Below are 288358 nucleotides of genomic sequence, written 5' to 3' on the forward strand. Positions count from 1 at the left end.
TCTTAGTCTGAAAAAGGTTTTATTTTCCATTTTTTCATTTTCAACACTCACCTATATACTGTGCATAGCTGGAGCCATACAACATTAAACAATAATCGCAGCAATTCCTCTTGTCAACAATACCCCCCAAAATAGAAACCCAATATCCTCTTCCACTCTCCGTACAACCTCTTTTCTTCCACCCCCTCCAACTTTCTATCTTTCCTCCATCCTCCTCCTCTACCCCTACTTCCCCTCCCCCTTACCATCCTCTCTCCCGATCCACTCCTTCCTTCTCACCCTCCCTCCCATCCTCTCTCCCGCCCTCTCTACCCATCTTTCTTCTATCCCACTCCTCCCCTTGGTGTATTTCCACTATATGTCAATGTACTTAACTTATCCTATTTTACAGAGCAATTAAAGAAAAACAGTATACATGTGAAGTCGCATTACATTGAATCTAACATATCGGACTAAACTAGTATATCCTCCCTCCCCCACCCTCCCCCCCAACACCCCACCTCCCTCCCCCCCCGACTTCCCAGAGCCCATACACGGTATAGATTTTTAACAAACACAGTCCTAAAATATTGAGAAAAAGAAATAAAAAAAGGTTAATAACATCTCTACATTGATCTTAGCTTCTTCTTGCTACGCTAACTTTGAACAGTTTAAATCATTCCTGATCTTAAGCATAGGCTATCTGGAATTTCTTAGTCCCATATTGTTTTGTATAATCAATCCATTTTTCCAGTCTCGTTTATATCTCTCATTTGAATGATCTTTAAGATATGCCGATATTTTAGCCATCTCGGCTAAATTTGTAACTTGTAACCCCCCTTTCCAAAATGAGAAGCTGTCTGTAGGTAATTCTATCCTGTTTTTGTGCTATATTCATATTTTCAGTTGCGTGTCTAGGAATTGCCCACATGGGTATCTTGTCATTTAATTTATATTGGTATTTTTTCCAGACCCGCAGTAAAGCATTTCTTAAAATATGACTTTTAAAATTCTTGTCCAATTTTTTGTTGAATAACATGTAAGCATGCCAATCATATACCAGATCGTGTCCCTCAATATTCAATATTCTATCATTAGTTAAATGAGTCCAATCACTAATTACAGATAGTGCCACTGCATCATAATATAGTTTTAGGTTAGATAATTTCAAGCCTCCTCTCTTGCGTACATCTTGCATTATTTTCATCTTTACCCTTGGCTTCTTTCCTGCCCATACAAATTTGTTGATACCCTTCTGCCATTCTAAAAGATTCGCATCTTTTTAAAGTATAGGTAACATTTGGAAGAGAAATAAAAAATTTGGTAAGATGTTCATTTTCACTGCCGCTATCCTACTCAGCAAAGATAAGTGCAATTTCTCCCATTTTTTCATCTCTATCTGTATACTATGCCAAAGTGGTTCATAATTATGCTTATATAGTTTCCCATTTGAAGTTAAAATATTAACTCCAAGGTATTTGACTTTTTTGACTACCTCACATCCTAGCATCTCTCCTAGTTCTTCCTTTTGTTTAGTATTCATATTTATAGCTAATATTTTTGTTTTTCCTAAATTTATTTTAAAACCAGACACTTGACCATATTGATTAATCGTATTCATTAAAACCATACTGGATTCCTGCGGTTGTTCCAATATTATGACCAAATCATCCGCAAAAGCGCGCACTCTGTATTCTTGCTGCCTAATCTTGATCCCTTTTAGACCATCCAAGCCCCATATTTTATTCAACAATACTTCCAAAGTTATAATAAACAATAATGGGGACAAAGGACAGCCCTGTCTTGTACCTTTTCCAATTTGAAAAGAGTCTGTTAAACTTCCGTTGAGTATGATTTGAGCTGTTTGCTGTTGGTATATTGCTTTAATTGACTGTAAAAAATTATCTCCTATCCGCATTTTTTGCAATATCTTCAACAGAAATTGGCCAGTTAACTCGATCAAAGGCCTTCTCAGCATCCAAAATATGAACGCAGCAGGATTTGGTTGTTTCTTTCCCAAATATTCTAATGCATTAATATTATCTAACATTACTTTTCATCTGTCTCCCCTGTATAAACCTGTTTGGTGGTGTGGTATCAATGTTGAATAACCAGCATTAACCTGTTTGCTAGTATTTAGTAAAAAATTTATATCTACTTTAAGTAATGAGATAGGTCTATAATTGTTTTGGTTGGGTAGTATCTTGATCTTCTTTGGGTATAAGATATAAACGCTGTCTTCCAAATGGAGGCACCTTACCTTCCGTTTGCTACTCAATCTTTTCTTGAAAACCTCCAATGATGGGTGCCCACCACTCTGAGAGGCAAGCCAGTTAGTTTTAATTTAGTCTGTTACATTTAACTAGGATTTTAAAAATTACTTCACAACACTTTCCACGTATAACCTCTAAATAGTTTTAAATCGTGTCCCAAATAATAAATTTAAGATAGACTACTCAGATGAAAATAACTCAGAAGATCTGTATATTTCCAGTATCTAAATGAAGAATGCTATATTCATTTCATTTTTCACAAGTAGATATTTCTTGACTAAATAGGCTGTTTTGTACAGAAAGTAGATTGTGCAAAAAGTGAATATTGGACATCTCTAGAAAGATAAAATTTCTTTGTAAAATGCACTGCTTATTATTTGATTCAGTAGTACTGTTGAACATTGTGGACTGACAGAAGAGTGGCATTTGTGGACAAGAGCTGAACTGCTAGTGAGCTGAGCTAAGGCAGATAATCCAGTCTGCATTCCTATTTATTTCTCTCCCATATTGTTAACTTCCACCACAAAGCAAAATCCTACCTCTATGGGACTGAATAACATCCACTAGAGCAGTATTTCTCAATTTAGCAACTTTAAAGTGTATAGTCTTCAAATCCCAGAATTTCCTGCTAGTTTCCCAACAATAAGATGCTTTGCAGTGACTCTGTTAAGGCACATCCAGAAAATTGGTCCATTGTTGTTGCCCTTTCTGCAAGACAGCAGAAAAGTGCCTCAGCATAATTTGCTCTGTCCCCACAGCCAAACATCATTCTGCTTCGCTTACAAGGCTGGTAAGTTATACTAACTTATGAATTTACTTTGGGGCAAGTTAAGGTGTAAATTGATAGATTGTTCCTGCCCAAGTATGTATGAGTGATATGGGGGGAGGGAAATTATCCAATAGTTCCCCCACGGGACTGGTAGAAGAGGCATGTTTTCCATAGATTACTAGAGGATGTAATTAGCATAGCCATCTATCTGAATCCTTGTATCAATACAGAGCCACCTGTCTGACTGACAACTTATGTAGAAAAAAAGCATATCCTTCCTGGAAGTTCACTTGAGAAAGGTTCTACTTTCTTACTTTTTCTAGCAACATGGATACTACTGCTCTTTGGTGTAATGTCAGTCAACAGAACAAACCAAAATGGCCAAGGAGGTCAAATGGCAGACACTTCTGGAGGGCATGTGCACAACAGCTATAACAGCCAATAGGAGATGGGTAGATCTCAGCCCTGCCATTCATTACCATGGTCATTGCCAAATAAAGCCAATCATGCACACAGCAAGATTGTGTCAACAGAAGATGGAAAATGACAGTTCCATATCAGATTGGGGGGGAAAAAAACATTTAATGGTCTTGGGTGTTAGGTAGACTAAGGAAAACTACATATATCTGTATCCATGAAAAATCATTAGCAAGACATCTTCAAGAAAGGTGGGGTGGTAAATGCTTCTATATTAGACATTTCCAAATTTGGCTTGATTCCAGATGACTGCATCATGCAGTTTGGATGTATTATTGAAGTGTTTGCCTTTGCCACCTTCTATAATTTTTTCCTTCCAGCCTCAAATATAACCAAGAAACCTGCAATTCTCTTTAGTGATCTCTATCCTATGTATTTATTTGATCTTGCATTGCTTTCTGAGACCAATTGAGATTGGTCAAGTGTCATCACTGGAATTGTAAGTCCTAAAAGAAAGCAATAAGAAACATCACAGAATCGACTGTATTAAAGACTGATGTGTGCATTAAGTCACCAAGAGTCAAGCTTAACTCAATAAATATTATACTTTTATTTCTTGCAACTTAAAATATTTGCTATTCTCACCACTTCTTACTCTGCTATTTTTCAAATGTTTTTTGCTAAAGTCTCTAAATCTGAAAAACCCTCATTTTTATATTTATGATATAGGGACTTTAATACCATGCTTCCCTGGCAATAAGACCTGGTCTTATTTTCTTTTGGGCCCCACAAATAAGTACTAGGTCTTGTTTTCAGGGGATGTCTTATTTTTCCCCACACAGGCGGCTGCACAGTGTGTCTGGCATGCCAGTGCTGCAACCACGAGCCAAGGCAGCAGGCAGGGTGGGTCAGGGCATGGCTGGCTACCTCCTGTGTAAAAAAGTAAGACAAATCGAAAGGTAAAGTCGGTGAGGTGTGGGAAAAGATCCATTGAGGAAAAAGAAAATGGAAAGGCACAAAGAACCGGGCAAAAAGTCACACCCTACTCCCAATGGTTGTTTCATCCTTCAGGAGAGAAGCAAAGTTTCGATCCCCCTTCTGGAGTGGAGCACAGAGCAGGACACACAGGCAGACTGCCCTGCGGAGCTCCAGCTGGCCTTACCCAGCCTTCCCTGTCAGGAAGGAGACCGCTGCCTCCCAGGGGGGGCGTTCCATCCTTCCTAAAGCCACAGCCCCCCCTCTGGCCCTGCAATGCCGCCCCTCTCCATGTGGGCCCTGTCTGGATGGGTAACAAAAGATACTGTTGGGGTGGCGGGGCCTGCAGAGCCCTGATGCTGACTGGGTGAGGCGACGGCATGAGCCACGCTATGGCAACCAGTGAACTAATTTTAATCCATTTGACTGCATTGGTGGGGCAGTGATTGAAGTTAAGGGAGGGAATGGAAATAGAAGGCCTTCAGGAAGCAAACTCCCCCCCCCCCCCCACACACACAGAAGACACAGAACATGAATTCGTATTAATTCCAAATATGGTGATTTACTTTTGGGGGGGGAAAAAAAATCAGGAAAGTTAACAGTAAGAATGTGAGATTCCCAAAAGCTCTGTAGAGATTCTCAGTTATCCAGAACATGGTTGTCCCAAAGGTGGTTTTTCAGTAGGCAACTGGACTTTCTTGCTTTTTCTTTGAAGACATTTTGCTTCTCATCCAAGAAGCTTCTTCAGCTCTGACAGGATAGTGGGGAATGGAAATCCTGTCAGATCTGAAGAAGCTTCTTGGATGATAAAAAACAAGAAAGTCCAGTTGCCTCCTGAAAAGCACCTTTGGGACAACCATGACCTGGATGACTGAGAATCTCTACAGACTTTTAGCTATACAATTTGGGATTAACACTCTTTGAATGATGTGGGAGTAGGAATGGATTTCCAGAGAACAGAAAAATTGCAGACTACAGGAACCAGAACCACTACTCAGGTGACCCTGAGGACACAGACAGCAGACAAAGACATCAATAGATTATCATGACATCTCCAAATTAAATGTACAAGCAATTAAAAATTGCCAAAAATCTCATAAAATATTAATAACTTACACTTTTAGGCAAAAATGTTAATCTCATGGGATTTCAGTATTCTCACATGACTTTATGTAAGATTTTGATATTTTGATATTCTTAAAATAAGATTGCCTGTTCTCATAAAGTTTTAAATACATATTTATTTTCTTTGGAGTCTGTATAAGAGAATGTGTGATAGCAGCTGAATAGATTGTTAAACTCTACTGTAAGGCTAAATTACTGTCTTTTAACCCATTACTTAACAGCTGCAATACTGAGTCTTCACACTTATATATACACCCCTGGTCCTCCTTGTCCAATTTTCATTTTGAGAAAGCCAGTAAACATCAAGTGGTCCACAGAAATATTTCTGAGACAAAATATGCTATCATGGCTGTGCCTGCTTACAAAATATATATTTTTAATTGTGCTTTGATACCTAAATTTTATGTTATTCAGGATCTTTTCTGTCAAATTATTGTATTTTTAAAAAGCTGACAAAACTACATGAGGTTTTGTAATTCCATTGGTTCCATAATCATATTTTAAATCCCAAGGAATATTCAATAAACAACATTTGTTTAACATCTGCAGGTCTTATAAGTAATTGACTGCAAGAATGGAAACCAGAATAGCATATTCTCCCATTATTCAATCACATTATCTTAATTATTTTTGTTTTTTTCCTTCATTAGTTGACGCAATAATAATACTCCAAATAAAAAAATAGCAAACTATGATTTTTTTCAAAGAAAATCCTCCTGGAGTACTCATTGGAATGATTAGAAGAATCACGCCAATGTGGTGCCTTTCCAACATCTGGAACTACAGTCTTGTTCTAGTCACAACGGCACTAGGTTGGGCCACTTAGTTTATTTGATTGCAGCTTTGGATAAATGTTTCAAGGTATTTTTATCATTGTTATTGGAAACTTGACAAAATCAAATATTATGTTAGTAACATGTTAAGTGAATCTTGCTTCCCCATTGACTTGCTTGTTAGAAAGTCGCAAAAGGTGATCACAACGATCCTGGGACACTGCAAAGGTCATAAATATGAACCAGTTGCCAAGCATCTCAATTTTCAATCAGATTTTTCTTCCACTTGTACTTTCCAGATAATAATTATACTTAAGTTGAAAACAATTCCTTCTGTTTAAGATAGGTTCAATAGGAGGCATCGCATTCCCACCCTCAATATTTTTAAGGAAAGGAAAAAGAGCATTAGGATGCAATAAAGCATGATTACTCCAAAGCTAATACAAAATATTCCTCACATGGATCAGAAGAACCTAGAAATGCTGAATACTAACATGGATGAGTAACATCTAGAATGGCCTAATTTACAAATACTAAATACTATTGAGGCATAGTACTTTATTATTCCTGTTTGCTTCCATTTTCATTAATTGCCCAAATTCCTAATATGGTTTATTCTTGCATGCCTATTTCTAATGTAATTTCTCTGCAATGAAAGAACTGCAAAAGTTCATGACTAATTCTGCATAGATATTCAACAGCTCATACATTGTATTTGAAACATTTTAGTCAATAAACCATAATTAACTGAGTTTGCTCAGTGCATTAAAAAATAAACAATGGCTAAATAATAAACACACCAAGCAAAAACAAAACTTATTATAACATAGAACTCTTCCATACAGCCTCATTAATTTGCATGTCCTCAGTCCATGAATCAGCTCAAATATATGCTAATATAAATTACGTTCCCCTGATGACGGCCAAGTCCTATTGTGCCTCATTTCTTGACTGGTGATTGCTGCTATCCTTGCACTTTTAATTCAGGACAAATTAAAGGAAATGTAGTGATATATATTCCCCAGCTCCATTTCTATCACCACAAGCATCACCTGCTGGCAGGAAAAACAACTACAACAACCAGTAACTGACCTTGTGGCAGGATGGAGTTAAATAAACAGATGCCTGGGACGTTGGATTCATATTGCCAAATGGATAAGTTGTCAAGATGGAGGGGCTTAGTCTATCTAGATCTATCACTTTGAGTATTACTGAATGTAAACTGAGCACTATTCTGAGAAAGCGGTGGAGAAGCTGGGTTGGAGCTCCAGGACTTTTCTGAAACAACACTCCATAACTAAAAGTAACTTTATTATGGGTTGCAGACCCAAACTGAACTGCATAAAAGAAAATACAATATAAAATACAAAATGCAATTTAACATAAAAATGTAAAAATAATTTAAGCAGCAGGGCACAATGACAGAAAGAAAAGTTAGTAGAAGTTGCAACCAACAGACCTCCCACTTTGTCTCGCACCATACCTCTAATCCTGGTCTAAGATGTTTCTGATAAGAATTCAATATATTTGCAGAGATAGGAATGTAAATGTGAAAAACAGTATCTCAATGGCCATTTGCTAAAAGTGGTGGCTGCTGGCCAAGAAATCCAGTTTTAATTTTGTTGCTGATATAATCTCTAGAGTATTTAAAATGGCTTATAGGCAATGTTCCCTCTAATTTTTTTTCAGTGTGCACGGAAAAATATAGTGTTTGAGCGGTATATTTTCATGCCTGAGCACCTGAATTTTTTTCACAGATGTCACCAAGACAACAAGGGCGTCCAAGAGACCCCAATGTGGTGGTGGTGGCCGCTGCTTTGGGAAATGGGGGGAGGCTATGAGTTGTTGGAAAGGGACACCGCAAACCCACGCAACCATGCAACTCTGGAGTCACTTGCCAGCCTGCGATGGAATATAGAGAGGGGGGATTTATATAGGACCAGGCAAATGACAGACTCCATGCTGAATTTTTCCTGGGAAACTCCCCCTCCCACTTAAAAAAACCCTATATATATTAATCTCCCCCTCTCTATTATGGATTTGATGAAGCCGTCCCATGCAGCACTGGCTCAAATACTTCGCGGACCGCGTAGATTTCTCGGAAGTGATTTTGGGTGCGTGAGTAAGGAAGAGCTCTCGATCACCTCACGATCAAACCAGCTTCCTACCCCCACCCCCAAATTCCCTACAACTGCCTCCCCAGATTCCAGCCTCCTCATTCTGCAGAACTCACAGCCCTCCCCTCCCCTGCAAGAAGGAAAGCATTAAAGGCTTAACAACATCCCCCCCATTAATGCATGCCTGGTTATAAATGCAACACTGTAAAATAGGGGTGGATGAAGAAGAGTGGTGAGAAAGAGTTGGTGGCTCTTTGCAAGGCTGAGGAGGAGGAAAGGAAGCGCAGGGCTGCTCAGCTAGAAAGGGGCGAGCCGAGGCGGACTCTTGCTTTCATTGTTTAAGTTTTGCCCCCCTCGGCTTCTCTCTCCAGCCCCTCCAAATCGCGTGGCTCTTTCCCCCTCCTGCAAAAAGCCCAGATCTCGCCGGTCCTCGCTTATTCTTGCAATTCCCTTGTCCTTGTAAAAAATAATGTGTGTGTGATTTAAAAGGTAGGCAGGCAGGCAGGCACGAGCGCGCAAACACACATGCACCCCTTCGTTTCCTTCCCAGTTTCTGAAGCGTAAAGTTCCAAACACGGGAAAGAAAACAAGAGCGAGTGTGACAGAGAGAGAGAGAGAAAGAGAGAGAGAGAGAGAGAGAAGATGGGAGTGCAAAAAGGGAAGAGCACGACCCAGAATATATGACTCAGGACGTCGGTGAGGGCAACTTCCCTCCCCCCCAACCATTCCCAGCAAGCAGGCAGCTAAATAGAACCGCGACTTTCTATCTCTCTTCCCTCTCCGCACCTCCCCTTCCCACATCGCTTATTGGGGATCAGGAGGAAGGAGTCGATACAAAAGCCTGCAGAAAATTAAAAGAAAAAGGGGGCGGCAGGGGGTGGGGGATCTGAGATAGAACGCAGGGAAATTGCCCGTGGTTTTTCTTTTTTTAAAAAAAGGGCAGCCGAAGCGGTAGGTCAGTGAAATAAATTCTACCTCCTCCCGGGTCAGGGCGGAGCTGTGACATTAAAAATAACTGCGCGGCAGTTGGAAACTTCTGTGCGGCATTTTCTTGTCACATGCGCGGCCGCGCAGCTGCGCACCTTAGAGGGAACACTGCTTATAGGTAGTTGTCACTTTTCAAGTGTAATGGAACTTGCCCATTATTTTGTAATGAATGATGGTAATTAATTGAGTCACTCACCTGGCAGGCTCAATTTACAACTTTTTGTGGTAATTGTTAAGCAAACCTATGGTCTGCTATGGGCCGCTCTTGACCCCACAATCTTCCATAGTTTCTACTACTTTACCTTGGTACCAGGGTAAAAAGCCAAGTTTTAATGGTCTTCTGGAAGACTATCAAGGTGGGGGCTGCGGAGTGTCAGGTGGAAGGTGTTCTATAAGGTAGGGGCAGCCATGGAGAAGGCACGCTTACTAGGCCCCACTAGATAGTAATAACATTTCAGGAAGGGACCTTGGGCTTGGCCACCCTATCCAATTTATATGGAAATTACTATGCTACATGGATATTTCTCAGTTAACAAAAATAATTGGGATTTGCATTGGCTTCATTAAACAATGTGATTGTAAGGCATGATATTACATGACTACTACTCTTATCAATGCCAAACCTGGCACTCCCCACTGCCATTGTTAAGCAAGGAATGCAGGTTCTTAAATGAGTCCTGGGCTACTTGCAAGCATTCTGGCAGACAGATAAGGTGTAATATGCAGTGCAAGCATGGCAGGGCCAGAGATAGCTGCTGCTGGGTGGAAGAGGGTGTGAGTTACTTACTGGAGTGTGACCTTCCCTGCTGGTTTTCCCATTTACTTTGTAAATTTACTTTGCAAGGAAGGTTGCAAACAGTGATCACATGACCATGAGGTGGTCATCTGTGCAAGGCAGTTGCCAAAGACCCAGATTGAAAATATATGACTATGGGATGCTGGGATGTCTGGAACCTCTAGGACTGGCTATAAGTACCACTTGTTCAATGCCATCATAACTTCGAATGGTTGCTGAATGAAACAAGGAGTACTGAAATTGAAACAAGTCATTAAACAAGGAGTATTGATATTCAGAAGGAAATGTTTATTTATATAATTGTTCTCACAACTCTGGGTGGCTAATGGAATATTACACATCAATATGGACATCCAAAAAGAACAATTAAAATAATCATAACAAGAACAAAATTGTCAAAACAATACGTAATATACAATACAATGTGTCAAAGTGCAATAAAAACATTTTTTTTTCACTCGACCTACAAAGTAAACTTTGGAGAAATCGTACTCCTACTGATAATGCTTGAAGGTGTCATTTAAAATATAGTAAACATCAACATTCAAGCCAGAACACAAGAACAAGCAGAAATAGAAATTTCAAAATTTTTAATATTATTCAATGTTATGTTTCTGTTATAAAGATTTTAAAATGTGTAGGCTTACTTGGAAAAGGTATGTCCATCTCCTTTAGAGAGAACTATCAATTAATAGCAATTTGCCTTCCAGAACAAGGCTTCTGAAGGGAATCAGTCATCTTGAAAGAATTGTAGTAGAAATCACAGAAGAAAAGCAGAGACTCTTCGGAGTAACCCTTTTTCATATGTGCATGCTTTGTTCTTTGATTACCAGTGGCTTATAGTTTAATATAAACTTATTTCTTATGCTTTTGTTTTGTACAAGATATTTTAGCATAGCCTGATTTATCTTAAATCCTTAATCTCAAAGTTAGCCATCTGGTGAAGGGAGAGGTGTATCTTTATTATCTCTTTATCTGTGAAATGTCCTTGACACAAACTTATGTCTGGGAAAATACATGTCTCTTTCTCTCTCTCCCTCTCTCTCTCTCATTTTCACAACTCAAGAGAAGTGATTAATTAAAAGGTACATGTTCTCTAAATCACACCTAAATCTGAACTTCCATGGGATCCTGGAAAAGTCAGTTTTGGGGTTTATCTCTATAATCTCTGAAAGGGCATAAAGTAGTTAAACTTCATATACTTCCAATATATAATTAATTAGTGTTACCCACTTGAATGTATCCAATCTTCCTACCTGCTGCCTCAAAGCAAAACAGAAGCAATCAGAAAAATGTAATGCATACTAAGTTTTGTAAACCTCCCCCTCATAAAGTGCATTTTTCTCCCATATCACTATTGTGATATGAGAAATAATCTGATATTCAGAAACATGGGACAGTTTTGAGCTAAAGTATTTAAATCCAGGAAGGTATTATTTTCACAGAAAAATAAAAGTCTTAAAAGCATAAAAGGTCACTATGAAATAAATTAACAAATGAATAGAAGATTTGCACAAATTATCATTTTCATGTTGACCTTGCTATACTAAAAATCATGGATTAATTATCCAAAGACCATGGAATGGATATCCTTCCCCAGGGAAACAAGGAATTGCAAAAGGAAAGAAGGAATTGCAGAGAAAGGACAGCATCCTTTGGGTCTGAAAATTTGAAAGCAGAAGATATAGTTAAGGCAGCACCATTATTCAGACAGCAACAGCATCTCACTTAGCATAGAAACAGGATTCTAGAATGCTAATTTGCTTCTCCAGGGGCCAACATTTACCCTTATTGACATGGGGAGCTGAAAATACTAGAAGCTGGTAGAGAAATACATGGGCAGCACAAGTTGCAGAGGTGTGACTGACAAGACATTACATGGATATGTATCATAGATGTTGTGTATTATGCATATAACAGAGAAGAAATACCTTCAATCCCATCATGGGAATATGAAAGGGGGGACTACCCGCCTTCCCATTGTACCACTGACAATCTCTTTGGAGGTTTCCAGGGGAACATTACTGACCAGTGTGCAAAGACAATGCTGGAGTAGATAAGCCTGTGGTCCAAATCAACAAATGTAGCATTCTTACTAGTCTTATCTTGACAGCTGCTTCCTGTTATGGATGAAGTGAAGGCGTGTTCAATTCACGACTGAATCCAAAAAGGAGACTTTGACATTCAGATTCACGTGCATCCTTATTCAAAAATAAATAACACAAATACTTACTGTAAAATATACATGCCGAACATTACAGCCTTCATGAATTTTAAACATTTTTTCTGCAGTTCAATTAAAATATTAGTCAGCCATCCTTGAACCAGCAAAATGTTATACTAACATAACATTTCCTGTCCCTACTGCCTCTCCCTATCCTTCCTTTGTTCTGCTTTGCTGCTGGATTATGTCTTGATTTCAGCTCTGTGGGGCATCGATCAAGCTATCTGGCTTTGTTCTCCTCTACTTTCTAAACTTTATTTGGGAAGACGGCTGTCAGATGGGAAAACCATCTGACAATCACAGCTCTTTCAATCAACTGCCAGGTATGTTGTTTGGATCGGCTGTCAAAAACTCTTGGACAGTCGATTCATAAGGCCTGGTAATCAGGCGAAGCTACAGGTAGACCTTATTTCACAACCACTGTTGGGGCCAGCAACTTGGTCACTAAATAATGTGGTTGCTAAATGGAATATCATGTGACCACAATTGTGCTTATAATTTTATTTTAGCTTCTCTTCCCTCCCCCCCCCCATTGTTACTTCCTGTAATGATAATAATCTGCAATACTTCAAACTCTAGATTGTGTTAGGTTATAAAACTTTTAATTGTAAACACGAATTACTTATTTTCTATAATTTTTCAAAAAAATGACTACTGGTTTCATGGGGATTCTTCTGTCTAAATTATCAGTGCCAGTAGCTGCTTTTTTCACAATTTGCTTTACAAAGTAATTTAATATTATAATCTCTATACAAGTTTGTGGACTTAGTTAAAATACAGAAGTTATTGAACTGTTAATGGGTTTTTTTGCATTAACTCCTAGGCATACATCTAATGCTTTATTTTGCTTGCTATATAAACTGGAATTAGTTGTATTTATACAAGGTGTGATTTACATGCCAAAATGGCTGATTGTGCCAAACCAAACATGAGAATGCACATTACAGTTTACCAAGCTATTAATTAAGCATAAACATTTATATCCTTTAGAAAGTAATTGTGAAGTCAGGCTGATCAGTTATATTAACTGATATGAGGGGCTCCATCAGTAACACTGATATGTGCCGAAATAATTATGTCTTTCTATCATTATCCAAACCTATCTGCCCTCACCAAATATCCATTTCAATAACCATTTTTGATAGATTATACCATGGCAAATTCCATCTGTCTGACCTTGTCTATTTTTCAGAAGTGGAGTCTTCCTGAGTTTCCTACCATAGAGGTCACTTTCAATCAAAAAGCAATGGATGGTGCAACTTGATACTATTATACTTTGATCTTGGAAGTCAGCCAGGATGTGTTCTGAAGTCTTCTTTGGTTCTTTCTCCAGCATTTGAAATACCCTTCTGTTTTAAGTGTTTGTCAAGTTCCCTCTTGTGGCATGGTCAAGGATTGTTGGCTATAATCCCATGGATGTTAAATTTGACATTATTAATCACCATGGTCACAGGAAATAAGACTCATTGGAGATGGTTTTCTAGCCTTTCCTTTTTCTATTGTGTTTTCCCGAAAATACCCAATTTAATGGAGGCAGGCAATTCCGACACACAACAGCACCGGCAGCAGGCAGAGGCATAGGGGGGAGGGCAGGTGATCCTGCTGTGCCACATGGCCTTCTGCTCTATTGTGGCTGCTGGCAAGCTGAGAGATGGTGGGATAGATTGAAACCCAATTTAATGGAGGCAGGAGATTCTGATGCACAGCGTCATCGGCAGCAGGCAAAGGCGCAGGGGGCAGATAGCAGGCTATCTCGGCACGCATCGGAATCACCTGCCTCCCCCACCTCTGCGTGCTGCCGGCGCCATTGCATGTCGGAATCGGCAGCCTCCATTACATTGGGTGTCAATCCGTCTCACTATCTCTTGGCTTGCCCACAACTGCAACACAGGCTGCATGCCACATCGGGATCACCTGCCCTCTCTCCCCGTGCCCGTCTGCTGCTATGTGTTGGAATCACCTGCCTCTATTAAATCAGCTTCTAAAACCGCAAGGCGCATCAGGATTACCTGCCCTCCCCATGCCTCTGCCTGCTGCCGCTGTGCTGCATGTCACAATCACCTGCCTTCCCCCCTCGGTGCCTCTGCTTGGAGAGCTGGGCCAGAGGTAGCAGTGCTGGAGCTCACCTGCGCAGCATGGGATGTGGCAGTTGCTGTACACTGTCTGCCCCAGTGTGCTGGCCGCGTCCTGTGCTGGGCGTGGCCACCAACCCTTATTTCCGTTGATGAAGATCTTCACTGGGGCTTATTTTGGGGGTAGGGCTTATATTAGGAGCACACACAAAAATCAGACAAGGGCTTATTTTTTGGTTGGATCTTATTTTCAGGAAAACACGTTATGCTTGGTTGTTACCATCTTCCTTTCCTTATCAGACAACTCTCTGTTTTTCTTTTTCTTGTCTATAGTCACTGTGCTGCATACAACATAAAGTTCCTGAGTATTTTGCTCCATTCAAATAGGCTGAGCAACTGATTAAAGATTGAAGACACTTATGATACCAATTAAAGGTTCTGTTTAACAGACCACTAACATCCAATGATGTATTTTAACTTCTAATGAGTAGTAATAAGTATCTCTATGCCATTTTATTATAAAAATATGCTAAATCATACATCAAAATCAAAGCATCTGCCCTTGGGACAGTGGACTAAAGAATAGTAGATAACATTTCCTGGTATCAGTTTCAACTTATTTCATGGAAACTAGTGACTCTTAAGAAAAAGCAGAGGATATCAATACTTTTGGTCATATTTGTATATAATGAGATTTTAGTAAATCTCATTATAGAATGGGAAAATAGCAACCCTGGGAACAGCTCCATCTGGAGAAATGGCTGCCTGCATCTGCACGATAAGTTTCTAATTTAGCTTTTGTGAAATGATTTCTGGGTGACTTAACCACATCAACTAATGCGTCATATATAGGATTTTCTAATATCCATTACTTCATCTCCTTGTCTAGCACAATATAAATGCAACATAATGAAAAGTTCATCTGCAGTTTTTCAGCTTATTTGTTAAGTCTTCTTCCAGGATTGTATACAATACATTAAAATCTGAGAATCTTTAAAAAAGATAACACAAAAATATAACAGAACAAGAAATCCTATGCATTTTACTCCAAAATAAAAGCTCTTCCTCACAACCATGTTAATGTGTGTTCTGCTCCACTTTGAGACAGCAGAAAAGTAGGCCAGTATAAATTCAGTTGATTTTACCATGTACTGCCACAAGAACAAGAGTAACTTGTTCAGTTGTTCTGATTTTAATGTAGGGAATTAAAGGAAAGTGATTAGTGGGTTTCTCTGACTTGGTTTTTGCTCATTAAGCATCATCAAGTGGGGAAAAATACTAATTGCTTTCCCTAAATGTGGAGAAAAAGGTTGTGGCGAAACAGGATCTCATTCCATAAATTAGCCACTTTTCAAATTGCCCAAGTCATGGGCCACAAGTGCGAAAATATTTTGCAGCTCATATTAGTGATAACTACTAATTTTGCATCTAACATGATTTCAAGACATTTTTGCAAAAATAATTTATCATTCGATAAATAAGCCACTTTTCAAATTGCCCAAGTCATGGGCCACAAGTGCGAAAATACTTTGCAGCTTATATTAGTGATAATCACTAATTTTGCATCTAACATGATTTCAAGACATTGTTGCAAAAAATAACCTGTTGTGCATTTTATACAGAAACCTCCAAATCCTATAATCTTCTGCCTAAATTCTTGAACTTAATCATTATCATTCACTTTATAAAGCCATTTTCTCAGTTTAAATAAAATCTTACCTAGAAACTTGCATTTTAGTCTTTTTTAGTCTATTTTATTTAAAATTGAAATTTTAACATTTTAGTCCTCCTTTAAAGGTAAAGGATCCCCTCGCACATCTTTGCTAGTCATTCCTGACTCTAGGGGGCGGTGCTTATCTCCATTTCAAAGCCCAAGAGCCAGTGCTGTCCGAAGACGTCTCAGTGGTCATGTGGCCGGCATGACTGAATGCCAAAGATGCACGGAATGCTGTTACCTTCCCACCAAAGCTGGATATTTTCTACTTGCATTTTTACATGGTTTTGAACTGCTAACCTCCTTTAGTGACTGCAATTAGAAAAATTAGGACTGTCAACTTGGTCGCTAAGTAGAAAATTATGTGACTGTGACTGGGCTTATGATTTTGCAGTACTTTCCCTTCAGTTAAGTGAAGTAAAACAGTCATAAGTGAATAATCATATGCCTGCAACTTATTATTTTACTTCGACCTTCCAAACTCAATTTCTTTTATCTTTCAAGAACTGAAGATTTTTAACAAAATGAATACAAAATCAGACTTTACAATTGCAGTCTAGTAAGCATCACTATCAGCCCTTCAAAATTATAGTCTTTTCCCGTGCTTTTGGGGGGAAATGGTTACATTGGGGTAGCTGGCTGATAGTTGAGGATTGTCCCGATCTTCTATTTCTCTGGATGGGGAGGGGGATGAGGAAGGAACTATAGCCATGGAAGAAGTAACTTTCTTAAAGAACCCACTAATTTTGGTTTGCACAAGTTTTTTTCTTTTTTTCTTCATATATTTCATGATAACACTTTAAAATTTCATGCATATCCTGATACACATTTCCAAAACGTTCTACATTTGGATCCATACTTTGTAATTTTGATAAACTTTGGTTAATGCCTGAGAAAACACCAGCCAATGCTTTCACATTGAACTTTTGGGGCTGAATTTCTACATTTTTTCCCTTCTCCTCTTCTGGTTCTTCTTCTGGTTCTTCCTCTTCTTCTGGTTCCTCCTCTTTTGGTTTCTCCCCCAGTGGTTCCTCCTCCTCTTCAGGTTCCTCCTCCGGTTCTTCCTCTGTTTCTTCCTTCTCCTCTTCCTGCTCCTCCTCCTCCTGCTCCTCCTCTTCTTCCTCCTCCTCCTCCTCCTCCTCCTCCTCCTCCTCCTCCTCCTCCTCCTCTTCTTTGACCCTTCGTGCTTCCAATTCTTCTTTCAGTTCGATTAAATCCTCATTTGAAAGTTCTCCTTCACTGTAGGCTATCAAACTTTTCACATCTTCTACACTGACTTCTAAATCTAAGGATTTCATGAGTGTCAAAATTTCCTTATTTATTTCATCCAAATCTTTGCTATGGTCAAATCCTTGAAAATTATTTACCAGAACAGGAAAACATTTTAAACACTTTTTCCAAGCCCCTTGCATGCATTTCATAGTGACATCCTGCCATGCTGCTGCAATATTTTTGATGCAATGGAGGATATTATAGTTTTTCCAAAACTCACGCAATGTCACCCTCTTATCCTCTTCCATTACATTGACGGCTTTGGCAAACATTGCACGTAAATAGTATGCTTTAAATATTGTGATAGCTCCCTGGTCCATAGGCTGTAAGAGAGAGGTGGTGTTTTGGGGTAGATAAACCACTTTTACATCTGGATAGATATTATGAAGATATGGGGGATGTCCAGGTCTGTTGTCAAGGAGCAAGAGAATTTTAAAAGGAATCTTTTTTTGCAAACAATATTCCTTTACTTGAGGTATGAAACAATTCATACACCAATCCTCAAAGAGGACTTGTGTCATCCAAGCCTTCTGGTTGGATCGGTAATAAATGGACAGTGTGCGCTTGCATATGTTTTTGAATGCACGATGGTTCCCCGATTTGTGGACCAGAAATGGCTTCAGCTTGAATCCAGAGACATTTCCACCCAATAGCAAGGTTACTCTCTCCTTAAATGTTTTATAGCCAGGCACTGCTTTGGCCTCTTCGTGGATATAGGTCTGCTCTGGCATTTTTTTCCAGAATAACCAGGTTTCCTCCACATTGAATATCTGTTCAGGCAAATAGCTCTCCTTTACAATAATATCATTTAGTTCATCCAGAAAACCTTTGGCAGCTTCATCAACACTTACACCTTTACGTGACTTGCGTGTGCTGTGGTAATTAAATCTTCGCTGAAACCGCATAAACCAGCCACGGCTGGCAGTGAACACTTCAGTGCACTCCTGACCTGCTCTATCCTTCAGTGTTGTGAAAATGCTGCGCGCCTTTGCTTGAATGAGAGAAAGGCTAATCGGAATCCTCTTTTGGATTTGATCTTCAATCCAAAGTAGTAGTAGTTTTTCTGTTTCATGGATAAGGCCTGTTCGGTGTCTTGTTATAATGGCATCGGCTCCTGATGCTCCTTTAATAGCTTTTTTGATCCTTTCCTTATCCTTCAGAATAGTGGAGATGGTGGAATGGGCCAGCCCTTCTTCTTGTGCTATGAGGTTCACCTTCTTCCCCTCATCATGCGCTTTGATGATCTTCATTTTCAAATCAAGATTGATGGTTTTCCTTTTCTTCTTCCTTCCTTCCTTAATTGAAGTAGAGCTCTTTCTCTTTCCTTTTGAAGACATTGCCAGCCAAACTAAGAGCCAGTTGCAAAGTACTGTAGATAGATAGAGATAGAATGGTTCAGAAGGATTTATCTTCAGTATTAGGATGGGGGGCGGGTGGGGGTGGCAGTACTGTAGTGCAAAAATGGTCACTGCTAGCAGAAATGTATGTTAAATTCATTTATTTACTATTTTATATATTTGTTTGTACACCTGTTTTGTTCTTAATTGAATCTTTACCCAGCTCCACTTGATACATTTTAGTGTATAGTACCTGAAAGATTGATTCTTGATAATTGGCAAGATTGAACTGTGAATGTTGACTAACATAATCCATTTGTGAAAAAAGCCAAAAATTCATAGGAAGTCTTAAAATAGTTTGCAGAGGTCAGGAGTTTAGAGAATAGACAGAATAGACTCCTATAGCAATATTGCTTCACAAGTATTTTATTCTCAGGTTGGTCTCTGTCATCTGCATAATCCAGTCATTTTCTCTCATACACACACAAATCACTGCCACATATGGAGTATGCACTCAGAGTAGTCCTTGTTTAATGACCACAGACAGTAGAGATCAGAGACTTGGTCATTGAGCAAAGTGGTAATTAAGCAACAACCAAATGACTGTTACACTTAACGACTGCAATCCCAGTACTCCCCATTGTGGTCATTTAAATGATCTCATGAATCCTTAAGCGAATAGAGTTTTTCTCTCTGGCCATGGAGAGATTTTTGGGCTCCATGCATGCTTCAATTTCAGCTGCAGATGTTCAAGCAGATATGGAGCTGGATGACTTCTCTCCTCGCCTCTCTGGTGCTCTCCATGAAGGCAGAGAGACAGGGATTTGGGGGCTCCATGCATGCTTGGATTTCAGTTGCCAAGATTCAAGCAGGCATGAAGTGGCAGGGATCTTTTTCATTCAGTCCCCAGAGACAAGAGGAAGTCATCTAGGGAGGTGGCAGCAATCTGCAACCTTTCCTGCCAGCTTCCCCATTGACTTTCTGCAGAGACTGGCAGGGAAGAAGTGACAATCATATGAACACAAGGCACCTGGCAACCAGTCATAAGGAGGAAAAGAACTACCTCTATACAGTCCCCTTCCAGGAGAGTTAGAACAAGGATAGGTACATTGGAAAGGGAAGAAGAAAGAGGGAAGAAAACTAGACAGAGATGAGGCAAGGAGAAGAAAAGGAAAAGAAGGGGGGGAGCCTGCTCAGGTTTATTTTTTCTGAATTCAACTTTGAAGAAAGCAGGATTATTATTATTTTTACTTTACTTTACATAAACATGAAAATGTTTATTACTCTAACATATGTTGCCTTCATAGAGCTAAAAACATTGGATATTTTGCCTGCACTGTATATGTAGAAAACTACCTGAACACATGCAAGCACATAGGCAGCTATCATTGAATACTGAGTAAAAGTAGCCCAAGCTTATCAACTGCCTCACACAGCAACTTTTCAAAGTTATAACGGAGTATCTTTCACATTATGATTATCTATTTAGTTACCATGTTGCTTTAATTAGCAACTGAAGAGAAAATAAGCCTAATCACATGATTGTCCACTTAGTGACTGTTGCTGGTTCCAAGTGTGGTCATTAAGTGAGAATAACAATGTATAAGCACAATCAGCCAAATGCATGGGATTTTTTAAAATAAGCTAGATCAATCTCCAAACAAAGGTTAGAATGTTTTCTCTCTTACCTTTAGAATATTCTGTTTCTATTTAGAAGAACTACAGTACAGATAGTCCTCAACTTACAACAGTTCATTTAGTCATCGTTCAAAATTACAACAGGACTGAACAAAGTGACTTATGACAGTTTTTCACACTTATCACTGTTGCAACATCCCCATTGTTATATGATCGAAATTCAGACACTTAACAACTGACTCAGGGCTTCGGGGGGAGGAGCCTGCCGCCGTCGGGAGCTCAACGAAGCTCCTCTCAGGATTCTGGTCTGTATATCTTATAAGATCTATAGATATCTCCCCTTTCTGGCAGAAAGGGGCAGGGAGAAGGTCAGTCGTTAGGATCTCTTTGTAATTCATAGCTCTTTTTTGCTGTGAATGGAGAAGAGGTTCAACATTAGCTGAGCTTTTACTCCAGCCAGTTTTCCGCAGCTGCCTTTTTTGCAGCCCTAGGCAGATTGCCCCCCCCCCCCCAGGACAAAGCTAAGCTATTTTAAAAATTAATCCGGGCGGGGACCATTCCTGAGGAATTTTTTTTTATTACTATCTAAAATACCAGCTTCAACTTTGCAAAAGGCTCCCTTTTCTAGCTGCGTCACAAGATGGCGATCTTATATTTGTGTTTGATGTGACGTACTTAGTCAGCCCCACTCTTCTGAAGGCTTCTCCGTATTAATTGTTAAAAGATTAACTGAGGGGAGCAGAGACTTTGATTCTTGGCTAGCCTGATTGCTTGTCTTTTATTTTTATTCTGGAATGGCTCCCAAATCTAAGCAGAAGCGCTTCCTTAATAACATATCTCAAAAAACTGCTATGAAGCCGCTACCCTTGCCTCCTACGTCCTCCACTGGAGATTTGTTAACACAAGAATTTCTTCTCAAAACGCTTAATAATTTTAGACAGGAAATTAATCAACTGATATCGGATTTATATGATCAATTTGATGCTAAAATTGCTCAAGCAAAGGAGGATATGATCGGAGTAATGACAGTCATGACAGATTATATTGCTGAAACGGAGGATAAATTGGAACTTTTGGAAGAAACTAACTTTAATCTGACATCCAAAATTCAAACGTTACAACAGGAAATTGAAAATGCTCAAAAACAACTTGTCATGATAAATTATAATAAGACTGCCTTCGCAATAAGAGTTAGAGGACTGCGTGAAAACGAACAGGAGAATTTGAAACAGATCTTCTTTGAGGCTCTTAGCCGCTCGGTGGGAAGTCCGGGACTTAACTTTGATTGGCAGATTCAAAAATTTACCGCCAGAATTCGTGGGTAGCAAAACAGTGACAGCTCCCGAGGGACATAATTATATACTTTACCACAAGGGAATCCAGAAATGTGATAATACAGAGGCTTTACAACAAGAGGTTGAGAATCGATGGACAGGACTTGATTGTTTTTAAAGAGATACCATCTCAAATATTAAGAGCAAGGAGAGATTACATTTTCTTAACTGAAGAACTCAGAAACTCTCAGATTCCATACAAATGGGAAGTCCCAGCTGGCATTACAGTTACATTTGGCAATCAAAAACACCGCATTAATTCTGTCTGTGAAGCCCGAGAATTTTATTACAAGACCCTGAAGGCGGGACTTCCTGATTCATCCGGACCTGGAGAGAGACAAGGAGAAGGAGAAGACAAGCAGCGAGACACGTGGCTACAAGGCGGAGGGTGTTGCTTTCCTCCTCCGGAAGGGCAGAAGAGTAAAGAATAAAGACTTAGCGATGTTCTTAAAATTTTATGATTTCTGCCTGGGATAAAATGGAAAAGTTGTATATCGATGATGAGACATGGAGACTGAAAGAAGCGTTGCTGATTGTGGACACATATTGTATATAAGATTTGTTTGAACTCTAACTCAAAATGTGCATGAATTATTTTCCTAGGCGAGGAGAGCGGAGATCGCAATCTTTTTGAGTTGTGGTCTGGGACGAACGGAGTTGGGAGGCGCGTGGGAGAGGGAAGGGTAGCGAAAGCTTAACTAGACTACTTGGGGCTAGAATGCAAACTGATGTTTGTATCAGTTGCTATTTCAATATAAGGTTAAGAAAGATTAGTCAGAGAGTCTCCAGGAAGGTGGAGTAAATATGTGAGGAGCAATGGACGCGGTAAAATATATATGTGGATATGGATAAAGGCAGGGTGGAAGGTAAAAAAATTTACATGTGGATCTGGGTAAGGATAGAATGGGAGGTGTTGGAAATGAAAAATGAAAGAAGTACTTGAGTTTAATGGTTTTATAGAAAGGTTTGGATATTCGGATAAAAAAGAGATAAATTAAAGGTCTGAATAGATAGATAAAGCAATGAGACTTTTAGTTGGGGAATCCTAATTGATTAACTTACCTGGCTCTAACACAGTTTGAAACCCTGCAAGTAGTAAAATAACCGAAATTTGGAATGAGCTACATTGTTTAAGATTTACAGATGATGGGAAGCTGTGTTAATGTAGTGGGTTTATTGATCTTTCTTGTTTTTCTTTTTTTTTCTGTGTGTGTTTTTTTCTTTTCTATTTTTTACTATTCCCTTTTTTTTTGTTTTTCTTTTATTTTTTTAACTTTAAAGTTAGCTGGTTTTATTATACTCAAGTGCTTGTTAAGGCACTATGCCGGGTATGGGACCTGGGAAGCCGTAAGGGGGTTAGGGAGGGGGGATTATAGGGGGGAGGGTGGAATTACAGTTTCAATTCTTAGAACAATAAGAATTCACTTGTATACTGCGGCTCTTTTTCTTTTTTTTTTCTTTTTCTCTTTTATTTTCTAAAAAAATAAACTGAATAGATTAATTGTAGGGATACACCAAAGTGAGGAGAAGAGGGAAAGAAGAGGGAGAAGTAAAGAGGGAGTGAGAGGGGAATGTAAGGAGGGTGAGATGGAGGGGGGGGAGATGTCTGAGGGGGAAGGGAAGTAGAAGAGGGGAATGCTGGAGGGGAGAAATGAAAGTTGGAGGGGGAGAAGAAAGGGTGTATGGGGGATTGAAGTGTCATGTTGGGTTTTTTTTTTTTTATGGTGAATTTTTTCCTTTTTTTTGTTTTTTGTTACGCACAGTATATAAGTGATTGTATAAAATGAAAATGAAAATGAAATAAATAAAATGTTTAAAAAAAAATAAATAAAAAATGAAAAAAAAGAAACAACTGACTCATATTTATGACGGTTGCATTATCTTGGGGTCACATAACCTTTAATTACTTTCTGACAAGCAAAATCAATGGGGAACTCAGATTCACTTAATAACCATGTCACTAACTTAACAAGTGGTGTTTCACTTAAAAACTGGGGCAAGAAAGGTCTTAAAATGGAACAAAATTCACTTAACTACTGTCTCACTTAGTAACATAAATTTGGGGCTCGACTGTGATCGTAAGTTGAAGATTACCTGTACTTAATAATACAATATTAGCTCTGCCTATCACAAGCTAGTTGTGAAGTTTACAAATAGTTGATCATATGTCTGAAGGAGGCCCCGACCATTGTGCCTTTATCGCAGCTATTTTTTTTAGGAGCATGGTAAAGGGACATTGCACGAAGCAGTTGGTAAGCAAAGCAAGGCCTACCTATGTATTGTCTAGAATGATACATCGGGCCTTAGAGAATTGCTGTAAATAAATAAAAATATTCACGGCTGTAAAAGGTGACCTATTTGTAAAATTTATTTATTCTACTTAACAACAATGTAACAATACTCTGCCGGCGTATTTCTTATGCCCCTATTTGCCAGAATCAAACCAAGAAAGTGTCTGCATCAACTCCTCGGGAGGAAAAAGAAAGACATGTAACAATTATGTAGAAATAAATACTGCAAGCGAATCTTCCTTTCCCAGAAAAATATCTATAGCCCTGCTCCGCTCGCCCACTTGCAAACAAGCCTTTCTTCGACGGAATGCCAGGCATCCCCCACCCCCTTACCTGCTCTTCTCCCTGCCCTTCCTGTCCACTGCACACTCCCCTTTTAAACAAATGCAATCGGAGGTCACGGCGCATTCCACCTTCCCCTTTAACATCCGCTTCTCCCTTTGCCGGAAGGGGTAATGCTTGTCAGTGATACAGGAAGCGGATGAAGCCGGAACGCTCTTCCAGGCGAGGGACCAGCGCGCTGGGGTTGGAGGGGAGGGGTTCAGGAGGGTCTCTTCGCCGGAGGCGGCAGCGGGGCGGGCGCGGGGGAGGCGCGGCGGGGCGCCTTTATGGCTCGGAGCAGAAGGATCCGGGGCTGAACGCCCTGCCCGCCCATGGAACTCGCGCCGGTGGCGGTAGCAGTCATAGCGGCCACTCAAGGGGCGCCGGGAGAAGACAAGGCAACTGTGGAGACGCCGCCGATTATCTACACGATGGAGAACAAGCCCATCGTTACCTGTGAGTGAGCCGACGGCGAGGCGTGCGGCCGGGGGCGAGTCTGCGGCAGGGTCGTTCCGTGCATCATCGCCCGCCCAGGGTCACCGGCGAGGGGTGGGAAGCTTTGGCGTCGGGAAAGTCGGATTTTTATTTTTTTGCGCGGGGGAAGCCGCTCCTATGTCGGATGCGGCTGCCTGGAGGTTTGGCTGCGGGTGCCCTGCGAGTGTCGGGTCAGCCTTGTGCGGTTGACCGGAGAGCCGAAGTTTACTTCAACTTATACCGCCGAGACTCGGTCCAGTGGGGCAACCCTTGCTGAGGCTCTTTCTCTTCGGTGCTTGTTCCAATATTCTGCACGGGAGGCAGTTCTTGGAGAGAGATCTGTTAGCGCTTATTGTACTTGGATGTCAAACGATTCCACACGTGTCTCTTTCATAGAAGGGACAAACCGCTAGAAGGATGGATATGTAATCTGTGGTTCATAAGAATCCCACACCTATAGACGTGCACTGAATATCTCAGTTTCACTTTTCCTCTCAAAACAAACCTAGGAAAAGTGGATTAGATAGAAAGGGAGTTGCTCAAGGAACAGTGGAAATTTGGGTTTGGGAAACTGGGATGGAAAGCAGAGAATTCACTGGCCCCAGATCTCTCCGTTGTATGATGTTTACAACTATGGGAAATATTAAGCCTTTTTCTATATGCTAGCTATTAACACAGTTGTTTATTCACATATGAAAGTAGTAGAGTGAGGTCCTAAGAAATGACTGAGGTTATCCTAATTGGCCTACTGTCATTTGAAGGCTGTGTTATAATTTAAAATGATGGAAATCTTAAGACTCTTTTTTCACTTTTCTGTTTCAAGGTAGAGTGTTTTTATGCCATCTCTTTTGTACTGGTGGCACTTTTAAAGAGAAGAACATAAGCAATGTAGATCTATTTTGAAGCAGGCTAAATAATCCTCAATTTAGAAATAAATATAACATGATGAGAAAGTTTAAGTCAAGATATATATTGTCCCATCATGTATATTTCTTTGAAATGAGCAAAGCAGAAATAATCTGAGCTGTTATAGGAATGGAGTATAAATACATTTCTAGCAGGTTTTCATTCATGCAGTCTTGGAATTTTAGTCCTGATGTTTTATAATGTTAAATTAGTTTGTGATATGTGTGATGAACAATAACAGCTTTCCTAATGCTAATTAGCAAATGGGTGGGGGAAACATGTTTTGATCACTGCACTACTTTACAATATTTTTAAACTTATATTTATTGACTTCTTAGTAACAATCCTACCTGGCAAACACTGATCGCTTGCATTTGATTATGTGCATAAACATGTTTGTTTGTATCAGAGATTAGTCTGCATTTTTTAAATATAATTACAGTTTTAGCTTCATTCTGTTTAATAAAAGAGTACATTTCATATTTCCAATATAAACAGTAAAAGGTAAAAGTGAAATTGAATTTTATTGTTAATTGAATGTTAAGCCTTAAAACTTAGAAAAGACTATGTTTCACAGACATAAGTATGCTGAAGAAAAGTCTTTACATTTTAAAAGTACTTCATACATATTATTTAAGCAATCCTTAACTCTTTAAAGTCTTCAAGGGAGAGACTGTCACTTCAGTATCCCACAACCGAGAAAGATAAAGTGCATGGATTTTCTTTGATTATCTATCTTTGATTACCTATCAGGATTTTGCAGTGCTCTCTTTCCTGGCTTCTTGTTTTTATATTTGGCCTGAACATGCCTTTTATCCCACAAATGCCTGTCAGAGAGTAAGAGAAAGCCTCCCCCTCCCCAAATCCTTAGTCCTATCCACCCACCCAGCTCTGCCTGAGATGCATGCAGGAGGAATTGTTTTCACAGGTAATTACTGCCACAATCTATTTCTTCCCCCTCTCTCAACTGGGCAGATAGGACCGAACCTGAAGAAAGGGTAAATATCTTCTACTTTCTACTAGTGAAAGAAAATACAATATTATTTTAAAGCCATCAACCAAAAGTCAGTTTGAAAAAGCCTAGATCACGGGTATCAAACTTGCAGCGTCACCTTGCCATCATGTGACAGTTTGTGAGGTTTTTCCCCTTTGCGGAGTTGGGTGTGCATGGCCTGCATGTGATGCATGTGGCTCGTGGGCCACCAATTTGACACCTAGACCATCTGAAAGAATTGGACCATCTGAATGTAATCTTCTATTTCTTTGCCTGGATAGACTATAAACCAAAAAGCTCAAGCAAGGTCTTGAGGCTATTTAATCTCAAAGGGGAGAGGAATTGTGGTACCCAGGAATTTAGTTAAATGCTCCTTCTGAGTTTTCTTACTAGCAGTTAAGATAGTTAAATGTCAGGCCTGCCTCCATTCAAAACCTAAGAAAGAAAAGCCCCAACTCCATTGGTTTAGAGAAGTGGTACTTTTACTAAAGCTGAGTTGATAGCAGCGAAAGCAAGGCAAAGTGTGTGAAAGTTGCACATTGATGAAAGTCATCCCAGTCTTTCCCCCCAGGGTCCAGCACTGAGAGTCCAATCAACATCCAGTGTGATGTTATGGAAAAGCTCCTCTGCAGGTATTTCTCACATCTGGAATCTCAGGATGGTTGGCCTTGAAGAAGTATAAACAACTCGGCTCAGCAGCATCACAATTCATGAGTGCAAAACTCCTTTCCAGCTCTCATGGGACTACTTCACATCAGCTCGCTTCCCCAACCCAAATGCCCAGACCCCTCTCCCTATTTCTATGGCAGCCAAGAGCAAGCAAGCTTCAGAAAACCATGCTGGAGATCTGGCTGACATTCAGCCCTTCAGCAATAGAGGCATTAGCCCTATAAAAGAAGAGAAAGCATGGCACAAAACTAAAATGGACAATACAAAATAATTTAAGATAATTAAGAAATATTATTTTGCCACGGTTTATCAGGATATTTCCTAGGAAACACCTGAAGGATCTTGGGAGCCTGAACATTTCGAGCATCTACCCATTCAGACTGTGAAGGAGGGAAATGCTTCCAAGCTACCAAATATTGCTCTTTCCCTTTCCATTTTCCAGAATCAAGGATTTCTTTAACTTGAAAGTGCTGTTCCTCTTCTATAAGGAGGGGTACAAGAGGGGCGAGGCTGGACAGGGTGAAGAGGAGACACTTTCTCAAGCTTGAGCAGGCTAACATTAAACACTGGGTGGATCCGTCTAAGATTTTTTGCCAGGTCCAACTGTACAATAACCAGGTTGATAATTCTTAAAATTGGGAAAGGGCCCCCATAGGTCCCAATTTCTTTTATTTTGGGGTAGTTATAAGTACTTAGTGGACAGATACACTTTATCACCCACTTGGAACTCTTTCTTTTTAGCCCTCTTTTTATCAGCCTGTTTCTTATGAGCTTGGTGTGCCCCACCCAATGCCTTACGTGTGACAGGCCAGGTGTGTTTCGGCTGTTCAATACACTCCACTAAGAAGCAGATCAGAGACTTTTCCTGAAGCAATTATGGTATAGGGATGAAATCCTGATCAGAAGCAACTTTGAACAGGGTGATGCCAGTACTAGTATGTTCTGAGTTATAAGCGACCTCTGCAAAGGGTAGCAGTTTGGCCCAATTGTCCTGCTGGTAATTTACATAGCACCTTAACATATTGTTCCAGAACTGAGTTGGTCCATTCACAAGCTCTGATAGTTTGAGGGTGGTTGGTGGAACTTAGCCCCAGGATGGAGCTTAACATTCTTAGGAACTGCCACCAAAATTGGGAGGTGAATTGTATCCCCCTATCTGGGATAATATGATCAGGAACGTCTTGTAGTCTATACACTTGTTGAATAAACAGTTTAGTGAGTCCTTTAGCTGAAGGTATCTTAATGCATGGGACAAAATGCATTTGCTTGGAAAATAAATCTGTAACTCAAGTAATGATTCCCTTTACTCTCAGGCAATTCAACTATAAAATCCATTGATATTTCCTTCCATGGGGCCTTAGGATTGGCAACACGCTGTAGGAGTCCAGCAGGCTTCCCTGGGGGCCTTTTAGCCACAGCACAGACAAGATAGCTGGCGATTTAAGTTTCAATGTCCTTTTTCAATGAAGGCTACCCAAATTTTGCATGATCAGGTGAAAAATCAGGTGCAAAATGGCTGGCGGTTTTCAAATTATGGGCACGCTGTAGAACAGTCCCCCTCAACCTGGTGGGCACGTATAGTTTGGTGCCAATCCATGTTAGAACATTTTGCATAGTGCATTCTTCATGTGGGATAAAAACCGTTCATCGCTTTTCAGTTCTTTGCACATTTCACTGGAAAGCTCAGTCTCCAATTTTTTTCTGAGCCATGGTAATCACAGGAGCCGCCAGCTGCTTAGAAGGAATGACTGGTCGGATTACTTCAGGCCTAACACTATTGTATTGAGGCAATCTGGACAAAGCATCAGCCATAAAGTTCTTTCCCCCAGAAATGTAGTACATTAAACTTAAACTGGTTAAAGTATTGTGCCCAACAAAGTTGCTTAGGTGACAATTTCCGTGAGGTTTTCAAGGCCTCCAGGTTTTTGTGATCAGCCCACACCTCAAAAGGCTGCTTTGCCCCTTTTAGGAAATGCCTCCAAGTTAATAGTGCCTATTGCACAGCAAAGGCTTCCTTCTCTCAAATTACCCATGTTTTTTCAGTCTCAGTTAATTTTCTGGAGGTGTAAGCACAGAGTTGTAAGACCCCCTTGGCATTTGCTTTCAACAGCATGGCTCCCATAGCCATATCACTAGCATCAGCATAAATCACAAATGGGCATCAGTGTTGAGTTTGATTGCAAAGAGTTGCTTGAGCTTTTCAAAGGCAGCATGGCATTCCAATGTCCACTCAAGGGGTTGGCTGGCCTTAGGTTTGTTTTCTCCTTTAGTTTTCAAGAGGTTGGTGATGGGCAATGCAATCTTAGCAAAAGAAGGGATGAATTGCCTACCAAAAATTTCAAAGCCCAGGAAACTCTGCAATTGCTTTCTAGTGCCCGGGTGGGGGGGATTCCAAAACCATCTGCACCTTTTCAGGGTCCATTTCTATCCCCTCATGTGATATGCAATAGACCAAGTAATCAATCTTGTCCTGATGAAATTCTCACTTGGACAATTTAGCATACAGTTCAGCAGCTCTGAGTTTTTTCAGGACTGCACGCACTAAAAAGCAATTGTGTTTCCTAGGTTTTGCAAATCTTTATAGCACTCTCAGTGCTGGACCCTGAGGGGTGGGATTTGGGGTGACTTTCAATGTGTAACTTTAATGCGCTTTGGTTCAGATATTGGCTAATGTCAGACCTGCCTCCATTCAAAATCTAAGAAAGAAAACCTCCAGCTCCATTGGTTTAGAGAAGAGGTACTTTTACTAAGTTTGAATTGTTAGCAGCAAAAGTAAGGGAAGATCTGAAGCTTGCAAAAGTTACACCCTGAAAATCACCCCCAATCCCCTCCCCAAGGTCCCGCACTGAGAGTCCAAACAACATACAGTATGTTATGGGAAAGCTCCTCTGCAGATATTTATCGCACCCGGAGTCTCAGGACAGTTGGTCTTGAAGAAGTATAAACAATTCTGCTCAGCAGTGCCATAATTCATGAGTGCAAGAGCCCAGGCCAACCCAAATGCCTAGGCCCATTCCCCGTTTCTGGGAGCCAAGAGCAAGCAAACTTCAGAAAACCATGCTGGAAATCGCTGAAGCTTGTCCACACCCATTACACAGTTTATTGAAATTATTGTGCATATTATAAGAGAGTAACTATGTTAGACAACGATGGCAAAAATGTAGGAATGTGATAGCACCTTTTGCAACTAAATTCCGTTTTTACAGTTCTGTTTGTTGTTTGTTTGTTTTTATCCCACTTTTATTATTTGTATAATTATTTTTTATAAATAACAAAGCAGCAAACATATCTAATACTCCTTCCTCCTATTTTCCCCACAACAACCCTCTGAAGGTGGTTAGACTGAGAGATAATGACTGGTCTAAAGTCTTCAAGCTGGCTAAAGCCAAAATAGGTTTTAGTTCGTGTATAAAATATAAATACATTGCAAACACAATAATAATAATAGATATTAATTTTTATCAGTGGTACAAACAAATATTATTGTTACACTAGTTAAAATCAGAAAAGGGGGAAACATTAATTTATGTTATATATTAATCAAATGTAAACAGATTTCTAAATCTACTTTAGCAGAAGGTAATAATTTATAATTTATGCCACAGGACAAATAAGCTTGTCCACACCCATTACACAGTTTATTGAAATTATTGTGCATATTATAAGAGAGTAACTATGTTAGACAACGATGGCAAAAATGTAGGAATGTGATAGCACCTTTTGCAACTAAATTCCGTTTTTACAGTTCTGTTTGTTGTTTGTTTGTTTTTATCCCACTTTTATTATTTGTATAATTATTTTTTATAAATAACAAAGCAGCAAACATATCTAATACTCCTTCCTCCTATTTTCCCCACAACAACCCTCTGAAGGTGGTTAGACTGAGAGATAATGACTGGTCTAAAGTCTTCAAGCTGGCTAAAGCCAAAATAGGTTTTAGTTCGTGTATAAAATATAAATACATTGCAAACACAATAATAATAATAGATATTAATTTTTATCAGTGGTACAAACAAATATTATTGTTACACTAGTTAAAATCAGAAAAGGGGGAAACATTAATTTATGTTATATATTAATCAAATGTAAACAGATTTCTAAATCTACTTTAGCAGAAGGTAATAATTTATAATTTATGCCACAGGACAAATAAGCTTTTTTTTTTTTTTTTTTTTAAAGATTGTCATATTTTCTTGAATTCAGGGTTAAATATCAGGAATATTGCTACTTTTCAAATTTCTGAAAACAATTCTCTAAGTAACAATCATAACTGCTCACAAATAGTGTAATTCCAAACTGTAAATATAGCAATAACATCATTAACACTAAAATACATTCCTATATGTCTTTATTTACTTTAAATAAATTACATTAGATGTTAGTGATCCATAGGACCAAATCATTTGAACCAATCCAAATTTCATATATCTCCAGTAGAGAAAATAATGATGCTCGACCTTTTGAATACATTTTTTGGAGCATCCAGTAAACTCAAACTAAGATATTTTGATGAATCCATTTTAAATTTTAAATTAAATGAAGCAGATTTAACATTTTAAAAACCCGTAAGCATTGATGTTCCATTATTGAGCTTTTCAGTTCTTTAATATGTGAATCATAAATGTCCTTAATGCTGACCTTAAAAATGTTCTTTTGTTTTGGATATGAAAGTTGAATTTCAGAATCAACTCCATCAAATATGTTGACTCCCAGGGTTTCAAAGATTAAAACATATCTGAGTTGATTGGTATTGTTGTAAATCAAGAAAGTAAAAATCTGTTTGAAATTCAGTAAAAATATTGCAAAGTAATTTATTTAAAATATGTATTCCAAATTATACCCACAGCTTACAACAGAAGATTTTGCTCCCTGTTTTAGATGAGTTTTTCCCCCATAAAGTTAAATATTCATGAGTCTCAACATCTCAGTCTATGAGCCCACACTTGTTTGATGGCTTGTAAACCTGGGAATTTATATAGCCATCCATCACACATAACATGTGACTCTGGGTGACATACAACAAACTTCTTATTTGTTAAAACGTTTGGTTGCATATTATTTAAACTACTTTTTAGTATAGTTTTTAATTTAACTAAATTAATTAAGACATATTCACAATTAAAGAAAGATAAATGTAAGTTACTGAAAATGGAGTTCTCAAAGTCATCAAAGAAAATAAAATATAACTGGAAGGAAGCTTTCTCAAGAGGCAGAGAATAGATTGGGGTGGGGCCAGTCAGAGGTGGTATTTACCGGTTCTCTGAACTTCTCAAAATCACTGCTGCCGGTTCTCCAGAACTGGTCAAAACCTGCTGAATACCACCTCTGCATCCAATCCATTCAATTTATTCATTTTCTTTTTTAACTTTGTTAACTATACAGTAATCATTTTCTCCATAGTGAGGGGGAGGAGTATCCAGGATGGGTTGACTTTATCCTCTGGTTGATTGGACTGAGTCATCAGAGCTCTTGGTAGAAGCCCCTGGTCCACCAGGCTCCACCCAGTTTTTAGACTCAGTCCACTCATGGACGGTTGACCATCCTGGAACTCCGACAGGTCGAAGATATTCAAGAAAGGGAAGGAAGGAAAATTCCAGTGTCTCCCTCCTACAGCATCCCAGGCGAGCTGGCAACTCCCTGGACTGTAAGGATCGGCCAAAAGCCCCCCAGGGGGCGGCCCACTGCCCAGGCTTCTGAGTGAGACAGGCAACACTCAGAAAGGAATTTGCTGGGCGGGCAGGAGGCAGAGGCAGAAGCCTCTGGCAGGCAAGCCCTGCTGCAAGGACGCCAGCGGCACCGCAGACTTCCCCAAGAGATAAGGGACATGCAAGGGCGGCGCGGACCCCCCCGCCCCCTGGAAGGGAGCCTTGCAAACGCTGCGGAGTGCCTGCCCCATTGGTACGTGACCCACCTCATTGGAGGGGGCTCACGGGCAGAGCAAGGACTCCAGCGGCATGGGAAGCGAAGAAAACGGCAGCGGAGGCGCGCGGCAGCTCTTCGGAGCACAAGCCACCCAGCCAGAAGATTCAAAAGGGGCACCTTCATCTCCTGGCCACAGGCGCCATCTTGAAGCCAAAAGGGACCACGTGTTCCAAGATGGCGGCGCCCAGAGGCAACAGGAGACTGGCAGGACACAGGTACTGGCAACAACAGCCGGCAGTCCCACCAGGTTAGTGACCACCCCTCAGGTGGCCCAGAGAAGGGGGGGGGAGGAAAGGCAGAGACAAAAAAAAGCACCTCACCCCCAGGGCAGAGCTGGAAGCATGGGGGGGGGGAGTCACAAGCCCCACAAGCCTCCCAAGCCATCTAAATAGGAAAGGAGGAGGCATTAAAGACTGGAACAGATTTGCAAGAGGGCAATTGGCCTCAAATCCATCCCACGGCAGGGAAAGAAAAGAAAGACTCCTGGAGGCCCTACAGCAGGTGGGACTACGGGGGGGACAACCATATTGCAGGGAAGAATCCCCTTTGACACCCCTAGTCTTTGGGGTCTCCCACAGAGGTGGCAATCCCCCTCCCCCATGCTGCCTCCCTGAGATCAGCCTCTCCCCCCCCCCACAGGCAGGCAGGGGCCCTCAGCCAGCAAGCTCCCCAGGGGCCCCCAATTTTCAGACATAATGATGCAGGCCTTCCAGCAATGCCTGACATTGCTGCAGCAGCCACAAATGCTGCCTCAGTGGAGCTGGAAACCCAGGGGGAGGACTGCTTTAGCTCCTCAGCCTTATCACGGGAGGAGAGTGAGCTGGATTGTGAGGAGGGGGAAGTCAGGGAGGATAAACTATCCGATGACATAGGCTTGCCCCCTCCTAAGCTGACCTTCACCGGGTTGTTCCAGCCTTTGTTATATAAATCCCTCCTTTTTAAGGGTTAAGCAGCCGCCAGGCTTGGGAACAGAGCAGCAGAGGCACCACCTCAGCAGCAGGGGTTTTCTGCGGAAACCATATTTGAGGAGCAGGCCATTGAGACCGACACAGTGCCAACTCCCAGGGCCTTTCTTGAATCAGACAAGTGCCAAGGGGCCACCCCCACGCCGGGCCCCACACTCACATCCACAGACAAGGCCTTCTACAATGTGGATCAAGACATGGAGGGGGTGCTATCCCACCCACCAGGGGCGCCCCGGCATTGGCACTGCATACACCCCCGACTTTGCCAGGGGAACCTGAGCAGGCTCTGACGTTGGAAGACAGGAAGGCGGACCTCACCCTCCGAAGAGGGCATCAGGCAGCCGCCTGGGCGGTGAAGGCCGCCACCACCGCCTCATTGTTCAACAGGTCTCTTCTGCTCTGGCTGCAGGAACTGCAACAACGCATCCCCATTACTGAGGTCAGAGCGCACCAGGACATCAATAAGCTGGGGACGGTCATCCAATCTGCGGCGGATGCCTCATTGTCCTCAGCCAGATTTGCCTCCAGGGCAATTGCTCCACCGTTGCATCTTGCAGGCTGCTGTGGCTGAGGCAGTGGCAGGCGGAGGTTCACCACAGGTGGCGCCTGGTATCCACTCCTTTCACAGGAAATGTCCTTTTTGGATCCACTCTGGACCCCTATCTGGTCGAGAATAAGGACTAGAGGAAGGGGCTCCCCACAGCCCCTAAGACGGGACAATTCAGGACGGCGCCTTACTCCAGACGGCCCTGTTCCCGGGGACAAGACTTCGGGTCCTCCTCCTGGGGTCATGATCCCTTCAGTGGTTCAGAGGCGGGGTACTCAGGTGCCAGGCATTACCAGGAAGCTCTTCCGGCAGGCAGAGACGCCAAGATAGGCAGCAGAGGGGCAGGCAGCAGAAGCGGCCCTTCCGAGGGAGCGGAGGATGTGGCGGAGGGTGCCCCTTCCGCAAAAACTAAGGCCAGAACTGAGTCACCCCCCCCCCCGACTGCTGCGACCGTGCCTCATCAGATAAATAGGTTCAGAACACCATGAGGCACAGCCTGGCTCTGGAACTCCTGTCTAAACCCCCGGGGTTTTTCCGGAGCTGCCCGGTTTCAAATAACCCGGCATGGAGATTACTGATGCAGGAGGCTATACAACTCCTGCTGGACATAGAGCCATCCAGCCAGTACCTCTAGACAGCAGGGCCAAGGGCATTACACCATCCCTTTCGCAATCCCTAAGGCATCAGGGGGATGGAGGGCAATTCTGGATCTGAAGCGGCAGGACCACTTCATTCGTTACAGGAGGTTCAAAATGCATTCCCGCCACTCCATCTTGGAGGGAATCAGACAGGGAGACTTCCTCACTTTTATAGACCCCACAAAGGCCTATTTACACATTCCTATCATTAGGGATCACAAGAGGTTTCTCAGGTTCTGCCACCTGGGGCAGCACTTCCAAAACCAGGCCTTGCCCTTCGGCCAGTATTCCTCCCCGCGAGAATTCACCAACGTAATGGCTGCCTTAGCAGCGAGCTGGAGGCAGATTCCAGTTAGGATTCTAGGCTACCTAGATGACCTGCTCATACAGTCATCCTCCTTTGAAGGGGCATTAGGGGATCTAGATATCACCTTGCCAATCCTGAGGGAGCACGGGTCCAGTTAGGATTCTAGGCTACCTAGATGACCTGCTCATACAGTCATCCTCCTTTGAAGGGGCATTAGGGGATCTAGATATCACCTTGCCAATCCTGAGGGAGCACGGGTTCTTGGGGAATCCGGTTAAAAGCCAACTCTACCCTTCCACTAGGCTCATTCACCTAGGGGCTCTGATAGACTCAGCAGCAGGTAAGGTCTTCCTGTCACCCGAAAGACAGTGCTTGTTAAGACGATTAGTCAACCAGGTAATCAAGGGAGACAGGGTGCCTTTAGCCACATGGTCTAAATGGTTAGGCACCATGGTCTCAGCCATTGGCATTATCCCTTGGGCCCATTTCTACATCAGAGACCTACAATGGTTCCCTTGCCGTTCCAGCGAAGGCACAGGAGCTGCTCCCAGGCCAGGGTTCTCCTCCCGGCAGAAGTTCCATGCTCACTGATCGGGTGGATGTCCCCGGCGATAACCAAGGGCGAATTCTTCAGAACGCCAGACCAGGTAACGGTAGCCACGGGTGCCAGCCTGTTCGGGGGGGGGGCTGCCCACCTACAAGACCAGATAGCGCAGGGACAGTGGAACCAAACAGAACTGACTCACAATATCAACTGGTTGGAACGCAGGCCAGTTCGCTTGAGCCTAGAAAAATTTCACCAATCGTCAAGGTCAGACACATTCCAGCCCCCACAGACAATATTGCATCCAGGCCCACTTAAACAGACAGGGGGGGACCAAGTCAAAGGCCCTCATGCGGGAGGCCAAAAGGCTGGGTCAGTGGGCCGAAAGGAATGTTCTCTCCTTAAGGGCGGAACATATAGCGGGGGTGGATAACATCACAGCCAATTGGCTCAGCTGGGCAGAAGTGGACAACTTGGAGTGGAGATTGCACCCAGCGATCTTCAGAGAAGTGATGGACCACTTGGCCACCCAGAAGTCGAGCTATTTGCCGCCCCCCACAACACTCAGCTCCCAAGGTTTACGCCAGGTACCAAAGCCAGGGGTCAGAAGGGCGGATGTCCTCCTAGGCCCTTGGCCACAGGGACTGCTCTACGCTTACCCACCCTTGCCCCTGATTTCCAGGGTCATCCAAAAATTCTTTGGGAGGGGGCGGAGGTGGTACTGATTGCCCCCTATTGGCCCAGGAGGCCATGGTTGGCAGACCTTCAGTCGCTATTGGGGGACAGAGCGCGGAGGATTCCTCAGGATAGGATCTCCCTCAGGCAGGGGTCACTGGAATACCCGGAACCCCAATGGCTCCAATTGACTACTTGGCAGTTGAGTGGAGCATCCTGAAGGAGGAAAGACTTTCCATCAAGGGGATAGAGCCCTTAGTGCTCAAATTTCTTCAGGCAGGCCTGGACAACAACACAGTTAGGAGACAAGTCTCGGCCATTTCCTCGGTGCTTCTATGCGGTAGAGCCCAGGCACTCAGTCAACAACCTTTGGCAATGCAGTTTCTGAAGGGGGCATCCAACCTCACACCACCCACGATACAGAGGTGCCCTTCCTGCGTCTTGCATAAAGTGCTGGACGCATTAAGGGAGCTCCATTTGAACCATTGCAAACAATGTCTCTAAAGTTTTTAACCCTTAAGGTGGTGTTTCTAGTGGCCATCAATCTGCCAGGCGGACATCACAGCTGCAGGCCCTGTCCGTGGAGGGCGACCTCTGCATCTTTCACCAGGACAGAGAGGTGTTGCGGCTGGACTCTTCCTTCATACCTAAGGTGGGTTCATGTTTCCACGAATTACAGGACCTGGGTGTGCCCAATTTCTGTCCAGACCCTGTAGACCCCCTAGAGAGGAAGTGGCACACCCTAGACGTAAGGAGGGCTCTGAGGATTTACCTCAGAAGAACCTGACCAAATAGAAAGTCTGAGGCCCGGTTGGTCTCCTACCAACCGGGGTCTCTGGGTAAAAAGGTGACTTCCACCACAATAGGCAGGTGGTGAGGATCTGCATTGCTACAGCATACCAATCCCAGGTATGCAGGCACCAACCCCATCACAGCACATTCCACACGAAGTGCAGTCACCTCGGCGTCCTGGGCTACACAGGCCTCATTGACGGAGACATGTAGGGCAGCCTCAGGGTCTTCTTCCTCACTCTTCATGAGGAACTACAAGCTGGACACCTTTGCCTCGGTGGAGGCTTCGTTTGAGCGTAGGGTACTACAGGATGTCCACAGGGCAGCTTAGTTTGGCAAGGGGTCTTCAACTTATTACTCACCCTAGGGACGTTTGGCTTTGGTACGTCCCATCCTGGATACTCCTCCCCCTCACTATGGAGAAAGTGTGTTGGTACTTACCTGATACACCTCTTCTCATAGTTGGGGGGGGGAGTATCCAGACCCCCCCTGTCATGATAAGGTAACGTTTACTATGTTGTAGGTTGTAATAACATGATCAAAGTAGGATTCAATAAAAAGTAGAAACAAGGTCTGGAGTGGATGGTTCAACGAGTCGGATAGAGTTCTTCATCTATAAACTGGGTGGAGTCTGGTGGACCAGAGGCTATACCAAGAGCTCTGATGACTCAGTCCAATCAACGAGAGGATAAAGTCAACCCATCCTGGATACTCCCCTCCCCCACTATGAGAAGAGGCATATCAGGTAAGTACCAACGCCCTTTCTAGTCCATTATCTGCTTGCTTCAAGTGTTTGAAATATGTAAGTTTCTGCTGGCTGATCATTGTCTCAAGGAAAGACAATTTCTTATTTCTTTTAGGATTGAATGCTTAGTTTTTCTTTCAGTCCATAGTACTCTTGGTAACCAACTTCAGCTACATAATTTGAAGGCATTTAACTTTTTTTTCTTTCACTCTTTCTCAATGTTTACTGCCATTCATTACCTGGAAAAAAACCCTTTGATTTAACTAGTTTGATCTTAGTCCTAAAATGTATTTATCAGTCAAGATTTTACCAAAAATTGCTATTTCCAGTTTCTTGGGATTAATCTCTTTGTTTGCCAGTACACACTCTCCTTTAGTTACTCTTGAACTAGAAAATAAAATAAACCACACCAAAACTTCTGTTTTCTGCTTCCAACTATAAATTCACTAAGTATGCTGATTGATATTAGTTTTGTTTTGATATTTTACATTACCATAGTTTTCGGAGTATAAGACGCACCAGAGTATAAGATGCACCAAGATTTTGAAGAGGCAAATAAAAAAAAAGTTTTTAGGGGGAAAGGGGAAGAAAGCATTTTTGGACAGCAGCGCTTCAATCCCCTCCCTGAATCCAAAAACGGGGCATGCAGCTGGCACTGCCATCTGAAAATGTTTTCCTCCTCAGTTCCCCTTTGCACATCACAGAGCCGTGCACCCTCCTTCTCTGCAGATTCACCTCTTTCCTCCTGGGCCAGGAACAGAAGCCAACTGCCCTCCACCTGGGTCATCTGGAGAAGGGGCAGGCAGAGCTGCTAGCTGCCTTGCCTTACTGCGCAGCACCCACTTTACCACTGTCCCGACTTCCACACTTCCCAGGCCACTTGCGGCTAGGGGCCAGCAGGTGGGTGGGTCTACCTTTGGAATATAAGATGCACCTAGATTTTCACCCTCTTTTTGGGGGGAAAAGGTGTGTCTTATACTCTGAAAAATACAGTACTTCTTTACAAAATCTCTCCCATATCCATTTTAGATAGCATAAAATGGATATTGAAGAGAGATAAAGAAATGGTTTCATATCTGTCTTTTGTCCTAACTCTTTTCAGCAACATGACTGTCTATTTTTCAGAGTCTGTAACTTTCTTTTTTTCCCATCAAGTTTTTTATTTTATATTATTTATACATATCAATGTGTGAATGGCATGATACCTGGGTATTATACATTTCAATACGATAAACATATTATTACTCATAGTTATTACATTTAATTTTCATTGTTTCTTATTGTTTACGCATACCTTTTTCTACTGCCCTTCAGTTTCTAAACCTCCCACTTGTTCTTTCTAATATTGTGTGTGTGTGTGTGTGTGTGTGTGTGTGTGTAGCTTTTCACGGGTGTAGGTATGCTAGTCTTGTTGTATTTGGGTCTTTTCCCGTGTAAGATTGAGATTGTCTTGGCAATGTTTCAGCGAGGTCTCACTTGTCACCTTCAGGCTGGGTTTTGGGCTTAAAGTGTGATCGGAGCTGCCGTCTTTCTATAAATCCTGGTGGGGGTGTGTGGAGTGCTGGCTTTGTTTCAGTAAGTGGAATGATTGGTTGTGTGGTTGTATCATGATTGGTAGATTGGTGCTGATTGGTGCTGGCTGTGTATCCGTTGTTGTTTTGTGTTGTAATGGCCTGGGTGGTGGGTGGGGCTCGTTTGTTGACTAGGGCTGGTTTCCAGATGTCTGGTAGGTGGAAGGTATCATCAGGTTTATTCATGTTGTGGGGGTGTTTCTCCATTTCGATAGCTTCCATAATTATTCTCTTGTTGAAGTGTTCTGTTTTGGACATTAACTTGGTTCCTTCAAAATTAATTTCATGTCCTGTAGCTTTAAGGTGCTGGAAAAGGGGGGAAGGTTTTCTTTTTTTTCTTACTGCGTTCTTGTGTTCTGCGATGCGTGCATTTATTCTCATGTTCATTTGTCCAAATGTATGTTCCAGGGCAGATTTTGCATGGTATTTCGTAGACTCCTTAGTTTTCTAGCTGGATTTTGTCTTTGGGGTTTCTTAAGATGTTGGCTATTTTTTGGTCAGTGTTGAAGGCTGTGTTGATATTGTGTTTGTGGAGAATTTTGCTGATTTTATCTGTGGTGCCTTTGATGTAAGGGAGGAGGGCGATGGCGTTGTCCTGTTCTGTGTCTTGGTTTTGGGGGGGGAGTGTCCCTTTGGATTAGGTTGGTTATTGTTTTTCTTTGGAATCCATTGGAAATTAATACGTTTGTGAGAGTGTGTAATTCAGCTTTCAGGTGGTCTTTGTCAGCTAGGTGTTTGGTTCTGGAGATGAGGGTCTTGGCTACAGAGTTGATCTGTGCATGGTGGTGATGGGATTGTGCCTTTAAGTAACGGTGTGTGTGTGTTTTCCAGTACATGGTGTGTCCTAGGGAGCCATTGGATTTTTTGTAGATTAGGACGTCCAGAAAGAGAAGTTGGTTGCTTGCTTCTATTTCCATGGTGAATTGTATTTTGGGGCGTAGGCTGTTGAGATGTGTGAGGAACTTGTCCAGTGTTTCTTTCCCATATGGCCAAATCACGAAAGTGTCATCAACATATCTATGCCAGATTTTGGGTTTGTGTTCAGATTTATCTAAGGCGTTAGTTTCAAAATGTTCCATGTATAAGTTTGCGATGACGGATGAGATCCCATGGGTGCTCCTTCTATCTGTTTGTATCTTTGTCCATTATGGATGAAGTATGTGTTGGTTAGGCAGTGGTTGGTCAGGTCCAGGATGTGTTTAGGAGGGTTGTGTTTGTTCTGGATAACTGTCAAGTCTTCTTTTATAGGCACCTGGGTGAAGAGGGATATGATATCGCTGTCAAATTTAAAATCAATGGCTTAAGAGAATTTTATGCAAAGAAAAGATGATAGCAAACAGTATTTTCCATTGTGAATTGATTGTCACTGTCTTTTATAGGTAGAGATTTGCTTACTACTGAATGCTGTATTCCTTCATTTTCCTCATTAAGGTTTCTAAAATATTAGGAACTGCCAAAACTTGGTACTTTAAAGGCATTTTCAATATTTTAGGAGACAAGGCACAGTGGTTAGGGTGCAGTACTGCAGGCCACTTCAGCTGACTGTTATCTGCAGTTCAGCGGTTCTAATCTCACCGGCTCAAGGTTGACTCAGCCTTCCATCCTTCCAAGGTGGGTGAAATGAGGACGCAGACTGTGGGGGCGATATGCTGACTCTGTAAACCACTTGAGAGGGCTGAAAGCGGTATATAAGTCCAACTGCTATTGCTATTGCTATAATTTGTTCCTTTATATCTAGGATATTTAGCTTGCAAACTATATATTGGATGTGGAGTTTAATGGAGGACTTTGAACCAAGATAATCTCCAGTGAATTAACAAACATTCTCAGTTGTCCTATTTTTCTTTGGATTTAATAGATGTCACTGAGGAAGTAGACGTAAACAATAAAGGAATTAAGCAATCATATGACAGTGTTACCTTGTATGATATTTAAATATTTAAGTAAAGGTACTAAACAATTTCAGGCTGATACAGGTTTTTTTTTACAGGAACAGTTATAATTATCTTTTGTAAAATATTTTGTATGCTACTGATCTTAATAATATGCTGCACAGCACAAATAGAGAATATTGTTTGATTTTCTGAGTGTTCTATGGCTGAATTGTAGCCACATTTTGGTTTGCTTATTGTGGCTTATTGCTTGTGTGAGTCCGACCATTGTGGTTTCTAAAATAAATTATTAGGAATTTTAATATAGGATATGACCTGGAGCCTTCATTAGACTGGGAAACAAGTAGTAATTTGATATGTTTAGGATTCTCTTCCTGATATTCTTGCCTTGTGAAAGGCCTGTCTGCTGATTAGTATTGTTTTATAGCGGCAAGTTCATCAGCTTTATTTTTATATTGGCTGCCTCCAGTCTTTATGTTACAGTGCAGGCATCCATTTTGTTCAGAGACATTGACACAAAATAATTATGATCCCACTTGATCACAAAATTTCTATTGCTAAGCAAGACAGTTGTTAAGTTTTGCTCCATTTTACTATCTTTCTTGCCTTAGTTGTTAAGTGAATCACCACAATCGTTAAATTAATTACACAGTTGTTCAATGAATCTGAGTTCCCTATTGACTTTGTTAGTCAGAACGTTGCAAAAGATGATCACAAGACCCTGGAACACTGCAACCATCATAAATACATGCCAGTTTCCAAGTATCTACATTCTGATCACATGACCATGAGAATGCTGCAATGGTCATAAAGTTTGAAAAATGGTCATAAGTCACTTGTTTCATTGCTGTTGTAACTTTGAATGGTCAATAAACAAATGGTTGAAAGTCGAAGACTATCTGTACTTTGCCTTCGATCTTCGGGACAATAGCTTAATTTGTGTAAATAGATTATATTTTTATATTGTGCATTTTTAAGTTCTGTGTTCTAATTTCTGTATTTTTTTAATCATTTTATGTAAGTCGTTTAACATAAAAATCTGTAGACACGAAAAATGGTTTATGTTTTTTTGCAGACAACCATAAACAAATAAATCAATATAGATTAATTGATATAAAAAGATAATCCCTTTAAAATAATTGAGATTTTCTAGAAATAGACATACTGTTAATAATTAAATATTTATAACATAGGATTTATAATCTATACTTGGACCTGGTCTGCGCATGTGCGAGGAATATGGCTGCCGGAGCTTATCGCTCTGGCTTTGCCTAAGGAAAAACAACCTGGAAGAGGTGAAATTGTGCTCAGAAACTGAGCCAAGTGAAGGCTGAGGACGAACAATCTATAAGTACGCCGGTGCCGACAGTGGATTGGAGAGACATCGCTCTCCAGAGCTGCCGGGCACGAAAGATGCCGACGCCGCTTGGAGACGCTGCGGCCCAGTTGTTCGGGAGAACCCCGACCTTACCGGAGCTACTATCTGACTGCTGCGATTACCGAGGCCGCCTGAGAACGCTGCGGCCTGAGAACGCCACGGCTCAGCCGCTTAAGAACGCCGAGGCCGCTTGAGAACGCCGCGGCTTGAGAACGCTGCGGCCCAGCTGTCCTGGAGGTTATTGCAGCCCAGCTGTTCTGGGGGAGCCCTGATTTTGTTGTGGCTGCCTGAGGGAGCCCCAATCCTACTGTGACTGCCGCTCTGACCCAGCTGTTCTGGGGAGCCTTGTTCTGCCCGCCGTTGTCCTGCTGGCTGGTTGCTGGCCCGCTGACCTGCTGAAGCTGCTGGGAGAACGTCGTGGCTGTGAGAACGCTGCGGTCTCAGCAGTTGGAGGTCTGTCTTGGGGGGGGGGCGGCCCTGCTTTCGTTACCTGACTGCTTCAACTGCTGCTGTGCTGTTGCGGGGTTAGGACTAGGGTTAGGGCTAGGGCCAGGGTTAGGGCCAGCTTAGGGTTAGGGTTAGTTTAGGGTTTAGGGTTAGGGTTAGGGTTAGGATTGGATTAGGGTTAGGGTCAGTGCCAGGGTCAGGGTTAGGGCTAGGGTCAGGGTTAGGGTAGGTTAGAGTTAGGGTTGGGGTTGGGGTAGCTAGCCCGATGGTCCACTGGCTTGCTGATGCCGCCTGAGAACGTTGTGGCTCAGCTGTTGAGAGGGGTTCCCCCCTCTCCTCCCCCCTCCCCCCTTCCATCGTGGACGCAGTTCTTTTGGTTTGGACTCTGACTGCCAGGGGGGTTGTGCTCCGACCATTGTAATCCTGGCCGTCTGACGACCATGACCGGCCTTTCGGCTTTCGCTGCTATAACTGTTGCCATCTATGGCTATTTTGCCTCCCGGCCATCCCTGCCCCTGCCTTCGTCCCCCGGACCACCATCGGGGAGTGAGCCGGGACTTTTGAATCTATCTCTGGCATCCCTGAGATCCCCGTTTGTTCTCCTGCTTACTATTCTGTGCTTCTATCCCGGCAGAAAGAGAGGGCAGGGGACAAAGAGGACATGGGCAGGGTGCTTACTTCTTACGTCCCTCCAACTGACATTAACTCTCCAACTGTTCCAGATTTTTGGACCTTGCTCTCCCTGTTGAAGAAGATTGGAACATTAGCCTTTCCTTCCACGTTAGGACGACTTGCACGAACTTAATTTTTGCACTATTGTGCAATTTTTAAATGGTATGGGGAGTGCTTCTGGTATGGATGTGACTGAATGAATGAGCCCACTTTTATTAACCGATTATTGTTGTATTTTGTGTTTTTTTAAACTGTTACGTGGGGACTGCTTGGGTGAATGGATGTGTATGTTTGAGAGGGCTGGGACCACAACCTGGTGCCTCCTGCACTGAGTGCTATTGCAGAAGTGTCAGGGGGCCCAGGCCCAAATCCCAGTCTTAGAATGTTTGAGGTAAACGGCCTGCCGGAGAATGCGGCAGCTATGGGGGGGGAATGGGGACTACGGACACGGGAGTGGGCCGGAACATTACAGTCATGACAGGGAGGGGCAGGTATGGTGGGAACTTCAGGGCTAGCCATTACCAGGGAAGGAGGGTCCGCTACATCGCAGCGATCCCTCCTTCCGGCCCTATTAGTTCCACTCCAAGGCCAGATGGCGAGAGTTGTCAGGGCCCTGGTCTCAGGCTGTTGTTGCTAAATGCCAGGTCTGTGGTTCACAAGGCTCCCCTCGTCCGGGACCTAATATTAGACGAGAGGGCAGACCTGGCATGTATTACTGAAACGTGGCTGGGCCCGGAGGGAGGAGTCCCCCTCACTGAAATGTGCCCAGAGGGTTTTCAGGTGCTTCATCAGCCGCGACCCCAGGAAAGGGGTGGGGGAGTGGCTATCATCATCCAAGGTTCGTTAGTTCCTCGTGGGATCCCTGCTCCGGAGCTTGTTGGGTGTGAGTCCTTGCTGGTGAAGTTGGACCTTGGAGGTCAAGTGGGCTTGTTGTTAATGTACCTTCCTCCCAACAGCGTTGCAACAGCCCTCCCCTCGCTCCTCGAGTCTGAAGCAGAGCTGGCGGTCGAGTTCCCCAGGCTTATGATACTGGGGGATTTCAACCTGCCTTCGCTCGGTGAGCACTCTGATGGGGCGCAGGAGTTCATGGCTTCCATGACAGCCATGGACTTGACCCAAGTAATTCGGGGTCCGACTCACTCAACGGGTCACACACTTGACCTCGTATTCCTCTCGGAGCAGTGGAGTCATGATCTAGATTTGAGGGGTATTGAGATCTTACCCTTGTCATGGTCTGATCACTTCCTACTGAAGCTTGACTTTCGGAAACCAATCCCCCACTGTAGGGAGGAGGAACCGATTAGGTGGTTCCACCCCAGGCGTCTGATGGACCCTATGGGATTTCAGACGGCGCTTGGTGTAATACCTGACGCTCTTGTCCACAGTCTGGTGGAGGCCTTGGTTGCTGCTTGGAATACAACGGCAGCGGGGGCTCTAAACCGGATTACGCCTTTACGGCCTCTCCGAGGTAGCAGATCCAGGAGGGCCCCTTGGTTTACCGAGGAACTCCGGGAGATGAAGCGCCAAAAGAGACGTCTAGAGCGCTGCTGGAGGGCCAGTAACTCTGAGTCAGACCGAGCACTGATGAGAGCCTATGTCAGAACCTATCTTGTGGCAATACGGGCGGCGAAATGTGCGCATTTTGCCGCTCTTATTGCATCCGCTGAATTGCGCCCAGCTGCCTTGTTTAGAATAACCCGCTCCCTCTTGAAAGGGAGGGATGCGGATGACCCTTTACAAGGTAGAGCTGAGGAGTTTGTTCATTTTCTAGTGGATAAAGTCGCTCGGATTCGGACAGACCTGGACTCCAATTGCCCAGAGCCAGCCGAGGTACAGGGGGAAGGTCTTGAGCAGAATTTATGGATGGAGTTTCAACTTGTCACGCCTGAGGAAGTGGACAAGGCCATGGGAGTGGTGAGTGCCTCCACTTGTATACTGGACCCGTGCCCCTCCTGGCTGGTCGCGAACAGCAGGGAGGTGACACGTGGCTGGATCCAGATGATAGTTAACACCTCTCTCCAGGAAGGATCCTTCCCGCCCCTTCTAAAGGCTGCGGTGGTGAGATCCCTCCTGAAGAAGTCATCTTTGAATCCAGCCATCTTGAGTAACTACCGTCCAGTCTCCAACCTCCCCTTTGTAGGGAAGGTTGTTGAGAAAGTGGTGGCCTTTGAACTCCAGCGGTCCTTGGATGAAACCGATTATCTGGATTCCTTTCAGTCTGGATTCAGGCCTGGCTACAGCACAGAAACTGTTTTGGTCGCGCTGATCGATGATCTCTGGCGAGCCAGGGATAGGGGTCACTCCTCTATCCTAGTGCTCCTTGACCTCTCAGTGGCCTTCGATACCATCAGCCATGGTATCCTTCTGTGGCGGTTGCGGGAGGTGGGAGTGGGAGGCACCATTTTTCAGTGGTTCTCTTCCTACCTCTCGGACAGGTCGCAGTTGGTGTTGGTCGGAGGGCAGAGATCGACCCCGAGGCCCCTCAAGTATGGGGTGCCGCAGGGTTTGGTCCTGACCCCCCTCCTATTTAATATCTACATGAATCTGGTGGGTGAGATCATACGTCGGCATGGGATTAAATACCACCAATACGCGGACGATACACAGCTGTATCTATCTGCCCCGTGCCAACTCAGTGAAGCAGTTGAAGTGATGTGTCAGTGCCTGGAGGCTGTCAGGGTCTGGATGGGAATGAACAAGCTTGCACTCAATCCCGACAAGACCGAGTGGCTATTGATGCTCCCTCCCAAAGATTGGCCATTTACTCCATCTCTCAGGCTGGGGGGTGAAATTATATGCCCCTCAGAAAGGGTTCGCAATTTGGGAGTCCTCCTGGATCCACAGCTGACTTTAGAACATCATCTGTTGGCTGTGACCAGGGGGGCATTTGCCCTGGTTCGCCTGGTGCACCAATTGCTACCCTACCTGGATCGGGAGGCCCTTCGAATAGTCACTCACGCCCTTGTGACCTCAAGACTGGACTACTGTAACACGTTCTACATGGGGCTGCCCTTGAAGAGTATTCGGAGACTTCAGCTTGTCCAGAATGCAGCCGCGCGAGCAATTGTGGGTGCACCTCGGTACACCCACGTGACACCTATCCTCTGCGAGCTGCACTGTCTACCCATTGGCTCTGGACACGCTTCAAAGTGCTAGTCATTACTTTTAAAGCCCTTCATGGTATCGGACCTGGGTACTTGAGAGACCGCCTCCTGCCAATTACCTCCCTAAGACCTATCAGATCCCACAGATTAGGCCTCCTCCAAATTCCATCCGCCAGCCAGTGTCGACTGGCAACTCTCCGGGGAAGGGCCTTCTCTGCGGCTGCTCCGGCCCTTTGGAATGATCTCCCCATTGAGATCCGGACCCTCACCACTCTTTCGGGTGTCCGCAAAGCCACTAAGACCTGGTTGTTTCGGCAGGCCTGGGGCTGATGAAATTCCAGCCCCATTTGAAGTTGTGACTGTTATTGTATTGTAATTTTGTTTGTCTTTTATTTTCTTATTTGTATCCCCTTCCCCCCTTTGGTTGTTAGCCGCCCTGAGTCTCTTAGGAATAGGGCGGCATACAAATTGAATAAACTACAACTACAACTACTACTACTACTTGATAAAATAAAGAAGGGATTTAAATGATTTTGCCATTATTGCTTTTATCTTAACAAAAAGAACTTTGTGAGATTTTCATGCTTGGGAAAAATTACTTTCAGTTCAGGAAGTTCTAAAAGTAAAAATAGTCTTATTCTTATTCTTACATTTATTCTTATTATGTTTATTCTTATTCTTATGCTTATTCTTTCAACCCTTTCGCAAGATGTAATTTGGCTTGATTTAAATCACTTTTTTGATTTTAGCAAGTATACATTATAAATCACTTTTGTGATTATAAATTTATAACCTTAAAACCATTTACTTGGCAGGGTCTTTGGAAACTTTCTATCTCTTTATGGGATCCGATTTTTCATACATTCTGGTATCTTGAATGGATTGCTAAAGTGGTGCGGCTATTATATAATCAGTCTTAGCTTTATCTTAGCTTACTTCATAGTTTTATCATCCTAGTGGTAAAGTTCAAGATTGCTCCCCTCCTTTTATAGGGTTTCTGCATAAAATGATTACATGTGTCAAAAAGAAAATCGAAGTATTGTTTAAAAGCAATTGTAGGTTCATTTTAATCTCCAATGGCAGTTACGTAAGTACACTAGCTATTCAGAATTTAGAAGATATTACTGGTTCTTTCCTTGTCGGCCAGATTATGCTTCTTGATTTGTTGTTGTTGTTATACTTCCACTTTTCTTACAGTCAGTCTGGAGGGTGGATTGGAGTGATAGAAAGTTTAATAAATAAGATATTCCTTCCCTTCTCCAAATCCTTATGGCAGATAATATGGTCTTGGATGCGGAAATCATACAAATGGAGTTCAGGAGGAAGATGATGCACTTTTTTTTCCCTGATATCCTCTCCTAGACATCAACCAAAGATCTACTCTTGAATATTAAGAAATCTCTGAAATAACAGAGAAGATGACACAAGGAACTGAAGCAGAGATGGTAAAAATTGAATTCCTTGTATCCTGAAGGAATTTCTGTTGATTTGTAGGTGATTTTAGAGGTTTAAAAATGGGAAGGAGAGCAAAATTTCAAGGAAATTTGATATTTCTATATGCTTTCTTTAAAATAATAGGATAAAATGTGAGAGTTGTTAAATAGAAATGTTAGCATTTCTATCACACCTTTTTCTGAGTTTATAAAGTGGCAAAAATCACCGTAATGTTGTACTGAGAGAAAATGCTATAACATACTTAAAATGCTCAGGAAAATTATTTGTATTGCTATCCAACCTTTACTCTAAAACTATGCGCTAGTTAGAATTTTGTGTGTGGGTATTTTACATAATAATCTTGTTTTCTGTATACAAAGGGAAAGTTGTGCAATTTAGCTGCATATCATCTTGCACATGATGTTGAAATTTTCAGAAAAAAAGAAGAGACCAAAGACCAGATTGAGGACTTGTTTTCTCAGTGACTTTTTATTTATGAGGACTGCTTCTGTCCTCTCTCAACTCAGTGAGGTAGGCAGAACATCAACATTAATAAATTAATGTTGCTGTTCTGCTTACCTCATTGAGTAAGTCCAAATGTATGCCAAGTTACCCATTTTATTTTATTTTTCTGGAAAAAAGAAAAAAACAAATGCAAAATTTCAGGGAATTCTACATTTGCAGGTCTTCCTGTGAAGACTGCTACCCAGTTCAGTATTGTTCTTTTCCTCTTTTTTCTCCTCCTGTATTATGAATTTGCCTTCTGGATCTTTTTACAATTACAATAGCAGAGTTGGAAGGGACCTTGGAGGTCTTTTAGTCCAACTCCCTGCCTAGACAGGAAACCCTACACCACCTCAGACAAATGGCTATTTAACATCTTCTTAAAGACTTCCAGTGTTGGAGCATTCACAACTTCTGGAGGCAAGCTGTTCCACTGATTAATTGTTCTAACTGTCAGGAAATTTCTCCTCAGTTCTAAGTTGCTTCTCTCCTTCATTTGTTTCCACCCATTGTTTCTTGTTCTACCCTCAAGTGCTTTGGACAATAGTTTGACTCCCTCTTCTTTGTGGCAACTCCTGAGATATTGGAACACTGCTATCATGTCTCCCCTAGTCCTTCTTTTCATTAAACTAGGCCCAGTTTCTGCAACCATTCTTCATATGTTTTGGCCTCCAGTCCCTTAATCTTCTTTGTTGCTCTTCTCTGTACTCTGTACTGTTCTTCATATGTTTTGGCCTCCAGTCCCTTAATCATCTTTGTTGCTCTTCTCTGTACTCTTTCTAAAGTCACCATACCTTTTTTACATTGTGGCGACCAAAACTGAATGCAGTTTTCCAAGTGTGGCTTTACCAAGGCATTATAAAGTGGTATTAATACTTCACGTGATCTTGATTCTATCCCTCTGTTTATGCAGCCTAGAACTGTGTTGGCTTTTTTGGCAGCTGCTGCACACTGCTGACTCATATTTAAATGGTTGTCCACTAGGATTCCAAGATCCCTTTCACAGTTACTACCATTGAGCAAGGTACCACATATACTGTACCTGTGCATTTTGTTTTTCTTGCCTAAATGTAGAATCTTCCTCTGGTCCACTAATTTTGTCACTTTGTCAAAGAATGCAATAAGATTAGTCCAGCAAGATCTGTTTTTGACAAATCCATGTTGGCTTTTGCCTACCGTGTTTGCCCGAAAATAAAACATACCCTGCTAATAAGCCCCATTGGGCTTTTCAGAGCATGCGCCATAATGAGCACTCCCCTGAAAATAAGCCCGCCCCCAACTATTTGATTGCATGCGCAACCAGTCCCCGCCATTACCACTGTACCACCTACCGGTACAGCTTGCGGGGCAAAAAGAGGGCCCGCCGCAAAAACAGCGGCAGGCGAAGCAAATTGCTTCCGTCCCACGCCCTTCCCTCCCGCTCAAAAAGCCCACCGCAAAAAGCGGCAAGCAAAGCAATGTGCTTCCACCCCCGTCCTTCCCTCCTGCGCAAAAAGCCCGCCGCAAAAAGAGCGACAGGCCAGCAATGCTATCACCCCCTCCCGCCTTTTCCTTCTCGCTCAAAAAAACACTGCCCACCCCAATGTTAAAGGCAGCCTGCCTGGTTCCCTTCCCTGCTGTCCCTTTAGCAAGGGGTGGCAGGTGGGGGGGAGAATGTGATGGAGCTGGAAAGATAAAAGGCTTCCCCCCCCCACCTGCCACCCTTCGCTAAAGGGACAGCGGGGAAGGGAACCAGGCAGGCTGCTTTTATCTTTGGGGCAAGGTGGGCAGTGTTGGACCATGAAGTGAGCCTCTTACCTTTCCAGGTCCATCGCGGTCCTCGCCATTGTGTCCAGGGAAGCCCCTGGTTAAAAAAAACCCCTTTCTCGCGACTTTAAGAAGTTTGAACTGACGAGAAGGTTTTTTTTAAATCAGTGGCTTTCCTGGACACAATGGCGAGGAACGCGATGGAGCTGGAAAGACAAAAAGGTGCACCTCAGTTCTCGCCTGCCCCAGATAATAATAAACCCTCCCCTATAATAAGCCCAAGGCCATATTTTGTGAGGCAAAAGAAAATAAGACCCCGTCTTATTTTCAGGGAAACGCGTTATTACTTTGTTTACTTCTAGATGCTCACTAATTCGTTGCTTGATTATCTTTTCCAGAATCTTTCCTGGTATTGAGGTCAAGCTGATAGGTCTGTAGTTTCCTGGATCTATTTTTTTCCTTTTTTGAAGATGGGAACCACATCAGCTCTTTTCCAGTCCTCTTGGCAGTTTCCCAGTGCTCCAGGATCTCTGAAAGATATAGTTTAGTGGTTCTGAGATCTTGTCTGCCAGTTCCTTCAGACCCCTGGGGTGTAATCCATCCGGTCCTGGTGATTTGAACTCGTCTAGGGTAGACAGGTGCTCACTTAACATTTTCTTCCTTATTTCAGTTTGTGTTCCTAATCTGATTTTTGTGGTGCTGTTTTTGATAGGCTGGACTTTTTTTCCCCTTTGTGTAAAGACTTTTTTCTTGTTTTTAACATGTTGGAAGAAGCTTTTTTTAATTATTTTTTACTTTTGTGGCAAGCCTTTCTTCATTGTGAGCCAGCTTTCCTCACTTCATCTTTAAAGGCTTGGGCTATTTGCTGATATTCTGCCTTAATTATGTTCCCCTCTTTCCACTTTTTATACTTATCCTTTTTGTCATTCAATTTGTCAGAGAGTTCTTTATGCAGCCATGCTGGTTTCTTTTGGGAGCTGTTATTTTTCTTCTTCATTGGTATTGTGTTAGACTGGGCTTTTGTAATCTCATTTTTCAAAATTTCCCAAGCTTCTTGAGTTGTTTTGCCTTTGAGGATTCTCATCCATGGAATCCTTCCCAAGCTCGCTCTAAGTTTATTGAAATTAGCTCTCTTAATTCCAAGACTCTAGTTTTACTTTGTTCTACTACTTCTGTTTGCATAATGTTGAATTCCAATATTGCATGATCACTTGCCCCCAAGGTTCCTGTAGCTTAAACACCTTCTATCATTTCTTCTCTGATAGTGAGAATTGAGTCCAATATGGCTGATCCCCTTGTTCTCTCTCTACCTTTTTGTCTGCTAGGTTTTTTAGGAACCTGTTGGATCTTCCACTTGGTAATTAAAATCTCCCATTACCATTGTGGTGTGCTTCCTAATGTCAGCATTCCAAATATCATGCAGAATTAAATCAGAGTCAAAGGCAAAACTATGCTTAAAGTTCCAATTTAATAAGGCAGCCATGTTGGCATCGTGCTATGGAATCCCAATTCTGGAAATTACATCAGGATCCCACCCAGTTAAAAGTTCATGATCTTGTCCCCACACCCACAGTCCATCACATGGTCCAATCTTCTTCCACGCTAGCACCTACGCCCAACTGCTTCTGATCAGGTGCAAAGGTTTGGGAGACAAAAGATGACCTTGAGCTTCTAGAAAGGAATTTTTTATTTTGAAAACAACACATTCTACCCCTTGCTAATTCCCCCCCCCCCTAATGAGAGTGTGGCAGGCCAACGATTCTTAAAGGAACCGCTGCAGTCCTGACACCTTAGTTAGCTGACTAGTAAAAAGTTCATCTACTTCCTCTGTTTGGTTGGGTGACCTGTAGTATAGACATATGGCAATGTCACCCCCCCCCCCCTGCTTTCATATTGACCCAAATGCATTCAAGGTAATTTTCATCATTTTTGTGCTCTATTTCTGTAGAGATGTAGTTATTTCTTATATATAGTACAACTCCACCTCCTCTTTTATTTGGTCTATTTCTTTTAAATAATTTAAATCATTCTAGCTGTATGTTCCAATTGTGGGTTTCATCCCACCAAGTTTCTATAAGGGCAACAATATCATATCTGCCGTCATTTACTTGAATTTCTAATTCACCCTGTTTATTCCTCATACTCTGTGCATTGGTGTATAGACATTTCAGTCCAGTTTGATTGACTCTGTTTACTGTCTACATCACCTGTGTTACGCCTGACTGCCCCTATTTTCTTGCCACTTGTATGATTCATGCACATGGTATGGCATTTACTATTACATGCTTGGTTTTGCTTGACAGCAGGAGTGATAATCTTACCTGCAGAAACATCTATGTTACATGAACTGATAACCCTATGAATTTTAGATTGCTGGGGACAGAAATGTTCTCTATCAATTAATTCTCTGTCCCCACTGTTCAGTTTAAATGTTTATTCTGTGAATTTAATGCCAAGTAACTCAGTCCCTTCCTTGGATGGGTGCAAACCATCTTTTTTGTACAGTTTTTCATTGGACCAGCTGCAGACATCATGACTAATAAAACCAAAGCCTTCCCTTTTATACCACTCCTTTAGCCACATATTAAACTCCACTACATGCTGGCCGTTCCCTTTTTGTTCCTTATATACTGGTAAAACCTCTGAAAAGATAAACCTACAACCTATACTACTAAATTCATACCCCAAGCTCTGGAAAACATTCTGCACAGAAAGTACATCTTTTTGGGACACATCATTTGTGCCAAGATGTGTAATAGCATCAACGTCACAGTCCTTACTTGCATTCTTGACTATCTTAAGAATATGCCTCTTGTCTCTGCTGGCAGTAGCACCTGGCTGGCACCTGACCTCTTTCAAAACCTCCATATCCTTTCCTAAATATATATCCCTTACGATTGAATCACCAATCAGAAGGTGACTTCTCTTTTTGGATACCTAGCTCTTCTTGTGCAACATCACCTGTAATACCTGGTCACACTTTCGAAGTAAGTTCTTCATTTTGGTCCATGATCCCCTGCCAGATCCCACAGTTGTCGAAACTTCTCTTCTCCTGCGGGATCTTTGTGGTAGAGAGGGCTGATAGCGTGGCATATCCATAGAGTGGAATGGCCAAATTGGGCACCTAATTTCTGCTTGGAGAGCACAGATGAGAGATTCTAGATAGGTAATCTGTCTATGTAGTCTAGTAATTTGTTTACAAAAGGGACAGTCTCCAAATTTGAAAAGAATACTGCGAAAGACAACTGCAAAACAACTATTACATTTAACTAAGCCAGTCATTTTGAAATCAAATAAAATCACAACTTCAAGCCCACTAACCCAGAATGTATTGTTGCTATTTTTGGTTTATAGTTATATGATTCGCGTACCATTAGGAGGCACTTTTATTCTACCTTAGTCCTCTGTATCTCCCTGACTCCTCCCTTGCAGCCAGCAGCTCCTCCCACCAGCCTCAGGAAAGTTCAAATGAAATGGAGGCAATTTTATTCTACCTTAGTCCTCTGCATCTCTCCGACTCCCCCTGATTCCTACAAAGGGCAACCAAAGTCTCTAGAAGGCTTAGAAGCAAGCCCTTGAAGAAAATAATCTTCTGCAGCAACTTGTATTCCCTGGCAGTGAGTGTTATTGAAACTGGAACCTTCATTTTGTTCAGGTTAAGGTAACTTTCTAATTAAAAGGATGCAATAAATTCTAGAATTTTACAATGCATTACAAAATAAATGTTGCTACAGCTGGTACAAAATATAGCAGTTAAAGTGAATTTTGGAGCAGAATATAAAACTGATCCAAATAATAATTCTGAAAAAAATGTACTGACTGCCAGTATATTCTTACTCAGAATTCTGGCTAATAATTCTGTTTAAAAGTTCAAAGTAGTTTGCTCGTTTTATCTGTTATGATCTGTCATGAGAATTCTATATTCAATAGTGGGAACTACAGGAATTCAGAGATGGGATGAAGAGCCCTGTTAACTGTGGCACCTTGATTAGAAATTTCAACTTCAGAAACTTGGCTGATGTCATCATTATCTTCATTTTTGTGGCAAATTAAAACCTAATTATTCTCCAAGTTGGTGGAGACAGCATGGGTTAAGTTCGTCCAGCATCCAATAGGACTGAGTCTACAAGCTGTGACATCACACCACCTGTTGTAGCTCCTACCAGCTTTTAGACTCAGTCTATTCCTGGATTGGGTGTGCCTTTTGATCTCTCCTCCAACTTTAAATAGATTGAGTATTTTTTCCAAATTTAAACATTAAGATAAGGAATCGCCTCTACTCTACCTCCATTTCACCTGGGAGGCAGAGGAGCTGTTTTGTGGCACTCCATGCCTTGCCTGTGTGTGTCTCATGCCACAAGGCCTCTCAGGCCCCCAACATCGAGGATAGCCTTACAGTGACAAGCCCATGGGTGGCAACCCAGTGGCCTCTGTCACTTCAGCCGATCGGTTCCCCCTCACAACAATCTCCATCTTACCGCCTTAGCCTCAGGCATCTCTGCAGCCACTGCCAGCCTCGCCATTGGTATGGACGCCTCTGCTGCTGCCGCTTCTGCCTCCGCCTGTGTCGAACATCGCTGTCCGCTCCAAAAGGTGAAAACAAGGCTACCGCCACTGCCATAGCCTCCAGCACCATCGTCAAGGCTGCGGTCACCATTGCCCATCTTCGGCTGGCAAAATAGCCCTGCTCAATCCTCAGTCAGGTGTCTATTTTGGGTGGGACCCGTAGTGGCCATTTTAGTACAACTTTGGGTGGGAAAAATGACCAACGACCACCAGGAGCCGTAAATAAGAGGCATGTCTTCTGAGGGATCTGTTGGCTCTCTCAGAGATCCCCTTGATGGGAGAGCCCTGCCCCTGGTTCATTGGGGCTTAAGGCCAAGAAGAGGGTGGGTCCTGATCAGGGAGTCTTGAGTCGGCCTGCTAAGGCTGCCAAGCCTGGTAACCAGTCAGAATGCCATAATCACCAGGCATTGGAAATGGACACTAATAAGGCCGCTAAGCTAGCTCCCAGAAAGGCCAAAGCTAAATCTAAGCACCGTAAAGTAACTTCACACTCCTTTATGGCTCAAAGGGCCCTGGTTGACAGTCCTCCAGCTGAGTTATCTTTCGACACTGAGGGTGAAAATTTTACTCCAGCTTCCCCTTTTTAGCCTAGGATGGGGTGGGTTTCTTGGACATTCCCTTAGCTGAGGACAGGTTTATGGGAGACATGGAGGTTGACTCCCCTATTCCTAGGGGCCTACAATATCAAGGCCATCCAAACACCCCTGATATGGCTGACATCATTGTGGTGGCCATAGAAAGTTGCATTGTAGCTGGCCTCCAGCACTGCGACTCTGCAACTTCCACCCCTCAGAGAGATGTTTCAGGCTCTAAATGTGCCAAGAGGGATAAAGGCCATTCCTTCCAGCTTACTGGGGCTCCATCTGATTCCACCTCTCAAACCTCAGTTTGAGAAACGGAGGAACATGTCCCCAGGGACTCGGACTTCTCTGAGGATGAGGATTTGACCCCTTGTTCCATTCTCTCCTCTTTAAGGCAAAGAAGATCTCAGGTATCCCGGCTTCCAAGCCCATCCAAGCAGCTGACCTGGATAAGTCCGACATCACAAATCTCCTCTTCTCTTGCCCCACGGTAGAAAAAGACATAGTTCCCTCTCCCAAACTTTTCCTGGAGGTTGTCCAGAATCAGTGGGTTTCCCCAGGGGCAGAACCTCTCCCCAATTTCTTGGACAAGCAGTTATATAATGTGGGGCCTGAATTGTCCAAGCTCTTGGAGATCCCCTCTATCGACCTCTCGGTAGTGATCTTTCTTCCCCTAATGCAGCTTCAGCTGCCCCAGAGGACGGTCTCCGGCCGGAAGATAAGAGGTTTGAACAAGCCCTGGTCAAAGGCCATCGGTCCTCGGCCTGGATGGTTTGAGCCTCCACCTCGAGCTCTTTCTTCAGCAGGGCTGCCCTCCTTTGGCTGAGACAATTGCATGATAGAATCCCACCCAGTGACGCCAGGTCCCATGAGGACATCAACAAACTGAAAGCAGCCATTGAATATTCAGCTGTCACGTCCTTGGATGCGGCATGCTTTGCCTCCAAATCCATTGCTTCATTTGTAACAATTAGACACCTCTTGTGGCTCAAGCAATGGCAGATGGATGCAAGGGCAAAATGGAGATTAGCATCTTCTCCATTTTCAGGCAATCACCTCTTTGGGCCACCCCTAGAACCCCTTCTCATTGAGTTAAAGAATGAATGGAAGATCCTTCCATCTAACACTTGAAAATCAGACACTCTTTTTTCTGATGGTCGCCCTTTTGAGGGCCGGGCGGGGGCTTCAACTACCCCACATCCCCAATGTCAGGCCCCTCCAAGACAGAGTTCCTCCTCCCATGGTAGATCGGGCAGGAATACTCAACGCTTCTCCCCTAGGAAGCCCTTCCGGGGGGATTCCAACCATCCCTTTGGGAGGCAGAAGTGATTGTCTGGACTCACTTCCCATTGGGGGTTGCCTTTCGGCCTTCACAGATCGTTGGGACAACATCATCAACAGCTCTTGGGTGAACAATCAGAATGGGGCTGGCTCTAGAGTTCCTCTCCACCCTCCCAAGGTACTTTGTCACATATCCCGTATCAACACAAAAGACTATTGGTCGAGGAGGCTATCCGGCACCTTCTCCAGATTCGAGCTATCCAACTTTTGCCTCTAGACCAGGAGGGACATGGGTTCTATTCTCGTCTCTTTATCGTGCCAAAGTCTTCGGGAGGTTGGAGACTATTCTCGACCTAAAATTTCTCAACTGATTTGTAATCTACTGGAGGTTCAAAATGCACTCCCTGCAGTCCATCTTGGAGGGCATTCGCAAGAACGACCTCCTCTCCTTGGTGGACCTTATGGAGGCATACCTCCACATCCTCATTCTGCCCGACCACAGACAGTTCCTTCGGTTCACCTATGCAGGAAGCCATTTTCAATATCAGGCTCTTCTCTTCAGCCTCTCTTCTGCCCCGAGGGTTTTTACCAAAATATTTGCAGTCATAGTGGCCATCGCCACTCCAAGTCCATCAGGTTTCAATGTTATCTGGATGATATCCTCCTTCAGTCCAGATCCTTGAATCAGGCACACAGGGATCTCCATCACAAGGTCCTCCAAAATCACAGGTTCTCCATCAAACTGCAAAAGAGCCACCTAGAACCCACGACACATCTAATCCCCCTGGGGGCAGATATAGTCACAGTGCAGGGAAGGGTCTTCCTCTCCCAGGAGCGACAAATCACCCTTTGGAAGTTAGCGTCCTCCATCAAAAGACAGCACAAGGTTCCTCTTCTCCACCTTTCCCAAATGCTGGGGAAAATGGTCTCCTCTTTTTCCATAGTTCCTTGGTCCTGTCTCCACAGTCGATGGTTTCAGTGGTTCCTGCTTCCCTATCAGAAGACCAACAGCAGCTGTTTATCTGTCCAGGTATGTCTGACACCAGAGGTAACTCGATCCCTGGAATGGTACTATCCCCGGCTCTGGCTTGGGGAACCCTATTCTTGGAGTCTCATCGCATGACTCTCACAACAGATGCCAGTCTCCTGGGATGGGGCTCCCATCTTCATACTCACCTTGTCTAGGGGCTATAGTCCCAAGCGGACCTAAACCACAGCATAAATTGGATGGAGCTGCAGGCTGTCCACCTTTGCTGCTTCACTTTCAAAACACTGTGACAAATGCACATGTACTGGTCCTCGTGGACAACACCACGACAAAAGCGCAAAGCAATCGGCAGGGAGGGACAAGGTCCAAGTGCCTGATGGAGTTGGCCTACCAATTGGGTCTGTGGGTGGAAACTCACCTTCTGTCCCTCCGTGCAGAACACATTTCAGGGGTGGACAACACACAAGCGGACTGGCTCAGCCGCACTTAGCTCGAATACAGCTAATACAGCAGAATACAGCCTCAATCACTGCATCTCCAGGGAGCTGACCGACAGGTACGGAATTCCAATCCTAGACCTCTTCGCCACGCAGTTCAACAACCAGCTGCTGAGATATTTCATGTGTTACGTGACAACAGGGTCTGAGGGAGTAGACACTCTGCTTTCCCTCCATTCCCGCTGATCCAAAGAGTAATACAAAAAATATTGGCAGAGGAAGCAGAACTGATTCTCATAGCCCTGTATTGGGCCCGCAGGCCCTGGTTTGCAGACTTAGAGAACCTTTCCGGGCCCCACTGTGGCGGTTCCCCCAGAGCAGCTCTCTAGTTCTCCAAGGGTCGATATGCATCCTGGCCTTTCTTGGCTGTGCCTAACTGCCTGGCGATTGAACGGGCGGCCCTGACTGCAGTCAATCTGTCTGATAAGGTCATCCAGACTATTCAGGTGGCCAGGCACTCTTCTACTAACCGGATTTACGATGCCACATGGGCTTGTTTCTCTAATTGGTGTCAGACTAGGGCAGGGGTTGGCAAACTTAAACACACAAAGAGCCATTTGGACCCATTTCTCACAGAAAAGAAAACACCGGGAGCCAAAAAGGTCCTAACCGGAAGGCCCCTGTTCAATTCTGGAGCTGACCGGAAATTCAGTTTCCCCACCATAGAGTCTCCTCCTAGCGCAGCATACTTTTTCCTCTACATATCATAACCGAAAGCCCTATCAATTGTGGAGACAATTGGAAAACCCTCCCCTTGCCATAGAGTCTTCTCCTGGCGCACTGTGCTTCTCTCCCCCCCCCCACCAGAAGCTCCTTTCAAAATTGTGGCGACGACCAGTGACGGAGCCGCAGCAGAGGGAGGAAAGAGCCACATGTGGCTCCAGAGCTGCACTTTGCTGACCCCTGGACTAGGGGCATTGACCCTATACAGGCTTCCATCCCTAAGGTCCTCGAATTTCTGCAGCAGGGTCTTGACAAAGATCTCGCCCCTAACACCTTCCAACAACAGGTGGCAGCCCTTTCATCAGTTCTGGTTCTCCGATCATCCAAATCTCTTTCTCAACACCCATTCAGACGCTGTTTCCTCAAGAGCGCGTCCAATCTCAAACCTCCTATAATACACTGATTTCCATCTTGGGATATTGTTAAGGTGCTGGATTTTCTCATGCAGTATCCCTTTGAACCTTTACGTTCTATCCCCCTTACACAATCTAACATTGAAGGTACTTTTTCTTGTAGCAATCACCTCAGCGAGACAGATCTTGGAGCTGGCAGCCCTGTCCGTCAGGGAGGACTTATGCATATTCCATCCTGACAGGGTCATCCTCCGCCTTGACCCTACATTCGTTCCAAAGATAAATTCAGTCTTTCACAGGACACAGAAACTAGTCCTTCCAAATTTCTGCCCTAATCCATCTCACAGATTGGAACATAAATGGCACTCCCTCGACATTCTCCGAGCCCTCCTAGTATACATCAAGAGGACGGCAGACTTTCGTCGCTTGGAGGCCTTATTTGTCAGGTCCCAACCTGGTAGTAAGAGGGGATCCAAGGCCTCCTCTTCAGACATATGGCAGTGGATCACATCTGCCATCTCTAGAGCTTATGCTGCACAGTCACTGCTTATTCCTCCACAAGTGATGGCGCACTTGACTCGAAGTGTGGCCACATCAACCACCTAGTCTTCCCAGGCCTCAGTGGAGGAAATATGTAGGGCGGCCACGTGGATTACAACATCTTCATTTATCCACCACTATAGACTTGATAAGTACGCGTCAGTAGAAGCTGCATTCGGAAGAAGGATGTTGCAGCAGGTTCTATCCACACATAGAGACTAGGTCCTCACATGAGGCCCACCCGGAGAGACAGGACTGGCTTTGATATGTCCCATGCTTGGATGATGTCTCCACCAACTTGGAGAATGGTTGTTGGTTCTTACCTGATACACCTGTTCTCTGAATGGTGGAGACATCATCCAGCCCCACCCTTTCTGACATGATCGGACCGTAGTCATTAGGTCTACAAGGAGAGATAACAACCTTTTTCTTGAGCTTCAAGGCACAGCAGTCTACAGTCCACCTTCGTCAAAAGCTGAGAGGAGCTACAACAGGAGGTGTGAGATCACAACTTGTAGACTCAGTCCTATTGGATGCTGGACAGAGTTAACCCATTCCTGAATGATGTCTCCACCATTCAGAGAACGGGTGTATCAGGTAAGAACCAACGCCCATTTACTAAATTTAATTTCCTTGTGATATTCACTGTTATGGTGGTGTTAATGTTAAACTCTTCTATGTTTTGATACTATGAGTTGATTTACAGATAATTCTTGATCTACAATCACAATTGATCCTGGGATCTTAGTTGTTGAGTGAAGTGGTTGTTAAATAAGATTCATGATTCAGACAATGACTGTCTTCCCAGCGCTCTCATTTGTGGTAAGTGCTTAAGTGGCACTAAGTGGAATGAGGAGGTGCTTCAACAGGAGGTAGGCCCTGGGAGGCCTGGGCCCCACTGGTGCATGTAAACTCTGGGCTGGGAGGCCTCAACGGGTTCCAGGGGATACCAGTGGGTACGAAGCCATGAATCTTACAGGCCATGGTCTGCTCCTCAGTCAGCTCCAGAGCCCAGCAGCACTCAATTGACCTCTCTATTTTTCTGCAGCTTCTGACAGATGTATCTAGCCAATGCACGGCTTAACTTTCTTACAGAGGCAGCCTCATGCCATTCTTCAAGCAGGTCCTATTCTCACAAGTTTTTGGAAGGCTTCATTTTAAGGAGGGTCTATTTTAAGGAAACTCCATTTTAAGAAAACAGCCAGAGCTAGAGAAAATGAAACAGTGTCATCTGAATAAAGAAATAGAGTAATATCCCTGTTTCCTAGTTTTGGGAGCTAGTGGGCTGTGTTATTCAAATAACAAATCAGGAATTTAGTATAATAATAATAGGTAGAAAAAATTCAGTCTCACCTAGTGCCCTAGGATTTGAGTTATTTGTAAAGTAGCCCTAAAATAGACTTTCAAGGGACAGTTGTCAAGGAATTTGTATGATAACTAATTTCTATATATAGTAGAATTCTTAAGCATTAACTTAAAAATCAAATTAATTGCAAATTTAAAATCTACACAATTTTCATATAAAGCTTGAACCTTAAGTGCTGCAAAATAAAAGTATGGCTTAAAAGACAGTAGCTCACACTAAAGTAAGACTGCTTTGGAGATTAACTTATGGGATAGACTTTTTCAGTGATAGCACCTAGTTCTAATACATTTTTTAAGCTCACATCTTGGTGGATTTTTATTTACTGACCAGAAATAGGATAGCATTGCCAGGAACAGGATGATAATCCAAAATCTGCCACTACTGAATAATATATTTAGAGAGTCCTTTCTCTATTTAGATTTCATATTAAATCTCGTTTAGAAGTGAGTTAGGGAAGCTGTTCTGATGTGCCCTCTGCCTTGATGGCTGTATACTAGCTATACTAGGTATGTGTCCAACTTACTTATTAGTTAGTAAATTGGTTTTTCGTATGCAATATTATGTGTGTACAGTGCAGCATTTTTTGTTTTATTAAAGTTTATTATAAAATACAAATGATAACAAAGATCATAAAGGAACAGGAGAAAGTGGTCCAAGATAAAGAGGAAAGAAAAAACAGTGACTTTCCATTTTTTTTTCAATGCAGTAGAATATATAACACAGTTACAACCTCATGTTTTGCTTAACATATTTAGTAAGTAATAGCTTTTTAGAGTTAATCTAATCATTGAAACCTAAAATCAAAGTTTCATTTTTTTCTGTTTGGAGCATGAAATTCAGAAGCAGTTTCCATCTCTGCCAATTTCATAACTTTTTCCATCCATTCTTCCATTATGGAAATTGACATGTGTTTCAATTTCGATTTTTATGCATATAAGATTCTCATTTATCATATAATAAAGTTATGAATTTGCTATCAATTTCTTTAACCAATATCCTTAAAAGAAAAATTTCTGCTTTCAACTTTGTATGTTGTAAGACTTCGGAATCAAAACAAAAAAAATCTGGCTTCAGTATTTCTTTGCTTTATCCCAGCTTCACCAGTGATGATAGAAAGTACCTTCTTCACAGTTACATTTCCAACAGATATTTGAAACACCTTTATACATCTTTGATGATGTTTTGGGTGTTAGATATTGGATTTACAGAGTAGCATTCTTAATTGTCCTTGTCATACAAATTACATAATATGCAATATGTGTATGTTAGGGGCAGAGTTAGCTTAGCATAGTTAATGACTAAAATGTATTTGAATATTAGTAGCTCGGGTTGGGTAGTTAGTCTGCTGGTTTGAGCTCTGAACTTGGCAATTTGTTTGCAAAGGTTTCGTCACCGTTCAAGGTGACATTGTCAGTGTGCTTTGAATTATACTCGTCTGTCAGAACAGGCCAGTGTTCTGACAGATGAGCACAATTCAAAGCACACTGACGTTGTCTCCTTGAATGGTGACGAAAACTTGGCAAACGTATTGCTAAGCTCTGAGGTCAAACTAACAGCCCATAGATAATGGCACAATGCATAAAGGATTAACATACAAGTTGAGAGTTCTACTTCTGCTACGGTGAATTCTACTGTCATTCGTCCATTCATTTATTTGTATCCCGCCGTTATTATTTTTACAAATAAGCCAAGGAGGCAGACTTATCTAACACTCCTTCCTCCTCCAATTTTTGACTTGAGCTAAGAGAGAATGACTGGCTCAAAGTCACCCAGCCGACTTTCAGGTGAGACTTGTACTCATTGCTGTGGACAGTAAAAAAAGAATGGTCCAGTTGCATTTAGTATTGCTTCTCTTCCAATGGCCTACATATTTTACTATTGGTATTCGAATTGCATGGTACAATATCTGACATATGTTCTTGTGAATGGGACTATTCTGATTTAAATGGCAGAGCCAGCAGGTTTGGACATGTTATGCAGAGTATTATTCAGTAGATGTTATACTTTTAAAATTATGCTGTGAGATTATAACTTCATTTTAAAATACTAAGATTGTGTGTGTACAGGTGAAACTTAAAAAATTAGAATATTGTGCAAAAGTTCATTTTTTTCAGTAATACAACTTAAAAGGTGAAACTAATATATGAGATAGACTCATTACATGTAAAGCAAGATAGTTCAAGCCGTAATTTGTCGTAATTGTAATGATTATGGATTACAGCTCATGAAAACCCTAAATCCACAATCTCAGAAAATTAGAATATTACATGCAATCAATAAAACAAGGATTGTACATAGAACAATATTGGACCTCTGAAAAGTATAAGCATGCATATATACTCAGTATTTGGTTTGGACCCCTTTTGCAGCAATTACTGCCTCAATGTGGCGTGGCATGGAAGCTATCAGTCTGTGGCACTGCTGACGGGTTAAGGAAGACCAGGATGCTTAAATAGCAGCCTTCAGCTCTTCTGCATTGTTCAGTCTCATGTCTCTCATCTTTCTCTTGGCAATGCCCCATAGATTCTCTTTGGGGTTCAGGTCAGGTGAGTTTGCTGGCCAATGAAGCACAGTAATCCCACGGTCTTTGAACCAGGTTTTGATACTTTTGGCAGTGTGGGCAGATGCCAAGTCCTGCTGGAAAATGAAGTCAGCATCCCCATAAAGCTCGTCTGCGGAAGGAAGCATGAAGTGCTCCAAAATCTCCTGGTAGATGGCTGCATTGACCCTGGACTTAATGAAGCACAGTGGACCAACACCAGGAGATGACATGGCTCCCCAAATCAACACAGACTGTGGAAAATTCACACTGGACTTCAAGCATCTTGCAGTGTGAGCCTCTCCATTCTTCCTCCATACTCTGGGTCCTTGGTTTCCAAATGAGATACAAAAGTTGCTCTCATCAGAAAAGAGGACTTTGGACCACTGAGCAACAGACCAGGTCTGTTTTTCTTTAGCCCGGGTAAGATGCTTCTGACGTTTGTTGTTCAGGAGTGGCATGACAAGAGGAATACGACATTTGAAGCCCATGTCCAGGATCCGTCTGTGTGTGGTGGCTCTTGATGCACTGGCTCCAGCCTCAGTCCACTCCTTGTGAAAGTCCCCAATACTTTTGAATGGCCTTTTCCTGACAATCCTCTCCAGGCTGCGGTCATCCCTGCTGCTTGTGCACCTTTTTCTTCCACACTTTTCCCTTCCACATAACTTTCTATTAATGTGCTTTGATACAGCACTTTGGGAACATCAAACTTCTTTTGCAATTACCTTTTGAGGCTTTCCCTCCTTATGGAGGGAATCAATGATGGTTTTCTGCACAACTGTCAGGTCAGCAGTCTTTCCCATGATTGTGATTCCTACTGAACCAGACTGAGAAACTATTTAAATGCTCAGGAATCCTTTGCAGGTGTTATGGCTTAATTAGCTGATTAGAGTGGGACACTTTGAGCCTAGAATATTGCACCTTTTCACAATATTCTAATTTTCTGAGATTGTGGATTTGGGGTTTTCATGAGCAGTAAGTCATAATCATCACAATTATGACAAATCACGGCTTGAACTATCTTGCTTTGCATGTAATAAGTCTATCTCATATATTAATTTCACCTTTTAAGTTGCATTACTGAAATAAATGAACTTTTGCATGATATTCTAATTTTTCGAGTTTCACCTGTATATGTTTATGTAACAAATACAATTTTGCAGGTCAGGTTGCCTGTAATGATGTTTTGGATTTCAATACCTATCTGCCTCAATCAACAGGACAATTGCAGGAAGTTGATCGTCAGAACATCTTAAGGGCATCAAGCAGCTTATAAATGTTGTATTTAAAGCTTTCTCAGTGATTATTAAGGAAAATTTTCTTAAGCTGAAAAGGAAAACACATTTCTACTTTTCTTCTCTGAACAAGTCATCATGGTCATATCTGTCAAGTCTAAGGAGGTTGGCTGATCAGCAAACTTATGTTATGAAGCATGTGAGCCACCCAGGGTTGTTTTAAGATGGGGACCATACAAATCAATCAGTCAATCAAATATGTACATACTTAGATACAGTAAATACATGGGCCAGTTGCATTAATGGAAATAAAAAATACGTCACACGTTGGAGCTTTTCTTTTCGTATTAATTTTTTAAAATCTCAATAAAACAAACCTAGGTGGAGCAAAGGGGCATGGTTTTTTCTGTTACCTCTATGACTAAAATGACATTTGCAAACAATTTCAGAATTATTATCTTCTATCTAAATATTATTTAGTTTTAGCTGGTAAATATTGCTATTTTTAAAAATGATTTGTAACTATAGAAGCTCTTTACTGAGCAGTTTATAAATATTTAAACTAAATAATTCTTTTCAGTAATTATTTTCAGTGGCTTCTTGTAGCTTCAGTAACCCATGACTATATAACTTTTATGCTGATCAATATATTGCAATTAGAATGAATTATGCAACTTAATTTATAGAAAGAGATTTAAATTTACTTTATGCAATTTTTTATGCTAGTTAAACTTAAAAGCTGAAGTTTTTTTCTCTAACAAAAAGATTTGGTTTGTCTGTTTGTCCATCTTTGTTCATGAAAACAGCTTACTGATAGCTAAATCTTTGTCTCCCATATTTTTGGAAGACCAGCATTAATTCACATGGGAAATAGCAATTAACAAGGTCTGTGCTCACATATCAGGTCAGGTCTGATACATATATAATATCTCCATGGTTCCATTCATTTCTCTTTGTGTAATGTTTTCATCTTTTTATCGTCATCTTTTTCTTTTTATCTCTGAAAAGAAGAGAATATTTTGCTTGGTCTTTAATTTTTAGGTTATTTTATCAAAATGTATAGATTTCCATGTATAATTATAAGGATGCCTTTCATTTTCATTAAGGACAGTGTTAGGATTACATTTAAATAATAGCCTAAACAGTAAAATATGTTCCTTGAAAAATCCATGAAGTAACAGGAAATAAAACTAATCTGGATTGCCATCTGAAAAAAAAAACGGAATTCTGTTTTAGGCCTCCAAGACTAGGGAAGCAAGACAGTACCATCTAGGACTTTTGATTTTTTTCTAATAAGAAAATGAGCTTTCAAGGCTGTGATAAGTTACAGAGCAGATATTTGTTCTGGCATAAAGTATATCTCTTTTCAGGCAGTTGGAGAACTGCTAAGTGTATGTTTGCAGTTCCTTGCTCTTGATAAGTGCAAAGCCTCAAATAAATTGAAAGTTTATGCTCTTATCAGAATATTTGAAGAAAATATTGTGTTTATTGCATATGCTTTGTACTTTTTAAGTGTGCTTATATAGTACTGTAATGGGAAATGATAGCTTAAGTGACTTTAAATATAAACAATTCTCATTCACCATCCATTTCTTCAAATCAAAGTTATTAAATATATTTGTTTTGCAATACTTAAAGCTTATTTGGAAATAAAAACTCAATTGGGGAAAAAATCAGAGCACTGGTCCAGAAATTTTTATAATGGGCTAGTAAAATAAATTATATCCAGATTTTTCAATATATCTCAGATCTTTCCTGCAATGAAAAACCTTACATAGTCAAAATATATATCAACCGAGAAAGTTCTGTTTGTTTAGCCAATTGAAAAGAGAATTCTCAGATGATAACCCTGTCATTTAATAAGTCATGATACTGATTAATTCTTTGTTCCCTATAGTGCTGGTCTCTTACTGCTATGACACCCTAGGCTATGGGGTGTGTTGAGATCACTATGTATTTTGGGAGCTACATAGGACACTCATTAAATATCTATTCCTACAGCATTCACCTTTACATTTCCTCACTCAAATCCAATTCTCATTTCCATATAATGAAATGAAAAAAGGCCCCCAATTTTATCAAGGTAAAGGGTCCCCTCGCAGATATGTTCTAGTTATTCCCGACTCTAGGGGGCAGTGCTCATGTCCGTTTCAAAGCCAAAGAGCCAGTGCTGTCCGAAGACATCTCTTTGGTCATGTGGCTGGCATGACTAAATGCTGAAGTCGCAAGGAACGCTGTGCCTCAGTGGTTAAGACACTGAGCTTGTCGATCAGAAAGTGTGGTGGTTCGAATCCCAATTTTATAAACAACCATTAATGATACAAAATTAAATATAATGTTTGGGCACCTTCCAACGGGTTCAGTCTGGCTTTTTTTTTTACTGTAAGTTTTTATCACCCCCCCCCCCCCCCAAAAAAAAATTATTAACCTGTTGGATCTACAATTAGCTAGTGAAAGACAGTTACACAGATATTCTGGTATCATCCTTTAAGAATCCTATTTCTTAGTTTCTATTAGCATATGTTCACATGCTTTTCCAGGGCGCTGCTCAGGAGAGTCCAAGCAAGGGTTAAATACAGCCAAACTGCCCAGAGCTAATTGAAACTTTAAGCCACTCCTCTGGTGCTGATTATCCTCAGATTTTTCAATTCAGCTAGCCCAATAGGACGCGCTTTAAGTTTCTCTGCATTTAGTTTATTTGCTTGGACTCTCTTGAGCATTTACTGTATTTTCAGTTTAAGGGGTGATCAGGCTGAGTGAGTGTAATTAGATTTCTTTAATTCGTTTCTAACTCGCTCTTCGGTTTTCTGGCGTCCTGCTTGACTCCCAGGCGCCGCGGGGAACGCAGGCAGCTGCTGGACCCTCGCTGGGGAGGGGGAAAGCCCCGCAGAGGCTCCTGTGGTTGGCGTCCGTGCCTTTGGTGGCTGGCGTGCAGGTGCGGTGCCTCAGAGCTCCGGATGGTTTGGCGGCAACTTTTAAAGTAATTAGATCTTCCGGTCGCCATTTTGAGAGCTATTTGCAGTTTCGGTTTCTGATTTCAACCTCGTGGCAGCTGCCTGCAGCCTGATTCACAGCAGGTGGCACAAGGAGCCACTCTTTGTCCAGCCTGGCTGGCAATTAGGTGTATCCTTTTCACCTGAGCGGCAAGGATTGGGGCCGCTGGTCACAACCCTCATTCCTGCAGTGCTGGGACTGTTAATGCTCGCACTTTATTCCACCTGCTGGATATTGCTGCTGCGATCCCTTCACGTCTCTTCAGAGCGTCTGTTGGTTTGCAGGGCTTTTGCAAGGTGGTGAGTGGAGGTAGTCCCTGGTTATCTTGGCCCACAGTTACTAATGGCTGAGCAGGCTCCCAAGGATTCCACCCAGGCAGGGGGTTCCTCCAGGGTGTTCTCCAGGCAGACTGGTGTGGCTGCCAGGGAGGCCATCGGAGGCTCCAAACCATACTCCAGGCCAGCCCCTAAGCAGGGATCAGGGCCATACAAGGATGCATTACACCATCAAAAGGCCCTTGGAAAGCAATTCTCCAAGGCCCAGCATCAAACGCAGTCCTCCCAATCGGTGTCTCCTGAGGAGCCCACCATGGAGGTTCCTCCGGCCCAGCCAAGGCCTATTTCAGACAGTGAGGATGAGGACCGGGAATTTCCCCCCCACAGCTTCCATGTCTAGGGCAGTATCTCCAGGGGCCTCAATGGTAGATCAGGCTGATCTTTTCGCTTGCCGTTCGGACATAGAAGAAGGTCCTGCCCCGGCTCCCTTGGCTCCTCAACTTCCTTCTTCATGGCCCAAACCCAGAGCTCAGCCTATGGAGGATCTTGGGCCTGATCTTTCACTGGAAAGGCAGGACTGGGAGTAGGGGATGACATTCTACCTGTTCAGGAGGCTGAATTCTCGGGGGAGGAAGGTGCAGCGGCTCAAAAGCCCTCTTCATCGGGACTATTTAACATTGCAAATTTCAAAATCATTTTGGACAAGGCCAAGCTGGCCACCTGTATGGGGTCCACTCCACCTGTTCAAGCTCCTGCTGAACTGGATGACTTACCTGGGGATTTGTTTGAGGAACCGGTCTTAGTCCAGCTAAGTTCACTCCTCGGGCCCTGGCTTCGAAGGTCACCACCAGCCGTCTCTTATGGCTGAGGCATTGGAACGTGGACATGTGTTCCAAGTGGAAGTTAGTTTCTGCCACCTTCAAAGGGGTCAAGCTCTTTGGGGAGGTGTTGGATCCAGTCCTAGTGGAAAATAAGGAGAAAAAGAAGGTGATGCCGTCGGTTTCTAAGAAATCCGATAAGAAGGGTTTTTACTCCTACAGGAGGCAGTCCTTTCAGAACTCGGAACCTTCTTCCAGTTCTGCTCAGTCGCATCGCCCATTCAACCAGCAGGCGGACAGGTCTCAGTACCGTCAGTACTTTTGGGACAGGGGTCGCCAACCGTATTACTCCAGACCAGTGGTGGGTTTCAAAAATTGTTTGAACCTATTCTGTGGGTGTGGCCTCCTTTGTGGGAGTGGCCTGCTGTCCATGTGACCAGATAGGAGTGGCTTGCTGCCCATGTGACCGGATATGAAGATACCAATGACACTTGTCAGAACCATCTTAAATTACCTCACACACAGCACCGCATGCATAAGAATATGATGTAAACTTGTTTTTTAAAAGGCATCTTTGGTTTGCGTTAAAACAACTTCAACACATGCAATGTTCTGATTGCACCACAAACGCAGTAGTCATTCTTACCTTTCACAGAGGCACTGAGTTTTATAAATATGAGCATGATAGTGTAGAATAATCATATCCAAGGACCAGTGGTAGGTTTCAAATTTTTTTGGAACCTCTTCTGTAGGTGCGGCCTGCTTTCCGGGTCCACCTCTTCTAACTGGTTTGGTAGATTTGACGAACCGGTTCTACCGAATAGGTACAAACTGGTAGGAACCCACCTCTGCTCCAGACGCCCCTTTCGGGGGGGATCTGGTTCCCACCCTTTCAGAAAGTATAAGTGACTGTCGGGAATCAGCTCTCATAGGAGGGCGGCTCCAATTGTTTCAAGCCCAGTGGAAGCAGGTCACATCGGACCAGTGGGTATTACAAACAATCCGACTGGTTCTCACCCTAGAATTCCTCTCTCTTCCTCCCTGTCATTTCATCAGGTGTCCCGTTCCCTCGTGCCCTGTCAAAAAATCCCTCATGAAACAGGAAATAAGACATCTCAGGGAGATCAGGGCCATAGAGCCGGTACCTCCTGGTCAGGAGGGGACAGGGTTCTATTCTATCCTGTTTCTGGTCCCCAAAAACTCCGGAGGGTGGAGGGGGATCCTAGATTTAAAGCAGTTAAATTATCATGTCATCTATCAGAGGTTCAAGATGCAGTCCCTCCAGTCGATCCTGGATTGCATCAGGCCGGGAGACATCTTAACCTCCATAGACCTAAAAGAGGCCTACCTCCATGTACCCATGGAGGTAGCAAAGCTCACCGCAGATACCTGAGGTTCACTTATGCCAGTCAGCACTACCAGTACCGGGCCATGCCGTTCGGCCTGTCATCGGCCCCCAGGACATTCACCAAGGTCCTCGCAGCAGTGGCGGCATTCCTCAGGTCGCGACCAGTAAGGATGCACTGCTATTTAGATGATGTGCTCATCCAGTCATCATCCTCCCAGCAGGCAGTCAAGGACACTCTGCAGGTTCTCCGGAATCACGGGTTTTCCATCAACTTGGAAAAGAGCCATCTTCACCCAATGACCAGGCTTCAGCATCTAGGGGCCATCATCGACATTGTCATCTGCCAGGTCTTCCTGTCACCAGAGAGGGTGCAGAGCCTCTGAGAGATGGCCATGCAGGTACAGCGGTCTCCTCGTGCCAAGATCGTTCTGCTATCGCAGCTCCTGGGCAAGATGATATTGTGCCTATCCATCGTTCCGTGGGCACGTCTTCACTGTCATCCCTTCCTGTGGCTCCTTCTGCCCTATCAAAGGGCCAACAAGAGCAGCTCACCGAGGCTCATTCCAGTCTCCATGAAAGTGCGTCGCTCACTCCGATGGTGGTTGTCTCCTGCCCTGAAGAAGGGATCTCCGTTCAAGAAGCCGACCCAGCTCACCATTATGATAGATGCCAGTCTGTATGTTTGGGGGGCCCACTTCTGCAACCAGATAGCTCAGGGCAGGTGGTCCTCGACCGAGGTATCGCACAGCATCAACTGGTTGGAGCTGAGGGCTGTCCAGTTGGCCCTGCTTCGATTTCAGATGGGTATTCAGGATCATCACGTGCAGGTGCTGATGGACAACGTCGCAACGAAGGCGCACATCAACCGCCAGGGGGGCATGCGGGCCGGGTCCTTGATGTCGGAAGCTGACGACCTAGGTCGGTGGGCGGAGCTTCATCTGCTGTCCATACAGGCGGAGCACACCTCCGGCACGGTGAACACCCAGGCGGACTAGCTAAGCAGGGCGACTGTCGATCACTCAGAGTGGTGCCTGCACCCGCAGCTGTTCCACAGCATAGTTCAGAGGTTCGGTTGCCCTCAGGTGGACCTGTTAGCAACAGCAGCCAACTCTTATCTTCCCAGGTTCTTCACCAGGTTCCACGACCCGAGGGCCGAGGGGGTAAACGCTCTTCACTGCCCTTGGCCGAAGGAACTGCTCTATGTCTTTCCCCCATTGCCTCTTCTTCCCAGAGTCATCAGGAAGATCCTGGCGGAGGCAGCGGAAATCCTTCTGGTAGCCCCCTTTTGGCCCAGGAGGACCTGGTTTTCCAATCTGGTGAGTCTGTCCATCCGAGACCCGTGGCGGATTCCTCCACATGAGATCTCTCTCTGCCAGGGGGCCCTTCTTCATCCAGAGCCCCAGTTGCTACAACTATCCGTTTGGCACTTGAGAGGGATCTCTTAAGCATGGACAACCTTTCCACCAAGGTGATCAGCACCATTCAGGCGTCACGTTGTCCTTCCATGACTCGGATTTAAGATGCCACCTGGAGGGCCTTTGTCTCCTGGTGTTCTTCCAGGGGTGCGTCAGCTGCGTTCAGCTTCGATTCCTGTCATTCTGGAGTTTCTGCAAGACGGCCTTGATAAGGGTTTGGCGCCTAACACTCTTCGTCGTCAGGTGGTCGCGCTCTCCACCATCCTGGCCCCTGAGGGTCACCATTCTCTCAGCCGTCACCCCACCATTCACAGTTTTCTTAGGGGGGCGACTAACCTGAGTCCCCCGATGGTTCACAGATACCCAACTTGGGACCTTAATGTGGTCTTGCAGGCTCTGGTCGAACCGCCGTTCGAGCCCCTCAGTTCGGCCAGCTTGAAACATCTGACCTTTAAGACCGTTTTTCTCATTGCCATCACCTCGGCCAGACGTATCTCTGAGCTGGCTGCCATGTCTGTCTATGAGGATTTGTGCTTGTTTCACCAAGACATGGTGATCCTTTGGCTGGATCCTTCTTTCATGCCTAAGATTAATTCCTGGTTCCACCAGGCCCAGGAAGTCATCTTCCCTGACTTCTGTCCGCATCCAAGGCATCTTCGCGAGGAGTGCTGGCACAAGCTGGATATTCGCAGGACGCTACTCAGATACATCAAGTGTACGGCCAGTTTTCGACGCTCTGAGTCATTGTTTGTATCCTTCCAGCCGTCATCTCAGGGCAAGAAGGTCTCCTCGTCTACGATTGGCGGTTGGCTTAGGGGCTGCATAACTCTCGCCCATGTTCCGCAGTCTTGACCGGTACCCAGTCATATCACAGCGCATTAGAGCAGAAGTGCTGCCACCACCGCAGCCTGGGCAACACGGGCTCCCATTGAGGAGATTTGCAGAGCGGCCACATGGACTTCCTTACCTCCGTTTGTGCGGAATTATAAGTTAGACAAGTTTGCTTCAGCGGAAGAGGCCTTTGGGAGACGTGTTCTGCAGGGTATTCATTCCAGCGGAGAGACCCTGTCTGCTTCTGCTTCCTGCCCTCGTGACATTTAGCTTGGGTATGTTCCTTGCTTGGACTCTCCTGAGCAGCGCCCTGGAAAAGGACCATTGACTTACCTGAAGGGTCATTTTCAGGACGCTGTGAAGGAGAGTCCACCCCACCCTGGGGTCTGGCTCCTCTGTTATTGCATTGGTTTCCTTGGATGTTCCAGTTGGACTTGTTCCGGTTGTGTTTCTTGTTGATCCAATGTTGGACTTCTCAGCGCGCAACAGTTCCACGTCTTCATTGAAAAATCTAAGGATAATCAGCACCAGAGGTGTGGCTTAAAGTTTCAATTCAGCTCTGGGCAGTTTGGCTGTATTTAACCCTTGCTTGGACTCTCCTTCGCAGCACCCTGAAAACGACCCTTCAGGTAAGTCAATGGTCCTTCTATAGCAATTTGTAACAAGTAATTTCTGTATCTTATATCCTTATCTCCACTTTTCAATCATTCTCTGGTGAAATTAATGGAAGATGTTATACTTACAGGTTTCTTCCATTAATTTCACCACAGAATTTTCATTAATTTTCCTTTATTTCACTTATTTTCTTCCTTATTTCTAAGAGTGAATCTTCAAAGGAAATTTTTGACACTACTAAATGATCTCTCCCAAATTTTGAACTTTTCATCCTCTCATAATTTCACCAATTCTCTTAAAATCTTTTTATCATAAACAATCATATTTTAGGTTGATTTCTTTGTAGTCTATATGCATGAATGGGTATGCTGAAGCAAATACCTGAGCTGAATTTAGCTAGTAAGCATTTTAAGTCATTCTTAGGTTTCTAGATGGAACAATTTTTTTCAGACTTTTATCCCACTCATCCCATCTATTAATATCACATGAGCAACACTCCCCCTCTCAATTTCATTCTGATTAATTAATTCTGATTAGTCTATTAATTTAGATATAGATGTATTTCTTTACATGGATAAAATGTACGAGCTATCTGTATGGGGTTTTTTCTGGCATCCTTATAAAAGAATTGTCAGAAATCACATTGAGCTTGCATATAATAAATTATTTCCTGCTCATATTAGAAGTACACTCTCTTCTTTCTTATTTTGTTCTTGGGTATTACCTTCTACCAGCAAAGAGACTATTTCTGACATATCTATATCAGGGGTCCCCAACTCTGGGCTGAAGACCAGTACCTCACTTTGTGCATTTCCCACATACGTGGTGGGCAAATGCACAAAGCTTTATTTGCACACGTGCGGGATTAAGTTGCACACATAAAACCACCACTTCCCTACTGCTATCGCTGCTGCTGGTCCATAGAACCAGAAAGGTTGGGGACTGATGATTATGATTATACATTTATCTGTAAAAGTTTAATATCTTCTTCACTGAGAAATATAAATGCAAAAACAACTAATATTTTATTCAAAACATTGGCCAATTGTTATGCCAGTTCATCAAAATATCTAATACATATAACTTTATTTTAAACAGCTTTATTTGAACAAGAATAATGTTCACATTCTGATATTTTTGTCTCTTAGGTGCTGGTGATCAGAGCCTTTTCAGTTCTCTGTATCCAACACTTTCTCAGCAGCTTCCAAAAGAGCCCATGGAATGGAGACGGTAATACATTTTTTCCTTAATTGTTCATATATTTACCGTATGTACTACCAATGTAGATTAATTTACTATACAAATAAAGTCTATTCAAACATACAATCAAAACATCAAGCAATAATTTTCCTTATGAAATAACAGTTAATGTTCTTTAAATTCTTGACACTAGTTGAGATAAGACCAAAGCTAAGGAGGAATTGACATGGCAATATAACTTACTTATATGCTTCTTTGTTGTGTTTAAAATAGATAAGTAGAACTAAAATGAATTCTAGCTTCAATTCAGTAAATCTTCAGATATTATATCATAAACAAAATAATTAAATGAAAAAGTGTAATTGAAATAAAGCATGGCTATTTCAATGCATGTTTCTATGTTTTGGAAAAACATTTAAGAATAATAAACAACCAGTAGAGCGTTTTCTCTTTCATTACATACTTCTATAAATTTTTAAGTTTTTTATAACATAAAATTATATGAAATTTTGTAAATTTGCATGACACTTCATATAAATTATTAAATCTGCATATCTAAACATTTTCTTCTTACCTTTTCCATAAATATTTATCTGCATGCTGTCTGTCATTCTTTTAGCTTTGTTTAACATACATGTAGGAGATCAGCAGGCTGAGCTGGAGGGCTGGATTAAATGCATTATCAGTTTGAAGTCATTGTGTAGCCATGAGAGTCTACACACCACCACCACCCCTGTGAATTTCATTGACCCTTATTTAGCACCAATTTAGCTTGGACCATTAGTTACTAAGATTCTTGTGATAGGTAACAAGAATAAACTCTTATTGCTTTGAACGAAACTCTTGTTCCTGTTTATTTGGACCTAACAATGCAGTCAACTAATGTAAGTTTTCTAAATATTATCCAGGTCATATGGACGGGCCCCTAAGATGATCCATCTGGAATCTAATTTTGTACAATTTAAAGAAGAGCTACTACCTAAAGAAGGGAACAAAGCTCTTCTGACATTTCCTTTTCTCCATATTTATTGGACAGAATGTTGTGTAAGTAATCTTATGTGTTCAAAACATAAGTCTTACATATTTTGCTGGTTCAAGATATTGTGTATTTGATTTTGTACCTTGCCATATTTACAGCTGTGTGAAAAAGTTCTGCATGCGTTCAGTTTTAAGCTGTATTTACACGTTTAATCAACTTTTCACTCATAGAAACAATGCAAAATTAGTACTTTGAAGTACTAATAGTCGGATTGAGATGCATAATTTTTATAAGTCTTTTTAAAGTTTTAAATGAGTTTATGTGCTAAAACAAACACAACTTGAATTTTTGAGAATGTTAGGATCGAGAGTAGCCAATCAACAGCGAGCTTTGGCTGACCAATCAAAATGCACAGAGGCTAAATCTATGAGCTAATCAATGTTGTCATACTCTCTGACTATAAATAGGCATGAAAAGCATCGAGAAATTTAATTTAGTTCTGGCTGCGGGCAAGGATGAAGGCCTTTGCTTTCACCAGTACTGAACAGTGGCATTGTATCATTGTGCTTCATGAAGAGAGTTACTCCTGTGCAGAAATAGCTAAGAGAGTGAAATACCATCGCACCACAGTAAGCAGAGTAGTTGAAAAATACCAAATAACTGGTTCAGTTGATGACAAGCTCCACTCTGGAAAACCAAGAAAGTGGATAAAATGACAAGATCGGGCTCTGCAACGCATTTCGATGGCTGACAGGAAGCTCACCTCACCTCAGATTACAAGAATTTGGGGTGAAACGTGATGTAAAAGTGTGCAAAGCACAGTGTGTTGCAGACTGCTTGCCAGAGGGCTCAAAGCCTGCAGGGCTCAAAATAAACCTTTGCTCATAGATGGTCACCGCTCTCGTCGACGTGCATGGGCCAAGAAGTATGCTAAGTGGACCAACGAACAGTGGGCCAAGGTCATCTTCAGTGACGAGAACAATTTCAACTTGACTGGGAATCAATGCAATAAGTATGTCAGAAGATTTCCAGCTGAAGAATTTAGCTGTGAGGCATCCATTGCACGTGATGATCTGGGGCTGTATCACTGCTTCTGGTATTGGTTGGATACAAATCGTGCAGGGAATCATGAATTCCAAGCAGTATATTAAAGTCCTGGAAAAGACCATGCTTCCTTCAGCTCAGCAACTTGTAGGGAAGGACTTTTACTTTCAGGATGACACCACTCCTTGTCATTGAGCCAAGTCCGTCCAGCAGTGGATGAAGAAGCATAGTGTTCAACTCCTGGATTCGCCAGCTGAGAGCCTGGATTTGAACCCAATTGAGAACTTGTAGGCCAAGATTGGTTACAAAATAACAAGAAGCATCCGAAGACCAAGCATGAGCTGATTGAATCTATTACTGCAGCCTGGCACCACATTGTCACCAAAGATCACATGCAAAGGCTTATACAGTCTATGCCGAAGCGATGCCGCCTAGTGATAAGCAATAAGGGCTGGCCAATTTCATATTAGTAACCATTTTTAGTTACTTAAACGGTCCTTTTCAGGGCCACAGACAATAAAAATGTTAACAAAACACTAGCATCCGCCTTAGTAATTGCAACATGTATGCCACAGGGTATGCATCAGTTAATCTGTTTTCATAGTCATTGTAAGCATGCATTGTAAGCATGCAAGAAAATTCACAATCCCCATCCAAACAGCACCAAATTGCAAAAAGCTTATGCTTTTCACTTAAAAACCATCAGTATTTATTTAAATATAACAATATTTGCATAGCAGTTAGCATAAAATATCATAAAATCAATGGGCTATCCAAAAAATGTCATAAACCGTAAAGCGTGCAGGACTTTTTCACACATTGTATATTGTAAAATGAAACATTAAATAGAGAGATAATGGAAACATGCAGCTATAAAGAAACACATAGCACAGGTACTCCTCAACTTATGACCACAATTGAGCCCAAAATTCATGTTCCTAAATGAGCTAAAGTTATTGAGTTTTGCTCCATTTTATGACTTTTCTTATCACATTTGTTAAGTGAATCACTGCAGTTATTAAATTAGTAACACCATTGTTAAGTGAATCTGGTTTCCCCATTGACATTGCTTGTCAGAAGGTTGCAAAAAGTGATCACATGCTCCTGGAACACTGCATCTATCATAAATGTGAGTCAAGCATCCAAATGTAAATCACGTGATCATGGGATGCTGCTATGGTTGTTAGTGTGAAAAATGGTCATAAGTCACTTTTTTCAGTACCATTGTAACTTTGAACAGACACTCAGTGAAATGTTGTAATTCGAGGAGTACTCTACACATGTAGGATAGGCAATTAAAAACAAATGGTCCTTATTTTAATATACACTATATTGCCAAAAGTATTTGCTCACCCATCCACATAATCAGAATCAGTTGTGAATGAATAGTTTTGGCAATATAGTGTATTTCTGGTCTGAAAAGATTTTCTTTATTCGACCCCTAGGCCCCTCGAATGTGGTGTGCCACAGGGTTCGGTCTTGTCCCCCCTCCTATTTAACATCTACATGAAGCCGCTGGGTGAGATCATGCGACAGCATGGGGTAAAGTATCATCAGTATGCCGATGATACTCAATTATATCTTTCTTCCCCTTGCCAGCTCAGTGAAGCGGTGGACCTGATGTGCCGATGCCTGGAGGTTGTTAGGATCTGGATGGGGGCGAACAAACTTGTGCTCAATCCCGATAAGACTGAGTGGCTTTGGATGTTGCCCCCGAAGGACTGTTTGGACAGTCCATCCTTAAACCTGGGGGGAGAAAATTTACGCCCCTCAGAGAGGGCTCGCAATTTGGGAGTCCTCCTGGATTCGCAGCTGAAATTGGAGCATCATCTGTCGGCTGTGACCAGGGGGGCCTTTGCCCAAGTTCGTCTGGTGCACCAATTGCGGCCCTATTTGGACCGGGATGCGCTTCTAACGGTCACTCATGCCCTTGTCACCTCGAGGCTGGATTATTGTAACGCGCTCTACATGGGGCTACCCTTGAAAAGCGTTCGGAGACTGCAGTTAGTTCAGAATGTGGCCGTGCAGGCGATATTGGGTGTGCTGAGGTACACCCACGTTACACCTATCCTCCGTGAGCTGCACTGGCTACCTATTGGTCTCCAGACTCAATTCAAGGTGTTGGTTATTACCTTTAAAGCCCTACATGGCTTAGGGCCAGGATACCTTCGAGACCGCCTGCTGACACATACCTCCCAGCGGCCAGTAAGATCCCATAGATTGGGCCTCCTTCAGATGCCATCGGCCAAACAATGTCGGCTGGCGGGCCCTCGGAGGAGAGCCTTCTCGGTGGCTGCTCCGACTCTTTGGAACCAGCTCTGCCCGGAAATCCGGACCATACCCACTCTGATGGCCTTCAGGAAAGCCGTAAAAACTTGGCTGTTCCGGCAGGCCTGGGGCTGCTGACCTCACTGTTGAGGTCCGGCCCCAACTACAATGAATGTATGAGGGGTGTCTGTTGTTTTAAGCTGTTTTGTCGTTATGTGCTTTTTATATTTCTTGTAAGCTGCCCGGAGTCCTTTGGGATTGGGCGGCATATAAAAACTCCAAATAAATAAAAATAAATAAATAAATTTATGTAAAGAAGATATTGCCCTTTTTGTCATTCAGCTTGATAATTGTGAATATTTTTGCTCCCACTATTATCAGAAAAGAAGTACAAGCTTATTTATCTAGAAATGTAATCTTGTGGTTCATCACTTAGGATACAGAAGTATATAAAGCTACTGTAAAAGATGACATCACCAAGTGGCAGAACGTTCTGAAAGTTCATAGTTCAATGGATTGGTTAATTGTTGTAGTTGAATGTGATGCCAAGAAAAAAAACAAAACAAATATCCTTCCTCGAACGTCTATAGTAGATAAAATACGAAATGATTTCTGTAATAAGCAAAGTGACAGGTAAGATTTTTGATAATGTAAAATAGATTTGTGCTAATCATTGCTGAATATGCACTGAAGTCTTTAGAAGCAATATGTTCTTAGTGTTTCGGTCTAAGCTATTAACGAACTAAAATAACATGGGTTATTTATAAAGGGGATAAAGATTAACTCCTTTATCATGTGAAAAATAAGTTTGGAGATTGCTAATTAGTTCCTGCTTTGCAAATGTTTTATCTTTGAAAAGTAGTTATTAATTATATAAACAAGCAAAAGGTAACTATATAACTAAAAATCATAATTATGAAATGTAAGTAAATATAGATTGCTTATATTCTTATATTTATAAGCGTTACCATTGTAATTGTTCAATTTTTCTGATTTTCTTTTGTTCCATTATGTTATTGTGTTATTATTGGATAAATTTATTTATGGTTTTGTAATAATCACATGTATCTGTATAACACATATTAAGAGTTTTGAATGTAGATTTGTAATGTGTGGTGATGTGAATGTATATAACAATTTGTTAAACTTGTATGTTTCATAATTGATTGAGCGATTAAAAAAAACCCTGAACTTTGAATTTGACATATTGGGAAATTGTTTTTTTATTATGATATAAAGTTAAGCGTCATAAATATTTAATTTGGCTAGGAGTAGCCTCTAATGAGAAAACTGTGCAGAAGAATTTGATCATGGGACAGTTATCTGAAAAACTCACAGCAACATATGAAAGCGAATACTTAAGCTTGATAATTTCAGTAGCAATCTGAAATTAAAGACATGGGGCAGAACTGATAGCTGATTCCACTGCAAAAGGTTTCAAGTTGGCTCAGGGGCATTTCCCTATAAGAAAAAAGAAGCTATGTTCCATTTGATTGTGTAACTGAAATATTCATTTATTCACTTACTACAGATGTGTAGTTCTATCTGATCCTTTGAAAGACACTTCCCGCTCTCAGGAATCCTGGAATGCCTTCTTGACAAAACTTAGGACACTTCTTCTCATGTCCTTTACCAAAAACCTAGGCAAATTTGAGGATGACATGAGAACTTTGAGAGAGAAGAGGACAGAACCAGGGTGGAGTTTTTGTGACTATTTTATGGTCCAGGTAAAGTAAAACAGTATGCGGAAAAATAATTATTTAAAATATATTTTACATTGCTTTGCTTTGCTACTCATGTAATAATAGAACCTTTTTATGATAAAATGTGTTTTCTTAAAATGAGTATAAGCTAAAATAATAAGGAAAAGCTGTGGTTTAGCATTGGTTGTATAAGTAGCCAATCCCAAGTCAGTAGCAATAGCAATTAGACTTATATACAACACTTTACAGTGCTTTACAGCCTTCTGTAAGAAGTTTATAGAGTCAGCATATTGCCCCCAATAATTTGGGTCCTCATTTTACCCACCTCGGAAGGATGGAAAGCTGACTCATCCTTGAGCCTGGTGAGATTTTAACTGCCAAATTGCAGACAGCTGACAATCAGCAGAAATAGCCTGCAGTACTGCACTCTAACCATTGCACCACTATGGCTCAAACTGGGTTATTTATCAGAGAGCTTATAGACTTCATATTTAAACCATTGATTATGATGTTGCAGCAGGTTTTCCTGAAAAATATAATTTGCTATTTGATTGTTTTTTGTGTTATAATCCTGATGTCAACATTCTGACTGACAAACCCAACCAAAGCAGGCACAGTCGAGACGATCCAATATCTTAATGCAAACTTTCTTGAGTAAATCATTTCAGCACTGATGAATGCAAAACCAGTTCTAGCTAGTTCCTGTGCAAACCTACATAATCAAAGTATAGGATTCTCCCTCCCTCCATTAGTGCAGGTTACATTGTTCAATTGAGTTGTATTGTATTGTTATGAGAAAAATTATTTGGCTTTGGCAAACACCTGCTGAAGTGTCCTTGGCTCTCATGCTCATCTTCTTGATGTCTGCAGCCTACATTTCATCTCCCCCTTCCCTCCCCCATGGTTCTTTGGCAAGCTGAGAAGTGACAATGGTTGCAACAGCAAAAGCGCACTTTGAATCGTTACACCTGATAGCTTATGTGCATGTATCTTTTAAATGTGTGTGTTTGTGTGTGTATTTATAATGTTTTTTATTTGTATTAAAAGGAAGAATTGGCTTTTGTATTTGAAATGCTTCAGCAATTTGAAGATGCCTTGGTACAATATGATGAACTGGATGCCCTATTTTCTCAATATGTTGTCAATTTTGGTGCTGGTGGTAAGTAGCTAAAAAGTGTATTTCTGTATATGCCTGATTATTTTTCCTTTGCAACATTTCAATAAAGGCCATGTGGATTGTTTAAACTTGTTATTGATTAAAAAATTCTGCATGTTTTGGAAATATTCACATATTTTCACCTATTCTATTCCTTATTGTGTATATTTGCTTGTCATAGATGGGGCAAATTGGTTGACTTTTTTTTGTCAGCCAGTACGAAGCTGGAATGGGTTGGTTCTTCGTAAACCAATAGATATGGAAAAAAGAGAATTGATTCAAAACCAGGAAGCCACTCTGTTAGATCTGCGCAGTTACCTTTTTTCTCGTCAATGCACATTACTGATCTTTCTTCAGAGACCATGGGAAGTATCTCAGCGAGCACTAGAACTTCTTCATAATTGTGTGCAAGAGCTAAAGCTTCTTGAAGTAAGTCTGGGTAATTCCATCCAACAAGTAATTAAAGCTTAAATCTCTGTCATGTTTCATTTGTGATAGGTTATAGAGATGATGTGTAATTTCAAATAGGATTGCTAGCAGTTAGCGATTTATGTTAACTGTGCAGAAGTTCCAGGAAGCAGCTTATAGTTTTGTATAGAAATTGTTTTACGCCTCATTTTTATTTGCAATATTTGTCTCTTCGCATTTGAACCAACATATATCTGATGTCTTGAGACTGGATAGGAAATTAATATCTTGATAAACTTACATTTTACCTGGGAAAAACAATGTTGCCCATTAAGTAGTCTACAGTAATTGTTTTATAAACAGCCAAATGATTTTTTAAACAATTTATTCAATCTTTGTTTTACAAAAATAGGTTGTAGCAATATTTTAGGTGAACTAAGGCAGATAGTATTGGTCACTTCTTAGGTATGAATACAGGATGAAGTCACTCCACCTCTGGGAAAAATGTGGAATGAATGTATAAAAATGAAAATACATTTTCTGTGATTTTCTACGATGTTTCTGATAATATAGTTGGGAATGTGGTAGAGTTCATATTTTGGATGCCAGAAAATATAGATTTTTTTAAAAAAAATGTTTTTTGATACATTAGAAGTTAAAAACACTGCCTAGGTTTAGAATATGCAATCTGTCTCATTTTAAAACTTTCTGAATTCTCCCTGTCCTGCATCATTCAGTGTACTGGCTATAGCCTCACGAAACTGTAATTCAGCAATCCATAATGCCAAAGTTTACTTATTTCTTAAGGCCTAGGAAAAGTATGGATCCAATTCACAATAGGTTCAAAAGTGTTGCATTATTACATTATTTCCATTTTCTTTACAATTAACTTCATAAAGTTGGAAGTAATTTCTGTTCATATAATTTTTTTAGCTCACAGTTCTAACTTTGACTGTGATTATCTCCATTTGTAAGAAGTGATAAATTTAAATCATGGTCCCAGAAACTAAATTTTCATCACCTTATTAATAATGCCTGAATTGGAATCAGATAGAAAAAGAAAAACATATAAGGTGCCTGATTTATCTGGATAGTAACTTAAAAGAACTGTTATTTGTAGAAAATAATTTAAAAAAAGAAGAGTGCAATAAGCATGCACTAGGCCCCAGAAGACAGGAGTATAGCCTTTTAATAATGGGGCACTTGTAAATCTACCTGGCATAATTGCAGAAGGTAGAATATTTAGTTGGGTTGGTAAAAATGCATGGAGATATCTTGGAAAGAAGTTTATAAGTAAATCTTTGAGTAAAAGTCTGGGACAGGATTTTAAAGTTCCCACTGGCATAGGATTACATTTTACATTTTAAATAATAGAATGGAAGCATTGGCACATAGAAGACTCGTGTTATGGCTTTTAATTTAACGGATGCTTTAAATTATACATTAGTTTCTATCTACTTGTGTGCAGTCCCTAGTATACCACTGAAAAAAAGCAGCGGTTCTCTTGCCACCACAGCGGCTCTCCCCATTTTATCTAATTTGCAATGTATGGGGCTGTAGAAGCACAGCATAAGATTAAAAATGATAATCTTATTGATATTAGGCTCTTGGTCTAAGTATTATATTTAAGAGCAAACATTTAAAAATAATTTTTGATAAGTAATTCTTTGTTTTCTTCTGCTATATTTGCCAGATATTTTTTAAGTTTTTTTTTCTGCGTAGGACTTTAGCATACACTTAGAAAATAAGACTTGCTTATTTTTTAGCTGTCAATATCTGATGGCTGGCTGATTTGGATGAATCTCTTATTCTCTCTCTTAGTTGTTGTGATTGTCTTCTCCCACATCCCTTTTCTTTTTCTTCCTTTCTTCTTGGTGGCATGACAGGTATATGAACCTACATTATTTCTTGCTTCTGTTTATTTTTTTTAAAATACATTGTGTAATTTTTAATATTTAATTTAAGGAAACTAATTACAACATTATATTTCTGTCCTCTTCAGTTAGCAATCAGTATTTTGTTCTGTACAGCTAGTTTTGTGTCGTGTAAGAGCACATTAAACTCTTCCAAAAATAATTTTTTTGTCCTAAGTTATATTCTGTAATAATAAACTTCATACTGATTGATCTCTTAATTGATTTTATTTTAAGGTCTCTGTTCCTCCTGGGGCTTTGGATTGTTGGGTTTTCTTAAGCTGCCTTGAGGTTTTGCAAAGAATAGAAGGTTGTTGTGATCGGTCTCAAATTGATTCTAATGTTTCCCACACAGTTGGATTATGGAGTTATGCCACTGAAAAGGTGAGCAGTAGAATGGGGCCGCCCAAAAATCACATTTAAAATAGATTTAGAATAGAAAGTATTCTATAATTGTTGTTAAAATCAAAATAACTTTAATTAAAAATATTTATTCTATATAACATTTTACTTTTGAAGTATTAAAGTTTTACTGATGCAATAATATGCTAATATATGAAATAGCAGAATAGCTTATTTTCTTCAAATCACATTGTATCATCAGAATGTATTTGGATGGCTATGGTTCAAGTTAGTGTATCCAACTTCATCTATCCAGTTGGCAACTAGTTTTCTCTATGAAAACTCTCTCTGACACATACTCTATCTAGATGATTATATACTAGATTATAAATGCTGAGAGAATTAGTATCAAGTCACTCAAGCTACTTTATCAATATGGCATTCTTTTCTATACATCATGTACTGGGTCATTATGTTTATCTAATTATATATCTATGTACAATCCAGTGTGTATGGAAACCAATTATGCTAATTATGGAGTTATGCAAATATATATGTAATTTCCTAATTATGTCTTATAAATATCTCTTGCAAGTTGCTTATATATAGTCTTTTAAAAGAATAAATTTGTTTTTCAAAGTTTGCAAAATAAAGTTTTGCACATCTTAGCTTAATAAATTTCAGACAGTTAACTATGTTAAAATATTAAGAGGCAGATTTAAATTTTGTTATCTTTTATCGAAACTTGTCAGTATCCATCTTCTAAATTTTAACAAAAACTTCTAAATCTTTTTTAATATACATTATTACCATAAAATGAAGATACATTTGTACATACATGTTTATAATTCTCTTACAGTTGAAATCTTTGGGGTACTTATGTGGACTTGTGTCAGAAAAAGGTCCCAATTCAGAAGATCTTAACAGAACAGTTGATCTTTTGGCAGGTCTCGGAGCTGAGCGTCCTGAAACAGGTATCAACATATCTGCTTATGAAACAGATTGATGCTTTTCAAATAATAATTGATATTTAGAATCAGTAGTTGTGCATTTGTTTGAATACGTGCTAGTGATGTACTTTTATTCTGATTAAAATAAACTTGAAAAACTGAAGAGTATATTCAATAAGATAAAGGAAGGTAGTGGTTTCCTTATATAATAATTCAAACTAATCGTTTGTCTTGTCCCAAGAGGGAGAGCTTACAAGGGAGGGGAAATTGAGGAACATAGATGTCCACAGTCCATTCAGCAGTCTTTCTTTGGCCCAACAAAGGAATTGAAAGCCAAATCTGATATGAATGTAAAAACCATCTTTAGCTTTCTACGTATAATAGCTGGTGGCAGGTTTCTATCTTTGCAAATATAGCATGGCTTTTTGTTGCAGAGGTGCTAGTGAATATTCCCCTTTAATGGAGGCTGTAGTATTATAGCTACATTTGAATTTCCTCCATCCATCGATAGTGAGAATTAAAATTGAAATCCTTAGCAGAACCCTTAGTGCAAAGCTGTGGATGATGCTTTTGAATCTTATGTTTTTTATTACATTCTGTTTTGTTTCTGAAGCCAATACAGCACAGTCTCCTTATAAGAAACTCAAAGAAGCTTTATCATCTGTAGAAGCTTTTGAAAAGCATTATTTGGTAAGGATGGTTTATGTATTTATATATTTATAAAATATGTTGAGGATGGCTAACTACATAATTAATAGTTGGAATAGTATAGTATTTTTAGATATGAATTAGAATCTAGTTTGAAAAATAGCATAATTGTTAGCAGCTCAATCACTTTTAGTAAAATTAATATAAGGTGTAAACATTTGGACATCCAAAATGAAACATCTCGACTAAGAACATCAATCAAAATATACCCACCCACCCCAAATATTTTATGTATAGATGAGAGTGAGAACTATTTTACTTTTGTAGTTAACTGTTTCATTTCAATATGCTCTTGATGACACTTAGAAAGATGAATAAATAAAATAAATAAAAGTGCTCTGTCATTACAAAGCTTATGAGTTTTAAATGGTGAGTTAAATAATATCTTAAGTTACAAAATCTTGGAGGTCTATTTGCTTAGACCAACTTTAAGATATTTATGTTCCTGAATGTAGCTAAATTAAACCTGTTTTTAAATGAGGATGAGTTGTAACAGTATAGTGTATCCCCTCAGTCCTTTTGCTTCTTTTCCACAGGATCTTTCTCATGCTACTATTGAAATGTACAAAAATATTGGAAGAAATCGCTCAGCAAAGCTTGTTGGAAAGGATCTGGCAGAGTTTTACATGTATATAAACTTATTGGAATTGTTGCATATCATAATATTCTGAAAAGGGTATCTCTAACTACTATGTGCATTTCACCTTTAACCATAAAAGCACACTGCAGTGCTTTTGAATAGCTGGAGAACTGTAACTTCCAGGTTCCCTGTCCATATCTTGGCAGGGGCTAAATATCCTACTGATTACGGGATGGTGCAGCCTTATTAAATCTTAAAAGATAATATTTTCCAAACCATGTTTTATTCTGCTATTTGTGGCAGCCAGAAATAGCACACATTCTCTAGTTGGGGAAAATACTTAATTACTGTCAAACTATGCTGTTCTGATTATTGAACCAGGATACTAGAATAGTATGTTTGTCACTGAAATATTTTTTGGGTTATTGTAATGGGAAAAAGGAATCCTATGTATATTAAGGTGTTACACTTTTTATAAAGTTCTTGCTAATAAAATACACTGATCAGTAGTTAAGTTACTGGCTTCTGTGTACAATATAAAGAAAATTACCTTAGATGTAGAAAAGGGAATGAGAGTACTTTGTGATTTTGAAACTTTTAATGTTGTATTTGCATGTGAATAAATGTTTAGGAAAAAATTTAATAAGACTTCCTTTTTTTGTTTAGTAGAACATAGCTTACCATAAGTGAAAAATATTTTTAGTTATATTCAAATTTTACATGTTTATTAGTGCATTTACTCTACTAAATGAAGAATTCATTAGTTGATAGTTGTAATAGATAAGAGTTAAAGATAAGAGTTTACAAATAAAAGTTATGTACGTATGAATGCATTTAATGTGTTTTCCTTTCTTCTCTTCCTCTTGGTGATTTTATTCCTAAGGAAAAAGAAGAGTCCTCAAAAAGCTGAGGTTTATCTTCAAGGTGCATTAAAAACTTACCTTGCTGAAGGATGGACATTGCTTATTACACATACACGAAAGCAATTAGCAGAATGTCAGAAGCACCTTGGACAAATTGAAAAGTATCCTTTTAAAAAAGATGGATGGTTTGATTCACACAGACACACACACAAACACATGTAGTCCTTGCTTTACAGCCACAATTGAGCCCAAAAATCCTGTTGTTAAGTGAGACATTTGTTAAGTGAATTTTGCCCCATTTTACGACCTTTCTTTCCACAGTTGTTAAATTACATGGATTGTTAGGTGAATCTGGCTTTAGTTATCAGAAGGGTATAAATGGTGATCACATGACCCTGGGACAATGCAACCATCATAAATATGAATCAGTTGCCAATGTCTGACCATGGGGATACAGCAAGGGTTGTGTGAAAAATGGGCATGAGTCAATTTTTTTCAGTGCCTTTGTAACTTTGAATGGTTACTAAATGAACTTGTGGTAAATTAGGACTGTGTGTGTATCATTCTCCTGTGCGCTGCTTGGGGAATCCAAGCATGGGTTAACTTTGTCCATTAGCCTAGAGACTGAGTTATGCAAATGTTGACCACGCCTCCTCTGACTGGATGGGTCAGTTTTTTAACTCAGTCCAGCCTGACAAGACGTATACCAATTTTCTTGACTAATCGACAAATTACTCAGGATTCCTGGTTTTATTTCCCTTATTTCAACGGGTAAGTGTATTTTGGATTTAAGGCTAGGAGTGGGAGGCTGACAGTTCGCTGTTGGTCGCGCTACTCACTACAAAGTGATCGCTTTCGCGTTGGGATTCGGTGAATCCGACAGTGCTGGGCTCGAGTCGCCCATTTAACTTGCAGACACGTCAGGAGTTGGTTTGCCAGTTCCCTGGCTAACACGAGCGCAGGGGTTCGGTTCGCCGTTCTGCGCCGCCTGACGTTGGGGACGACCCACTCTAACCGGCGGGGTCTACTCTCCCCTTTTGGCCCTCGCTATGGTCTGCCGAGCCGCCGAAATCGCCACGAGTTTGCTGCGGCGCTGGCGAAGCTGCTGAGCAGCTGGATGCAGTGGCAATTCAAACGGCGCAATTTAAAAAGCCTGCCGGATTGGCAGCCGCCATTTTAAATGGCCTGACTGCACGCGCGGGTGTCTGCCACATGGGGCGTGTCCTCACTTTCGCGCCCAGCCGGTGACTTCCCAACGGCTCTTCCCTTCGCTCCTTTCTTGCCTGATCATTCAACGAGAAGGTTGTGAGTTACTGTTCCTCAGTAGCACGTGGCCTTGCGAACGGAGCGCACTTGCCTTTTTGAGTCGGTAGAGATTGAGCTTGTTCATATCCTTCCATATCCTACCATGGCTGACCTTCCTATCTCTGGAGGTATTGTGGAACCCAATATTGCCCCCCGGCCCCCAACTGAGGTCGAAGCTACCCCAAGGGCCAGCAGGACCACCACTAGGACCTCAGGCCACAAGCCCCGGGATTCGTCCGTGGCCCCGGATAAGGCCCATAAGCGCAAAGACAAATCGAAAGCCTTGGACTAGTATTCCCCCCCATGCTTGTTCCTCAACGGGTCTCTCCCGCTCCCCCCCCCCTGCATCCTCTTGGGAACCAGAGCTGGTCCCCTGACCTTCATTTGGCCCCAGCCTTGGAGGAGGAGGGATTGGGGCCCCAATCCCCTCCAGCTCTCCCGGATTTTTATTTGGCCTTGGCCCCCGCGCCCCCACGTGCTGGGCCTTCAGCCTCCTTTACGCCTACTGCTGCAGGCCTAAGGCCTGCAGAGGGCCAGGATCTGGGCGTTCCCCCAGAGTTATACCAAATGCTCTCTGCAGCGATTTCCAAGGGGATAGATGCAGAGCTACAATGCAGGGTTCAGGCCCCCAGGTCTGTTGCTGCTGCTGCTACTGCTGCTGCTGCGGCTGCGGCTGGACCTGCTGATTTACCTAGTGTTCAGGCAGATCCACCTTGCCCCCCCCCCTCCCCTTGCTCTATAATGAGGAGTCAGCTTTGGTGGAAGAAGGGGAAATATTGGAAATTGATTTTTCAGACGATGAAGGGATGGCTCAAGACCAGTCTACTTCCTCTGGCTTATTCCAGCCTACATTATTCAAATCCCTATTGTATAAGGTGAAAACCACCACTAACATGGGTGGGGCCACCACGCAGGCTACCACTGCAGTTGGCCCAAATGCAACAGAACGTTCATTTGCTGAACAAGTTTCGGAACAGGACGTCATTCCCTTCCCAAAATTGTTTCTGGATATTGTTCAAAAGCAGTGGGCGCAGCCAACTGCGGTTACCCCCCCCCCCATAGCAATGGAGATAAGAAATTGTACACTTCCACTCCAGAATTGGAGGGCATCCTTCAATTTCCCACAGTGGACCCTCCCATTGCCGCCCTTGCCTCACCAGCTTTGATTCCATCGGAGATCTCCAAGGGGTTGGAGGACCATAAGGCTGAATTGGTCATCCGGAAAACTCACCAGGCTGTGGCCTGGGCCTTACGCGCTGCTACCACGGCGTCCTTCTTTAATAGAACATCATTGGTTTGGCTCAGACAATTGCAGGGCAGGCTTGGCCCGGTAGACATGCGTCTTCACCAAGATATTACCAAACTGATGGCAGCCTTAGAATTCTCTGCGGACGCTACTCTGAACGCAGCAAAATTCGCATCCAGGGCACTGGTTTCCAATGTGGCCTCCCGACGATTGCTGTGGCTCCGCCATTGGCAAGTGGGCATTCGTTCCAAATGGTGATTGGCTTCCACCTCTTTCAAGGGTGGGGCCTTGTCTGGCCCAGCTCTTGATCCAATTCTCATTGAAACTAGGGATAAGCGCAAGGTGCTTCCATCCACCAGTAGGCGCGCTGACAGGAGGTGGCAATCTTATAATAGGCGCCAGCCCTTTCGTGCAGGGGACTCAGGGTTCACTACCGCCCCCTATACCCCCCAGTATACCCCCCTTCACCCAATCTCAGGACAGGTGTCAGGATCGTACCGGACCCAGAGATAGGGGTTGCCAACAGAACCAGGCACACTCCCAGGCTAGGCGGCCATTTCGTGGAGCCGGCAACCGGTCCTTTCAAAGGTACCGGTGACTCACAGGGGGATGGGCCTATCGGTGGGCGTCTTCTGGACTTCGCTCACCAGTGGGCGGAGACCATGTCCGACGCTTGGGCCCTTCAGGTGGGGAGGCTGGGTCTCACTCTAGAGTTTCTCTCCATCCCCCCGAGACAATTCATCAAGTCCCCTGTCCCCAGGTGCCAAGTAAAGAGGCGTCTAATGGACGCCGAGATACGACATCTATTATCCATCACTGCCATAGAGCAGGTTCCAAAGGGGCAGGAAGGCTTAGGTTTTTACTCCATCTTACTCCTAGTGCCCAAAAGATCAGGGGGATGGTGGGCCATTCTAGATTTGAAAAGGCTCAGTCTGTACATAAAGTATCAAAGGTTCAAGATGCAATCCCTCAAAAGCATCTTGGCATCCATCCGCCAGGGCGACATGATGATATCAATCGATATCAAGGAGGTGTACCTCCATGTGCCCATACATCCGGCACATGGGAGGTTTCTACACTTCCATTTCGCTGGGCGCCATTTCCAGTATCGGGCCCTGCCTTTGGCCTGTCATCGGCCCCCAGGACTTTCACCAAACTCCTGGCAGTCATAGTGTCGTCCCTTCATTCGGTGCCCATTCGAGTGAATTGCTATTTAGACAACATCTTAGTCCTGTCCTCATCACGACACCAGGCCATCCAAGATCTTTGCTTCACAATGGACTCTCTCTAGCACCACAGATTCGTCCTGAATCTCCCCAAGAGCCACCTGCAGCCGACCACGTCACTGCTCCACCTGGGGACCATCATCAATTCAGGAACATGCACGGTATCTCTGTCTCAGGACAGGCGACAGAGCATTCAACTTCTGGTGAGTCACGTACTAACTCAGAGACTCTTACCACTGGCAACACTATCTCAGCTACTCGGGAAAATGATTTCCTGTATAGACATTGTTCCCTGGGCCCGGTTCCATGCCCATCCGCTTCAATGGTTCCTGCTCCCTTTCCAGAGGGCTCACACCAGCCATTCACAAATCAAGGTTCGACTTCCCCCCAAGCCACTCAGTTCTCTCCGGTGGTGGACCTCCTCCAAACTTCTCAGGGGGAGCCCATTCAAGGAGCCGGACTGCATCCAGGTCACTACAGATGCCAGCCTCTTCAGGTGGGGAGCCCATGCCCTGGACCGAGTTGCTCAGGGCCGCTGGTTGGATTACAAACTGAGAAACAGTATCAATTGGCTGGAGCTTCGGGCCATCTGCCTGGCCCTCCACGAATTTCGGGACATAGTAACAAACAATCACATACTGGTCCGGACTGACAACGTGGCCTCCAAGGCACACGTCAACCGCCAAGGGGGCACCCACTCCAGGTCCCTGATGATGGAGGTGGAGAAACTACACCACTGGGTGGAGGGCAGGCTGTTATCGATTCGGGCAGAGCATATCTCGGGCGTTTCCAACACACAGGCAGACTGGCTGAGCAGGGCCACCGTGGACCAGGCGGAGTGGCGACTCTACCCTGCCCTCTTCCAAGAGCTCTCTCGCCAGTTCGGCCTACCCAAGGTAGACCTCTTTGAGCAGCTTCACAACTCACAACTTCCCCGATTTTACACCAGGTACTAGACCCCCGGGGCAGAAGGCGTGGATGCTTTCCGCAGCCCGTGGCCAGCAGGCCTTCTTTATGCATTTCCGCCTCTCCCGATCTTTCCACTGGTCATTCAAAAGATCCTGGCGGAACAAGCGGAAGTCCTTCTGGTCTCCCCAATGTGGTCCCGACGCCCCTGGTATGCCGATCTAGTGCATCTGTCAATCTCTCGCCTGTGGAGGATTCCGGACGACCAGATCCAACTCACCCAGGGGGCTCTCATCCACCCAAACCCCCAGCTTCCTCAGTTAGCTGTATGGCACGTGAGCGGGCTATTCTAACTGGACTTCACTATTCCAGCAAGGTAATTGACACTATTCAGGCAGCCCATCATCCATCCACGACTCGTATTTACGAGGCCACTTGGCAGGCCTTCTGCAGATGGTGCCGCTGTACCGGGGCTGACCCTGTCAAGGCTTCGGTACCTCAAGTGTTGGACTTTTTACAAACAGGACTTGACAGGAGCTTGGCACCTAACACTTTGTAGACAGGTCGCGGCCTTGTCCACGGTGATTGGCAGTGGTCAGGGCCGCCCATTGACTCAGTACGCACGGGTCAAATCTTTTCTGAAGGGTGCAGCTAACATCAGACCGTGCACCGTTACCCTACTTGGGATTTGGCACTGGTACTCAGGGCTCTCACAGCCTCACCATTCAAGCCCATCCAATCGATCAACCTCCGTTTGCTTACTCTTAAGACTGTGTTCTTGGTGGCCATTACATCGGCCAGGAAGGTGTCTGAGCTGGCGGCACTGTCTGTTCGCGCAGACCTATGCATCTTCCATCCCAACAGAGTGGTGCTCTGTGTGGACCTGGCCTTCCTTCCAAAGATCAACACCTTATTCCACAGGGCGCAGGAGCTCATCCTCCCGGATTTCTGCCCCCACCCTTCTCATCCGCAGGAACACCAGTGGCATCACCTAGATGTACGCAGGACACTTTGATGCTATGTGAAGCATACAGCGTCGTTCAGGAGGTCGGAAGCACTTTTTGTATCCTTTCAGCCTTCTTCCATGGGACAAAAGGTCTCTTCCCACACCATCGGCCGAAGGCTATAGGCATGCATCGCTCTTGCTTACGACAGCCAGTCCCAACCGATCCCCAGGCGCATCACTCCTCACTCTACGAGGAGTGTGGCTTCCACAGTGGCCTGGGCTACACAAGCTTCAGTGGAGGAGATTTGCAGGGCAGCTACCTGGTCATTGCCATCACCATTTATTAGACATTACAAAGTTGACATGCATGCCTCGGCTCAGGCTTCCTTTGGGCGGTGAGTGTTGCAGAGGGTGCTTTCTTCTACGGAGGGCCCTGACCAGCCTAGCTCCCGCCCTGAACCATAATTGTTTTGGCATGTCCCATGCTTGGATTCCCCAAGCAGTGCACAGGAGAACGACCGTTGACTTACCTGAACGGTCCTTCTATGTGCGCTGTGAGAGGAATCCAAACCCGCCCGCAGCTTCGGCTGGCCAGGGCTGCTTCATGATTCTGACTTGATGATTGACTTTACTCTGACTTGCTGACTTGACTTTTCTGGACGTGACTGTGATACCTTTCTTGGCCACAGCCATCAGTGACATTGCTATTTTAATGGCTGACTTCGTACAAAACTGATCCATCCAGTCAGAGGAGACGTGATCAACATTTGCATAACTCAGTCTCTAGGCTTATGGACAAAGTTAACCCATGCTTAGATTCCCCTCGCAGGTAAGTCAACGGTTGTTCTCTTGCTCCCATTTAATTGCTTTAAATACATATTTTCACATGTTCATATTTGAATCAGTTTTAAATAAAGCATCAAGAATACTGGGCGATGTAGAAAAAAAATTTTTTGCACTATTTCAGCATAACATCACTACTGAACTACTAAAATTATTGCATTATAATCTTTTTAGTATTTCTGCTGAATAGAAGATAAAAGAATTAACTGATTTTTTTTTATCATGACTTGTATATACCGTATTTTGCAGAGTATAAGACACACCAAGATTTTGAAGAGGTACATTAAAAGAAAAAGGGTTTGCACTCTGCAGAACTCCCAAACCCTCTGCACACCTTATTTTTTGTGAAAAACAAGGCATGCAGAGAGTTTGAGAGGCCTGCAAAATGCTCCTGGGGGCTTGGAGTGTGTGGAATAAGCAAAAAACGGCCTGTGTTTCATGAAAATGGGCCTGTTTTTTCGCCCAAAACGGGCATGCATAGCCTTTAGGAGGGTTGTAGAGTGCTCCTGGGGGCTGGGGGGGACGACAAGCAAAAAACGGTCTGATTTTGCCCTCCCCAGCTCCCAGGAGTACTTTGCAGGCCTCCCAAACCCTCTGCACATCCATTTTGGTGAAGGGGATGGGGTTTCAGGAGGCCAAAAATGCTGTATTCAGTGTATAAGATGCACACAGATTTTCACCCTCTTTTCGGGGGGGAAGGTGCGTCTTATACTCTGAAAAATACGGTACGTTCTTCTTCCATTCTTCCTTATCTTTGTGCCAGCTATCTTCAGACAAGCAGTCTTTTAGCTGGTGATAATAACTTAACTGAAGAAGAGCAGAAGCATTTTTGCCAAGAAATACTAGATTTTGCCAAACAACCCTCAGAAACCGAAGGTAAGATTTGAAGGAATCTTATTGTCAAACTTCAAACAAACTACATTTAAAGCTATTAATTTCGTTTCCTGAATGTCAAGATGACATCTTAATTTTCTCAAGATTCTTACTTGTGCCTGCCTTTTATTTTGTTTGATTACAAGTAATTTCAGGGCAGTTTAGTTTTAAATTCTATGTAAATCCATCAATTATATCACATTTACAAAATATGATAATTCAGTTTTAAATTTTAAGTTTTTAGAGCAACAATTTTCTAGTCTTCAGAGTAGAAAAATACAGGTTGAAGTATGCAATATTTTTTGAAACCACAGAAGTCAGAAAAGTGAATGAATACATTTTCAAATAGGTTTAACTCAAAGCTTTATATCTCTCTTATTCTAGAACATACTAGAATAAAATGATAAATGGCAACATAATTTGCACACAGCAAAAGAAAAAATATATAATTTGCAAAATATATTTACTTTTCTGAATATACATCCCCTTATTTTAATTTAGTTAACTTAAAGCTACTATCTATCTTAAGTATTTAATTCAGCAAAATGTAGGGTTTAAAATAATTTAAGTGTACTTAATGTTTTGCTCCAAACTGCAATTTTAATTAAAATTGTTTTGGGTTTGAGGATCAATGAGGTAATGTATATTTATTGAGTTAAATATATTTAAACAAGTAAACTAAGAAATTACTTTTCCCTTAAGGTTATTATAATTAGATAAATGGAAATGTTGTTTTCAGTAGAACTGATCCTGCCAACATAAGATACCATAAATCCCATTTATATTTTATTCCTAGGGCAGAAAGTTATGCTGTCCATGCATTCCTTCGCACAGTTGAAGAATCTACATTTTGATCCTCCTAATGCTGTGGTTCATGTGGGTGGAACCCTATCTATTGAACTGACGCTAGTAAATCTGATGCCGGTCTCAGTGAATGTGGATCACATTGCTATTAATGTCCATTTCAGCATTGAAAAAAATAGCTACCGGAAGACAGCTGAATGGCTTACGAAGCACAAGACTTCCAATGGTATTATCAACTTTCCAAATGAAATTGTAGGTGTCTCTCTTTCAAGAAGTGGCTTACAAGGGCTGGAGTTGTATGAAATGTATGAGAGAAGTCCCTCGGATAATTCTTTGAACACAACAGGGATCATCTGCAAAAATGTGCATATGCTGTTACGAAGGCAGGAGAGCAGCTCTTCACTGGAAATACCTATAGGGCTGACTCTGGAGGATGGGGCCCATGTATTAAAATGTAGCAATTTAATACTGGAACCAGGGATTAATAAAATAACTTTCAGAACCCAGGTATGTTTTATACTTTTGCCACACAGAAATGTGAACAAATGTAATGTTTTTGACTCACTTGTTTAATTGGGTTCTTTTCATCTCATTTTAGGACTTGCATAGAGAATAGATAATATTTTAGCTCATATTTATGCAGAAACATTGAAAGTTCCCAAGAGTTCAGAAGCTTTTACTTTTTATTTATCCATAAAAACATTGCCAAATACAAGAAAAAAAATACAAACAAAAAGAGAGAGAAGAAAAAAACAAAAAGCAAAGCAAACCCAAAACTCAGTTTGAAATCAATAAATATGAAACAAAAAAACCATCCTATTCTTAAAACTGAAAATTATCATGATATTGAGGGGCCTGGTGTGAAGCCCATCAAATAATAATTGGTCATAAGTGAAAATGTAATTGTCAGTAGCCAATTCAAACATGTATGTACATGAAATAGCACAATTCCTAATGCCATGAATTTATTTGTGTAAAGTAGAGCTAAACTATGGAGTGCAGTATGTGACTTGCTGGCCTATATATGCTTTTCCTATAACACAACACACTTAGTGGAACTTGGTATTCATAGGGTGGAATGGGTGGAAGCAGCAACTAGATATTACTCCTCTTTAAATTAATGTGAGTTCAAATTATTTAATATAAAAAGCTGTGTTAAATCTTTTTGCTCTGTTCCTAAAAATATAGAATATACCAGTGGTCATATGGATATCCCTTTGAGAATGAAAAATGCACTCTATTTTGTGTAATTATATGCTGACAGGATGTTATATTTCTTGCTTTGTACCAATAGCCTTCAGTTTAACATGAAGAGTTTTAATATATAAATACTTTAAATGTTCTCATAGGGCAAAGAACCTGGAACATATACACTCAGGCAGTTATGCATTTCAGTGGGCAAAATGCAATTTGCCCTACTTCATATTTATCCAATTGTGCAGTATGATATCTATTCTCAGGAGCCACAGCTAAAAGTGGAACCATGTACTGGTAGGTAAAAGAAGTTGTACTTTGTTATTATGTCTTATAGTTTTAAAATTATTTCTCAAACAAAAAAAGCTGTAAACTAACTTGTGAGGACTAAGTTCCTTGCAGCTTATCTTCCATTAATCGTTTTTTTAAAAATAATATATTTGGACCGAATGTAGTTTGATTGTTCCCAACTGATAACTTACATATGTTTTAAGATGTTGCTGGTTATGTGTTTTGGGAATTTACACATTTAAACCTTGAAAATGGTTACTAATGATTATAATATGTATGGAGCTTCAGTGTTGAGGAAAAGTTTGTGAATTCTTTATTTCTCCTGTGCGCTGCGTGGAGAGTCCAAGCATGGATTAAATTCTGCCTATCTGCCCAGGACTGAATTGGAAATCTTTAGCCACGCCTCTGGTGCTGTATATTTTATTTTTTTCCCATTTCCTTGAGAGCAGGCTTGGGTGAACTATTTTTTTCTCCTTTTACTTCACTTTGAAGCCGCAGTGTCTTGGGCTCGCTCAGGAGCTCGCAGTCGTTGGGGGTGGCTAGCAATCGACATGTGCGGGTTGGAGTGCCGACACCCACACAATCACGGTAGTCCTTGTTGGGAACGGAGAGAGCTCCAAGAACTCTGCAGCCTATGGCTGCACCTGGCGGGAGGTTCAGGTGGCTGGTGCTGAAGGTTTTCAGGCATTTCTTCTCATGGCGGCTATTTTGATTGACAGTTCTTCATGGTGGCCATTTCGGATTGTTCTTTTTGCTAAGTTTTTTACCTGTTGCTGACCCAACTAGACTCCTTGCAGATTGCCGCAAGGAGTCTTCCTGTCCGGATCTCTGGTGGCTCTGCTCTTCTTGCCACCGGAGAGGCCATGCTTTCGCGACAGTGGAGTTTTTGCCCTCCATAGGTCATACTCCTTGATTTAGATCTCCATTGGCACTGGGAGCAATCTGGTTCACGTAAGAACCGTCTCCGAATGTCTGCTCATCATTTTTTCTCCTGCTGATTCCCATTGGCTCTGCTTTGAAGGCGCATATTCCTTCTTCCTCCACATTTGTAACCGTATGGTTAGTGGAGCAAGCCCTTCCTCGATTGAGTGCCTTGAACCAACACCAGCATAACAGACCAGGCCCTTGCGGAGGCAGAGCAGCCAGGCCCATCCACCAGCAGGGCCTTTTCCAGACAAGCTGGCAGGCCAGCTACGGAGGCCCTCAGGGGGACCAAGCCCTATAACAAGCAGGGGAAGAAGCAGGCCAAGGGACAAGTCAGAGAGGCTCTCCGGTGCCAAAAGGCATTGGAGAAGCAATTTGTCAGGGCCCATTACTAGTCTGCAGCAGCTACCCAGGGGTCTCCCAGGCGAGTTTCGCCTGAGAACCCGCCAGATCCAACCATCCCATTTCGGATAGCGAATGCGAGGGTCAGTATTTGTCTCCCGACGTTTTGCTGGTCACTGCAGGTTCCTCTAGGCCATCCATGGCAGACCATGCTGACCTGCTTGATTGCCAGTTGGAGGCAGATGAGCAGCTGATCCCTGTGGGGCCTCTAGCTCCCCAATAGTCTCCATTTCAGGCTACTACAAGACCCTGGCCTGCAGAGGATCAGGGACCCGACTTTTCAACTGAAATGCAAGAGGTCATTGCTAGGGCCATCTCCCAGGGCATAGCAGCAGACATGCAGCAGCGAGCCAAACGCCCATGCAAGTTCACTCCAGGCTGTCCCTTTTCTCAGGAGGCACTTCAGGGGCAAGGGACCTCCTCTCCCCATTCCTTGCTGGACAGTGAGGACTCTGGTTGAGAAGAGGACGTCTTGCCTGAGCCAGAGTTATCAGATGAAGGGGCAGTTCCAGACAAGCCCACCTTTGCGGGTCTGTTTAAATATACTTCATTCAAGACTATCTTGAACAAGGTGAAGGCCTCCATCCACATGGGTACCTCTGCTCCTGAGATCCTTGGATCTCAGCGAGGGCCTCTTTGAAGAGCCAGTCCAGGCTCAAGAAATCATATCTGTCCCTAAACTATTTCTTTTCTTTCTTTTTTTTAATCTAGCAAAATTATATTTATTTATTTTTTTAGCAGATATTTTTTATTATTTTTTCCCTTCTACAACACCTTACAGTTATTACATCAACATTGTTATGTCATCATACCTGTACATGTATATAATATTTTGCTTCAATATTTACACACCTTTATACACAGTTCTATATATATTTATATATAGTTTTTTGGCTTTATTAATTTTATTCCTGTTTTGCAGGCATTTGTACCAATTGTTCCAAATTTCATAATATTCCGACTCTTCTTTATCTTTTAATTTCAGTGTTAATTTGTCCATCTCTGCACAATCCAAAGTTTTTTTTATCACTAATTCAACCGAGAGGGTATTATTTTGTTTCCATTTGTTTCTAAACTATTTCTTGATGTGGTACAAAGACAATAGGTGCAGCCAGGGACACTGGCCACACCTAGCGACAGTGACAGGAGATTGTATGCGGTAGATTTCAGCTTAGAGAAGATACTGAAATTGCCCCCTGTATATGCGCCGGCTGCAGCACTCACCTCCTCCTCAGTCCTTCCCCCTGACCTTCTAGAGGGGCTGAAGGTGGAGGACAAGAGGACAGAGAAAACCTGCCACAAAACCCATCAGGCAGCTGCTTGGGCGATAAAGACGTCCACCTCTGTGTCCTTCCTTTCTAGATCCTCCTTCCTTTGGCTTAGACAACTCCTGTCTAAACTTCCAGCCGGGGAGAGCAGATTGAGGCAGGATGTGAATAAGATCATAGTGGCGGCCGTGTACACAGTAGACAATACTCTTAATGCCACAAAATTTGCATCTAGCGCCTTAGCTTCCAACATTACCACGTGACGCCTCTTGCGGCTTTGTCATTGGAACGCTGACATGAGGTCTAAGTGGAAATTGGCCTCGGTTCCTTCAAGGGAGGCAAACCTTTTGGGGAGGACCTGGATCCAGTCCTTCTCAAAAATAAGGATAAGAGGAAGGTCATGCCCTCAGAGACCAAGAGGACTGAATGTAGAGCACCCAATTACTTCAGGAAGCAGTTCTTTTGTGCTCCAGAATCAAACCTGAGATCAGCCTCCTACCAGCGCCCCTATGCTCAGGCAACTGACCGGTCCCAGGACCATCAGTCATTTTGTGATAGGGGTTGACAACAGTCCTTCTCCAAACATCCCTTTCGCGGGGGGTCCGGCTCCAGGCCGGCTTCCATCGCTATAAGTGACCACCACCTGATGGCTCCCATCGGAGGGCGTCTGCAGCTGTTCCACGCCCAATGGGAGCAGATCACGTCAGACCAGTGGGTTCTGCAAACAATCCATATATGTCTGACCCTGGAGTTCATCTCCTCTCCCCCACACCATTTCATTCATAGCCCCACCCCCTCCTGCCCAATCAAGAAGGCCTTTATGTAGCAGGAGATCCTTCACCTATGGGAGATCAGAGCCATAGAACCAGTACCAGAGGGACAGGAAGGATCAGGATTTTATTCCATCCTCTTCCTGGTCCCAAAAAGGCTTGGGGTGGTGGTGGTGGAGAGCAATATTAGATTTAAAAAAGCTCAGTTATCATTTTGCATACAAACACTTCAAGATGCAGTCCCTCCAGTTAATTTTGGGCTGCATCAGGCCAGGAGATCTGCTAACATCCATAGATCTCAAAGAAGCATATCTCCACATCCCAAGCCGCAAGACTCACTGAGGTTCCTGAGATTGTTTTACGCAGGCCGCCATTACCAATACAGGGCCCTGCCATTCTGCTTGTCATCAGCCCCAGGATCTTCACCAAGATCTTGGCAGCGGTAGCAGCTTTCCTCAGATCACGTCCAGTGCAGTTCCAATGCTACCTGGACTACATACTCATACAGTCGTCATCCCATCTGCAAGCGGCTCAAGATCTCTTAAGTCACGATGAGAACCCTTCAAGACCATGGGTTCTCCAGCAATCTGGAGAAAAGTCACCTTACTCCCACCACCAGATTGTTATCTCGGAGCTGTAATCAATACTGTAGACTGCCAAGTTTTCCTATTTCCAGAGCGGATCACCAGCATTAGGACCCTGGTGCACCAAGTTCGTGAATCATGGCAAGTTCCCATTACACTGCTGTCTCAACTCCTCAGCAAAATGATATCCTGCCTTTCCATTGTACCGTGGTCCAGACTACACTCACATCAGCCACAGTGTACCTTTTGCCTCATCAGAAAGCCAATGCAAGCAACTCGTCAGTCCTGATCCCAGTTCCCCAGAAGATTCGGCAGTCTCTTCGATGGTGACAATCTCCCGCTCTGTCGAAGGGCAGTCTCCTCAGAGAACCAGATCACCTGACCATCACAACAGACACCAACCTATTTGGCTGGGGCACCCACCTGCACAACTAAATAGTGCAGGGTAGATGATCCGCCGCCAACCTAAAGTACAGCATCAACTGGCTGGAGTTGAAAGCAGCAAGACTTGGCCTCCTCCACTTCCAGACAGACATACAGGGCCACCACGTGATGGTTCTCACGGACAATGTAGCGATGAAGATGCATATCAACTGCCAAGGGGGCACCCGACCAGGTCCCTGATGGTGGAATCAGAGTCTCTGGAAAGGTGGGTGGAAAGGCACCTGTGTTCTCTTTCAGCGGAGCATATCTCCAGGGTGAACAACGTTCAAGCGGACTGGCTGAGCAGTGCCACCATCGATCACTCGGAGTGGTGCCTTCACCCGAACTTCTTTTACCAACTGTCACAGAGGCTCGGCTGACCGCTAGTCAATCTATTTGCCACCCCAGACAACACATACCTTCCCAGGTTCTTCTCCAGATTCCACTCCTCTCGAATGGAAGGGGTCAACACCCTCTATTGTTGTTGGCTGCCGGGTCTCCTGTATGCATTCCCGGCATTGACTCTCATTCCCAGAGTAATTCGGAAGCTCCTGATGGAGAATGCGGACATTGTCCTGGTGGCTCCCTTCTGGTCCAGACGAGCCTGGTTCGCCAATCTTGTCAGCCTATCCATTGTCCTGCCCTGGTGAATTCCCCAGAACGAGGTCTCTCTCAGCCAGGGGGCCTTCTCCATCCAGAGCCACAGTGGCTCCAATTGGCCATCTGGCACTTGAGAGGGACCTTCAAAAGAGGGACAGGCTCTCCATCGAAGTCATCCAGACCATACAGGCTTCCAGGCAGGTTTCCACAGCCAGGATCTACAATTCCACCTGGGTAGCCTTCTCCAAGTGGTGCACCAAGAACCAGATTGTGTCAGTTTTCACTTCTATTCTACAGATCTTGGACTATTTTCTGGAAGGCTTGGATCAGGGATTGGTGCCCAACATGCTCCGGTGCCAGATGGCGGCGTTATCCACAATCCTGGTTCCCAACGAACATTTATCGCTTGGACGTCATCCCAGAGCCTGAAGTTTCCTTAGGGGTACCGCCAACCTGAGGCCCCCAGTCATCCATAGATACCCAACCTGGAAAGCAGAGAAAGGAGGTTGAGAACAACCAGTTAGGTTGTTGTAAAATAAGATGGAGGCACGGGGTGGCAAGAAAGTGATCCAAACTGTACTTTTATATATGTGTCTGTCTGTATGTATGTATGTAAAAATGAGTATAGAGATTAATGATGAATAGATAATTGTTAAATAGCAGTTATAAGAATGTATATCTATGAATGAATTTGAAAGGGAAAAAATAAAAAACTTTTTGCAGGAAAAAAAACACATACCCAACCTGGGAATTGGAGGTTGTTCTGACAGCGCCGTCAACCATCCCTTTGAACCTTTGCAATCATCCGGCATGAACCACTATTGTACCGCTTGACGGGTCCATGCCATCAAAAACTGGATTAATACAGCACCAGAGGCATGGCTGAAGATTTCCAATTCAGTCCTGGGCAGATATGCAGTTTAAATCTCAGATCTTATTAGAAGTCACAATACTGCATTATTGCAGATAGTTCTAAAGAGTTTACAAACTTTTCCTTACTGTAGTATGTAATTATTGCTTTAAAGTCAAAAGTAAATATCATAACTCGATGAGTCCAAGGGAACTGTCAAATGAACCTCATTGCCCATGTAATGGCACTAAATATTTTTTTAAATTATGTATCTATTGCAATATATGAAAATATCATCAAAATATGGAACATAATAAAGTGAGTTCCTGGCACTGCCTTCATTCCCTGTGTTTATTGTGAAGGTTAAAGCTGTTTCTAATGGATGAAAATACTCCGCTTCTTGTTCATCTAAAATGAGATGTTCTTCAAATAAACGCTACTTATAAAGCAGTTTGCTTGAGATCCTTCATAGATAATTAAATGAAGGTGAAATACTCATGTGGTAGATTATGTGATAGAAAACAGGATATTCAAGAGCAGCATTTTATTTTTTTATGAATGCTGAACTAATACCCATATATGTAATAATGTTGATATTCCTGGGGATATACTTAACATGGAAAATGATTTGGTATTGCTGGAAAATGGGTCAAAAATGTGAAAACTGCAGATTATTGTTTCTAAATGTATGATCATGCATTTGGAAAAATCCTCTGGCAGGGTACAGTATTGGGGGTACAATGATAGAACAACAGAATAAAAGAATTTAAGTGCGCTCATAGCAGGTGACTGCAAAATGAGCACAAATTGTAACCAGACAATTGTGAAGGAAAACAAAAATCTTAGGATGCTTCATCAGAGAGATCACTAGCAAGAAAAAGGAGGTTATAATCCTGCTGCATAGAGTATTAGTCAGAGGCCATTTGGAATACTGTGGCCGGTTCTAGATACCTAGAAACTTTAAAGAGCAAACTCAATGGACCATTAGGTTTTTTTCTGCCATCAGTTTTCTGTTTCTACAAAGAAATTGTGATTTGATTCACTGAAACCTTTTGGTAAATAATATTTATTACCTTTCTGGTGGTGCTAATATAACAGAATTAATGGTACTTTCTTTATGAATGTTCTGTTTGTCCCTTTTGTGAGTCTCTGTTTTAGCTAAGCTGTTAATTCAGCAGTAATTGGACACACTTTTTGGAGTTTTTGATGTACACTGTCAAACTTCCCCAAGGAAATGATAGATAGATAGATGGATGGATGGATGGATGGATGGATGGATGGATGGATGGATGGATGGATGGATGATAGATAGATATGGATGGACGGAAGATGATAGGTCTTTCTGAGCTCTTACAGGCACAGTATTATGTCTTTAAATGTTTATATGTGATAAAAATTAGGGTTAGGCGATTAGACACACTAAAACAGATCTTGTGCAGTTGATTCAGTAATATCCAAATTACGTTATGCAAGCAATGATTCCTTTGCTACACCCCTTATTATCAATTCATTATTCTCCAGATAGCCTTTTAGCTGGCATTCCTCAGAAGGTAAAATTTACAGTGACTACTGGCCACTATACTATAAAGAGTGGAGATGCACTACAACTAAGTAATGCTGATGCCATGCCTGTCTTGTACCATCCTGAAAGCAAAGCTGTGATTTATTCAAACACCCAAGGTATTTAGTTTTATTGTTACACTCAAGGTATTCAATTTTGTTGCATTTTAATCCTATGATAAAAGTTATTCCACATTATAAATATTCAATGAAATTGTAGATGTGAACACATGATATCACATATCATAATTATGATTTGGCACTCCGTGAGTAAGATGGATAGTTTCCAAATTTGATACATAAATTTATAAAAATAAATAGAATCAAATCTATTTCTGAAGTTTTACTTCTCCTTTCTCCCTCGCTGTTTAAAACACAGGGAAATAGCATTAAAAGCAACATTAAGACTAGAACTCATCCACACATCTGTTGCTGTTGCCAATTGATGAGGATGTGTTTTCACAATGAATTCTCCATCTTAGTGCCAACATATCTCTGAAGTAGATTTCCTGATTTAGCAGGCAACTAGAGTTTTTCATAGGAAAACAAAACAAGCCTCCTCAGTTTAACTTGAAAGTCAACTTCTGCAAGGCATAAGAACATGCATAGAATGCACAACCATAAAACATTTAAGAAATAATTTTGTATTAATATATTTTGGGTACATACACATGCATATAAACATTATGCATGTATGTATCTAAAAATATATTAATACAAAATATATTAATACAAAACTAATTTATACCAAATATAACAATAATTTATATCAAATCATAGCAACCAAGCAACTGTTATTAAAAAGTTTGGATTATGTACCTTCAAAATAATACAACATACATGCAGCCTATCCTACATAGGTAACCTTAATTTTCTCATAACAATAATTTAGAAAAACTTTGCTCAGCTATTTTTCTGACTAACAAGGAATTTAAATCCTATTTTATTTTGAGTACTTAACTCCCACTCCAGCCCATCCAATCTAAAGCAATAGAATTTGCGGCATGGCTGAGCACTGAGCATGGCTGAGCACTAACCGCTTTGGTCGCATTGACCGATGATCTCTGGAGAGCCAGGGATGGAGGCCATGCCTCCATCCTGGTGCTCCTTGACCTCTCGGCGGCTTTCGATACCATCGACCATGGTAACCTTCTGCGACGACTGTGGGAGGTGGGGGTGGGAGGCACTGTTTTACAGTGGTTCTCCTCCTACCTCTCAGACAGGTCGCAGTCGGTGTTAGTCGGAGGGCAGAGATCGACCCCTAGGCCCCTAACACATGGGGTGCCGCAGGGTTCGGTCCTGTCCCCCCTTCTTTTCAACATCTACATGAAACCCCTGGGTGAGATCATTCGACGGCACGGGATAAAATACCATCAATATGCGGACGATACACAGTTGTATCTGTCCGCCCCGTGCCAACTCAATGAAGCGATGGACGTGATGAGCCAGGGTCTTGAGGCTGTTAGAGACTGGATGGGGGTTAACAAGCTTGTGCTCAATCCAGAAAAGACCGAGTGGCTGTTGTGCTTCCCTCCCACGAATTGGCCAAGTGTTCCATCTCTCAGGCTGGGGGGTCAAATTGTACGCCCCTCAGATAGGGTTCGCAACTTGGGAGTCCTCCTGGACCCTCAGCTGACTTTTGAACACCATTTGTCAGCTGTAACCAGGGGGGCATTTGCCCAGGTTCGCCTGGTGCACCAGTTGCGTCCCTACCTGAACCGGGAGGCCCTCACAACAGTCACTCGTGCCCTTGTGACCTCTAGGCTGGAGTACTGCAATGTGCTCTACATGGGGCTGCCCTTGAAGAGTATTCGGCGACTTCACCTGGTCCAGAATGCAGCTGCGCGAGCGATCGTGGGTGCACCTCGATTCACCCACGTAACACCTATCCTCTGCGAGCTGCACTGGCTGCCTGTTGATCTCCGGGTGCGCTTCAAGGTGCTACTTGTCACCTACAAAGCCCTTCATGGTATTGGATCTGGGTACTTGAGAGACCGCCTACTGTCAATCACCTCCACTAGACCGATAAGATCGCATAGATTAGGCCTCCTCCGAATTCCATCAGCCAGCCAGTGTAGACTGGCAACTACTCGGAGGAGAGCCTTCTTGGTGGTTGCTCCGACCCTCTGGAACGAACTCCCCGTGGAGATCCGGACCCTCACCACCCTCCAGACCTTCCGCGCCGCACTTAAAATCTGGCTATCCCGGCTGGCCTGGGGTTAAAGATTTTAACCCCTACTCGAATTGTATGACTGTTGAGTTCTTAAATGATGTAATGCTTTTATGTTGTAAATTGTTTGTCCTTCCCCCACCCCTTTTGAACTGTGAGCCGCCCTGAGTCCCCCCAGGGAAAAGGGCGGCATACAAATAAAGTGAACTGAACTGAACTGAACTGAACTAATGTGGTGCTGGCTAGGTTGGAAAACACTTATCTCCTTCTGTCTCCTTTCCCCCTGGAAACAGTTGCAATGCTCAGAATAAATAAAAGAATAAATAAAATAAAATTGTGAAACACATGCTTTACTTCATGCTTGGAACATTCAAAACATTACTTGGAGGTCAAAACAGGGTTTGCTTATATGTTACAAGCTGAATAATTTGTTAATTCTGATATAAATTATAGTCCCTAATTTATATTTCATACAATTGTAGAAAAGGTATCAGAAGCATCATTAGCTGTTCAGTCATCTGAAAAAATCACAAGTATCAGTTTACCAATGATTCCTGCATATCATGTGATTACCTTTGAACTTGAAGTTTTATATTCGCCATCAGTCCCAATATGTATGATGGAAAATGAGAATCTATCAAGTAAAGAGTGTAGGAAAAAAGGCAAAGAGAAAGAAATGTCTTACAATAGCATGACTACAATTGATCAAAAGGTAAGAAATTATGAATAAAGGTTAATATTTAAATTAACTAAAAAATTCAGATGTCAATATTGTATTTCAAACTGGCAAATACATCTATATTAATAGTCTGCTGTACTGCTTTTTTTTGATCCTGGAAATCTTTTGCTCATCTTACAATGTTTCTGTATTGTTTTGCATTATTTTTGTTAACTATATAAACATCAATTCCTGAGAGAGTTTCAATACATTTTTAAGCTTGATATTCCAACTAGCTTGCTTTAAACAGTTGTTTTGTGCATTTGATGAAGAGATGAAAGAATTGCAAGACAATAAATCTGTAATAAATAAATCCAAGGGTATGAATTGGATTGGATGTGCTGTGCCATGCTATACTACGCTGTGCTCTTCACTTATTCTTCCATGCTCAAAATTGAAAAATGTAACAACTATTTTTATTTAAATAGAAATTTTAAGCAATATATTAGATGATTTTATTATATATTTCATATAGGTAACCATTGATTGTCCATGGTCAATTTACTCCACTATTATTTCACTTACCTTCAGTGTACCTTTTAAAGCCAAACATTCGTTATTATCAGCAGGCATAAGGTAACTTATTCAAAATTCTCGTTTTCTATTTCATCATAAAAGCTTTTCTTATCAAAACTATGATTTAGGTAGTTTGAATGAGCAGGAAGGTTTGAAAATACGTTTTAATTCCAAGGCTACATTTGAGTCCTTTTATGTTTTAAGCTGCAACCCCAAACCTACAACTTTCCTTAGGAGAAAGCTGTGTTGAATTCCGTTTGACTCTTCTAAGTAGATATGAATAGAATTGTACTGTCAATTGTGTGGTGGGATTTTTTTACCATTCAAATGAGACCTTTGCTTAAAACATCATTTAAATTTAGGTTTAAGGTACAATCTAATGTAAATTAGCACGTTTTTCTCATTTTTTTAAACTATTGTTTTCATTTGGTTAATTCTGCTGCAAAGATATACATGCATGCATGCACACAAAGTTAAATTGTATATAGCAGTAACAATAATAGTTTCTTATTTTTAATTTAGTTTATTTTTTCTTATTTTAGGAAATATATACAAATATGTGTGCAGAACATGTCAGAAATCTGTTTTCAATTCTATGACAATAATCTCAAATGTTCTGACATTTACATAGATTTAAGTCTTCAACCTCTAAATCCTAAAGCTGAACAGGTAATTATTTTACATGTATTTTTTGTAATAACAAAAAACATAGATTTGCACTACAACTCAATTTCACTAATTTTGTTATGCATCTTAAAAGTTATCAATATCTTTATATGTGTGGCTTCAAAAAATTAAGTATTTATTTTCAAAATGATTATGAAAGCTATGATTTTATCGTAATGTCTGAAAAGTATTTGGGCAGAACAAATGGAACCTCAAGAGTCTCTTGTCTCATCTAAAGCATCTTTATGGGGAGATTAGTTTCAGATTGAACTGCTGTTTTTTCAATAATTTTATTGTAAATGCTATTGCAATTATTCGAGAGGCAGCTGAAAAGCAGCAATAGAGAAGGTTTTGAGAAAGTATTATGGGCAGGTTCTTTTATTTGACTGGTAATTGTTGAAAATCTGTTTCTCATAATTTGAATTGCAGTTCTCTGTTAGAATACATTTATTTTCAGTCCATTGAACTTCTTAAACATGTAAGACAAAATGAAATTAAAAGGCTAATGCTAATTGCATTTTTTCAACAAATAAAGAACAAAATTGTCTGCCCTAGAGACTGTGAAAGATTGGCATACATAATTTATACTAAAAAATTTGTAAACATTTGCATTAATTCCTAATTACTAGCAAAGTTTTGCCTAAGAGCTTGCAAAAAAGAATAGATCCATACATAGAAATAGAAATGGCCAGCCAACTTCAGAAAAAGTAAAGAAACATGAGTTTAGATAGCTAATAATAGAAAGAGATTGAAAGTTTAAGAAGGTAGTTTGCTTTTGCTTCATTAGCTGCAGCAAGACTATTGTGTAGATTGTGTTAGAATATAGAATATATCAATAGTTAAGGAGCATGCAAATCATTTGAATATATTTCTGCAGAATATTTATGATAAAAAGGAAGTTATTGTAGTAATTGGGAAGAGTTTGTGCCTGTTGGTTCTGAGAAAGTGGATAGGGTACTTAAGCGATGACTATGGCCACCTGTGCACTAGATCTATGTCTCGCTTGGTTAAGGCCTTCCATGAAATTTGTAATTGGATTCAGTTGATGGTATTTTCATACCATCTCTCTAACTCTTAGAGAGGCAGTGCCCCATCTTCTTAAGAAGCCATTGCTGGATTGCAGTAGTGTTGGGCAGTAGGGAAGGTTGTTGAGAAAGTGCTCTGGAGGAAGCAGATTATCTACTTTCAGTTGGACTTCAGACATGGATATAGTACTGAGATGGTGTTGATTTTGTTGATGATGGTTGGCTGGACAAGAGAGGTAATGCAATCAGTCCAAACCTCCTTGACCTTTCAGTGGCTTTCCGTACCATCAATCATGACATCCTTTTGGACTAGTTTGGCAGGGGAGAGGGTTAGGAAGTGGGAGCAGCACAGTATTGTAATGGTTTGGTTTCCGCTTCTTGGGTCAGCTTCAATTAGTGCTGTTGAGAGGGAGAAGTCTTGTCCTAGACAAGAGGTCTCAGTGTTCTAATCTTTCCCCGCTCTTATTTAACATCTATATGAAACTACCAGGTGAGGTAATCTACTATCAGAATACATCTCTTCACTAACTGACCAACATTAACTGTTTCTAAGGTAAGCCATTGGTTCTGAAAATATATATATGAACTCATAATTGCTTTATTTATTTAGAAAACATTTCAGTTTTACCCATTACTATCCAACACAATTCTAATGTAATATTAATTAAAAATTCTTTCTTAGCACATCTACAGTAAGCAAGCAATATTTTTTGTCTGGGAACTGAAGTGGACAAAAGAGCTTCCCCCATCATTGCAGTGCATATTTTCAATGAACTTTTGTTCTGCATTATCGGAGGATCACTCCTTTTCTATGATGCCATACACTTATGAATTCCAGCTGGAAAACTTTTTTGTAAGTTGTTAATATCTTGTTATAAGAGAACTAGGATGCAATAAGTAATGACAAATTACATTAAAATTGAGGTAGGAGATGCTATTTTTCCACTGCAATACTTGACATGTATTGGTTTATATTTTATATTTGCCCTATTTCTGTCTTTGTATGGCAAGCAGCTTTTTAAAACTGCAGGATCAAGAAGGATATATATTTACCATATTTTTCGGAGTATAAGATGCACCTCTTTTCCTCTAAAAAAAGTCTGAAGATCTGGGTGCGTCTTATACAACAAATACAACATGTTTTGCCTCCTGAAGCCCCGCCGTCTTCACCAAAATGGCCGTGCATACCCTTATGGAGGCTTTCAGAGATTTCCTAGGGGCTGGGGGAGGGCAGAAATGAGCAAGAAACAGGCCGTTTTTGCCCACCCCCCAGCCCCCAGCAGCACTCTATAAGCCTCCAGAAGGCTATGCATGCAATTTTTTTGACAAAAAACGGCTCATTTTCGTGAAAAGTGGGCCGTTTCCCCCCCCCAGCAGCACTCTATAAGTCTCCATAAGGCTATGCATGCAATTTTTTTGACAAAAAAATCCCATTTCGCAAAAATTGGCCGTTTTTTGCTCGTTTTTGACCCTCCTTTCCCAACAGCACTCTGCAAGCCCCCCCCCCGGCTATTCATGCCTTTTTTGGGGGGAAAAGTCCTTTTTCGTGAAAAACGGGGCATTTGGGGGAGGTTTGCAGAGTGGAGAAACTCCCCCCCCCTTTCAGAAAGCTGTTTAGTTAGCGTGGTTGATGAGAATTACATTGGTCAAGTGCTAGGCCAGCAGAAACAAAGTTTTAGGTGCTACAGGTTGTCAGCAATTTCCTTCTTCAGCACATGGATAAATACACCTGGAAACATCTACCTACCTACCTACCTACCTACCTTCTCTCTCCCTACCTACCTACTGTATTCATCTCTCTCTCCCCCCCCAATCTACCTATATACCTACCTACCTACTCTCTCTCTCCCCCTACCTATCTTCTGTATCTCTCTTTCTCTCTCTCTCTATTCCTCTACCTACCTACCTATCTATACACACTCTCTCTCTTCTCCTACCTACCGTATTTCTCTTTCTCTCCCCCCACCTATCTACTGTATTTCTCTTTCTCTATTTGTCTCTCTATCCCTCTACCTACCAAGCTGCCTACTTTCTCTCTCTTTCCCTACCTGCTTATCTACTATATTTCTCTCTCTCCCTTTATCTACCTACCTAACTACTCTCTCTCTCTCCTACCTACCTATTGTATTTCTCTCTCTTTCTATCCCTCTATCTACCTACCTACTTTTTTTAAAAAAAAATGCCTCTTCAAAAGCTGGGTTTTATACTCTGGTGCGTCTTATACTCCAAAAAATACGGTAATCTAGTACAGTATCACTATTGAACTTTCTGCTGATGTTGCAAACTTGTACAAGTTTGCAATAAAGCATTTTATATAAGCCTTGTTCAACGTATCATCTGTACTAGTGCAAACACCATTAAGGTTTTGCATTTGGGGTACCAAAGATGAATTACAAAGCAGTGACTAGCAAAATGTTTGATGTTATTCCAACAGTAATTTTTATAAATGTCAGTTTTAAACATAAGAAATTGACTTGTATGGGATTCCCCCCCCCCCATGCTGTGTTTGTAAAAACTCAGAGGTTAGGATCTTCTATCCAATCAGAAATTGGATTATCTCCTATCAATTTGAATAGTATGAAAAAGTTATCTTTTGTGTGTTGACTATAAATATTATTGTACTCCTGCCAGACATTGTATAATGTGAAAGCTGAGATTTCCCCCCCATTGGGGGCAGAATATTGTAAAACAGGCTCGCTCTGTTCATTGGAAGTGTCAATTACCCGTCTTTTAGACCTCCTGGATGTGGATAAAGATGAAGCATTAACAGAAATGGATGGATACTGTACAACCAAACTGATGTATGAAGGTTAGTAAATATTTATTACTCAGGATTTAGTTTGGTTACTTATTAGTTGATAACTTGCTGAATCATAATGTTAGCATCAATTGTCAAAACAAGCATTTTTCTTTTGGTATCTCAGGATATTATATATTTATTAGATTTATATCCTACCTTTTGTACAAGAACTAGAGACAGTGTACACAGGGCTCAGTCCTTCTATTTGTCCCATCAATAGCAACCTGTGAGGTGGCACTGAAGGGAACTGAGAAAGAGCAAAGTTGTCGCATTAGTTTTCAGAGTTGAGGAAGAACTAGAACCTGGGTCTTACAACTTCTAACTCAGCACCTTAATAGTTACATCAGATTGTTGTCACTGTAAACAAAACAGTGAAAATGTTTGGAGAAGAATCTTATAAATGTAGTCAAATTCCTTAAAAAGTACTAGTAGAATCATAATCCTAAACTTTTTAACAGAATTGTTTTTCCAGAGATGATATTTACATGGTAGAAATATATGTTTTACTGCTACTTTAACAGGCAGGATGCTTGAAAATTCAATCTTGTAAATATGTTACACTTCCAAGATTGTTTCTTTTATATCGCGCGAGCGATTGTGGGTGCACCTCGGTACACCCACGTTACACCTATCCTCCGCGAGCTGCACTGGCTACCGATCAGTCTCCGGATACGCTTCAAAGTGCTAGTCGTAACTTACAAAGCCCTTCATGGTATTGGATCTGGGTACTTGAGAGACCGCCTGCTGCCAATTACCTCCCAAAGACCCATTAGATCACACAGGGTTGGCCTCCTCCGGGTTCCGTCTACTAGCCAATGCCACCTGGCTACTACCCGGGGGAGGGCCTTCTCTGTGGCAGCGCCGGCCCTCTGGAACGAACTCCCCGCAGGGATTCGGACCCTCACCTCTCTCCAGGCCTTCCGAAAAGCCGTCAAAACCTGGCTTTGCCGGCAGGCCTGGGGTTGATGAGTTCCCCTCCCCTCTCGACTTGTGTGGTTGCGTGATTCTTGCCTATTTTAATTATCTGTATTTTGTTCTATGTTCCCCGTTTCCCTTTTTTGAATTGTTCGCCGCCCTGAGTCCTTCCCGGAGAAGGGCGGCATACAAATAATAAAATTCAATTCAAAAATTCAATAAGCATGTCAAATCTGTACATTTAAGCACCAGGTGATATCAATCTACAAAACGTTGCTTCACAGGATGTTATCTCCAGTGTTCCAGTGGAGTGATACCATATCAGTTGAAGTAATAGTTGATTTTGAATAACATTTTCTCTTTATTTTAGTTGTGGATGACAGTAGTAACTGGGCAGTCTGTGGAAAGAGCTCAGGGGTAATATCTATGCCAGTAGCAGTTCAAGCAACCCATAAAGTGCATATGGAAGTAATGCCCCTCTTTGCTGGATACCTCCCTTTTCCTGATGTTAAACTATTTAAATATCTCCCTCATCACTCTGCTCACTTTATGCAACTTGATGCTGGTAAGAATGTGTATATTTAAAAGTTATGTGAGAAACTGCTAACATAAAATTATAGAATGTCCTTTCTCTATAAAATTTTACTTCATAGCATTACACTATCAAAATTCTTCATGGTTAAAGACATGTATTTTTGGATTAATATATTTTTATGTGGATGTTCCCATTCTCTGAAAAATGCTAAATTTAATTTGAACAAAAATATTAACTGAGCAAAACAATGTATTATAGGGCAACAATGTTTGAATCAAGGTACTTCTAATAAGCTAACTTACAGAATGTGTTTAAAAATATGAGACATATGACTCCCATGGAATTGAAAATTGGCAAATTTTATAAATCATTTTATGACACAAAATTACCATAAAATGGTTTATGATAATGCAAATGGCATTGATACATCTCTAAATGTCTCCCTGAATGTTTAAGAACTTTTCCAGTGAAAGCAGAATATTAGAAACTTGTCATTGCTGAAGAGTTCAGCAATCTCTTGTCATTGAGGACTATGGTAAAAGAATATGAAACAATGACTCACAAAAAAGTATCTAAAAATAGTAGGCTTTTGAGACTTCAATAATCATTTCTAAGGTATTATATCTTGTTCTTTATAGAACCTATTGTTCTGATGACATATAGATGAAGTATGATTATTTCTTTGAATGTTGCCAATGTTTTCCAATCTTGACATCTTCTAGGACTAGGACTTCAGATCCCAGATTTTTCATTTAGTGCTATGCTGGCAGTGGAATTCTGGGATTTGAAGACTACGTCTCTGGAAATTGCCAAAGTTGGGAATGATCTGATTATTCCTTCAGTACTGGAAGCTCCAGTAAGTGGCCTGAAACTTACAAACATTTACTTTGATTCTTTATTAAGTACACATATACGCTGCCTTCATGTAAGGCACTAGGTTTAAAAGAGAGAGAGAGAGACAAAATTGTATTATAACAGATAACTCTTTTCTTATAGGAACTCCTTACTTTAGATTTTCCATCTGCCTCAGTTGTGATGCATTCAGATTTTTATCTATGAGAACATTAGGAAGAGTTGTGTCCTGCCTTTTTTTTTCTTTTTAGTGAAATTGATGTCATAAATTTGTCAGATTTTCTTCTTATGTTAATATACTACTTTAAATGCATTCATAAATAATCTCTCATAATTTTAGTTATCTTAGCAATTTAGTTAGTTTAGCAAACTAATTGTTATCAAAAATGTACAGATGAATGTGAAATAGAGATTCACATTTTATTTTTTTTACAGATAGCTGGATTGAAAATGATAATCTCTCTGTGGATAAAAATATGGATGATCAAGCTGACAACAGTAGCATAAAGAGCAGAGGCAGCATACATTCAACAACCAGTGCAGAACACAAAGGTTTGCCCATGCCCCGACTTCAATCATTTTCCCCTGGACAGGTCTTCAATTCCAGTTCTGGCATGCAAATCCTTGTCATTCCCAGCAAAGATGATCACATTTTAGAAGTCAATGTCACATGACGTTTCTCTGTAGATGTGTAGAAATATGCACATGAGACTTGAATATAAATGCACTTTAAGAGATCATAACCTGATAGTTCATTGAGATATTTTAACACTAATAGGCCTATGGCAACTTAGTCCTTACTGGCCCTGGAAGCATCAGACAATTGTATCAATTTAAATGTACAGTGATACTTGTAACTGCTAGTTTATATTGCTACTTTTTGTGTAAAATGAATTTTGGGGTTTTTTTTCCCTCTGTCATTCTGCTGATGAAATAAAAGATGCTTATTGCCAATTCCTAATTTGAGCAGCTTCAATAATTAGGTTCCTGCTTAAATAATATTTCAGGTTGACATACGGTGTAAGTCCTGCAGTGTGGCAATTAAATACTAAAGTGTGTGCCTTTCTAGTCACATGATTGTCTGATTTCCTGGTACTTTTCCAAATTTCTGTGTAATAGAGCAATTCTTAAACCCATAACTATCTACAAGATTTTAAATAATACATGGTGTGTGTGTTTATATATATATATATATATATATATATATATATATATATATATATATATATATATATATATATATATATATATATATATATAGAGAGAGAGAGAGAGAGAGAGAGAGAGAGAGAGAGAGAGAAAGAGAGAGAGAGAGAGAGGGGGAGAGAGAGAGAGAGAGAGAGAGATTTCTTGAAGACTTAACTTCTGTGCCTTGGAACATAACAGATTTATCAGTGTGCTGATGCTCTTGAATTTGTACCATATAGAGAACCATTTTGTCAACTCATGGGATAATATGCAGAGACACATACACATATATGCATGCACACCTTGATGCAAGTAGCAAAATGGTACAAAAGTGGTTAAGTTAAAATTAAACACACAATTCATTAAGTTTGGAATGAAAACACAAAACATGGTCTATGATTGTCCCCAAAAGTAATAGTTAAGTGATTAGATGTAAGATATTGGGTCTTAATTGATTTTGTTGAATATTTCACTTGATATTTTTAACACCAAAGTTTCTTTTCCTGTTACAGTTGTTAATTTATTATGGACTGCAGAGCCATAAATGTAGTAAAATAGCAAGTGTGTGTGTGGTGTGTGTGTGTACACAAGCTTCCATACCATACTGTAAGCTGATGAGGCAAGAGCTGCAGGGAGCCTTAATTGTTTTTGCAATCTGGTTATAGGTGAATTTAAGGTCCTAGTTTGAAATTGTGGTGCAACAAACTGCATTTACACCAACTGATTACTTTTTAGTTGTAAATCTATTGTATAAATGATTATTTTAAAATGTCTGAAATAATCTGATGTATTTGTCTGTGTATAATTTGTTCCAGAAATCAAGGACAAAATAAATGTGTTTTTATCGGTGTGAAAATCAAAGCTTGTAAATACGTTTAATATGTAGAACTTTTTCCAGTTCTTAGAAACAATGTATTTTTGTACATAAACATTTCTCTAAATTTCACTGTAATTACCTTAGCTGCTGCTTATATGTATTATTAGTTTAGAGTTACTTTATTAGTGAATATATGTAGCCTCTTAGTAATGAGCCTCTATCATATTTTAAAACAATAATTTCAGATATAGGAGGCAAAATGAAATTAAAATCAAAATTCATTTATTAAGCGATACAGTATGTGCATGTGTTACAAAATTGTGTATCTATTCTTGATTACTTTGCCTAACTTCAGAGCAATTGAACCTTATTTTTATAGGAAATGAGACATCACATTTCTGCTAATTTATTAATAGCTGTTTTGTATGTTCAGTTTTCTTCCTTTTGTAGAAAATTCCCTCATGAAATTTCCATTGAAGTCAAGTTGATTGTCTCTTTGCCATTTGCTTTATTTAGAAAAAAATGCAAGCTCTCAAATATCTTTTTGACAATAATTTCCCTTAATCTTGGTTATTGCCTTATAAGAATTAACAAGATTACACAATGAACATATGTATACAAATGAGTTTCTTGTTTATATAATTTTTTAAACTAGAGATTTGTCTTTCAAACAAATTTGAGTATAAATGTATATTTTGGACATGATGAATAACCTGATTTATTGTGAAAAAATCCAAAGGCAAAGTTTTATTAGCAATTAATGTACAAGGCTTTCTTTTGTTATAGCTTCAGAGCAGCATAAAGTTTTCATGTTCATATTGAAATGACGAATTTCACTAAAATACACCAGAAGTGTATTTTAATCACTACTGAGGTGATAACATATGTATAGAAGGAAAATATTGTGTTCTAACTTGTAAATAAATGATTCAATTTGAAATATATGCATTTGGGGAGGGGGGAGACAAATGATCTTATTTGTAGATAACTTTCAAGCCTGTAAATACGTGCAAATGGGTTAAAGGAGTAGAATTTTGATGATTTTCACAGATTTGTGATTGGAAAAATTAACTCCTTCTATGGAAATTGTTGGATTTAAATGATATTTGTGGCATATCCTACTTGCAACTCTGTACAATGTTACACTATAGGTGTAATGTCAATGTAGAAAAGCAAATAGGAAATATATCTAGAAAATTATTATCCAGTTTTATTCTTTCCTAAAGCAATGCCATGAAAAGTAGGGAATAAACTGTTAAGAAATGGAAAACAAGCTACTGGATAAAGCGAATAAAAATCTTGAATATTTTAGCAATTTGTTCTGATTCTCAACATTTGTGTTCCTTTGTTTCACATGAAAAACTAAAGCCAACCATTAATTGACTTGACTCTTGTTGACTTCACGGGAGAACTATGCAGTTTTCTTGACAAACGGAACTGTTCTTTTGACTTCCCACTCTAGCCTTCAGGCCTGGTAGGAATAGTTGGTCTCCCATTCAATTATATGTCAGGTCTGAGTCATATTATGTCATGCTATTTCATTGCACATTCTTAACAAAACAATTAACAAAACAATCTTTAATCGTAAAAACATTAATAGAAACAAAAACAAAAAATAAGAAAAGGGGGAAAAAAACTAGGAAAATTTCTAATCCCAAATAAACTAACAAAGAAGGGGGAATGTAGGAAGACGAAAGCCACTTTATATATTATATTTAATAATAGTCAATGGTTTACTGATCAATACAATAATCTGATAGTACAAAATATTATAAAATATTACAAAGTTTCAGCCATTGTGACATAAATTGCCGCATTTTACTAGAAAATGCCTTTTTCAAAACAGATATTATATATATCCAACAACCAGTCTTTGACATCTGGAACATAATATTTCCAACTTCTCAATATTAGAACCTGCATACAACCATAGTTCCTGTTAAACAGTCAGATTTCAAACTTTGGTATGCAAGTGAGGAAAAAAAGTATTTCACTCCCTGCTGATTTTGTATGCTTACCCACTGACAAAGAAATGATCCGTCTGTAATTGTAATGGTGGGTTTATTTTAACAGTGAGAAATAGAATAACAACAAATCCAGAAAAATGCCTTTTAAAAAGTTATAAATTGATTTGATTTTAATAAATGAGATAAGTATTTGACCCCTTCGCAAAACATGACTTAGTACTTTGTGGCACAGCCCTTGTTGGCAATCACAGAAGTCAGACATTTCTTATAGTTGGCCACTAGGTTTGCACACATCTCGGGAGGAATTTTGTCCCACTCCTCTTTGCAGATCCTCTCCAAGTCATTAAGGTTTTGAGGCTGACGTTTGGCAGCTCGAACCTTCAGCTCCCTCCACAGATTTTCTAATGGAATTAAGGTCTGGAGACTGGCTAGGCCACTACAGGACTTTAATGTGCTTCTTGAGCCACTCCTTTGTTGTCTTGACCATGTGTTGTGGGTTGTTGTCATGCTGGAATACCCATCCACGACCCATTTTCAATGCCCTGGCTGAAAGAAGGAGGTTCTCACCCAAGATATGACGGTACATGGCCCCTTCCATTGTCCCTTTGATGCAGTGAATTTGCCTTGTCCCTTTAGCAGAAAAACACTCCCAAAGCTTAATGTTTCCACCTCCATGTTTGACTGTGGGGATGGTGCTCTTGGAGTTATAGGCAGCATTCCTCAAACACGTTGAGTTAATGCCAAAGAGCTTGATTTTGGTTTCATCTGACCACAACATTTCCACCCAGTTCTCTGAATCATTCAGATGTTCATTGGCAAACTTCAGACGGGCCAGTATATATGTTTTCTTGAGCAGAGGGAACTTGTGAGTGCTGCAGGATTTCAATCCTTCACGTAATAGTGTGTTACTGATTGGTTTTTTTGGTGACTATGGTCCCAGCTGATTCCTCACTGTTCTCATGATCATTGAACTTTGAGATCATTGAGGTGAGATCTTGCCCCAGACCAAGGAAGATGAACAGTTATTTTGTGTTTCTTTCATTTGCGAATAATCACAGTAACTGTTGTCACCTTCTCACCAAGCTGCTTGGTGATAGTCTTGTAGCCCTTTCCAGCCTTGTACAGGTCTACAGTCTTGTCCCTAGTGTCTTGACCATAGTGGAGAGTTTGGACTCTGCTTGATTGCTTGCTTCTGTGGACAAGCTGAGATTAGGAGCACTCCCTTTAAAAGACACCTGGGAGCCAGAAATCTTGCTGATTGATAGAGGATCACTTATTTCACTCATTAAAATGCAAATCGATTTATAATTTTTTGAAATGCGTTTTTCTGGATTTTTTTGTCACTCTGTCTCTCAATGTTAAAATACACTTATCATTACAATTACAGACAGATCATTTCTTTGTCAGTGGGCAAACGTACAAAATCAGCAGAGGATCAAATACTTTTCCCTCTCGCTATATAGTTCAACATTACTTTGTTCTGATTATTCTTACCTCTTCAAAACAGACAAGGGTGGCCAGTTTTACCATGTGCTGTATCTTGTTTCAGATGGCTGGATATTAAACGACTTCGACTTATCATTCTAAGTTGATCTGGTGAAGATAAATTTTACTAGTTTTTCTATTAGTTTAATGCATTATCTTTCAGTTAATTTTATTTCCAGTTGGAGTGTGACAGAAAACACCATGTTGCTATAACATTAATTAACCTAATAGTGCACGAATCCTGTCTTATCTCTGATTCTTATTTCTTATTTTTGTTAGTCATAAAGCACTCTATGGAGATTCTCAATCATCCAAGTCATGATTGTTCCAACGCTGCTTTTCCAAAAGGCAACTGGAAAATAGTTATATATAAAGCAGTCATTTGCTTTTCATCAATTAGCATGTAGGTGGGTGTTTTAATGAATCTAAACTTTTACATAGAACTATATTTATGCTTCAGAGATTTGGCAAGGAAATATTAAATTTGGAGATCCCAGTGCAACATCTGCAGGTGGCATTACACTCAATAGAGACATGCTGCTTTGTTTTTCCTCTTTTCAGTAAATGGCATTGAGAATCATGAAATTCAGGAAAATTGAATAATTTCCTTCCTTTATTTAGATACCAAACACATTTCCCAGAGACATGGACAAATGCACCTAAAAATTTATGCTAGTTTTAGCACAAGAAAATAAGTCATTATAGCTATTTAATCATTTCAGAGCAGCTAGGGGGATGGTACAGAATTTATATCCACTCCTAAGATTTTTTGTGTGTGTTCTTTTTCTACACTTCCTTCCAGTCTAGTCACTAGTGCCTTAACCACTAGGCCAATCAGGCTCTGGGATAATGTGTTATTTTCTTCTTCCTTTGTGGATTGTATTCCTTTGAAGTTTTGTTGATTGTTTTATGTGTCTTTTCTACATATTGGGTCTATAACCATAAATATATCCAGAACTAGTGAAAGAATCCAAGGCAGCAATACTACACAACACACCCAACCTGGCCAAATACACTAAGATCGAAATACCCAGAATCTTGGACCCCATCAGCTTCTTCCTCACTACCTACAGTCAGTTTGACAAGTAAACTAACAATCAGAGCAACACCTGTGGGATCACCACTCTCAGGACTGTAGAGACTGTAGTGCAGTGTCTAGAAATATAACTCGGGATGTGCGCAATTTTTATAAGCTTTCTTCTTGTGGCAATTATCAACATATTTATCTAAGGCATCACACTGATTGTCCTTGTTTTCCTCTTTATTGTATCAGAGTAATAGTGACATACAATCTGAGTGTTCAAATAATTTGAGAGTTTGAATGTTGTCCCAGATCAGAGGTGGGTTCCTCCCTATACGGTCCGGTACGCCAGAAGAGGTAGTGAAAATCTGGCGTACCGGATAGAATCAGTAGTAAAAATGGTGGCTTGGCCACGCCCCCGAACCTGTTCTCCCATCAGCAGCTTTTTTTAAAAAAAGTTTTCCTCTGCGGGTTCAGGCAAGAGGGGGGAAAAGCTTTAAAAAGTGAGAGGGAAGGAGGGAGGGAGGGGGGGAGGAAAGAAGAAGGAAGGAAACTCATTTTAACCCGGGATATTCTGCAAAAGAGAAAAAGAAATGCTGTCGCTTTAAATCGGAACTGAGCATGCCCGTCTGTGGAATTCTGGGAGTCGAAGTCCACAAGTCTTAAAGCTGCAAACTTTGGAGTCCTGCTTTAAATTGAAAAGCTACTCAGGTTTGCAAAGTGGCATTCAGCAGTTATTTGGGGAGGAGGTTACTTCCCACAGAGGGAATGGAAGGAAGGAAGAAAGGAAGGAAAGAAAGAAAAAACAGCACAGCAATTTAGGGTTAGAAGGCTACTCAGAGGTCATCTAGGCCAACCCCCTGCTGCAGCAGGAAACCTTTTGTTGTCTGGATTATTTTGGTGCCTCTTAAGAGAGAGAAAAATTGCCAGAAAGGAGAAGGAGTTTACTAGGACAAAACTGCCATGCAGAGGAAGGCAGAGATAGCCCTTGATTTATGACAATTGAGCCGAAAATTTTGGTTGCTAAGCAAGAGCATTGTTAAGTGAGCTTCACCACATTTTACCCAATCCATGACATCCAGTGAGTTACATCATTTTGGCCACGCCCGCCCAGTCACATGACCGCCACGCCCATAGAATAGGTAGTAAAAAGTTTTGAAACCCACCGTCCCTGATGTTCCAGAATACAAACATGGTATATTGATGCAGCTGGCTTCTGCCCTAACACGAGGCCAGCAAAGTGTTTTCCTTAGGTTTCCTTTTCTATGTACTGAAATTATGCCAAAGTATGTGCAGAGGGCATGAGGTATGGATGTTAGCGTTCCAAATATCATCCAAAATTAAATCAGAGTCCAAGGCAGAGCTTTCCTCAAAGTTCTAATTTATTAATAGAGACATGTTGGCATATCTGTGGAAAACCCGAATCTGAAAGCTTCCTGGGTTTCCCCACCCAGTTGAAAGTTCCATGATTTTGCCTCCACACCCACAAGTCCATCACATGGTCCAATCTTTCACTGCCACGCTGACATTTCCACCCATCTAGTTCCGGTCAGGCTCAGAGGTGTAGAGACAAAGGATGACCTTGGTTTCTAGAAGGAATTTTTTATTTTGACGACACCACATTCTATTCCTTACTATTCCACCTCCCACTAATGAAACAGAGCAGTAGAAAATAATATTGGTGTGGTAGGCCAAAGATCCTAAAAGGAACCGGCTGCAGGTCTGACAGTGGAACTCTGGGCAATTGTTCAATTTGTCCATATCTAAAACCACCATTCAAACCACATCCTGTAATTTTATGGCCATGTATGAAACTGAAAAGAGGCCGATCCTACGCGAGGCTAATCGACGGCTTGCTGCTCCTAATGCAGTGACTGACAGTTTAAACGTCTGTTAAATTCTTTTTCTGGCCAATTTATAAAGAGCAATTACAACATTAACTAACACACATGCGCGCGCGCCTCCGGTTGCTATGGAAACACTTGACCCGGAAGTGAGACGAGGAAAGTCTTCCGGTTGCCTCGCCGCTTTCACGTGCGAGGCGCTTTGCTGCTGGGAGTGGGCTGAGGGGAGTTGAAGAGATGAAGTTCGCCTACCGGGTGAGAAAACGGGGCCCTTTGTCGACTTGGGAATTAGCAAGTTTTCTTGTGTGGATGGCTCCCTTGTTTTAGTTTTTCCAGCTTCTTTTTATCCCGTGGTTGCTTCCCCCCAGGCCTCATAAGTGGAGGAGGTTGGATATCGCTATCTTTGACGAATGTAACTTGAGATGAGTCTCGGTTTCTTCCCGCTTCCTCTCATACTATTCTTATCCATGAGTAGGAAACGTATTTCGCAATCCACGGGTTCACTTTGTCCCTGATAAATATCAACTTTACATTTTGACAAGAGTGCAACTGGACTGCTTGCAAAATCTCTCTTCAGAAGTCCAAAACAACTGAGAGATATTCCACAATTTATGTAAAGCCATTTACTAATTACAGTGCTGCGTCTAAATTGGGTAATACAAGAGTGACGGGTTTTTTTTGCAATCAGAGTAATTTATACTTGTACATGCTTGCTGCAAATGAAATCAGATGGTTCTCTTTTTTCCTTTTGCACTTTTTTTCTTTTTTAACTTTTTATTGGTTTGTGTTAGTTTTTATTTTTTTGTAAAACTTTAAATTAAAATTCATTCAAGATACTCACATTATATCTTAAGATCAAGTGAAATATTTTGGGCACATTAAAATGGCACTTGATGGGAAAAGCAGCTGGGAAAAAAATTATGGATCTTTGTTTTTATATATGACAACTGCAGCAAGGCTATTATATGTGCAAGATGGAAAGACTTTCCACCTGTGATGGAGAAATGGATAGTGAAGGTGATGGAACTTGCTGAGACAGCTAAATTGAAAGCTTTAATTTAGAATTGTCTAAATTTAATGATGAATACAAACCCCCATTTTCAGGAAGCAGGAAAAAAAATGAAGTCATGTGGTTTTTAGGATTAAATAAAAATAATGGAGTATAAAAATGTAAACAGGCTGTAACCATAAAATAACAGGTTATTTTATATTTAATTGCTGTAAAACAAAATTGAAAGTTACTTCTTTATAATTCTTTTTCCTTTTTGTTGATTTCTGCACTTTCTTATATCCCCTTTTCTTTCGTTTTTCCTTTATTCTAAATATTCTTGTTAGTTTTTAACATTTTAATAAAATTTTGTAAAAGAAAAAAAATGGCATTTGATTAAGAGCTTACTGTTAGAGCATCTCCTAATAGAATTTATTTGTGCATTATATGTATTTCTCTACATTTTGGCAGTGAGTTGTTTACAAATCATGTACACTTTTTAATTCCTATTCAAATTTACATTGTCTGAAATCTGTAATTCAAGAGTTACAGTACTGCACCACTTTTTGTGCTTTATTTCATTTTCTAATTAAGTTGCATTAATGCAATACATTTTTATTTTTCTAGTTTTCCAATTTGTTGGGTACAGTCTACCGATGTGGAAACTTGAAGTTCACTCCAGACGGAAACACTCTGATTAGTCCGGTGGGAAACAGAATTACAGTCTTTGACTTGAAAAAGTATTTATTTATTTGATTTATATGTTGTTGTTTGTTCAGCTCAAAGCATGTATATGATTGATTGTCTTCCAATCTTTCTGCACAAAAACAAAGCTATGAGGTTGTTTGAACTGAGAGTGGGATACTAGCTCAACAGCTTCCAGGATGGATTCGAACATGGGTCTTCAAAGTGCCAGTCCAACATTTGAAACATTATATCTGGTTCTTGTACTGTGACCTCTAAGTGTATGATTAGTAAATAGCCTGTTAAAAGTGCTTTTGAAACTACTATTTTGTGGAAGAGAATTATGAAATACATTTGATAAGTTAGTGTTATAGAGGATTTAGTTTTCTACTCTGCTTCAGATATATTGAATAATGTTGCCTGGAAACCAAGTGTGTGTGCGCGCACACACACAAAATTAAAATTATTGTATTAATTGCTTCTCCGTTGTTGCTTTTGATATGTTATTCATCTGTTCTTTCAGTAACAAATCTGAAACTTTACCATTGGCTGCTCAATACAATGTTGCATGTATGGGACTGTCTCCAGATGGAAATCTTGCTATACTTGTTGATGAAGGTAATTGTTTAAGATGTTAAGAAAGAATTTGATCACTAAAAATAATGTTTTAATCTTTTGTTTAAATATTCAGTTGGACTGCAGATAAAAATATTTGTGTGAGTTAAATTCTAATTAAAATATGAGTAGATATACATGTAAACAAACTTTATTTCATATTTGTAAAAATATTTGAAATATTTCTTCTCTTCCTTACAGAGGGATCTGCTTTACTTGTCAGTTTGATCAGTAAATCTGTTATCCATCGATTCCATTTTCAGAAACCTGTCCATAGTGTTTGTTTTTCTCCAAATGGAAAGTATGTAGAACTATAGTTGTATTGGATTTTACCATTTTGCTTTTTATAGAAATATTAATAGCAATTAACAATAAAGTAAAATAAACTTCATGAAAGTACTACTAAGGAAAATAGGTTGGTTTAAAGAAAAATAGATATAATGGAAGATAAAATGATTTAATGGATCGTTCTCATCAATCTATGTTATTTATAAGTGTGTGTATTAGTAGTAAATTATCAAAAAGTAAGTCTATCTGCATCAGAAGTATAAATAATTTTAATTACACAAATACTAACTAAATTGGCCTTTATTTCTATAATTGTTTTTCGTTTTTGTAAAACAGAAAATTTGTGATTACTAAAGAGAAAGTTGCCTTGATGTACCATGCTCCAGGGAAGAAGAGAGAATTTAATGCATTTGTTCTTGACAAAACATATTATGGTGCTTATGATGAAACAACATGCATTGACTGGACTGATGATTCCAGGTAGGCTTTTGAATAGTTTACTGAGAAAGCCAAAACCTCATTTCAATGTCACCGACTCCTAGTTTCAGTTCATGATTTGTAATCTAAAAATATATAGTTAATGTCCCTCATTCCATTCATTTAAAGAAAGAAGCTGAAGCGTTTCAGGAATATTTTCTTATCTAAACATACAGGTAGTCCTTGGCTTACAACCATTTGTTTAACAATATTTCAAAGTTATGACGGCCTTGGAAAAAGTGTTTTACGACCTGTCCTTAAAGTTACAACTGTTGCACCACTCCAGAAGTTGTGGGATTGCAATTTGGGCAATTAGCAATTGGCTCACGTTTATGTCCATTTGCAGCATTCTGGTGGTCATGTCATCACAATTTGCAACCTTTCCAACTGGTTTCCGACCAGCAACATCAAAGCAACATCATGAGTCATGCCAGCTTGGGCATTGCTTGGATTAACAAGGTCTATGTCAGATGTTGAGGACTGGGACAGGCTGTTGATATGTGGGCTACTTTACCGTACAAACCGGTACATGAGCACAGCTCAGAAAGGCATTGGAAACAACATCAGTTGCTCATAGATACAGCAGTTGCCCAAGACCCAGGGATCTTCCAGATTAGACATGATCCTAAGTGAAGACTTGCAGAGAGGCCTCAGAGATAGTCCAACACTTAGTGGCAGGATATAAAATGCAGGCAGGAATAGCATATACTGAAAGAAACAACGAAGTAGCTGGCATTGAGTACAGGAACATCTGCCCAAAATATGGGCTAGAGCTAGAGTTTGCTAAGTCCAGTTGGGAGATCCCACAAAGATCATGGAGTCAAGAAAACTAAGATACTGTGGGACTTTCAGACCCACACAGAAAAGCAGGTAGTAATCAATCAACCAGACATTGTGATATTAGACAAGGACCACAAGACAGCAACGATGTAGCAGTGCCAAATGACAGCAACATCAGAAAGAAGTAGTATAATAAGTTGGGGAAGTACCAGGGTCTGAAGGAAGAACTTTTGCTTTAAACAAAACAGTTGCTTAGTGCATTTATTTATGCTCTCCACTCCCTTATGACAAAAGTCATAAACATGAGAGTGGACACATTTTTCATCATCGTTGTAACTTTGAATAGTTGTTAAATGAGGTTAACTCGTGAACTCATCAGTATTTTTCCCAGTGCATAAAACTATTAGGAGATAGTTAGCTGGCATAAGTAGTTTATCTTATCCACAGGTATGTAATTATCATAGACTTTAGAGAATAATGATGAAGTAACTTTTTTTTCCTTTTAGATGTTTTGCAGTGGGTAGCAAAGATACGTCAACATGGGTGTTCGGAGCCGAACGCTGGGTCAATTTGGTTTACTATGCACTAGGAGGTCATAAAGATGCAATTGTTGCCTGCTTTTTTGAAGAAAACAGTTTGGATGTATGTACCTTTCATTTTTTTTAATATTATGTTAATGTAGTTGGTTAGTATTTATTTGATTTGTTCCCTGTGAGGTCTATATTTTTCAAGCTCCCTTATGCTTTTGTGTATGGGTGTGTAGTTACAATGTTAATGCATTAGTGGGTAGTAATATTTTAAATATGATGGAAGTTGATATAGTGTTCTGAAAAGCCACAGACAATTAGCACTATAGATTTTGGACTTAAACAACTAATGAATGCACATGTCCAGTTATCTATTAGGGCTGTGCAAATTCAAAAGCAAAAAGATGATTTGAAGTATGCAGAGGAGCACATCCTACATTTCCATACTATCCCTTAAATGTCCCCCCCTCCCCCTCCCCGGGATCACATTGATTTTGCAGAGAGCAGCCTGGGAAGAAGTTGCAAACAGATTACAGATGAGCACACCCCAAGTGTTCCAACCATTTTTCGCCTTTGAATTTGAAGTGCTATACGGCCTGATTCTCTGTCATTAAGTGGTATGCACAGGTCCAGTGTAAATATAATTATATAATAACAAGAAATGCAATCCAAATGACATGCAGCCAAATATTTCAAGAAGTTTATTTCTCTCTCATATACCACAGATCACATGCTCACACTAAAATAGATTAGAAGTAGCATTTTGTGATTTTTGAATTCCTGCACAGTTTCTTTATTTAAAGGTCCTTTTTGCCAATTGATAATTATACTTTGTTATTTTAGTTATACACTGTCAGCCGTGATGGGGCTTTGTGTGTGTGGCGGTGTGATACAGAACTAAACGGTCTGATACCTAGAACTTCCAAAAACTATTTCACTGACCAGGAAGAGTCAGCAAAAGACATAGATGAAGAGTTGATAGAAACACAAAAAGATAAAGAGATTCATGGAAAAACCAGTGGAAATGAAAAACAAAACAAGAAAAAAGTGAAATATTCATGTGCTGCCAAGTAAGTGAGTTTCTAATGAAAGAAACGTATAAGAGGAATTGATTGAATTTCTAACTTGTTTATTACATGGTTAACCTCTACATTGGGATGCTTTTAGCATGAATGCAATCATGGTGGAAGTGATTAGAAACAGGTTATTAAAATTAGCCTTCTGAACTGAAGACCTAATGTATTAATTTTTATATTACAGACGAGGAAGAGTCAAAAACTCTGGTTTTGTTAAGAAATATCAAAATTGTCTTTGTTGATCTCACTGTTACTAACAAATAGTAAAAGAATCTAACGCTGCTGTGCCTGAAATCAGATTGTTTTTCTGCATGGCACATAAAATGCGAAGTACAGCTTATTGAATTTCAAGAAGCCTTAACTAGGAAGAATTATTAACAAGTACTGCAATCAGTTCTTTTAAGTAGAAGTCTTAAACGTATGGGCTACAGACTATAATGGTTTCAAACAAACAGTTGCTCTTGCATTATTTAGCCCCCACACCCCAGTATTTTGGATTTCAACAGCAAACATTGCCAGCAAGGATGGCAAACAGTGAAAACTCTATTAATTAAAGTCCAGAAAATCAGGAGGATAATAGGAATGCAGAGGAGGGTCTCTATCCTCTGGCAATATAAGTGCATGCCATTATATTATGCATTATCTCCAGTCATTTAGGCAAAGATACACTGGGAGCAATAAAAAAGCTTGCTATACTGCAGGTGCTTGTGCAACTAATAGTTGAATAAAATAATCTAAAATCTTAATATGCCACCCACTAAAGTAATAGATATTAGGAAAAAAAGACAATACAGGTAGCCCTTGAGTTACGAATGTAATGGAGCCTGTCCATTCTATTTGTAACCCAAGAATTTGTAGGAGTGAATCTTGTACCTTGAATGAGATCACTCCCTCCTTTCGCCCATGCATTCGCTAATCAAATGTGACGTTTGTTAAGTTCACATGAAGTGTTTCAGGATGGGGAAGGCCATGGTGGGGGTGTGCGTGCTACTGGTGGAACAGACCACCTGCCTAAAACCACCTAAGACTTCCCCAACCCACTGAAATACCTCATTCTCCCCAAATTGTTTCCCCTGCCCAATCTGCCAGGCCAGGCCACTTACCTTGTGGAGATGTAGCAAACAGTTTCCTCTCCAGCCTCATGCGCCCCTCTGCAGTTCCGTTTGGGCCTCCACGGGCCTCTCCCGGCCCTTTGTAGGCCAAAATGGAGCCTCTGGGAGCCAGATCCAGGCTTCCAAGACTCCCTTTGGGCCTCCGCAGGCTTCCCCTGACCCGTTGCACATTGAAATTGATCCTCCTGGAAGCTCCATTTCATCTGGCAAGATGCCGGACAAGGGCTCTGGACAGCAGAACAGGGCTTCTGAGGGGCAAATCCAAAACTCAGAACTCCATTTAGGCCCACATCATGCAGAATGAATATTGCAGAGCCTCTGCAGTTGTTCGTAAGGGCAAACAACCCTTTGGAAACACTAGTGGGTGCTGATTGTGCAACTTTGAACGTTTACTAAAGGAATGCTCATAACTCGGGGACTACCTGTATGCATTTCCATTTAAATTTAGTAGATATTCTCACAGCTGTAATTGACTGCTAAAATTTAAGATAGCAAATACTTCAAGCTTTTAACAGACTTGATTATTGTTCATTCTTTAATGATGTGACAAATATTAACATATTGTTAATGTTATTTTCTTGCTTTTCTTGATACGCTAACATAAAAGCAGTATTTTATTACTAACCGTTACTGCTTCATTTCCTATTTATTAAACTACTCTTTGAAAGGTAATTGAATGATTTGTTCTTATAAAAAATGCCTCTGATAATTTTTGTATTCTTTATTTATTTAGATACTTTTTTAATAAAGAAGGAGATTTTAACACTCTAACAGCTGCAGCTTATCACAGGAAAATTCATGTATTGGTCACTGGCTTTGCTTCTGGAATTTTTCACCTTCATGAGCTTCCAGAATTCAATCTCATCCATTCTTTAAGGTTAATGTTAATATTAATGTTAAAGATTGAGGATATGTATAATATTAAAGAAATAATTCACCATTTTTTTAAAGGTATCTTTTGTTTAGTGGGAAGTGTACTTGAAATACCATATTTTTTGGTGTATAAGATGCACTCCCCCCCCAAAAAAGTGGATGGAAATGCCTGTGTGTCTTATAGAGCGAATGTTGCTGAAGCCCCGCCCACCCACCAGCCCCTACCCTTCAGCTTCTGCTTCCCAGCAATTTGCCTCCTTGTAGTAAACAGCAAACAGTCTAGTCAGCTTCAGTACAGCCTGATTTGGCATGAGCAGCTGATTGGCAATTGGATCTGCCTCCCGGATTACCGCCTATCAGCTGTTCCAGGTTGTGGGGATTGCCACTGTCCATTGCTGCCATCGCCACCCATCGCCGCTGCCACCTATTGCCGCCTCCGTGCACCCCATATTCAGCCCGTTACAGGCGGTGGAGATGGGGCATGCAGTGGCCGAAAACAGGAGACGCAGAGGCCAATATGGAGCGGTAGTGGCAATGGGCAGTAGCAATCCCTGCTGCCTAGAACAGCTGATAGGTGGTATTCTGGGAGGCAGATACAACTGCCAATCAGCTGCTTGTGCAAAATCAGACTGTGCTGAAGCTCACCAGGCTGTTTGCTGCAAGGAGGCAAATTGCTGCGAGGCAGAGGCAGATTTCCCCCCCACCCCTTGTTTTCCTCCCCAAAAGCTAGGTGTGTCTTTTGGTCTGGAGCGTCTTATAGTCTGAAAAATACAGTAATATATTTTAACTTTATACATATATAGAGAAGGACATGTTTTTGATCAACACGTAGTCCTCACCTTATGACCACAATTAAACTCAAAATTTATGCTGTTAAGTGAGAAATTTGTTAAGTGAAGTTTGCCCCTTTTTACAACTTTTCTTGCTATATTTATTAAGTGAATCATTACAATTGTTAAATTACTGTAGTGACATGGTTGTTAAGTGAATCTGGTTTCCCCATTGACTTTGCTTGTCAGAAGCTTGCAAAAGGTGATCACATGATCCCAGGACACTGCAGCCGTCATAAATGTGAGTCAGTAGTCAAGCATCTGAATGTAAATCACATGACCATGGGGATGCTGCAATGGTCATAGCAATAGCAGTTAGACTTATATACCGCTTCATAGGGCTTTCAGCCCTCTCTAAGCGGTTTACAGAGTCAGCATATCGCCCCCAACAATCCGGGTCCTCATTTTACCCACCTCGGAAGGATGGAAGGCTGAGTCAACCTTGAGCCGGTGAGATTTGAACCGCTGAACTGCAGATAACAGTCAGCTGAAGTGGTACTGCACCCTAACCACTGCGCCACCTCGGCTTTCATAAGTGTGAAAAACAGTCATAAGTCACTTTATGACCACTTTTCACACATATTCAGTGCTGTTGTAACTTTGAACTGTTACTAAACAAACTGTTGTAAGTCGAGGACTACCTGTATTTAATTTTTTCTTTGTTTTGTTCAGCATTTCAGACCAGAGAATTGCATCTATTTCCATCAACAGTACTGGTGACTGGATTGCCTTTGGATGTGCAGGTTCATAACTAAGATATTCAAAGGAATTTGGAAGGGCCTATTTATGTAATAGTGTTAAAATAATATTTTTATTTCTACATAAATATCTATATTCATATCCAGGATGCCATGTTCTTTTAGTGTAAAGCCGTGTACACAAAGCCAAGATAGAATGTAAAAAGTAGTAAGAGTAAGAAATTAAGGCATAAGATAAGAAAGGAATGGAAAGGAAATGTAGCTAATTTAAGTGTGTACCAAAATTGTAATTTCCATGCCATTCTGTTCTTGCAAATAATGTTTGTATACATGATGTCTCCACTGCTTCAAACATTCCCTTTTGTTTTTTAAACCTTTCACTTACTTTATTACCTCTTCATCAAATACATCTTGTTCAATCTTTCTAACCCTCTTAATGAATTCCTCAATGAGAAATGACTTGCAAATAAATGAAGGAGCAGTGAAAATATTTGTGATTCATTCATCCAAGACTCTTTCTGGTACATTCAGAGATCTCCACTGATCATGTTTCCTTTCTGTTGTATTGACAGGTCTGGGACAGCTCTTAGTTTGGGAATGGCAAAGTGAGTCCTATGTGCTGAAACAGCAAGGCCATTTTAACAGCATGATATCACTTGCATATTCACCAGATGGGCAGTATTTAGTTACTGGCGGGGATGATGGAAAAGTAAGCCTGTTGATTAAAATGTTGATTAAAAAAAAATCTTAGTATATAGTTTAAAAACACCAAGAAAGGATTTGTTAACAATATTAAATAGGTAATTATTACATTGACATTCCACAATTAAAATACCTAAACTTCACCATATTTTGGATGCTGAAATCATTTTAGAATGGATTTTTTTAAAAAATGCAGGAAATACTTGATTAGTATGAGAGGGCAGTTTAAGAACCAGCAATCACTGATGTAATTTGAATTTGCATTGAGGAAAATGACTATTTTTGTAATATTTATGTTACAGAGATAAATATCAGGTTATTTTTCTCCATTATTTGTTGCATTCTTTTGTTAAATCTGTTAGAAATAGATAATTGGAAATGATTCTCCATTACCTTCTTCCAAGAAACTTTCTGATTTAACAGTCAAGCCTCTATCTTGTTATCCCATCCAAGTGCTAGTCAGATTAACCTTGACAAATCACAGTTGTCAAGACCTATACGATTATCTTTGACAAACCAAAACAATCTTATTAACGAAATCAAACTGTAATTATTGTACTAAAAATTATTAAGTGTTGAGAAGGATAAGTAACATATAAAACAATATAGAAATAAATGTGACTCTGTGACAAAAACATATTCATGTTAATTGTCAGAAATATTAAGTATGTAGTTTCATAATTCACCATGCATGTTAAAAATTATAATTTAGCATGTACATATATTAAATTATTTTGGAATACTAAATCTTAAAATTGTGGTATTTAAAATAAATTGTGGAATTTTAAAAAATGCTAACAATACAGAACCATTGGAAAACAATAAAATATTTAATTTGGTCCTTTTATTGAGGGTAGTCTAAAAAATTTAAAATTAACTTTGCTTATAAATAACATTTTGTTAAGTCAGCATTACAAAAATGCTGAGTATGCTATTATATATAATAAACTACCATTAATATATACTTTACTGCTAATTCAGCGTTGGAATGATAGGGTCTAATTTTACCTTTTGGGTTACGGTTATGTTCTTTTCATGAGTTGATGTTTCTTTTTAAAAAAATTCTAGAGTAGGGTGGGCTTTTTCCAATTCTAATCAACATACTTAGGTGTTAGAAAGTAATAGGTCGTATATGTTTGTTTAACCCTGTTGGGCTATAGAAGAGAGTGATTCTACTTTTTTAAAAAGACAAATATTTGGTTGGAGCAGAGTTGCATTACATCTGGTTTGTTTTTTGCCTTGAGTTTTATATATATATATATAACAAGGGTAAGATAAAAATGAACAACAGGTGAAACTTATGCACATACCAGTTTTTAAAGAGACGATTCTATATTTTTTGTTGAAAATGTGATTGGTTAACCTCCCAGCCAGAGTAATTATTAAAGAATTGGAATGTTCTTTCAATAATAAACTCTCCAAGTCAAATCATTAATCAAATACTGAAAAGGTTTACTTTATCTTCAGCTGATTTAGAGCTTTTTGTTCCATTTCAGGTGAAAGTATGGAATACCAGCAGTGGCTTCTGCTTTGTTACGTTTACGGAGCATACCAGCATCATTTCAGCTGTAACATTTACCAATTCAGGATATGTTGTTTTGAGTGCTTCTCTTGACGGAACTGTGCGGGCATTTGATCTTCACAGGTAAGCTCGTTATTTTACTTGCTTACTTTTAGTTTTGTTCCATCTTGGAGTAGACATCAGAAGATTAGTATATTCTAATGATGGTAACTAAATCTCTAATATGGAATGTTAAGTGAATGGATTAATTTAGCAGGAAATGGAGTGCTCAGTATTGAATGGTTTGATCTGGTATATGGCTGCTTGTTTGCTGTATAATAAAGAGGTGGTTGAGAACTTTAAAGGTCATGTTCTGGGGAATGCCTTGCTACCGGTTGGGAAAAAATATTAATATTAATCACATGGTAAATTTATAAAAAGGTTAAGGTATTCTGGACAAAAATATGATGGATTATGTAAAATGCTCTCTCTCTCAAAAAAAAACCCCACCTATTCTCTGTTATGTATAATCACTGACTGTACAGCGGTAGAGATTAACCTGACTTTGCACTTGATAACTGCAGCTAGATTGTTGGTGGCGCAATACTGGAAGAAGGAAGATTTGTTTACTATCTAGGAATGGATATTGAATATCACAAACTTAGCAGAGATGGCTGAAGTAGTTGCATATCTCAAGGATAATTCAAATGAGAGATATAAACGAGACTGGGAAAAATGGATTGACTATATTCAAAATAAATATGGGTCTAGGAAATTTCAGATAGTTTATGACTAAGATCAGAAACAATACAAATTGTTTATAGTTAGCCTAGCAAGGAGGAGCTAAGATCAATTCAAAGATGTTATTAACTTTCTACGTTTTCTCTTAAGTATATCTTAAACTCTTTTTGTTAAAGATTTATACCTTGTATTGGTTCTGGGAAGTCAGGGTGGGGGAAGGTTGGGGGGGTTGGAGGGAGGGTGGGAGGGAGTGGAGTTTACTAAGTTGGAGGAGGATGTTGGATGATAATACATGTATACTGCTATTTTTTTCTTTTTTATGTATATTGAAATGGAATTATAAATACCATCAACACAAAAGGGATTTTCTCAGATGCTGAAACACACCAAGTGAATTAGAGGAAGAGTGGGAAGTAGAGGAGAGAAGAAAGATAGGAAGAGAGGGATAGGAGAGCGGGTGAAGGGGGAAGATGAGGTGTATAAGGAGGAGTGGTAAGGGGAGAGAGGAGAAGGAGAAAGGAAGGGGAAGTAGAGTAGAAAATGATGGAGGGAAAACAGGATGTAGAAGAGTCGGAAGTAGAGGAGAGAAGAAGATAGGAAGAGAGGGATAGGAGAGAGGGTGAAGGGGGAAGATGAGGTGTATAAGGAGGAGTGGTAAGGGGAGAGAGTAGAAGGAGAAAGGAAGGGGAAGTAGAATAGTATGGAAGCGGAAATACACTAATGAGAGGAAGACTAGGAAGCAGAAGGGCGAAGAAAGGTGGGAAGAGAGGGATAGGAGAGAGGGTAAGGGGGGAAGATGAGGAGGATGAGGATAAGGAGGAGTGGAATGTAGAGAGAAGAGAAGGAGAAAGGAAGGGGAAGTGGAGTAGGAAAGGAAGATGGAGGGAAGATAGGAAGTAAGAGAGAGGTAGAAGAAAGAGGTGTATGGAGAGTAGAAGAGCTAATAAGGGGTGTTAATATTTTTGGGGTGTTGAGGACAAGAGGAACTGATGTAATCATTATTTAATACTATATGATACTGGCTATGTATAGTATACATGTGATTGTATGTTATGAAAATGGAAATAAAAATATGCGGAAAAAATATACTAAAAAATATATAAAAGAAAATAAACTAAAAAACTAAAAAAAAATCATATTCCATGATAGAAGAAGACATATAATACTAGGTTATTGTGTAGAAAAATAATGAAAATTCTAGTCAAATATTATTTGATGTAATTACTTGCTGTTTTCCAGCATTTAGGTTTTCTAAAAATTAGTTTTATGTATTATTCTTGCCTTTTGTGATAGATACCGCAATTTCCGCACTTTCACTTCCCCGCGACCAACACAGTTTTCCTGCTTAGCTGTGGACTGCAGTGGAGAAATTGTTTCAGCTGGCTCCCAGGATTCTTTTGAAGTATTTGTGTGGTCTGTGCAGAGTGGACGACTTTTAGATGTAAGACACAGACACTTTTTATGGTGCTTGCAGAAAGCCATTTTGAAACAAATGTTATTCTTACCAGTGTTGCCCTTAAAGATGAGATGGTAAAATTTTAGGTGATTATTAAAATCAAACATTGAATTCCTATGAATTTTAAAGCAGATTATTTACATGAAAAAAATAAAACCAGATACAGTTATAGAACTCCTGATTTCGCAACCATTTTCCGCAGTTATTAAGCAAATCATTATGGTCATTAAATGAATCACACAGTTGTTAAGTGAATTACAACATAGTTACATAAATAGGGCTTCCCCCATTGACTGCTTGTCAGAAGCCTGCTGGGAAAATTATAAATCATGATCACATTATTGCAGGACATTGTAACTGTCAGTTGTCAAGCATCCAAATTGTGATCACATGACCACAGGGGTGGTGCAATGTTTCTAAGGATTGGACTGGACTCTTCAGTACATATAGATAAAAAAATTTCCTTTTTTAAAATTATAAATATTTTGCTTATTTCCAAAGTTAAAATAGAAAATACAAGAAAAGAAAAAGAAAAAATGCATAAAATGAAATACAAACATACACATAAAATGTCCCCCTTGGTTGAATACTAATAAATATATTTTAAGAATTTTTTTATTATTATTTTCCATTGTTACACAGATACTTTTTTTCATTAGGTATTAGATGGTCATGAAGGCCCCATCAGTAGTCTGTGTTTTAACCCAGTGAAGTGTGTTCTGGCTAGTGCCTCTTGGGATAAAACAGTCAGATTGTGGGACATGCTGGATAGTTGGAAGACCAAAGAAACACTAGCACTAAGTTCTGATGGTAAGTCTGTTGAAATGTCATGACTGTCTTTATTTTATCTGGGTGATGTTTGCGTGGAGTGGAGTGGAGTGGAGTCAAGCCAAATTACATGGAGACCTCAGAGCACGAGTGCTGGCATAAAAACTTCCATATGACACAATTTTTATTAATGAGTCTGAATTTAGTTTTACTATTTTTATTTAATTAATACCATTTAGAGGTTGCCTAACTGCAAATAACTCTGGGTGGCTTATATTTGAAAATATAAGCAATGTAAAGCAAGAAACAGAGTGTAAGCATCCAGAAAGCGAAGTCTGAATATTGATAAAATATCATAAATAGGGATTCAACCACCATTCTGTCCCAAGACCTGCAAGAACAGCCATACTTTCACTACCTTTCTGAATATCATATGGGTGATAGCTGCAGAGATCTCCAACTAATCAGATGGAAAATTATATTGACTATGTTAAAACTTTCCGTATTGGACATATGTTTTGACATAAGGAACAGGACCATCTTTATGAAATGTGGAACCTATGCTTGTGGAAATTTAAAATATAACAAATGGGCTCTAATAATTATTTGAGGGATAAAAGGTAATGCAATAACATGCATGTAATGGAACAAAACTTAAATAAAGCTTGCCTTTGATTTCACTCATGATCTTTGCAGTGCTTGCTGTTGCTTTTCGTCCGGATGGCAATGAGCTTGCTGTAGCTTCCTTGGATGGGAAAATCACTTTCTGGGATCATGAAAATGCAGTGCAAACAGGATCTATTATAGGGCAACATGACCTTCAGATGGGGAGGAAGGAATTGGACAAAATAACTGCCAAACAAGCTGCTAAGGGCAAGTGAGTAGAATACTTACGACCTTTATATATATATATTTCTGAACTGATATTTATTATAATTGGTGGAATCTTTTATCTGAATGTTTGAATTTTATTATTATGGGCTTATTTCCAGCCAGAGAGAAAATAATAATCTATAAAATTTATGGTGGAACCCTTAGAACAAGCTTGTAGAATCATGGACAGTAAAGATTGGAAGAAATCTTGAATAAAGCCTAAGCTTTATTTGGAACATAACCTTGAATGAATTTCTGAGATCTCCCAGCACCCTTTTTATATCTCTTCAACTAACAAAAGTTATAAAAAAATAAAGTGAACAAGTCAGGAATGCTTTTAACTTGTCTGGATTTTACATGGACACAATTGTTTTACAAATACCTTTTTAAATTTTCAAATCTCACAAGTTTGATTAAGATTTAAATCAAGTATATCTGCATATGTGGATTATCGCACAAAATTATGTTTGAAAAATTCCCAACCCTATCATATAGGATGCAGACTGCAATTATTCTAGAGTAACTGCTCAGCGTGAGAACTATAAACTCTGTGGTACGGAGCTTGTGATATATGTCAAATTACTGACTTGAACTTCTTTTTCCAGATCTTTTACAAGTATATGCTATTCTGCTGATGGCCAGTGCATTTTGGCAGGAGGTCTGTCAAAGTATGTTTGTATTTATCATGTCAAGGAACAGATTCTCATTAAAAAGTTTGAAATATCTTGCAATCTTTCCTTAGATGCAATGGAGGTTAGTATGTGTGTGTTGGACATGGAATAAATCCTATAAGTTTATGAAATAAAAATATGGTCACTTTTGCTACTTGCCTTACCACACATTATTTTTTAAATTAATAGTAAATGTATTCTTTGACTAATTTAAATTTGTGTCTTTGACATGTTTGCTCTGAAACATTATTTATTAAGACATTCTTATTTAACTATGCTCTGTCTTTATAGTATTATATCAATTTATCAGTCATAGACAATTCATGGTTCTAATGAGGAATAGAAAGATTTAGCATCCCATTGTAAGTAGAGTATTCTGAAACATATTTGGAATTTGAAATAGGCTGTTGCTGTATATTTTATTTTACAGGAATATTTGGATCGCAGGAAGATGACTGAGTTTGGGAGCATGGCATTAATAGAAGAGGGAAATGGGGATGATGACAACATCGTTATACCTCTTCCAGGAATTAAGAGAGGTATTAATTTTAAACAAGGCTCTCCAAATCGTGTATTAGATTTATTTAGATTATCCTGATGAAAAGGGCAAACTTTTAAACAAATCCTTTTGTTTCTTCTCATTTGACAAAATGATTGAATCTTAGTTTGGAGATCAGCCAGTGTCTTTATTAAGGAATGAGAAGCATTGCCCCAGGTTTTGGCCTTTGGAAAATATTTCAATTTATTGTTTTATGACAATTTTGTTTTTCATTATCTGTGATGTTTTAACTAATTCAATGGTTTAGTAACTCTTGCACTTAATAACCATTAGTGTTTTCACTACTGTTATATACTATGTATATGTATTACTACTCCCACCCTCACCCCGTTTTCTCCCCCTCCCTGCATTGTCTAAATTTAATTAATTAATTTGGAATCATTCATGACAAGACAAAATTGGCTTGATCAATAAATACCATGATCCCAGTATGCTTGTTAAAGGTTTGTAAAGTTGGCAACTGACAAATGTAAATGTTCCAAATGATTGCTGTGATGGTAACAACTGTACACATCACAACCATTTGTCTTGGTTAATGTGTTGAACAAGGACAGTCATTTACTTCCCAGGGTGGGTATGGGTGGGGTAGGGGAACATTGATGGAGGAAATGCCCTGTCCTACAATTTGACTTTGATGGGATATACATTTTTTAAGAAAAGAAATGTAAATATATCAGTGTGGTTCTTTCTCTTGCTGCACTTCTTTTGTAGAAAGAATCAGTTTACAGTGTCAGCACTAGTTTGTACAAGGAAATTATTGTAGGAAATTATTAAGTTGCTTTTTGCTTTCTTTTCAGGTGATATGAGTTCTCGACATTTTAAACCAGAAATAAGGGTGACGTGCCTCCGCTTCTCTCCTACTGGTAAGTTTTTAGAGGATCTTTTCATTACTTGAAAAATGTTCTTCATTTCTCTGCTTGTCCACCTGCCCTCCCACATCTCCATAGTTTTAGCTAATATCACAGTGTTTCTCTTTCAGGAAGAAATTGGGCAGCAACCACTACAGAAGGTCTTCTTATCTACTCTTTGGACTCTAGTCTCATCTTTGATCCATTTGACTTAGAAATTGACATCACTCCTAGCAATATTCGTAAAGTATTGCACCAAAAGGAATACACGAAAGCTATTGTCATGGCTTTTCGGTTAAATGAGAAGAAAATGATTCAAGAGGTTCTAGAAACTGTGCGCTATGATGAAAGTAAGCTGGACTACTATTATTCGTGTGATGTGATGGTTGCAAAAAACAAGATTTCCTAAACTTCTAAGTTGTTAGCAAAACTTGATATCTGTGTGTGTATACTAAAAAAAAGAGAAAAGATAATATCATCAATAATTTGAATGTTTTAAGTAGTTATCTAATTGTTAAATATCACATGACAAAAAGGAAATTGAAAAAAGGATTTATGTTATGCAATATAGTATTTCCTTGCCTTTAGTTTCCTTTGCTAAAAATGCAGACATTTTCCTTCTGCACATGTCATGACAAGTGAACTGTTTTGACACGTTTACTCATTTGTTGTCAATTAAATACATCCCCTTGTTTCTTGTAAAAAACAGTCGATATAGTCTGCTCATCGCTTCCAGACTTGTACATAGAAAAGGTCCTAGAATTTTTAGCATCTTGTTTTGAGAAATCTCGTCACTTGGAATTCTATCTTGTGTGGACTCAGAAGTTGCTCATGCTGCATGGATGCAAGTTAAAAACAAGGTTAGTGAACTTAATACGGTTCAAAAAGAGAGAATACATATTATCAATGGATAACTTTAAAAGTAGAATTATATCTACCATCAGAAGACCAGTAGTTAGAATGTCAGTGAAAGTCTATTCTTTTTCATTGACTTATGGTGATTTGACTGAAAACTGGAATACAAGCAGCAGATATGCTTCCAACTGCCATATCAAAGAAAAGTTGCAACATGTATGCTGTATGTCTATATGTCTGTTGTAACTACTAGCTATTTTATTGGTAATGTGTTAAAATACTTTTTCAAGCTCATTAACACTTTGAAAATTAAATATAAATTAGCATTTGGCCATTTATATTTAGCATTTCTAGGACTTATTTCTAGGGTTGTGCAAAGGCTTGGAAAAATGTGCATTGGCACCAAGAAGCAACAGCATTCTTCCCAGTTTTTGTGGTTTTGACATTTTTTGCTGAGTTTGTATGTGTATGTATGGCATAGTTTCACTACTCTGAAATGTACATGCAGATTTAAAAAAATCTTGCAAAGGATGTTTGTTTTAATGTTTCAAAGTTTTTATACCAATGCTTCTTTTTCAAGAACTTTGCACAACCTTAATTTGTAGTATCACTATTTTTGTCCATTGCAGATCAGAAAAACTGCTGCCTATTATTCAGTTTCTTCAAAAGAGTGTTCAGAAACATTTTGAAGATATTTCTAAACTGTAAGTATTTTGTTTGATTTTGTTCTGCTATACATAATTGGGGAGAATAAAAAAGCAGCACTATAAGATTTTATTTTTTAAAAAAATTCCTCCTTTTTCCCATTACTTATGGCAGGCTATAATCTGAGTAAGTGCCAGCTTTGTCTGATTTTTCTTTGGGCATTTAATCATCCCATGTTCTCTATAGCCCAAAGTTACTATATTGAACAATAGCCCATAAATATGATATCAAAAACTACAGTTTCTAATGGCAGCGGAAAAAGTAGAGGCTTGCCTGATTTACTCTTGAATATTATAGAATACCTTGCAACTGGAAGTAACTAGGTGGAAAGGAAGTACATTTGATTAGAAACTGTATGTACAAATAACACATTGTAGCTCAAATATCATATGACGACTTTCAGATTGCTTCAGAAAATTGAATGATGTGTTGAATAATTGAGTGATGTAAGTATTTCACTGCCTCTGATTATTTGCTGTACTATATATGCAGACATGTTTAAGCATTGCTTTTGACTTATTTTCATGATGGTTTTTTCTTTGCAGTTGTGATTGGAATTGTTATAACATGAAATACATTCTTTCTATTTCACAACAACGGGGCATGAAACGCAGAGCAGAAGATTCTGAAAACAATGATTTGAAAAATTTGGAAGATTCAAGTAGTGAGGATTTTGTGGAAGAATCAGCTGTACATTTATAGAAATATGACACTTTTTCCATGTGTAAATGTAAACAATGGTGTTCACTGAGAAATTCCTAGCCCTTGAAGTGGCCTATTTTTTAATAGAGGATTTGAATGTGAAATAATGCATCTGGGAGAAAGCAGTTTATCTTTTGTACACTTTTTCAGTAATTGAATAGCTGGACAGCTATAGCCATTAAATCTCAACCATGCCTTCTTTTTTGTTGTTGTTGTAATTCCATTGTTGACTGCATGATTCATACGTGTTCCTACCCATGTCTGATGCTCACAGAATTGGTGATTTACAGATTACCTAAATGGCCTTTATGTAAAATTACTTCTATAAAATATAATACATAGGGGAATAATCAAAAGAGACAGAGGGACCAAAAGAATGAACCAAACAGGTTCAGATTTATATTTTTTGCAAACAAAACCAAAAACCATTTATTGTCGTAAAATAACCACAGATTTTCTAGAAATCCTTTGTAGAAATTTACTTGTCTCCTGGTGTTTTTGTGAATCTACTGTGTGTAATTCCAGTGGCAACTTCAGCAAAACACTAGTGTAAATTCAATGTAAAAAATTACCCAGATCTCTCTTCTAGTTTATTATTTATATGTTGATTTCAATTATTAAACCGTCATCCAGTTTCATTTGCAAATCTATTATTTCTATCTCTTTCTTGTAAATTATTATTTTTTAGTCCATTTGGAAACCAATTTCAGTTTTATTCAACAGAACTTGTCCCTCTTCCTTAACACCTTCTGTTTCTTTTGCAGAGGTACATAATGGAAGACTTCCTGCACCCATTCATTAAGAATCTCTTTTTAAAGTAACCATCTGATGCCCTCTAGTGTTTTCAAACATAGACATTTCCCATGAGAAAAGATCCTTTCAGTTAATTTCAAAGACTTAAAGCAAGTCCATCTAAGCCCTTAATCAGGTTAAACAATTCTAAAGCTAACATTAAGAATTGTTTTGCTCTAAATGCTAGTGTTTTCTTCTTACAAATCTTTAAACTTGTAACTGAGCTGTTTTAGAAAGGATTATGGAAAAACTGACCCAATGATTTCAATAAAACTTGCCAGCCTGAATGTTCTCAATCTTTAAACAACAACAAAAATAAATGTGATTAAGAGATGAACCTGGGTCAAACTTAAGAGTTTGCATAGATGACATTAGCAGCTATAAGCATGATGGAATCATGCGACTCCCAGCCAATTATAAGCTGACTGCAAAAACGCAATTCCTGCCATCTGCTCACAAAACAAAAAAAAACAAAACAAAAAAACCCAGCTGTCCATACTACATATGGCAATCTTGTGATCTCTCCTTACTCCAAATAGATTTTGGAAGCCTAAACCCTGCATTTGAGCATTACTCTCAGTTGCAATGTGACCTCTTCTATTCACCATGGGGGTTCACCAAAAGCTGTTATTTGAAATAATTGAAAACCTGTTCAAGTTTCACAGGAAGTGTTTGGATTCTATATACTGTGAAATCACTGTTGTTAGTACAGTATGTAATAGTGTATCTCTGGTAGCCAAAAAAATGGAATTTTTGTTTCTGATAATAGCCTGAATAGAAATTATGAAGAAATTTTATTGGTTTAACAGTAAAAATGCTGTAGAACTAGAGGCTAGAATAAATGAAGTTATTTGTATCTGTTACCCTGGAATTGTGGCCTGGCTTATTTTTTTCCCTAGAGTCCTGTTTTGTTCAAAAAAGTAGTTTGCTACTACTATTAAAATATAACAGAAAATACCATTCAATATAGAATATATTTTTTGAATATATTATATAAATATATATATACACTATATACACTATAAAGCATCAAAGTAAGGTGAAGACTCTTTGATTCTGTAAAAAATTAGATTGTTCAAATAAAAGAAATTAGTTTTTTAAAATCCCTTGAAGCTCTATAAAAAATAGTATTTCAGTTCCTTAACCTAGTGCGACAACGTGGCTTGCTTTGCTGGAAAGAGATGACAAATATCAAAAGTTGGTGTAGTTGTTAAGATAATAGGTTGGAGACCTGGAGATTGTAAGTTCTAGAGCTGTTTTAGGCATGAAAGCTGGCTGCATGACTTTGGTCACTCTCACTCAGTCCAACCAACCTCCCAGGGCTATTGTGGGGAAAAGGCAAAGGAGTATTAGCTATGTTTACTGCCTTATTTATAAAATATAATAAAGGTAGTGAAAAACTTAAAATTAGAAACAGCAATTACAGCATGCTTAAAGAAAAATCCACCCCAGTTCCAAGCCGGGAGAAAGACGCTGGGGAAAAAATGGAGGCTGATTGGAAAGACATTTATTGATGTGCAGAACCAACAACAACATGTAGTTCTGGGACAGCTGACAAATTGGTTTGATGAGTACATGGATTTTTATAGAGTTCTGGGATGCTGCAGGGGGTTGTGCAATGTAGTGAGCCTTGTGCCTTTTGCTGTTCTAATGGAGGTGGGTTAATCCTCAATTGGATAGAGGATCTCCTTTGGAGGCAGTGTGTGGGTCAGTGTGCTCTGTTTCCAAAGGTTGTAGAGTTATCCGGAGGTCTAAAAGATATGAGAGCAAGATCATCCTTTGTGGGTGACACTCCCAGAAGAGGCATTGTTGGTCTGACATAGGAATGTCAAAAAGAGGATAAGAGATGAAGAGGTGGAGTGGGGTGGATAGTTTGCAGGCAGGGTTTGAAAAGACACGAGTTGACACTACACTTGTTAAATAAACAGATAAAACCCACTTAAACACATAGAGTAAATGGAAGAATAAAACTTTTCTTCTAAATGAACTTGAAACATTCCCTCCTGACAACCTTGGACTGGTTTTTATTATTAAAGGTACAGAGAGGGAAGAAGAAAAAGAAAGGACACAGCTCTCTTCATCTTGTTTTGTTTTGTTGTTTAACAATTTTTTCGAACAGTTTAGAGTTCTTGTCTCTAGGGATTAGAGACATTTAACAGTTACATTTATCTAACACACCAAGACCTTTACACACACACACACACACACACACACAGACAGACAAGGGAAAAGGGGACAGCTGAACTCTCAGGTGTACACACCGTAATCATTTTCTCCATAAATCTGTTAACTTTAGGAAAGACCTTAACAAACATATTAATTGTTTAGAAGAAGAAAAAAACTCAGTGTTACTATATTTTCATTTTTTTTAAGTACCTTTATTTAGCCAAATTGGTTTTCTAGCTTTGTCCCTGAGCAAAGCTCACTCCTTAAACAACTTCCTTGCTTGCTTGTTTCTTTGTCATACCAACCAGGACAGGCAGCAGCCTCTCATTCGAGGCATCAAGAACGTCTCCTAGAGAGGAGCCTCCCCTGATCCTTGAGCTAGAGCTTCCCACATCTCCCTATTTCCAATGTAGGGATTCAGTTGGATGTAGGGATTCAGTTTGCTCTGCCGGGTTGCAGCAATTAAGTCTCCTAATGAGCTTCTGCCCTGCCTATTCAGTTTTTGGACAAAAAAACTCATCTGGGAGGACTCCCTATCAGAGTAAGGGCATCTCCTTTCCTGGGATCTCCTGCTATGGTTTTCAGACCAAATATGAGTCTGGGAGACTTGCTGTTCCCCTGCAGTGAGTATGTACATCTCTTTCCACAGCCTTTCTTGTCTCGGTTTTCAGACCCAGGAGAGTCTGGGAGGAACCCTGCCCTCCTTAGCAGTGTTAAGGACACCTTGGACAGGGCTTTGCTCAGTGACTTCCCAGCTGATTGCTTAGGTTTGACTCACTCACTTTTCCATTCCATTTTCATAGTTTCCCTTCTATAGGAGGTCCTGTGTGCTGACCAAATCCCTTGCTTTCCTGGGTCTGTGGGTTGTACAGATCTGTTTGTGGCTAGGAAAGGCACAGAGGGAGCAGGATCCAGCTATGATTGAAGGATCCTCTCTCACACACAGGGATACCTACATTTCCCTCACTCCTGGGCTTTAAAAGTTAAAATTTAGAGGTACTCATCTTCTTTCCAAGCAGCCCATTGAACCCAAGAATCAAAACTCCCTTTACTACCCTTGTTCCAAGTGGCCAAGGTCAAGGAAGGCTCACCCACAGATACAAGAGGTCTGCTGCCCGCAAGGTGGATGCTTACACGGGCCAGCTCCGTAGCTTGGAGTCTCATCTAGGTGGCAAATTGTTGGAAGAAAAATCTGGTCCCATTCCAAGTTGGGAGAAATATGCTGGAAATAAAATGAAGGGTTATTGTAAAGAAGGATTCTGTTTATTGATTATCAGAACCAACAACAGCAGGTAGTTCTGGGACAGCTGACAAATTGGTTTGATGATACATGGATTTTTATAGGGTTCTGGGATGCTGCAGGGGGTTGTGTAGTGAACCTTGTTCCTTTTGCTATTCTAATGGTGGTGGGTTAATCCTACTATGTCTTAAAAGCCCTGTCCTGCCCTTCTTAATCCCATCACCTGGAGCTGAAAGTGTTTTGTTTGTGAATAGATTGGCCCAGTCTTTCTTAATAGGCACAAAATAGCCATACCCTAAAGACTTCAGGCATCTGCTGGAGGCTATTTCACTATGCAGGAAGACTGGGGGTGCTTTCTGCCTTTAAGAGCATGTTTCTCCATTTCTCCTTTGGGGAAATATAATATTTTGTCTCTTCATATTCCCCAAAATATTTCATTCTCTGGGTGGAGGGTTTCATACAAGGATAAAGTCCTTCACAAAATGCATACTTGATTAAATTTATACAAACTAGCTAACCAGAGTTTATTTTAAAATGAGGTATAGTTGAACTTAAATACATGATTAAATTATAAGGAACTAAATATGTATTGTAGATATATTAATTATAGATTATTCAATAACTACCATTTGCCAAAATTGTCGATACCAATGCAGCGCCAAACCGGTATAATCATCCACAAAAGAGGTGCATTCCTGGGTTAAAGTTCTTCAAAGGGGCGGAGTCAAAGCTTCAGGGATCAGCAATTCCACCAAGAATGGTTCGTATAAGGTTTGTATAGAATGGGTATCTGAACGTGTTGCTTCCCTTCCCCGCCTTCCAAATGGCATTACCGAAGAATTTTGTGTGGAGCTGGTCTGACAGGGCTACGTTGCATTTTGCTGAGTTTGGACAGCGCCAAATATCACGCTACTCCTCTCGGAAACGACCTAAAGCGATAAGAAGGCAGTGACATGGAATAAATCCTCCGGCCTCTAGGTGATGCTGCGGCGTCCTCTTCGGAAACTCAGCCTTTGGAAAAGTCACTTGCAAGGATTCGGTGGCAGCGGAGCCTTCAGTTCCTCTTCGGTTCGTTTTTCTCGGACTCAAGATGTGGGCTGCTAAATTCGCGAACTCCCGTTCGCCTCTCCTGTCCTCGGTGCTGTTGCTCTCGAAGGGAGCCCCATCTTCCAGCTCGCCCTTTCACTCCTCGGCGCACCTCCATAAGGCTAAAGTGGCTGTGGTGAGTTCGCCTCGGCGGCAAAGGCGGTAGCCTCATGGCTGCCTGGGGGAGGGACGAGGAGGAGGAGGAGAAGGAAGTGTAGCCGGGAGGGGTCCTTTTTAGAAGGCTTTGAGGCGCGGGACTCAGCCTGCGCTCCTTCGGCAGCCGCTTTTCTCGGACGCCACCAAAGGAGGCTTCAGTCCGACGGCAAAACCGAACACTGCAGCTTTGGATCATTTTTCCAAGACTGAGAGTCTGCCGCAATTGGAGGTGTGTGTGTGTGTGTTGCCAAAATTATCAACAACTAAAATTCCACACAGGTATGTTACGTGACTGTATCTGGCCGACCTTGGCTTGACTCGGTCATTGGGGAGTCACAGGAATTAAGGAATCCTAGGATTAGTCGAAGTCGCAGGACTTCTCACAAGGCAATGTCAAACTATATATATAGCAATTCACTATTTTTTAACATAACATACCAAATGACACTTCATATAGGTGTTTTAAGACAAATGAGTTTAAATATAACCTTACACATAAATTACACTCAGAAGAAACTAGTAAAGTGACCACTGAGATCAGTGTGTGTGTGTGTGTGTGTGTATCCCTGTTATCATCCTAAACTGAGTTGACCCCAGTGGTAACTATAAGTTACTTCTGAGTGTAATTTATGTATAAGGATATATCTAAACACATTTGCCTTTTAAAGCACCGAATGAAGTGTCTATTTGGTATGTTAGTAACTTGCTCATAATTATCTATTGAAGTTAATGGTTGAAACCTAAGCCTCCAATTGTAGATCAGCATTGTAGTGACGAAGTGCACAACTTTTTAAAGATTATCTCTCAACTTTATGCAGCATCTAGGGTTACAGAAAGACAAACAAAGTGAGTGGAGGGACAAAACTGAATTTGGATTAAAATTTGTCTGGATTAAAAAATTAAGTGCAACAGAATTCAGTGTGATTAATCAAATGGCCTATTATATTTCAAATTATAGCTGATTTACAGCAACTGGAGAGCTCTTGTGGGCTAGGGAGGCATAGTAAGGCATTTTTGCTCCAATTTCTTTGCTTGTATAGTCAGTTTCTTTGGCATCTTCAAGATTGATATTTAATGGAGTTAATTTTAATCTTCAAAACATTGTGCTCTGTTAATGTATTAGAATTTTAAGCTATCTCTTGTTTGTATTGCTCCAGATTACTTGCACTAGGGTGGCCAAGATGTCACAAACTTGAAAAGCAGCTAATTGTTCTCTATTGATGCACTTTATCTATATAGACATATACAATATTACATAAAGGAGTATGTGCAGTATAAATCAGTTCAGAAGTAAGCCATTATTCCTTACTAAATTGTAACTGTATCTCCAGTTTTTTATAAGAGAACAGGTCTAAGCATCCTGGGACCATCCATGTACATTAGAAGAGCCTAGACTAGGGCATGGGTGTCAAACTTGCGGTGTCACGTTACTGTCATATGACATTTGGTTATGTTTTTTCCCTTCGTGGAGCTGGGGTGATGTGGCCTGTGCATGATGCATCCGGCCCATAGGCCACCAGTTTGACACCCCTGGCCTACAGCTTTCGTTGTGCTTTCAAACCTCCACTGTTATTGTAGAAAATGTATGGCATAATTTCTGCCTTACCTTTTAGCAAAAATTGTAGGTAAACTTATAATAGGTTCACCAATGTTTAATCCCCCCTAATATTTCCCTTATAAATAATCAAGCCCTGTTTTTGAATGCTGTTTCATTTAATTGTTTGGTTTCCATAATTTTAGGGACTCATACTTTATCATAAGACATAAGAGATCAGAATGTAGATGTCAGAAATATTTAAGATATAATAATATAGTTGTCTGATAACAAATTAATGAAGTAAAGGAAATCAAATCTTTCCTACTGCTTCATTCATTTCTTCTCTGTGGTTTATAAACTACTTCTGGGTATTGTAACAATTTTTTTCCTAGGAAAATTCCCATTTGAAATGGAGAAATTATTAAAATCATTTGAACTTTCCATACAAAACTGCAATGTTACAGCAGTATTTGAGGATCAATAAATGCTACTTCATTTAATGGGAATGTTCTTAAGTTAACAGCAGGTTTGAAATGTGACTCCTAAGAATAAGTTGTCCCTGTGAGAGGATAAGTCAGGATATTAGCTGGTATAAAACACACAGCCAGTACTTGAACAAATGAGGGATTTTATTGTGGATGCTATGATTCCTATATGAATAAAATACAGTGATCCAGTATTATATATAAGAGGAAATATTATTTACAAACCAGTATGTGTTTCTGTGCACATACGGAACAGTATAAAAAGACAATGTAGGAGATTGTATTTCCTTTCTCTCAAGACTTGCTTTCTGCTTGTAATTTATAACAGCTTCTTCTTTCCTTCCTTATTTCAACTATTGATACAGAAATGCCTTGTGAGTTTTCTCCATGCAGTCTTGCTCCCCAACAAAGCCTTTAACTCATAAAGCTTCACTGTCCTGCACATGAATCTCCATACACACAATACAGTCTGCTCTCACAAGCTCTTCTAGGTTTCTCCTTCTGGTCTTCCTCCTTGTCTCAGGATTGGAATCTCTGAACTTGACAGGATGTGTTGTTCTTCTGCTCCATGTTAACCAAGTAAAGTTCTCTCGAATAGCAGAAATATAAAATCACCCTTTATTTTCTTTTTAAAATGTTTTTATAATCTGTATGTATAGTCTGAATGCACATGTCACTTTACAAGTGCATTCTAGCATTTCCCCTTTTCTACCTATGACCTCTTAATGTTGTGGTGAGTTACTTTCCTTCTGCAAAAATAAACCCATGATTTTGCCACAGACCACACCACTTTCCTTCAACCAGGCACTTGAAGCTGCCACAATCCCATATTTCACATATACCATATTTTTTACTCTATAAGACACACTGTTTTGTCTCTCAAAAGTTATGTTTGTGGGTCTTATAGAGCGAATATTGCTGAAACCTTGCCCACCCGCCAGCCCTCACTATTCGGCCTTTTTTGGCCTTTGTGTGTCCTGTTTTTGGCCTCTCTGCGCCTAATTTTTGGCCTCCCTGGGTCCCCTTTCTGGCCTCCGTGTGCCTCATTTTTGGCCTCTTTATGTCCCATTTTTGGCCTCCAAAAATGGAAAACACGGAGGCCAAAAACAGGACGCATAGAGGCCAAAAACGGGGCACATGGAGGCTGAAAACAGGGTGTGCAGGCTGAAAATGGGGAGGCCAAAAATGAGAGTGTGTCTTATGGTCAGGTGCATCTTATAGTGCGAAAAATATGGTACTTTGTATAATAAAACAATCTACATTACTTGTATAAGCATATAATCTATAAAACTGGGTGTATTATTTTATCTCCCGATATATTTGCTCCCTCTTTTAAGTTGGTTCATCACCTTTTGTGGTCTTCACGCTGTGTCAGGCTACTACTTTTATCATATCTGTAGTTCAATAAATTTAGCAAGATTAGAAAGTATCTAGAAAAGGCTATTTTATTTTATCTTTATTTCTTATTACAGGTTCTTTCTGGTTGTGGTGTTTATGATGGCACTGAAATCCACGAAGCCTCTGCGTAAGTGTATTTTTAACAGTGTAGGACGACCTCCATTTCTATAAGTAAAGCTGATTGATAGATAATCTAGTTATCTAGATAGGATTTCAGCATTAAGTGACTTTCCATTAGAATATTTTGGAATGTCATTCTCTCTTCTATCAATATTTAGTAGACTCTAGATGAGAGGGGCAGAATATAAATCTAATAAATAAAATAACATTTCATTTTAAATTAAACTTCAATTTAATGGAGCATTTGTTATACTTTATTATAATATATTATAATATATTTATTATATTTTGATGATAATAAATTCTGAAAAAATCTGGATAGTGGATTTGGCAATACCCGGAGACAACAGAATAGAAGAGAAAGAACCGGAGAGTAGAAAGAGTGGCAAAAGAGAGCAAAGGTAGTACCAATATTAATAGGTACCTTGGTGTAGGAGGAGGGCAGATTGAGCTGGAATATAGAATTAAACATGTCAGTTGGAGCACCATTTGAACACCATCCACATTGACAAAATCAGTAAATTGCAAAAGGCAGCTTTGCTTGGAAGAGCTTGCATCCTGCGATGATACCTTTGACGCCATCAAAGATCAATATCTGTCTATCCCAGGCCCTTGGGAAGGACTTGATAGGTGATAAAAATGCCAAAACCAGTCTAAATTTCTGGCTGACTCTGATGAATTATAGTAATAGTAACAAATCCAGTTTAAACATCTGGCTGAGTATGTGACAAATCATAATAATTTATTACATTTATATGTAGGATAATGGTTCATTTGAGCCGAGGAGGAGCCAATGTTGACATGTATGCCCCAAATATTTCTCAGATGCATGTTGTTGATCACAGCAAAGGTCAGCCAGCTGACAGGGAATCGAGGTAAGAATTACTAAAATATATGCTTGATTAATGATGTGCCATCAAGTTGTTGATGACTTTTAGGGACCATATAGATTTTCTTCATGATGATATATACCTAGCCTAGTTCTCCTGCTCCCCTAATGGTGCCCCATCACCAGTGTAACAATCTATCAATCATTCTGCTGGTTGTCCTTATCTCTTATACCTTTTCCAGCACCAGAGACTTCTCCAGAGAGCTGGGTCTTCTCATGTGTCTGAAGTAGGTTAATTTGAACTTGATCATTTGTGCCTTTAGTGAGAACTCTGATTGATTTGTTCAATAATCTATTTGTTGTTTTCTTGGCTGTCCATCAGTGGTGGGTTTCAAAATGTTTTCCCGGGCAGAGTCATGAGCCCGCCCGCCTGCCTGTCTTGCCTTACACAAGTTGGTCTGGAATGATGAAGGGCCATTCCTTCTGCTCAGCTTATGCATGCTTCCACATCTGCAGCTGATCTCTTCCTGGCCAAAAGGGCGCATTTTCGGTCCCAGCGGGGATTCTGGAAGAGAGTGGCTGAAGCGGCTTCGCTCTCCTTCTGCCAGCCGAAGGAAAAGCCCCAGGGAGATATTTATACAAAGTCAATCGCCTCACGGCACAGCCGGTAATTACCCCATCAAGCGGCTACAGCTGATTCAAGTGCCGATCAGAACAGAGATAAATGCAGAAAATTGGCCTCAACGGCTGGCTTGGCTCATGTAGTGGCGGCTCGCTGGCTCACTCCCCAACAGCTGTAATCTGCACTAAAAGCCAAGTGGTGACTTTCCAGTAGAACGGACTAGGTTCCACGCGAGCCAAATGGTACTTGTTGATCGCTCCCAGATGTCAGCCACTCCTCACCTACCTATTTTGCTACACTTAGCAGAGAGCTAGATCGTAGCGCTGGACCGGTGATCCAGCCCTTCATGGGGTGGCTACAGCCCCCTCTACAGCCACCTCAATCCTTTCAATTTAGTAAGCCAATCAATGAATTTAAATTATCCAATATCTCCTTGGAGCTTTTCCTTTGGCTGCCCAGGAAAACTTAGAAAGCACAGAATCAGCTCTGCCTGAAGGCAAAAAGGCTTGGAGCTCCCTCTGCACGCCCGGGGGGACCGTTCCAGTACGGACCCTTGGACGCCCCGGTATGGGAAGGCACGCTAAATTCTTTCAACTGGTAAGCGCGTATTGGATAGGACCGGCTGAAACCCATCTCTGTTGTCCATGGTATTCTTAACACTCTTTTTCAACACCAGAGTTCAAAAGTTTAAAATATTGCATGAGGTAACCGCAGCTTATGAAATAGGTTTGGTAACTGCAATTACAATCAAATTGTCTAGGTGCTTTTTTGAAATGCAACTGGACTTTGTTTTTTCCCCCTGAAGATATTTCACTTATTATTCAAGAAGCTTCTTCAGTACTATGAAGTTGTTGAAGAAGAAGGGGTTGAGACTTCTTAATGTAGTGATTATCTTAAAATTCCATTCATTTTCTCCTTCAGCATAATTTAGGTTTTTTGTTATGTGAAGGAATTAGGCACTCTGTTCTCTTTTTAAACTCTATTCATAAGCAGAACTCTAAAATTTGATGCCCAAAAAGCATTTATATTTATATTCTTCTAAGAAACGTCTTAACAGAATCAGCAAGAATCGCTCGTGGGAAAATTAACGACTTGGCTAGACTTACTGCAAGAGACTATGATGCGGTAGTATTTCCTGGAGGCTTTGGAGCTGCTAAAAATCTGTGAGTATTTAATTCTGTAAGTTGCCACAATATGTTACTACTTTTCTAATCAGCTGTGATTAAATGACATAGCAGACAGTGTAAACTCTGACTCCAACCCTGAATTGAAATTAGTAAAATGTACTTTTAAATATCCTTTCTCAAATCATGAACAGAATTAAAAGTTGCTCTCCTTTCTATATGTCTTAGTGTTGGAGTGAGAATATATTGTGGTTACTTCAGGAAAGTTTGCAATATTAACTGCAGTAATTAATGCAATATAATTTCTTATAATAAATGTATCAAACAAGTTGAAAATCTATATTTCAATTTTGTTGACAACCTTCAACCTCTTAAAATGTGCCACAGTTCACATTGTATTGCATGAGAGGAAAATGTTTGTTTTTCAGGACAGCTTCCACATTGAAGCCAAAGTTAGTTTCTCATATAAGAAAGAACTAATTGTCTGTTTAATTTGTGTTTTGTGCTTATTTCTTATTTATTCAATTATCTATTAAGTATTTCAGAATTTAACTTTTTCCTTTGCATGGAAGTATTAGTCTTTTTATTGAAATCTTGAGTATAGGCCTGGCTGTGGCATATGAAAAATACTTTGTAGGACAAAACTTGGGAAATATTAGTGTGGACTAGCTCTGTATATGCATTTAAAATTACTTAGAAGAGCAGTCTGAAGTATCTGGAAGCATAACCACAGCAGAGGAGCTATGCCTTTTTTTTGGGGGGGGGGGGGGAATGTTTCTGTGCAAGCCTGAACAAAGCACAACCAATGCAATTCATTAAAACAGCTTTATGACTGTTATTATGCTTGCCTTTAAAGAACACATATTGTAACTTTTATTCAGTTTAAGTTAGCTGTAAAATGGCTTAGACCAGAATAATCCCCTTGATTTTATTTACCCCCATTCATTCACATCACTGTTTTAGTTCTATTTTCTCCTCTTTGACATTCATCCAACATCCATCAACATATACACCAATAAGATGTTGACAATCATGTCATTTCTTATTTGGAGCATTTCTGGGAAACACTTTCTTCCCAATTGGTTACAAATCCTGTCCCTGGCAAGGCAATTACAGAAACAACAAATTTCTGTTGGTTCTTATGGAAGCTTGCTTAAAGTCTCAGAGATAGCAGAACAAAGGAAAGAATCTCAAAGTACCACTTTTTAACATAAAAGCAAGGGATAATTAATGTTCCTTTTCCTGAATTCTTGGAAACAGGAGAATCCTGGAATTATAGGATAGAAGGGAGAAATATAAATATATAATGTATTGATAAACCCTTGTGTCTCAATTTCTTCTTTTTTTCCAAAGGAGAAGTGGAAAGACTGAGTTTGCTATTCCTGACATTTTTGTTGGAAAAAGCATTTACACATTAAAGGAACAGTATTTGAATCTATGAATGACAAAAAATGTATGATTATTTCAACTGTTCATATCTTGTAGGTTACTGAGTATGAATGTGTATCTTAGAACTGTAATGCATTGTATGGGTTTCTTTTGTTGTGGCAGATCTACCTTTTCTGTGGATGGGAAAGACTGTAAAGTTAACAAAGATGTTGAGCGTGTGCTGAAAGACTTCCACAAATCAGGGAAACCCATTGGGTATGTCACCTATTTAAATACTCTTTTCTAAAGAGCTCTTCATAGCTCTCACTTCAGCCAGAGACTTACTTTTGGTGATTCTCTTAGGTAAAATGAACTTACAAACCTAGAACTGCAAAACCAGATTGGTTAGGCTCTTGGCAAGTCACAGTCAATAGTAGTTTGGGGGAATGGGGTAGTCATCTACCGTATTTTTCGGAGTGTAAGGCGCACTCCCCCCCCAAAAGAGGGTAAAAATCTGGGTGTGTTTTATACACTGAATACAACATTTTTGGCCTACTGAAACCCTGCCCCCTTTGCAAAAATAGACATGCAGAGGGTTTGGGAGGCTTGCAAAGTACTCCTGGGGGCTGGGGAGGGCAAAAATGAGTAAAAACCAGGCCATTTTTGCCCCCAGTCCCCAGGAGCATTCTACAAGCCTCCCAAAGCCTCTGCATGCCCCCCTTTTTTGCAAAAAACAGGCAGTTTATTGCTCATTCTTTGGGGGGGCAGCCCCCAGGAGCACTCTACAAGCCTTCCAAAGCGCTGCATGCCCCCCCCTTTTTTTTTTTTTGCAAAAAACATGGTGTGCAGAGGGTTTGGGAGGCCTGCAGAATGCAAAAACTTTTTTAAAAAATTTACCTCTTCAAAATCATGGTGCGTCTTATACTCCAGTGTGTCTTATAGTCCGAAAACTACAGTAATTAGGCTAGTTTAAGCTATTCATTAAAATTAATTCATTAAACTTGTTTGTTGCCAATTTTCAAGGATTCTGAATAGTACTTTAGTTTATAAGGGCACCAGTTTTGTCAGAACTAAAGGAATTCAGAAAAAGCACTTGTCTATTGCTCTTTAAAGTAGCTGTGCCTTTTCCTGAGATTGCATGGCAGCCGTCTCCATTGCAAACATAATCATGATTAGGTATAATGCAGCAAACTCTTCTATGAAGAACTTATGAGGCTTTCTTTTAGCCTGAGATGCAGTTATTTTTCTTTTTGAAATCTTTTTAGTTATGATATAAAAAAGGGGGTGAGGAAGCAAATAAAATAAAAGCAAAAATCGAAATATGCATGCACTTTCCTCTCGCTGTTGTTGTCTAAATTTTAAAAACAGCAAAAATATAAATATAAATGAAGCATTTAAATGCCATCTTGAATCAGTAGAACAATTTTTCCTAGAAATAATGTTACGGAATATGGTAAGATAAAAAATAAAATTTATAGTACAGCAGTCTACCCAATGACCTAATGGTTGAGATATTAAAAAATAGTCAAAAAATGTGGATGATTGAAAAAAATTTCGGGGGTTAAATCCCAAAATTTTAATTCCACTAGGTAGGATTGGACCACATTCCAGTTATATGATTGAAATGTATTTAAAATACTACAGTCCAAAGTATCCAAAATTATTCCAGATAAGCCAATTGAAAGCTATCTCTAAATGTCTAATCACTATAATATTTTATATTATCATATATCTTTTTTCCATTATTAATCTTGACTGTACATAATCATTTTGTGTTGAACTCTACAAGTAAATTATGTATTGGCTCTCTTTTAGGTTGTGCTGTATTTCCCCTGTCTTGGCTGCAAAGGTTCTACCTGGCACTGAAGTCACTGTAGGCCAAGAACAAGAACAAGGTGGGAAGTGGCCTCATGCTAGCACTGCTGGGGCCATTAAAGCCATGGGAGGAAAACACTGTGCTAAAGATGTAACAATATCCTTTTCATGTTCAGTTTGACTACCTTGAGGCAGAATTATAGAATGAAAATTATAGGCTGGAAGGGACCTTGGAAGTTTTCTAGTCCAACCCCCTGCCGAAGATAGGAGTCCTTATACCATCCCGGACAAATAATTGTCCAATCTTTTCTTGAAAACCTCTACCATAGTATTCACAATTCTGGGAGGCAAGCTATTCCATTGATTAATTGTTGTCACTGTCAAGAAATTTCTTCTTAGTTCCAGATTGTATTTCCCTCCATTGCTTCTTGCACATTTTTATTTCACCCCCTAAGCCTTCTCTTCGCTAGGCTAAACATATCTAGGTACCTTAGCTTTTTATCATACAATTTAGTCTCCAGGTCCCTTGTCATCTTTGTTGCCTTTTCTTTATATCCTTTTTAGGGCCTTAGCATTTTTTTGTATCATGGCAATGATAACTGGATGAAATATTCCAAGTGCAGCCTCACTAGTACAATGTAGAACAGTATGTTCCCTTCCCATGATCTTGATGTTATCTCTCTGTTAATGCAACCTAGACTGCATTGACTTTTTGGCAGTTGTAGCACACTGCTGACTCATACTTAAGCAGTCACCAGAATACCTAGATCCTTCCCACTGGCACTACTATGGAACCATGTACTGCCTATTATGTGTGCATTTGATCCTTCCTGCCTAAGTGTAGGACTTTACTTTTTTCACCACTGAACTGCATCTTGTTGGATAGGGCCCAGTGCTCAAATCTGTCAAGATCCTTCTGAATCTTGAATCTATCTTCTAAAGTGTTAGCAATTTCCCACAGCTTAGTGTTATCTGCAAATTTATTTATAGTTATAGTTATAGTTTTATTGATTTGTATGTCGCCCACTCCCGAAGGACTCCGGGCGGCTTACAATAAAACAAGGGAGGGGGGATAATACACAAACAACATATTAAAATATACAACAGTCACAATTTCCGAGGGGCTGGATATTTCGAGAGCCCCCCGGTCTGCTGGAGCAGCCAGGACTTAACGGCTTTGCGGAAGGCCGGGAGGGTAGTGAGGGTCCGGATCTCCATGGGGAGATCGTTCCAGAGGGCTGGAGCTGCAACAGAGAAGGGTCTCCCCCAGGGAGTCGCCAGCCGACATTGGCTGGCAGATGGAATCCGGAGGAGACCTAACCTGTGTGATCTAATCAGTCTATGGGAGGTGATGGGCAGGAGGCGGTCTCTCAGGTACCCAGGTCCGATGCCATGAAGGGCTATATAGGTAACGACCAGCGCCTTGAAGCGGATCCGGAGACTAATGGGTAACCAGTGCAGCTCGCGGAGGATAGGTGTAACGTGGGTGTACCTGGGTGTACCCACGATCGCTCGCGCGGCTGCGTTCTGGACCAGCTGGAAATTTGATAAGTACCCTTCAGTCCTCTCATTTTGATCATTAATGAAGATGTTGAAAAGCACCAAGACAGAACCTTGGAGTACCACACTGCATGCTTCCCCCCATGTAGATATAGTTCCTTTGAGGATCACTCCTGATTATCTGTTCCAGGATTTCCCTAGAAACTGAAGTCAAGCTGATTGGCCTGTAATTTCCTGGATCCACTTTTTTCTCTTTTTGGGGGATTGGAACCACATTGGCTCATTTTTGTTCCTCCTCTGGCTGTTCCCGTGTTCCAGATTTCATTCAGTGGTTCTGAGATCAGATCACAGTGCCTAATATCTGTAGGTCAGGTATAGGATGAGGTTGAAGATTCATTCTCTGAGCTTGAGGGTTGCTTTCTGAACATTTCATTACAGATTTTTTACCCCTAAACTCCGCTGAATGTGTTACCTAGCCTGATAACGAAACATTCAGAAACCAACCCACAAGCTGGGAGAATGAACCTTCACCCTCATTGGTGCAAGTTTTCATTCTGAGCCTTGGCTTTACTGACACCTGTTTGAGCTCTCCTCGCTGCAGTTTGTTTCCAATTGATGTTGGAGTAGTTAAAGTCCCTCAATTCCCTCATATCAGTGGTGTGTTTCCTCATTGCTATTACTATTAATTTAACCCTAGATAATGCCAAATGATGTGCTGGAGCCTATCTCTAATTTGTGGCTAGCTACCAGGCTCTTAAGTGGATATTGGAGCAATAAAGGGTTGAGACCTTATTATGCTTTAAATCAGTGGCTCTCAACCTTCCCAATGCTGTGACCCTTTAATACAGTTCCTCATGTTGTGGTGACCCCCAACCATAAAATTGGTGTCTCGGTTCCTAAGACCATCGAAAATGTGTGTTTTCCAATGGTCTTAGGCAATCCCTGTGAAAGGGTCATTCGACCCCCAAAGGGGTCCCGACCCACAGGTTGAGAACCTCTGCTTTAAATAGTTGTGAAATGCATGGCTAGTTTTTAAATAAATGTTTAAAACTTAGATGTTTAGCTATGTTTACATGGAGCTAAACAAATCAACTCTTCCAATACAGGTACTGTATTAATACAGTAGTAATAAACCATATTACTACTAGACAACAACTTTGCTGCTGTCTACTAATTGTCTAGATTTTTGCAATCCAAATGTGAAAAACCTGTTCCTGAAGTTGAGCTTGATGTTATGTGACTAATATGCAGTTCTTATGGAGAGAGTGTTAGAATGATTTACTACTACTTTCTTTCAGAATATTTCTTTACTGTCTTCCCAATCCAAACTACATCTCTAGCATTTCCATTGAAATTGTAACCATTTTCAACCCTACCCAGTTTCTCAACCAAGATAAATTTGGCCAACTGTTGTCATCTATAGTAAGATATTTTTGTCAATAGAAAGAAATTAATTTACAATGTTATTCACTCTTGTTAATTCCCTTAACTGGCTTTCATGAAGCGCATGTGGACAATACCAACAAGATAGTTACTACACCAGCATTTATGTGTGAAACTGAATTTCATCACATTTTTGACGGTATTGGAGCCATGATAAAAAATTTGTTAAGGCTGACAGGCAAATGAGATGGATTGTTAATAACAAAAGCAATAGCTTTTAGGAATGTTGCAACTTTGATGACAAAGTTGGCACAGAATGTACTTTTAGACGTATTTTAGAGGATCGACTTAAATTTCTGAACTGGAGCATCCTACACTAACTGAATCAGGATCCTTTTATGTCAAACTCTTCTCCATATAGTGCATTGTCATTGACAATCGTTTTATATTCTGAACATCATCCGTTGTTAAACAAATTGGAATTAATGACTCAAGTATTTAAATTATTTCCCAGCTGTTATCAGAATGTTTCCAATGATTATATCATGAATTTGCAAATATAATTTAGCATGTTAAAAGTTGTACAATTGGATTTGAATCACTAGTATGACAAACTCTAGAGAACCTAATTTGGGAATTGAGAACAACAGAATAGAATTCCATTCATTTTTCTAATTTAAATCTAATTATTAGTACTGTGAATGGTTGCTTAACATTCTATAAGCACTGGCATATTACAAATTCCTGAAGAATTAGACACCACATAGGTAGTCATTTAAAGAAATGAGGCTATGGCTCCAAAGACAATTCTAATTATAGGGAATGTTTTACAAATAAATTGTAAATCCTCTTACAGAATCCATATGAACATTATTAAGTATTCCAATTTACCAAGAGAATTGAGGCTGCAAGTTACTGTGCAACAGTTCAGATCAATGAAGAGAAACTTTTTTCAATTAGATATACCACATGTTAAATAAAATGGATGAAGTTAAAACCAATTATTTCCTTTTTTATTAATCTGCAGAATATTTCTTTAGTCTATTTTTGTTTGCCTAATGTAAGAGAATGTGTGTGATGGTTTTAGATGAACCTGTGTGTAAGTTTGTGCGCATGTGTGTGTGTATGTGCACACATGCACACTTTCAAATAAGGGTTGTCTCCAGCTGACTATCTGGGTAAGTCCAGGCAAGTTTGTTGGTAACATTTTCAGAAGTACCATATTTTTTGGAGTATAAGACGCTCCGGAGTATAAGACACACTTTAGTTTTTGGGGAGGAAAACAATTTAAAAAAATCTGCCTCTACCTACTAGCATCCATCTGTATTCATCTGGCTAGTGTCCTTGCAGCAAATAGCGAACAGCCAGATTAGCTTCAGCACATTATTGCAGCCTGATTCAGCATGAGCAGCTGTTTGGCGAGTGGATTGGCCTCACCGAATATCCCCAATCAGTTGTTCCAGGCTGCAGAGATCGCCACAGTCCATCGCTGTCTCTGTGCCTTGCGTTTTCAGCCTCTGAATGCTGTTTCAGACCTGTTCAAGGCTGCAGGGATTGCCACAGCACATCGCCACCTCCATGCATTGCATTTTCAGCCTCTGCACATTGCGTTTTGGCCTCTGCACACCCTGTTTTTGGCTTCTGTGCTGCATGTTTTTGGGAAGTTCCAGACAGCGGGGATTGGCGGCAGTGATCCTCACCACCTGGAACCATCTGAAAACACGATGCATGGAGGCCAAAAATGGGGTGTGTGGAGGCCGAAAGCGTGATGCGCAGAGGCCAAAAACGCAATGTGCGGAGGTGGTGATCGGCAGCAATGTGCTGTGGTGATCCCCGTAGCCTTGAACAGGTCTGAAACAGAGTGTTCGGAGACTGAGAATGCATGTCACAGAGGCTAAAAACGCGAGGCACGGAGGCAGAGATGGTCTGTGGCAATCTCTGCAGCCTGGAACCAGTCTAAAACGCAAGGCCAAAAATAGCTGAAGGGTGGGAGCTGGTGAGTGGGCAGGGCTACATTTGGTGTATAAGACGTACCCAAATTTCATCCTCTTTTAGGAAGGTGGGGGGAGTACATCATCTACTCCAAACAATATGGTATAAACAAGTTTCAGCTGAAAAAGAGCCAAGGTGGCGCAGTGGTTAAATGCAGCACTGCAGGCTACTGCTAGATCAGCAGTTCAGCGGTTCAAATCTCACCGGCTCAGGGTTGACTCAGCCTTCCATCCTTCCGAGGTGGGTAAAATGAGGACCCAGATTGTTGGGGGCAATATGCTGACTCTCTGTAAACCGCTTAGAGAGGCCTGAAAGGCCTATGAAGCGGTATATAAGTCTACTGCTATTACTGCTATTGCTAATATGAAAGGTGTTCTGTCCCCCCTTCATGGCTCTTAACAAACGGCCAGACAAATAAACTTAAAAGGAACTTTTCTTTATAAGTTCACAGTTCAAACTGGCTTCGAGCCCAAAAATAACATAAATACAAGTCTCCCACAAGAATGCTAAACAAAAACTCTTACAAGCAATGCACTTTTCCAGTGTAGCCTTGAATCAGGGTTACAAGAAACAGAAAGCACTTATCCAAGTGTATCTTCCATAAATCACGATTAATAATCAAGCAATGTTGTACCAAACAAGGAACACACGAAGGAATGTATGTTGACTCCTGTGACTAGGGCGTGGCAGCATCCGTCCTTTTAGCTCCAAACCTGCCTCTAGAAGCCCCAGCTACATAATGAATCTTGTATCCCGAAAAGACTCACAGCAGACATCTGCTGAGTCACAACACTATCCCCCACCGCAGGGCCCTTTCCCCGGGGTCCGATGGTCGGGATGATGTGTCCCCAAGATGACTTGCACCCATTTCCCTTGGTGCCTTTTTCATGAATCCCAAACCTCTGGAGGCATAGCCCCCTTGAATCGGAACTCTATCCGGTGGCCACCATGTTTCCTTCCGCCCTTCCCGGCGTCGACACCCCGTCCAGGGTCATCCACCCTCCAAAAGGCCAACCCACCAGCCCCCCTACTGTCGGAGGTTGATGGCAGCTTTACCAGCTTTGGTCGAGCTTTAACACCCTGTCCAGGGTCCTTCACCCTCTGCAAGGCCGACCCACCAACCCCCTTTCCGTCGGAGGTTGACGGCAGCTCTGCCAGCTTTGGCCGAGCCTAACTCCCTGTCTAGGGTCCTCCACCCTCTGCAAGGCCAATCCACCAACCCCCTTTCCATCGGAGGTTGACGGCAGCTCTACCGACTCCTGCCGAACCACCACGCAATCCCCTCCCGCAGAGCCCTTTCCCCGGTTTCGATGATCGGGGTGTGACCCAGAAGGGTTGGTGACAGCCTCCCCAGAACATGGTCCAAGACACTGGCACCCCACTGGGAACCTAGAGACAAAGTCCAGTGTCGACCGGAGTCGACAATGGCTGGAATCTCAGCGGAGTTCTCTTTGTAGACCTGGCCCAATGACACTGAGCACATGACTTCATACACCTCCGTATGTCATTTTTTAGATGGGGCCACCAAAATTGATGGGAGGCCAGGCGCAACGTCCAAACAAAACCCCAATGTTTTGACGCAGATGCGCAATGAATCTGTGCGAGCACCCATTGATGGATGTGCCCTGCAGGAACATAGAGCCGGCCCCGACACTTCAAAAGATCCCCTTACAAAGTCCATGGGGACGCTGGCCTCACTTCTGCCTTTTGTCGCTCCACCCAGTCGTCACCCCACTGCGCATCCCATACCAGAGGCTACATGCTCACTGGATGACAAACGGCAGCGCAGGATGCAACGGGTAGAACAGTCCGAGGTGGAAGCGAGTTCGCAGGGTCAGAGTTCTTTACTCGTCAGGGCATCCGCCCTGAGACTCCACACACCCCAAACGCATGCTATCTTGTGCGAACGGGGTAACACGGCCGCACCAATGCGCTGGTTGTCTGACTTGATCGTGCGTTGCTGAGGGACGGCTGCAGTCCGCGCAACCCTTCTGTTTTTCTTGGAGCAGCTCCCTGCCAAGTGTCCAAGATCCCCACAGTAAAAACACAATCCCTCCGCATGTCGTCTGTACATCTCTGTCCGTGACACTCGAGGTCGGACAGCACCCAACTCCATGGGCTCCTCTCAGTCCACTGCAGTCCCTTGCTGAACCGGCATGCTGGTGGTCTCCTGGAATACACGGCGAGGTTTTCACCTCTGCAGCCGGGCGTCTATCCGGAGGCACAGGTGGACCAACGTGTCGAACGTCGGTGGCCTGTCCACCCTTGCCAGTTCATCCTGCAACTCCTCAGACAATCCATCTTGGAACGTGTCCATTAGAGCTGGTTCATTCCATGTGGAATCCTGGCTACGTAGCCTGAATTCAGACACATAATCCTGCAATGACCCAGTCCCCTGCTGCAGTGATTTCAAACTTCTGGCAGCTGTTTCCCCTTTGATCGGATCTTCAAACATCCGTCTGAAATATTGGCAGAAGCCCTGGAAGTCATCCAACAAATGGCTCTGCTGAACTAACAAGGGGGTAGCCCACTGGGCAGCTGTGCCTGAGAGCAAACTGATCATGAATCCCACCTTCGTCCGGTCAGTGGGAAAGTCCTCCGCTCTCAGGCTAATGAACAGCTGGCATTGTCCCAAGAATGCATGGCCAGACTCCCATCATATTTATCTGGCATGGCTACTGGGCACTTCCTCCTTGGCTGGGGGGTGGGGGTTGCAGCTCTCTGCAACTGTTGAATTTGATCCGACAACATTGCTATTTGCTGCACCATTAATCTACTTTCAACCATCATCTGTTCCATAATTACTGAGATTAAGGCTTGTCAGGGGCAGGAGTCAATCTGTTCTGTCCCCACTTCACAGCTCTTAACAAACGGCAAGACAAATAAACTTAAAAGGAACTTTTCTTTATCAGTTCACAGTTCAAACTGGCTTCGAGCCCAAAAATAACATAAATACAAGTCTCCCACAAGAATGCAAAACAAAAACTCTTACAAGCAATGCACTTCTCCAGTGTAGCCTTGAATCAGGGTTACAAGAAACAGAAAGCACTTATATACTCGAGTATAAGCCGAGTTTTTCAGCCCACTTTTTGGGCTGAAAAAAGCTGCCTCGGCTTATACTCGAGTCTACAACTGGATCCGGCAGTGCTGTTGCCTGTTGGAGGAGGAGGAGGCGAACCAGCCTGCCATCGCCGGCCACCGCCAGCCCCGCCACTCTTCCCGCCCCCTTCCAAGCCCCACAGTCCAGCGGACGGAGCAGAAGCAGCCCTGGGGCTCCGCTGCCGCTCCCCGCATTTTCTGGACGGGGATCCCTTGGAGAGGGGATTCCAGCCTGCCATCGCCGGCCACCGCCAGCCCCGCTGCTCTTCCCGCACCCTTCCAAGCCCCACAGTCCAGCAGATGGAGCAGAAGCAGCCCCGGGGCTCCGCTGCCACTCCCCGCATTTTCTGGACGGGGATGCCTTGGAGAGGGGATTCCAGCCTGCCATCGCCGGCCACCGCCAGCCCCGCCGCTCTTCCCGCCCCCTTCCAAGCCCCACAGTCCAGCTGACGGAGCAGAAGCAGCCCCGGGGCTCCGCTGCCGCTCCCCGCATTTTCTGGACGGGGATCCCTTGGAGAGGGGATTCCAGCCTGCCATCGCCGGCCACCGCCAGCCCCGCCGCTCTTCCTGCCCCCTTCCAAGCCCCACAGTCCAGCGGACGGAGCAGAAGCAGCCCCGGGGCTCCGCTGCTGCTCCCCGCATTTTCTGGACGGAATAAAATGAGGTGAAAAGAGCCAAAAATGTGCCGTTTTCTCTCAAGGAATCCCTGTAACTCTGCTTCTCAGCCTCCATTCCTTCCAGTTGACAAAGGCATTCAGGATTTGGGGATGGAGGGGGGAGTGTCTTCCCATTCATTGGGGGGGGGGGAGTTGAAGACCACTGAACCAGATTAGGGAGTGTGCTAAAACAGGAGCCAGGGAACCTGAGAAAGGATCCGAAGTGGCATCTGTGAATAGGCCCAGGTGGGAAAAAGGTGCCCAAAACATCCAAGGAGTTTGGATTATTCTTTATACTATTGGTGTTGTTTGTATATTTTTCTCATGGATTGCACCAGTGAGGCTAAAACCAATTTTGTTGTATACATGATGTACAATGACAATAAAGGCTACTATGCTTTTAAAAAGAGGTTTTTTTTTTTTTTTAAAGGTTTCTTCTCTGGTAATATTGTACTTGCTAACCAAGGAAGGAATCCCCTCTCCAAGGGATCCCCGTCCAGAAAATGCGGGGAGCGGCAGCGGAGCCCCGGGGCTGCTTCTGCTGCGTCCGCTGGACTGTGGGGCTTGGAAGGGGGCGGGAAGAGCAGTGGGGCTGGCGGTGGCCGGCGATGGCAGGCTGGTTCGCCTCCTCCTCCTCCAACAGCACTGCCGGATATCCGCCCAATGCTGCGGGGGCGCCAGCGGGAGCTTTGGCGGCTTCACCTCAGCCGCAGCGCTGGGCAGCAAATATGCTGGTGCTGTTGGAGGAGGAGGAGGAGGCGGCAGCAATAGCACCTGAGGACAGGACAAGAAGCAATGGAAACTTGTCAGAAGGAGACTCAAGCTGGAAATAAGGAGAAATCTGACAGTAAGAACAATTAAAATCCTAGGAAAATGTCCTTTCATGAAAAATTACTTTTTCAGTTAACTCTGCCTGGCATTAGTTGGGCAAACAGAAATATTAGTTGGCCAATTCTAAAAGGGAGCACCAGAAAGAACTTAAAATATTTTTTAAGAGAGCTGGGTTTTTCATTTATATTATATGTATGAACAGAATTAACACAAATTGCAGATACCAATCAAGCATAAAGAAAAAAAAGATGAAATAATGCTCATTTTTAAAAACTCAATGAAAATAAAAACAATATACCAAGAAGGTGGCATACTGGTTGTGATTTGATCTCTTCGGGGGATCCCGGGGATCCCCTATACAAGTATTTTAATATTGCAGACTTGCAGTATTATAAGTCATACTGATATTATAGAACACTTTAATTAAGCGGGTCCCTTGAATAAACATAACTTTGAGTTTCAAATAACACTGATTTTTTATTTTTGAAATTTACCGGTAGCTGCTGCATTTCCCACCCTAGGCTTATACTTGAGTCAATAACTTTTCCAGTTTTTGTGGTAAAATTAGGTGCCTCGGCTTATATTCGGGTCGGCCTATACTCGAGTATGGTAATTTAAGTGGATATTTGAGATTGCCTGCATCATTGTTGTTCATGTTATCTTCAAACCATCCAATTGCAGACAACTGTAAAGGGATACACTGATGAAATAAACTTTTGCCAAGAGCGAATAATCTGCTATACACAACCATAGGTGCAGGATAGTTTCTAAGCACATGCATCTGTCCAAATAGGCTTATACTCGAGTCAATAACTTTTCCAGTTTTTTGTGGTAAAATTAGGTGCCTTGGCTTATATTCGGGTCAGCCTATACTCGAGTATATACGGTATCCAAGTGTATCTTCCATAAATCACGATTAATAATCAAGCAATGTTGTACCAAACAAGGAACACACGAAGGAATGTATGTTGACTCCTGTGACTAGGGCGTGGCAACATCCGTCCTTTTATCTCCAAACCTGCCTCTACAAGTCCCAGCTGCATAATGAATCTTGTATCCCGAAAAGACTCACAGCAGACATCTGCTGAGTCACAACAGAAAGGTTTGGTGGAAGAATAGTTATAACACTTGTATTCTGTACTTCCAAAACTGCATGCAATTTGCACAACTTAAGACATTCCTTTATTTTCCAACAATATTGTACAACCCTTCTCAACCCTTTTCCAAAAGAAAAGAGATTGATTTTCTGTTGTGGTTTACATTTTGCAATAATAATGGTTTTTCTTTTTCCCCTGAATTCCCCTTTCTTTCCCCTTAGTTTCTCATGATCACATTGTGATTATTTCACTGTGGGTAGGAAAGCATACCACTTCTGTAGCAGTGTGAGATTTTCTGATAGATATGGATCTTGCAAATTATTCTCAGGGGAAAGATGTTTGCAGCAATTCCATAAAGAGGGTCAGAGATACACCAAAAATATTTTTGCCTAATTAAAACTCCTATGATTTTCAAATAATACAGACAGAATCTTGTCCCCATTAAATAACATTCACATTTTTAAAAATTGATAATTTAATTCACAGAACAAACAAATTGATTACATTTGGAAATTTTAATATTTTAAGTCACTGTTGATTATTGGGCATGTTGGTTTGGGTAGTATCTCTTTCACAAATGCAATCTTATAAAAATTATAGCAAACACAGGTATAAGAATTTTTTTTCCCCCATTCAAGGTTTTTTATCTTTTAATACAAATTATACATATAGGAACAAAGAGTTGTCCGGGTCTTTTCTTTTACATCCTCTCATTTACAGTCCTTTTTACATCATAGTTTCATTTTCACTTTCAGCCAAATTATTCTCTTCCATTATTTTTCATCTTTATAGTTATTTTTTCTTAATACATAAACAATACCTTCAAAGTTACACCAAATTTTCATTTCTTATTTTCTCCATTGATATATTCGGCTATAAACAGCATACATCTCCAATTTAAATAGAGAGTATTTCTTTCGATTTTTATACAATTAATAATATACTCTCATTTCTTTATTTCTTAATTAGTTACATAACAATAACAATCTTACTAGTATTCTCTTTATTCTACTAATGTAACTCTTTTTCCCTTTCTTCCTCTTAACCATTTTCTCTTGGGCTCTCAAATAGGCTTTCTCATAATTGTTCATTGATATTTTATGCTGACCCGGTCAGGTCAGTGTTGGGAATCAGCAATCCCTCACCAGCCACTGTTGCCGGGGTGCTGGTGATTTATTTTAAAAGGAGATTTGGGATAATGTCAGTGTTCCAAGTATCATGTAGAATTAAATCAGAGTCCAAGGCAAAACGATCCTTAAAGTTCCAATTTAATAAATCAGACATCTCGGTATATCTGTGGAATCCCAAATCTGAACTTCCTGGGATTCCACCCAGTTGAAAGTTCATGATCTTATCCCCACACCCATAAATCTATCACCTAGTCCAATCTTCTTTGCCCATGCTGGCATCTCCACCCAGCTACTTCCGGTCAGGTGCAGAAGTGCGGAGACAAAAGATGACCTTGGGCTTCTAGAAAAGAATGACAACAACACATTCCACAATTCTACTTCTTTCTATTCCCCCCTCCCAACTACTACACTAATGAAACAGCATAGGAAATAATAGAAAGTGTGGCAGGCCAAAGATCCTAAAAGGGATATAACTGCAGGCCTGACACCTGGGTTTCGGCACCAGATGTAGGTTTCAGAAATCTATCAAAGCAGGTTGTGTTCAAAATGTCTGTCTTCCTTACGCAGAGTTTATTTGGCTTTTATACATTTTCAACAAGCAGAATAGAGCACAGATAGCAACAGTATTGTTTTTTGGTTCACTCCCTCCCTTTTCCCTTGTGAATCCAGAAAGCTATCCAGGTCAAGATTGAATCTAACTCTCCTATATGGCTTGTCTCTGCTCTGCTCCGTAATATAATGGGCTAAAAGATAAATGGTTACTTGAGATCATGGCAGTTTAATGTGCATGTCTGTACATAATCTTTCTTCTCTTCCCATATCTGGTTCTGCTAATTAGGTGAGCTTGTAGTATTCAAAGTAGCCAGCTACTGAGATCACGGTAGCATGTCTTTATGTAGCCTTACCTCTATCATTAACTATTTTAGCAGATTTTTAAATTTTGGGGTTATACCATATTTAATTGCAAATTTAGGGTTTTCCAGAGTCTGTTGCTCAGTTTTAAAATTAGTCCAGTCCAGTCCAAGTTCCTTTCTCTTCCACAGCTGTAGATCATTGCAGTCAAAACAAGGTTGCAAAGACAGCTAGCTGCTCCTTCAAAGTCTCTTCCTGTATCCAAGGTCACACTAAAGCTGAAACTCTCACTTTTTTTCCCTTTTCTTTCAAAGCGCTTTGAATCCAGAAAAAATAAAATTAAAATAAGGAAAAAAAGGACTTCCCTCTGTTATTATTATTTTTTTCTTCACTAGCCGGTTCAGTATTTTCTGCTCCCAGATAAATGGCTCTCTCCAAACCATAATGCAATCCCACAGCTACTCTAGCTGTCAATAACGATCAAAAACGCTTTTAATCCACAAAGAATAGAATAAGATAAGGGGAAAGGAGACTTCCTCCTGGGTTCTTCCTTTTAGTTATTAATTTTTCTTCACTTCCAGATTGCAGAAGACAAAATATTCTTTGGTGGCTTTGGTGCTTTAACCTCCTCTGACATCATTTTTCAATAACATTCCCTGAAAGTCAGTTAACCACTAATACAGGTATAAGAATTATAAGATTATAGCAACCACAGGTATACTCCTTTATCTCAATACAGTCTCAACAGCTTGAAGTTCTTACAGCTTTGACACATGATCCAATTTTCTTCTTCCTAGTGTAATATGTTAGGTAACATTTTGGTAAAGTCCTTGAAGTCAAGCTCAACTCTTCAGGGGCACGCCCATGCATTCATAGATTTTGAATTCAGAAAAAGTCAGCCAAGTGTACCACATACTGACATACTAATTCAGTGACGTGCAGTGAGGTTTATGGCTCGTAAGTCACTGACACAGTAGTGGGTTTCAAATTTTTTTAGACTTGTGGACTTCAACTCCCAGAATTCCGCAGCCAGGCATGCTCAGTTCCAATTTAAAGCGACATTTGTTTTTCTCCTTTGCGAAAGAAGTTTCCTTCTCTCTTTTTCTTCTCCCTTCCCCTCCTTCCTCCCTCTCTCCCCCCCTCTCAAACACACATACACACACAGAGAGAAGTTGGATTGGACTATTTCTCCTACCCCCTTCCCTCTCTCTGTCTCTCTCAAACAAAGACACACACACACACACGCACACACACATACACACACAAAGTTGGATTGGAGGGAAGAGCACCAGTGAGGAGACCACAGGAGGAGGCAGGAAGCCAGTCAAAGAGCCATACTGGAGCACACACTTTCCCCCAGCCCCGGAAGGATCCAGCCCAGCTTCACTGATTACAGGTTTGAAAAGGCAACGTGGCTCTGCCTGCAATCAAACTACACTTGGGGAGGGAAAGCACTTTCCTCCAGCCTTTGCCCAAAGCCCCGCAGCAGGAGGATGAAGTCCCCCCCTTCCCTCCGACCCACACTACCTTTTCCAGCTGTTTCAGAGAGGATTTCAACTCTGCTCTTGAATTTTTAGGCTTTTAACCCTTGCTTAACTCTGTTCGAGTGATCATAAAACGCCTAAAGTCACACTAGATGAGGCATGCAGTTCTCCTGCCTCATAGAGGGCGCTTTTTTAGAGGCTCTTTTAAACAGTTAAGCAGAGTCATCCACGGTGAGGCAGCAACTAGCTCAGCCTGACATCAACTCTCACCTTTTTCCTTTTTCCTTTTTTTTCCTTTTCATGATGACAGTGGTGTGGCTGTGCCTCCCCTGCCTCCCCTGACTGCACATCACTGCTAATGATATAATATTGTCCTAAAGGCAGAGTCAAATGTTTTCAGTTTTCACTCTACTGAAGATGTTCTTTTGAATCCCCCAAATCTGCAAATAACAATGCTGAATAATTTCTAGTCATTTTTCATGACAATGCTCAGCTGTATTGTGATATGCCTGTTACAAGACAATCTTGTATTTGAGAAAGCAGTAAGGCATCTGTGTACAAAATAACATAAATGTATCTATTTCTTATGTCTATAGAGATTCTCAGTCATCCAGGTCATAGTTGTCCCAAAAGTGCTTTTTCAAAAGATAACTGAACTTTGAGAAGCAAAATGTCTTCAAGGAAAAACAACGTTCAGTTGCCTTTTGAAAAAGCACTTTTGGGATATCTATTTCCCAGTTTTGGCAAAGTAATATTTTATCAATTGAGGAAGAGTCCAATTTCTTCCATAGTTTGGATCTGAAGATGAGACCAAAATCACATCCAAGATCAATAAATGCTGCATAGTGTGATGAACATGCTCTTGGGGTAGTATTTCTCAGTTAGATGTTGGAAGATTAAAGTGTGGTCAATAATTGAGGGGCCTTCTCTGAAACTTACCTGCCTACTCATCAGCCAAATGGTTGTGTTATAACTCAGTCTAGGAGCTTGTTAATAGTTAGCATATAGTTTACTAATCACATTGAGAAGATGAATGGAATGGTAACTACAACTTTATTTTTTATTTTTTTAATTGAAAATTTTTGAAAAAAAAAACTTTTACAAATGTTTACCTCACTCCCCCAACCCCCCCAACCCCCCCCCCCCGACTTCCCAGAACCAATATAGGGTATAAATCTTTAACAAAGATGTTCTAAAATAAGCTTAAATATAGTATCATCTTTCATTTGAGCTTTAACTCCTCTTTGCTAGGCTAACTCTAAACAGATTATATCATTCCTTGTTTCTTCGGTCATAACTATCTGGAATTTCTTAGTCCCATATTTATTTTGAGTATAGTCAATCCATCTTCTCCACTCCAGTTTATATCTCTCATTTGAGTGATCCTTATGCTGATATTTTAGCCATCTCTGCTAAGTTTGTTACTTTTAATGTCCATTCTTGAATAGTAGGCAAATCTTCTTTCTTCCAGTACTGCGCCACCAACAGTCTCGCTGCCGTTATTAAGTTCAAAATCAAATTAGTCTCTATAACAGTACAATCAGTAGTTATACCTAACAAGAATAACTGAGGGGTAAACTTTATCCTTTTTTTAAAGAACATTTTGCATAATCCACCATATTTTTATCCAAAATGCTTTTACCTTTTTACAAGTCCACCATATATGATAATATGTAGCATCGAGACAATCACATCTCCAGCATTTAGGTTGTAAATTCGGATACATACAGGCCAGTTTTTTAGGATCTAAATGCCATCTATAAAACATCTTGTAAAAGTTTTCTCTCAAATTCTGGGCTTGTGTAAATTTACATTTCTTAGCCATATCTTTTCCTATGTATCCAACATTATTGGTTCTTCAAAATTTTGTGCCCACTTTATCATAGAGTCTTTGACTAATTCTGTTTCCGAATCCATTTCTATTAATACATTATATAGTCTCTTTATATGCATTTGACTTTGATCCCTAATTTGTTTTAGTAAATTATCCTCAGTTTGCATAAAACCAATTTTTTGATCTTTTTTCCATCTGGCCTGTAATTGCCCATACTGGAAACATGTTTGAATTACCTTTTCTTCTTTTAGTACATTCAAGGGTTTTAATTGTAATACACCTCTTTCTAAGGTGAGAAGCTGTCTGTATGTATTTACATCCTGTTTTTGTGCTATATTTATGTTCTCTATTGCATGTCTAGGAATTGCCCACATAGGTATTTTATCATTTACTTTATATTGATATTTTTCCAGACCCGCAGTAGAGCATTCCTTAAAATATGACTTTTAAAATTCTTATCCACCTTTTTGTCATATAGCAAGTAAGTATGCCAACCACATACCAAATCATGTCCTTCAATATTAAGTATTCTATCATCTATTAAGTTAATCCAATCACTGATTACTGATAAAACTACTGCTTCATAATATAGTTTTAAATTTGGCAATTTCAAGCCTCCTCTCTCAGGCACATCTTGCATTATTTTTAGTTTTATTCTCGGCTTCTTCCCTGCCCAAACAAATTTGTTAATGCCCTTATGCCATTCTAGCAAATTTGCATCTTTTTTAAGTATTGGTATCATTTGAAAAAGAAATAAAAATTTAGGTAGAACATTCATTTTCACTGTTGCTATTCTTTGCAACAAAGATAATTGTAATTTTTCCCAATTTTTCATCTCTGTCTGTATGCTGCGCCATAGTGGCTCATAATTATACTTACATAGTTTCCCACTTGAGGTTGAGACATAGATTCCTAGATATTTAACCTTTTTAACTATTTCACTTCCTGTCATTCCTTCTAATTCTTCCCTTTGATTAGTGTTCATATTTTTGACTAGCATCTTTGTTTTCCCTAAATTTATTTTAAATCCAGACACTTGGCCATATTGATTAATAATATTCATTAAAACCTTGCTAGATTCCTGTGGTTGGGTTAATGTTAGAACCAAATCATCCACAAAAGCACGTATTCTATATTCTTGATGCCTAATCTTGATTCCCAGTAAATCATCAGATCCCCGTATTTTATTGAACAATAGTTCCAGGGTTATGATAAACAGTATTGGGGATAGGGGACAACCCTGCCTTGTACCTTTCTCGATTTTAAATGGGTCTGTTAAACTTCCATTGACTATAATTTGTGCTGATTGTTCCTGATATATTGCTTTAATTGATTGTAAAAAATGCTCTCCTATTTGCATTTTTGCATTACTTTCATTAAAAATTGCCAGTTCACTTGATCAAAGGCTTTCTCGGCATCTAAAAATATAAGCGCTGCAGGGATTTGATTATTCTTTCCCAAGTATTCCAGTATATTAACAATTTGTCTTACATTACTTCTCATTTGTCTCCCTTGTATAAAACCGGTTTCATCACTATGAATCAATTGCTGAATAACCAATATTAACCTATTTGCTAGTATTTTAGTGAAAACTTTATAATCTATGTTAAGTAATGATATAGGTCTGTAATTTTTTGGTTGACTAAGATCTTGATTTTCTTTAGGTATCAGGGATATGAAGGCTGTCTTCCAAGATGGGTACCTTCCCTTCCATTTGGATCTTATTAAATAGTTCCTGAAGGGGTTCTACCATTTCTAATTGTAAATTTTTGTAGTAAGCCGCTGTCAGACCGTCTGAACCCAGTGCTTTCATTTTTTTTTTCATTTCATTTTATTGACATTTATAGGCCGCCCTTTTCCCTAAAGGGACTCAGGGCGGCTTACATTTCATAGGAGGGGAGTGTAAGACAGGACACAAAGGAAATGTGAATAAAGGAAAATAACCAATAAAACACAACATTCATTCGACATTCGGGCGGGGCGAGATTAGGATCTTATCCCCAGGCCTGACGGGATAGCCAGATCTTGAGGGCTGTGCGAAAGGTCTGGACGGTTCCCTACCTTTAACTGTTTAATTACCTGGAGAATTTCCCCCGAAGTTATTGGTTGATTCAATCTCTCCCTCTGCTCATCTTTAACTATGGGTATTTTTTCTTTATCCAGGTATCTATCTATATCTAAACCTTGTATTTTGTCATTCATGTACAATCCTGTGAAAAATTCACGAAAGGCCTTTTGGATCTCATCCTGTTGATACACTTCCTTCCCTTTATAATGTAATTTCAATATATTGCAAGATTTCTGTTTCTTCCTAATCAAATATGCTAACCATCTACCAGATTTGTTTGCGTTACAAAAAGTATTATGTTTTGCATATAACAAATTAGTAGCCACCTGGTCTGACATCAGCATATTAAATTGCGTTCTTAATAAAGTAATTGCTTCTTTAATCTTCTTATCTCCTGGGTTTAATATTAACTCCTGTTCTCTCTTCCTGATTTCTTCCTCTAGTTCAGTTCTTTTCCCCCCCTGTTTACGTCTATGTAAGCTATTTAAATTTATTAGGACTCCTCGCATGTACGCTTTACTTGCGTCCCAGACCATTTCCATAGATGTGCCCTTATTCATATTAAAAACAAAATATTCTCTTAACAATTTTTTACATTCATTAATATTTTTCTCATATCTAAATAAATTTTCATTTAATCTCCAAGTCCTTCTTGCTTCCGTCCCAAATTCCAGCTCCATCTAAACCGGATTATGATCTGATAAAGCTCTGGAACATATCTTCATCTTCTTTACCCTAGAAAGCAAATCATTTGTTGTTAGTATAAAATCAATCCTAGAAAAGGATTGATGTCTATCCGAGAAAAATGTAAAGTCATGTTCTTCTGCATTCCTTTCTCGCCAAATATCTCTCTGTTTGAAATCATCCATCATATCGAAAAAGGACTTGGGTAGTTTTGCTCGCGTTTCGATATTTTGCAGGAGACCTTTCTTATCTTTCTTGGTATCCAAAACACCGTTCCAGTCCCCAATAATATGCAAAATCTATAGTCCCAATGTATTAACTTAGTATAGAGCGTTTTGTAAAATTTGTCTTGTTGATTGGGAGCATATATTCCCATTAGAAGTATCTTTTTCCTTTCTAATACCAGTTCTATTGCAATATATCTTCCTTGAGAATCTGCTTCAATTAATTCAGCTTTCATGTCCTTTCTTAAGTAAATAACTATACCATTTTTCTTCTCGGGGCAGAAGCTACAAAGTGTTGTCCAAGTCCTGTATTGATCAAATATTGCTGGTCAGTTGATCTAATATGAGTCTCTTGCAGGCAAATTATGTCATTTTAAAATTGTTTCAAATAATGATTTATTTTCTTCCTTTTCTGTGGGGAGTTTAAACAGTTAACGTTCCAGGTTAAGAACTTAGTTGTCATCTTTAGCTCTCTGAAGCTTTTTAAAAGCCATCTGGAAATCCTGTAGTTTGGCTTTTGGCCTGGCTCCTCCCACTGCTTCTGAGCTAAAACCTGTGAGTTCTTGCACGGTAACGTATGTTTGTTGCAAAGCTTGTTGCTTTTTTAACTCTTGTTCCATTTGCCTAGTAATCACGTGGGTTTGTCTTTGCTCCTTCTAGTTCTGAGAGAGGAAGTTGATCCAGCCTTGGTGATCCATGGATAGCTTGCTGTCTATCCTGTCCTTCTTGTTCTCTTTCTCTAGGTCCTGGATGGGGGGGGGAGATGTCCAGCCTTTAGTATATTATTATAAAAATCTTGAGCCTTCCATACTGAGTTAAGACAATATCTTTGCCCCTGGTAAGTAATTGCTAACCCGTCTGGGGCCTCCCATCTGAACTGTAGCTGGCGATTTCTGAGCTCATCGACTAAGAAGGCATAATCTTTCCTTGATCTCAACATTTTGGGTGGTATTTCCTTCAAAACAGTCATTTCCTGACCCCCAATTTGAAACTTAGTTTTGTAAGACTCTTGCAATATCGAATTCCTCATATGTCTCATAGCAAAATACACCACAATGTCTCTTGGGAGTTGGTTTTGTCTGGCAAGCCAGGAATTAACACGATATATCTTGTCAATCTGCCAATCAAAAATCCCTTCTGACCGTCCCATCAATTGATCAAAAGCTTCTGAAAAGATCTGCTTCAAATTTTCTTGGTTTTTCTCTTTGAGGCCTCTTATCCTTAAGGCAAATTCCATCTGTCTATACTGCAACATTATAATTTCATTTTCTGCATCACCAGCCTTTTGTTGGACCACATCCATTTTCGTTACCAGGTTAATATTGGAATCATTCAGATCTTCCAATTTATCTTCGATTCCTGATACATAGCCAGATAGGCATTTAAAATCCTCTAAATTATCGTCTCTAATTTGTTGGTTACGAATCTGGACCAAATTCATAACTTCTTCTGACAGCTCCTTATGGGCAGCAGATATCTTTTCCTGTATTTTAATTTCCATCGCAGCTGCATGATTTTTTAAGGCCTCGGCTAAGGCCACACTTAGTTCTTTTTACAGTATTTCTCGAGTCAAATGTTCCCCTGTGGGGGTTGGAGGAGGTTGGGGTGGAGTAGTGACTGTAATTTAGTTCCCGGAGCAGATGAATTATCAGCGCTCTTAGAGGCGTTTATTTTTTGCTGCTTAGAGGCGATTTCACATTTAATCTTCTCTACCCAATTACTAAATCCAAGCAAGCCGCTTGTCCAGCAATTACTATTTAGCTTAGTAATAAATCACTACTGAGTTAATGATCTTTAAATGTTCTGAGCTCCGTGAAAATCTGTAACATCAGAGCCTGACCCTGCCTACAAAGCTGTTCGGCGCCATTTTCTTTGTGTTTCTAGCAAGTAGTTTATCAGAAGGAATTCTTTAAAAAATGGAGTTAGTCTGTGATACATACAATTAGAAGTTCTCCAGTACTAGTCTGCCCGTGTTGGAATCAGTAATAAATCAATCCTTGAGCTGAGGGTGTGTGCCTTCATTCTGCAAAAAGGCAGAAAAAGTCCTTGATGCGGAGAATTCACTGGGTTGATGGGCGGCTCACACCTTCCACCCCCAGATTTATGTTCGGGGGGGGGTGTTGAATGGAGCACTACCCAAACACAGCTTTTCTCACCTCCTTTCCTAAGCCCGGAGAAGAAGTAATCAAACTGTCAAACAGTTGATGGATACTGTTTAGACAGCTTTACGCAGCCAAGGATCTGGAGCTGTTAAAAACAACAACTCCTCTCAGACCATGCCCCGTAACTACAACTTTATTGTAAATCAGAATCGCCAAAATTAAATATCAATCATCAGAGACGCCAGCATGATTATTAGTGTAAGTGAGTAAGAAATTCAGAATGGGCACCCACACATTTAAGTTGTTTCAAATAGCCTCTGCTGAAATAAATCATATCCTGGAGCTTGTTTGGTTTCAACTGTTCACTTTTGTAATTTTAGAGCCTGAGGAGGAGAGGAAGGAAACAAATAAAACTTCATGGTCTAATTCCCTCTTTGGTGGGGTAATTCTTCCTGGGTGTACAGCAATGAAATGATCTTCCCAAACTGAACTGGGATTGAAAGACCTATCATCTAGAACAGGGGTTATGTGGCCTATGGCCAATGCCAGGCCGTTATTTGCAACTGGGCTGTGTGAGTGGTGGGCCAAGGTGGCGCAGTGGTTAAATGCAGCACTGCAGGCTACTGCTAGATCAGCAGGTCAGCGGTTCAAATCTCACCGGCTCAGGGTTGACTCAGCCTTCCATCCTTCCGAGGTGGGTAAAATGAGGACCCAGATTGTTGGGGGCAATATGCTGACTCTCTGTAAACCGCTTAGAGAGGCCTGAAAGGCCTATGAAGCGGTATATAAGTCTACTGCTATTGCTATTGCTATTGCTATTGCTATTGCATAAGCACAGCATATGTCATGCAATCAGAGTACGCCAGCACTTGCAGCCCCCAATGTGTACCAGCGCTCATCGTCCCCTCGCGCTTGCGGCATGTGCTGACGCTTGCATTCCCCCTCATGCTTGCAGCAGGTGCACACCTGCTCCATGCACAAAACCATCTCCTCTTCCCCCTCCTCCTTGCCAGCCTGCCAACCTGAAAAGGTTGGGGAACACTGATGTAGAACAGCTCTATGTAGTGGAAGTGCCTCAATGAGAGAGCATTTGGGTTACTTTGTTCTTCATCTGACTTGTCTGTTCTGTTTGCATTTGTTCTGGGAATTTTTAGATGGAATAGGTTGTATATCCAAAATGGGGACCCCAAAAGCAGTTTGTTGGGATATCTCTTGAGATGATAAAATATGGAACTGGAGAATTGAGAAACAGATTTCTTGATATGGCAATGTAGTCAATCAGATACGGCCAATTCAATGAGGGAACTCTGCCAGATAATCAGTAAGTGATGCCATTCATAATTTACAATGTTTGTAGCGCATGTAAGCCCCTGAAATCTCCAATATGGTATTTAGATTCTCTAATTAGGAGGGACATCCAATGAGCATAAGAAAGCAATCAAAGTTTGGACCTTATGCCGTGAAGGCTGAAATTGCCCATTGTTGACTCAGAACAGTAATAGCTTACAACCACTACAAAATACAGGGATTCAAAAACCTTACATGTCAAAAACCGTATTTGGAAGGTTGCCTTTATCTCCGACCCATTGTAGATGCAGCTGAAAGTTGACTTCAGTAGATTTTCAGCCAAATTTCATTAGAATTTTGTTATTTTCAGGGAACATTCAGTTTTAGTTTCATGAAGCACACTATGTCCAATATGTGAAGGAATTTGTCAAGGTTGGGCTGCAGTGTCATCTGATCTGTTCCCAGGGAACCTATGGCCCATCGAAATTTACCGCTTCCACAGGAGCTTCAAAAGTAAAATAAAACATATACATATATACAGTATATAGGAAAAAAGAGAACTTCTTAATTCTGATATTCACTTCGTGGAGCATGTAATCTTTTCAACCCCCCCAATGACACACCAACATCAACAAACAAACAGTTTTTTATCCATCCCATGATATTAAGTCTTCTGTGGAAAGAAGTTAAGCCTCCTCCTTTTCTATGGAGGTACTGCCTCTGACTTTTAATCTTTTCCTAAACTTCAGACTGCTATCTGTATGGATAGCTAAACAGGCAACAGTTTTCACTTTTGCAAACCCTCTCATGCCAAATAAGTGGCAAAACAAATGGAAAGCTGCATGATTGGTTAAGCATAATTTTGTAAAAAAATTATGTACTGCTTACTTACCAGTATATGTTGTTTGAAGAGAATGCTTATATATCTTCCAGCTTATCCATGCAATAAAAGGTATGAGAACAGCAATAGGAATGCTGAAGGCTGCAGCTCTTCTATGATATTTGTTATCAATTATAGGACTGTTTTTTGAATTCTTTAACTCAACTGAATAAGAACCATAATAAGGAACATGGGGAGAAAATAAAAAAAATCCTTGAACATTATTGGTTTACAATTACCTCACACTAAATAGCTTTTAAAAGTAGCTATGTTAAATTAAGAATCATTCAAGAGTTTTCTATCCATATCTAAACTAGTACCTCAGTGGAATTCTTGTTTTCCCAACATGGGATCAGATCAGAAACTGTTTTGAAAAATTCCAAACAGCAAATTTTAAAACAATTCACCAAATAACATGGCTAATAAATTCTGAGTACCCAATATGGCTAACAATATTTCCCTATTTTAATATTTAATATATTTTAATTGTGATTAAAATAATGAACTTAAAAAAATCTTTAAAAGGGGCATTATCCCATTGCAAAGGAAAGAACCAGCTGTCTAAGTTTTACATAACACCAGGGGCATTTTTTGAGCATAAAGTAATGGTAGTTGCAGCCTGCTGTGTCCATCTGCTTATCATCTTTAGCATTCAGAGGGAAAGACAAGGAGTAACTTCATCAATCTACCTTCTAGTTGCCTTTTTTGTGTGAATGGCCATGCAGTTCATAGCAGTTATTTTCTGAAAGTACTCATGGCATGTTCTTAAATCCCAAATTTATTAGCCCTGTAAATTTGGGAATCCCACCCTACATTGTGTATAGCACCTCTTCGAAGACAGTAAATACCTGAATCATATGATACAAGTACACTGTTATTAAGATATCAATTATTAAGAGCCTTACCTGCTTACTTATTCTATTTTGCTCATAGCTGATTATGGCACTTAATAATTGATTACCCCTTTCCTCATCATGTTATCTCTCTCATCCTAATCTTTTATTGAAATTGCTATGTCAGCACATTGGAAAATAGATGGGGTGTTGGGCAGAATATATCCAGAAACCAACTTTTCCCAAGTAAAAGAGAAACTGAAGTGCTAGAAATGCTGAAAAAAATCAGATGGCAGTAGGAAAAGAGATAAAGATATGATGAGAAAAGAAGGAGGGATAAAATACTCTTGATGCCTCCAGATGACGAAGTCCTTATTCTACCATTCAAAAGAACCAAGACTTGTTGAGAAAACATAATAGAGATAGAGGGCAGTATTCTTGGGATGCTTCATACAATTCCATGTATCAGGTGAGGAAAAACCTCAATTTGGAAATCCCCTATATTGCAAGAGGATCACAAGGACAGGCAGATTCCTACTTTCAGGAAGGAAACAGGCAAGGAAGCTTTGGCGACTTGTGTTGGGGAGTGAAATGGAAGTGCAGAATTGCCTGTAATAGCCATGAGAGCAGCTCCAGTAAGCTAATGCAAGAAGGAGAATTCTTATCCCGGTACAACTGTCAAAGCACTCTGGCATTTTGAACGGGAAGCAACAGCCAAGAGGCTGCAGTTTGGCAGCAGGTAAGTTTCATCTTCTGAATTAACTAAGCGACCCAATTACAAAATATTAATTGAATTGTCTTTTTATTCTTTCCAACCCAACTGAAGGTTGAGATGAGTTTATGTCAGAGAACTTGGGATTCTTGTCTTTCAGCAGGATAACTTTCCACAAACTGAAGAGAATAGAATAAAATTTGGTGTCAGGAGGAAAAGCTGGTAATAGAACAATTATGTTAAAGATAAGCTAGATCAGGTCAGACTATGGAGAATGTTCCAGAAAAATGCATCCCTAAGAAAGAGATAACTGGACAATAATTTGGAATGCAGCCTTTCCCCTATTCTGAACTCTCTTCCATCTTCCAAGTCTCATAATCTGGATCAGAGCCTTTACTAAGTGGTTGGAAAGACTTTCAGAAGCCAGATTTGGCATGTTTTCCTATTTTAATATACACAGAAGTATATTGCCACATCAATTCTTCCTTACAAATATCAATGGACAACAAGACATAAACTATAATGAAAAACTTACTTGTAGTAGTAATATTTTGATGCAGTTGCTTATGTTCAATTGTACACCCTAACTTTATATCAGAAGCTATTTTCATCTTCAATGTACTGAATATAGTGAAAGACCCATCAAGCTCTTTGGTGAACTGCACAGTTATGTTCATGGTGCTATTGTCCATTTCATTGATCCAATAAAGCCTTTGTTCTGGATAGCCATGGCTTGAATTGCACATAAACATTATTTCTTCTCCGAGCTGAACAGGACCTGTTATTACTGGTTTCCTGTAATTTGCTGGGGGAGAGGGGGGAGAGAAAGAAGAGCAGTATAATTTTACAGCCATGTTTCCCCACAATTTTATCTGCCACTTTTTAAGAAGGTATAAGATTGGAAAGAAATCTTTTTAGAACTAGATAATAATTTATACACTCCATCAATAGATTATACTGCCAAAAACTTGGTAGGAATGAAGTATTCTCTGGAACTCTACAGGAAAGTCTGTCAGATTAACCTCTTTAATTCTTTGTAGTCGAATGTACCAAACAGCACAGTTGGGTTTGTTATCTCACATCCATTTCCAAGTCATAATCCACAATGACACATCTAGCATAAGTATATAATATAGAGTACAAAATTAAAAGATGTATCCCCATACTTTCAGTGCCTACCCAGTCCTCATCAATGAGTTTGGAGGAAAAGGAATTAAGTATGTGATGCCCAAGAATTCTGTTTAAATTGTAATAAAAGGCAGTAGGCATTATAAAACTACCGTATATACTCGAGTATAAGCCGAGTTTTTCAGCCCACTTTTTGGGCTGAAAAAAGCCGCCTCGGCTTATAGTCGAGTCTACAACTGGATCCGGCAGTGCTGTTGCCTGTTGGAGGAGGAGGAGGCGAACCAGCCTGCCATCGCCGGCCACCGCCAGCCCCGCCGCTCTTCCCGCCCCCTTCCAAGCCCCACAGTCCAGCGGACGGAGCAGAAGCAGCCCCGGGGCTCCGCTGCCGCTCCCCACATTTTCTGGACGGGGATCCCTTGGAGAGGGGATTCCAGCCTGCCATCGCCAGCCACCGCCAGCCCCGCCACTCTACCCGCCCCCTTCCAAGCCTCACAGTCCAGCGGACGGAGCAGAAGCAGCCCCGGGGCTCCGCTGCCGCTCCCCGCATTTTCTGGACGGAATAAAATGAGGTGAAAAGAGCCAAAAATGTGCCGTTTTCTCTCAAGGAATCCCTGTAACTCTGCTTCTCAGCCTCCATTCCTTCCAGTTGGCAAAGGCATTCAGGATTTGTGGATGGAGGGGGGAGTGTCTTCCCATTCATTGGGGGGGGGGGAGTTGAAGACCACTGAACCAGATTAGGGAGTGTGCTAAAACAGGAGCCAGGGAACCTGAGAAAGGATCCGAAGTGGCATCTGTGAATAGGCCCAGGTGGGAAAAAGGTGCCCAAAACATCCAAGGAGTTTGGATTATTCTTTATACTATTGATGTTGTTTGTATATTTTTCTCATGGATTGCACCAGTGAGGCTAAAACCAATTTTGTTGTATACATGATGTACAATGACAATAAAGGCTACTATGCTTTTAAAAAGAGGTTGTTGTTGTTGTTGTTTTAAAGGTTTCTTCTCTGGTAATATTGTACTTGCTAACCAAGGAAGGAATCCCCTCTCCAAGGGATCCCCGTCCAGAAAATGCGGGGAGCGGCAGCGGAGCCCCGGGGCTGCTTCTGCTCCGTCCGCTGGACTGTGGGGCTTGGAAGGGGGCGGGAAGAGCGGCGGGGCTGGCAGTGGCCGGCAATGGCAGGCTGGTTTGCCTCCTCCTCCTCCAACAGTCTCGCAATAAGGAATCCCCTATCCAAGGGATCCCCGTCCAGAAAATGCGGGGAGCGGCAGCAGAGCCCCGGGGCTACTTCTGCTCCGTCCGCTGGACTGTGGGGCTTGGAAGGGGGCAGGAAGAGCGGCGGGGCTGGCGGTGGCCGGCGATGGCAGGCTGGAATCCCCTCTCCAAGGGATCCCCATCCAGAAAATGCGGGGAGCGGCAGCGAAGCCCCGGGGCTGCTTCTGCTCCGTCCGCTGGACTGTGGGGCTTGGAAGGGGGCGGGAAGAGCGGTGGGGCTGGCGGTGACCGGCGATGGCAGGCTGGTTCGCCTCCTCCTCCTCTAACAGCACTGCCGGATATCCGCCCAATGCTGCGGGGGCGCCAGCGGGAGCTTTGGCGGCTTCACCTCAGCCGCAGCGCTGGGCAGCAAATGTGCTGGTGCTGTTGGAGGAGGAGGAGGAGGCGGTAGCAATAGCACCTGAGGACAGGACAAGAAACAATGGAAACTTGTCAGAAGGAGACTCAAGCTGGAAATAAGGAGAAATCTGACAGTAAGAACAATTAAAATCCTAGGAAAATGTCCTTTCATGAAAAATTACTTTTTCAGTTAACTCTGCCTGGCATTAGTTGGGCGAACAGAAATATTAGTTGGCCAATTCTAAAAGGGAGCACCAGAAAGAACTTAAAATATTTTTTAAGAGAGCTGGGTTTTTCATTTATATTATATGTATGAACAGAATTAACACAAATTGCAGATACCAATCAAACATAAAGAAAAAAAGGATGAAATAATACTCATTTTTAAAAACTCAATGAAAATAAAAACAATATACCAAGAAGGTGGCATACTGGTTGTGATTTGATCTCTTCGGGGGATCTCGGGGATCCCCTATACAAGTATTTTAATATTGCAGACTTGCAGTATTATAAGTCATACTGATATTATAGAACACTTTAATTAAGCGGGTCCCTTGAATAAACATAACTTTGAGTTTCAAATAACACTGATTTTTTATTTTTGAAATTTACCGGTAGCTGCTGCATTTCCCACCCTAGGCTTATACTTGAGTCAATAACTTTTCCAGTTTTTGTGGTAAAATTAGGTGCCTCGGCTTATATTCGGGTCGGCCTATACTCGAGTATGGTAATTTAAGTGGATATTTGAGATTGCCTGCATCATTGTTGTTCATGTTATCTTCAAACCATCCAATTGCAGACAACTGTAAAGGGATACACTGATGAAATAAACTTTTGCCAAGAGCGAATAATCTGCTATACACAACCATAGGTGCAGGATAGTTTCTAAGCACATGCATCTGTCCATAACCACAAGTGTTTCCAATTGTTGCAGTTACCAGGAGGGAGGAAATATCTCCCTTCTTTAGTCATACAGGAATTAACTTAATTACCTTTGTTTTATTAATTTATTAATATATTTATTTATTAATTTTAATTGAATTTATTAATATTTTAGGCAGTTTTCTCCTTTCATTTTTTGCTTGCTCATAGTCTTTTCAACACCAGAGTCAATGAAGAAAATACAGAAAAATTACTCTTCAATGCGCTTTTAGATAAATCAACACCCTATTCCTGTGATGGCAAACCTATGGCATGCGTGCCTTGGTGGCACACGGAGCCATTTCGGAGGGCACGTGAGAAGTTGCTCTGTTAGCTCCAGTGCACATGTGCACACTGGCCAGCTGATTTTTGGCCGTTTTTCACCCTCCAGAAGCTTCCCTGAAGTCTCCAGAGAGCAGAAAACTGCCCAATGTGCAAACCGGAAGTTTGGGAACGGACTTCCGGTTTGTGCATTGGGCTGTTTTTGCCCTCCCCGGGCTCCAAGAAAGTCATCCACACATACGCGTGCATGCACAGGGGGCACAGCATAAGCGGCATTAAATTATGGGGGTGAGCATGCAAGCACACGCAATAGTGGGTGCAATAGTGCGAGGCAAAAAAGCTTCGCCATCACTGCCCTATTCACTTTTCTTTATGCTAACATCTTATTTCTTCTTTTCAACTCTGCATATATCATTTCACTAATCAGTCTGTTTTGTAGATCTCCCTTTTGGATTTTTCTTGGTATTCCATCTCACATCCCCCCTTTAAGAATTGTCTCTCCAACTTTGAATCTGCTTTCTTCCAGCAGCTTCAGTCTATACAACTTGGTTTATCTGGCACAAAGATAAAAACCACCAATAACCTTTTCTGCTTAACAAATCTGCCCCTTCTAAATCTTCCCTAATTTATATCTAAACCTAAAAATGCACATGAGAAGTTTCCCACCGTCTATCCAAGAGTTTTTTATGGATGGGCAAGCTGGGGGAAAATTATCTTTGAGAGCATTTTTCAACCCAATCTTTATCACAACAACTTATCTGGCCAACAAAGCAATAATTTTTAAGTATTTGCTCAGAAGTCCTTACCTGCCACTTTGAGAGATATGGATTCATTATGAATGAGCTTAAACTGTCCATTTGTGTTTTTCTGTATTATGCACTGATAAATAAATTCATCTGCTATCCTGATGTTTGACAGCTGCAAAGAAGCACTGCCTTGTTTTGGCTCATTTAATAGAGTCCGTTGTTTGAATTCTTCACACTGGTGCGCTTCCATATTTTCATTAGGAAAATAACCAGCTACAAAGCATGAAAACCTGTCTTTTATTTGCCAGAATATTCGATTCCTATTGTAGTTTAAGGATTCTTCTTCTGGATAACAGCATTGCAATTCAATACTGCTTCCTATTATGCCAATCACTTCTGTTTCAGCTATAAAAGAAAGAAAATACAAAAAAAATGCATTGCATCATATAATCTACTTTTCATTTTCACAAAGTTAAAATTGAAGTCACTGTTCCAGATTCAGCTTTGTTTGATTCTCTTCACTCCTGAAATTCTTAAATATTATTCAGAAGTACATGGGGCTGCCCTTGAAGAGTGTTCAGAAGCTTCAACTGTATTCAACACATGAGCTGCATTGACTGCTGGTGTTCTTCATGCTTGGCACTGGGTTACCTGGGCAGTCGCCTATTCGGAGTGGGCCATGCAAGAGACAGGCTGGCATGCATGCACGTATATGGCTCAACTTGTGTGAGCAGTGGGCCGGCGTGCACACACGTGTGCAGCTCAACTTGCAGTTGAGCTATGTGTGCATGCATGTGTGTACCAGCCTACCGTTCGCACGAGTTCAGCTGTGCACATGTGCTGGCCTGCCTCTTGCACAACCAGGTTTTCTCCCACCAGAGCCAGGCCACAAAGGTTGGGGACCACTGACCTAAAACACCTTTCTCTCTCATCCAATTTAATCCAGCAAGTTGGCCATGTTAGAGATCCAATGAGCCAAGCAATGTTGCCTGGTGGGGATAAAAGAAGTGCCTGCTCCTGCCCTTCAGAGATTAGAATGATCCCAGCCCTTTGGCCTTTCATAAGGCTGTAATGATCCAACTGCATGCCTGGAGTCCTCAGGGTAGGGCCCCAAGTATGTTAAGCGCAACAGTTTTACTTGTTCTTGGATATTTATTTTATATTGTTTTCATTGTTTTATGTTTTTATGATGTCCATCACCCAGAGACATTTGTTGAGATGGGTGGCTATAGAAATTAAATAAATAATAAATAAAATAAAATAAAGGTCACTGGGCTCCTGTATTTAAATTTGTACTGAAACTTTATTTGTTCTGGATATTTATGTACAGATCTGTTATGCAGCTGTGACAATGCATTTGTGTGCATTCTCTTTATTCAGTGTTTGCAGTTCATACTGGAAAAACGAGTAATTGATTTGCTCATATGGCCATCTGTCTTGCAGCAGTGAATTTGGGCAGCCAATTGTTTAAAATATCAACAGAAAACATACACAACTGAGGAAAACACAATGGCAAATTCAAAAGAAGAATGGACTTGACTGAATTCTTAATAAGAAACATCCCTGCTGGCCTCTATTCCTCTTTATCATACCTGTTCTATCAACAATCTTTCAACTGATATAATTTCAGTTGAATCTAATGGAAATATAATTCCATCCAATACTTGGTCTGTCCTTGTCTTAGTTGTCATTATCACAGCAACTAAGCTTAAAATCTATATTGGGGTTCAGATTATTTAAGGAAAAGTCCCTGAGAATATCGGTATTTTATTGAAAAATATTTAAGAGTAAGGGAAAGTTAATTTAATAGTTCAACTGCATTTAGAATAATACAGGCAACCACATTAAAAAAATATCCTTGCCTTTGTATAATTTGCCCTGAAGTCAAAATAATTGTGATAATTTGCATTAACACATACAGTATTTAAAAACTTGCTTTATACTTGAATAAATCTAATATTATAATAACTTACCAGATCTCCAAACCCAAAGAAACAAGACCAAGAGTCCAAAGCTAAATAAAATATAAACCATACATTTCAAATTAAACATTAGAATGTGTAATTTTAAAAAATTCCACAAACTATTGAGGAAAATGTATAATAAGATTTAGCATAAGCGATATAATAAATAGGAGTAAGACGTGAACCAATTGAGTTCATTATTTTCACTATTTTATCATTTCTGTATTTAATCATAATTGTATGCTGCCACAATAAAATATAATGTTGGTAGCTTACATACATATCTAAACAGCCCATTCAAAAATAAAAACAGAACACTATAAGAAGAAAAAGAAAAAAACCAGTAATATCAAATCAGGGAAAGGCTGATAAAGTATTTGTGCTTCATGCATTACCCCAAATTTCTTTTGTAAGTGTGATAAAAGGAAAACACAAGTTTTAAATACTGTGTACACAGTATTGTGTATGACATCCTTCTGAGACCACTTTCCTATTTTTATTTTAATATTTTGTCATTTTTCTATAGAGGCAGACTTAAAGGATCTCTTTTGTCTGTATGACTGCTTCCTGAGATTTGGACTGAAAGGTGATTGATGGCTCAAAGTCATACAAAGAGGTTCCTTATGCATAATTAAACCAGGTTCTTCAAGTCACAGGAAATAAATATCCATTTTTCTACTTAAGGGTGAGATGCCCCTTAAGAACTTTATCACATGACAAATAACTTTGTGCTGGCCAGAGTTTCTTTCAGTAATAGCAATAGCAATAGCAATAGCAGTTAGACTTACATACCGCTTCATAGGGCTTTCAGCCCTCTAAGCGGTTCACAGAGTCAGCATATTGCTCCCAACAACAATCCGGGTCGTCATTTTACCCACCTTGGAAGGATGGAAGGCTGAGTCAACCCTGAGCAGGTGAGATTTGAACAGCCAAACTGCAGAACTGCAGTCAGCTGAAGTAGCCTGCAGTGCTGCATTTAACCACTGCGCCACCTCGGTTCTCTAGATCAGTGGTCCCCAACCCCCGGTCCGTGGACCGGTGCCGGGCCGTGGAGTACCTGGCACCGGGCCGCGGAAGCCGGGTGTTCGCTGTCCCAGGCGGCCCCGCTGCGGGGAAACGGAAGCCCCGAGAACAAAACAGGCGTCAACGCAGAGAACGGGAGCCTCGCAGAAACAGCCCTTCGGGCGCTTCCTCTGCAGCCGGAAGCTTCAGCGGCCAAGGCGGCTCCGCTTGAAGAGGCTCTTCGAAGCTTTTTCCGGCGCCGAGAGGAGGGCTAACCCGCCCTCCCTAGCCAGGGCTCCGGCTTCGCCACATGCGATGCTCGGCGCATCCCCCGCTGCTGCTTGGCCTGCGAACCCCGGCAGCTCCGCTTTCCGGCTGCAGCGAAAGCGGCAAGGCACCTGCCGAGCGGCCCCAGCCCCGTTGGCAGTGGGCATACGGTCCCAGCCCAGCCAGCCTCATCGCAGCGAGGGGCTCTTGGGGAAGCCGCCTTGATCGCCCCCCGACCGGCTAATTTGCAGGGCGAGGCTTCCCCGGATGCAGTCCCGGCGACTTCCCTTCGGCTTGTCGGAGCTGCCCCGCGGCCAAGAAGTAGCCGGGAGGGCGGCCGCGGCTCCCCTGGGTGAGGTCTGACCGTGTCTCGGGAGGCGCCCACGCGAGCACGGCTCAGCCGGCAGCCGGGCGGGCCTCCGGAAGCGCCGGCGTTCCTCTTCAGTGGGATCGCCGAGAGGCCGAGGGCAGAGCCGCTCCCTTCCTCCCCATGGAGCCCACCGTGGGGAGGGGGCGAGGAGGGAACCGCCGCCCGTCCCGGCAGGTGGGGGCGGCGGTTCACCGGGGAGACGATCCGGAGGTAAGCATGGCTGACGACCACGCCCACCAACCCACCTCCTTGCGGGCCACTTTGGCCTCGGCGTGCCGGAACTTGGACACCCTGAACAGGCTCATGCACCTTTCCCCGCACCTCTGAAGGACGCCGACCAATGACCGCCCTCTGGGCTAGTGCCCAGAACCGCTTCGCGGGAGCCCTGTGGGCAGAGGGGGTGGGCAGGCAGGGGCGCAGGGTCGCGAACAACGCCCCCCCCACCCCTGCGTGCGCTCAGCGGGCCACGGTAAAATTATCAAAGGCTGACTGGTCCGCGGCGATAAAAAGGTTGGGGACCACTGCTCTAGATAGATAAGTGTTTATATAAATATGTTTAATAAATTAATTAGTTCTGGGCATTATACTTTAAGAAAGATTAAGAGAAACTGAAATAGATTCCAAGCCAGAAACCAAAATGATCAAAGAACTAAGATCTGAATCCTATATTAATATAGACAGAAGAAGCTGAGCAGGTTAAGCTCTGAGAAGAGAGAAGTAAGATACTAGAGTCTCTTCAATGAAAAGACAAGGACAGAAAAACGATGAGTTGCCCTTCCTTGTTCCATATCACAGGAAAGAGAATGGCTTTAATGTAATAATCTAGCTAATAAAGACAGCTTCCAAATAAACAGTAGGGAAAGAAGAGAAAAAGAAAAAAATGATAATTGGAATCAACTGTCCCATAAAATGTTTTGTTTTTCCTGGATATGTTCAAGTAGAGACTAATCAACTGATTTGAATCTCTAGATTAAACATTGCTTGGATTCAGTGAATCAAATTAAAGTAATCTGAGCTGTGTGGCTAACTGCATGTCAAATCAAAACACCATACATCAAATCAAATTATATAAACAGAAAACAAACGATTTGGATACATCTTCGTTTCATCTTACAAGGAAAAAATACCCTTCAAAGCTGATAATTAAAATAACATCTCAACAAATCCCTTCACGTTAGAAACAGTGCTCAGAAAATGCAAATGAAGAAAAAGTACTTCATTAACTATCATTTGCAGTCTGGTCTATTTATTCAGAATTAAGTCCTATAAGGCTTATTCTGGCAACTAAGAGTAACTTAATCCACCGTTTAGAATTTGCATACAAATCGTCTTCTTGGGGTTGTCGCTTCATTGACCGTTTCTGATGCCCCTGAATTTGAGTTCTCGCCAGAAAATATACAACAGGCATCGCGGTTCCTGACCATTCAGTCGATCGGAAGTTCTTGGATTTGCTAGCCTTCTAGGCTCAGCAAATACTTTGTTGGTTGTACTTATCACATTTTAAACCGACTTCAATACTTGATCGCCCCGCCGCTACTGTATGCTGGAGAGAAACTCCTTCCTTTACTCACCCCTCGAGGGGGGCCACCATGACCGGGCCGCGTCCGCGAAAGCTGGCCGAAGACAGGCGAGGGCTCCTCAGCCACTAGCCAGAGACTCCCACGCAGCCCTCCCAGCACTGAAGCAGCGCAGACCCACAAACTGCCGCCTGCATTCTAGTCCCTTTCCCTTCAGTCTCAGCACCTCAGGAAAAAAACCAACCCGACCCGGAAGCGTCAGTTTCCTTCTGACTGTGGGGGAAGAGACTTCCCAATTTAGGGCAATGACTATATAGGCTTCGACCGAGTTAGTATTCCGGTTTTGTACAAACTAAAAACTAACTAAAACACTTGGTGTTGTAGGTTGGAAGTTCTGTTTGTAATGGGGTGGAATAAACGTTACTGCATTCTAGCCTATTTAAATCCACTTTACATATTTGTTTCAACTGATTTCTTTCCGCAGGTTTTTTCCAATCATATGGATATTAGGTTATTTGTTTTCCCCTTACTATTTTTTGGTTAAATTATTATATCGGTTCTTTGGAGGGGGAAATTGTATGTCAATTTCTGAGAATAAAGATCCAAGCCTTGTGACTTCGAGATTGAGGGCATCCTTTGCACATGTTGAATTATGTCCCCTTGCATTGAGTAGAAGTAGGCTTCTTGGGAAGAAAATAATTATAATTTAAAATTTTCTATAGGAATAAGATCCTGATTTCAACATAAGAAAAGAGTAACCTGTTTATAGTTGTAAACTAGTCTTCTGTTAATAAAAGCTAAGATACTATTAGGGAAGGGAAAATAAAAAAGCTGAACTATTCATGCTTGATTAACATAAAGTATGTTGATTTGAGATATTTGAAAAAGCATGCTATAGCTAACATATACAATACTAAGTTTAGATTTTGGTAAGATTGGTTCTACATTTATTATTTGTTAAAACAAAATTAATATAGCTGCCCAACTCACACGTAGGTGACTCCAAGTGATCTACCAAATTTAAAATATCCACCATATGATAAAAACCCATTAACACCCCCACCCCCACAGCTCCACCCCCACCATCCCATGGTAGCAGCAACACAGTCAAATCAGCCACTTGATCTGCCCCCTTTCCATTCATGGTCTTCAGGCCCACTAACAAAACCACATTTTTAGGATCTTTTCAAAAAGCAACAGAGTGTAAGCCAATCGTACCTTATGGAGGAAATGATGTTTCCTCATAAAGAAGGGATGATCATGACGGCCTTTTTTCATGGTTCCATCACACCACAGTCCCTAATCAATGAGACCCATAATATGATCTGCTGTCCTGGTGGGTGGGGAGGATGTAACAGGGGACAAGTAGTCCTTCAAATATATTTTTATCTTTTAACTGGACTGAGACTCAGAGATATGACTATCTTGATAATTTCTCACTTGAAGTCTCTGAACTTAAAGCTGGTATTTTTTTTAACCTCCCCAATTTCCAGAACATTGAGAACAAAATAATTAGCATGTCTGTTTACCAGCAATACTCCAAAGGCATTGTTTCCATAGTTTATGGAGAGAGGTAAGTTTAACACATTTCCCTTTTCATGGAATCAGTCTCTTGCTTATTTAGATTACAAGAAAGATGATTCATTACATTTTAACTGGATGCCAGATTGTGATTTGTTAATTTGAATTCTATTCATAGATAGTAATCTCTGTAAAACTGCAGAGATATCTAATAATTTTTCACTTAATGAAGCTGAGTGGATGGAAATGTGTGTGGTGTCTATGTGAAAAAGTATAGGTAGTACTCAACTTACAACAATTCATTTAGTGACTGCTCAAAGTTACGACGACACTGGATAAAGTGATATATGACCATTTTTCACAGTTACCACCTTTGCAGCATCCCCATTAACATGTTGCTTGGCAACTGGTTCATATTTATGACAGTTGCAGTGTTTTGGAGTAATGTAATCATCTTTTGTGAACTTCTGACAAGCAAAGCAAATGGGGAAGCCAGATTCATTTAACAACCAGGTCAACAACTTCAGTGATTCACTTAATAACTGTGGCAAGAAATGTTGTAAAATGGGGCAAAATTTACTTAACAAATGCCTCATTTAACAACAGAAATTTTGGGCTCAATTGTGGTCATAAGTTGAGGACTACCTGTACTGCTTTGTGAACCAAAATACTTGGTCTGTAAGATACAAATAGAAATCAATGTCTTCTTAAATAAAAAATTACCACAAATCCTCCTTTAGCTTTGTTAAATTTCCTTTTTCAGTTTAACAAATCATTGGAATACAAAAGTATTTTTTTCTAAATAATCTAGAATAGTGATTGGCAAGTTCTAAAAAAGATTAGAAATTTTTTCATTAGAAAGATGACATGGTAAAATCTTCCGTATACAGTATCTCTTTTTGAAAAATTAATAAATAGAATTACTCACAAACGACGGCCCAGGTGTGTTCCAGGTTAATGTTACAGGATCCAATCTGGGTTGATCACTGGGTCCAGAGGTTTTATCTTCAGACTTTTCAGAACTTTCAGACTGGAGCCCATCTTCAGGAAACTTCTCTCTAGCAGAGTTTGTTTGTTCTCTGTGTGGTATCTATTAAGATGTGTTGATGGCTGGCTATTAAGTCATTAATCATAAAGAGTTAAAAGCCAACCATCAACACACCCTAATCAACATCTAAAAACCCACTTACAACAGGCACTATAAATACCACACATAAAACAGCACACACGCTGCTAGAGAGAAGTTTCCCCGAAGGTGGACTCCAACAGGTGAAGTCCAAAAGCTCAAAAGATAAAACCTCTGGTCCCAGTAACCAACCCAGATTGGATACTGCAATAAAATTACTAATAACTTTAAAAGCACACATTGCACTAATGTTACAGTGGCCATGAATATCTGGATAGATTTACATTCATGTCCAAAAAACAAAAAAGTTAATACATAAACCTTATATAAAGGCTTGATAATGATCATAAGTTCTCTTGTTTCTCTTATCATCTTATCATCATTCAGTTTACAATCCAATGAAACAATTTGGTCTTAGTTTACTTAAAACTAGTATTACTACTAGTATAAGAAAAACACAAAAAGAATAAAATTTTCCTGAATAAGAATAAACAAAAAATGTTCATAGTTCAATATAAAGACTAAAATGTCCATAGTAACTAACATGTACTAAACAACTGCAACAATTTCTCTTCTTCAGTAATAACATTACTTACTTTAAAAAAATTGATAAGTTTGTTACGGATCTGGTTACTATTCTAAAACTGTTCTGAGCAGCAGGAAATCTTTTTATATGTTGTGTTTGTAAAATGACAAGTTCTACAGGAGTTTGACTGTTTATATTTTTTTCTTCCCAAGATATTATATTACAGTGCAGCATAAAAATGTATCAGTTTTGAACTATGTGAATTTGTAAAATGAACTTGTAAAATGAAAACCCAATTAACTAGTTTGTTTTTCTTCATTTTTTCCTAATGTATGCCTATGAACTGAAAAAAGTTTGGACTTAATGGCATTGTGTAACTGCAAAATTTGACCTAATTCTTTTTTTTTTTTGTGAACCAGCATGCTGATTGTTGCAGATCTAATATGTTGACTATAAATAAATGGCTATGAGTGTGAAATTATGAAAATGATGTCCGAAACCATAGTTTTAAATAGAGTTTTGAAAGTGATCCTGATAGAAGAGGTTGTTGTGTTTCTGTAGCTGTGGATTGCCACCTAACCTGAATGAAAAGAATGAAGAAAATGAATGTACCAGAATATGAGCACAATTTTTTAAGAGCATGGTGACATGGTATTAATTTGGTCTTTCCTTCAATGAAAGTGAAATTATGGTGACTTGAATGGTTGGTTTAGCTGTCTCTCAATGGGCCTACCTAATGGATCATTTCATACCTGTATTTGTATTTGTATTTGTATTTTATTATTTGTATGCCGCCCTTCTCCGGGAGGACTCAGGGCGGCAAACAATTCAAGGGGGAAAAAAAGGGGAACATAAAAGACAAAATACAAATAATAAAAGTAGACAACAGTCGCACAGCCATACATGTCGAGAGGGGAGGGAGCTCATCACCCCCAGGCCTGCCGGCAAAGCCAGGTTTTGACGGCTTTTCGGAAGGCCTGGAGAGAGGTGAGGGTCCGAATCCCTGCGGGGAGTTCATTCCAGAGGGCCGGAGCTGCCACAGAGAAGTAATAATAGCCGGGTAATAGCCAGGTGGCATTGGCTGGTAGATGGCACCCGGAGGAGGCCAACCCTGTGAGATCTAATGGGTCTGTGGGAGGTAATTGGCAGCAGGTGGTCTCTCAAGTACCTGTAATATTTGATATTGATATTTCTGAAAGGAGATTTAGTGCTCTTTTGAAATAATATGAAACCCATGTGAAAAGAGTACTATAGCTGACACACTATTTTTGCACACGATTTAGCACTCTTTTAAAAAACACAATTCCCATCTTCAGAAATAGACTAACAGGCTAGATGTGAGGAAGGAATAAGGAGCATTAGGGATACAGTACACTCTCCTCTAACACATCATCCTACATTCCTTTACATCTGGGATGTGTCCTTTGAACTAACTGGTGTGGGAGAAGTGGGCTGAATAGAGCTGGAAGGAATGATTGGTAATAAACTCCTAAATCAAGTGCTGCAAATGGTAATACACGTACTGAGTAGTAGCAACTCACACCATATACATGTAAAATGTGGCAAAGGCAAAATAGACCCTCCTCCTCCTAGTTGAAACTGGTCGTGTAACGCCACTTGTGTCAGAAGCAATGAAAAGCCTATAAGGTACACATAGATGATACAGGCAGCAACACAGGTTCTGACTGTATTTCGCAGTTTAAAACCAACTTATGCAGCAAAGGACTGGGGTTTTCAAAGTTTTCTGATGGTCTAGCACAGTAATGGTAAACCTTTTTTGCTTGAATGCCAAAAGCGGGGGGAGCGCAGGGGGGTCATGCATGGGCATGCCACACCCATAATGCTATGCACATGACTCCAGTGCACATGCACGCATGACCAGTGCTCCCCCCATTTTTTGCGTGCTTTTTTCACAATCCCCAGGTTCCAGATGCTTTATAAGAGCCTGGGGAGGGTGAAAACAGCCTCCCCCACCTCCGCTGGCAGCCCTCTGGAGGCTTCAGGAGTTTCCCTGAAGCCTCCAGAGCGCAAAAAACCAGCCCTACGGGCAAACCATAGGTTTAGGATCGGACTTCTGGTTTGCTCGTAGGGCCGGTTTTAGTCCTCCGGAGCCTTCAGGGGCCTTCAGGAGGCTCCATAGGGCAAAAAATGACACTATGAGCAAACCGGAAGTCACTTCCGGTTTGTTCATAGGGCCATTTTTTGTCCTCCAGGGCCTTCAAGAACCTTCAGGAGGCTTCCCTGAAGGCTCCGGAGGGCTAAAACTGGCCCTACAAGGAAACCGGAAGTATGTTCCCGAACTTCCGGTTTGCCTGTAGGGCCGTTTTTTCGCGCTCCGGAGACTAACCCTCCAGAGAGTGAAAAATGGCCTCAAAAGAAGTCAGAAGGCCAAAGTCAGCTGGCTAGCACACACATGCACGCTGGCCAGCTGACAGGGCAATGCCTCACATGCCCTGACAAATGGCTCTGTGTGCCACCTCTGCCATGCGTGCCATAAGTTCGCCATCACGGGTCTAGCATTTTCAAAAGACTAAGCCTGTGTATATAAGGAACTCATATAAGACTTTGTAAAGTCTATGGAAAGCACAAAATTACCCATTATGTATAGGGAGATGTAGAGGGACGTAGTGGTTCAGTGGCTAAGATGCTGAACTTGTCGATCAGAAAGATAGGCAGTTCGGCGGTTCAAATCCCTAGTGCCACATAACAGAGTGAGCTCCCATTACTTGTCCCAGCTTCTGTCAACCTAGCAGTTCAAAAGCATGTAAAAATGGTGGGAAGGCAACAGTGTTCCATGCACCTTCGGGCAGTGCTGGCTCTTCGGCTTTGAAACAGAGATGAGCACCACCCCCTAGAATCAGGAACAACTAGCACATATGTGCGAGGGAAACCTTTACCTTTATCTTTATAGGCAGGTGTTCTGTAGAAGACAGTTGTTTAGGGTTTTTTTGCAGCAAGATACAATAGTCATGATGCGCAATGCCCAGCAACGCGGGGAGATAAATACCCACACTATTCTAAACAATCCACCCACCATGAACCATATTGCTGATGAAGTGCCTTAGATCATATCACACCAAAATTTCTGTGAGGACAACAGGAAAAGCATTCCTTTCAAACTAACATCGCTAAAGACAAATTTAAAGTGTAGATTAGGGTTGAATTGAAATAAATTTCACAAAGAAATGTTATATATAAAAAGGTTACTGGGTATATTCATGCTGTAGTTAGGAGGACATTCAGTAAGCGTGAGTCCTCAGTCAAGAGAATTTAGAATAATATGACAAGAAGATTTCACAAGCTTTATAGGTATTTATTTTTATGAGACTCATCATAAAAAATTAAATTATTTCTATTTTAAGAGCAGAAAACATTTTATTACAAATAGTTATTTAGATATATATCAATGCAAGTATGATCTTTTCATTGTTTATCATTGGTCATTTTCCTTTTTATTTTTCCTATGAGACATTTGGAATCATGAATTATGATATTTCTATGTTTATCAGGGCATTATGATTATATATATATATATATATATATATATATATATATATATATATATATATATGATATATATGATATATATGATATATATATATCTAATATTTTAAACATAAACATATATATAATATTTTAAAATTTAACTTGCATTTACTAACTTAAATATATTCAGCATGAAGTTATGCATGTAACTTCCCAAAAAAGAAACACATAGTTTGTATATATGTGGGATGAAAAAACGATTTAAACTGAAATTTAAAAGGCAATAGTTGGATGACATAGCAATAATATGTCTATAAATGTTTTAAACCATATTGCAAACAGATTAGGAGAAGAAGAGCTTGATCAGTAGCTTGATGCAAATGAATCTGGAGATGAAATTATGTTCATCATGAACATAATTGTTATAAACAAATACTGAAAATGATCTTCATATTGAACATAATTTCATCTGCACAGCAAGATACTCTTTAAAAGTCAGATTGCAAAAGTCACCTTTGCTTTGGATTCAAGGCAAAAGATTGACTTATGAAAAGGCCCTAAAATAGTCTTTCAAAGGAACAAAAAAACTCTCTAATCAGTGTAGCAGGACGTTGAGGGAAAATTCTAGATCTGCAAATGTTGTCTGCTAAGAGAGATAAATCCATGTTCAATGCTGAAGCAGAGTATTTGCTAGAAAGGAATCAGAAAATGTTTATGTAACAAAAACAAAAGCACATGAAAAAGGCAACAAAGCACATGAAAAAATCTACATATTTTCAGTGGGCTGTTCAGCATTTCACTTACACTTTTATTTTATCTTAACATAAAGGATTATCCTGTTTTCTACTTGGGCCATTTTACCTTTGGAGATCTTACAAGGCCTCACTGTGCAATACAGCATGTAGTTCTACATTTAAAGATGCTGATGCCAAATTCATGACAAAATAATGTGTCTGGACACCAATATGGTAGGTAGATTTTTCCCCCTTCTTCCAAGCATGTTCCTCTTCAGTTTTGCATGTGTTAAAAGCACAGAACTTCTCTGGCCAAAAAAAGGTGGCTTTCTAATGCACCTACTGTAGAAGAGGAAATTCCTTCTCCTTTCTCCTTTGTATTGTTGAATAAAGTACAGGTAGTCCTCAACTTATGATTACAATTGAGCTCCAAATTTCTGTTGCTAAATGAAATATTTGTTAAGTGAGTTTTGCTCCATTTTATAATCTTTCTTGCCACAGTTGTTAATGAATCACTGCAGTTGTTACGTTAGTAACATGTTTGTTAAGTGAATCTGGCTTCCCCATTGACTTTGCTTGTCAGAGGGTTGCTAAGGTTCACAAAACATGCTCACATTTAGGACACTGCAAACATCTTAAATCAGTTGCCAAGCACCCCTAATTTTAATCAGAATTCTGCAACTGTTGTAAATGTGAAAAACAGTCATGTCACTTTTCAGTGCTGTTGTAATCTCGAACAGTCTCTAAAACAAACAAGGACTACCTGTACACCCTTAGAGATCAAATAAAAAAAATATAGAGCAAACATTGCCCTTGTCTATTAGAGAAACTTCTGGTAGAAAAACGAAGCCAAACTGTAGCCACAATTCCTCAAAATGAAAATGACTAGTTGATTCATATTTTCAAATGTTATTTATTATAAACAACATTGCACCCTGTTGTTTAGTCTCATTTTATACACTTACTCCATTTAGAGAAATTATATTGTAGTTCTCATGACATGGAAATGCAGAAAGCCAAATTATATTTAACAAAGATAATTATACAAATTAAACTACATTGGTTCATCTTTTCTTGCTAATGCTATATATTCATATGACACATATTTGGAGAATAACTGCAAAATTTCAAAATTACCAAGAGTTACTCTATATAGTTAGCTAAAGCATTCTTGGAATCATCCTTTAGCATTGGTAAATTATTAAACTAAATAAGGTTGTTGCAAACCTTATCTACTTACCACCCACGGTTGTGTTGTAGGAATTGATTTAAACTGGAATATGACTTGATGTCAAATAATAAAGTTTTGTGTGAGAGTTCATACAAAATATTATCTAGCTTCCCCTGGTTCATTTACCAATATCTATAGTTCCTGGGAATGAAAGGCACAGTAATCCAGCAAAATATCTGAAGGAGATGAAATAGTTTACGGCACACTGTTGTTAGGAGATGTGGGAGAATGCTGTAATTCATGATATTTATCAACATTCCAGTTTACAGTAGGTATGTACAAATTCAGGCACTTTAGCTGTATCTAATTCTGAAAAATTGTTACTGCAAATTTGTTATTGCTTTTTTAAAGTAAAAGAAAAAGCAAAGAATTGTTAAAGAGGATTTCCTAAATTATTTACAACACTTTACATTAATTCAGTTTTAAAAGAACATGCTAAGTTAAACTGAGAAACAAATTACTCACCTATTAACAGATGGAATGTTGCTCCAGATACGCACTGCATTCTGGACATTGCTGTCATCTTGTTTATATCTGAGAACTGCTTCCATCTGTAAAACAAACATATTTATACCTCAACCATTAGTATGTCCTCTCCAAACAATGACCATTCCACATAATACAGAACTGTAGGTAGTCTTCGTCTTACTACTATTCATTTATCAGTTCAAATTTATGATGCTGCAGAACAAAGGGACTTATGATACTTCTAGCAGTGCCCCCATGGTCATGCAAACAAAATTTGGGCACTTGGCAATATGCCCACTCTTATGACCAACTGCAAGGATGCTGCAGTTCCCTCCTGCCTATCTCCCCCCTCCCATTCCATCCCTCTGCATTCCTGTAGGTCTTGGGCCTGCTTTTGTGCCCCTGCTTCACAGACTCCTTCCCACCCTTAATTTTAATTTTTGGTAGATTTTCAGGAAACAACTGCTCCACTGCATGGTCTATTTAAACAGTGGAGGCCACGTGACACTGTCTTGGAAATGTGCACCATTTTAGGAGTGACCACAATGGAATGCCACCCACTTCCTGAATGGTGCCATGCAGCCTTCAGAAAGGCTGAAGGATAGAGCAGGCCAGCTATTGGGATCATTAGATAAAGTAGTTATGTGGATCCGGGGGGCGGAGCCTGTTGCCGAGGAGAGCTCAACCGAGCTCCTCTCAGAGATCTGGTCTGTATATCTAATTAAGATCATAGATATCACCCCTTTTTGGCTAAGAAAGGGGCAGGAAGTAGCTCTGTGTGTTAGGGTCTATTCGTAATTCACAGCCTTTCTCCCTTTTTTTGGCTGTGGACAGAGATTAGATCCAGCTGTGAGCGGAGCTTTTATCTCCAGCCAGTTCTTCTCAGCTGCCTTTTTTTTGCAGCCCCAGACAGGCGAGCCCCCCCCCCCCAGGACAAAGCAAAGTTGTTTGAAGCTAGGATTAATACGGGCGGGTCCCACTCCTGTGAGATTTATGCTTTTATTACTATCGTAAATACCAGCACCATTCGTCTTAGAGGCTTCTTTGTTTAAATGGACTTCAAAATGGCGATTTCTCTCCGTTGGTGACTGATAGGGGATGTACGTAGCCGGTTTTACCTTCCTGCAGACCGCTCCTTAACAAAATAAATTTTTTTTTTGTTTTTTTTGGAAACAGAGGGGAGCGAAAGCACTGTTTATTTGTTGATTTATAATGGCACCCAGGTCAAAATCGAAGCGTCTCTCTACAAATGTGCCTAAAGAATCTGTGAAGGAATTTAAAGAATTTATACTGGAATCGCAGCCCTTGTCTCCTACGCCCTCTACTGGAGAATTCTTAACACAGGAATTTTTTTTTTCAAATCTTTAATGATTTTAAACAAGAAATTAAGGAATTTGTATACGAGCTATATGGTGATTTAAAGTCTAAAATTGACCAAATGAAGGCGAATACGTTTGCAGCCGTGTCTGCCCTGTCAGATTATACCGCCGAAATAGAGAATAAATTGGAAAGTTTGGAGGAGGCTAATTCTAATTTGACTACTAATATTCAAATTTTACAACAAAAAATTAGAGACACTCAGGAACAGCTCGTTATGATAAACTTTAATAAGAAGGCATTCGCAATAAGAGTCAGAGGATTCCGCGAAAAGGAGCGAGAGAATTTGAAACAGACCTTTGTTGAAGCCTTCAGCCATGCGGTGGGAAGCCCGGGACTTAACCTTGATTGGCAGATTCGGAAAATCTATCGCCAGAATTCGTTGGTAGCGGAACAGCGACAGCTCCCGAGGGACATAATTATATATTTTTCCACAAAAGAATCCAGAAACGCGATCGTGCAAAAATTTTATAATAATAGTTTGAGAATTGATGGCCAGAACTTGATTGTCTTCAAAGAAATACCTTTCCAGATGTTAAAGGCAAGAAGGGACTATACCTTCTTAACTAAAGAGCTTAGAAATCAACAGATTCAATATAGATGGGAGGCCCCAGCTGGCATTACGGTCACATTTGAGAATCAAAAACTTCGTCTTAATTCTGTCTCGGAGGCTCGAGATTTCTATTACAAGACTTTGAAGGCGGGACTTCCTGACTCACTTGGAAAAGAGGAGAGACAAGCCGAAGGAGAAGGCAAGCAACCGGAGAAGCAGAAAAGCGGAGTTTGAGGATTTAGACACTCTAAAATATTCACCAAAGTTGTGGATTGAATGGGGGTTTGCGACCTCTCTCCGGCAGAAAAAGGGGAACTTATTGGTGGGGTGATACTGAATGTATATATGTAAAATGCATGCAGAATGATTTATGCTGTTTAAATCTTGTTAGAAGGGAAAGTTTGAAGAGATTATTTTAAATAGAAGGTAAACTGATTTTGTTGAAACTATTATTTTGAGCTAGATTTTAAACTAATGCTTGCATAATTTGATAGTGACAAATATTAGAGAAGCAAGGGATGAGGGGTAAAATGCATGCGGAATGATTTACGTATATTGGTGGGGTGATACTGAATGTATAATGTAAATGAATGCAGAATGAGTTATGTTGTTTAAATTCTGTTAGAAGGGAAAGCTGGATGAGATAATTTTAAAAACGGAAGGTAACTGATTTTTGTTGAAAGTATATTTGAATATGCGGAATGATCTATGCTATCTAATTTTTATTAGAAGGGAAAGCTTGGTGAAATTATTTTACAAATTTGGATAATGTTTATCTGAATACAAGGTTAAGGAAGAGGAACGGGAGAGTCTACAGGAGGTCGGGGTAAATAACAAAGAAGCAAGAGACGAGAATAAAATATAGATAGAATGATTTACACTATTTAAGCATAGATAAAGATGGGGGGCTGAGCTTAACACAAAGAGTTTCTCTTTTTTTCTTTTTTTTCTTTGTTCTTTTCTTTCTTTTTTTTTTTTTTTTTTTTGGTCTTTTTTTTTCCTTTAATATATTATTTTTATTTTAATCCATATGAATATAAGATACTTAGATAGAAGGCAGTGCCAGGTGTGGGCCCTGGGAAGTCGGGAGGAGTAGGGATGGGGATTTTGGGGGGGTGGGTGGGTGGTGTTAACATAGTCTCAATAAGAACAAGAATGCACTTATATACGGTTGTTCTTTTTTTTTCTCCTTTTTTTTTTTTTACTCTTTTCTTTCTTAAAAAATTTTTTTTTCCTTGGTTTATTTATTTTTTATCAGATTATAATAACAACACTTGAATAAAGGAATACACCAAGGAGGGAGGTAGAGGGAAAGAGGAGGGAGGAGTAAGGAAGGAGTAAGGGAATGCAAGGAGGGTGTGTTGGGAGTAAGGGGAGAAGGAAGGTTTGAGGGGAAAGGGAAGTAGGAGGGGAGCGTTAGAGGGAGGAAAGGAAAGTTGGAGGGGTAGATGGGGTGTATGGAGGATGGAAGTGTCAGGTGGGGTTGTGAATGATGAGTTGTGTTTTCTTTTCTTTTTTTATTTTTTTTTTATTTTCTTATAGGCAAATACTCTGTATATAAGTGATTGTAAAATGGAATGTGAAAATGAATAAATATATTTAAAAAAAAAAAAAGATAAAGTAGTTATGTGAGCACCAGTGACGTGCAGTCAGGGGAGCGGGGGAGGCAGAGCCTCACCACTGTCATGAAAAGAAAATAAATATAAAAGAAAAAGACTGAGGTAGTTGCTGCCAGAGTCACAGTGGATGACTCTGCTTAGTGCTTACTGTTTAAAAAAGCCTCTAAAAAGTGCCCTCTACAGGAGGAGGCGGGACAACCACGTGCCTCATTTAGTCTGACTTTATGATCACTTGAGCAGAGTAAGCAAGGGTTAAAAGCCAAAAAATTCCTTATGTAGATGAGGCACGTGGTTCTCTTTCCTCCTCCTGTAGAGAGCATTTTTTTAGAGGCTTTTTTAAACAGTTAAGCAGAGTCATCCATTGGGGATTCTGGCAGCAGCTAGCCCAGGCCTGACCTCAGCAGCTCTTGCCTTTTTCCTTTACATTTTTACATTTTCATGATGGCAGGCGAGAGCAGAGTTGAAATCCTCTGTGAAACAGCTGGAAAAAGTATGTGGGTCGGAGGGAGGGAGAGGATTCTGAGCTGGTGGGCTGCCGCTTTCTTTTGCCCGCTTCTGTGTCTGCGGCAGCCGCAGACACAGAGGCGGGCAAAAGAAAGCGGCAGCCCACCAACTCGCCCGCCTGAGGCTGGCGAGTTGCTGCTTTCTTTCGGCCCACCTGTCAGAGCTCAGGTGGGCGAAAGAAAGCGCTTTAGAGGACTGCCTCAGCAGCCATAAACCTCACCGCACGTCACCGGTGGGCATCTCACTTAATGACTATCATGACTTGTGACTGTAATAGGCAGGCTGCATTACAGTCATAAACTGACATGTACACAAGTTCATTTAATTTAGCCAGGAGACTTTGAGTTTTGGTTCTGATGTAGTCATGAAAGCTAGCTGAGTAACTTTGGACCAGTGTCTCTAAGCCCACAATATCAGGCTCAGGTAACAAGCAGGTCAGTCAATTCTTGTTGTAACCAATGGATCACTATTCAGTTGATCTGAAAAAAGCAGACCTTGCACTTGTGAAAAAATACTAAGAAGAAGAAATAAAGGACTTCCAATGATTACCATTTGCTCTCAGCCTGTGGCAACTTTATAATGGGAGGGGACTTTGTGGATTGTCTGGGAAGCTGCGTGAAGTTTGCAGATCCCTGCACAAAGAGAATGTAGAACTGCTTTCCAAGGCCATTTGTATGAGGCTTAGGGAACAAACTGGGAATCAGCTTTAATGCAAGCTTGCTGTAACCACATGATTTTGCATTTGAGTTTCATTATGGATGCCAACAGGATGAATTGAAATCTCTCCAGGGATGCATGCAGAGCCAATGTCATATTTTGTACTGTTCAGTAAAATCTACTGTATATGAATTTTAGGTATTTAAATACTTAATACAAACTCGGTTCATTCACTTCCCAATAGCAACGGATTTCCAACTTACCTGAAAAAAGCGAGAAGCTGCGTCTCTCTCTTCTTCATCCAAGACAATGTTGTCTACAAATAGCCAAAAAAATGGCTTATTATTTTTTCTTCAGGAGTTCCATACTGAAGTATACGAAAATATTGGTAAAAATACCAGGCTGTAGAAGGAAGAAAGAAGTTTGCTTTCTTGTAAATAGCTTTTGAAAATTATTTCTAAAATAAATTACAGCCTTTTAAAAAAAGTGATAACTACTACATGATCTTTCTTAGTTGTCCAGAATTTTGGACCTTTTCAATAACATTCAGTTAGGGAGTTGTCTCACATCAGTAATTCACTGGCACATAATATGGGTAACCCTTATGACTGCAATTGGGACTGGGATTTTAGTCATGATGGTTGTAAATCAATCAAGCACTTGATCAAACCTAATTTATGACTGCTTTTAGGGGAAATCATTAAGTAAATCACCTGGTTGTAAATCGGGAAACACAAAAAATGCCAGAAACTGACAAAAAAGTTCACAAATTGTAGTAATGTGACTATGAGATGTTGCAAGCTGTCATAAAAGTGTTGTCAAGTACCTGGAATTCAGTCATGTGACACAGGAGTTATTCATTTTACAATATCTCATAGTGTTTTGTTGACTGGTCATAAATCAGGACTACCTGTATGTTAAGTTTTATGTATGTAGATTAATGATCTAGCAACCTCTCTCAATTTTGGTGATTGTGAATGATGGAAGGTATACTCCTGGATCTGGAAATAGCAAGAAGTTACACCAAATCGGCATCTAGCTCTTTGGCTACCGCCACTAATGTCAATGGCTAAAATAATCCCACACAGCAGTGCTTTTCAAACTTTGGAATTTTAAGATGCATGGACTTCACTCTCAGAATTCTCATCCAATATGGTTAGGATGCAGCTTGTATAAATTAGAATAATTTACTATACCTACGAAAGGGGAAAGTTGTTGTATTACTAGTAATTGGTTCATGTCAGCCATAGTTCTATAGTGTCAATTTCAACCTATGCTTATGGGCAATGATAAGAGAGAAGTGCATATTAAAATTCTTAAATTCATAAAATATAATATTGCTCTAATAGATTTATGGTACCCACCTTTTTATTTGAGCCTTCAAGTCACTTTGGACTAATAACTGGTCTGTACTAGTTCCTGCAGTTCACCTTGACAAGGTTTCTCAGAAGTGGTTTGCCATTACCTGCTTCCTAGGGCTGAGAATGTCTGGCCCAAATTCACCCTGCTGGCTTCACTCTTAGGCACAATTCAGTCCCCAGGTTTCTAGCTTGATAGCCTTTACAACTACACCAAATTCTACTATGTAATAACAGCCAATAACAGTGGGAACAAATGGGTTATGTCTCAACTAGGACTAAGATGATTCAGATTCAAGTCCCCACCTCAGCCATAAAGACCATCAAAACAAGGCAGTCACCATTGCTGAGCTTAAACTGGCATATAAACTTTTGTCAGAGTACACTAGGTTGCTGTCTTGAAATCATACAGGGTACCAAAAAAAAATGAAATTGGTTTGTGATATGTGTTACCTTCACTTAGCAATTGCAAATACTGCAGTTCATTCCCCACCATTGGGTAAAGGTGAACAGCATTATTTTTTATGTATACCCGACACTTTATCTGACAAAAAGATTTATTCTACACAGAGAGAGAGAGGAAGGAGGGAGAGGGAAGGGGAAGAGATGTGCCAGTATAAGTGACTGGATCATCAGCTGTGTTTTCACTAGTGTAATCTGTGATTCAAAAGTGAATCTATCATTATAATTATTGGATGATCACAATGAGTTTATGGCATTGTTGCTGTTTTTGGACATACAACTTCCAGGGTACCTCAAAATTGCTGTATTTCCTAAGAAGCTTGGAAGATGTGGTTCAGCAACATCTGGGTCCACTTTCCTTTTTCTCGCAATGAGGGCACGTTAGTGCATGGAGGATTTGAGGGACCTTACTAGTTGTTGCTTTAATACCATGATGGTGAACCTATGGCATGCGTGCCACAGGTGGCACATGAATAAGGTGACCAGATTTTAACATTGGTAAAGAGGGACACCATTGACGGGGGTGGGGGTTCTTGATTAATTTTTTTTTTAAAAAAATCGGGACTTTTTAAAACGCCGCGGGATGCGGGACAAATTGTTCAAAAGCGGGACTGTCTCACCAAAAGCAGGACGTCTGGTCACGTTAGCAAAAGGGGATCACATGTCCTTGGGACACAGCAGCGGTCATAAATATGAGCCAGTTGCCAAGTTTCCAAATATTGATCACATGATTATGTGGATGCTGCAGAGGTCTTAACTGTGAAAAACAGTCATAAGCAGAGGTAATATTCAGCCAGTTCTCTCTGCTTCGGGCAAACTGGTAGCGGCGGCTGCAGTAGGCTCCATCTACCCACCCCGACATAATGCGTAAACACTGCGCATTCACAGACACGGTGCATATGAGCAAAGTGAGCACATGTGCATGCTCACATTTGTGAACCTGTAGGATTCACCACTGGTCCTAAGTCACTTTTTTTAGGTTGCTTACCAGATGGATGTTTATAAAATTTTGCTACAGGAGGAGTTGAGCCAAAAATAAAATCAAATGGACCCCATTCTTCTATCTAGTAAATAAAATAAACCAGCTTTAGAAACTTGATTGGTTCATTAATTAACATACTGATCATTAATAATGCTGATCCACAAATTCGTATATTTAATGGACAAAAACAGTAATTTTTCCTAATCTACAAATCCCAATTAAAATGTATCATAATGGGTAAGACTCTGCCCACTGACAATAGCTTATTTCAAAAATTCAAATCTATTGCTAAATTATGAATATTAATTAACTAATCCATAATTCCAACCCCTGGTACAGCTGCTTAAAACAACATTCTATGCCTTCCCCTAAAATCCTCTCACTAGGTACCTGAATGAGTATAAAGCCCAATACCTACAGTACTTTTATTTATTGTGGGAGGTGCATCCAACTCTCCCTACCCAAACCTATGCCTCTTACTCAGTTTATGCTTAAAATCCAATTTTTCCTCAAGTTCACAACAGTTGTATAGTTCTTCTCCTGGGCATCCAGTTACTCCAGCTGTTACTGTACACAGATCTCAGTTCCAGTCAGGTTCAAAGCATGCACTAAATCTCCCTCCATCCAGAGGTGGGTTGCTGCTGGTTTGGCCTGGATCAGTAGTAATGGTGGCGAGAGGCTCCGCCCACCCACCCAGACGCTTCTGTGCATGCACAGAAGCATTGCGCCCCCGAACTGGTAGTAAAAAATTACCAACCCACCTCTGCCTCTATCCCACTGTGAATGACTATATTTTGTGTAGTAGGGTATCTTCAAATTCAGCTTTTGTTTCTATCTTTAACTTTTCTTTCTCTTGCCACTGTTTTCTTCCAAATATTCAATTCCCCATTCTACCTTCTTTCAGCTTGCCCTCTTATCAACTCTACTGTACAAAAAGTAATCCCCAAAATAATCAACAAAACAATCAACATAGTGTAATAAATCAATGCAAACATCTCCCACTCTTAACAGTATGCTGACTATTATCTTGAAAAATAAATTTTGTATAAAGCATCTTGTACTTACATTTGTTCTTATCACATCTGTGGCATCGTCCATGTACTTTAGGTACCCATTGCCTCTCCTTTCCCCTAAAAACCCAAAGCTTTTCAATTCTGGAGAGATGAAATGAGAAGTGTAAAACACCTTAAGTATAATACATGATCTCAGTTTGTCTTGGATATATATGAAGATGCCTGTTAAAGCCAATTAAACTCTGTTAAACAACATGGAATGAGGAAGGTGGTTGCATGTATGTATAGTATTCTCCTGAGTATAATAATAGAAGAATACAGTTCACATAAACAGCAGAGTTTTTAGTGGATTAAATTAAATATTGTCCCTTTATTGGTATGTGTTTAACTATTAATTATTCTCAGATCTGCTAACCAGACAATATTTACATAGTGGTTTTTTTGACTGACTGATTATATTCATTTACTCAAAAATGAAGGTTGATGACACTTGTAGGTAGTTGATATTTTTCATAATAAATGAAATGATTTCAGTAAGAGTTAGACTGAAATATTTCTTACAGAAACCAATGGGTTCAATGAGTATGCCATTTATTTTTCAATGAACATGGAATGAAGCAAATGTTAATTTAAAAAGTAGCATTCAGAAGGCAATATTGCATGCAATTTGTGTGTATGGTGTGGGGAGGACTTCTATAACTACCTACCTCATTTACCTTCTTGCAAATGAAATAGAAGCCCAGAAACATTTAGGCTAATGTGGTTAGTTCATGATGTAAATTATCCTTCATAAAGATTTATAAAGAAACAGATTTGGAAAAGTCCAAAGGTACAGTATCCTGCACAAAGATCTAAAGCAGGGATGTTAAACTCCCAGCCCATGGGGCAGATGCATCATGTACTGGCCATGGCCACACCCAGTTTAGCAAAGGGGGGAAAAGTCATGATACATGACGTGACAATGCCATGACGATGCACGTTTGACACCCATGATCTAAATAATTCCTGCTGGTAAAATGCAGACTGCAATGAGCAGAGAACACAATTGATAAATGGTTTTGCAAGACAGCTGGCTCCCAATGAGTCAAGAGAACTCAGAAAGTTATAGTCTACTGTATGTGGATAGAGAACTATGTCTATATTACTGTACCTAGTTACTTACCCTCTGTAATATTGTCAAAAAGTGAAAGCACGTGGATTGACTTTCTCTCCCATGGAGACAATAGCTGATATATCCATATATTAGGGCTGTTCTAACACAATCAATAAAACAAATATTTGTTAAATATTTAATTAATCCAATAACAACAATTACAAGCTCACACATTTTCTCTTATTTTTAGAACTAGTATTTCAATTATTACATGTATCACATGAGTACAATAAGGCTACATCAGGTTCAATAACATAATTTAAGCATTCTGTTAGATCATTTTGATAATTATTGCACATTTTATCATACCTATATTTAATGCTAGTTTATTAAAATATCTACCTTTTTGGACAGTTTTAAGTGTCTTTATGTTAACAGAATCTTTATAAAATATATCTTAGTATAGTCTCCCAATCATATCTGAATGTGGCTGTGACTGAAAATGTGTGGTTGAAAGGATTGCAATTTTTACTGTGTTATAATTTTATAGATAATTTTATAAAATGATGTACTATAGATATATACCACTATCAAAATTGCCTAGATGAATGTATAAATGGAGTTCAAATTTATGTTGGAAATGTGAACAACTAGAAGACACATTTTATCAAGCTTGTTGGATGTGTAAAAAGCTAAAAAAAAATATGGATTCAAATATATACACTGATTAGAAAAAATTAAAGATTAATATACATTTGAGACCAGAGGTTTTTCTTTCGGATTGATGGAAATATTTGGCCCTACCCACAATGGAGGAATGGTTGATGAAAGATAATGCAACTTGCTGAAATGGCTCCATTGGCTACTTTTATAAAATAAAAAACAGAACTAAATTTATTGCTGATGAGAAACCTGTTATGGACTTTTGAAGAGAGAGAGAGAGACTTTTAATTGTAACCTTAGAGTAAGAGGTAAATTTGTAATTGTGCTTATAACTATTATAAAGAAAATACTATCTTTTTTCTTTGTTTTGTATTTTGCTTTTACTATTTTATCTTACAATTTTAGCTTTTTCTTTGATTTTTTTCTATTCTTTTTTCTTACTTTATATTAATATGTATTCATTTTTATATTCCTTTAAAAAAATATTTGATACAAATATCAAATACTAAAAAAAGAATGTTGCTTGATTATACATTAAGAGCAATACAACAGAATTGGGCGTGCTTCCTATGCCCTCAAATAGGTCTCAAAGACTACCTGCCTCTCTTTACCCTATTACGAGTGAACTGGAGGTTTATGAAATTAAACCAGCCATTCTGAAAAATCTTTCATTTAAAAATAGATGCATTTTCTAGATGTTCAAAATTCAGAACTACAAGATTTTACAGGACATGAGAATTGACAAGATAGGAAAGATAAGGATTATAAATGCTCATTTGCTTTTGAAGTTATGATATCTATCTAGCCAGAATTCATAGTTGTAAAGTGTCAGCTGAAAGAGTGTGCTGCCACTTGCTTCATGTATGAAGGGTGTTCTACATTTCTTCAACTTTCTACATTTACATCATCTACTGATAAAACAATGATTGTATTCTCTGTCTGAATAGCATCCCTATCAGAAATCAATTAATTTAGCTAATTATTCTGTGTAAAATCCTCTACAAAAATTAGATTAGATTAGATTGTTTATTTGTATGCCGCCCTTTTCCCTGGGGGGACTCAGGGCGGCTCACAATCCAAAGGAAGGGGGGGGAAACAGACTTTTACATATAAGACAGTACATGATTAAAACACAACATTCATACCATTCGGGCGGGTTACAATCTTTAGCCCCAGGCCTGACGGGATAGCCAGTTTCTAAGGGCTGTGCGGAAGGTCTGGAGGGTGGTGAGGGTACGAAGCTCCACGGGGAGATCGTTCCAAAGGGTCGGGGCTACCACCGAGAAGGCTCTCCTCCGCGTGGTGGCCAGTCGGCATTGGCCAGCGGATGGAACTCGGAGGAGGCCTAAACGATGAGATCTAATGGGTCGTGTGGAGGTGATCGGCAGTAGGCGGTCTCTCAAGTACCCAGATCCACTACCATGAAGGGCTTTATAGGTGGCAAGTAGCACCTTGAAGCGTATCCGGAGATCGACAGGTAGCCAGCGCAACTCGCGGAGGATAGGTGTTACGTGGGTGAAGCGAGGTGCACCCACAATCGCTCGCGCGGCTGCATTCTGGACTAGCTGAAGTCGCCGAATACTCCTCAAGGGCAGCCCCATGTAGAGCACATTGCAGTACTCCAGCCTAGAGGTCACAAGGGCACGAGTGACTGTTGTGAGAGCCTCCCGGTTCAGGTAGGGGCGCAACTGGTGCACCAGGCGAACCTGGGCAAATGCCCCCCTGGTCACAGCTGACAAATGGTGTTCGAAAGTCAGCTGTGGGTCCAGGAGGACTCCCAAGTTGCGGACCCTGTCTGAGGGGTATAATGTTTGACCCCCCAGCCTGAGAGATGGAATATTTGCCAAATTGGCGGGAGGGAAACACAACAGCCACTCGGTCTTATCCGGGTTGAGCACGAGTTTGTTAGCCCTCATCCGGGTTGAGCACGAGTTTGTTAGCCCTCGTCCAGTCCCTAACAACTTCAAGCCCTGGTTCATCACGTCCACCACTTCATTGAGTTGGCACGGGGCGGACAGATACAGCTGGGTATTGTCCGCATACTGGTGGTATTTTATCCCGTGCCGCCGAATGATCTCGCCCAGTGGTTTCATGTAGATGTTGAAAAGTAGGGGAGACAGGACCGAACCCTGCGGCACCCCATATGTTAGGGGCCTAGGGTTCGATCTCTGCCCCCCAACTAACACCGACTGCGACCTGTCCGAGAGGTAAGAGGAGAACCACTGCAAAACAGTGCCTCCCACCCCCACCTCTCGCAGTCATCGCAGAAGGATACCATGGTCGATGGTATCGAAAGCCGCTGAGAGGTCAGGGAGAACCAGGATGGAGGCATGGCCTTGATCCCTGGCTCTCCAGAGGTCATTGGTCAATGCGACCAAAGCGGTTTCTGTGCTGTAGCCAGGTCTGAAGCCGGACTGGAATGGGTCAAGATAGCTGGTTTCCTCCAAGGCCCGCTGGAGCTGAAAGGCCACCACCTTCTCAACAACCTTCCCCACAAAGGGGAGGTTGGAGACTGGACGGTAATTGTTAAGAACGGCTGGATCCAAAGATGGTTTCTTCAGGAGGGGTCTCACCACCGCCGCTTTAAGTGCGGGGGGAAAGACCCCCTCCCGAAGGGAGGCAGTAATAACCGCCTGGATCCAGCCCCGTGTCACCTCCCTGCTGTTGACAACCAGCCAGGAGGGGCATGGGTCCAGTACACATGTGGAGGCACTCACAGCTCTCATGGCCTTGTCCATGTCCCCAGGGACAACATCCTGAAACTCAACCCAGCGATGGTCTGCCAGATTATCCCCTTGTGCCTTGGCTGGATCTGCAGAATCGGAGTCCAACTCCGACCGAAACCGAGCAACTTTGTCCGCCAAGAACTGGACGTACTCTTCAGCCCTACCCTGCAAGGGGTCCCCCGTATCCCTCCTATTTAGGAGGGAACGAGTTATCCTAAACAGGGCGGCTGGGCGCGACTCGGCGGAGGCAATCAAGGTGGCAATATAAGATCTTTTTGCCGTCCTAATTGCCCTGATGTAATCCTTGATGCACGATGTTAAAAGTGCTCGGCTCGATTCGGATTTGTTGGATCTCCACAAGTGCTCTAGGCGTCTCTTCCGGCGCTTCCTCTCCCGGAGTTCCTCGGTGAACCAATTACAGTTAATTTAAAGCCAAGCAATACTTGAATGTTTTTAAATGAGTTTTTCCTTACGGATTCTTGATCATAGAAATGTTTCAGAACTGCATGCCATTTTATTCTCCTCTTTAGCAATCCATTTACATATTGAGGTGCACACATGAAGCATATCCAGGTAGTTGTTTCTTTTATTTCTTCTGCACACCCAGGATAAACAAGGGTGTCCACACATTCTTCACAAAAGCATCTAAATAAATTTAAAAATAAAATTGTTTAAAGGCACAAAGTATTATTTTCTTGTTTTGTTCCCTGAACAGCTGAGCCTTGCTGCATTCTGTTAAGTATATCTGGCCTTTTTATAACATAGTTTGCTGGTCCCAAGAAGTGCTATTAAAATACCTTTGAGGTATTTTGTATGTTTGGCTATTTAAGAGTATACAAAAGACTCTTAAAATCTATTACAAAACTTTGGCACACACCTTAGTATGTGGAGATCAGGGAGGAAGCATACTGTAAGTCCCAGCATACTTTGCCACTAACTGTGCTGATTGGGGTTCCTAAACTCATAATTCAGGAATATCTAGAGGTTTATATTTTATCTGCATTAGAGTTACTAATTGCCAAAAAAGGTGACATGAGTAGGGAATAGTCTTAACTGCAAAGATTAGTTGATGGGGTTTTTTTTTCATGATGGTTCATTCCCTATTAGAAAGAGCACCACTTTCTACTTCATAACATTTGCTGTCAAATAAGCACATCCAGCAAATAGATGAATATTATGATATTAATTTTGATGATTTTTAATAAATAGGATTTCACATGCACCATCAAGTCAAGTAAAGTAAAAGAATATTTTATCCCCTCCCCTTTCCATTTAAAGTCTCATTGCAGAACAAAGACTTTTTCAGCTTCACACTTTGTAGCATTTTAAACTTTCATTTGTAGCATTTGCTATTGCTCACTTGTGACATGCTGAATGATCACACATTATTAGAGTTTTGCCCCAGCAGCAGATGGTACAATCAGCTTGGTAGCCATCATCATCACACAGGAAGAATCTTTCAAAAAACCTTTCCTTATAAAAAGAACAAGGACACAAAACGTATTTCATAATACTATTTTAATTCATAATACTATTTACTGAATACTATATGAACGTAATTCATAATATTGTTTACTCGTAATTCACACACACGCACATGTACATTTTAGCCTGTTATAAAACACTTTAAAATATTGTAGGCTAAAATAATTAGTCTCATTTTATAAATAGGAAGTGAAGTCTGAATATAGTTTACTTAGAAAGACTACTTGGATTGTTAGGCATTTCCAGTGATGCTGTAAATGACTACTGTATTAATACTAAATAGGTATTACAAATAATACCAACACCGCTGATCATTCCCACTAGCTTCTTCTATTGCTACTTCAGTTAACATCTACAAGACATCCATTTTAGTTTTATTTTCAAGGAACACTAATTGCTTCTCAGCCATATTGCTTTCTTGACCCAGGATCAAGATATAAAATTGAGTAGCCTTAGCATTCTGATAACATCTGATCCTGTATTGATAGGTAACTTCTCCGAATAGTTTCATGTTTACAGCCTGTTGAATAGAATTGGAGAAAGCCCTAAATGCTGTGGCTTCAGATATTTCAGGGGCCTGAGATACATTCCCATCCAAGTTGACTTAAACTGCCCCCTCAAAAAGGAGAAATACACAACTCATTGCCCCCCAGTGCTGAAGAATACCATGGTTAATGGGGAGGGAGGGGGAGAGGAGGGAGGGATAGAGGGAAAGAGAGAAGGGGAGAGAGGGGGGGAGAGAGGGAGAGAGAAAGAATACTGAAGGAGAATATTAGAGATCAGTTAAAATTCTTTAATCCAAATATACTATCCCAAGGAAATTAACAATGTCAGCTTAGCCATAAAATATTTAGAAGGCCAAGGAATGTTGATAAGTTAGGAATAATAAATATTGGGAGTTGAATAGAGCTTTCAGAAAGCAAAAATAACTCCCTGAAAAGAAAACAGTCATGAAATATTACCCCTTTCTTCTTTCTAACCCCTTTAGTTTTATAATCCTGCCTCATTATCTCATGTTTGTACCCCATGATTTCATTGACCTTCCTAGGAATATGAGCCAATCAAATATTTGCAGTTGTCGCTAGCTGAAATATAGTAAATAAATAGGATTGTTTAATCTCCAGTTAATCACATTAAACACCAGAGTAGCAAAAAACAACTTTTGAAGCCTTTTGGAGGATTTCTGCAATCTCTTGGTCTCAGATAGTGCATCTCTATGCCATAGAAGAAGGCTAGTATTAACTCTATGCCATGGCTAGTAATTCTTACATCCCAGAGCCAGCAGAAAGATTCACTATGTTGGATGAAGGAGTATGACTCAAGCTAAAAGAACAGAAGCAGAAGTGATCAAGTTTGACAGCTACTCACCGAACAAGGAGCACACATTCCGCCATGAAACAAAGGATGTTGAGTGTGAATCTCAAACCCTCCACAGCATATACAGATTTCTTCAAACAAAACAAAACCAGGAAGATTTAACTTGAGTAATCTAATCTAATGCCACAGATTTCTGTGATTTGATAATGGGATTTAGCATTTTATAAGACACAGGAAGATTGGATTAAGACATAAAACATCAATCAATTTTTTAAAAAGGGATATGTGTATTAAAAAAAGAATTAAAAATGCAATGCTGCTTGAATAATATCCTTGTATAGTATTAATAGCAAATACAAATGTATTTGTACCTAAAATGTGTATATATTGTAAGTCAACATACTATCAACATAAACTTTATCATATACAGAGTACTCTTTTCTGTTGAATCTTTTTCAGAATTTGTTGGCAAAGATTAAGTATTTTTTTCATTGCCTCATTTTTTTGATCAAAATGAATAATAAAATGGGCATTGCACTGTATTAATTTATTTACAATCTAGGTGGAGAAAGAGCAAGTCCTGTCTACAGAACTCAGGACAACAATTTTAGAAGCTGTAATAATAAAATATCTTTTGGAAGCTGTTTAACTGAGGATAGATATCCCATTTACAGCAATTCATGAAAATACAGTAATAACAAAAACAACAATTGAATTAATAGGTAAAAACATTAATATCTTACCTTCAATATGCCTCTCATTATATTTCACTTCATGTGCAATATTTTCTACAGAAAAAAGAATAGGCACTTTTCACATAGAGCTTTTGAATTAGTTTTCACTTGAATTAGTCTTTAATTCAGTGTAAAACATATATTGAATAGAATGTCTGTTAAATATTTTCTTTGAATTCATTTTTTAAAGGTTCTAAATGAGGAGGATCTTTCCGATCACAGGACAAATAGGTTCACACTCCACACCATTAAAGTGCAGAATGATAATAACAACGCAATGAGGTTTTTGTCATTTGTCTTCTACTGCCACACCCTACAGATACTTCTGTTTATGATAGTTTCTTCCTATAGGCCAAAAGCCTTTTCTGCTTCATGTTGTGCTGTACAGCTACTCCTTTAGGAACTATTTCATGTAGCAACTGATTGCAATTATAACAGTGATGGAAAAGTAACTTTGCAACCAATCCTCACATTTGCAAAATTAACAAAGGAAAGTAAGATCATAAGCAGAGTTATGGTTTCACATAGTGATTGCTTCACTTAACTACCAAATTGCCAGTTCCAATTGTGGTTTGCTGCAGTGCAAAATTACAGTCAATATACTCAGAGCCCATGGATGCAAAGTTTAGTTGCTATTCAAGGTGCACTGAGCAGAAGAAATGGTAATTCATCTTGGGAAAAACAAAATTAGATATTACCTTTACTTAACTTAGAGGTGCTTATTTCTTCCACAGAACTTGAAGAAATGTCAAGATCAGAAGTGTAGCTCTCTATTGATACAGATAAAGATATAATGAGGGAAAAGAAATTTCTTACTTTATATAGTAGTTTAAGTAAGTAAGATATGTACAGCAAATCTTACTTAAAGCATTATCAGTTGTGATCATGTAAAATGTCTCAGAATTAAATTGAATTTCAGATCAAAATTACACTTGTGATAGGCTCCAACAGCCAGAATTCCCAGCCAAAAAGCCTATGTTTATGCTGTATGGGAAATCTAGAAGTCTGGAACCACATTGAAGAAGCCTGAAAAAAATAATCAATTTATTTGAAATGTAGGAATTAGTCCACTTTATTTCCCCTGGAAACATGTTTGAACTTGGAGAGGTTTTGGAATACCTTCTTCTAGAAATTTTAATTATGCCTGAAAGTTATCAATGTAGAGAAATAATCAGTGAATCCTTCAGCCATTTTTAAGCTAATTCTCCGTCCCAACTCTATACCAATATGTCCACATCATGAGCAGCAACGTGTGCCAGTCATGGTTTTATAGGTTATACAGTGGGTCTTTCTCAAACTGTCATCCTCTAGATTTGTTGGATTACAACTCTAATAAAAAAATAAATAAACAGATTGTGATGTCTGGAGATGATGGAAGTTGCAGTCTAGTTCAGTATCTCCCTAGGAAAAAAAAGGTGAGTGTTGGTGATAGAAGATTAGATTCTCAAGGGAACAAAACTAACCCTTTGTAGACCAGACAGTCAATTCAGAGAGATATGTTGTCTTCCTGGAGCAAAAATCAAGGATATGGCTGAGAACCTAACCAAAATAATAAAACCCACACCCTTTTCTACCTTTTTCTACCCTTTTCTACTACTACATGTAGGGACCAATGAGACAAAAACAAACCTGAAAACAATATTGAATAAAAGCAGCTAGGCAAAAAAGTTAAGGTGTTAGGTAGTTTTTGTCATCTGTACTGCCAATGAAAGGTCAACATCCAGTAAGAGAATAAAGGATTCTAGAAGTAGACCAATGGTTAAAGGGTTGGTGTTGCCAAAAGAACTTTGGATTCCTGAACTATGGTCTGCATTACCTCCACAATGGGCTTTTGGCAAGGGATGGGTTGCACCTCACAAAAACTGGGAAGAATGTTTTTCAGAAAACGAGTGGCTCAAATTATCAGGAGGGCTTTAAACTAAAATTGAGGGAGGAGTTGGGTTAAAAAACCCAGACCCCATAAAAGAGGACGTGGAGTGCACTATATGTAAAAGACCACTATACTGCTACAGAAATGCATGAAATATATATATATATAATATATATATATATATATATATATATATATATATATATATATATATATGTATATATATATATATATATATATATATATATATATATATATATACACACACACACACACACACACACACACACACACACACACACACACACACATTGCTCCTGGAAGCACGAAGCCGAGCAAACAAGCCTGAAGATGACGAATGAGACTTCGTCGAAACGTCGCCAAGACACTTCCAATTTTACGTGGGAGAAAACCCGAATAACCAAAGACCTACATATATACCTACATATATATATATATATATATATATATATATATGTATGTATGTATGTATGTATGTATGTATGTATGTATGTGTGGTGTGTGTGTGTGTGGTGTGTGTGTGTGTGTGTATGTACACATTGCAATCTCTAGAATTTAAAATATATTTATATAATTCATATAAAATATCATCAGAGTGTAAAAACTACCATTAAAGAGATATCTGCCTTTATACACTATTAGTCAATTTGGCCATTGCGCATGTGATAGGCACATCCACCCACCTCCCACCTGTAATTACCACTGTCATTTTTACTACAGGTTTGGTGGCCGAAAATGTTTGTGTCTTTGCCTAATGGCTAGCAGAGGCTAACAAAAGCTAAGTGAGCAATATATTTTAAGTTCTGGAGATTGCAATGTCTGTTTCTTCTTTTATAACTACACCTGGAACTTATATTTTTAGATTAATTCTATATATATATATATATATATATATATATATATATATATATATATATATATATATATATATACACACACACACACACACACACACATACATACATACATACATACATACACACACACACACATACATACATACATACACACACATATATATACGCATACATACACACACATACACACATACATACACACACACACACACATACACATACACATATATGTCTGTGTGTGTTTTTTTATTTGTGCTGATAAATAAATAAAGGGAGACTAGTATAGATATATTTCAAGCTATTTAGCTCTCATCAGCTAGCCATACCCTTACTGGGATTTGAACCTATGGCTAGCTGATGAGCGCTAAATAGCTTGAAATAGATCTATACTAGTCTCCCTTTATTTATTTATCAGCACAAATAAAAAAACACAAATATAACAAAGGCAACAGTAAAAATATTGGGTTTCTGTCGTGATGGGCTCTTGTGACGAGCTGATTGACAGATGATGGAAGCAGTTAGCTTCCTCCCATAATTGGGGCTTACCAGGGGTTGTAAAAATCAATCTATCTATCTATCTATCTATCTATCTATCTATCTATCTATCTATCTATCTATCTATCTATCTATCTATCTATTGTTTTTTATTAACCATATATATAATCTCCAGAACTGTAAAGCCTACAAACTTGAAATTTGGTACATATATTCCTCTTGGCTTCTAGGTGCTCAGTAACAAAGGATTTTTCAAAATGACCATCAGATTATTTGTATTTCTTATATTATTAACGTGCTTTGATGCTAAGGAGTTAGACGTTTTAATCCCCCTCTCAATCTGAAAAGAACTCTGTTCCAACTGCCACTTGGGCATCAGTGTGGCCAGCATGTGACTCATCCGGCCTGCGGGCGGGGAGTTTAGACATTCTACTCTCCCTTTCCACCTGAAAAACACTCTGATGCTAAGGAGTTAGACTGAGAGAGAGAAGGGGATAAGATAGGAGAGGCCTCTGTGGGGCATGCCTAGGGAAAGAAGGAGATAAGAGAGAATCAATGGGGCCAGCCTGAGGGAGAGAAGGGGAAAGGAGAGGATTCTGTCAGGCAAGCCTGAGGGAGAGAATGTGATAGGAGAAGATCAATGGGGCCAGCCTGAGCAAGAGAAGGGGAGAGGTGAGGCTTCCGTGGGGCAAGCCTGAGGGAGAGAAGGGGAGAGGAGAGGCCAACCTTAACTACTCATTAATTTTCAAGCTGTGTCAGTATAGATGGCAAGCTCAAGATCCAGATGGATCTTGATAGACTTGGACACTAGATCACAAATAACAAAATGAAATTCAATGTACAGAAAAATATAGTCTTGCATTTAGGCAAGAAAAATCAAAAGTACAAATATAGACTGGGAGAAACCAGTCTTAATAGCAGTAATTGTGAAAGGGGTTAGAGGACAACCAATTAAATATGAGCAACAGTGTGCAGTAACAGCCAAAAAGCCAATACAATCTTAAATTGCATTAACAGAGGGATTCAACCAAGATCACGTGAAGTACAAATACCATTCTATAAAGCCCTGTTAGAAATGGTGTAGGGTCTCCTGCTTGGGTGGGGAGTTGGACTAGATGGCCTACAAGGTCCCTTCCAACTCTGTTAATCTGTTACATTCTGTTACTTCCAAGAATTTAGAGCTGCCTCTAGGTTACAGAGAGGTGGAAAGTTTCTGCTGTTCTTCAGTCAATACTATGGCTCTGTCAAATGTGCTTTCTTCACCACACTTTGAATTGTTTAACCAAATCATGGAAATATGAAGGGCTATGTGACAAGAACCCACCTAATTTAGCCTACTACTAAAGCCATGACCCAAGGGAGTGAGCTTGTTTACAAATACCAATTCTGAGACAAGGAGTTGTGAGAAAAAGGCATTGGCTTTGTTAAATTGATTATCAACACCAGTTCCATCACTCACAGTGAAGAGACATATAACTCTGATAATGTATAGGGGAGCATTACTGCAGGAAGAGATAAACTTACTAATGAACAGAGTTCTTTTTAGAGCCAAAAAATCCTCTCTGAGTACAGTGGTTATTGCTCAAGTTCTAAATAACACAAACAAGCAAAAGGAGATTTCAAAAAAGTCCTGCAAAATGGAATGAATTAGACATTACTAACACCATGAATACTATCTCATAGTTGTTCACACTTAAGTACATTTCAGATGGGGAGTGAAGAAGCAATCTCCCCTCCACACTCCTGGCAATTTCTCTTGGTTGCTGGAAAAATAAGGTGCAGATTCAAAATTTAGGTGGTTGATGCAAGTGTACCTGCTTTCAGCTGCCACAAAGCTCATAAATATTCCTGGCTAGTTTGTATGGATATTTCTGCTTTAATACAACCATTGCTGCTAAGGATGATGCCTGGAAGTCATGGCTGCACCAAACACAGAAGGGCAATGATCTCCCATTTCTTATTTATCTTCGGCTCATGTCACCTCTTAATGTCTATCTTTCATCATAGCTTTTAAATCCTGCTTGGAAAAAGTCATTACTTGCGTTTGGCCCAAGCAGACTGGCAGGAAGTGTTCCTTCCATTGAACTGACAGAGATGATCTCAGGAAAATGTCTATCCTCAAATGTCAAATCTGAAACAGAATGGAAAGGGGAGGGGGGAAAGAGGAGACACCAAAAAAGATGAACTACTATATGAACTATCCTTTATTCATTTAGGTTTAGAATACTGCTCAAGCCCAAGGAGACTCCAAACTGGTTAATGTCAGCCTCTGCTTTGCTGCTGCTTCGGCTGCCATTGTAACGGGGAGGGGGGGGCATGGTATTTGGGAGGGGAATCATGATGTGCTGGAGGAAGATTCTAGACGCTGACCTGATCATCTTACTGCGCATGTGGAGGGAGTTTCCTGTCAAGGTTAACTGTCTGGCATTTCATCGTGGTAACGTCTTTTGAAGTTATCTCCCACCTGACAGTTGGGTGCATTATAATTGGAATATGGACTGGGGTGCCAAAGGGAGGGGATTGAATTATACATGATATTCTTTGCTTTCGCGCCTAATTAGCCAGATTCAGCTTAGCTTTGCTACTGTTCGTTTATAATTAGTAAAAGTATACTTGATTTCAAACAAATGGAGTTGAGTGGTTTCTTTCTTGATTATTAAATGAAGTTGCAGGTGACAATAAGCTGAATCTCAATCGCACCCATCCCAGAGTGAACAACTTCTGAGGGGGGTGCCCTCACAAGAAGAAAAGAAAATGTCTTTGCATGAAAGCGACCAGGAGGAAGAATGGGGGCAGCGGCGGGACCATCTCTAACAGAAAGACTGGCCGAATTGAGAGTGGAAGAACCTGCTGTCCGTCCCAGATGGACTTGGGGTGTGGGACAGAAAGAGGAACTGGAAGAATTACAAGCTGGAGTCATGAGAAGGAGGCCAAAGAAAAAACCAGCGGATAACTGGAGTGGCACTGGAGAAGAAGACTACAAAATCTCCCACGCCATGAGGCTCCTCGAAGAGGCATGGAGTGAACGTCGAATTCGAGAGAGAGCTGTGGAAAGCGAGCCGACAGAGGAGTTGGAGAAAAGGTACTCAATGCATGGCTTAAGGGAAACTGGAGGGGCCGAAGGGGGATGTGCACAAGAAAACCCAGATCCAGCCTCCCCCCCTGTGGCTAGAGACATTCCAAGAGCAGGGGGGGGGCAGGCGACGCCAGATGGCTAAGGTCCCACCCTTAAGCGTAAAATATGATGGAGACCCCAGAGGCCTCGGGTTGTTTATTATTCAGGTCTGGAATTATATGGAAATATATGGACCTAATTTAGAGACAGATGAAACTAAAGTGAGAATGGTGTTAATGGCTTTGGAGAAGAAAGCGGCCGACTGGATGGTCGGGCTACATAAATGCAATTCCCCTCTCCTGAGGAATTTTGATGAATTTATGGCAGCCATGAGAAGGTTCGACGACCCTTTGACCGAGCGTCGCGCTAGGCTGAAATTTACGGCCCTTAAACAGGGAAAGAAAACTGTGCCTGACTATGTGCAGGAATTTCAGGAACTGTCAGCCTATATGAGGGGGTAGTTGGAAGAGGCCTTGCTGGATCAATTCACTGATGGCTTGGATAAAGATGTTTACCAGCAATGCATAAACAGACGCCTTCCTCGTTGTTTAGAAACTTGGTATGAAAACGCGGCAGACGTGGAATTGGATTTAGTCAGATTGCGTTGCATGAGAGAGGGAGAAGTTGAGAAATCCCCCCCAGCACCTCCTAAACCCCCCTGCCCAAGGAGTGAAGGCAGGGGAAGTTTTGAGGGCAAAGCCAAGCCTTTCGCTTGTTTCCGCTGTGGAAAGGAGGGGCATCGTGCTATGAATTGCCGCATCAAACTGACTCAACCCGCTCCATCCCCCCAGAGGGAGGGGAAACCGGAGGAGACTCCAAGCAAGAGGAGGGAGGCTGCCTTCGCTGCTGAGAATGTTTCTCGACGCTTCGAGGCAGAGGAGGAGGGGGATGGAAGCCCCAGCCCATCTGACGAATCTGATGATGAGAATTCTCAGTGCTGGGTAAGTTCCCGATCTGGTCCTATGCTTATCCCAATTGAGCTTAGAGTGCCCTCTTCTGGTGCAACAGAGAAACTTTTAGCTCTATTAGACTCTGGGTGTTTCCGTTGCATGATAAGCCCTGAGATGGTGGAGAAACTGGGCTTAAAATGAAAGACTTTAAAAGTCCCTATTGCTTTTTGCCAAATTGATGGTTCTATTGCGGGAGGCGGCCCTGCTCATTTTTCCACTGAACCCATTGAGATGTGGATGGGTACCCACCAGGAATTAATTACTTTTATTGTGGCCCCTGGGATGGACCTGCCCCTTATCTTGGGACTCCCCTGGCTCCATAGATGGAACCCGCGCATTAACTGGAGAGAGGGTTGGTTACGGATTCGAACAACCACACCCCCTGAGGGGAAAGTTGAAACTCCAGCCTCTGATACTACTACCCCCACACTGGCAGCCAGGGGGCAGGAGAGAATTGAGGGGGAGGAAAGAATTCCAAAAGAATATTGGGACCTCAAGGATGTTTTTAGTGAGAAATCTGCTGATAAATTGCCCCCTTACAGACCCACAAATTGCACCACTGATATTTTACCTGGAGTAAAGCTTCCAAAGCCCCAAATATATTCAATGTCCCCTAAAGAGATGGAGGAAATGAGGAAATTCATTGATAAAAACTTGGAAAGGGGTTTCATTGAGCCAGCAAGACCCAAGATACCAGCGCCAGTATTGTTCAGAGAAAAGAAAGATGGCTCCCTCAGATTGTGTGTGAACTTCAAAAACTTGAACTGCATCTTAGCTCAGAACCTGTACCCATTACCACTGATGAAGGACATGCTGGCCCAACTGGGGAAGGGCCTTATTTTCACTAAGTTGGACTTAAGAGAAGCATACTATAGAGTCAGAATTAAAGAGGGGGACGAATGGAAAACTGCTTTCAACTGCCCCCTTGGTTGTTTCCAATTTCGAGTAATGCTGTTTGGCCTACAGGGGGCACCAGCAGTTTTCATGCAGCTGATTAATGAGGTTTTACATGACCATCTTTACAAAGGAATTATCGTCTATTTAGATGATATCCTTATTTACACGGAAACATGTGAAGAACACGTGAGGCTTGTTCGCACAGTGCTAAAAAAACTCTGGGCGGCTGAACTCTACGCCAAATTATCCAAGTGCGAATTCCATCAGGAGAAGGTTGATTACCTGGGCTATCACATCTCACACAGGGGTATTGAAATGGACCCTGCTAAGGTCAAAGCGGTCACTGAGTGGGAGGCTCCTCGTACACGTAAGCAATTGCAAAAGTTTTTGGGTTTTGCTAACTTCTACCGTCAATTTATTCCCTCCTTTGCTAAGATAGCTCTCCCAATAACTAACCTCCTTAAGTCTAAAGGTGGGGCGAAACCCAAACCTAGCAAGCCGCTGGATTGGACTATGGACTGTCAAGCTGCTTTCGAGAAGTTAAATTGCCTTTTTGCAGAGGAACCAGTTCTCAAACACCTGGACATGGACGAACCTTTTGTGGTCCAAGCTGACACCAGTGATGTGGCTGTGGGTGCTGTACTACTTCAAGCTAATAGCCAAGGTAAATTACAACCCTGCGCTTACACCTCTCGCAAACTGACCGAGACGGAGAGACGTTGGGCCATTTGGGAGAAAGAGGCTTTTGCTGTTCACTGGGCTTTGTCCACGTGGCGCCATTTTCTGGAGGGTGCTAAACACCCTTTCGAGCTGTGGACTGACCATAAAAACTTGGAAGCTTTGAGAATGCCCAGAAAACTTTCTCCTAAGCAGATGCGCTGGGCTCAGCATTTCAATAGATTCAATTTTACCTTCAAATACATTCCAGGGGGGAAGAATTTTATGGCTGATGTTTGCCAGACTCCCTCAGTACAACTGTTCTAAGCTCAGTGTGGTCCAGCCTGTCATTCCCGCAAAGAGCCTTGCTGCTCCTGTTGTTACTAGACGTCAAGCAACTTCTAAGGTGGAGGTCAGTCAGGACTTTCTTTCTAACCTAAAAAAGGCCCTTACTGGAGATGACTGGTTCCAACAGCACATGAATGAATGCACTATGAAGGATGAATTGCCTTGGATTGGGGCGAAGTTATATGTTCCTGCGTCCATTAGACCCATTGTTCTCCAATGGGCTCATGACTCCTGGATGGCTGGGCACTTTGGGCTCGTCAAGACTCTACACCTTGTCAAGCGGCAATTTTGGTGGCCCTCATTGAAAAGGGACATTGAGACATATGTTGCCAGTTGTCCCATTTGTCCTGCCGCTAAACGCCCTCCGGGTAAGCCCCAAGGGTTACTCCAGGCGGTGGCTCGGCCAGTGGCCCCGTGGAAGAAGATCTCCATGGATTTCATTGTCGAACTTCCTGAGAGTCAGGGACACACTGTTATTTGGGTTGTTATGGACTTATTCTCCAAACAGGTCCATTTCATCCCTTGCTCCGAGATCCCCTCTGCTAAACCTTTCGCTAAGATGTTCATCTCTCATATATATCACTTGCATGGGGTGCCTGACCACATCATTTCGGAAAGGGGTGTTCAGTTCACCTCCCTCTTCTGGAAAGAATTTCTGAAGCGGATTGGCTCCGCCCAGGGGCTAAGTTCCTCCCACCACCCTCAGACTAATGGGGCTTGTGAAAGGACTAATTCTGTACTGGAACAATATTTACGTTGTTTCATCAACTCCCAGCAGGATGATTGGGTGGATTTGTTGCCGCATGCTGAGGTGGCTTACAATAATTCCGTCCACAGCAGCACTGGTTTTACCCCTTTTCGTGTGGTGTTCGGCCAGGATTTTGTACCCATTCCTGAGATTCCTCACGAGCAGCCGCAAGTGTCGTCGCTGTCCGAGTGGAGTGATCGCCTTCAGGACATTTGGCCTTTGGCTCTCCAGACACTGGATGCTGCGCACCGCGCTCATAAAAAACAGGCTGATAAGTAATGGACTAAGCCCTATGAGTACAAAGTTGGTGATCAAGTTTATTTATCCACTAGATTTCTTCAAACGCCCCAGAAATAGAAGAAATTGGGGCCCAAATATGTTGGCCCGTTTCCCATTGTCAAGATCATCAACCCTGTTTCTGTCCGACTCCAGTTGCCTAAGCATCTCAACCGGGTTTACCCTGTTTTTCATGTTAATCTCCTGAAGCCTCTCTGCACTTCTTCTTTGAGACCACCTCTCCCTCCTCCACCCGCTCCGCTTTTGATTGAGGGTGAGCAACATTTCAAGATCCGTGAGATTCTGGACTCTCGTAAACGGCGAAACCGTGTTCAGTACCTAGTGGCTTGGAAGCATTTCCCCCCATCTCACACTGAATGGGTTGACGGGTCCCATGTTCGGGCGCCTCGTCTGCTCCACAAGTTCTACTCTGCTTATCCTGACAAGCCCTAATTGTCGAACAATCCCCTAATTTTTACTTTCTTTTGTTTTTTTTCTCTCTCCCTTACCATTTCTCTCTTTTATGTATTGTTGTGTGTCCGTTTGTTTGTGTTGTTTTTGTTTCTACAGGTCTGACCGCCCTTTTCTGGAGGAGGGACGGATGTCAGCCTCTGCTTTGCTGCTGCTTTGGCTGCTATTGTAATGGGGGGGGCATGGTATTTGGGAGGGGAATCATGATGTGCTGGAGGAAGATTCTAGACACTGACCTGGCCATCTTACTGCGCATGTGGAGGAAGGGAGTTTCCCGCCAAGGTTAACTGTCCGGCATTCCATCCTGGTGATGTCTTTTGAAGTTATCTCCCACCTGACAGTTGGGTGCATTATAATTGGACTATGGACTGGGGTGCCAAGGGGAGGGGATTGAATTATACATGATATTCTTTGCTTTCGCACCTAATTAACCAGATTCAGCTTAGCTTTGCTACTGTTCGTTTATAATTACTAAAAGTACACTTGATTTCAAACAAATGGAGTTGAGTGGTTTCTTTCCTGATTATTAAATGAAGTCGCAGCTGACAGTTATATACTTAAAAACAGAGAAAGAAAAAAAGAATGAAAAAAGAACCATAGCTTACAATAGCTCATAAAAAGAGCACCTGGAACTCAACAAATGCCTTATCCACAGAAATTGGGGAAAAGATTTGTGGAACCCTTGTATGTTAGCTCACTCAAAAGATAGCAATCTAGTAGTATTAGTGGACCACCAGTTGAACAAGAGCAAGAAGAGTTGAGCGAGGGCCATAGACACTAAGTGGGTTTCTCACATCAGGACTGAAGGGACTTTTTAATGTTGGAGAGGGAGGTGAGCTGGAAAAGGACCTGGAGGAGGACTTCCAATCCAAGGATAGTAATGATGTGATGAAAGATGTTTTACCTCTTGATGGAGAAGATGAAATGTCCAGAAAGCCCAAGAAATCAAAAATAAAATACACTATAGCTTCTATTTTCCATTTGTTCTTTCGGGTCAGTGCAATAATTGTCTGCTTACTTTGTGAATTGTAAAGTAACAACTATATTGCCTGTATGGTGACAATCATCTTACTTCTATTGTGTGACTTTTGGGCAGTGAAGAATGTCACAGGGAGGTTGATGATTGGCCTCTGATGGTGGAATCGGGTTGATGATGATGGCAAAAACACTGGGTGTTTGAAGCCAGGAAAGCATCTGCTCAGGGGAGGAAAGCTATTTCAGAAGCAGAGTCCAGAATCTTCTCGTTAGGATTAATTACATGTTCTTTACTCTGGGTGATTTTTGCCTTCAGTGCCCTATTTTCTTTCAAAGTTACCGTAAGTGGCTGGCAATGGTAATTATAGGTGTAGCATTGCAAGGAGTTAATATTTATGGCTATATTTGGTGCAAAATGGGTAGCAGCACCTGATTAGCGCAGCAACTTTCTACTTGGGAAGGCAGTTCTTGTGGCAGGCCATGCCCAAGGACAACTAAGCAGTATCTTGGGGTTCATGAAGAAAATTACCTGCCATTTTCAGTCCTTATGGAGAAGGGGGGGGGATATTTCTTGGGCTCTGTACAGGAAATGTATAATCTGTTTATGGATTTTTGTAATTAAGTATCTCATTTAAAAAAAGAGCAAGAAGAGTCACACAGCAGGCAAAAGCAAGCTTTGGGCGGTATTAACATAAGTGATGTAACCTACTACTAATAGTCTTTGCACTGGATGGATTATTCTGCACTGGTTAGACAGCACCCAAAGTACAATGTCTAGTTCTTGGCATTCAAAAAGGGACATGGAGAAAGAGGAGGAAATCTCAGAAGAGCACTCCAGGGGCATGATAAGGGATCTGAAACCAAGCTCTGTGAGGAACTTTTGTGCTAAGGCTGCCAAAAAAAAAATCCACAACCCCCGCCCACACAAAAAGAGAGATGATATGGATCTATAATAGTTTATTCATAAATGTATGGTCAAAGGCCAAAGTCAAATTAAAAAACAAAACACTTTTTTGTATGCTTAGTAAAAATAAGGGACAAAATTCTAACAGGAGAGCCAATTAGGTAACTTTGGGCCAAACTATTTCTCTCAGCCCAACACAGCTCACACTGCAGTTGTGAGGAAAATAGGGGGAGGAATGAATATTGTGTATGTTTGCCATCTTGAGTTAAAATAATAAAGGTTGGATACATATTAAAGAGTTGAAAATCAAGGTTTTTCCATATGTACAGTATATACATATACACATACATACACATACATACACCCACCCACACAGTATTTTATATATAAAAGAGTTGGGCTAGTGAATCTGTTATATATATATATCTGTATATACACACACACACACACACACACACACATACACACATACATATATATATATACACACACATACAAATACACACACACACACACACACACTCTCTTATATATCAATCAATCAAATGGCAGTTATGTCCCAAAAGCGTGGGAGAGTTCTCTTCTGAAACCAAGAGCAGAACTAGGACCTACAAGTCAAAATGAGAAAAAGAAAAGAAAACCGAAATCTGAATATCAGGCAGTGCTTCCTGATAATAAGAGCTGCGGAACAGCCTGCTAAAAAGGGAGAGCCTCCCTTCCCTGGACAGCCTCCCATTCTCCGGGCGATATTTTCCTGGATTCCAGCACTGAGAAGGGTTGGGCTAGTGAATCTGTTCAGTTCATCCCTTCTATGAAAACTTTGGACTATTTCTAAAGCTTCGTTTGACCTAAAACAAGCATTGCCTTAACAGGGATTATGGCTCTCCCTCCTAAGCAGGTTTACACTGGCTTTCTATGGTATTTAAGGAAAGATTTTGTTTGGATTCATTGTTTTTTGTCTGTGTACATGCATTGCTGCCTTCGTCCCTCTTCCCTGCTGTTCAGAGTTCCCCGTTTTCCCTGTGCCTCCGGTAAGGGTGGGGCCGCGGTAGATATGCCCCGCCCGGAAACCTTTTGACTCACCTGCCTCCGAGAAGCTGGACGTTTCTTCGGGGTCGCACTCAGTGTCCACTACGATAACCGCCATCTCGTCTTGAGCCATGAATGAAGACAGTGAACTCATTCCGACGGCCCAGAGAGCAAGTTCTTTCCGACGGCGGCCAGAATCCCCAAGCCGAGAAAGAGGCGCGATTTCCAAGATGCGAGGCGAGTTTTGGGAGAGAAAAGCGTTCTCGGAAACGCGCCGCGCGTGAAAACACGCAAAGAAAATTCTGCCCGAAAAGACCCTTCGGCTTCGAAGTACAATATAGGGAATTTTGTTACGGATTGTTAGGAAGTCTAGGTAAAATCTGCCCGGCCTTGAACCACAGCCGCAGCACGACGCTTCGTGGGAACGCGAAGATGGCCAGGATGCTGAGCAGGAAGAAAAGGACAAATATGGAAGAGACGGGTTTTAGACTCCGATTTTCCACGGGGACCCGAAGACCTTACCGGTGACTCTCATTGGCCAATGAGAGGCCATGTTTGTTTGTAATTCTGGGAGCTTTAAACTCAACGCATATGAAGGAAAGGTTACGGCAACCCTATTGTTAATTTCTAAGTATTAAAATACACTTAAAATGTTCTATAGCACAGATTAAAAAAAATTCATGCAGCAGTCTTCCCTAACCTGACTCCCCCCTCCCCATATGGTGTGGTAGGAATCCCCTTTTCTGCATGCTGGGGGGAAAAAATTGTCTTAGTAGAGAGCACCTGGTGTTGCCCAGACTGAGAAAGATGTTTGAAATATCAGAATATAGAATGGCAGATTTTTTTTAACTCTCCCAATTGGTACTCTCATTTGTTTGCTTTAAAGTAGATGGCATATGACTTTAAACCATCTTAATTTCATTGGTGTTTTCTGCCCTGAATGTTGTTAAGATGGCAAATGAATGTCCATCTGGGGTCCCCAACTTGACATATGGGGTGACATTATCCAGACATACTCCCAGATTTCTTGCTGCTTCTGATCTTTTGCAACTTAGTAAAAAGAAAGAAAGAAAAGGGTGATGCGGAAGGATGCTGCAAAGCAAATTATCAACTCTTTTCATCTTCTTTATTTTCAGGAATGTCTCAGATTTCCATAAACTTTGTTTAAAAAAGAAAATAAAAATAGTGAATTGATGCTGTCCATTGTTAAGTCTGGAGTTGTGTCCACTTGCTCAGAAAAGGAGACAAAGATAAGAAAGACATATGCATCAAAAAGTGATGGAGGTGTCATTTTATAACTGGATCCTTTGCAACTGACAATATTTTCATTTACTGAAGCATGAGCCATCTGCCCCAAATGTATTAGAGTACCCCCCCTGTTGTTAAGATGCCAAAGATTCCCCTGACCATCCCTCCAAAGATTAAGAACTCTTGATCTATTGTAATTGTCAGTCAGAAATTGACTGATGCAAATGATATACTTGTCTGCCCTCTAGTGTCACACTGTGACAACACCTATTTGTAACAAAGAGCCAAGGATACTCCTCTTATCAGCCCGATTGCACCCAGCCAATAATTGCGCTAAACATTTTTGCAAGAAGACTATAGGAACTTATAGTTATTGTAATGCTACTTCTATGCATGCATTCCATCACCCTGCTATAATAGAAATAATGTGATTGATTTTATATGCTTTTGCTTATGGTTTTTCAGTACATTTCAAATTAGGCATATGCAAATTAAGTATATGCGAATCAGTCTTCATTTGTTTTGAGCTACTGAGATTCTAAGTAAGTATTATAACTTGGTAATTTCTGTAATGTAAATATTTATCTGCCTGATTATATTCTGAGGTATTTCAGGATTCTGGAATAACAGTGTAAAAAACAAGATGTTCTGCTGCTTAGCAATATCATCTAATAAAATAATATCTGCCTCAAATCTGTACTTGAAAAAACTGAATTTTCCATTAATTTATGTTGAGAAAGAGATTGGAGAAGGCAGCAAGAAAGAGAAAAATATTTGCAACAACATTTCTATTTGGTATTCTTAAAATGTTCTTTTTTATATGTAAAAAAAGGAAGCAATGGTGTCTGTGATTCCAAGTTGGCCTTAACTTGAGTTAACCTGGATTTTTATTCCCAGGACCTTACTATCAGAAAAACCATGGGGGTTGTCATAGTAAAAAAGAAGCTACTTTTCAAAGTATGTGTTCTTCTCCATTAAAAACAAATAGCAAGTTTTCTAGCTGTCAGAAGGATCAGAAAAGGATGTAATGCAAGTGACAATGTGATGGGTCAGATATGGCAAGCACATTTTCCCAAGCCTAGGCAACTCATATTATCATGGCCCTGTATGTTACAGTGTCTTACAAATGCTAATGATTGTGAAAATATGTTGATTATGTAAGCTTGGGTGTAGACTTCCTTTCACTGCAAAGAACAATCCCTAAGTGGATTACTAAAAATAGTGGATTCTATTTTTTTCCCTTTCCCCTGCAGCCCCAGGCTTACAAACTATGCTGAATTGGATATTTTCAATTTTCTCAATCTTCCAGTAGATGGGGATAGAGCACCAAGTGGAGAGCGAAACCAGCAGAATGTCTCCTTATGCCATGATATCATCAGCAGCACATGTAAAAAAATATTTGATGTAAAACTACTGAAGTTTCCAAGTTGCCCTTTCTCAACCAAGGAACATCTTGTCTTGTTTTTTCTTCTTCTTGCCTTGACTGTATCTGAATTATATTTTTATCTCTTTGTTGGAAAGTACTTTATTGAGTTTATTTCCTGTGTTAACTTTGTTCTTTTATCTCTTTTGGATTCATTTTGCTTTTGAGTTCACTGGAATTCATCTCAAGTTATTGTCATTTGTGATTGGAGTGATGTGGTTTTTGTGCATTCCTGATTAAAGGAGCAACAACAAAAAAATAGACAGAGCAGGTAATATTGACTGATGGAACTGGTACTGGACTAAAAAGACTTCTGGGGTGGAGTGTAGTGGTGGATGTAATTTCTAATTTTTTATTAGTTTATCAAAATATGAAATAGAAAGAAAAATGAGGGGGGAGGTCTTGACGTAGCAGTGAAACGACTGACTTTCCTGGAACTCCAGGATCGCCGCCGAATTCTGGTCACCTGGATGGTCTAACTGGACCTAAACCATCCCATAGAGATGGTGACAGGTAGGGGTATACCCTATCAATCCCAGAGACACCCGCAAAGTCTCTGGTGATCCGGGAAAAAGCCCCTCTTGCCGATGACTATGAGTCAACCATTAGGTTACTGGAACTACTGACAGCTCCATAATGCAAGGGCAGGAAAGAAGTATGTCGTTTTGGTAAAAAAAAATTATTGGAGAGAGAACACCCTAAATTTGGAGATTTATTTTAAAATAAAGACTGATGAGAGAGCAAGCAGTGGATTTAAGGCATGGTCAATTGAAGGTTCCTTTTTTCCCATTTTACTGCCAGAAGCCTGATTGGACTTACATTATAATTCACTTTTTAAATTGGACTAGCTCTTTGCGCTTTTTTAAAAACTTTCTTCATTGGACTCTTTGGAATCATTGGTACAATCAAGCTTTAACTCTCCAAGAATTTCCTTTTTTTACTTTTGCTTAATGAATTATTGTATTTCCCCCTTTCTGGCTTTCCTTTTTCTATTTTTTTTAAAAGTAAAAGGAGAGTGTAACGAACACTGAGAGTGGGAAACAAGTATCACTGCCATCTAGTGGATTTGAAACAATGTTTTTATTTTTGGATGTTTGAAGAGAAGCTGTTCCTTTCAAGGTTACTTAGTCAATGCTTGATAGTGAGAGGAACACAATTGTTTATACAGGTGTTCCTTGGGAAACTCTCAGTGTCTGGAAATTTACCTTGAAAGAATAAATAAAGTTTTTTAAAGGGAAAGCTCAGAGTGATCTTGGAAAGGCTTTCACCTTTGAATTCTTTTTCTTTTCTTTTTTGGTGGCAGTGTTTACCTTACTCTGTTTTGGAAGTTGTGACTCCTTTCTGTCTACTTTTTTTTGAATTTGTTAGATTGTTTTAAGTGAATTGGACTAAGGGAAAATTTAAACACTTTTTTTCTTTTTCCCTTTTTTCTTTTTCTTTTTCCTTTTCATAATTTTTGCATCTTCATATTTCTATATTTTTATTTGGGGATTTTTCCTTTTCTCCCTTTTTGCCCCTCCTTTTTTTCTTCCTCTTCCTTTTTTAATTAGAACCAACTGGACAAGGGCATACAAGAGATTAAAGATTTTTAACTTTTTGGTTTTTTATATTATTATATATTTTTCCTTTTTCTTCTTTTGGCTTTTTCTGTTGCCTCTTAACTCCTGTTTTTTTTTTAATTTTATTTTTTGACCTCCCCATGGTCACTTGGGATTATAATCCCACCCCACATTAGGCAGATTAAAACATAAAAAAGAAGATGAGTAAAAAAATAACAGTTGGCTCCACAACAACAACCCCCTCCTCTTCACCTGCAGGAGGACAAAGATCAATACAGATGATGCTTCAACAGGAAAAAGACAAGGGAATAACATTAGAGGTGATTATGCAAGGAATACAAAAATTACAAGTAAGAGCAGAGAGCATTGAAAAGAGAACAGAAACTATTGAAAAAAGAACAGAGAACATGGAAAAGAGAATTGAGACGATAGAACAACAAACAGAAAATATTGAATAAAAGACAGGTAAAACCGAAGAAAAAATTGAAAATATTCAACAATGGATGGTGAAATATGAGGACAGACTACAAAAAAATGAAGAAAAGGATGAACAAAGAGAATAAAATTGAGGACATTGACAGTAGATTGAGTATGGTAGAAAAAGATAACAGTGGAATATTGGGATGGGAGATGGATCCGTCAGAATTTTTCTTAAGATTTCAAAATATAGAAGAAGAAAAAGGAGAGAACCTGGCACAAATAATATCAGAAATTCTAACAGATGTGTTAGAGATAACCCAAGAGAAGTTGATGTATAGACGAGGTATTTCGCGTTTACACAAGATACGCAGCGAGAAATGCTCTCCCAAGGGAAGTTCATGTAAGATTTACTAAGGAAATAATCAAGTCACAAATTCTACAGAAAACAAGAGATAGAAAACTGGAATATAAAGGCAAGGAGATTGTAGTTTTGAAACAAATTCCAAGAAGAGTGAGAGAGAGACGAGAAGACAATATCAATTCCTGACTAAGTTTTTACTTTAAAAAGGTGTCAATTATAAATGGCTTATACCAGAAGGTTTAATATTTGTGTGGCAAGAACAAAGATACAGAATAGATACAACTAAAAAAGCAGAAGCATTCTTCATAGAGCACCTGAGAGGGAAGGCTGAGAAGGTTGGAGAAGAAGAATTATTGGTAGAACTCCAAAAGGCATTCACAGTCGAGACTGGGAAAGTAGAAGGTGCTGTAAGCGGGATTGAAACAGAAGAAGGTGCTTTCTTCTTCATAGAAAATACAAAAGAAGATACATCGATGCAGAACCTCTGGGATACAATGAAGGCCTACACCAGAGCTTGATAATAGACTACACAAGAAAGAGAAATATAAAGAAAAGACAATTTTTTAAAGGTTTAGAGAATGACTATAAGGTCCTTGAAAAAGAGCTACAGAACTCCCCACAAAAAAGGGCATTAAAATAAAAATGGACATAAATAAGCACAAAATGGACCTACTGGAAAAGGAGGAATTAGCACAAAAAATTAGAGGTTTATTGAAAATGCCAATAAACCAGATAGATGGTTGGTGTATAAATTGAAAAAAGAGACAGAATCAAAGAAAATATTGCAATTAAGAGATGACCAAGGGCAAATTTGTCATGGAAACACAGAGAAGAAGAAAATTATACAAGATTACTATGGTAAACTGTATGAACAAGATAATATAGAAGAAGGTGGAGTTAAACAATACCTATAAGAAACCAACCTTCCCCAGATACCTAAAGAAATTGAGACAATATTGGAAGGCAAAATAACTATGATGGAGCTAACCGAAGCACTTAAAAAACAAAACAATGGAAAGGCCCCAGGCCCGGACAGGCTGCCAGCGGAATTCTACAAGACACTTCAGGAATCGTTGTCCCTTCCACTATTAGAAGTTATGAATGAGGTGATGTCAGAGAGCAGGATACCTAAATCATGGTCAGAAGCATATATTACACTTGTGCCAAAAGAGGAGGCTGATTTATCACAAATTAAGAACTATAGACCCATCTCCTTGTTAAACTCAGATTATAAGTTATTTGCTTCAATATTAGCAGGAAGACTTAAAAATACTTAAATCAAAATGGGTTTTTACCAAAAAGACAAATTAAAGATAATATAAGAATAATTCTGGACATTTAGGAGTATTATGAGGAGCACTCTGAAAAACAAATGGACTTGATGTTTTTAGATGCTCAGAAAGCATTTGATAATGTGGATTGGCAATTTATGTTTTTACAACTGGAACAGATGAATTTTGGTAAGAAATTTACCCAAGCCATTCAAAACATATACCACAAACAAACAGAAAGATAATGATAAATGGAGAATTGACAGATCCTATTGAAATAAAGAAAGGTACGAGACAAGCTGCCCATTATTACCTCTACTTTTTGTTTTAACATTAGAAGTCTTAAATAGAAAGATCAGAGAAGAAAAAGAAATAAAAGGAATGAAAATTAAAAAAGAAGAATATAAACTACAAGCATTTGCAGATGACTTGGTTTTTATTCTTGAGGACCCAAATTGGCACCCAAATTGATAGAAAGAGTAGAGGAATATGGAAAAGTAGCAAGTTTGAAAATAAAGATAAAACTAAGATTTTGACAAAGAATATACCATCAAGACAAAAGGAAGAATTGGCAGAAGTCTTGGAGATTCAAGTCACAAACAAGGTCAAATATTTGGGGATATACTTGACTAAAAGATGCAGCACACTTAAAGAGAATAGCTATCATAAACTTAAGCAGCATATTGCGACTGACTTGATGAAATGGGAAAACCTACAATTATCAATGATAGGGAGAATATCTACAATCAAAATGAACATCTTACCCAGAATTTTATATCTATTCCAGACAATTCCAATTAGATTAGGAAAAGACTATTTTGCTGAATTAAATAAAATAGTGCTGAAGTTTATTTGGCAGGGGAAAAAAAAGCAAGAATAAAACAAATTGTTACAAGATGCTAGAATAAGAGGAGGACTGGGCTTATCTAACTGGGAATTATATTACCAGGCAACAAGTTTGATGTGGGTTAAGGAGTGGATAACATTAATGAACTCTAGATTATTGACTGCAGAAGGACATGAATTACTGTTGGGATGGCATGCTTTTTTATGGTATAAGGGAACTAAACACAGGGTTATTTTAGAAGACATTATTTACGGGAGGCTTTGTTACTGAATTGGGAGAAGATCAAAAGGCAATATTATTTAAAAATCCCAGTCTGTCTATCAACTATTGAAGCTTTTTCATATCCAATAATATACAAAAAGGAACAAACAGTTAGGTATGGTGAAATATTGAATACAGAGGGTGAACTTAAATCTATGCAACAGTTGAAACAGGAAGGAATAGAAATGAATTGGTTTTCATATGTGCAAATACAATCTAGATATGATAAAGATCATAAAATGGAAGGCTTCTATGATAGAATGACTGAATTAGACAAAATTTTGATAAATACTGATGAAAAAGTAATTTAAAAACTATACGGACACTTACTAGAGGTTAAGTTAAAGGAAGAACAAGTTAAAGAATGTATGATAGCTTGGGGGGGAAATTTTGGACATGGGATTGAACTAGAGAAATGGCAGAAATTGTGGTCTCAAAATTATAAAATGATAATTTCAACAGCATACAAGGAAAATTTGTATAAGATGTTTTACAGGTGGCACCTACCCCCAACGAGAATAGCAAGAATGTCCAAGAACAAGTCAGAAAAGTGTTGGAAATGTCATCAGACACCAGGTTTATATTACCATATGTGATGGACTTGCATAGAAGCTAAAAGCTACTGGACTAAAATCTACACATGGTTGGAGAAAACACATAGACATTAAACCAGAGATTTTTTTATTGGGAATCATACGAGAAACATATAATAAAGATCTGAAATATTTGATTGTAAATGTTTTAATGGCAGCTAAAAGTGTATTTGCAAAAAATTGGAAAAATGCGAAAATACCAACGCAGGAGGAAGTTATTTGAAAAACAATGGAATGTGCTGAAATGAGTAAATTAACATTTGAAATTAGAGAACAAGAAGATGAACAATTTTATAAGGTATGGGATTTGTTCTACCAGTGGTTAGATAAAAAAAATATGGAAATGAAAAATCTTGGAGAAGTCTTTCATATTATAATAATAGAATGAGATAGGTGATATCATAAAGACATATTATTATTAAATGGATTGATAATGATGCAATGAAATATTGGTATATATATGAATCGAATATCTAGAATATTTTGTTTAAAATGAAGGAATAACAATTGTAGTTGAATATATGATGTACAATGATAACAATGTATCTATGTATATTTGATGGACAATCTGTGATTTTATATACAATTGAAAGTGGGGATGCACAAGTACAAAATGTTGGAGAATTTTTTTTTTCATATTGTAAGAACAATAGAATGAGATAGGTGATACCATAAAGATATATTATTACTAAATAGACTAATAATGATGTAATGGAATGTTGGTATATACATGAATCTAATCTCTAGAATATTTGTTTAAAATAAAGGAAAAACATTTGTAAGCTGAACTTATGATCAACAATGGTAATAATGTACCTATGTATACTTGATGAACAATCTGTGATTATATATATAATTGAAAGCGGTGATGTACAAATGTTTGTAACCAAACAACGTGCTATATGTATATGTAATCGATTATGGTTTTATGTTTCATATTTGTTTGTCTTTCTTTGTCCAAAAATAAAAAATAAAAAAACTTTAAAAAAATAGAAAGAAAAATGAAATAGTGGGAAAGTTAGGGAGATTAATGTTAGCATTTTACACACAAATTTAATAACATGCCAATAGATGGTGCTAAAGTACTAGTAATGTCTGTGCTGTGCTTCCTTAGCTTTCCCCAGGGGCTTATGATTTCATTTAACTCTGGAGAAAAGCTTGGTTTCACTTAACAAACTTCTATCAGGAGGAAGTGCTCAAGTTGCAGTGGCAAATCTCATTTTCCCTTTTATTGTAGATGTCCAGAGTAACAGAGTTGGAAGGGATCTTGTAGGTCATCTAGTCCAACCCCTGCCCAAGCCAGAAACCCTACACTATTTCTTACAGATGACAGTTCAGTCTCTTCTTGAAAGCCTCCAGTGTTATAGCTCCCACAACTTCTGAAGGCAAGCTGTTCCATTGGTTGATTGGAACAACCAGAAAATGTCAGAAAATGTCTTCTTATTTCTAACTTGAATTTCTTTGCATTTTCTGACAGTGAGACCAATCAACCAATGGAACAGCTTTCCTTCAGAAGTTGTGGGAGTTTTATCACTGGAAGCTTTCAAGAAGAGACTGGACTACCATCCTTTAGAAATGGTGTAGGTCTCCTGCTTAAGTAGGGGGTTGGACTAGATGACCTACAAAGTCTCTTCCAACTCTGTTATTCTATTTTATTTATTCTGAGATTCATCTAAACCATGCCTGATTCTTATATTATGCAATATTACAAAGAGTAACAATGGTTAGAAACAAAAATTACTACCCCAGTCTTCCATTTCTGAGTATTTCTCTAAGAAGTGTCAATCATTTATTTATGTTTTCATAGAGCAATACATATAAAACTCATACATTTAGATAACCATTTTCTTCAAAGGAGCAATCAAAATGTAAAATACATTTAACATATATTGAAAACAACTTCAATTTACTTTTAGAAGCATCCTCTGCCAGACAAGGTCATTGAATGGTGATGGTCTTCTATCGTTCCTCAACGAAGTTGGTACATTACATGGCTGTAACACAGAGACAATAGACACAATGTTTACACATACCTTTTCGCTTTCCATTGCTGCAAGGCAAATACTCAAATGTAGTTTTTTGAAATGGCACTGGAAATGGAGAAAATAAGTCTTAACTGATCTTAGCTTTCTTGAAGAAAGAAAGCTTGTGACCTCCCACTTGTGAGGTCACATCCATGTAGGGTTAAGGTAGCTGCTATTGTTTGCCTAATGAATGTGGATAAATTATAAAATTGCTATTTTATAAATTGAAAAATATGAGCAGAAATCTAATCTAATAAAGCTTAGTTTCCTTTACCAGTGTTGGAACTGATCTCATATGCATACAACACTCAAACCATAGTTAATAATGTAACACTTTACTGCCTTTACTTGCACTAATCCTTTAGTGCAAGATGCCTGGATTGGATATATGCTGCAATTAGTGTGAATTTTAAATGGCAATGACATTGCAGGAAATTTTTCTTTTAAAGCAAAGGCTTGGGAAGGATTCCATGGATGAGAATCCTCAAGGGGAAAACAACTCAAGAAGCTTGGGAAATTTTGAAAAATGAGATTATAAAAGCCCAGTCTAGCACAATACCAATGAAGAAGAAAAATAACAGCTCCCAAAAGAAACCAACATGGCTGCATAGAGAACTCTCTGACAAATTGAAAGACAAAAAGGATAAATATAAAAAGTGGAAAGAGGGGGACACAACTAAGGCAGAATATCAGCAAATAGCCCGAGCCTGTAAAGATGAAGTGAGGAAAGCTAAGGCTCACAATGAAGAAAGGCTTGCCACAAAAGTAAAAAATAACAAAAAAGCTTCTTCCAACATGTTAAAAACAAGAAAAAAGTTAAGGAAACAATTGGTCGATTGCTGGGAGAAAATGGCAAGAAGGTGATAAGCAACAGGGAGAAAGCAGAACTATTTAACTCATTTTTTTTGCATCTATCTTTACACAAAAAGAAAAAACAGTCCAACCTACCAAAAACAGCACCATAAAAATCAGATTAGGAACACAAGCTGAAATAGGGAATAAAATGGTAAGTGAGCACCTGTCTACCCTAGATGAGTTCAAATCACCAGGACCAGATGGATTACACCCCAGGGGTCTGAAGGAACTGGCAGACAAGATCTCAGAACCACTGAACTATATCTTTCAGAGATCCTGGAGCACTGGGGAATTGCCAGAGGACTGGAAAAGAGCTGATGTGGTTCCCATCTTCAAAAAAGGAAAAAAAATAGATCCAGGAAACTATAGACCTATCAGCCTAACCTCAATACCATGAAAGATTCTGGAAAAGATAATCAAGCAACGAATTAGTGAACACCTAGAAGTAAACAAGTAATAGCCAAAAGCCAACATGGGTTTGTCAAAAACAGATCATGCCAAACTGTTGTGACTCAGCAGAAGTTTGCTGTGAGTTGAGTCGGGATGCAGGAATAACAATGCAGCTGGGGCTCGTTAGTGTCGTCTTCTGGAGATAAAAGGACTGATGGTGCCACGCCCTGGTTGCAGAAGTCAATGTTCATCGTTCGTTCGTGGGTCGTCATTCATTTATGGAGAATTCAGTTCCGTTCCTGTTTGAGTTTGTGAGACACTTGGATAAGTGATTTTGCTTCTTGAAAACTTGGTGCTGTAAGAGTTTTGTTTCTGCATTCTGCTGCGTAACCCTTGTTTGCAAGAGACTTTATCTAGGTTTATTTTGGGCTCACAGCCAGTGTGAGCCAAGACTGATAGTTATTTCTTTTTAAGTCTGTATGACTGTCGTCTGTTAACGAGTGAAGAAGGGAGGTCAGAACAGATTGACTTCTGCCAAAACAAGCCTCCATTTGATTAATTATGGAGCAATTAATTGCTGAAAATAGGCAAATGGCCCAACAGATAGCGGTATTGGCGGACCAAATTGCACAGATGCAGAGAGCTGCAAAAAAAAAACCAGCCAAGGAGGAAGTGCCCAGTAGCCATGCCAGATGAATATGATGGGAGTCAGGCCATGTTTGCCGCGTTTCTGGGACAATGCCAGCTGTTCCTGAGTTTGAGAGCGGAGGACTTTCCCACTGACCGGATGAAGGTGGGATTTATTGTCAGTTTGCTCTCAGGCACAGCTGCCCGTTGGGCTACCCCCTTGTTAACTCAGCCAAGCCCTTTGTTGGATGACTTCCAGGGTTTTTGTCACTACTTTAAATGGATGTTTGAAGATCCTGTCAAGGGGGAAATGGTTCACCGACAAAAGAGCAAACAACAAAACCGCGCCCGACTAAACCGCGGTGACAAAACCGCATGTTCTAAAGCGCTCCGACGAATGAGCGCTGAATCGCGCTGAAAACAGCGCAGTGACAGAAGCGCGCTGTAAAATTAAACCTAACCCTAAACGTAACGCTAAACCTAACCCTAACCCTAACCCTAAACATAATGCTAAACCTAACCATAAACCTAAACCTAACCCTAAACCTAATCCTAAACCTAACCCTAACCCTAACCCTAAACCTAACCCTAAATCTAATCCTAAACCTAACCCTAAACCTAACCCTAAACCTAACCCTAAATCTAACCCTAACCCTAACCCTAACCCTAACCCTAACCCTAACCCTTACCTTAACTTAAATCGCCCCTCTGTCGACTGAAATCGCCCTTCTGTCTCCACGCTGTTGTCGGTGCATTGATGACGTCGTGGTTTTAGCGACGCAGTTTAGTCGGGCACGGTTTTGTCGTTCGCCCTTTTGTCGGGTCACGGAGGGAAACATCAGCTAGAAGTCTGAAGTCACTGCAGCAGGGGAGTGGTTCATTGCAAGACTATGTTAGTGAATTCAGGCTGCGTAGCCAGGATTCTACGTGGAATGAACCAGCTCTAATGGACACGTTCCAGGATGGATTGTCAGAGGCCTTGCAGGATGAACTGGCAAGGGTGGACAGGCCACCGACGTTCGATGCGTTGGTCCACTTGTGCCTCCGGATAGATGCCCGGCTGCAGAGGCGAAGGCCTCGCCGTGCATTCCAGGAGACCACTCGCATGTCGGTTCAGCAAGAGACTGCAGTGGACTGGGAGGAGCCCATGGAGTTGGGTGCTATCAGACCTCGAGTGTCACGTACAGAGATGGACAGACGACGTGCTGAGGAATTGTACTTCTATTGTGGGGATCTTGGACACCTGGCAGGGAGTTGCCCCAAGAAGAACAGAAGGCTTGCGCGGGCTGCAGCCGTCCCTCAGCAATGCACTATCATGTCGGACAACCCGCATGTTTGTGCAGCTGTGATACCCCGTTCGCACAAGGTAGCGTGCATTCAGTGTGCGTGGAATCCCAGGGCAGATGCCCTGCCTAGTAAAGTGGAGAACTCTGACCCTGCGAACTCGCTTCCACCTCGGACTGTTCTACCTGTTGCATCCTGCGCTGCCTTTTGTCATCCCGCGAGCATACAGTCTCTGATATGGGATGCGCAGTGGGGTGACGACTGGGTGGAGCGACAAAAGGCGGAAGTAGGGCCGGCGTCCCCATGGACTTTGGAAGGGCATCTTTTGAAGTATTGTGGCTGGCTCTATGTTTCCACAGGGCACATCCGTCGACAGGTGCTCTCGCAGGTTCATGGCGCTTCTGCATCGAGACATTGGGTTTTTTTCCAGATGTTGCGCCTGGCCTCCCATCAATTCTGGTGGCCCCATCTGAGATATGATGTGCGGAGGTGCGTGGAGTCATGTGCCCAGTGCCAATGGGCCAGGTCTGCAAGGAGGGCTCCGCCAAGATTCCAGCCTTTGTCAACCCCGGTCCCCGAAGCACTGGACTTTGTTTCTAGGTTCCCGGCGGGGTACCAGTGTCTTGGACTGTGTTCCGTGGAGGCCGTCACCAACCCTTCTGGGCTGCACCCTGATCGTCGGAACCGGGGGAAGGGCCCTGCGGGAGGGGAGTGTGTGGTGGCTCGGCAGGAGTCGGTGGAGCTGCCACCAGACTCCGACGGCGAGGAGTTGGCCTTGGAGTTGGCCTTGGAGGAGGTGGAGGACCCTGGACAGGGTGTTAGGGCTCGGCCGGAGCTGTTAGAGTGGCTGCCAGATGTGGTGGTCTCTCATGAGGAATAAGACACGCAGGCAAGTTGTCTCGGGATGAGAGCTCAGAACAGACTCTGAAACCCCCTTTTATGATTACACTCATTAGCATACAATGTTACCACTTAGGTGGCCAGAATTGCCTATGGCCAGTTACTTTTATGAGTCACTCATCCTGTTTTCCACATTCCCATGCGCTTTCATTGTTTTGTGTGTGCTATGGCACATCCTGTGGGAGCATTTCTCTGCAATTATTCCCACATCTCCTCCTTTTTTATATTATCAACGGAGACTTCCTCTAGGTTCAGACGGACCTTGGTTTCCATGGCCAGAGCGTCTGCCCTATTAGAGGGAAGGAGGGTTTTGCACGTTTGTAGCAGGGATGGGAGGCATTGAATACAACAACAAAGTAACACCAGCAATACAATGATGGTTATTACCACAGGGATCAGTGATCTCAACCAGGAGCCATCAGGTAGACATGACCACAGAGCCCCCCATAAGTCGATGGTACCAGAGCCATCACTATGCAGGGGGTTGTTACGTACTAAGGACTCCATTTTTTCCACTGTGGCAGAAATATTAGGTTGATTATCATGAATGTACATGCAACAATGTGAATGAATCAAAGCACAAACACCACCTTTTGCAGCCAAAATAATATCCAAAGCAAAACAATTCTGCAATGTTACACTACGTATTTCCCCCAGTTCCTGATTAATTAATTTTAGAGCAGTAATAGTTTCATTAAACATAACAACAGTCCAATTATTTAACTTATGCAAATCTCTACAATTCAATGCAACACCTAGTGGAGGGAGAACACCTCTAGAAAATTGAGTCCAGGATGATCCTCCCAACATCAGGGGGGATTCAGAGAAGGTGTTTCATTTATTTTGAATTCTTCCACTAGGTAATTCTTTCATAGCATATATAGCCGGGGCCAACAATCCCAACGTACATACGCCTTGCCAATTTTGTGGAGTCTGTCGGTAAGCCCTTCTACCACATATGAGCCACATATTAGGTATGTCATAAGTTCCTTTTTTCGAAGAGTTGGCAAACTGTACCATGGCCTGCATTTGACTGCAAGCCCAGTATTTATTGACTCCATCTGGCACTGTTGTATTAATGGCATTACAACAAGTAGCCAATCCATTCCACGGAATCAGAGTCTCACAATTAGTGTAGGTGCCAAGATATGTTGCATTCCTCCATTGGCCTGTGCTGGAAAAACAGTAATGAGCAGGTTCCTGCACATGGGTGGCTACAGCATATGTGATGCCGAGCAAACTTTGCGTTCTAGGCCAGGTAGCTTGTTTCCATCCTGTTTCATTAAAGGGAATAGTGTGTAACACCATGCCACCTTTGCTATCAGCCGGGATATGTAAGCAAATCCAACAATTAGTTAAATTAAAAAGGTGTGAAACCTTCTTCAAGTCCTGTAAATAAGAATTGGGACCCCAAGCCCCCAAGTCATGTGTACTACACCGAGGGAACGTCAGCAGGCACCATGTAAGGCCGAACACAGCGAGCAGGTGTCCAGATAATTTCACCATGGTCTTCAACTGCGGCGTAACCACGGCCCCAAGTAATGAGGGAGGCAAGACCTTTCCAGGACGGGTCTGGCAGACGTCGGTAGTACACTTGTGGACGTGGAGAGTCTGCGGGAGAAGCAGAAAAATGCCTGCTGGTGGCTGTGAGACCCGGGTGCCGGTAACATTAAGAAAGTTGAGAGTGTAAAGAGTAAGATTTAAAACATTTTGTATTCCAGGTAAGCCGGGGTTATTTTCCCCTTTATTTTTGGAGTGTGCAGCAAGAGCAGTTTTCAAAGTTTGATTAGCTCGTTCGACAATGGCTTGACCAGTGGAATTATAAGGAATACCAAATTTATGGATAATGGACCAGCGATGGCAAAATGCCGCAAAGGCGGAACTAGTGTAAGCCAGCCATTATCAGTTTTCAACTCTGATGGGTTACCCAAAATAAAGAAAGTCCAAATACAATAATTAATAACATGTTTGGTGGCCTCATCCCGTTGGGGGGTGGCCATAATAAAGCCTGAATGGGTGTCAATGGAAACATGTAAATATTTCCAAGGGGCAAATGGCAAATATTGAGTCACATCCATTTGCCACAATTGACAACTTTGCGTCCCCCGAGGGTTGACACCTTGGGGAACTGCATGTGCTTGAAGGCTACAGGTAGGACATTGTTGAATAATGGCTGAAGCCTCCTGAGCTGAAAGAGAAAATTGTTTCATAAGAGCTTTTTTATTCTGATGAAAATATGCATGACTATCCCATGGAGTAATCGGAGAAAGGACTAAAATGGAGGCGGCTGCAGAAGCAGCTCCATCCGCCCGGGCATTGCCCTCTTGAAGCATGCCCGGAAAAGGCAAGTGGCTATGAATATGGGTGGGGAAGAAGGGACAAACACGACGTTGCAAAAGGAGTTGAAGGGTAAGAAAAAGGCTTAAGAGAGAGTCATCCAAAGAGGGAGAAACATAGGAATTAGGCAAAGAAATAAGAACACGATACACATAAAGGCTATCTAAAATCAAATTAAAGGGTAACTGGGGAAAAGTCTGAAAAGCCAAAATCGTAGCGGCAAGTTCAGCACGTTGAGCAGAGGATTGAGGCGGGGTGATTTTTGTGTGCCAGGATCCATCCTGTTGCCACACACAAGAACCATATTTTTCCCCCATCCACAAAAAGCGTCAACGTATCCGAGAGAGGGGAGGTTACCAAGGAAGTAGACAGGGAAAGGGGAACGTTGAGGAAAAGTTGAAAACGGGGATCAGAAGGTAAATGACAAGACACGAAACCCGACCAATCGGCCAAGGAAAGTTGTAAGACATCAGATGTGGCCAAGAGGGGTTCCCAAACAGTAAGAGAAATGGGGACATACAAACCAGCAAGATCAAAACCAATAAGGCATTTAGCTCAAAAGTGAGCCTTATTTATTAAAAGAGCCATTAAATGAGGCTGGGAACTGATGGACTTACGTGGGGTATGAGGGAGGTGTAACCATTCTGCAATGTAAACCTTTTTGTCATGGCATTGTATAAGCACCCCAGTGGGTAACGGAGGAGTAGCAAAGATTGCCAATGAGAGTGGGTGGTCTGATAAAGCTCGATCCACCCAACGGGTGGTCATTGCCTCATTTATTAAACTAAACACTTGCTCCTGGGCCGGAGTAAGAATTACAATAGAAGAGGGGCCTAAATGCCATAAATAACGGGGCTAATTGCGTGGTGGTAAGAGCCAAAGAGGGTCTTACAAAATTTATGGTGACTAAAATTTGCTTCAAGGCAACCAAAGTCAAAGGCGAGGGTATTTTGATGGAGGGTACTACCCGAGATGAATACGAGGCCAAGACCTTATGGCCTAAGTAGGAAAAAGGTTCATGGGTCTGAATCTTGTCTGGGGCTACTTGAAGACCAAACGTGGCCAATAATGTAACAAGCTCCGATAGCACAGGTTGTACTGTACCCTTTGGGCCAGGAGCCGCAACCAAAATGTCATCCATATAATGGTAAACCAAAAAAGTAGGATGAGATTTACGGAAAGGTTGTAATGCAAAATCCACAAAAGCCTGACACATAGTAGGGCTATTAAGCATTCCCTGTGGAAGAACTGTCCACTGATAGCGAGGAGTGGGACGGGACATATTAAGCTGGGGCAAAGAAAAAGCAAAAAGTTGTTTATCCTCTCTATGGAGGGGAATGGTAAAAAAACAATCCTTAAGATCAATTACAACAAGATCATAATTACAAGGAATTAAATTTGGATTGGGCATCCCGCATTGGAGGGGACCCATAGTTTTAATAACATTATTCACAGCTCGGAGGTCATGAATCAATCTCCACTTTCCAGATTTTTTCTTTACCACAAAAACAGGAGTATTATATGGGCTAGTGGTGGGTTCCACATGACCCAATGCCAATTGTTCTTTTACCAAATTATCTAAGGCCTGTAATTTTTCTTTAGTCAAAGGCCATTGATCAACCCAAACAGGGGTTGAAGACAAAAGAGTCAATTTCATCAAGTGCGGGATTATTAATCCTCTAATATTAATTTAGCATCAAATTGAAAAAGTAGGTCCCTACCCCACAAGTTAGTATGAAGTGGCAAAACCACTGGTTTGAATTTCGCCGAGATGCCTTTCATAACGCGTTGTGCCATAAGCCAATCTCGACTAACTCTTGCAGGTGGGGTCCCTCCTATTCCCTAACTGCCGGTGAGGCTTCCAACGGCCATGAGGAAGGCCATTTGGTTGTCCTTATGACAGAAACGTCAGCACCGGAGTCTACAAGACCAGAAAATAGGGTGCCATTAATTAATAGTGGCATCATAGGCTTATTGGGTGCGATTTTTTGTGTCAAAGCTAATAATTCAGGGGAGCCTTCAAAAAGGGACAGGGAGGGATCGCCGCAAGATAGTGGCGCTTCCGCGCAGGGGATTAACACAAGTTGGGCAATGGAATCCCCCTTTTGAAACTCAATTGGGACGTTTGTATAAAATTGAATTTGAACAGGGGCGGTAGAGTCCGAATCAACCATAGTAGGGATAACTGATGTCCCCTTTTTCTGAGCCAAACAATGAGGGAGTATCATTCCCACCATGCCAGGGGGTAGGGGGCCATGAATATGGGTTTCAGCCATTGTGAGCAAATTAGGAAAATCTACCGAAACCGCATTTACAAATTGTAAATCAATTCAGGACTGGCCCCTAATGGGCATTTGTTGTTCTGGAGGCAGCCTTGGGGAGGGGGTTAGCCGCACACCCCCTATCTAGTTTCCCTGATTGGATTGGTTTGATCGGCATTGATTTGCCCAATGATAGCCCTTCTTACATTTTGGGCAAACTGTATTTGATCTTGTCCCTGTGTTTTTCACGGGATGCGCAGCCCCCCCTCTGGGGGCTCAACACTGCTTTTTAAAATGTCCGGGCTTCCTGCAGTTAAAGCAGGTGCCCTGCTAGAGCCAAGGTGGCGCAGTGGTTAAATGCAGCACTGCAGGCTACTGCTAGATCAGCAGGTCAGCGGTTCAAATCTCACCGGCTCAGGGTTGACTCAGCCTTCCATCCTTCCGAGGTGGGTAAAATGAGGACCCAGATTGTTGGGGGCAATATGCTGACTCTCTGTAAACCGCTTAGAGAGGCCTGAAAGGCCTATGAAGCGGTATATAAGTCCACTGCTATTGCTATATTGCTATTGGGTTGATTTCCCTTTTGCAGCGCGGCTGCCAATGTATCCATTTGGAAGGCGTTAATTCCGACGATACGACAAGCCTTGAGATAATCAGTAAGGTTGGCGCCGGGCCGGATGCCAAAGGTTTAAGGACAGATTGGCAGTCCGTGTTCACATGTTCAAATGCCAATTTCATAAGAATTTCAGCAGCTGCTTCCTTCTTAGAAATTTGTCTCTCCACTGCCTTTTGTAGGCGGTTAATAAAGTCGGAATAAGATTCTGTTGCAGTTTGCCTTATGGCAGAAAAGGATTGAATCGGGGTACCAGATTCATCTACACGGGACAGGGTGGCCAATACACATTCATTGACAAGCGGAAAAGCAACGGGTGTTAAGACCTGCGCCTGGGTGAGGAGTGTGGCAAAGGCACCCTCCCCAAATAATTGTTCCATGGTCTACTGGGCCCCTGGCCGTGTCACCCTATTCATGGCTTCCCTTTTGTATTCGGATTCAAATACCACATACTGGGTTCCATTAAGCAACATCCGAGCCAAGTCTTTCCAATCCTGCGGTAGCACCCGCTAGAGAATTAATCCTGATAGGCACCCGCTAGAGAATTAAGAAGTCCTCTGGAGTAGTGGTAATTCCATAATCCTTTACCACATTTTTAAATTCTTTAATCATTACCAGACGCACGTGTTCCCATTCAAAAACAATGCCTGCTGGTGTAGTCCAGTATATGACTGGAAATAGCTCAATGTCCTGCAGATCAGAGGCGTCTAGACCTCCTTCTTTTATTGCTTTTGATAAGCTCCTCTAATAATCCCTGGCTGTTGGGCTTGGCCAGAGGGGCTGTCAGCAGTAGTCTGACAGCACACGGGTTGGGAAAGACCCTCAGGAGCTGTGGGTTGGCAAACCCGTACGTCTGGAGCAGGAGTTGTTAACATAACAGATGTTGTTGGATAAGGAGGTGGGTCCAACAACGGCTGAAGAGGGGATTCAGCATGTGTCTGAATCAATGTATAGGCAATTTTCCACAGACAAAGAACATCTGGGGGAGCCCTTGGAACTTGGTGGAGGACTGCACCAATTTTCCTCCATGTGTTGGCTTTTAAGGAGCCATGTTCCGGATAAGATGGACAGTTAGCCCAAATGTAAGCAAGCAATTTGACAGCCTCTGATTTAGAGAGAGGCTTGGTAGTTTTTCGATCTTGGGTGCTTAAATATTTCTTCCTGCCTAATTGCCTAAGCTCTTCAACATGAACTTTCTGAGCTGCAGACATTCCACCCCCCATACTTACGAATTAGAGTCAGTCGCCAGCGACGTCGGGTGCACCGAGCCTATTCCAGGCGGTAAGCAGAGGGTTAGCAGGGACGTACCCGTTGGCACAGGATCACGTCGGGGTCACCACGTGTGGTGGTCTCTCATGAGGAATAAGGCACGCAGGCAAGTTGTCTCGGGTTGAGAGTTCAGAACAGACTCTGAAACCCCCTTTTATTATTACACTCATTAGCATACAATGTTATCACTTAGGTGGCCAGAATTGCCTATGGCCAGTTACTTTTATGAGTCATTCATGCTGTTTTCCACATTCCCATGCGCTTTCATTGTTTTGTGTGTGCTATGGCACATCCTGTGGGAGCATTTCTCTGCAATTATTCCCACAGCCAGACTCCGACAGTAGGGGGGCTGGTGGGTCAGCCTTGGGGAGGGTGGAGGACCCTGGACAGGGTGTTAAGACTCGGCCGGAGCTGTTAGAACTGCCGTCAACCTCCGACAGTACGGGGGCTGGTGGCCAGCCTTGGAGAGGGTGGAGGACCCTGGACAGGGTGTCGAAGCCGTGAAGGTCGTGAGGAGACATGGTGGCCACCCGATACCTGGGGAGCATTGGAGCAAGGGGAATGTTCCTGCAGGTATAGGGGAATCACAAAGGAAGAAATACAGGAAATGAATGTGGACACTTCATTCCGACCACATCCAGACCATCGGAATCCGGGGAAGGGGCCCTGCGGTGGGGGATAGTGTTGTTACTCAGCAGAAGTTTGCTGTGAGTTGAGTCGGGATGCAGGAATAACAATGCAGCTGGGGCTCCTTAGTGTCATCTTCTGGAGATAAAAGGACTGATGGTGCCACGTCCTGGTTGCAGAAGTCAACATTCATCATTCGTTCGTGGGTCATCATTCGTTTATGGAGAATTCAGTTCCATTCCTGTTTGAGTTTGTGACACTTGGATAAGTGATTCAGAAAAATGCAACTAAAGGAACAACACCTGAAAACTACAGACCAATAACATGCTTGCCAACAACTTTCAAATTACTCAGAGGCATTATTGCAGATAACATGATGGATTATTTGGAAACAAACAACATCTTGCCAGTAGAGCAAAAAGGCAACAAAAGAAGGAGCAGGGGCACAAAAGATCAGCTCCTAATTGATAAAATGATATTAGAAAATGGTAAGAACAGAAAAACGAACTTGAATATGGTCTGGATTGATTACAAAAAGGCATTTGACTCACTGCCACATAGTTGGATCATAAAATGCTTAGAAACAACTGGCATTAGCAAAAATATTACATCCTTTACTGAAAAGGCGATGAAACAATGGAGAACTGAGTTGGCAGTAGGAAATGAGATCTACGGAATAGTTAATATCAAGCGAGGAATTTTCCAGGGTGATTCACTTTCACCTCTTCTCTTCATCATCGCAATGATCCCACTATCAGTAATCTTAAAAAAAATGAAATTAGGCTACCAAACAGCCAAGGAAGCTGAAAAAATTTCACATTTACTATATATGGATGATTTGAAACTCTATGGAAAGTCAGAAATAGAAATCCAATCATTGACAAACACAGTCCGAGTATTCAGCACCGATATTTCAATGCAGTTTGGCATGGAAAAATGCGCCACTGTATCCATAAAAAGGGGCAAAATCACTGCATCTGAGGGAATTGAAATGCCCAATGGCCAATTAATTAAATGCAAAGAAAATGAAGCCTACAAATACTTAGGCATTCTGCAGTTGGATAACATCAAGCATGGAGAAGTAAAAACTATTGTCAGGCGAGAGTACACCAACAGAGTTAGGAAAATTTTGAAATCTAAATTGAATGGTGGAAATACAATCAAGGCCATAAATACCTGGGCAATACCAGTTATAAGATACACAGCTGGTATAGTTAACTGGACACAAGCTGATTTGGACCTTTTGGACCGAAAAACCAGGAAACTAATGACAATGCACTACAGTTTACATCTACGTGGTGATACTGATAGACTGTACCTGCCCCGAAAATCAGGTGGCAGAGGATTATTACAAGTGAAGCAAACAGTTGAAGAAGAAAAACATGCACTGGCTGATTATTTAAAAGAAAGTCAAGAACATCTATTAATCGAAGTAAAGAACAAAAATCTACTGAAGGCCCAACAGACGAAACAAGAATACAGAAAAGATGTGATAAAATCAAGAATGGAGAGTTGGCAGAACAAAGCACTGCATGGCCAATTTCTGGAAAAAATAAAAGATAAAGTGGACAGTGAACAAACTTGGTTATGGTTAACAACAGGTACATTAAAGAAAGAAACAGAGTCACTAATCCTGGCTGCGCAAGAACAAGCTATCCGCACAAATGCCATTAAGGCCAAAATCGAAAAATCCACTGATGATGCTAAATGCAGACTTTGCAAAGAAGCTTATGAAACTGTTGATCACATACTCAGCTGCTGTAAAAAAATTGTGCAGACTGATTATAAATTGCGGCACAATTCAGTAGCACAAATGATCCATTGGAATTTGTGCAAAAATTATAATATTAAAACAGCAACAAACTGGTGGGAACATCAGCCTGAAAAAGTCACCGAAAATCAGATGGTCAAGATCTTGTGGGATTTCCGTATACAAACCGACAAAATACTGGCGCATAATACACCAGACATCACACTGGTTGAGAAAAATAAGGTCACAATCATAGACATCGCAATACCAGGTGATAGCAGGGTCGCCGAGAAGGAACATGAAAAAATCGCAAGATATCAGGACTTAAAAATCGAAATTCAACGACTATGGCACAAACCAGCAGTGGTAATTCCAGTGGTAATTGGCACACTGGGTGCTATTCCAAAAGCACTGGAATTACATTTAAAACAGTTAAAAATTGACAAAATCACCATCAGTCAAATGCAAAAAGCCGCACTGCTTGGATCTGCACGCATATTAAGAAAATACGTTACGACGTCCTAGGCCCCTGGGTGGGGCCCGACTAGTAACCAATGCCAAATCCGGTGAAACAACTGGCCGCTGTGATACAATTGTATAATAATAATAATAATAATAATAATAATAATAATAATAACAACAACAACAACAACAACAACAACAACAACAACTCCGCCGTTACCGGTCCCAAGCCCGGATGAGAAAGGAGGAAGGTTGGGATCAGGTTGGCATCTGGTCCCGTAAAAAAAACCCCGCCAACCCATACAATATGGTGAAAAAAACGAATAAGAATTCCATACCGCATCGGTTGTCGCGCGGGTTAACAAGGGCCGCGGCGGATGTTGGGGTCCCTGGACATCCGTCGACAAGTGGGCTACAAGTGGACCAGCCAACAAAACGACAAAAATATAGTGCAGATGAAAACCGTGCCATAATGGCCTGTTACTACAACTCAGAGCCAGAAAAAAGAGGATATTTAAAGCGAATGTATGAATTATGGAAACAACAATATCCAGATTCAAATGTTAGTGAACAACGACTAGCAGATCAAAGGCGATTTATTATATGGAATAAAGTGTTTAGTGAAGTTGAACATGAGGAAATTCAGGCAAATTGCAAAACCCAAAAAACAATATCACAAGCGGAAATAACTGATATTCAACACACAACTAAAGACACTATATAGTAGAACTCCCAGAAGAAGCTCTCGGGGAGGAAATAACATCACCACCACTAGAACCAGTTATCATTGAACCAACTGATGAACTAACTCAAAAACAAAAAGAATTGAAGGATAAGATCTTGGAGCATTTTCTGCTTAATGAGGAAAGGCAACGTTTACCATCACTAAAAACTGTGCCTAAGAAAATGTTGGCCCCTATCATGAAAATGGTTAATGCAGTGTTTTCAACAATTGAACCGGGATCCATCTTGGAAACAAACCAGTTAATGTACAGTGCAGCTGTAATAGTCACTAATGAACTAGGCATTAAAATTAAAGTACCTAGTCACACAACAGAAAAAGCATCAAAGCCAAAGTGGAAAATCCGTTTAGAACAAAAAATCAAAAAATTAAGGGCAGATGCTAGTAACTTAAAGAACATGCATGAGCAACGACTTAAAAACAACAAAATCATAGCTAGGCTAATCAGAAGATATAGATTGGATACAAGAAACATCAATGAAGCTGTAGAGATTGTAAAACAGCAGATAACAGCAACAGCTAGAAAAATTGAAAGATATGAGGCACGAATCGTCCAATATAAACAAAATCAGCAATTTTGATCAGACCAACGGTGTTTTTATCAAAGTCTTAATGTGAATGGTGACACCAAAAGTGAAAAACCAGAAAAGCAGGCCACAGTTGAATTCTGGAAAGAATTGTGGGAAAATGCAAAGGACTACAACAAGGAAGCAAAGTGGATACATGACTTTGAGAAAAGCATTGGCAACAAACAAATGCAAGTATTAGAAATAACAACTGAGATGATCAAAAATCGAGTTAAAAAGGTAAAGAATTGGACATCACCTGGAAAGGACCAATTACATGGTTTCTGGCTCAAATATCTGACCAGTTTACATGCAATATTGGCCAGGCAACTGAATGAAATTTTACAAAAGGGCCAAATTGATGAATGGTTGACAACTGGAAAAACATACTTGATTCAGAAAGATCCAACTAAAGGAACAACACCTGAAAACTATAGACCAATAACATGCTTGCCAACAACCTTCAAATTACTCACAGGCATTATTGCAGGGCTCGGTCTTATCCCCCCTACTATTCAACATCTACATGAAACCGCTGGGAGAGATCATCCGCAGGCACGGGATCAGATACCACCAATATGCGGACGATACCCAGTTGTATCTGTCCGCCCCGTGCCAACTCAATGAAGCGGCAGACGTGATGAACCGAGGCCTTGAGGCCGTTATGGACTGGATGAGGGTTAACAAGCTTGTGCTCAACCCAGAAAAGACCAAGTGGCTGTTGTGCTTCCCTCCCAAAGATTCGATCAATATTCCATCACTCAGGCTGGGGGGTCAAATTCTATACCCCTCAGAGAGGGTTCGCAACTTGGGAGTCCTCCTGGATCCACAGCTATCGTTTGACCACCACTTGACGGCTGTGACCAGGGGGGCATTCGCCCAGGTTCGCCTGGTGCGCCAGTTGCGACCCTACCTGAATCGGGAGGCACTCACAACAGTCACTCGGGCCCTTGTGACCTCTAGGCTGGAATACTGCAATGTGCTCTACATGGGGCTGCCCTTGAAGAGCATCCGGCGACTTCAGTTGGTACAGAACGCGGCCGCGCGAGTGATTGTGGGTGCACCGCGGTTCACCCACATAACACCTATCCTCCGCGAGCTGCGCTGGCTACCTGTCGATCTCCGGATGCGCTTCAAGGTGCTATTAGTCACCCATAAAGCCCTGCATGGTAGTGGATCTGGATACTTGAGAGACCGCCTCCTGCCAATTACCTCCCTGCGACCAATTAGATCACATAGATTGGGCCTCCTCCGTATTCCATCGGCCAGCCAGTGCCGGCTGGCAACCACAAGGAGGAGGGCCTTCTCAGTAGTAGCCCCGACCCTTTGGAACGAACTCCCCGTGGAGATTCGTACCCTCACCACCGCCCAGGCCTTCCGCACAGCCTTGAAGAACTGGCTAGCCCGTCAGGCCTGGGGACAAGGATAGCCGCCCCTCCCGAATGATGAATGTATGTTGCTTATTACTTTTATTATATGTGTCTATGTTACTGTTTGTATTCCCTTCCCTGATTTTATGTGAGCCGCCCTGAGTCCCCTCAGGGAAAAGGGCGGCCTACAAATATTAATAAAATCTAAAATCTAAATCTAAATCTAAACCTTCAAATTACTCACAGGCATTATTGCAGATAACATGATGGATTATTTGGAAACAAACAACATCTTGCCAGTAGAGCAAAAAGGCAACAAAAGAAGGAGCAGGGGCACAAAAGATCAGCTTCTAATTGATAAAATGATATTAGAAAATTGTAAGAACAGAAAAACGAACTTGAATATGGTCTGGATTGATTACAAAAAGGCATTTGACTCACTGCCACATAGTTGGATCATAAAATGCTTAGAAACAACTGGCATTAACAAAAATATTACATCCTTTACTGAAAAGGCAATGAAACAATGGAGAACTGAGTTGGCAGTAGGGAATGAGATCTACGGAATGGTTAATATCAAGCGAGGAATTTTCCAGGGTGATTCACTTTCACCTCTTCTCTTCATCATCGCAATGATCCCACTATCAGTAATCTTAAAAAAAATGAAATTAGGCTACCAAACAGCCAAAAAAGCTGAAAAAAATTCGCATTTACTATATATGGATGATTTGAAACTCTATGGAAAGTCAGAAATAGAAATCCAATCATTGACAAATACAGTCCGAGTATTCAGCACCGATATTTCAATGCAGTTTGGCATGGAAAAATGCGCCACTGTATCCATAAAAAGGGGCAAAATCACTGCATCTGAGGGAATTGAAATGCCCAATGGCCAACTAATTAAATGCAAAGAAAATGAAGCCTACAAATACTTAGGCATTCTGCAGTTGGATAACATCAAGCATGCAGAAGCAAAAACTATTGTCAGACGAGAGTACACCAACAGAGTTAGGAAAATTTTGAAATCTAAATTGAATGGTGGAAATACAATCAAGGCCATAAATACCTGGGCAATACCAGTTATAAGATACACAGCTGGTATAGTTAACTGGACACAAGCTGATTTGGACCTTTTGGACCGAAAAACCAGGAAACTAATGACAATGCACTACAGTTTACATCCACGTGGTGATACTGATAGACTGTACCTGCCCCGAAAATCAGGTGGCAGAGGATTATTACAAGTGAAGCAAACAGTTGAAGAAGAAAAACATGCACTGGCTGATTATTTAAAAGAAAGTCAAGAACATCTGTTAATCGAAGTAAAGAACAAAAATCTACTGAAGGCCCAACAGACGAAACAAGAATACAGAAAAGATGTGATAAAATCAAGAATGGAGAGTTGGCAGAACAAAGCACTGCATGGCCAATTTCTGGAAAAAATAAAAGATAAAGTGGACAGTGAACAAACTTGGTTATGGTTAACAACAGGTACATTAAAGAAAGAAACAGAGTCACTAATCCTGGCTGCGCAAGAACAAGCTATCCGCACAAATGCCATTAAGGCCAAAATCGAAAAATCCACTGATGATGCCAAATGCAGACTTTGCAAAGAAGCTGACGAAACTGTTGATCACATACTCAGCTGCTGTAAAAAGATCGCGCAGACTGATTATAAATTGCGGCACAATTCAGTAGCACAAATAATCCATTGGAATTTGTGCAAAAATTATAATATTAAAACAGCAACAAACTGGTGGGAACATCAGCCTGAAAAAGTCACCGAAAATCAGATGGTCAAGATCTTGTGGGATTTCCGTATACAAACCGACAAAATACTGGCGCATAATACACCAGACATCACACTGGTTGAGAAAAATAAGGTCACAATCATAGACGTCGCAATACCAGGTGATAGCAGGGTCGCCGAGAAGGAACATGAAAAAATCGCAAGATACCAGGACTTAAAAATCGAAATTCAACGACTATGGCACAAACCAGCAGTGGTAATTCCAGTGGTAATTGGCACACTGGGTGCTATTCCAAAAGCACTGGAATTACATTTAAAACAGTTAAAAATTGACAAAATCACCATCAGTCAAATGCAAAAAGCCGCACTGCTTGGATCTGCACGCATATTAAGAAAATACGTTACGACGTCCTAGGCCCCTGGGTGGGGCCCGACTAGTAACCAATGCCAAATCCGGCGAAACAACTGGCCGCTGTGATACAATTGTATAATAATAATAATAATAATAATAATAATAATAATAATAATAACAACAACAACTCCGCCGTTGCCAGTCCCAAGCCCGGATGAGAAAGGAGGAAGGTTGGGATCAGGTTGGCATCTGGTCCCGTAAAAAAACCCCCGCCAACCCATACAATATGGTGAAAAAAACGAATAAGAATTCCATACCGCATCGGTCGTCGCGTGGGTTAACAAGGGCCGCGGCGGATGTTGGGGTCCCTGGACATCCGTCGACAAGTGGGCTACAAGTGGACCAGCCAACAAAACGACAAAAATATAGTGCAGATGAAAACCGTGCCATAATGGCCTGTTACTACAACTCAGAGCCAGAAAAAAGAGGATATTTAAAGCGAATGTATGAATTATGGAAACAACAATATCCAGATTCAAATGTTAGTGAACAACGACTAGCAGATCAAAGGCGATTTATTATACGGAATAAAGTGTTTAGTGAAGTTGAACATGAGGAAATTCAGGCAAATTGCAAAACCCAAAACCAATATCACAAGCGGAAATAACTGATATTCAACACACAACTAAAGACACTATAGTAGAACTCCCAGAAGAAGCTCTCGGGGAGGAAATAACATCACCACCACTAAAACCAGTTATCACTGAACCAACTGATGAACTAACTCAAAAACAAAAAGAATTGAAGGATAAGATCATGGAGCATTTTCTGCTTAATGAGGAAAGGCAACGTTTACCATCACTAAAAACTGTGCCTAAGAAAATTTTGGCCCCTATCATGAAAATGGTTAATGCAGTGTTTTCAACAATTGAACCGGGATCCATCTTGGAAACAAACCAGTTAATGTACAGCGCAGCTGTAATAGTCACTAATGAACTAGGCATTAAAATTAAAGTACCTAGTCACACAACAGAAAAAGCATCAAAGCCAAAGTGGAAAATCCGTCTAGAACAAAAAATCAAAAAATTAAGGGCAGATGCTAGTAACTTAAAGAACATGCATGAGCAACGGCTTAAAAACAACAAAATCATAGATCGGCTAATCAGAAGATATAGATTGGATACAAGAAACATCAATGAAGCTGTAGAGATTGTAAAACAGCAGATAACAGCAACAGCTAGAAAAATTGAAAGATATGAGGCACGAATCGTCCAATATAAACAAAATCAGCAATTTCGATCAGACCAACGGCGTTTTTATCAAAGTCTTAATGTGAATGGTGACACCAAAAGTGAAAAACCAGAAAAGCAGGCCACAGTTGAATTCTGGAAAGAATTGTGGGAAAATGCAAAGGACTACAACAAGGAAGCAAAGTGGATACATGACTTTGAGAAAAGCATTGGCAACAAACAAATGCAAGTATTAGAAATAACAACTGAGATGATCAAAAATCGAGTTAAAAAGGTAAAGAATTGGACATCACCTGGAAAGGACCAATTACATGGTTTCTGGCTCAAATATCTGACCAGCTTACATGCAATATTGGCCAGGCAACTGAATGAAATTTTACAAAAGGGCCAAATTGATGAATGGTTGACAACTGGAAAAACATACTTGATTCAGAAAGATCCAACTAAAGGAACAACACCTGAAAACTATAGACCAATAACATGCTTACCAACAAGCTTCAAATTACTCACAGGCATTATTGCAGATAACATGATGGATTATTTGGAAACAAACAACATCTTGCCAGTAGAGCAAAAAGGCAACAAAAGAAGGAGCAGGGGCACAAAAGATCAGCTTCTAATTGATAAAATGATATTAGAAAATTGTAAGAACAGAAAAACGAACTTAAATATGGTCTGGATTGATTACAAAAAGGCATTTGACTCACTGCCACATAGTTGGATCATAAAATGCTTAGAAACAACTGGCATTAGCAAAAATATTACATCCTTTACTGAAAAGGCAATGAAACAATGGAGAACTGAGTTGGCAGTAGGGAATGAGATCTACGGAATGGTTAATATCAAGCGAGGAATTTTCCAGGGTGATTCACTTTCACCTCTTCTCTTCATCATCGCAATGATCCCACTATCAGTAATCTTAAAAAAATGAAATTAGGCTACCAAACAGCCAAAAAAGCTGAAAAAATTTCGCATTTACTATATATGGATGATTTGAAACTCTATGGAAAGTCAGAAATAGAAATCCAATCATTGACAAATACAGTCCGAGTATTCAGCACCGATATTTCAATGCAGTTTGGCATGGAAAAATGCGCCACTGTATCCATAAAAAGGGGCAAAATCACTGCATCTGAGGGAATTGAAATGCCCAATGGCCAACTAATTAAATGCAAAGAAAATGAAGCCTACAAATACTTAGGCATTCTGCAGTTGGATAACATCAAGCATGGAGAAGTAAAAACTATTGTCAGGCGAGAGTACACCAACAGAGTTAAGAAAATTTTGAAATCTAAATTGAATGGTGGAAATACAATCAAGGCCATAAATACCTGGGCAATACCAGTTATAAGATACACAGCTGGCATAGTTAACTGGACACAAGCTGATTTGGACCTTTTGGACCGAAAAACCAGGAAACTAATGACAATGCACTACAGTTTACATCCACGTGGTGATACTGATAGACTATATCTGCCCCGAAAATCAGGTGGCAGAGGATTATTACAAGTGAAGCAAACAGTTGAAGAAGAAAAACATGCACTGGCTGATTATTTAAAAGACACTCAAGAACATCTATTAATCGAAGTAAAGAACAAAAATCTACTGAAGGCCCAACAGACGAAACAAGAATACAGAAAAGATGTGATAAAATCAAGAATGGAGAGTTGGCAGAACAAAGCACTGCATGGTCAATTTCTGGAAAAAATAAAAGATAAAGTGGACAGTGAACAAACTTGGTTATGGTTAACAACAGGTACATTAAAGAAAGAAACAGAGTCACTAATCCTGGCTGCGCAAGAACAAGCTATCCGCACAAATGCCATTAAGGCCAAAATCGAAAAATCCTCTGATGATGCCAAATGCAGACTTTGCAAAGAAGTTGATGAAACTGTTGATCACATACTCAGCTGCTGTAAAAAAATCGCGCAGACTGATTATAAATTGCGGCACAATTCAGTAGCACAAATGATCCATTGGAATTTGTGCAAAAATTATAATATTAAAACAGCAACAAACTGGTGGGAACATCAGCCTGAAAAAGTCACAGAAAATCAGATGGTCAAGATCTTGTGGGATTTCCGTATACAAACCGACAAAATACTGGCGCATAATACACCAGACATCACACTGGTTGAGAAAAATAAGGTCACAATCATAGACATCGTAATACCAGGTGATAGCAGGGTCGCCGAGAAGGAACATGAAAAAATCGCAAGATATCAGGACTTAAAAATCGAAATTCAACGACTATGGCACAAACCAGCAGTGGTAATTCCAGTGGTAATTGGCACACTGGGTGCTATTCCAAAAGCACTGGAATTACATTTAAAACAGTTAAAAATTGACAAAATCACCATCAGTCAAATGCAAAAAGCCGCACTGCTTGGATCTGCACGCATATTACGAAAATACGTTACGACGTCCTAGGCCCCTGGGTGGGGCCCGACTAGTAACCAATGCCAAATCCGGCGAAACAACTGGCCGCTGTGATACAATTGTACAACAACAACAACAATAATAATAACTGTTAGACACAATTAAAGTTTTGATTATTAGGGGGAAAATATTATGATACAGGATATAGTCAAATAAAGGAGGGATAAGAATAACGATGCATATATATAGATATGGGTATAACATAAGGAAACTGGATGTAAACTTTAAACAGTGATTTGGAAAGGAGGATTAGAAAACTTTGTTATAAAATATTATGGATGTTTAGCTAGAACAGGACATAAGGATTTAGTGTTAGTGGAGGATTTTAGAAATAGTAATTGAAAGGCCAGTATGTGGTTATGTATTTAACTTTGGTATATTTTATGATGAAGGACGTTTAAACAATTATAGTCAAATGAAAATGGAGATATAATAATGATGACATGTATAAATATTTGAGTTAAAATACTTAAGTTAACATGAATTATTTTTGTTGACTGTGGAAGAGATGCACGAAGGGTTTTTTTTTTTTGTAACCAACTGGTACACTTTCTACAGCATGTAAAGACGGATGATGTATTTGTTTTTAATTAAAAATTAAAAAAATTTTACTAAAAAAATGTGGGTTAGACAGCATCACCACCAGATGGATTCGTAACTAGCTGACCAACCGCACTCAACGTATAGTCCTCAATGGAACTGCATCTACATGGAGGGAGGTATGCAGTAGAGTACCCCAAGGATCTGTTTTAGGCCCAGTACTCTTTAACATCTTCATCAATGATCAGGATGAGGGGATAAATGGGGAACTCATCAAATTTGCAGATGACACCAAGATGGCAGGAGTAGCCAACACTCCAGAAGACAGGCTTAAGATACAGAAGGATCTTGACAAACTGGAACATTGGGCACTATCTAACAAAATGAAATTCAATGGTGAAAAAAGTAAGGTTCTACATTTAGGCAAGAAAAACAAAATGCACAGGTACAGTATAGGTGTACCTTGCTCAATAATAGTAACTGTGAGAGGGATCTTGGAATCCTAGTGGACAACCGTTTAAATATGAGCCAGCAGTGTGCAGCAGCTGCCAAAAAAGTCAACACAGTTCTACATTACATAAACAGAGGGATAGATTCAAGATCACGTGAAGTGTTAATACCACTTTATAATGCCTTGGTAAGGCCACACTTGGAATACTGCATTCAGTTTTGGTCGCCACAATGTAAAAAAGATGTGGAGACTCTAGAAAGAGTGCAGAAAAGAGCAAATAAGATGATTAGGGGACTGGAGGCTAAAACATATGAAGAACAGTTGCAGGAACTGGGTATGCCTAGTTTAATGAAATGAAGGACTAGGGGAGACATGATAGCAGTGTTCCAATATCTCAGGGGTTGCCACAAAGAAGAGGGAGTCAAACTATTCTCCAAGGCACCTGAGGGCAGAACAAAAAGCAATGGGTGGAAACTAATTAAGGAGAGAAGCAATTTAGAACTGAGGAGAAATTTCCTGACAGTTAGAACAATTAATCAGTGGAACGGCTTGCCTCCAGAAGTTGTGAATGCCCCAACACTGGAAGTCTTTAAGAAGATGTTGAATAGCCATTTGTCTGAAATGGTATAGGGTTTCCTGCCTAGGCAGTGGGTTGGACTAGAAGACATCCAACTCTGCTATTGTATTGGTATCTTTTGTAAGGCTAATTTTATTCATAAGTCTTTGTAGTCTTCATGGTTTCTCTGAACAATTGTAGGATGATGCTCTGAATATAATTTGAGAAGAAGACCAGTATTGAATTTTAATTGTGAAAATTATTTACTGTGCATTGTGTGTTGGAATTGTTTTATTTTTGGATACTAAGTCTTGGGTGTATTTTACCTAGCATAACTAATGTTCATGTCTTTACCTTGTTCCCATTTCCATCATTCATTGCAATGAAATTAATTTGCAACGCATAGAGGAGTTGCAGTAAAAGGAGTGTGTGTGAAACCAAGCATGAGGAAGGAAATTTAAATGTAGTACCCAATGAGATTATTAAATCCATGAAAACTCCTTACATCAGAAGTATTGGATTTTTGAAATTAAACTGGAGTAACTTTCAAGACATGATGGATGTTGCATCTTGGCATCTTGAGAGACTAGCCTGGATGGTGGATACTTTCTTATTTGGTTGGTTTTTGTAAATGTGGATTCTATTTTCTATAAAGGTTGTAATAAGTTGTGTGTTCTATAAATGAAATTGTATGTTATATTTTATAATACTTACTTAATATCTCCTTTAAAGTTATATACAATGAAATTATTATATATTTATTTACAAACTCTGAAAGATGAAGGAAAAGCAAACAAGGCAGAAATAATATTAAGCATTAATACAGAGAGGGCTTGAGTGAAAAGATCAGGCATCTCTAAGCTAGAGGCATCTGACAACTTAAAGGGAAGAGGCATTCCAGACTGCACCGGATAAAATCACTGAAAAGGCTCCTGAGTGTTACTCGAGGACAATTAGCTTTTGCCATAGGGCCTCCTCTGATGATCTGAGTGACAAATCATCTTTGTAGCAGCCACTTTAAAACAGAATTTAAGCTTACAGTCAAAAACTCAAAAAGAAAATAGAAGTTGTCAGGTTTATTTTTTAAACTTTACAGTTTTGAACTTTATAACTTAATATAAATAGGCATAAATGCCCTCATCTTAAGCCTTTTCTTGAATACCTTTTCTTGGATATAGCTTTATATGCCATGGCTTTACCCAGAGAATCCTGGAAGCTGTAGAAACTAGACACAAACTGTAGTTCAGTGCTGAGAATTCTGTTAGTGGTCTCTACTTTTCTCTTTATAGAATTATAGTATTTGGGGTTCTCCAGAATGTGTGAAATCTATAGTAATAAGACCAGGGGTGAAATTCAGCATGTTCTGGAGAACTGGTAGCGGAAATTTTGAGTAATTTGGAGAACCGGCAAATACCACCTCTGGCTGGCCTCAGAGTGGGGTGGGAATGGAGATTTTGCAATATCCTTCCCCCAGGATTGGGGAGGGAATGGGGATTTTCCTTCCCTTGCTACGTCCACCAAAAATTTTTAAATTTCACCATTGAATAGGACCCGCCACCCTATGGCACTCTTTCATCCACAGAGTGAGATTTTACAAAAGGCAATTAAGTCAACAAATTCCATGGTTAGTGGGAAACATAGATCAAACATAAATTTGTTTTAACTAAGCACAGTTTTAGAATAACTAAAGTTTAAGAATTCAACATACTAAACTGCAAATCTTAAACAAAAGATAATTCTATCTTTCCAGAGCCATGCTGAAAGAAGAAAACAAAGAACATAATAATGGATGACAATAGGAATAGCAATTATTTTTAGTGAGGTGCATAAAGCTTTTGAATATTATCTTCCTGCTGAGAAAGAAGGGAAGGTAAACTATTGATCTTTTTGGGATTGTTTACTCTGACTGTTCACTTTTATTCATTTTTTTTCTTGTCAGCCTAGAATAAAGTACAGTGGAGGAAATAAGTTATTTTGGCAAAAGTAATTGCTACATGTTCAGAAACAAAATAGCACATTACAGAAAGTCTTTTTGTGAGTTAAAATATATGATCCCCCCCTCCCGAAGTATAGAAATTGGACATTTAATTTGTAAAATCACTTTGAATGAGTTCTCATTAAAGTAGCCACATCTTTTTTCCAAGCATGAGGCAAAGAGATTCTAAATAGTTGTTCTGCTCATTTTGTTGTATGTTCCAGAATACCAATATTAAATTTGGAAAGTATGCACAACCTGCCTTTTTGCTATTAAGAAGTCTTGATGTTTAAGTACTTTTATTTTCTAGGACGAAATATTAAAATAACCCCGCAATAATATATGTGGATACGTGTCTCTGAATTAATTTCAAATCTTCTCCTATAGAATTTGAACTATTAAGTAATCTGTAATGTTTGTTGAATAGTAGGCTTGATTTTACACAATTATGTATTGCCATATACATGTCTAAGGTAGAAAACAAATTTGGGGCCACTTGAGGGCAGCAAATGCCTTATCTTGATTACAGAGGTGCTGAACCCTGAACCCAAGGATGAGGCATCAGACTTGCTGAGGTAAATGGAAGAGCTTTTATTGTCAATAGAACAAGCTCAAAACAACTACAGAACAGTTCAGCACCTTGCTCTGCTTCACAGCTATTTATATGGAGCTGTCAAGCAGAGCAGCCATTGGTAAGACAGCAAAAAGCCCGCTTCCAGCCAGGCGCGTCTTAGGCAATAGGCACGAGCCTTTGGTTGCTGGGCTGTCAGTCGTATGTCGAGGACTTGCAGCGGGTTGTAAGTCAAGAACAAAAGACTGGTCTCAAGTCGAGGACATTACACTTCTCCCCCTCCCCCGGTGAGGATGCATGCACGCAGGTGGCACATGCATATTCATCTAAATACACGGGGCAACGCCAGACCTACCCAGAACTCCTCAGTTGTTGCTTGTCGGTGGAAGAGGTAGGATGTCCCTGTGGTAGCTCCTCCCCAACGGGAGTGCAGCTCCATGTGACATCATGAAGACCCAACCCCGTCAGCTGGCTTGGTTCTACAGGTAAGTTGTGTTGGTGAGGCGGTTTGAGGCATGCTGTTGTTGGGCTGCCAGTAGGCGGTGGCTTCATAGGAAAGGCCTTACTGGGGAAAGGCCTCAGTTGGAAGTTGGCACCTCAGTTGGTCCACGTGGCGCTGCCATTCTCGTCCATCCAGAAAGCCGACCCTGTAAGAACAGGTGCCGATTATATTTACGATGGTGGCGGGCACCCACCTTGGATCCCCAGTAAAATTGTGAGCAAAGACCAGGTCCCCCTCCCTGAATTGACATGGTGGCACCCCCAAGATGTCAGGCTGTAAATTGCCATAAAACAGATGCAGCCTGTCCAAGGTAGTCCTTAGGTGCCAGCCCATGAGCAGCTCCATGGGGCTCTTGTTGGTCACAGGGCACGGTGTCGAGTGCTGGCCCAGGAGATAGGCCACCACTTTGTCCGGCCAGTTCCTATGGCTCATCCGTCCCAGAACCTTTTTGGCCAAGTGGACTGCTTGTTCTGCCTGGCCATTGCAAGAAGGGTGGTATGGTGTGGTGAGGGCATGGTGGATCCCTAGTCCAGCCAGGAATTCCTGGAAGGCCACAGCGGTGAACTGGGCATAATTATCGGACACCAGTGTGTCTGGCAGCCTGTGTGTGGTGAAAAGGCGCCGCAGCCCCCAGATAGTGGCTTCGGTGGTGGTGGTTGCCATGAGGAGGAGCTCTACCCATTTAGAATAGGTGTCCACCACCACCGATGGAGGGACACAAGCCAGTCAGGGTGCTTCATGACAGAAGTGATCTGTAGGAGCCAGAATTGACTTCCATGTGGCATGGGGCACCCTCGATGAGTAGAGAGATGATGATCTTCTTTGAATCAGCTGAGTGAGCCGTAGCTTTCCTGACCAAGGCATCCAGAAGGTCTTGCTTCTTAGAAATGGCAAAGCAGTCATCTCTGGACGTAGGCTGGCGGTGTTGAGGGCAACCAGCTGGAGGGCGGTAGTCAGTTGGAGCAGGGGCTGGTGAAGTGGCGCGGCAGACATGGGCAAGGTGGCCCTTCTTGCTGTAGCGGCAGCAGACAGCGGCCTTAAAGGGACAGGCAGTGCAAGCATGGGAGCCTCCGCAGCCCAAGCAGCCACTGGCACGAGGGCATGCAGAAGCAGGAGTGGTTACCCATCTAGGTTGCGCCCTGAGATGGTTGATTTTGTCTTCCTCAAAGTCATCTAGAGGGGCCAGTTTGTCGATGAGGCAGGCTCTTGGGCGTTGTGAGACATATTGCTGGCACTTTTGGATTTCAGCCGTGAACCTGTCAGAGAGTTCAGCGGCTCTGGCTTCATCCCCAGACATTTGCAAGTTAATGTCTGAGCACGCCAGCAACCTCTGTTTGAGGCGGATGTCTTGCACCCCGCAGATGAACTGTTCTAGCAGGGAGTCATCCAGGTCTGGAAACTCACACTGGATGGCTGCAGTTCTGAGGGACGCTAGGTACTGGCTGACCGTCTCAGTGTTTTGGACACATTGCCGGAAGGCATAGTGCTGGGCAACGCGAGAAAGCATCAGGATGTAATGATTCTTGAGCTTGGAGATCAGAGTGTCCCACAACAAAGCATGGATAGCTAATGGTGCGGCCAGGGCTCTAACGGTCGTAAACATGTTGTGACCGCAAGAGCTGAGGGGAAAAAAACCACATTTTCGATCCTCAGGCAGCTGATGGTAATTATCGGCAATAAGAAAACATTTGAATCTCTCCAGGAAGTCAGTCCATAATTCTGTAGTAGAACCAAAGGGGGCAAAGTGAGGGAGAGATGTCATCGCAGCCAATATTACCGAAGCTGAGGAGAAAAAGGTGCGCGCGAGAGAGAATTTTTTTTCTTCTTTTTCTTCTTTCTTCTAATAGTTGTTCGGGTGGGGGGTTCCTCAGAATTCCATCCTTGGCACCAGTATTGAAGCCTGAACCCAAGGAAGAAGTGTCAGACTTGCTGAGGTAAATGGAACAGCTTTTATTGTCAATAGAACAAGCTCAAAACAACCACAGAACTGTTCAGCACCTTGCTCTGCTTGGCAGCTATTTATACAGAACTGTCAAGCAGAGCAGCCAATGGTAACATGACAAAAAGCCTGCTTCCAGCCAGGCGTGTCTTAGCCAATAGGCGCAAGCCCTTGGTTGCTGGGCTGTCAGTCGTATGTTGAGGACTTGCGGCCGGTCGTAAGTCAAGAACTAAAGACCGATCGCAAGTCGAGGACATTACAGAGAGATACCTGAAAGTTTGGATACTTTCAAAATGCTCCTGTATGATTTTTATTTGGCAAAAAATTCCAAATTTTTGTCTTTTCTTCCAACTAAGCAAAGCAGATGGACTGTTTGTCACTGTGATGGAATTGTTCATGTAATTGGAAATGAGACAGTTTTACAAAGCCATACCACTTCACACAGACTGAGTAAGATATATTTAAGAAAGACTTGATCTGATTCTTTCCTCAGGGGCAATTGGAGCCCAATGTATTTTGTATGTAAATTTACTCCAGTGCAATGTATTTTTATGCATTATCATTTGTGTTCTAATGTTTTTAAATTCTTTGTTATTCTCCCAGGATCACTTGGTGACTGGGTAGCCATAAAAATGAAATGAAATGAAATGAATGAATGAGTATCAGTTCAGCATTGTTCAGATGTTATCTGGACATATAACCAAAACATTTGAAGAAGTCTATTGATTGGTGTACATTAATGTAAGCAAATGCTGTCCTTTGGATGATTTGATTATTGATGACAATGTTGGGTAAACTGCAGTACAGAACATACAGACACATTAAGTTGGTTAGTTTTGACTTACAGATTACATTCTCTATATGGAATTTCTTTTAGAGGACATTGACTTCTTATTTCCAAGTCTGCTGTAATGGAAGCTACTAATCAATGGTGGGTTGCCAATTTTTTTACTACTGGTTCGGGGGTGCTCCCACGCACAAGCTTCCACAGAACATTTCTGAACATGCACAAAAGTGTCTGGTTGGGAAGGGGGAGCTTCCTGCCGCTGCTGCTACCAGTTCGCCTGATCTGGGCTGAACAGGCAGCAACCCATCGCTGCTACTAATGCATAATATCATTTGCTGTTATAGTTGAGGGTTTTTGTTTTTTTTTGCAAAGTGAAAGGTCTGTGAGTTTAAATTTGATAATGGGTTTCAGTCAGTGGTGGGTTGCTTATCCCGTTCCAACCAGTTCGGTTGAAGGATCTTGTGTTAAAAATGAAACAATTATGAAGGGTCCCTAATTACCCATGGGAATTTGCCTGTATCATTTTACTGTATTTCCAAAGTATTTTGCTCCTTCTTTTCCTACATACTTTTGCCTTTCCTTCTGAGAGATTTCACACAAAGGTTGTTGTAGGCTAGGAGTTTCCAAAAGTATTATAAGCAAAGTTTCCAAGTATAAGGAAACATGGACAAAGCCTTCTGCAACTTTTCTCCCAGACATACTTTCCTCTAGAAGCAGAATTCAGTCAGGGAGAGGTGAGTTATGGGTTGACTTTTTAAAACTTTCCAATTGTTCCTAATCATTCCATGTTCTATGAATGAATTTGTATGACTAGCCATCCAATATTAACTTAGATTTTTGTGTGAAGTCAGCTAGTCCCATATTTTATGCAAATCCAGGAATTTGAGTTAATTAAGTAATGTAATGTAAGTTCATGTAATCATAAGCAATTGTGTTGCATGCACCAGACTATGTGAATTGGGATTAGCTAAATTTAAACACAGGATACATTGGCCTCATACAGAGTTTGAGCTTTTACACTAGAAGAAGCGGAATGGTGATCCTGTAAGTTGAATATTTGTGATTTTAGCAAGTAAATGAACAGAGAGAGAAAAAATTAAATATCCTATCTCTTTGACTTTTTTTATTAATTGTGCTATAGAGTGCTGAGGATCACAGAACATGTTGACCATGATTAGGGTGTTGCACTAAAATTAACCAGAATTAGATTCAAGTACATCTTCAACCGTGGAAGCTGATTGGGTGACGGGGGCAGTAACTTTCTCAGCCTCATTTTCTCTCTGGGTTGGAAAGGGAATAGTATGAAAAGGCAGAATATACATCTCATGAAGTAATAATAAAACAAACCATGTTCAGGTTATTTTCTGAAGCCAAAAGCAATATTCTATAGGATCTTAAGACTTTGCCCAATAAAGCTAGGGTACTGAGCCTCAGATAGTTGCACAGGCTGTGCCATAAGACTGATTTCATCTTGCTTGACCCTCCAAGGAATTTCAGGGCCCTGTTCATTTCTTACCACTGAAATGATAAGCAGTTAATTCACATCATGGTAATGCCTGTTGCAATAGTTTATTGGCAAGCTGTCTTGATTTTGTTCTCTGTCCTCTGGTTCATGGCCAGAACAATACAGTCCATGTGTTGGATCTCTCCTAGTAGATCTGTACTTTGTCTTTTTGTTAATCCTATATTGGCTAAGTCTTGGGGAGTGTTTAAATTCCTGATCCTTATGGACATGTCTGTTCATACAGAAACATCAAATTATTTGAATAACTTCAGTACAATCTATGTTCCTCTATGCTGCTTGACTTGTTTCTGCAATCAGTCATTTTGCTTTAACTTGCATAAAAATATTTATTTCACTTTTTAGAATCTTCTTTCATTTTGCTCCTGTTCTCTAGACTTAAGTCTCCCTTGAATGACATTTGTAGTCTAATTTTCCCCAAAATTTCAATAGACCCTTAAAACACTTTTCCTGCCAAGATTTTATGACACTGGAACAACTTTTATTTCCATTGCCAGTCCCTGCTACCAGTTAAATTAGGGATTAGGGAACATTTTAAAGTAATTATTGTACTGTTTCATTGTTCATAATTGTTTGCACTTTATTATACATTGGTTCCTTTGTGGAATGTTTAGATCAGTGTTTCTTAGTTTTGGCCACTTGAAGATATATGGACTTAACTTCCAGAATTCCCCAGCCTACTAAACACGTATTACAAATATACTACTAATTTAACTCAGACTCAATTCTTGTGAACTGAAGGACAAAGCCACATGATTTTTTTAGGAGCAGTGTGGAAATATTCCAGCGTGGCCTAGTGGAATCACTCTATAGTACACTTCTCATATACTGTATTTGATGCTATCCATCTGTTGATGCAGCATAAGACTGTATTGGCTTTTTTGGCAGCTGTAGCACATACTCAAACTTAAGTGGTAGTCCACAAGACACCTAGATTCCTCTTGCAGGAACTACTGTTGAGCCAGATGCTTCCTATTCCATACCATTTGGTTTTTCCTACCAAAGTTCACTTTTCTCACCACTGAGCTGCATCTTGTTGGATAGGGTCCAATGCTCAAGTCTGTCAAGTTCCTTCTGAATCTTGAGTCTACCCCCTCCTATTTAACATCTACATGAAGCTGCTGGGTGAGATCATACGCCGGCACGGGGTTAAGTACCACCAATATGCAGACGATACGCAGTTGTATCTGTCTGCCCTGTGCCAACTCAGCGAAGCAGTAGAAGTGATGTGCCAGTGCCTGGAGGCTGTTAGGGTCTGGATGGGAGCAAACAAGTTGGCACTCAATCCAGACAAAACCGAGTGGCTTCTGATGTTCCCTCCCAAAGATTGGCCAACTATTCCATCTCTCAGGCTGGGGGGTGAAATTATACGCCCCTCAGAGAGGGTTTGCAATTTGGGAGTCCTCCTGGATCCCCAGCTGACTTTAGAACACCATTTGTCGGCTGTGACCAGGGGGACCTTTGCCCAGGTTCGCCTGGTGCACCAATTGCGACCCTACCTGGATCGGGAGGCCCTTCAGACAGTCACTCACGCCCTTGTGACCTCAAGACTGGATTATTGTAATGCGCTCTACATGGGGCTGCCCTTGAAGAGTGTTCGAAGACTTCAGTTAGTCCAGAACGCAGCCGCGCAAGCGATTGTGGGTGCACCCAGGTACACCCACGTCACACCTATCCTCTGTGAGCTGCACTGGCTACCCATTAGTCTCCGAATCCACTTCAAGGTGCTGGTCATTACCTATAAAGCCCTACATGGCATCGGACCTGGGTACCTGAGAGACCACCTCCTGCCGATTACCTCCCATAGACGGATCAGATCTCACAGGTTAGGTCTCCTCCGGATTCCATCCGCCAGCCAATGTTGGCTGGCGACCCCCTGGGGGAGAGCCTTCTCTGTTGCAGCTCCGGCCCTCTGGAATGATCTCCCTGTCGAGATCCGGACCCTTACGACCCTCCCGGCTTTCCGCAAAGCCACCAAGTCCTGGCTGCTCCAGCAGGCCGGGGGGGCCTGTGAAACATCCAGCCCCGCAGAAATTGTGAATATTGCGGTTTTGTTTTTAAAGTGTTGTCTTTGTCTAGTCTTCCCCCTTCCCTTGTCTATTGTGAGCCGCCCGGAGTCCTTCGGGAGTGGGCGGCATACAAGACAAATAAATACAAATACAAATAATACCTTCCAAAGTATTAGCAATTCCCTCCCAGCTTGGTGTCATCTGCAAATTTGATGAGTGCCCATCTCTTCATCTACATCACTTATCAGAACCTTGAGGCATTCCATGAATGCTTCCCTCAATGTAGATTTAGTTCCGTTGAGCACTACAAATAGAATTTAATTGATCAGCCAACTGCAAATTGGTGATGGTACTGTCTACCCCATATTGTTCTATCTTTCCAAGAAGTAGGTTGTGGTCTACTTTATCAAATTTCTTACTGAAGTCTAAGTATACTATATCCATTTTATTCCTTGATCCACTAATTTGGTCACTTTATCAAAGAAGGCAATAATGTTTGTTTGGCATGATCGGCCTTTAACAAACCCATGGTGGCTTCTAGTAAGCCACTTCATTTCAGTTCAGGAAGTGGCTTGATGTTTTCTGTTAGAGACTATATTAAAAAATTTTTTTCAGTCAACCTATAGTCTTTATTGTAGGTGATAGCCTTCCATCCAAATACTAACCCAGCCTAACCTTGCTTAATTTTTTAGCACAGTTAAGGTAATTTGCTTATGTCAACTTATCTATAGCTAGCACTGTGATTCTGAAGACATGTTAATGCCATAATTGTAAATAAAACTAAACCAAATTTGTCAAGATCCCCGCCTCCAAGCAATTGTTGTAAAATAATATTTTAATTCTTTAATAATTACCGGTATTCATCTGCTCCAAAATGTTTGAGGTCTTTTGTTTTATCTTTTGAATTTAAACCTAAGTCAGTCGGTCTAACCTACTTGAGCAATTAAAGTTCTAAAGGCGTTCTTGGATTGGAAAAAAAAGCTGTTTCTAGGATATAGAAGACTTACTTCACTTACTTCATTTGCATCATCTTAACTCTGTTTTGTTTTCTATAAAAAATATTTTTTCTGATGAAATGGATGCTTGCCTCTAGCAGATTAAAAAAATGACAAGTCTACTTGATTTATTTGGTTGTTATTGAGTAGCAAAAAACAATCAGAAGTGGCAATATCTTTTTTAAAATCTTCAGCTTTGGAAAAGATCTCAAAATATTTTTTATTGGAAGTGCTCAGTTTATGATTCTTGGAAAGAATCATAAATGTAGGGCCCTGGTCTCAGGCTGTTGTTGCTAAATGCCAGGTCTGTGGTTCACAAGGCTCCCCTCGTCCGGGACCTAATATTAGACGAGGGGGCAGAGCTGGCATGTATTACTGAAACCTGGCTGGGCCTGGAGGGAGGAGTCCCCCTCACTGAAATGTGCCCAGAAGGATTTCAGGTGCTCCACCAGCCGCGACCCCAGGAAAGGGGTGGGGGAATGGCTGTCATCATCCGAGGGTCATTAGTTCCTCGTAGGATCCCTGCTCCGGAGCTTGTCGGATGTGAGTCCTTCCTGGTGAAGTTGGACCTTGCGGGTCAAGTGGGCTTGTTATTAATGTACCTTCCTCCCAACAGCGTTGCAACAGCCCTCCCCTCGCTCCTCGAGTCAGTAGCTGAGCTGGCGGTCGAGTTCCCCAGGCTTATGGTGCTGGGGGATTTCAACCTTCCTTCGCTCGGTGAACACTTTGATGGGGCGCAGGAGTTCATGGCTTCCATGACAGCCATGGACTTGACCCAAGTAATCCGGGGTTCGACTCACTCAGCAGGTCACACACTTGACCCCGTATTCCTCTCGGAGCAGTGGAGATGTGATCTAGATTTGAGGGGTATTAAGATCTTGCCCTTGTCATGGTCTGATCACTTCCTACTGAGGCTTGACTTTCGGAAACCAATCCCCCACTGTAGGGAGGAGGAACCGATTAGGTGGTTCCGTCCCAGGTGCCTGATGGACCCTATGGGATTTCAGACAGTGCTTGGAGAAATACCTGATGCTCTCGTCCATAGTCCGGTGGAGTCCTTAGTCGCTGCTTGGAATACAGCGGCGGCGGGGGCTCTAAACCGGATTGCGCCTTTGAGGCCTCTCCGAGGTAGCAGATCCAGGAGGGCTGCTTGGTTCACCGAGGAACTCCGGGAGATGAAGCACCAAAAGAGACATCTAGAGTGCCGCTGGAGGGTCAGTAACTCTGAGTCAGACCGAGCACTGATGAGAGCCTATGTCAGAGCCTATCTCGTGGCAATACGGGCAGCGAAATGTGCACATTTTGCCGCTCTTATTGCATCCGCTGAATCGCGCCCAGCCGCCTTGTTTAGAATAACCCACTCCCCCTTGAAAGGGAGGGGCGTGGATGACCCTTCACAAGGTAGAACTGAGGAATTTGTTCAGTTTCTAACGGATAAAGTCGCTCGGATTCAGACAGATCTGGACTCCAATTGCACGGTACCAGCCGAGGTACTTGGGGAAGGTCTTGAGCAGAGTTTATGGAGTGAGTTTCTACTTGTCGCTCCTGAGGAAGTGGACAAGGCCATGGGAGCGGTGAGTGCCTCCACTTGTATACTGGACCCGTGCCCCTCCTGGCTGGTCTCGACCAGCAGGGAGGTGACACGTGGCTGGATCCAGACAATAGTTAACACCTCTCTCCGGGAGGGATTCTTTCCGCTCCTCCTAAAGGATGCGGTGGTGAGACCCCTCCTGAAGAAACCTTCTCTGGATCCAGCCATTTTGAGCAACTATCATCCAGTCTCCAACCTCCCTTTTGTAGGGAAGGTTGTTGAGAAAATGGTGGCCTTTCAACTCCAGCGGTCCTTGGATGAAACCGATTATCTGGATTCCTTTCAGTCTGGATTCAGGCCTGGTTACAGCACGGAAACTGCTTTGGTCGCGCTGATCGATGATCTCTGGTGAGCCAGGGATAGGGGTCACTCCTCTATCCTAGTGCTCCTTGACCTCTCAGCAGCCTTCAATACCATCGACCATGGTATCCTTCTGCAATGGTTGCGGGAGGTGGGAGTGGGAGGCACCGTTCTCTGGTGGTTTTCCTCCTACCTCTCGGACAGGTCGCAGTTGGTGTTGGTCGGAGGGCAGAGGTCGACCCCTAGGCCCCTCATTTATGGGGTGCCGCAGGGCTCGGTCCTATCCCCCCTCCTATTTAACATCTACATGAAGCCTCTGGGTGAGATCATACGTCGGCACGGGATTAAATACCACCAATATGCGGACGATACACAATTGTATCTGTCCGCCCCGTGCCAACTCAGTGAAGTGGTAGAAGTGATGTGCCAGTGCCTGGAGGCTGTCAGGTTCTGGATGGGAATGAACAAGCTTGCACTCAATCCCGACAAGACTGAGTGGCTATTGATGCTCCCTCCCAAGGATGGTCCAGCCATTCCATCTCTCAGCCTGGGGGGTGAAATTATTCGCCCCTCAGAGAGGGCCCGCAATTTGGGAGTCCTCCTGGACCCACAGCTGACCTTAGAACATCATTTGTCGGCTGTGACCAGGGGGGCCTTTGCCCAGGTCGCCTGGTGCACCAATTGCGAGCCTATTTGGACCGGGAGGCCCTTCGGATAGTCACTCATGCCCTTGTCATCTCAAGACTGGATTACTGTAACATGCTCTACATGGGGCTGCCCTTGAAGAGTGTTCGAAGACTTCAGTTAGTCCAGAATGCAGCCGTGTGAGCAATTGTGTGTGCACCTAGGTACACCCACGTTACACCTATCCTCCGTGAGCTGCACTGGCTTCCCATTGGTCTCCGAACACGCTTCAAAGTGCTAGTCGTTACTTTTAAAGCCCTACATGGCATCGGACCTGGCTACCTGAGAGACCGCCTCCTGCCAATTACCTCCCTAAGACCAATTAGATCGCACAGACTAGGCCTTCTCCGGATTCCATCTGCCAGCCAATGTCGGCTGGCAACACCCCGAGAGAGGTCCTTCTCTGTTGCAGCTCCGGCCCTCTGGAACAAGCTCCCCATTGAGATCCGGACCCTTACTACCCTTCCGGCCTTCCGCAAAGCGACTAAGACCTGGCTGTTCTGGCAGGCCTGGGGCTGTTGAGTTGTCCAGCCCCACTTTAGGTTTGTGACTGTTGTGCAATTTTTAAACTGTTGTTTTATTTTTTATACCCCCCCCCCCTTTTACTGTAAGCCGCCCTGAGTCTCTTTTGAGAGTGGGCGGCATACAAAATTTAATAAATAAATAAATAAATAATAAATTTATATTCTGAGAAAGCTGTGGAAACTATTGTTAAAGGAAATAAATCAATGCCTCCCTATTATCCTTTCTAAGGAATTATCAGGACAGTTCCTATATTATATTTACCCTTTAATAAGACTTGTCAGTAAATGGATAGCTATATAAATTGTATCATCAAATAATCATTTAATTTTTTTTAGGATGAAATCATAATCGATAAAGCTAATGAGAGAGTCTTGAACTAAAGATACTACTATCCTATTTAGTGCTTGGAGTTTTATACTAAAACCAATGAAAATCTAACTGTGATTATAGGAATTCTATTATAATTATCTAAAAATAAGGAATTGGAGGAAAAGTTCCAAAGAAAAAATAGAAAATTTCATCCTTCCAGCTATTACAAAAACAGTTGTAACAGTTCAAAATTATTTATGAAACATGAAAAGGTCACTCCAAAAAAAATGGTCAGAAACAGCTTTCAAAAACCAAAGAATATTACCAGTATGTTAAATGAAAAACAAATGAAAAGGAAAACACTTCACAACCAGTTATGGTTGGAATTTGAATCTATCTAATTGTGAAAATAGCAAATCCTCTGAAAGAATTGATTGACGGTTTTCTTTTTATTTTATTTTTAATATTAGCCTATCGTATTTTAGGGGTTATTGTTTATCATTATTTACTATTTATATTGATTACATCTACAACTACTCTCCATGTAGTTTTAACCCATTAGCTCTGGTTCTCCTCTCCAGGGCAATAGACAATAGGTTTAACTTCCTCTATTTGATAATCCTTCAGGTATTTGAAGATTGCTATCACATTTCCCCTTAATTGTCTCTTTTGTAGTCAAAACATGCCCAAATCCTTAATTTATTCCTCTTGGTTTCTAGACCCTTCACTATCTTGGTAGCTCTACTTTCACTTATTCCCATTTGTCATTGTCTTTTTTGAACTGCAGTTTGGAGAACTTGACACTATATTCCAAATAAGGATCTTTCTGTGATTCAGAAGCTATGCTTCCCGTTAATGCATTCTGAGATAGTATTGGTCTTATCAACAGTTGTTTCACATTGCTGACACAAATGTTTAATTTGTGGTTGACAAAGGCATCCAGATCCTTTTCAAGTGTACTACTGTCCAGTCAGGTACCTTCGTTTTATGATTTTTATTTTTTTCTACCCACTTGCACAACTTTGCATTTCTCCCTGTTAAATACCATCCTATGTATTTCATCACAATGCTTCAGCTTGTATAGAAATGTTTGAATCTTCTCTCTCTCTCTCTCTAAAGAATTAGTCATCACTTTCAGTTGGTAAGTATACCAATATGGAGAGAAGGAGAAAGTTGTCATTATCTCCTCTAATCTCTGATTAAAGAGGTATAATTCAGTTGAACTTTTTTCCCTCTCAATTTGATGTGTACTCAACTGCTTTGTATACAAATCTCCTGGTTTCGATCCTTAACATTTTACATTAGGTTGGGAAGACACTACTTTGAAAAGCTACTTTTAGATAAGAGTAGACAACACTGAGATAAATTTATAAAGCTATGATTTGGTAGAAGGCAGCCATTTTTGTCTTATTAATGTTTCTAAAGGAGGTTAATATATAGATTAAAATGTTTGTACAAGTCAGTTCTGGTTTTAATCCAGATTTATCCTAGAATGAGCCCTATTCTAATATAGGTTCTTCTTCAAATATTCATTCCATGGAGCTTCTATATTTTTAGGTATATAGCCAATATGAAAATCATTGACAAAAATTGAAAGCCTCATAGTTTATATCACTAGTTTTATTAAACCAGGAACACCCAACTTTGTTTAGCCTGAGAATGAGGTTTGGATAAGACACCAAGAACTGTGCTCTCCAAAGTAGTTGGATCTCAGACAAAATGGGTATTGTTATAATAACAATTCAATTGTTTTGATTTAAATTTAGCATTTAATTAAAGTCAGTGACTCTGATTAATCCCCATGAATTTAATAATCTTCTCTTTGTGATACATTAAAAATGCAAGCAGATGGCAACTTTGGGGGTTATAGCTAATGCTTTTCAGAAACTCCTTACAGCCTGGGGGTATTTTTCCACTTCTGTTTCAAACCATGCATCACATCAGTAAGCATTGGAATATTATTTAATTCCCATTTTTAAAAAAGGAAGTAATGTATTATAGACTATTACTAGAATATTGCCTGCCTTAAATGCCCTAAGAAAACATCCTTTTCTTTGAAGACTAGCTATTTTTAAAAAAACAAATCAAGAGAAGTGTTTTCTCCCTCCCTTTACTAGATATTGTAAATGATCCCATCGCAAGCCTCAGAGCTCAGACAAATGATGGTTGTCCAGCATTAGTCATGCCTTCTGCACACACTCCAATTATTTTGTATGCTTCGATCTTCGGGGGCTGCAGGGGAGGCTTCCTCAGCTCAATCATTGCTTTTGGGCCCATATTTGGGATGATGAAAGAAAACAGTTCCCATCATTATACCTACAAGTTAATTAGCTGTGACACTGGGAAAAAGGCAACCTCAGGTGACTGAGATATTTATAAAAAGCTCTGACGTTTGCAAGGCTAGCCAATTATCCAAATCATACTAGGACAGTGTATGAGGCTGTGTTCCTAGTATGCCATTTACTTAAAAGGTAATAAACATCATCAAATCAAAGGTGATAACTATAATATAGCAAAATTCAAGCTATAAGTGTACTATAGGAACATGTTGTAGTGTGTCTTCAGCATAACAGGATAAGAACATTCACATTTCCAACTGTTACCTTTTTCCAACTCCCTATTTACAACTATATGAATATTAAAGCAAAACAGAATCATGACTGTATAGAACAGGGTCAAATGAAGCAATATATTGCTCTACCAGCCTACAATTTAAAACCAAGTCCTTCCCACACATTATTTCAATAAGACCCAGAAATTTTTTTTTTTTTGTTAAGAATCTCCTTTTAAGATCATGGATATCTACTTAATCTTCTTCAGAACATTGTTATAGTTTTGTTAAATGAGACTGTTGTAACTCATTGTTCCATGTTGCTTGCCCACAGTATTTATCTTAATGTAATCTTTCAGTCCTGAGCCAATGTTAATGACAGATTTGGGAACTTCAATTAATATAGCTAAACTTTTGAGGTTTTCATGCTTGGCTAATACTTGAATCTGATATATTGAAGTAAAAAGAGGTTTTGATTGACCGTAGTACTATTCAGTAGTCTTAGGAATTCTTCTATGCTTTAAATTGCAGACAAATTAGTCTGGGTATTACTACGTTCTGCTGAAGAAAATTCTATCTACATCTCTCAGTACTATTTTTGCAATGAATGCAGACAGATATTGAATACTTCAATGAGACTATGCAATCATGCTTGTTAGCTGTAACCTGTGCCCACTGCCCCATCCACTTTATCATGTGGCCATAGACATTTCCTCACTATGTGATCCAAAACATAGCCAAAAAGAGTGATTGTTGATAAGGGAAGCAGGCAACAGGGATAACCTAGAAAATTAGGTCTCATATATTTTAACTCTGCATTTTGTCTATCAGTGAAAAGCCATATTTAAAGTAAATTACAAATAATAATCACTTTTAGGAAGATTCAAAGAAATTGGAACAAGTTAAGAGAAAGGCAGCTGAATGATTAGATAAATAGAAACTATAAAAGAAATTGAAGGAGCTGGTTATGCTTAACCTTGAGAAAAGATAACTGAGAGAATATTTAATAATATATTCTTCCAATATCTGAATGATAGTCACAGAGACAGAGGTCACATTTTGTTCTTTTTTGCTATAGAGTGCGGAAAACAAAATAATTTATTTAAAATAATAAGTTTTGTCAGAAAAAGAGTCTGAGAACATGTATTCTGTTTATGTGTGTTTGAGAAGTGTGTGTTTCCTTTTACTGGGTATATTCAAATTGGGCTGCTCTGTCTCAGAGGCTTTCATTGCATTTCTGCAAAGAGCAGGAAACTGGGCTTCATGGCCTCCTTCCAACTTCATAACTGTTAAAATAGGGAATGAAAGCAGAAATAACTAGGTGATATAATGGATCTGAATAAAAGATCCAGCTAAACCAAAATGATCTTAACAGCCTGTTCAAGGAGGGTCTCAGAAATCAAATGCAAGTCTTAAAATATAAAGGCAGGAGAATCTGAACTGGGAAAACGTTCTGCATCTTAAATATTTCTTGGCCATCGAACTTTGGCTCAAGTTTATGGGTTACTCTAGTTCCTGGCATTTAGGGCTTTTTTGTTACATTTATTTATTTATTTATTTATTTATTTGTTTGTTTGTTTGTTTGTTTGTTTGTTTGTAAAATTTATTAGTTTAAAAAAGTTAAGCAGTGTATTATATTTTGATGTGCTTAAATTCTATGTTTAAAATTATATATTTATAGAATTATTTCTCTTCTTCCTGAATCAGAATGAGAAAGAATCTATTCACAATAAAAAAAATATTTGCATTATTGCTCTAGGACTATTTTCTGTAACATATTAACCCAGCCAGCCAAAAATTAATAAAAGTATCTACAATATTCAACCTATATTTTCATAAAACAGACATATTGCTGAATTTTCAGTTGATAAATACTATTATAAATTGAATATTGTGATATAATGGCTAGAATGTTGGACTAGGAAGAACCAAATTCAAATCTTCAATCAGTGGTAAGATGCATAGAATAATTTAGGGGCAATAATTCTCTTACCCTCATTATCATGGATTTTTAGCTGGTTGAAGAGACTTGCACACAAGTGTTCATGAATCATTTTGTATCACATCTGCTTCAAGCATATCTGGTAGATGGAGAATAAGCATAATAAGCAAGGAGTTATGCATTTGGGCAGCAGTCTACCAAATCTTTAAGAACAGTTTTCCTCAATCTGCAAGTTCTCCTGATGGTCATTGTGAGAATTCTGGAATTCGATATATGAAGGGGATGCCGATTGAGAAAGTGATTATCTTCCAATAATAAATGCTGATTACAGTTCTTAAAAAGCCTTCAGATATTTCTGTATATTTCTTATTGTTCCAGGACAGTTGATGAATATGAATGGCTGCAGTAAAGTCATCTTCAGAACCTGATATTCATGAAAGGAAAATATTTAGAATCAGTAAAGGGTATTTTCCTGGAGTTGGACAATTGGTAATTCATTTGACTGTGAAACTATAGCTAGTTACAAGTAGGCTTTATGACATTCTCCATTGAATTTGAGGCATTCTCCAAAAAAACAGAGTGGAAATTTTTTCCAAATTTCTCAAGTAAGAAGAAATTATTCCATAAAATTATCCATCAATTGCTAAAGATGAGATTTCTCATTAGTGCTGAATATAACACCAATATGGAAAAAATTTAGGAGAAACTACCTTACGATGTCTTCCCTTGAGCTTTACCTGGAATACAGGAAGGTTTCAGACAGTGATAATGTAATTATACAATGAAAGCTAGATCATTCAAACAGTATTTGGCACCTTAAAGTACTTGGCATGAACATGTCTCCAAAAATTCTTTGTACATGGCAGAGCATAGTAGTAGCTGTGTCATTCTCTGTCAGCATCCTCCTTTCACTCTAAAAGCCCCTCCCCATATTTCCCAGCCTCAAGAAGCCCAGTGCGTTTCCTTAGGCTATATTCCCCTAGAATTTAAATGAAGCATGAGAAACCAGGGAGGCTGCACATTGTGACCAGAGAATTGTACAATGAAAAACAGCAATCCACATACCTCATGAGCAAATGCGTAATTGGCTTACTGTACATACTGCTGGTGACTATAGCCTGTCAGGGTTCGGTTTTATTAATTGCTGCTTTAGAGACTCTTTGTCTAATTTTGACTTAATATCAAAGTTATATTAGAAAAGCTATATTAGGCTACATATATTTGGAGGAAAGTATATACAGATAATCGGCAGTGATGAGAAACAATGATTTTATTAGATAACAGTTGTACAATATTAGTGTACAACTGGACTCTTCCAACTGGGAAAGGGTTTCATGGCAGTTTTATTGAATTGGCTTCATTGAGTTGGATATCTTGAATGTTTGGAGTCAAGCAGTATTAACTCAAGTGTTCTGTTTGAGTAGAATTCCCCCTCCTCCAGTAAGAATTCCCTCTCCTTGGTAAGATTTGGAATTGTTTGGTACATGGCTACAGTGCCTGGTTCTGCTTATCTTTGAGGCACCACCTTTTCTGCTGAAGATGGAGGCAATAGAAAGTTTTTGTGGAAGGCTATCAAATATCTAACTAATCAACCCAGACATTTTGAATGCTTATGAATAATCAGTCTTGTTTTCAGTTTGTTCAAAAATAACATAGTGGTGCTTACTGATGTGAAAGGATTACCAGTTCATTGATAGCTTATTCAGGGGACCGTGGGAAAATGACTCAAAATTATTTAGCTTAAGGGATGTAGTCATGCGCAACCAGTTAGCATGCTGGTGAAGCAAGCTGAAGTGTTTGAAATAAGGAAAATGTGAATCATCATGATCACAATCATCGGGGAAGGAGGGTTCGCTACATTACAGAGATCCCTCCTTCCGGCCCTAGGAGTCCCACTCCGAGACCAGATGGCGTAAGCAGTCAGGACCCTGGTCTCAGGCTGTTGTCGCTAAATGCCAGGTCTGTTGTACATAAAGCTCCTCTCGTCCGGGACTTAATTTTAGATGAGAGGGCAGACCTGGCATGTATTACTGAGACCTGGCTGGGCCCAGAGGGAGGAGTCCCCCTTGTAGAACTGTGCCCAGAAGGATTTCAGGTGCTACATCAGCCGAGAGCCCAGGGAAGGGGTGGGGGTGTGGCCGCTGTTATCCGAGAGTCGTTAGTTCCTCGTAGGGTCCCTGCTCCGGAGATTGTCGGGTGTGAGTCTTTGCTGTTAAAGTTGGACCTCAAGGGTCAAGTGGGTCTGCTGTTAACGTACCTGCCTCCCAACAGCGTTGCAGCAGCCCTCCCCTCGCTCCTCGAGTCGGTAGCCGAGCTGGCAGTTGAGTTCCCTAGGCTGATGGTCCTGGGGGACTTTAATTTGCCGTCGCTCGGTGAAAACTCGGAGGGGGCGCAGGAGTTCATGGCTTCCATGACAGCCATGGGCTTGACCCAAGTAATTCGAGGCCCAACCCATTCGGCGGGACACATGCTTGACCTTGTATTTCTCTCGGAGCAGTGGATTTGTGATCTTGGTCTGAGGGGGAACGACATCATACCCCTGTCGTGGTCAGACCACTGCCTACTGAGGCTCGACTTTCGGAGACCAAACCCCCACTGTAGGGAGGAGGAACCGACCAGGTGGTTCCGCCCCAGGCTTCTTATGGAACCGTCAAGGTTCCAGACAGAGCTTGGGGCTATTCCTGACACTTTCGCCCACAGTCCGGTGGAGACTCTGGTTGCTGCGTGGCACTCGGCAGCATCGGAGACCCTCGACCGGATTGCGCCACTGCGGCCCCTCCGAGGCGGCGGATCCCGGAGACCTCCTTGGTTCACCGAGGAACTCCGGGAGATGAAGCGCCGGAGGAGATGCCTAGAGCACCGTTGGAGGTCCGATAAGTCCGAAGCGAACCGAGCAATGGTAACCACCTGCACCAAGGAATACACCAGGGCACTTAGGGCTGCAAAAAGATCCCATATAGCCACCTTGGTTGCGTCCGCTGAGTCCCGCCCGGCCGCCCTGTTTAGGATAACCCGCTCCCTACTGAACAAAAGGGAAGCGGGGGAACCCTTGCAGGGCAGAGCCGAAGAGTATGCCCAATTCTTAGCGGACAAAATTGCTCGGTTTCGGTCGGACTTGGACTCCACCCCTGCAGCTCCAGCCGAGGCACAGGAGGATCAATTTGAACAACTCTGGGTTGAGTTTCAAGACGTTACCCCCGGGGATGTGGACAAGGCCATGAGGGCTGTAAGTACCTCCACCTGTGTACTGGATCCGTGTCCCTCATGGTTAGTTACTAACTGCAGTGAGGTGACACGAGGCTGGATCCAGGCGGTTGTCACCGCCTCACTTCGGGAGGGGAACTTCCCCGCCGCACTGAAAGCGGCGGTGGTGAGACCCCTCCTGAAGAAGCCATCTTTGGATCCAGCTATCCTTAATAATTATCGTCCAGTCTCCAACCTCCCCTTTCTGGGGAAGGTTGTTGAGAAGGTGGTGGCCTTCCAGCTCCAGCGGTCCTTGGAGGAAGCAAACTATCTAGACCCCTTCCAGTCAGGCTTCAGACCCGGTTACAGCACAGAAACCGCTTTGGTCGCATTGACCGATGATCTCTGGAGGGCCAGAGATGGAGGACATTCCTCCATCCTGGTTCTCCTCGACCTCTCAGCGGCTTTCGATACCATCGACCATGGTATCCTTCTGCGACGACTGCGGGAGGTGGGAGTGGGAGGCGCCGTGTTGCGGTGGTTCTCCTCCTACCTCTCGGACAGGTCGCAGTCGGTGTTAGTGGGGGGGCAGAGATCGTCCCCTAGGCCCCTAACTTATGGGGTGCCTCAGGGCTCGGTCTTATCCCCCCTACTATTCAACATCTACATGAAACCGCTGGGTGAGATCATTCGCAGGCACGGGATTAGATACCATCAATATGCGGACGATACTCAACTGTATCTGTCCGCCCCGTGCCAACTCAATGAAGCGGCAGACGTGATGAACCGCGGCCTCGAAGCTGTTATGGACTGGATGAGGGTTAACAAGCTCGTGCTCAACCCAGAAAAGACCGAGTGGCTGTTGTGTTTCCCTCCCAGAGATTCGACCAATATTCCATCACTCAGGCTGGGGGGTCAAATTCTACACCCCTCAGAGAGGGTTCGCAACTTGGGAGTCCTCCTGGACTCACAGCTATCGTTTGACCACCATTTAATGGCTGTGACCAGGGGGCATTCGCCCAGGTTCGCCTGGTGCGCCAGTTGCGACCCTACCTGAATCGGGAGGCTCTCACAACAGTCACCCGGGCCCTTGTGACCTCTAGGCTGGAATACTGCAACGTGCTCTACATGGGGCTGCCCTTGAAGAGCATCCGGCGACTTCAGCTAGTACAGAATGCGGCCCGCGCGAGTGATTGTGGGTGCACCTCGGTTCACCCGCATAACACCTATCCTCCGCGAGCTGCGCTGGCTACCTGTCGATCTCCGGATGCGCTTCAAGGTGCTATTAGTCACCCATAAAGCCCTACATGGCAGTGGATCTGGATACTTGAGAGACCGCCTTCTGCCAATTACATCCCTGCGACCAATAAGATCACATAGATTAGGCCTCCTCCGTATACCATCGGCCAGCCAGTGTCGGCTGGCAACTACAAGGAGGAGGGCCTTCTCAGTAGTAGCCCCGACCCTTTGGAACGAGCTCCCCGTAGAGATTCGCACCCTCGCCACCGTCCAGGCCTTCCGCACAGCCTTGAAGAACTGGCTCGCCCTTCAGGCCTGGGGACAAGGATAATTCCCCTCCCGAATGATGAATGTATGTTGTTTATTATTTTATTATATGTCTTATCTTAATGTCTGTATCTCCCCTTCCCCTATTTTATGTGAGCCGCCCTGAGTCCCCTCAGGGAAAAGGGCGGCCTACAAATATTAATAAATCTCTAAATCTCTAAATTCTTCAAAGATAAAAACTTTGGTCCGCTGAGAAACATGGAGAGCCTCTATGTTACAATTTCAGATCTACAGGTACACATTTCAGATTATACAAACTACTTTCACCCTTAAGGCAATTTCAG

At 40.8% G+C, this 288358-nt stretch overlaps 6 protein-coding genes, 1 long non-coding RNA gene and 1 pseudogene across 13 annotated transcripts; 5 read left to right on the top strand and 3 right to left on the bottom strand.

Moving 5' to 3' along the window:
• The first annotated feature begins 24600 nt into the window (after nt 1-24600).
• Nucleotides 24601-116361, top strand: TRAPPC10 (trafficking protein particle complex 10). Of its 2 annotated transcripts, none has more exons than XM_032219468.1 (23): nt 24601-24870; nt 75454-75535; nt 76414-76549; nt 80233-80429; nt 81328-81523; nt 82547-82658; nt 82837-83084; nt 85214-85360; nt 86178-86292; nt 86882-86958; nt 87513-87604; nt 88440-88580; nt 95655-95767; nt 96561-97075; nt 97918-98059; nt 105396-105554; nt 108087-108316; nt 108798-108898; nt 109381-109507; nt 111212-111382; nt 113161-113338; nt 114615-114809; nt 116067-116361. In XM_032219468.1, the coding sequence occupies exons 1-23, from the start codon at nt 24747-24749 to the stop codon at nt 116303-116305; spliced, it is 3837 nt and encodes a 1278-aa protein (XP_032075359.1). In that variant the 5' UTR covers nt 24601-24746; the 3' UTR covers nt 116306-116361. The 2 variants fall into 2 exon arrangements, with proteins under 2 accessions (XP_032075359.1, XP_032075360.1); XM_032219469.1 differs by lacking the exon at nt 24601-24870 and adding an exon at nt 74300-74319.
• Nucleotides 70906-74282, top strand: LOC116510084. Its single transcript, XM_032219470.1, has one exon. It carries the CDS (start codon nt 72965-72967, stop codon nt 73709-73711), a length of 747 nt encoding a protein of 248 aa, XP_032075361.1. The 5' UTR covers nt 70906-72964; the 3' UTR covers nt 73712-74282.
• A 7741-nt stretch (nt 116362-124102) lies between the features above and the next one.
• PWP2 (PWP2 small subunit processome component) lies at nt 124103-144544 on the top strand. Of its 2 annotated transcripts, XM_032219593.1 has the most exons (21): nt 124103-124208; nt 125569-125681; nt 126149-126243; nt 126442-126541; nt 126865-127008; nt 128292-128427; nt 129156-129382; nt 131234-131377; nt 132876-132946; nt 133474-133610; nt 135100-135248; nt 137139-137286; nt 137961-138111; nt 138766-138946; nt 139548-139695; nt 140044-140152; nt 140970-141035; nt 141152-141370; nt 141730-141880; nt 142505-142579; nt 143126-144544. In XM_032219593.1, exons 1-21 carry the CDS (start codon nt 124191-124193, stop codon nt 143280-143282), a joined length of 2739 nt encoding a protein of 912 aa, XP_032075484.1. In that variant the 5' UTR covers nt 124103-124190; the 3' UTR covers nt 143283-144544. The 2 variants fall into 2 exon arrangements, with proteins under 2 accessions (XP_032075484.1, XP_032075485.1); XM_032219594.1 differs by lacking the exon at nt 124103-124208 and having other exon boundaries at nt 125568-125646.
• Nucleotides 144545-145623: 1079 nt separating this feature from the next.
• Nucleotides 145624-148186, bottom strand: LOC116510440. The gene is made up of 3 exons (XR_004255643.1): nt 148107-148186; nt 147375-147462; nt 145624-145825 (listed from the first exon to the last, which is right to left on the bottom strand). It is a non-coding gene; the product is annotated as an uncharacterized LOC116510440 (long non-coding RNA).
• Nucleotides 148187-148472: 286 nt separating this feature from the next.
• GATD3A (glutamine amidotransferase like class 1 domain containing 3A) lies at nt 148473-161904 on the top strand. 4 transcript variants are annotated; one of them, XM_032220001.1, is made up of 7 exons: nt 148473-148702; nt 152217-152269; nt 153024-153137; nt 154757-154876; nt 156389-156481; nt 158021-158177; nt 161021-161904. In XM_032220001.1, exons 1-7 carry the CDS (start codon nt 148571-148573, stop codon nt 161147-161149), a joined length of 798 nt encoding a protein of 265 aa, XP_032075892.1. In that variant the 5' UTR covers nt 148473-148570; the 3' UTR covers nt 161150-161904. The 4 variants fall into 4 exon arrangements, with proteins under 4 accessions (XP_032075892.1, XP_032075893.1, XP_032075894.1 ...); XM_032220002.1 differs by having other exon boundaries at nt 161030-161904; XM_032220003.1 differs by lacking the exon at nt 148473-148702 and adding an exon at nt 148798-149001.
• A 15568-nt stretch (nt 161905-177472) lies between these two features.
• On the bottom strand, nt 177473-192745 carry ICOSLG (inducible T cell costimulator ligand). Of its 2 annotated transcripts, XR_004255650.1 has the most exons (7): nt 192532-192745; nt 189331-189371; nt 187418-187762; nt 183204-183473; nt 181136-181288; nt 180499-180748; nt 177473-177600 (listed from the first exon to the last, which is right to left on the bottom strand). XR_004255650.1 is itself a non-coding variant. In XM_032220077.1 (6 exons), exons 1-6 carry the CDS (start codon nt 192549-192551, stop codon nt 180714-180716), a joined length of 864 nt encoding a protein of 287 aa, XP_032075968.1. In that variant the 5' UTR covers nt 192552-192745; the 3' UTR covers nt 180087-180713. The 2 variants fall into 2 exon arrangements, 1 of the variants encoding a protein (XP_032075968.1); XM_032220077.1 differs by lacking the exon at nt 177473-177600 and having other exon boundaries at nt 180087-180748.
• A 6649-nt stretch (nt 192746-199394) lies between these two features.
• On the bottom strand, nt 199395-227763 carry DNMT3L (DNA methyltransferase 3 like). The gene is given in 15 exon segments (XM_032220382.1): nt 199395-199722; nt 199724-199826; nt 201567-201652; nt 206543-206628; nt 206631-206681; nt 209088-209163; nt 210147-210235; nt 211257-211347; nt 215050-215221; nt 215937-216049; nt 217430-217509; nt 218122-218166; nt 218811-218882; nt 223394-223486; nt 227709-227763. Coding segments are annotated over 15 exon segments (1254 nt in total). The 3' UTR covers nt 199395-199680.
• Nucleotides 227764-229836: 2073 nt separating this feature from the next.
• LOC116510731 lies at nt 229837-230290 on the top strand (annotated as a pseudogene).
• Nucleotides 230291-288358: the final 58068 nt, after the last annotated feature.

This window comes from Thamnophis elegans, chromosome 6, assembly GCF_009769535.1.
Source record: "Thamnophis elegans isolate rThaEle1 chromosome 6, rThaEle1.pri, whole genome shotgun sequence".
NCBI classification, from domain to species: domain Eukaryota; kingdom Metazoa; phylum Chordata; class Lepidosauria; order Squamata; family Colubridae; genus Thamnophis; species Thamnophis elegans.

Excerpts from the sequence above, each read along its gene's own strand:
- TRAPPC10 (XM_032219468.1), top strand. The coding sequence starts at position 24,747 with ATGGAACTCGCGCCGGTGGCGGTAGCAGTCATAGCGGCCACTCAAGGG. Across the intron at positions 87,605-88,439 it reads GATCTGGCAGAGTTTTACAT|GAAAAAGAAGAGTCCTCAAA; the intron begins GTATATAAACTT and ends TTTATTCCTAAG. Across the intron at positions 98,060-105,395 it reads AAAAGTGGAACCATGTACTG|ATAGCCTTTTAGCTGGCATT; the intron begins GTAGGTAAAAGA and ends ATTATTCTCCAG.
- LOC116510084 (XM_032219470.1), top strand. The coding sequence starts at position 72,965 with ATGCCACCTGGAGGGCCTTTGTCTCCTGGTGTTCTTCCAGGGGTGCGT.
- PWP2 (XM_032219593.1), top strand. Across the intron at positions 126,244-126,441 it reads TGCTATACTTGTTGATGAAG|AGGGATCTGCTTTACTTGTC; the intron begins GTAATTGTTTAA and ends TCTTCCTTACAG. Across the intron at positions 133,611-135,099 it reads CTGGCGGGGATGATGGAAAA|GTGAAAGTATGGAATACCAG; the intron begins GTAAGCCTGTTG and ends GTTCCATTTCAG.
- GATD3A (XM_032220001.1), top strand. The coding sequence starts at position 148,571 with ATGTGGGCTGCTAAATTCGCGAACTCCCGTTCGCCTCTCCTGTCCTCG. Across the intron at positions 153,138-154,756 it reads CCAGCTGACAGGGAATCGAG|AAACGTCTTAACAGAATCAG; the intron begins GTAAGAATTACT and ends TATTCTTCTAAG. Across the intron at positions 154,877-156,388 it reads TTTGGAGCTGCTAAAAATCT|ATCTACCTTTTCTGTGGATG; the intron begins GTGAGTATTTAA and ends TTGTTGTGGCAG.
- ICOSLG (XM_032220077.1), bottom strand. The coding sequence starts at position 192,551 with ATGGTGGCCCCCCTCGAGGG. Across the intron at positions 183,474-187,417 it reads CATATCTCTCAAAGTGGCAG|CAAATTACAGGAAACCAGTA; the intron begins GTAAGGACTTCT and ends CCTCTCCCCCAG. Across the intron at positions 181,289-183,203 it reads TCAAAATATTACTACTACAA|TTGAGTTAAAGAATTCAAAA; the intron begins GTAAGTTTTTCA and ends GTTCTTATTCAG.